General features: G+C 42.9%; 2 protein-coding genes across 5 annotated transcripts; one reads left to right on the top strand and one right to left on the bottom strand.

Moving 5' to 3' along the window:
- Window positions 1-66,619: 66,619 nt before the first annotated feature.
- NDUFA4 (NDUFA4 mitochondrial complex associated) lies at window positions 66,620-72,325 on the bottom strand. Its single transcript, XM_066628075.1, has 4 exons — window positions 72,187-72,325; window positions 70,188-70,276; window positions 69,243-69,303; window positions 66,620-66,859 (listed from the first exon to the last, which is right to left on the bottom strand). The coding sequence occupies exons 1-4, from the start codon at window positions 72,226-72,228 to the stop codon at window positions 66,803-66,805; spliced, it is 249 nt and encodes an 82-aa protein (XP_066484172.1). The 5' UTR covers window positions 72,229-72,325; the 3' UTR covers window positions 66,620-66,802.
- Window positions 72,326-86,136: 13,811 nt separating this feature from the next.
- PHF14 (PHD finger protein 14) lies at window positions 86,137-243,419 on the top strand. 4 transcript variants are annotated; one of them, XM_066627800.1, is made up of 20 exons: window positions 86,137-86,276; window positions 88,035-88,145; window positions 95,663-96,339; window positions 102,137-102,281; window positions 108,734-108,893; window positions 113,467-113,578; window positions 113,917-114,054; window positions 115,635-115,775; window positions 116,524-116,794; window positions 118,078-118,184; window positions 119,550-119,645; window positions 122,066-122,169; window positions 124,086-124,217; window positions 130,225-130,393; window positions 143,643-143,693; window positions 143,816-143,937; window positions 179,569-179,686; window positions 191,101-191,133; window positions 211,046-211,159; window positions 242,918-243,419. In XM_066627800.1, coding segments are annotated over exons 1-20 (2,841 nt in total). In that variant the 5' UTR covers window positions 86,137-86,275; the 3' UTR covers window positions 242,957-243,419. The 4 variants fall into 4 exon arrangements, with proteins under 4 accessions (XP_066483897.1, XP_066483900.1, XP_066483899.1 ...); XM_066627803.1 differs by lacking the exon at window positions 211,046-211,159; XM_066627802.1 differs by lacking the exon at window positions 191,101-191,133.
- Window positions 243,420-277,860: the final 34,441 nt, after the last annotated feature.

The raw sequence follows: 277,860 nt of genomic DNA on the forward strand, positions 1-277,860 counted from the left end.
GGTGCTGTTAGAACAATGATTGGATGCTCTCTGGTACTTTGATATATTGTTGCCTGTATAAAGCGATATGTATTTCTCCAAGAACCGTTTTGAATGCCTCCAGTGCACAAAGCAGGGGCGGGTGAATAGCAGGCAGAAAGGAATTTTCTCCAGGGGATGAGATGCATCGGAATTTGCAAGCACATATCAAATACGTGGGCAACCCTTATGACAAATCAGCCGCCAAAGAGCCATGTAATATGGAGGCATCCAAACAGTAATTACATCCTCCATTTTGACATGATAATGATGACAATAGTAATAATGATCTATGATCTGGAATTGTTCAGGTTTTTAACAAATATGAAGGGCCCACAAACATCTTTGTACAGTGCCCGTTTCTACATGCGCTTTTCCTTTTGATGCCCATAAGGGAGTTGATGTTGCGCAGCTGTTGGTACATTTTGGGGGGTTAATTGGAAATCAAACTGTCATCTTTTAGCAATGTTTACTGCAACAACCAACAGCTTGCTGAAATGGCATCCGGTAGAACGTCTGGGTAAAAATTTATCCCACTGTAATGTTTTCACCTGAGATTTCAGTTCACTGATATTCTAAGTAGATACATTAGTCATGATTTTGTTTTTAATTGCATCTGACATCTAGTGAACTCCCTTGAACACCCCGTTTAAAAAGTATTTAAAGGTCTTTTTGCTGTGTGAGCTGCCTCTTTCTTCTTCTTTCCCCTCTCTCTCCTGTTGATGTATGTAAGTCTGCACCTCTGTCTGTTTTTGAATAGTACCTAGAGAGAAAAGGATAGAGTAACCTTGTTTTTTAAAAGATTGTTTATTCTGTTTTTTTTAGAAATGCATGTCAACAATCTGGAGCTCACAAACCATCAGATTTTCACCAGGTTTTTAAAAGCAGGTGCCATTACACCCAATCACTTTCTCCGAGAATTGGTGCGATTCAGTGTCTTTGACCCACGCCATCCATCTCTGTGTGCATGCACTGGTTTCCCTCATGCACCTGCCAAACAGGTTGTCTCCATGGCTCTTAGCCAATGGGAATTGATGGGAGAGAACAGCAAGCAAAACTCCCCCAGTCTTCTCTCCCAGGTGTTCACATCTCTGCTTTGGTTCCTGGCCAATGGCTAGACCAATTATGCGGCAGTAAAAGCCCAGATGTACAGAAAGGATAGAGCCTAGAAAGGGGGAAGTACATTCATCTTGAGCTCAAGAGCTTAAAGTAGAAAGACAGTGTTTGCTTACGGTTGAAGAAGCTTGATGGATTTATGCTGTGGCACTGCACAATTAGTAGGCTCCTGTCTTTCAGCTGTGTGAAACTTTCCACCTCACCTTCTCATGGGCCACCAACGTCTTTCCTTTAAGGCAGGCCAAATCCAGCCAACCACCCAAAATCATCCGGCCCATAGTCCCAAAAAGCCATATCCACCCGGCCCGTGGATTCATGTTCTTCTCAAGAATTCATTCTCTGTAAGGCTTACAGTGTAATCAGACCAAGGGCAGAAGCTTCCTTTCAGCATAATTCTTTGTCTGGACTTGTGCTTCTCCGCACTGTGCCAATTTCTTTTTTCTTAGCTCAATGGGCTAAATGGGAGGATTGTGGATGCTTATCAAATGCATATGCATTTCTACTATTGACAGACCTGGTATTTGGCCCCTGAGCAGAAGAAGGATGTCTACCCCTGCTTTAAGGGGCCACTCGTGGGCCCACGTTGTGGCAGATGGGGATCTTTAGAACACCATTGCCAAAATAAGTGACTTCTTATTAGTGAATCAGTGAAGAGCAGTAATCTTGTGATGGACAACAGACCACTGAGAGTAGGGAGGGCATAAATCAGTGAGTCTTCACACCTGAGGCCCAGAACAATAAACTAGTTGTGTGTGGGGAGGTATGGCTGGCTGCACCTCCTGTCATGTGCTCACACTGAAAGAAATTCTCATGCCACACTTTGCACTTGATGGGTGTGTGCACTCGCATGTGTGTATGTGAGTGTGTTCCCTCTGGTTTCTCACCATAAATAGAAAAAAATGGACAGGCAAAGATCATGAAGCAGCTGGGTTTTGCTTTGGATTTCAAATGTATCATTAACTCATCTGTCTCATACACACACGCACGCGCACACACACACAGAGAACGTCTCAAACCATTCACATGCGCGCACATATTTTCTGTGTGTAAACAAATGACAAACAAAATATAACCCATCACAAATCATAGAAAATAACACACTGAACCACATTTGTGTGTCTAGGGTTCATGTAGAACAGTGATTTTCAACCTTTGTCAACTCACACTGACAAGGCGTTAAAATTTGTCAAGGCACACCATAAGTTTGTTCACAATCGGCAAGGCACACCATGCTGCTGGTGGGGTGCTCACATCCCCTAATGGCCCAACTTATAAACACTCCCCAAACTCCTGTGGCACACTTGCAGGCCGTTTGTGGCACAGTGGTTGAAAAAAGCTGTTACAGAATCTCAATAGCAGGGCTAAATTCAAGAATACTGTATGTGCACCAAAGTGCTTCTGAGCATGTGCAGAGTGCATTTCCCTCTCCATTAAACTCGAGATGATCTGTTCTCCCCTCATACACAGAATTAAAGATGCTGACAGATGACATGATTTCCACACAGGTCTGATTGCTAGCACCAACCTTTTACAGAATAAGGACGGACCCCTCCCCTTGGCCTGCATAAGCTGCCATCAGAGAACACTGTCTCCACCAGAATCTGCTCTTGGTTTCCCCCATCCCTTCTCTTGTCCTTTCAGTGTGTATCATTTCTTCACAGTTCTCTTTGCCTCTCAACCCAGGTTTCTTCTCATGCCATTGTTTAGTCTAGGACCCTGTTTCCAGTCCGAGGTCTCCTTTTGCTCTCCTTCTGCTCCACACAGAAAATAACCCACTTGCATTTTCCTCCATGCCTCCTTTCCACCTGCGAGTCAAACAGCAAACCCAACAAGCTGTTTTGTGGCTTTGTCTCCCTCCATTCCTCAGAAGCTTTGGGGTCTGTTGTTGTTTTCAGCCCTTCTGTGGCCTTCCAGATTCTTCACAGATCTGGATTTATTTCTTGCGCAAAGTTGGCTTCCTTGCTGGCTCTTCTTCGGAGTGCCTTTTCAGACGTCTGGCAGCCGCTCTTCCACACTGTGCTTGTTTTTGTCACTTTCTGGTTCTTCTGTCAGCGAAGGTTTGAAGGCACATTGCCTTGCATGACAGGAACAGCAAGCAACAAGGATTTCCTGAGGAGAAACTTCCCAGATGGAGGAGACAAGATTGCCTCCCCCCCCCCACTCCATTTCTCAACTACATTAATTACTTTATCATCCTGGAAAGAAAAAAAAAAACATTCAAAATGAAATTGCTCACTAAAATTTATCCTTGTTCCCTGGACTTTCAGCATAGTCTTTTTTGACATCTATAATAATCCACAGGGTAACTGGCGGTGGGGGGGGAGGTATACCAAGGGGGGGTTCAGTAACTTGAATACTTGCCAATCATTAATGTGGAAAGCTTCTTCTGCCTAGCAACCGTTGCTAGGGAAAGTGATGTTGAAACTAAGAAGCCAAGAGGGTCAGCAAAAGAGAACAGCATCTCTGCCACGCTCCTTCCTGAATTTCTTTTTTTTTTTTAATTATTATTATTATTATTTTATTCTATTAGAAACAAACAAAAATCCATATAAATAGTGCTATGTCTTGAACACAACAGAACCTGAGCTGGGCTGCATTTATTCTTCTGCCAAACTCACACTGTGAATGAATTCAGTTGTAGATAGTAATAGTCCTTAGCATCTATACAGCACTTTTGGACCACACTAAACACTTTGCATGTACTGTTTTGATGTCCTCACAACAACCCTGGATAATAAGATTGATTCCTCCCCTCCTGCAACTGGAGTGCTGGGGCTGAGAGAAAGTGGCTTGCCTCAGACCACCAAGCGAGATTGTGACAGGCTTGAGATTAAACCAGGGATGTCCTGATTTGCAACTTCTGTCCCCCACCAGTCCACAGCATGCAGCCACTCCAGTGAAGAGTGCACTGCATGCCGTGGTGGGAGAGAGAATCAGGCTGCAATCCTATCCACACTTTCCTGGGAGTAAGCTCCATTGACTACACTGGGACTTACTTCTGAATAGACATGCATAGGGTTGGGCTGTTGTCAGTAAAATACGTACCTTTAACTCATCTCCCAGTAGGCCACTGATCACCAATGGGTCTCCTTGGACCCACGCCAGGCATTTTGCTGGCATAATTCCAAGGAGAGAAAGGGGGCAGCTCAGCCTGGAAAAATGCTGAAAAGATCCTGCTGCACACTGTTGCTGCCAAGATCCACCCTCTCCAGCCCCCAAAACACTCCCTACCCTACCCTTTCCCCAAACTGAACCTTCCACAAGCTACCCATAACCTGTCCCTCCTGCCACCTTACCTACTCTGGCCAGGTCTACTAGCAGCTCTAGCTCACTTGGCAATGGTATGCCCATATGCAACACTGCGATGTTTAAAAAGGCAGAACATGAACTCCGACGTCATGAATAGCCTGTAGGATTGCACCATCAGTCTCTTAGGTGCACATCAAGGGGCATTTTGCACAAGACATTGCAAACATATCCAATCTTCACTTGTGCTATTTCTGCTCTCTTTGTTGCACAATGGAGCGTGGAAAAAAGTAGTCTTTTAAAACCTATCATACTGTTGCAAGTGCAGGCTGACTGTTCCTTTGTTAGGCTGGTTACTGTGGTCAGTTGATATTTAATCAATGGAAGCTAATGGTTAGGAAATGGTCTCCTGGTAGCTGGAGATCTCTCTGTGGTTTTTGAATAAGATACCTGTCAGAATGGAGGAAGTGGCATCCATCTAGCTAGGGGGCAGTTTTGTGTGTGTATGCAAGAGGCAGTGAGAGAGCAAGTTGATCCGTGAAGCCACTGTGAACCTGGCCCTGGTGCCACCCGGGACCAGGACTGCAAAATGCCACCTGAAAAACATTACTTCCTGTTTTTGTGGAAAACCAGCATTTTGAAGGCCTCTGAAGGCCTTCTGGAGTCTGGGGAGGCTGCAGGCAGCCTCCCTAGTCCTTGAAAGGTCTTCTAAGGCCTCAAAAATAGACCTGAAAATGGCCCCCCAAAAAGAAAAAAATGGCAGCAGGGGGAAGGGTTGCGGTGCCCCCCGCGAGGTGTCATCTGGGGTGTTTGTCCCCCTGATCCCCCCAGGTACTCCAGTGCTTTGAAGGCAGATCAGGTCTAGGAAGGGGATAAGGATTCAGCGTGTGTTGCTGCCACCAAACCCGGCCCCCTCCAGAGTCTGATTCCCTGCCCTAATCACTGCCCCATTCTGCCCACCCTCAACAACTGGTCCATTTAGCTCATTAGTGTCTGACAGGCACTAGATCTCTAGGGTTTCAGACAGGATTCTTTCCCAGCCATACTTGGAGGTACCAAAAACCAAACCTGGGCCTTCGATGTGCAAAGCATGTGCTCAAAGCATCAAATTATGGTCTTTCTCCTATTTTGTTTGATTCAAGTCATGTGGGTTCAGATTAATCCAACTGATCACTCCTGAATGTCTGTTTCATTGAAAACTCCACATAGCAGGTGGTGCCCATGTTTCCTTTAAGTGAAAAACAATAAACCATAATATGCCACCTAGTTATACAATGCAATTCATTAGCAAGTTCAGATTTAATTATGTGATCCTTATCCCCAAACGTCTGAAAACACCAATGTTTCCAGAATGAATGATCACATTTATAAAACTGCCACACATCATATCCATAGCATACAGTAGTGCACTGTAAAGTCAGTCTTGGGTTATGGGAGAAAATAGATTCATCCGCTCAAGCTGATAAATTAGTTGTAGATTTTTGTGCCATTGAAGATCAATTTCTGGCATTGTTCTTTCAGATGTTGAAGCTTATGGATGTGCACCGAGGATCCTTGTTTCATTTGAAATTGCCATGAAACAATCATTTACAGCGGTGTTTGTCGAATGAAAAAAAAAAAAGCAGCGACTTCAGATTCAGAGTGCATGAAACCAAGATAGATTTTCTTACAGGTAATTATTTTGTGTTTCAAAAGCCACCCAAATCCCATTAACCCACGAGAAGTTCACTTAAATGGAGCATTGAAGGAACAGGCTACTAGGGGCAGGATCAAGGAATATGGAGGCTAAAATGATCCTGAAGGTGACCTAGCCCAGCCCCTGCATTGAGGGACATCTTGGTATTCAATATCCTTAATACTGTGGTTCTCACACATTTAACACCGGGACTTTTTAGAATGAGAATATGCTGGGACCCACCAGAAGTGATGTCATGACCACAAGTGACTTCATCAAGCAGGAAAATTTTTAACAATCCTAGGCTGCAATCCTACCCACACTCACCCAGGTGTAAGTCCCATTTACTATCATTGTTAAAAGAATATACATAGTAGCTTATTAAAAGCACAGGTCTGTAACATTTTCCCCAATACAGTCACATACCATGGTAGCATCAAATCTAATAAATTAAAAATAAAATACTGAAATGAATGGGGGCTCTCCTGAAATTGGGTCATAACCCACCTAGTGGGTCCTGACCCACAGTTTGAGAAACACTGCCTTAATAGTTTTAGAATATAAGAACTGCTGGGTCAGACCAAATGTCCATCAGGTTAACCGCTGTGCCAACCAGATGCTGCCAGGACGCCCACAAGCATAGCATAAAGGCAATAGCCCCATGTCTGTCAGGCTCACTGCCACTCCAGTTCCATATAACCATCATGGTAAATAGATATTCTCTGTAAATTTGTCTAATTGCCTTTTAAAACTATTTACCTTGCTGTTTTCTTTAATATCTTTTAATCTGCTTCTGAATTGTTAGCTGCTTTATATAAATGTTTTTGTTGGTTGTATTTTTAATTCTTATGTTGTACACTGCTCTGAGCATAGGAAAAGTGGTATAAAACTCTTTTAAATACAATAAATTAAATGAATATGGTAGTGGCCCTCACCAGGTCCTATGCCAGTGAATTCCCAAAACTGGGCTGAAATCCTATACACACTTTCCTGGGAGTATTCCCAATTGAACATAATGGGACATACTTCTGAACAGACATGTATAGGATTGTGCTGTTACTTATCAGTTCTGTGAAGTCGTACTTTGGTCTCTTCTGAATCTACTGCCAATCAATTTCATTGGACAGCCGCAAGCTTTTATAATAGGAGAAAAAAATTACCTTTCTATACTTTCTCCATGCTTTTCTTCTTCTAAGAGTCCTCGTGAAAATGGCTTTAACCCAGAACTTATATATAAGCATAACTATTTTTTATTGTAGGAAGTTTCAGAACAGGGTTCTCAACATTTTTCTGTACAAACTCCTGTGCCGGGAACATAGATTATGAATGAAAAGATAACATTTTTCAAATGTTCAAAGTGTTTCATGTGAATTATCTTCCTGTTGCTCTTAGTCAAACCTATAAGGTAAGGCTGCAATTCTAAACACACTGGGAGTAAGTCCCATTGAACAAAATGACACTTTTGAACATGTATAGGATTAAGTGTAAGTAGTATTGTTCCTGTATGGTGGCTGAAGCTGAGCACATGGCTTGGCATCTAGTGAGTTCATAGCAGAGGTGAGATTTTAACCGAGGAATATGCTACTGTGTTCATTTATGGATAGATATCCCCAGTGGCATAGCTAGAGGGGGTGCAAAACACTATGTTTTGCATGGTGCCTCACTGCAAGCAGCCCCCCCTTCTCTTCAAAGATTTTGCTTTAGCTGCCTGGAATGGCTCTGAGGGGAGGGGAGGGGAGTGCAGGAGGAGGAGCAGCTTGCATGCAGCAATGAGCCATTGCGCACAGTGTACTGTTTTGCACCCGCTCTAGCTACCCTGCTGGATATCCCCACCTTTTGACTGCAGCCATGCAATGCTTTCAAAATTACTTTCTTTGATTGATTCCTATACCATCTTTCTTTTTCCAAGAACAATCTAAAGCGGTTCGCAACAAGAGACACAGTCAACAATTGCAATTCAAAGATCAATGTACGCGTAACATCTTCATTGGCTGATTATGTTTCCATAAAGTCCACGCTACACCTTAAAACACATCCTCTTGCATGGCAGCTATTCAACTCGCAAAGGATCTTGAAATATGAATCTGGTTCAAAGGGGCCATGGTAAGCTTCACCTGCTGAATTTTTGTTGTGGTTTCTTGAAAGATAGAACCTTCTTTCAAAATTGTAAAAATTCCTATGGGGATTTAATTAGCCTGCCTATGTAAACCGCCTTGAATAAAGTCCTGTATTATTATTATTATTATTATTATTATTATTATTATTATTATTATTATTATTATTATTATTATTAGTTGAAGTAGAGAAACCTGCCACAACTAGACAATGCCCTTTCAAACATGTGGCCTTTGTCACATTTGTGATTTCAGCTGTGTTGATCAGTGAGGCATGATCCTACAGTGTTCTGCATCAACTGCCCCCAAATCCATTCTTGACATCAGACCTTTTTTTTCATAGCCATATATGATTTTGTGAACAAATTTATGTCCACACCAACTGAACTGCAGCAGAATCAGCATGCTGGAAGCTGTTTTGTTGTGATCTTCTGACAGACTGGTCGATTTTCTTATTTTTAATTTCCTTTCTGGTTGCCAGTATTGAGCTACCTCCCTTCCCTTTGTTTCTGCCTTTTGATGCAATGACTGGTTTCCTTGATTTCCTTTACTGTTTCAAGACCATCTTTTTTACAGCAGCACCAAACAAAGGACAGCCAGGAAGACACAGAAAGTGTCAAGCAATGCCTTTTATTTCACTGTTCTTTTCATCCTCTCAACAAGAGAGTTGTTTGGATTAACCCCAGTTAATCACTGCATACTTCTGGCTCCCAAGGTGCTGATGAAGTTCTCCATATGGTCAAAATGGAAGATCTTACCACTAAGTGTTCTCAATAATGCTAAGAAATGTGATCAGGGCCTTTGTCTCTGTTGTTCTTATTTGTTATCTGGTTTTATAAGATGTTCTACAGAACAAAGACACGAATCACCATTCTCATTTTCTGTTTTAAATGGGAATTGGAGAGGAGCCCTGCTCAGTACAGTTCTGATGTGTTACTAAACATGCCCTACATATAGAATCGATATGATTTCCTCTGCAAAATGCCAGCACAGGAAACAGATTTTTTTTCTTTTTCACGTACGCAAAAATCAGACATGACTGATCGGTTGCACTGATTGCATAAAATGGCTTAAGAACTCAGGTTCCTTTTCATTCTTCTCTTTAGCCCTCTAGTTGCATGCTCATACCTATTGATTCAGACTCCTAGTAGTATTTTATGTAATTAAACCATGGCTGTGTATTGTTGCCAATGACCTCACCATTCAAAAAGGTGCACAGTCTCTTCTAACTCCATCTTCGTTCCATCTTGGTTCCTTAGCTGACATTACTGAGAGTTAGCCAGGAGCTTGCCATGAAGGTGGTGAGGCATGGCACCCTCTAGTCAAGATCATACTAATGAAGGGTTATTGATTGGAAGGGAAAGCTGAAGCACTGGGAGCATCTGGGCCACCTTCCTCTCAGGTCCTGCACATTTGAGCTCCCCACCTCCGCATAATCATGTTTGCAAGCACAGCCCTGAAAAATAAACTTAGCTCAACTGTCTAGTGGCCGGGCTACCTAGACAGTCTTTTCAAGCTCCTGGCATCTCATTCTCCAGGATGTCTCTCCCACCAATGACCTAAGGATGAGTGATACCCACACCCTGCATACCTTTTGTCTTTCAGAACCCAATTGGAGTGCAATTAAGGCTGCAATCCCAACCACACTTTCCTGAGAGTAAGCCCCATTGAACAAAATAGGATATCCTTCTGAGTAGATCTGTTTACGATTGTGCCCTAAGCATTTGCACCCTCCTGACCTAATCAGGCCTAGGAAACTCCTGGTTACACACCCAAGAAATGTTCCAAATGCCATTATTTACTCAGGAAGGTATGTGCATCCTTTGTCCAAAATCCTATAATTGTTCCTGCTTTGGGAGCAGAATTTTGGCATTTAAATGCTGTTCATTTTGGTAGTTGCTCCCTCAAATATTTATTTGTTTTTATTTTTCACATTTTTATACCGCCCTTCCCCCAAGGAGCTCAGAGTAGTGCACATAGCTGCTTCCCTCTTTCTGTCCTCACAGTAACTCTTTGAGGTAGGTGAGGCTGAGATGTTACTGCCCCAAAGTTACCCAGAAAGCTTCATGGTTGAGCGGGGATTTGAACCTGGATCTTCTGAGTCCAAGTTTGACACCAGAACAACTATGCCATCTGTAGAGACTTCGACTCTGTTTCTGTGTGGTCACTCCCGTTTGACAGAGCCTCTTGCCTCAGTAACCACCCTCACCTCCAGAGGAGCTACTTTAACTCCCCACTAAGCAGTATCTTTTCGGTTGCATCTTTCCTTTTCCTCCAGGACCTGAAGCCATGCAGTCTAGTATAGCTTGCCAAAAGACTGTACCCCAGGCTACACAGCAGACTAAGGGTAGACAACTTCTCTCTCCTTCTAACCCTCTCAACAACTTCTCCTTCCTTCTAAAATCCTCCATTCCCAGGTGCTGTTTTGATCTTTTCCCTCTCTCCTGTTGGGTCATCTCTGCCAAAGAAAACTAAGCTCAGATCTCACTCTCTCTTTTTCCTTCCTCCATTTTAACCCATGCCTGTCCAAACACAGGCAGCGTGCTCCCCCACAGACCACCAGAGGACGGAGAATGAACTGCGCAATGAACCAACAAAAGCAGCAACCCACAATTCTTCACTACAAAGCAGGGGTGCCCAAACCCCGGCCCGGGGGCCACTTGCGGCCCTCGAGGCCTCTCAATGTGGCCCTCAGGGAGCCCCCAGTCTTCAATGAGCCTCTGGCCCTCGGGAGATTTGTTGAAGCCCACACTGGCCCAATGCAACTGCTCTCAGCGTGAGGGCGACTGTTTGACCTCTCGTGTGAGCTGTGGGATGAGAGCTCCCTCCACTGCTTGCTCTTTCACATCTGTAATGCAGCAGCGGCAGCAAAGGAAAGGCCAGCCTTGCTTGGTGCAAGGCCTTTTATAGGTATTGAGCTATTGCAAGACCTTCATTCATTCATATAAGTTCATCTTTAATATATTCATTTATGTAAACTTATGTAAATTTATTCAAATTTTAAATGTAAATTAATTCTTCCCCCCCCCCCGGCCCCTGACACAGTGTCAGAGGGCTGATATGGCCCTCCAGCCAAAATCTTTGGACACCCCTGCTATAAAGAATACATCTAATAAATCTCAAATTATTCACAAATTTAATTGCATTGTTTTTTGTGAAGAGGTGGGGTTTGCATGCATACCCCGTGAGAGGGGGTACAGGGGGTAATTTGTAATTGGGCCCAGGGTTAAAAAGGGGGCCCAGGAACCAAAGAACAGTCTCCAGAAATTTCCTGGGATCTTATATTTTCCAAACTCCCCCGAACTTGTTGCCTGTGTGAGATGTGCACAGTGGTGGTGGCTGCCGCAAGCCATATGTGCTGGGCCAAGGAATGTATAAGTGACACTCCTGAATACTGTCAAATCTGGGAGGAAACTGGCCTGCTACAGTAGCTCTTTAGCTTGTGGATCTACTTACTATGAAGGAGTTCATCAAGGACACAGCTGTGGAACTACAGCTGCTACAGAAGTATGTTTTGGTACACACAGGACACTTTCTATTCTAAATGGAAAGAATCTCAATATGATGATCTAATTTTCTGCAATGGTTTTCTCTATTTAAAACATTTATGAGACCTGGGAGTGTGTTTGGTTTTCCGTATTACTGTATCCAGCTGCTGTCACTGTGTGGGTAGGTAGACCTGGGCTCCATATTGGGAAGCACAGTAGACCTGAGCTCCAAGACTCTTCCTGCTATTGCAACCCTGCCGTTTCGCCCCCTCCCCACCCCTGTTCTGAAACAGAGTGGAGGAGGGTGGTGACAGGGGTGACCCTGTCACCACCCTCCCCCACTCACCCTCTCCCCTCCCCCTTTGGGAAAGGGCCCAAAAGAAGCATTGTACCCTCTGATAAAATTCTGCTTGGTGGCCCTGGTTGCATGTGGTCCATACCAATTCCAATTTTTGTCTCAGGTGGTCCACGAGCTCCTGAAGGTTGGGAGCCAATGGTTTAAAGCAACACACACACACACACACAGAGAGAGAGAGAAGGAGCAAGGAGAGCTGCGAGTCATCTCAATTGCTATGGCGGCTTGCAAGAGATAAAATAGGCAGGGATGCCTGTGCAACCAGGGAGATCTGTTTGCCCAATTATAAAAAAGCACTTGTGTCATCAGTCTCTGGGGAGGCATCAGGAAGAGTTGCCTCCAGCAGGTTGGGGTGTATTCATAGTTGCTACCAAAAAAAATAATAAAGATGGCTGGCTAACCAATCAAAAAATAGCAGGACGTCTGCATCAGCAAGCTCTGGGGAGGCAGCTGGAAGAGCTGCTCCTCTTCTATTTACAAAAAAAAAAAAAAAAAAAAAACCATGAAGAAAGCAGGGAGGAACCTGCGCAATGAACTGGCTCTCTAAAGCACTAGGAGCAACCATTTTCTAGTTGCTTCAGGAGGCCTGTGCTGAACTCTTCCCAGCTCTGAGTGGGGGAAGTAGAGGTGAGTTTAAAAAAAAAATTATGGGGGGGGGGGAGACAGGAGAGACAGTGTGTTGCAGAAACTGAGCTTAAGGGGGGAGGGGGGAGTGAGTGTATGTTGCCTCTCCTGGCCTGGATCTCACTGCACGTCACTGGTAGACACACGTATGTATGTACGACAGCACTGTTGCCAAAAATACGGGTAGTGCCTTTTGAAAGAGTTTGAGCCAGTATTGCAGAGTTGCTGTTGTCTGAAATGCTCACATACATTTTTTTTTCTATCAAGCCATGCTGTTTGCATCAACTGGCTTTACAGATTTCTGTCACATGTCAAGCAGTTCCCATTGCTAGTTCCCATTAGCAAAACCAGCACAGTTACAACAGATATGAATACATTGAGCACTACCTGCCTCAGGCACCTATTGGACAGTGTCCATGATGAAAAACCTACTCGCCTATCTCCTATGCCCAGAATAGTTTTGGAACTGGTCCAGTGTTTTAAAATGTAATTTATTCAGGATGCAAGAAGATGAATAATATATCCACAAACTCAGACATGCAATTTCTGAAAAGGGGGGGGGGGGGAGGAATCAAAGCTCCTTCTTTTAAGCAATGCCTCATCATGGGGCATCAGGGAATGAGGCTCAAGGCAGAGCACATACTTTGTGTGCAGAAGGTTCTGGGTTCAGCTTCCAGCATCTCCAGGTAGACCTAGGAAAGATCACACCTGGAACCCTGGAGGGGAGCTATTGCCAATCAGTGCATGTAAAACTGAATTAGATGATCCACTAGTCTGATTCACTAGAAGCAGCATCATTTGCATCTCATTCATAAACACCTTTCTGCTTGCTCCCCTCATCTGCTCACTCAGGACAATATCAAGATAATACATATGAATTGTTTTGCACACTGTTAAAGCACATTAGAAACAACCCAATCCTAATGAGGCTACCCATGCAGCAGTACAATGGCGCCTCAATGAGCCCTGGCGGCCTCAGTGTGTTTACTTGGATCTGGACCAAATCAATGGCTGGCACAGAACTGAGTAGCCCTGTGTAGGGCTTTAAGGCACAGGAGGGAGGATAGGATGCAGCGGCAGCCACTGGTGCCATTCCCACCCTCTCCCCACCCTGCAGTGGGTCTCCTCAGACCTGCAACAGCGATTTAAGTGGCGCAGGTTCATGGAGAAAAAGGGGTCAGGTAGGCTGCTACGGGAGGGGATAAGACCCCCTCAGCCTCCCCACCCCTATTCCTTTTGCCTGCCGCCCAGTTTCTCCCCCCCCACCTCCCCTGCTGGCTTACCTGCATAGAGGATGGCCACAATCTGGTCACATGAATGGGAAGGCTCCAACCTTCCCCTGGCACTCTGGTAGCATGCAACTCAGAGCATGCTGGAGCACCCTTTACAGCTGCTTTGCAATAGTCAGTGCTGGTGGAACATGGATAAGAACATAAGAACAGCCCCACTGGATCAGGCCATAGGCCCATCTAGTCCAGCTTCCTGTATCTCACAGCGGCCCACCAAATGCCCCAGGGAGCACACCAGATAACAAGAGACCTCATCCTGGTGCCCTCCCTTGCATTGGCATTCTGACGTAGCCCATTTCTAAAATCAGGAGGTTGCGCATACACATCATGGCTTGTAACCCGTAATGCATTTTTCCTCCAGAAACTTGTCCAATCCCCTTTTAAAGGCGTCCAGGCCAGACACCATCACCACATCCTGTGGCAAGGAGTTCCACAGACCAGCCACACACTGAGTAAAGAAATATTTTCTTTTGTCTGTTCTAACTCTCCCAACACTCAATTTTAGTGGATGTCCCCTGGTTCTGGTGTTATTTGAGAGTGTAAAGAGCATCTCTCTATCCACTCTGTCCATCCCCTGCATAATTTTGTATGTCTCAATCATGTCCCCCCTCAGGTGCCTTCGGACATCAGGGCAGCCCAATCCTATGAATCTAAAACAGGCTGCTTGTGTACTGTTTTTTAAAATGCTCTATTACAATTGTACTGCAAGGGGGGAAATATGAGAATATGTTCGGAAACAGAGCAGCATCTCACTTAGAAATTTGACTTTTACCAAAGCTGGAGGATTTTCTCAGAGAGCAATAGTTAGTCTGTAAAACACTGTGCTTTCTCATAATGTCATGCATCTCACTCACAATAATTCTTTCTTATTAACTGCTTGGGTACAATTTATTTTCCTCTCAGGCTATGGAGGCAAGCGAAAGTGTGGCAGGCTCTGGCTGGAGCTGATAAGCCATCCTATAGAAGCGACACTGCTGGCACGATGAGATTTGTTAAGAAGACAATATCCCATTGGCTCCAACAAGCAATGCTGTACATCAAAGCTATCAACAATAATATCTACAAAACAATGCCTTTGTCTGTCTGCCAACATTCACAGAAAGCTCTCTGGCATTGGTCTAGAAATGCATTTTTTTTTTTTTTTTTGTCCTCTCACTCCTTTTTTGGCCACTGTTGCGGAGTTGACATAAACAGTTGAAAGCACACCTGGCCAAATTGAAATTAAATAACTAATAAAGCTAGTTCAGTGTTCTTGAAATCCTGCATTTGAATACACAGTTTAAAATGTTTAAAAAAGATAGAATTATCATAATAATCAAACAAGTGTTCAGACTATTCTGTCCTTTTCCTTGAAGACTAGTACCAAAACCCAGACATCCATGCACACTCCGGTGCGCAATGCTCTTTTTATGCACATGGGCTCTCCATAGACACGTAGAATTAAGAGCATAATGTGAAGCACTCTGATGCACTTTGGGGCATGGCTGGCTCAAATGGAATGCTATGTGCAGGGAGGAAAGGGCAGATCCAGATGTCTGCACATTTTGTGCATACACAAGTACGGGATGCCGATTTGCACGTATAGACGTACTAAGTAACCTGCAACAGATGGAGAAACAGATCCACTGAACTATATGCATGCCTGAGAGGCCAATGTAACTCATATCATGTGATCTGGCACCCATGATGAATGGGTGTACATCTTCCAAATAGGATTTATCTTTTTTCACCTTATGGTTCAACATGTGAGTTACCATGCCTTTCAAGAGTGGACAGAGGCACCTTGCAACTGGCATTTGCTAAAAAAAAACCATCCTCATATCTAGCTCCTCTTCCCCCACCAGTCTTTGCCCTGAGCACTTACTAAAGCCCAGCAAAGTCAGTGCATTATTATTATTATTATTATTATTATTATTATTATTATTATTAACAGCATTTATATAACGCTTTTCAACTAAAAGTTCACAAAGCGGTTTACAGAGAAAAATAAAATAACTAAATGGCTCCCTGTCCCAAAAGGGCTCACAATCTAAAAAGATGCAAATGAATATCAGCAGACAGCCACTAGAACAGACAGTGCTGGGGTGAGGTGGGCCAGTTACTCTCCCCCTGCTAAAAAAAGGAGCACCCACTTGAAAAAGTGCCTCTTACCCAATTAGCAGGGGTTAGTGCATGTAGGACAAATGGAGGGAAACTGGGTCTGGTGGCTTGTCAACAGAGCATTTTCCATAGGTTCTACATCCTGTCACCACTGGACTCAAACTGGGCTGGTATCACCATGTTTCCTGGGTCTTACAAATTCACCTTTACACCCCTCGTGCTAATTAAGGTTTAGGACAGAGATCTGCTTGTTCATAAACTCAGGTCCACTTCCCACAACAATCTGCGCAGAGCATTCAAAGCACAGGAAGGCTGGCCCTCAGCCATTTGTGATGGCCCTCTTAGCTACTTATTTTAAAGGCTATGGGGGAAAGGCTTGATTGAAGAGAGACAAGCCATGGGACCCAAGGATTTCATTGAAGATTTCTCCCATAGTTCCACCCTCCCCCTCCCATAGTTCAAGCACTATCTCAGCAAATGGAAGCCTCAGGAAACAATCTAGCTCTGTTCTGTGCTTTTCTCTGTTGATTCAACACATAACAAGGCAGACACTTCAATCTATGGCAGGGGTGGCTAAACCACAACTCAAGAGCCACATGCAACACTTTGTCATATAATGTGGAGCTCTCTGAAACATGTTAGCTGAGCTCCTTTTTTACGTCACAATTAATATAAAAGGTAAATGACAAATTTGCAAGATTTATATTTATATACCAGGTATAAACTGACAGTCCTCTGGTTTAAAACATAAGCTTAATGTTCACAGTAAGTAAATATAGTTAAGAATTTAATTGTTTCTTAAATATTGCGGTTCTCAAACATCTCTCTTGTGGCTCTCAAACATCTGAAGTTTATTGCATGTTGCTCTTATGTTAAGCAAGTTTGGCCACCCAAATCTATGGTAACATGCAACCCTCAGCCAGCTGTACAGCACATCACTGAAACAGCTTTTTTTAAAAAGCAAAATTTGCAGCAGAGCCTGTGTCAGAGCTTAGCAAGATTGGGCACTGGCCAAAGGCCCAGGTCTTCCTGAAGTCTCACAAGGCCAACGCCTGAAACCCCCACCAACCTGGGGCATTGGTGACTCTTCTCTATCTGGGCCACATATGGGAAGAAGTGCTACTCTGGGCCTCGACTATGCTCGACTGCAGTTCTTGCTTTCTCTCCTCTTATTACCCAATAACAGTCCTTATAGCTTTCCAGGCAATGTGAGAGGGTACCAGCAATCCTTTCGCCCTCAGCAGGTCTCGATGTTAAAATTGTGGATGCCCTATCCTGGATGCAACAGTGTAACATGAAGCCCCATTGAAAGAGAAAGGACCAATGTCTGCTAAACACATGGAGGTTACCGCCCTCCCGATCCCATTCCACCTCTTCCCTCACCCTTCCCCTACCCCTAACCCAGATGTACCTGCTCTGGTGGGTACCCCTGTATGTGCCAGCAGGCATGGGAAGGCTTTAAGAACATAAGAACATAACCTTCCCACTGGCATTCCAGCTAGAAGGACTGTTGCAAAGCATTTACAGTGCTTTTGTGACAGTGGACACCAGTGGAATACATGCTCCACTGGCAGGGTGGGGGGTAGGATTGAATCACTTATCAATTTAGCAGGATCTAAAACACAATTGGGATTGGCTGCAGGGAGAAGATGCTAATAGGAAAATGTTGAAAATAATTCTGCATGATGTTTTACAGTCTTTCTCAAGAGCAACCAAAATAACTTAACCCAGACAAATCTGGACTTAGCCGAAGAACAAAAAGTGGCCGATTGTTAAGCAACCCCCACTGAGTCAAAAGTGAAACAGACGTGTATTAGGTTCCATAGGCACTCTTACAAATTATTTCTTGTAGAGTTTTGCATAGAATGCCATGTAACACAACATGTAATTGTAATAGTGTGAAATGGGCTACTCGTTTAGCTACCACATTAAATAGATTTGTTTAAAAGATTCCATGTCCCAATCCCTCTTGTTGTGATTGTGTTCTTCTCTCAAAACAAAATCACTGAACATTGTGGTGTCCACCTTTGATGTTCCTATGATAGGACCTCTATTGTGAGGCTGGAAAACGGGATCAACATCAAATGATACCAGCAGTAAGCTTTCTTCTGCCAGATCAGACAACAGACCAATATTTGAAAAGAACAATGCCTCTTGGGAAGGAGCTGAGTGCGCGTTCAGAAATGTTTAAGTTGCTCTGGGTTGGAAGCAAAACAACATCAGAAGCAGCATGTAAGAAAAAGATACGCTAACAAGTATGTACCAGCTGAAAAATATTAACTCCAGATGAGCTTAAAAATGGTTTCTGCTGATTACAAGGAAGGCAAAAATCATATCTGATAGAACAAGGATGGAAAAAGATTGGGGTCTGAGGACCACACTGAAGTGTGAAAACAGCTTGGAGAGCAAAAATGCATACTTGCGGTCATAACTTTGATTCTGGCTTTGAAAGAAAAAGATTTTATATTCCATTGTTTTTTGAACATACAGCATTCTCTGTCCACACTTTTTCTTAAGCACCCATTTTAGAATTTTGGTGGTGTGTGTCTATTTTGGACCAATTATTCTTGGCCCCCAGCTTCAAGTAAGGCAATGGCGGGTGCCATGGATTTGGGGGCAGAGCACATTGGCTGTTCTGTGGGGGTTTTCTGGCTTAGCCCATCAGTTGAGTCAGGGTGGTCTCACCTATTATTTGGAGAAAAATATGGTCTTTACCATCTTCCTACATTTAGGGTACAATCCTAACCTGTGCTGGAACAGGCAAGCCAAGGGGCTTGCGCTGTACCCAGCGCGGGATAGGGGCCCAAAGTGATTCAGTCAGAGATAAGGGAAAACTTTTCCCCTTACCTCCAGATAAGGTGCCCTGGCCCCTATGGGCTTGTGCTCCTGAGGTGGCACAAGTCCAAGGATAGCGGAGTGGCTTGAAGCTGCTCTAAACTCCCTGGGAAGTTCCTGGGAACTCCCTGGGAATGGGGGTTGGGAGCCGGCATAACTGCCGGGTCCCAGCCCTGCCTTGCATTCCCCACCCACCCCCAGGGCCTCCCACCACCCACCCTCCCCCTGCCTTGGAACACCTCCCTCCCGCCTTCTCCCCACCTACCCCAGAGCCTAGCGTCAGCCCAGCTGGGCCGACACAAGGCTCGGTGCCTCTGTTGGCGTGGAGGACTGTGTCAGCCTCTGCAGGCCAGCGTGCCTCTGCGCACCGGCTTTGCCAACTCCCAAGGAGGTGCAACCGTGCCTTATGCCATGCTTGCGGTCCTCCTGGGCAGGCGCAAGGGACTTGCGCTGGCCAAAGGGCGCCTCTGGATTGCGCCCTCAGTTGCCTGCACTGGGGGGGAAGGTGAGCCTTTAGGGTTTTTTTCCCCCTGTTGCTGGTTCACTATTGTGTTATTTTAATAAAGTGGTCCAGTTTAACCCAAGGCTCTACTTTGCATGCTTATTGAGGGATGCATGGGTAATTGGAATTGCCACTTCCACTGCCTTCCCACTCACTCTGTACAAAATTTAGTTTGCTCCTCTGTAGTGTATCTTGCTTTAACAGGTTGTTGTCAGTTCCTGCTTAGTGTTAGAGCTGGTTTAATTAAGTATTCAGGCTGCCAGAGTGATTTCGTCACTCTGTAAGCTTAAATGCTGATAGGAACCTGTTAAAGCAAGATAGACTTCACCCCGGTAAGGTTTTTTTAACAATGTTATATGCGGGGGGGGGGGCAATCTACTGAAAACTTAATCCATGGATACAGGTTCAGCAGATACAAGGGCCTACCTGTACTGTAATTTTTCTGCTGAAAAAAGTGAATTTCTCTTTAAAAAGTAAGGATTTTCTTCTTCTTTTTTGTCTTTTCATCTCACTTTGTTGTATGACTCTAGTTTGGCATTTTTTTTAATTATTCCACAGTATGTAAGTAGGTAACATCACCAGATCCTGCCTCCTGAATCTCAGGTTGGGGATTCAGGTTGCTTGGACCAGGCAAACTATCTCCAAATGTAGCACAAACTGAGCCCATGATTTACTCTAGCTACATAGTGAGATTTATGGCACAGTGTTGATCTGAAGTAGACTCCCACATTCTGTCTGTTGTCCAGCCATGTCACAATATTCTAATAACATCATCCCGTGGCATTTTAAACTTTTGTTGTGCTACTTCAGCCATTGCCTCTGGTTAATGTCCCTGACATCTTTTGCTGATAAACTTCCAAAACAGAAAGAACTATCTTTTAGATTTGGGTTATTTCAATAACATTGGGTATGACCCCCTTCTATTTTCAAAGAGTATTCGAGAGCTCTGTGCGAGCCCCTTTTCCATTCACAGATGGATTAACCAAATTGCTCATAAATATCTGCAGTACGATCCTCCTGTTTAAAAGTGGAATATTACAACCCAGAATTATAGTGCTTATTTGGATAGTCTCTTGACAGTCTGAAAAGTTCCATTCTTCTGAGTAATTGTTTCCTTCGTCCATTTTTGTTCTCATTTATCTTCTTTCAGTGGACAAGGGGCAGAAGGCAGAATTCTTTTGAAGAGAAATGTAGCAAAATCTGTTGGAACAGGCATAGATTCCAGTAACCCTGTTCTATTCCCAGGCTTTTAACCCTGTATTTCTTTTTCCACTCTCTTTCTTCCTTTGAGATGAGATGAAAAGTATTAAATCATGCCAAGTTTCTGACCTTTGAAGTACTGAGAGCAAAAACTGTAAAATGATAGATATTGTTGAGAAAGGTCCTCCATTTTTCCCCCTTTCCTCTCCCATCTCCTTCTCAACTATCAGGCTCAGAAAAGTAAATTCACAAAGAGAAAAAGTGAGACTCTCTTTTTGTAAGTTTAACTGATTCATTCTGTACCATTAGAATAATATGTAGGTGGAGAAGCATTGTAAATTGTATTCCTGTAGTGCCTGAATTTGGGGAACAGATATGTGGGAGACTAAATTGTTCTTGCAATTTGTAAGAAGCATGCTGGAGAGGAAGATTTACTGCAGGCAACTGGACTCATTTTCATGTAATTCTGCTTAGACGTAAGGTGTATAATTTCTGCACAACCCATTAATTTGGATTTGTTTTATAGTTACAAGTCCAGTCCATTAGCAAGAACTAGGTAACCCAGAGTACACATTTGAACCAGACAAAATGCATGTATGTTGGTCATCTGTCAAACTTTAGACAACAAATATAAAATATAGTATAAGTGAAAATGAAGGGATCAGTAGAAAAAAAAAACATTATTAACATTAAGGTGTTAGGACATTTTTATTCTGCCTGGATTTTGATTGCTCATTGTTTATGGGATTCTAATGTCAGTTTTAACTTCTGGTTTTATGCTGATTAGCAGTGCAATCCTGAACATGGCTATTCCCAGGTAATCATGTTTGGGATTGCAGTCTTAAATCATTTTATCCTGTTGCTTATTATGTGTTTGTTGTACTGCTTTTATCTTTTAATGTTGTAGTCCTTGTTTTATGGGTTGTAATCTAAGGAGCACATGAAGAAATAAGGTGGCATTTTGGACTGTTCTGCATGCAATTTTGCAAACTCGTGTGTAAGAGGTTGCACAACAGTGAGACAATTTCACAGGTGACATTTTGTACAACATACAGCAATACCTTGCATTTCCGTCTGGTTAGGGACCAATGCGTGGATGAAAGCCATAAATGGATGAATGTCAAGGCATAGCCTTATTTAGCTTGCAAATCTATTTTGGCTGGCGAAAAACATAAATAACTACACATATGAATATATCAATTTTTATATATGCATCAATAACAGAAATACATTATTGACAGCATATTGAATTGATTGCTTTATTTGAGCGTAGGAAGTGATATTTCAACCTAGCTGTTCTTGGCAAGAAGAGGTTTTGGCCACAGGATGAATGGAAACACTTGAAAAACATGCCTTCTTATGGTATTTCATATGAAGAAAAGGGTCTATTTGAAATTAATTGTATATTAAATTTATTATTTAATGTTAGCTATGTTAGAGAGGATTCTGCTGCGCGCACACACGCACACATACACACACACAGGAGTGTGATGCTTCCATGATGTAGCTTTTAGCTTCAGAAACACTACCTCTTTCTCATTTATTAAATATTATTCTCAGGGAGTGGAGACACCCAATTATTATTTTTTAAGAAACACTGGAAAATAAGAGGCTTATTACCTTTGCATTTTACGAGCTGCTCGTTCTTTGGTGTCTGGCAAGAAAAATAGAATTTGATACTGTGAGTGACTCAGTACAGAACCTCTATATCAATCTTCCACATGGCCGTACATAAATTCTGTAGGGTATTCAGGACACTTTGCTGTCTATGAATATTTTAGACAAGAGGAATCCTTGAAAGCTTCCTGATGGATTGAAACTGGAAAGTAGGACTCAGTTCTTGTTTAATGGCTGCTTGCCAAAATATTACTGTGATTCTGGTTTTTTTAGAGAAATGTGCCCCTTGAAAGAGAAACAAACAAAAGCCTACTGCTCCAGCAGGTCTGGGTTGATCTGCTGACATCCTGAGAGTGCTGCCATCTCTTGCAGCAGCACTTCCAAAATGACTGCTGACTGAGCACTGCACACTCCCTTGGCAACCATTTGGAAGTCTCTTCCACTGTCATAAATGGCTGTGTGTAACAGGCCAAACCACAACAGATTAGAAACTCATTCAGCAATTTTGACCTCTCATCCTTCCACCAGCCAATGGGAGCATCCAGTAGAAGCCCCACATTTTTGAAGGATTTGAAGATGGGGTGGTAAGTGCAACCAGGTGGGCCTTCAGATGGGCAGGAACCCTTGGCCAGTGCTCAGCTTGGCCAACCCCTGACCCGCTTGTCCTCTCTAATTCAAAACGTTGCACTACGCCTTGTGAAAACAAGTTGATTCAATTATTTTCCCATTCCTGCACATTTTGTTCTAATGGACCAACATAGCTTGTTTAGAATCCAAAATTTGTATTTGATTTGAACTAATTTTTAAAACAGGGAATTATACAGAAGATCTTTCTCACCTGCATCATTTCCATCTTAGGCCACCGTCCTCAACCTGGTTACTTCACAGGACTCCAACAGGCTGGAAATAAATGGTCAGAGAGCTGTAGGTGTTTGTCCTCAAACATTGTCATTTGTCAAGTGACAAAATGTTTTGCTTTATTAGCAGATCTATTAAACAGGCCTTGGCTAGTATCAGTGCAGTACATCTGTTGGAGTAATGGATATGAATTTGCCATGCTATTCTCTCATTCTGTGAAGTACGAATAAAACAAGCCCAGACCATTAACAAGAACTAGGCAAATGATTCCACTCTATCATTTTCAAAGAAACTGATGGAATATGAAATGAGCTTCCTGGCTGTAAAACATCATGAAACTATAGACGCTATAAGACAAGAAGGGAAGAGAGAGAAAGAGAAATCAATATTAGGACAACTGCATTAAGTATTACCCTGCACCGCCACTAATCACACCATCAACAGGCTTGGAATTAAACTGGGCCACTTTATTAACTATTAATACATAAAAACAGCAGGGCACTGACTAACCAAAATGGCCATGCGGGGAGCTAGTTGGAAAAAATAGTCCTACCTCCCCCAAAATGTAATTGGCATATAATCTGACTCCTGGAATCACTCAATCCTTGACTAAGCGTGCCAATCCTCATCAACCTGTGAGGGTCATGGTAGCTGAATAGTGGTGTCACACTGTAGTGAAATTGTGTGTATCCCCCTTTGTTCCTTTTGAAGTAAGGTAGAAAAGGGAGGGGTTCACTTTAAATGAAGATGAGAGGAAGGAATTAGCACTATCCAATTGGAAGAGGAGTTGGTTTCAGCTGGAAGCTAAATACTAAGGATGTAGCACTCTTTTGTTGTTCTGGGTAGTGAGTGCAAAGGAGTTAGGAAAAGTGGTGAGCTAAGGTATGAAAGAGCTCACCAGGTAGAGCATAGGCTATTAGTGGTGGCCCAGCTTGCCTTTTTCAAATCTTTTTAGATACTATGTGGCTATGTTGGATGGTGAATTAAATGTGAGGGATTACATAATCAGTGAGTGTTTATTTGGAGAGGGGAGGTACTTAGGGTTTTTATTCTGTAATAGAAGTCTGTCCCGTTAATTTGGTTACAATAATGGGGGGGGGGGGGGTTTGAAGTTTTATTTTCTTTGCCTCCTGTTTATAATATTAAATTCTTAATTACCCTTCCCTTATCTGGATTACCAAGTGATAACCTTTTTAGTTGTATTAAAAGATTGAAGGGCTTTGTCCAGGGAGCCTTTCTGTGAGATTAGAGGAAGGCTGGGCTGGTGGCAGCAGAGAGAGAGTTATGCCCTATCACATTTGACCATCACACATACACACCCTTGTGCATCACCCAGTGCAGTTCACAGCCCCCTAGAAATGCCACTGGGTCTAGGGTACTGTTCTTCCCCTCTGCCACAATTACCTTACTCTTGCTATTTTAGCAAAGAGATACATTTTAAAGTGGCTCTTTCCTAGTGGCCATTGTTGGTGATGTCATCCATTTCTTGGATGGAGAGTCTCTTTGGGACAGGGAGCCATTGCCTTACTCCCTTTTGCTACACTGAGAATGTGTTTGTTGAGAAGCAGTACCTTTGCTTTTCAATGACCTCAATACCAAGAAAGGATGCAGTTGCTAAACATCTATCCCTGCTGATTTCTCCCACCAAGCCTTTCCTCCCACCATTCTACAATGGCACTGCCATGGTTTACAACAGGAGGTTCTGAAGTGCCCAAATACATTGTGTTAAAATCCTGTGCTATTCCATGGACTCAAGGCTCCCAACAGCAATTTTCAGAAACGAACAGTGTAAATGGACACTCTGCATCATGAAAGGAGGATCAGAAAAAGACAGTCTTAAAATATTGGATTGCATTGAAAGGGAACCTCACTAAGCACCATTGACATCGATGGGACTTAAGCTAGTCATGGCTAACTTGTCTCCATTGATTTTAATTATGCCTATTCAGGATTCCTAGTCCCAGTTTCAATACTACTCATTGATCTCTAGAAAAATGTATGTGCTTCAGTGTACAGGTCAATTCATTCCTCTAATATTTGCATTTATTTTATCCATCTCATCATCTTGAGGCTAGGAATGGTAGCACAATAGCAATTATTAAATAGCCTATTTTGCCCTTTACTAGCTGAGCTGCAACCTCCAAGACAGCCCAAAGTTGTTTATAGATGGATTTCGGATAATGGAAGGCAACAAACAAAATTTGACCATGAATATTGACCATATTGCTAATTAATTTCAGTGGCAAAGATGAGTTCAGTAAATTGAACAGGTTTTGTGTGTTTAGCAGCACAGAGATTTCTATGTATTACTTGGCTTTCTGCTACTACCCAATTGTGAATTCCTTCTATATCCAAGAATCTGTCGGAAGTCAAATTAATTTTGAAGGTGTAAGGAATGTATATTTGGAACAAATCAGCCAATGAGATGTGTGTGCAGTGGAGAACGATAATCAAAGCTTAACAGTAAATGGAAAAAAGAGACATTCCAGCACATATTAGCACACAGGACTTCTCAGTGATGGAAAAAAAAATACTATTATTGCAACACCACCACCAAGACTGAAGGCCCAAATATTATCTACCAGGTGTAAATATGAAATGATTCCATTTTCTGAAAGTCCCAGTTATTCACTGCCCCAAATGTTGAGCCACATAATGTATTTGGTAATGCTATGTAAAATAAATGTATAAAAAGCCCTTTCCAAGTTTTTATGTTGAAGGTGTGAAATTAGTTTTGTACTAGAGCATATTTTGGATTGTTGGGCATTTGGAATATCAAGCAGCTTAACCATTGACAGCATAATTGCTTCTATTCTATTGTGGTGTTGATAAAGAAATTATACAGTATAACACAAGGAAAAAAACAGATTTGTTATAGAATCTGCCATGTAAAATTAGACAGTGATTTTAATGGGTATTCAGAGCATTTGAAGGAAATCCTTGTTGAAAGCACTGAGTATGTTAGTCATCCTACTGGTTCCTACTAATTTTTCCTCGGAGGCCCTTTACATTGCAGTTATCACAAATTCCCTATAATAACAAGATCATTTTGTTTACAAAAGCATAATCTAGCTAAACATTTGCATCACTAATGTAATTAAGTACTTGTGAATATGATAATGAGCATCACCTAATCTCAGGTCTGTAAACTCTTCATTTCTGTGCAAGGGACAGAAATTATAATTCCCCTCCTTCCCCCCCTCCCCCGTTTTAAGCAAATGCTTCAGGGTATAATATAAAAAAATTACTTGGCTGATATTGCCACATTCAGAGTTGTTGAGAAATCTTGGCTGAAGGGTATTCCATTACAAGCAAATAAATAAATATTAGTCACTGTCATTTCCACTCCAAAAAGGGGGAAATGAGACAGAGCTCCAGTGAAGTGATTGGGCTGCCTTTACCTATTGTTTTGTGATCTGTATGAGAGAAAGAGTGGAATGGATTTTTGACCACAAGAAATGTGGCTACCTAATGGCTATCTTAGTAAATCAAACATAGGAAAGCCAGCAGAACTCTGTAATGCTCTTTTGGTCTATCAAAGGTCTTCAGAGTTGGTCCAATTTGCAAAGGGCTTTGGTCTCAAACATGGTGACCTAGAGTTTTCATTGTGAACCGTAGGATGCATCCAAATGTTTGCTTTCTCTGTCATAAGGAGACTCTCTAGAAAAAAGGTATTCATCCTTCAGAGGGTAACTTCTTCATCCTACTTTGGGTGCCTGCTCCCCACCAGCCAGCTGATTGGTAGTGATCAAAGTGCTGCAGGAAGTTTGGAGCCACTAGCCATAGCACGATCACCTAGCTGGGCCGGCACTTCCTGCCTTGTGCAGGTGATTGTGTTTACTTCCGGATCACCCAAGAGGTCTTGCAGTGCTATGCTGAAGCACCAGTAAAATAAGTCAATAAGACCTCACACACACACACACACACACACACACACACACACACACACACACAGAGAGAGAGAGAGAGAGAGATTCATATGCAAAAATGGCTTTGGGTCCCAAGTCACTGATTGACTGCACTTAAATCCAACTTGGGAACAAGTTGTGGGACTTGACTCTACATCACTGATCATTACAGTCATTCTAAAACTATCCACATGATTACCAAATTTTCAAGAACTGTTTACTTCCTTTGTTCCTGCCCTCATGTGTAATTTATTATTGTTGACATTATTTCTGTGCTCCACAGTCTTCTGCAGCAGTCCAAAATATTGGTAGTATTCTATTTCTTCCAAACACCTTTATATTTCCATGAATCTAGAAGTCACTGGAGAAGCGGTAGGTTTCCAATTTGAGATATAATGAATTCTATAGTAGATTCAAGGCACTAGGCAAGAGCTGTAACCCAGTGGTAAAACACATGCTGGTTCCTGGTTCAGAACCTGGCATCTCCAGTTTAGGGGAGCAGGGCTGGAAAAGACCTCTGCCTGCTGGAGAGCCCCGTAGCTCACTGGAGATAATACTTGGTGAACTGTCAATCAGGCTGAATTTAAGGCATCTTATTTTTTCTTGCCATGTTCTACACTTTAAGATGGATTACGATAAGATGAATCCTTATCCCATTTAATCATTAACAATTGTTTGAATAAAATAAGGATGAGAAAGAAGGCCAGGAACCCATTAGACCCAGTCAATGGAAGAACACATGCTTTTCATGCACAGGGTCCCAGCTTCAACCTCTGGCATATCTCTAGGGCTAGGTAAGACTCCCATCTGAAATCCTGAAGAGCTGCCAGCAATCAATGTTAACAATACTGAGCTAGACAGACCAATGATTTGACGCTGTATAAAGTGGCTTTCTATGATCCTAAGAAATATCACCAAAATGTTCTTGACCTGACTATTAGCAAGCAATCTGTTTAGAAAGGATGCTCAACTGAGTAATATTTTATTAAAAGCCTTTGACGTGCATACATTGATAACATTTCCAATTAAATTTTTTTAATCAAGCATAAACCTTTTCATAATCCCAAAAGAAGTCAAATATATTTGTTAGTCTTTAAGGTACTGCAAGACTCAGTGTTGTTTCATGCATGAAAAGGAACTGGGATTCACCCTGGCTATCCTGGATGAGGAACCCCACTCTATGTTCAGTGTAGGCTTCTGCACACCAGTGCCAAATGTGCAAATGTCCATGGGGCGTGATGTGCAAATGCATGAGGGTTATAAGTAGCTGACATGCTCCTGTTGCTGCTTCCACACATTCAGTGGATGTGGGAGGGGTAACTGTAGCAAACTCCTGGAACAGATAGTGTAGGATTTCTATCTCCCAGGAGGCCTGAACTTTGTATAAAGTGCTCCATTGCAGAAAAAGTCAAAGCAGATTTGGCTTGCCCTGCTCAGGTGCTGCAATAGAGTTGACTGCCCTACTTTTGCATCTGCTGCAGCAAGCAGACTAAAAAAAAAAAAAAAACCTTACTTAGCTGCATAATAGAAGCTTTCCGTTAAATGGTCCATAAGATGTTAAATTCATTTCTAAATATATTGGCCAGGATCCAAGGAGCTATGCATGATATTCTGCACATGTACCTATTTTGTACATATGCATGTGTACGTTTTCTGTACATATGTATATGTGCATAAGTACATTTTCAGCTCCCCACTTCCAGGGACAACTCCCTGAAAAATCTTGCTGTGAGTCAATAGCCCACCAAAGCAGCACAGGAATAGTACAAAGAAAAATCAGGCAATATCCTTCCTTCCCCCCCCCCCACCCCACATAAACACACACAAGCCTCCCTGGATCCTGGCCCAGCAATTTATAGAGGGTTCACATGAGTAAAGGATACAATCTCAGGGCCTTCTGTTGGTGTGTGGAGAAAGCAAAGCTACAAGATATCTTGATCAATTTAGAACTAGCTGTGTAAGCTGATTTATTTATTTTTAACAGAACTGCTGTATTGTGGGTTTAAATCACATTAATGTAAAAGCAGGCTTCCTAGCTCATTAAGGCTTAAATTGTGCAGATTAATATATTTTTCCTTCTACCAAGTGGTTTTAGAAAGCTATAACCAACTAAAAACAAAACAACAAACTGCGCTCTAAAACAAACTTTTAAAAATGGTTGTTAATATGGATGTGCTTTGTGTGGGTCCAGGCAAGGTTCTGATTCTGTGCAAGGGCAATTGCTCTAGGAAGCCTGCATGCAATGTAAGTGCCCAGTGCCAGCCTGGAGACACACCGACATACAAACACAAGCTTCAAAGGGGTTAAAATTTAGGAACATGATTGTGTCCCATATTTACTGCCTGGGGCAAGCAAGCTTCCTTATGATTGGATCAGACTTGCTGTTGTGGGATGCTACATGACATTTTTATACCACACTGATAAAGCTCATTCAGGGACACCATAGCTCCTGCCCCACCTAACAGGGAGCAGCAACCTGCCATTTATTGACTGATGGTCTAGAGCAGGGGTGCCCAAACCCCGGCCCGGGGGCCACTTGCGGCCCTTGGGGGCTCCCAATCAGGCCCTCAGGAAGCCCCCAGTCTCCAATGAACCTCTGGCCCTCAGAGACTTACTGGAGCCCCTGCTGGCCCGATGCAACTGCTCTCAGCGTGAGGACGACTGTTCGACCTCTCACCTGAGCTGTGGGATGAGGGCTTCCTCCACTACTTGCTGTTTCACGTCTGTGATACAGCAGTTGCAGTGAAGGAAAGGCTGGCCTTGCTTTATGCAAGGCCTTTTATAGGCCTTGAGCTACTGCAAGACCTTCATTTGTTCATATAAGTCCCATCTCTAATAAATTCATTTATGTAAATTTATTCAAATTTTAATGCAAATTAATTTTTTTCCCCCGGCCCCCAACGCAGTGTCAGAGAGAAGATGAGGCCCTCCTGCCCAAAAGTTTGGACACCCCTGGTCTAGAGGAAGCCTATAGGGCCTATGATCCTCAAATGCCTGTCCCTGCCTCATCCTATTGGAGTATCAGCAGAATGAGTGGTTGGCTTCACCCCAGGTTCTATAGCTGCCAAGGTCAGTAATCCTTGCAGGATTCATTTGTATATCAAGACGATACAACCAGACTCATGTATTGAGACCTCACCCTGACTCCTCTCTCCAGGGAGCACTTAGAGGCTCAGCAAGTGCAGCCCTGATGGGTCAGCAGGAGGTAGGCTGTTCTACTTCCAACCAAGCACTGAATCCATGTGGGCTTCCCTGGAAAGATGGTAATAGCTTCAGGGAAGGGGGAGACCATTGTCCTGACCATCTGGGACCTTAGGTAACCCCTGACTGGGATGTATGAGCCAGCAGAAACACAGGCAGCAGACGGACATGAGATACCCACCTCTGTCCTTCTCCTCCACTGGGAGGACCAGAAGCTGGCACATCACCTGGTAAGGGCGGGGACAGCATTTGGCACACTGATCTAGTGCCAGGAAGTCTTGGGCCAGTTCTGGGAACAGGGGAAGCAGGAAAGCATATGCAGTTGTTGTAGTTACATGCATCTAAACTGAGTTGTTAAAGAACAGGGCTGAATCCATGGTGCTCTCCACACCCGGACCAGACCCCCCTCCCCGATTTTCAAGAGCAGGCAGTCCTGAGACATCACCAAGTCCCACTGTGCCATCAGGATGCCTCTACTTCAGAAACTGCAGGATTTGGGATGCATCCAACCTGGCAACCCTAAAGAACCCACCATGGTCTGCAAACCAACACACAGCAGCTTTTTGAATTGCCTGATTTGCACCCCATTCTGCTATGGGCTTTTTTCTAAAATCACATATAGTCATTTTAATTTGGAATAATTTGGAACATAGGCACACAACTCCAGATAAAACAAAATACTAATTAGGGATCAGCAAATCCCTAATATGCCTGACATATTTGTATACATTGTGAAAAACAGACCTTTCTTTCTTTCTTTCTTTCTTTCTTTCTTTCTTTCTTTCTTTCTTTCTCCTCTCACTCTCCTCAGATCATTTCCAACTTGGAAAAAAAATTCCTTGATCTGTGCCAATTGATAACTGTACAATATTCTTAAAGAGTCTATCATTTATATAGGAAGACAAGGGTTGAAATGAGAAGGTGTAGAAGAGAACAGGGCTCATAAAGTGAAAAAAGTGCTAGATAGCAGCAAGATGACATAACATCTATCAGTAAAATGAAACAGCTGTCTCGGGCAACCAAGATAAAGAGCAAATGCCTTCAAAATAGCAGAAATTCAAAGCCCCCTTAATGCTTGAAACTTAAAGCATCCTCTTTGCAAGGAGAGCAGATTGAGCATTCAATATTGTAAAATTTACTGAGGGTGCATCCAGGTAGGCAGTTTTTTGTGCTGTGTAATATTGACTGGTGAACAAAGTAGGTGTCGGTCTGGTTGTCCTATTTTGAGCTCTGCATTTTTCATGCAGATTCTTTAACCACGTTAAAACAGGCTAACTGCAGCCTCTCTAACACCCAATTTGTCTTCAACTGACTTTCACAATGCAATCCTGTGCAAATGTACTCCACCTGGAAGTAAACCCCCATTAAGCAGTGGGGCTTACTTGTGAGTAAACCTGCGCAGGCTTGAACTGTCAGCCCAGCACAATGTCTCAAATTTATCTCCTACCTTGAGTTAACCTTGTTTCTTTTCTTTTTTTCCAATCCCTGCCTTGGAAAGAGCCTGTGCATTTCAACTAAGTGCTGGAGACTGAACTGAGTAAGCTTCTAGGATACATATTTCCAAAATAGGGGTATTGCTATTTAAGGGGGACTGTAAGGGAACTGCCTTGTGTGTGTATTGAAACCATCTGACACTCTTCATAATCTAAGCATAAAACTTCTTAAATTCCATTTCATGATGTAAATATTGGGTAACCTACAACATGCCTTCTCTTCCTCTTCTCCATTCTTTTGCATACCATCTACCTGCTGAAGAGTTCTGTAGGTTTTTAAAGCTTGCTGTTTGATATTTGTTTGTTTTTTGGTTGACCTAATAAAGGCTTTCCCTATATTGGATTGTGGAGTTTTCTTCCTAGACACCCTTCAGTATCATAGGTTTGCTTTCTTTTGTGTGTATGGGTGTTTACAGCATGGTTTTGCATTCATTAATTCTCTTGAGGACTTTTAATTCACCTTTCTGTCACTGAGAGGGGCACTGAAGGTGGCTTACAGTATATTCATAATGTAATTATCCATAAAAAAACACAACAGTAAAACACTAAATAATAAAATAAGAACTGTTCAAACAGTATATCAGAAACCAAACCCAGATGAGTAAACACTGAAAGTACAGAAAACATAAAGCAATATTGGGGGTGGACTTAATACATTAATCTTAATTCTATGTGTTAAAATTATGTTGGATGGAAGTCAACCTCGCTACATCACAATCCAAGAACTGACAATCCGGTGACTTAACTATTGATTCCTGATTGACTGATAATCTGGTAATTTAGCTATTGAAGCAATTTCCCATTTGGATATATGAAGAAAAGTGTAAAAAAGTGGGCAGGAGGTCTGGTCTAGAGGGTAGTGCCTCCATCTGCCTGAAGATAACATCCACAGGTCGCCAGTTAGAGGCCACCAGCACCGTGCGACCTTGAAGCAGCTGACAAGCTGAGCCAAGTTATTCCATCTGCTCTGAGCATGGGAGGATGGAGGCCAGAATGTGAGACCAGATCAGAAAGAAACATCTGAATGTTGTGGTTCTTGAAAGATAGAACCTTCTTTCAATTGTAAAAATCCCTACGGGGATTTAAATAGCCTGCCTATGTAAACCGCCTTGAATAAAGTCTTGAATAAAGACCAAGAAAGGCGGTATATAAATACCTGTATTATTATTTATTATTATTAAAAATCTTCCGGAGTTTACTGTTCTGGGAGGCAAAACTTCCCTAATACAGAAAACACTCTGGATCTTTTTTCATCTGGGACCATGAAAGATAACACCTTCAAATGAAATGAGTGTGAAAAGAGTGTTGGTCTGGATGAATCCTGAGATTAAAGGTAGCTTCTGGCTGATATTAAGAAACAGGGGTTGTTTTTTTCCCTTCTCCCAGAGTTTCCAGAAGTTCAAGTCTAACCCAGTGATGCTCTCCTGGCTTGAAGGCCTGAATAAAATAGGTTTGTGGCAGTGAGTTTCCTAAGGAGACAGTGTGCCACGCTAATTGGTACGCTTGCTGGAGCTCTCAAGAGAGATGTCAAGGTCTCAAGAGTCAGCCTGATAATATTACCCATCCAGTTGCCTCAGAATAGGGACGGAAGGGACTGTAAAGATAAAAGAAGCCTTGATGCTACTGTACTCCATCTAGTTGTCTTTCTCATCTGTCCTTACCAGTAGAACAGAAGGCCTCCATCACGAAGATATTCATTCCGATTCCTTTCATAAGTTTCCTCTTTGGCTTCCTCTTACTTAGCACAGGCTGGAGTTTTGGCACTTGCAGAAAGGTACAGCTTTGGTTGGGTGTCAATGTTCAATTTGTCTGGAGTGCAGCATTTTCAAATGAAATTGGCAATCATGGAACCGACTCCACCTTTGGCAGCATGGCTAAAATTCCTTCCAGGATTACCTAAAGAAAAATGTGTCATGGGCACAGAAGGCGGCATGAACAGGCTTTTAGTGGGCAAAGGAATGAAAGCTCAGATAAGAAGGTGAAGAATGTGTTGTCCCCACTCAGGCATATGTGGGAGTGCGAGAAAGCGGGGTATATATTCATTAACAGCCCAAATCTGACCTGCACTGGAACAGGCAATCCAGAGTGACCTGCACTGTATCCAGCGCAGGTTAGTGCAGGTTGGCACTCAGGGTAAGGGGATATTTTCCCCGTTACCCCATGTCCTTATGGGGATACTCGGATCTGCACCAACTATTTAGCTGATGCAAATCCAAGCAGGCCATAAATGGGTGCTCAGGCCAAAGATGGCGGTTAGGGTTCAGTTTACACCACCGTGGTCAATCCCACCACTCCCCTCCCAGGTCCGATCTCTGATCACCCATTCTAGACTGGGATATATATGAGTAGACATGTAAGCTTTTCAAACAGACATCCTGGCATTCAAATTAAGTTAAAAATTAGCATCTACTTCTTCAGAGGTTCCCTTTGAATTAAGTAAGCGAACAGGAATTAATGTATTGTAGCCAGGACAATAATATTATTTTAAATGCCCTACAGCAGATGAAGCAAAATAATCATATTTCAAGTATAATGTCATTAAAGTTGATCAGCGTGATTAGTTTTGATTGTGCAAGAAATGGCCAAATACTATAAAGTAAATTGTCTTTTCAAATGGAGGAACAAGAAAAGCTTTATATATTTTGCTTTGCTTTTTTCTGTTTAAACTGAGATCTTCTGGGAGCTGTGCTATCATGTCTCCAGAAGCCATACAATCACTGCTACAGGGCCGGTGCTATCATTAGGCAGCTTCCTAGGGTGCAGACCTCAGAGGGACACAGTTTAGGTCAGAGGTGCTCAAACTTTCAACTTTAGGGATCCTGGACCTTTAAAATTGTGTAGGAGAGATAATTGCAGCAGGTGCAGCTTGTCATCTGTGGGATGACAAGTTGCACCTGCTGAAATTCTCTCTTCTATACACTTGTTAAAGGTCCAGCATCCCTAAAGTTGAAAGATTGAGCACCCCTGGTTTAGGTCATTCCTTATCTGCTGATTTGGGACCCACAGATTTAACCCACCATGGATCCCAACCAAGAGGCTGTCCTGTACCTCACATACATGACTACGGCCTCCCCGAGCATCAGACCACCTCCTGGGCACAGATGCCGGCCCCACCTACAGATTTCATTACTTGTGGTTTCGGTATCCATGGAAGTTCCAGGAACAGAACCCCCTCAGATGCTGAGGTCAGACTGTACTTTGAGGGGCATGGTTTTATACAGATTAGGTTTTTTAACCCACAATGCAATGGGCAATTTATATTTTTTTTTATTTTAAGATAAACACCACAATAGTGCTATGGAATATAATTAATTATAAAGTCTTGTGAGAAAAAATGTATGTGGGGGTGCACAAATAATTAGCCTTGCCTAGGGCACAAAACAGTTCGGCACTGACCCTGTACTGTTGCTCCTTTCTGGCTAGGAATCTTTGTGACTTCATATGCTTTTTGTTCTCCCTTGACTAAACATCACTGATGTGTGAATGAATTTATTTTGAACTGTTAGTGCAACTCCCTTTCTGCCAAAGTCTAATACCAACTTCCTCAAGCCAAGCACAACATTCGAAGAAGCTTATTTTAGCTGACCCCTGTTTCTATAGTATTTCTGTTAAAGTAGACATTGCTAATTAAATTGAGCCACAGGACACACCCAGGATAATTACATTTTACAATGTGCAAATGTATGTTCATCCACAGAGAAATTACTTAAATCCGATGCTAAAGCAATTTCAGCCTCAATGCACCCTTCTCACCGGATTATTTTGACAGCTGAGTAGAAGTCTCTAACACTCTGATCCAGAATAAATCATGTAGATATAGTTCCAATGAACTCCAATGAACTTAGTAAGCCTTCCAGATTTTGTTTCTTTGTGAACTTTGATTCAGTATCTATGATCCCACAGGTCCTCACTCGTCTGGACACAGCAGAATAAGTATCCTGATTGGCCAAACCAAGGACCATCTACTCCAGCATTCAGTTTTGTGACAGAAATAGCTAAGTTGACTAAAAGTAAAGTACACCTCTGCCTGTAGCCATTTTACCTTTAACAGAGTGAAGCCTGAGTACAGTGAGAAAGGGCCTCATTAAGGTTACAATCCTATCCACACTTTCCTGGAAGTAAGCCCCATTCACTCTCATGGGACTTACTTCTAAGTAGACAAGCATAGGATTGGGCTCTAAGTGTGCTGAGAAAGACCTTGTTCTGGAGAAGTTGTAGCAGACTTCCTCTTTTTTATTATTATTATTATTATTATTATAAAACTTTATTTGTATCCCGCCCTTCTCCCTGAAGGGACCCAGGGTGGCTTACAACATATTAAAAACAGATTAAAAATATAATTTAACCACAAATAAAACATATTAAAAACACATTAACAAATACCCATAAAAACCATAGTCAGAAAAAAAGTCAGATAAAAAGAGCAAAATGCAGCAAATCATAGAGGAATCAGGCCTGTAAAAATACTAAAAGATATAGAAAAGATGTTTAAAAAGGCCATGAACTCAGAAGGCTTCTTTAAACAAAAAGGTCTTCAGGCCTCACCAAAAAGTCTCAAGAGAGGGAGTCATTCTCAAATCAAGGGGAAGGTAGTTCCATAATGTTGGTGCCACTACTGAGAAGGCCCTATTTCTTGCCGCCGCCCCACGTACCTCCTTAGGCGGCGGCACTTGTAAAAAGGCCTTCTCTGATGACCTAAGAGGACGAGCCAGATTGTACGGAAGTAGGCGACCTGAGATACCCTGGCCCAGAGCAGTATAGGGAAATAATTTCCATTGTATTTAGAATCTGAGTATTCAGTCATTGAATTTTCAGCCCATTCTTGGGCTACAGATCAAACCAAATCCTATAGCCAAAGGCCACTCTCATTACTAGGGTCACACATCCTGTGGTTTTTAGAACCCTCTCCCCAAGTCAAGGAGAATTCTGTTCAGATGGCACTGTTTTGCATGTCAATTCCTCTGTTGCTACTAAAGTATATCTATGGCAATCTCATTCTAAACATGCATCATTCTAATATACGTTAATGTATACCTATGGCATTCTCATCTCCTCATTCTAAACACCTCTTTTACTTTCTGAAGTAATTTATTATCAAAACCAACCCTGCAAAATATGTTCAGCTAAGAGTTCATGTCTTTCAGATTATTCTTTCAAGGGTAGACGATAGAGGCACTGTTGTCACTAACTTGTGACAGAAGTCTGTTCTCCTCTTCCATGATCACCCCAGCCTTGCCACTTGCACTCCACTGTGGTTGACTCTAATAAAGAGTAACCTTTCCCATGATCTTGGGTTTAGTAAGATGGTTCCCATAGTGCAGGAAGTAGTGATGAGGCCCATCTGACTCAGGGTCAGCTCCAGGGGGCCCTTGGTAAAGAGCCCCCTTCATTGGGACCCCTTCTACCTGGGTGTGCATTAAGAGAGTTGAACCATTTGATTTTTATGGCTACTGAAGAATCAGAAGGGGGCCCTTCTGCAGGTTGCCCAGCAATGCCAATCCCTGATGTCAACCCTGAGCCCACATCTTGTTGAAATTAAAACACTGCTGAGGCAGCGCCCAAGCCTATCTGGGGAATAGTCTAGAAACTTACTGAATTTCAAACTTTTCCCATTATATCAGACAAAAGTCTATTTGACATCATTCGGTTTGCTAAAGTCTTTCATATCCTGAAGGACAATCCATTGTATTAATGTGTGATGTAAGGCAATTCATCATGCTGCAAGAACAATACTAATCACCCCTCTTCCTTGCATCAGCCATCACTCTTCAGTTCTTAATGTATCCGAATCAATCTAAGCTCATTTATATTAATCACAACTTGTTTGTATAGAAAAACGTCAACCAAGAGTAATATGCATAGGTGCCATTCCACAAGGCACTGCATTCAAGGGAAAGCCAGATCTATAAAACTTTCAGAGAGGGGGATTTTTCAAAACTACTCTAGGGGGAAAAAATAACCTGGCAAGCTAAGCAGGATTAGTGTGCACTAAGTGAAATGCAACCCAGATATGTATTTCTTTACTTATAAACATGTTTATGAGCTGTTTCTCAATCAATTACACCCCTAAAGCAGCAAGCACTACAAAAGCAATGACAAAAGATATGGCTGAATCAGTGGCGTTGCTATGGGGGTGCGGGGGATGCGGGCCGCACTGGGTGGTGCACCCTGGGGGGTGACATGCCCTGGGGGGTGACGCACTAAAATATCACCTTTATGAGCTACCATGTCATGCCATACACCTTTGGATGCGGAATGATCAGCGGAACACAATGCAACAAACCGCGTTGAGATAGCTCCTTTCCTTCAAACGTTATGGCCAAAAAACCAGAAGGAAAAAATGCATGGAGCCCTATGGAAAGTGAAAGTGAGCCATAACACGCGTTTACTCATGAGTAGGCGTACATACCTTAGTCCGTGAGAAAGGACTCCAACAACGTCAGAATGGTCCTGATCCAATGAGTGCAGTCCAAAAAAAAACGCGAGAAGGAGGTTCCCCCTCCCAGCTGTGAGCATATGGAGCCCTATGGGAAGCGAAGCAGCCTCACATAGCGTTTACTCGTGAGTAGGCAGACATGCCTTGGCTGTGGTCAGGCCAGGCAAAGAATGTGAGGACACCAAAATGGTCCCAATCCAATGGGACTGGACTGCAACAAAAGCCCCAGAAGGCAGCCTCCCCCCCCCATCAGAAAGGAAAAACAAAGAGCCTTGAACTGGTAAGGGGAAAGTCTTCTATTTTGCACTTGCAAAGCTTCCCTCATAGCACAATCCTACCCACACTTTCCTGGGAGTACGCCCAACTGACTCTAATGGGACTTACTTCTGAGTAAACAGGCATAGGATTGGGCTCTCAGACTTGTAAAGCCAGGTGGGTCTTTGTATTGATGTGCTTGAAATAGAAGAACTTTCAACTGGGCACTGGGAGGGCTGAAGATCTCACTGATTCTTTTGGGGGAGGTTATTGCAGGTAGACTACAGAGAAAACTCACTTGGTGGAACAGGACTGGCTCCCCCTTATTTAATTATTTCTTTTCTTTTAATTTAATTATTTCTAATTATTTATTTTAATTTGCTTGATGATGTCACTTCCGGCCATGACATCACTTCCAATGGGTCCTGGACAGACTGTCATTCTAAAAAGTGGGTCCCAGTGCTAAAAGTATGAGAACTGCTGCAATAAGGTGTTAGTAAGTTGACACAGGTGTGTGTGTGTGTGTGTGTGTGTGTGTGTGACTCCACGAGTTTTCAAAATCACTAAAATCAGAGTTTGGAGGAATAATACCATCATGTTATATATCAATCAATGCGTAATTTCATGCAGAATGCAGAATGCATTGAAATATCTGTGTTCTATCAAAAGGTACTGCCAAAAAACCAGTGGGGGTGGGGCAATGGTATATCACCACGCCCACCACCTGGGGTGTTGCCCCGCCCACTGCATGGGGTGATGCGCAGGCCTCCCACACCAGGTGACACAAATCCTAGTGACACCACTGGGCTGAATCAAGCTAAAAGAACATATCAAAAATACAGTAACAGTTCAACAACATTATATAAAATTAGGCAGAATTAAGCCCAAGGGCTTGTTAGAAAAGCCAAGTCTTTGCTTCCCACATAAGGCTTAGCTGAGGATGCCAAACATACACAACAAACCCAAGACCTTCTAACACCTGAGACAGTACATCAAAGGCTGCTCTCCTTCACCCAGGGACAGTAACAGAATAGATGGCAAGAGTGATCAATTCTCTATGGCAGTGTTTCTCAAACTGTGGGTCAGGACCCACTAGGTCAGGGGTCTCCAAACCCCAGCCTGGGGGCCAGATGCGACCTGCAGCAAGCCTCTTCCTGACCCACGGTCAACCTCTTGTCCCCTGAAAGCCTCTGGCCCACTCAACTGATCATGACCAGAACTGTGCTCTGATTGTGCCTGGAGGGTGTTTGAAGTCCAGAAAGGTTGAATGAATAAACCAATTCATTCATTTATTCACTCATCTAAGTTCCATCTCTTATTTATTTATTTAAATTTTATATTTAATTTTTTTTCGGGCCCTCAACACTACGCCAGATATCTGATGCGGCCCTCTGGCCAAAAGGTTTGGAGACCCCTGCACTAGGCGATTGCAAGCCAATTTCAGGTGGGTCCCCATTCATTTCCATATTTTATTTTTAATATATTAGACTTGCTGCTATCATGGTATGTGACTGCATTTCAGGGAAATGTTACAGACCTGTATTTTTAACAAGCTATTATGTATATTCTTTTAACAATGATAGTAAACAGGACATACTTGTTTAGAAAGGGCCAATTTATTAGCATTTAATACAGACAAAGGAGGCTGAGACCTGCAGTTGCAGAGGCAGCAAAACCCCTGTGTGGTGCGGAGGTGGGACCACTGGGCGGCCCCAGAACCAACTCTGTCCCCCAGGCTGGATGTGCACCCGACTCCAAGCTGCGCCCCGTTCTTGGGCAATGCAACTCATCCAGGTCTGTCCCTTAAGGGGAAGGCAGCCGGACCACAGGCTGTGTCACTTCGAGCCACTGAGCCTCTGAGGATGACTATTGGGTTCTGCCCTGCCTATGCTGTCTGAAGGTGCATTCCAAAGTCCCAAGCACGCCTCTACCGCATCACCTGCCACAAGGAGGGGTCAGCCTAGCGATTGACCCCCCCCCCCGCACCCAAGCAGGGGGAGAAGCACCTTAAGGCCATCCTGCAGATCTCTCAGGAAGATGTCTGCCCCCTGCTCTGACAAGTGCACCCCATCTCCTCTGTAAAGAAAAGGCATTGAGAAGGCAATTGCTGGATGTAAAATGACCTGGCCACCTGTCCGTGCTACATATTTACTGATCTCGTTGGTCACTTTCTTCCTTGTCCTCTCCACCTTAGCACAGTGGCTGGCACCGCACCACACTCGCCGCTGCAGGAAGTCCAACCAGACCACCTTCATGCCAGGCAGCCAACCCTACAGGGTGGTGAAGTCCTTACATGCTCTGAACCTGAGCAACAGCCCGGACATCCCACACAGATTGTTTTCACCCAGGTGGATCACCAATACGTCAGGCGCAAGGTTCTTCTTCAAATACTCCGCCATTGCGGGTAGCAGCTGGCCCCAATGCATTCCCCACTTGGCCAGCCAGCCAACTTGCATGGTGGGGCCTAGCCCGAGCTGCGTTCCAAATCGACTCATGGTCGCCCTCTTGCGGGCCCGAAATACAATGGGATGGCCACAGATCAATACTCGAACCGGCTTCTTGCTGCCTCCTACAGGACAAGAAAAGAGAAGTTATTGCCATGACCCCTGCCCCTTGCCACGCCCCCTTGATGAGAGCCCCCAATGAGGGAGCCTGCCTCTATGAATACCGGACATAGCGTTTATAAGTTGAGGAACGCCAGCGTCCAATCCGCTGAATGTCACCCTCGGGCAGGCCCAGCGCAGCAGCTGCTGAAGCCGCTCCGATGCGCAGGGAATGAAGACTATACTCATTTGGTTGCAACCCCAGGGCTGCAAGGGCCCACAAAAAAAACCGCCCTAAACTGGAATAAAGTCAGCAGAGAGCTGTCCACATGTTAGAACAGGGCTCCAGTTTGCGCCCCGGAATTCGCTATGTAAACCTGCAGCGCCTTGACCGGGCATAGTGGCATCCCGGCTGCTGCCTTGAGAAACACCTGGCATCCCATACACCTCTGGTCCGTCTTAGACTGCCTGAGAGTAAAGGCCATTCCTCCTGTTTTGTTTTGGGGGGCGTGGTGCGGCAAGCAGGAGGTTCGCTGCCTGGATGTGGGCCCCCCATGGGGGGCTGTGTGAGGGAACGTAGCACGCGGCGTGGTGAGCAGGTGCTCGCTGTATAGGTTGGCGCTGGGGGTGCACCACCAGGGTGCGTGCGCTCCCCCCTCCCCCATCCTCTCCAGGGGTGGTGCTGTGGGCCAGTGGCCACAAGGCTTGCAGTATTGGGCGCCACCCTCAACATGGCACCCGGCCTGACACCGGCCAAGTGCCCTTCCCAACATGGCGCTAGCTGGCGCTAGCTGCTGCGCATGCGCCACAGCCGGGCCTGACGCCCCCCATGATGGCGACAGGCATGCACGCCATGAGGGGCTGGCAACCGCATGCCCCTCCAAAGATGGCACCCGGTCCCGGGCATGCACGCCAGGAGGGGCATGCAGGCCGGGCGCACCTCCCAGCATGGCCCCTGGCTCCCAGGCCAGTGCACCAGGGAAGGGGGGCCGCGCTGGCCGCGTGCCCCCTTGTACCTGGTGCCCGGCACCTGGTCAGACTGGCGGGGAGGGGGCTGCACCAGCCGATCGCCCTGCTCCCCGTGTTGCCCAGCACACAACCCAGGCCCAAGCCACCCCGCAGCCGATTATTGGGGGGGTCCCAGCCGGGAGAGGCTGCCGCCAATTGCCTCTGGGGGGGCCTTTGAGCCCCTAGGCCACCCTGCCGCTGATTAGGTCCTTTGTGAAAACCCTGCTCCTCACGACGGCCACCCAGCCCCCCTTTGCCCCTGCCAAGCCCGTCTCACCACAACGAGGAGGATCCCTTCCACCGTCGGCCTCAGGCTTGGCAGGGTGCTGTCCGCTCGGTGCCCACAAGCAAAGAAGGAAGAGGGGCTGTTGCTGTGTCCTTAAATTGCCCCTGTTCCCTCTGCCAAACCCCTCAGGGGAAGGGGCTCGTGTTCCGGCCAGGCCATACAAACTCTGATCTCCCTCCCTGATCTCTCCATTGGGGCAATGGGGAGACTCTGCTGCAGCAGTTGCTGAGAAATCTTTGTTGATTCATGCTTTGAGTAGCAATAGATTAATAAAATCTGTGTGCATTTGTATACAAGTAAAATACTAGTGCAGAAGAATAGGACATTCTTTGTTTTCAGATGATACACATTCCTGTCAGTCAGAGCAGACCCCATGAGAAAAGTCATTCCCTCCTGTATTTGGGAGAAAGAGGAATGCCTCTTTTTCAGATGGTGCCTTAACGAGACAAAAATTTGTGTGCATGGAAACAAGACCCTGGAGTGTTAAGCAGAAACAAGGGGTGAAAGACCACAGAATGTGTGGTTGTCTGAATCACCTCTTGATGCAATTTTCTCAAGTCAGAAAATGCCATATTTTGCCGACCTGCTTGATAGTGTCAGATTCCTGATTTGGAGTTTGTGATGAGAACAGGCTTCGCATCACAATAACATTAAATGAAAATGATTCCAGAAGTATTGCTGCACATGGACATCCGTCTTTGCCATTTGGATTCAGTGCCAAACCTATCTGCAAAGCCATAATACAGACATGTAAAGCTTTGAAGAAAGCAAGCACAGGGGTTAAGGAACCATGAACTAACCAGCCAGTACCAGACAGCTTGGAGTATTGTTCATTTCAGACAGAGTTAAGATGTCATCCATTTGATTCAGAAGTAAGAAATCTGTAATTTAAAGCAGCTTTAACTCATTCTTCATCTTAGCAAAAAGGAAAAAAAGGCAGATGGATCTTTTATCCATCTATTTTTTATCTATTCTATTTTATATCTATCTATTTATCTAAGTTTTATCTATTCATTTGAATACAGTACTCATACTGGACAGCTCTAGATGATATCCAAATGGCACCGAACCGAGCTGACAAGCTATTTTGCTGTAGTAGTTGTCATTGTTTTGTTTTATAAAAGGCACATTACATTGATTTCTTTGGCATTAAAAATGATAGTTTTGCCTACTGGAAGTACCTTTTCTGTCTGTGGATAATTTCTCCCAGAGTCAGTCCAAAGCATATTGACATCTAAGGCAGAAAATCCAAATGGTATCCCTTCTCCCTGCATGTCCTTCCCAAAAATATCCAGGAAAAAAATGATTAAAAATCTGCTCATTTGCTGTTCTTTAATGGTGTAAAACAAATCTGAGGTGCCATCCTTGCAATGGCTCATGCTAAGGCAAGCCCTGGTATCTCCCCTCCCTAACATACTCCTGTCCTATCCATTTGTTACTTTTTCTTTTCTAAAATGAGCAATGTCATGGCTCAATCCAGCCTAGAAGTTGCATACTCTCTGTGCTTCCTAATGGGAACTGACAATAGCACTAGGGTTGCTGATTGGAGTTATTCCTGGAGAGTTCTTTTTTTTTTTCCTTTCAACATTATGTAATATTGGAAATTCCTAGAGGTCCTGTTAAAATCTTCAGGATTGCTTTCAGTATTCAGTACTGATACTGATTGGTGGAGTCTCCAGGATAAACCTGGAAGAGGCTTTATAGCACTAGCATGACTATTTGCACTGTGGAGCATTTAGATGCTCCAGTCAACTAGAATTGATACTATGATTTGGCTTCCCTGCTCTAAAAGGGGCCACAAAGAGTGAAGCAAGAAGTCAGACCTCAATCAATAATGACTCCATGCTACTGATATTCATTATTGATATGGGCACCTGTAGACTCCAAATCATCCACCATGCCAGTAAATTGGCATGGGAGAGGATCAGGGCATTTTCAGGACTAGGCAAAAAGTGGGATGGGGAGGATCTCAGTGGTAGCAGCTGCTGCCAAGATCCTACATCCCTGGGCCAGGACCAACACACCCCACTGAACCTACTGGATTTATGCCAGTAAAAGAGCTGAGTAGGTCCACTGGGGACCAGGAAGCAGCAGAATAGGTAAGTAAACAGTCTGAATACTTACCTTTCTGCTGCTGCCTGGTCCCTACCTGGCCTGTGGGATGCAGCATAGTCTGTGTCAGCTGCATCATGAAAGCCAGCTGATTGGGTCCCAACTGCATGACTATAAATGCTGTTCTCCCAGCTCAAAATAAACACAAAGGATTGGATCAGGAGGACGGTTTGCATGAGCCGAATGGTAGTTTTGTCTGTGCGAGGAGGGATGCAAATTTCACTTCTCAGCATCGGCATTCCCTTATGCCATATCTCACAATATCCCTGAGGGTCTCCAAACTCTTTCGATCAACTTTTAGGGTAGTGTTGGGATTTATAGATAAAGCTGCTGTGGTCTGTGGTACTCATCCATGGCCTACTCCGTTTCAATAAATTGCACCAAATGATGTTTCTTTCCCCAAGAGGTTTCCAGGGTCTTGAAAGAGAGAGGAAACTTTTGAGCAGGACCAAAAGCCAAGAGTTAGAAGGAGAATGAAAGAAGTTCAAAATGCTTTAGTGTGCAAGACAGAAGACATCAATGGATAGAAATGCCTGTTTTTAAATATAGCACTGGAAAAAGAAAGGTTTATATATATAAAAAAGTGAACTAACCTTGTATCAATTCCTCTGTTTGGACTGATTGTGCAGTTTGAACTGCAGTATTCTGAAAGTTTCACATATTTAATCAAAACCAGTAAATGACTTCCCTTCCCCAAAAGAGATTTTTCAATATTCATGACACTAGCTCTGTTCTAACTTACATTTCCTCTGAGCTTACTCATTGAAGTACTCCAAATGTCACTACTTTGCTTCTGATTTAGCCCTAGGACCTCATGATTTGCTGCTTCTCCACTGAGCAACCATTTCATACCCATCTCCTTTGCAACATGAGATTTAGTGAAAAGGGGGGAATGTCATGGCTGGCCTGCCAATGGTAGACCAGCCATGACATCCCCCCTTCTTGACTAAATCTCACGTTGGAGATGAAAGAGCAAATCACAAGGACATGGTGGGTTCCAAAAGCCAGGCAGCATTTTCAGGGAGAGGAGCAGTCAGTCAATCCTTCAGACCAGAGGTTCCCAAAGTGGGCACCATGGCACCCCAGAGCACCTCAGTACCCTCACAGGGGCACCACACAGCCTCTTCTCCTTGACTCACCAGGCCAAGTTCATGCAAAATCATGCACAATCTTGGTCCAGCGAGCCAGGAAGAAGCGGTCATGCTGCGCCCCTGTGAGTGCAAAGGGCATCATGCCTGCAGCAAGTTTAGGAACCACCACTCCAGCCTTTTCCTTATCACCGTCACAGTTATTTGTGCATTGCCCTCTCCTCTGAGTCTTACCTAGCCAGCTTTGCCTTGAGATTCAGAAAGAGTGGCAGAAGAAGGACGGGTCCATTCTTTTTAAACTGCAGAAGTGGAAGTGGTTAGCCAGCCTATGCTAAGTAGGCAAGTAGTTGTGGTGGCAGGCACTGCAGCTGCACATGATAATGAACAGGGGTGAGTGGGCCATATTATTTCCACCGAAGCACTCCTGGCAGCAATGTCCACCTCCTCCACCATTCCTCCCTAGGACAATATCGTGGAGCACTACTGCCACTGGTAGGGGAGGAGGAAGTCAGAGGGGTCTGCCTTGGGGTGCACACTTTACACACTTAGGGCACAACGCCAAAGGCAATGTTTGTTCCCTTACTTTGGAGTTGCACTGCCTTTATGTCAGTGCTGCAAAGCTGGTTAGGACTGTGGCCTTAGGACACTGAAGAGGAGAGACACAGGGGCACTACCTCAGGATCTGGGTCCTGTCCCAGATGGTCAAAGGTCTGGGGGCAGGCCTGGGGGAGGGAAATTATATGACTAGTTGCCTAAGAAGACCCTATATCTCTTGTCAGGGCCCCTCCCGGATGCCCTGACCCCCAACTTACCCTGGAGCAGGCACCCCATGCCCAGGGTGGGGAGGCTTCCCTGCCCTTGAAGGGGGCAAAGCAGGTTGGCTCACCCCAACCAGCCAGAGGGGGCTGGCAGGGCAAACATGGAACACTGCAGGAAACAAGCCAGGAACAGGAAAGACCTTTTCTGCCCCACCTGGAGGAAGGTGAGGGGCCAAAGGGGGCAGGCTTGCTCCATAAAACAGGGAGGCCAGGGATGAGAGGCAGTCAGTGTGAAGCAGGGAGCTGTGAGGTAAACAGCTTCTAGGCCAAGTTTGGTAGCTCTGCTAGGGAGGACAAGGGTGCTGGAACCCCTCCCCCCTTTAGCCTATCTGAGGCCTCCCTGAGGGTGGAACGAGCCTGCTCCAGGCCCCTCCAGGGCAGGGACCCTACATCTCTCCAGAGCCATAGGATAAAGCAGCAGGAAAACATATAGGTAGTCACCTAGCATGGTCCTGCAACCATAATCTGTCTGGCTTGTCATCAAGGTTACAATCTGAGAAAGGACAGCTTAAATGCAATGCAGCCAGCTAGGAGAGGGCTGCAAGGCAGACAAGGCAGAGGACTGAAAGGCAGGAGATTGGACCATCCCCTGTTCAGCACAGTCCTGAATACCTGGAAATGTCACGGAAAAGAGCAAATCACGGACAGCAACTCATGCTAAAATGAAATATTGCAGCAATATACCATTTTATCCAATCTTTGCATTTGAAATTGCACAACTTGAAGTAGGCAAATGGCCTTGAATTTTTCCCACCCTCCAAAATCCCATTTTAAATATATATATGATGGTGCCTTACACTAAATTAGATGAATGACCTAGCTAGGCTCTTGTATACACTTTGCAGCCTGCCTGTTTTGCTTCAAAGCAGGTGTGATAAATCCTGACTGACTGTTCAAATAACTGCTCTTGCAAATGATCTAGACACATGAGCAGTTTCATGTCCAATAAGCATACTTGTGGCGGCGGCTTCTGTAAGTGGGATACTCTAGAGATGGGGGAGATACCCATTAAGAGGAAACTGCTGCTGGAACCTCCGTGCGCATGCTCAGAAGGCATAACACTTTTCACAAAAAATGGATCATTTGTGTGAACAGCTATTCACAGAAAGAAGGCCCAAACTACATGTTACTTTTAATATGCGTGTCTGATCAGTTTTTTCTTTAAAAAATGGGGGGGGGGGCTGTGAGATAATGTGAAAGCACAGTAGGAGAGATGAGAGAACTTTAGCAGTTTGCTCCAGCTGCAGTTCCAGTCCAGATCACACCACCATCACCACCCCCTCTCGCACGTTGTACAGTCGAACAGAAACCTGTATTGGTGTTCAGACTTTGCAGATTAGAAGTAGTGAAAACTCAAAATTCGCCAGAAGTCAAATTTTGCAGCAGACTCCTGTCGACACATGAGAAATGTGAAATGAGAGCAAACAGATCTCACCAGAACATATTATTTCAATAAACTAGCATTGGTTATGCAGGCAGAAAGCTTGCTTTTAGCAGGTAACCTCTCTTGTTGCCTTTATTTCAAACCTAACACGCTAAAATGGCTAAACACTTGCAGTGGTACTCTCTTTAATAAAAAATGTTATTATAAATAATTACTTGAACTGTGGGCATTCCGTCACATTTTGGGCTGAAGGAAGCACATTTAACTACCAACATTATTAACTCTTCCCAACAGAACTTGGAACAACAGTGCTGATATAGTGCTAAGCAAAGATATCTAAATATCATGTTGTAATTGACACAAAAGAGCTACAAAGATGTCATTTTTGGCTCTCTAGAAATCAGCGAAACCCAGAGATCTTTATATGCAAGTTATTTTATTTCTGCTAAAAAAACACAAATTTCTACAAGGCTGGCATTTCATTTTTGTTTGTGTCTTGCTGATTAAATAATTTCCAAAATCACCCTGATCCTTATTTACAGTTAGGCTTAACAACCAAATTTTTCTTGATCAATTTACATATTTAAAGCAAAATGCAATATCTTATTCAAAAGTGGGGAACAATTATTGTATTTTAATAAAAATGTCAGAATAGCTGTGTATCTGTGGAGTTCTTGGGCAAATTCAACTACGTAAATGTTTGCTTCAAGTCTTTTCAATTAATTGGGATCAATAAAAGATTATTGAACATAAGAAGAGCCCTGCCAAGGGCCCGTCTAATCCCTGTATTTCATAGTGACCCACCAGATGCCTCAGGAAGCACTCAAAACCAAAGGATACCTGTGTCTTGTTGCCACTCCCTTGCATCTGGCCTTCAGAGCTAGGCTACCTCTAAAACCCAGAGGTTACATACAGTAATCATGATTTGTAGTGAGTTTGATTATTGAATTCCAGTGCTGTGTGTGATTACCCCAACCAAAGCTTGTGCAGAACATATGCAGAAGCCCAAACAGAAGCCCATGCAGAGCTGACCCATCCACAAGGCTGGGGGCGGGGTGGAAAATGTTCCACTTTGTGAGCATGTTGTGCAGGGAAAGGAATTTAAAACTTTTCTTCTAGCACTGTGATCCAGAACACCCCCCTCTGAAACCTGGTTTTTGTCCTGTGAGGGAAACCTCCACTAGCATCATGAAGGGCTTCCTTCCTGAGGCTAACAGCAGTTTTTGAATGGCCATTCTGTTGAGGACACAGCACAAGAGGAAAGGGCTTAAACCCACCTCCCCATGCACCTGATATTTAAGGTTTTAAAACACACACAGGGCCAAACTACCCATTTAATGTAATGTGTGGATTGTCCCCAACAACCCAATCCTACACAGGTTTGGGCTGGCACGAGGAAGCATCTGCAACGACAGAACAGAGTTTCACTGTCACAAAAAAAGGAGAAAAGACATGGCTCAGAACGGCGCACAAATGTGCTGGAAGGAGCTGCAACTCCCGGCACAATGCCGCTCTCGGCTGCTTCTTTCCCCTCCTACTTTTTTTTAGAGAGGAAGGAGTGGGCGGCCCAGAGTGGTGGAATCATGCCCAGATTGGCTGCAACTCACAGTCACCCTTGGCTCCATTCTTGACCGCCTTCCCTTTCTTCAGGAGAAGATTTTTTTTTTAAGGGAAAGAAGCCGGGGGAGCTGCTGGCTTCTTCCTCTTAAAAAATTATGATAAAGAATGGGTGGCAGGGAGGTGAGGCTGGTGGAGCCACCCCTGCAAGCATGATGCCTGGGGCATTTGCCCCCTTTCCTCCACTGGTAGCTGGTGCCCACCAACAGACCTCACCGTGCCTGCCAGAGCAAGTAAGGCAGTGGTAGGGGTAGGCGGTTTTGGGGCAGGAAGGTGATGAAACCGGGTGGGGAGGGGGGAGGAATGGGGTGGAGAGGCTGTGGGAGGGGGTGGATCAGGTGACGATGGTACATGCCAGAGTCTATCCCCTCTTTCCTCTCCAAAACCTCCTAATCCCCCCCTATTGGATACAGCACAGTTGTTTTTGGTGTGGCTGCACTAGCAGGGGGAGGGAAGATAGGATTGGGCTTAGTGATTTAACTTCTAGAGACCTCTAAGCTGGTAGTGGGGAGCTGACACATGAAGATCCCTTAGGTAACCGTGGGCACATGAAGAAAACTGTATAAAAATATTCCCGCTACCTCTATACCTCAAAGAAAGAAAGAAAGAAAGAAAGAAAGAAAGAAAGAAAGAAAGAAAGAAAGAAAGAGGCACAAGTACTGGGAAACAGAGACTGTCCCTGGTAAAGAAGTTTAGCTGAACTGTATGTGCATACAGACTTACCCTCCCTTACCTTACCAGTGGCCATATAGACAGTGGCCTCACTAGGTGGTGCGGGGTGTGTGGACCGCACAGGGTGACGCGCACAGGGGGGTGACGTGCACGGGTGGGTGACACACTAAAATCGCGGTGGTTAGGAGTAACCCCATCATATTATATACCGTTGGATGTGGAATTTTGAGTGGAATGCAATGTAAAAAACCAGAGTGAAATATCTCCTTTCTATCAAAAGTTAAGGCCAAAAACACAGAGAACAAAAATGCATGGAGCCCTATGGAAAGTGAAATAGCTGTATCGCGCGTTTACTCGTGAGTAGGCAAACTTGCCTTAGTTTGTCAGAAAGGGCAGGCTGAGAGGAATCTAATGACACCAGAATGGTCCTGATCCAGTGAATGCAGCCCCCAAAAACACCTGAGAAGGAAGTCCCTCCCTCCAAGCAGATGAATGTATTGAGCCCTATGGAAAGCAAAACTAAGCCTCACGGTCAAGTTTACTCGAGAGTAAGCAAACGTGCCTTGCCTGGTGGTCAGGTCAGGCAAAGGGGAATGTGAAGCCACCAGAATGGTCCTGATCTGATGAAACTGGAGCTCAACAAATGCTCCAGAAGGCAGCCTCCGCCCCCAAAAGGATCAAAACAGAGGCTTCAGCTGATGTGAACTTTTTTGAGATCTGCAAAGCCAGGTGGATCCTGATAGTGATCTGGTTTAAACAGTTCTTAAATTGAACTGGGCACTGCGTGGGGCTGAAAACCTTAATGGTTGGGGGGGGGGGGTGTTATTGCAGGCAGGCTACAGAGGAAATTCACTTGGTGGACCAGGGCTGGCTTCAGCTGATTTAATTATTCGTTTTACTTTAATTATTTATCCTTTATTTTAGTTTGCCTGATGATGTCACTTCCACCATGACATTACTTCTGGTGGGTCCTGGACAGATTGTCATTCTCAAAAGTGGGTCCCAGTGCTAAAAGTTTGAGAACTGCTGCAATAAGGTGTTAGTAAGTTGACACCCTGGGGGAGGGGTGACACCACTAGTGACCAAAATCACTAAAATCACAGTTTGGAGAAATAATACCATCATGTTTTATATCAATCAATGCGTAATTTCATGCAGAATGTGTTCTATCTTTGTTCTATGAAAAGGTACAGCCAAAAAACCAGTGGGGGTGGGGTGTTGCCCTTCCCACAGCATGGGGGGGTGACACACTGGCATCCTGTACCGGGTGACGCGAACCCTAGTGACGCCACTGCGTATAGAGGTCTCCCAGCACTGGCTGGTGGGAGTTTTTCCCAACTCAGTCCTGTGCTTTACTCAGCTCTAAGTATGACGGGCTATCCTAAGGATTTGCAGGCAGGACATGACACTCCTTGCTGAACATGGAGGTCAATGTAATGAAAGAAAGGAGAGCAGATAACAAGGATGGAGGTTACAAGCAAAAGAATTTGAATTCTAAGAGTTCACAGTTCTTTCTATTATTATGCATTTGCCTTTTAAGCGATTCAGTTATCCAAACCAGATGCTCCTAAATGATATCAGAACTCTTAACCAATGCCACTCTGGTCTGTAGTGCTGCTCTTGGTCTGGAGATATGTCAAGACACAGAATCGCTATCACAAAATAAAACTAGGGCAACATTCTTGAATAAAGTCACAAAATATTACCCGAAGAGTATATTTCAGCAACATTATGAAGAAAGAGTATGTTTAACTGATAGCACGGCACCTCCATCCATGCTGAAAACAGTGTTTCTGCTCCCTTTAGAGCAGCTTCGAAATGAGATAAGACAAAGATTCTGGGACTTTCATTCTACCCTAGAGCAAAATGACTGCTGAGATGGGAAAACTATAAATTTATTGAAAGGCTGTAACTTTTTCTTTTTGCTGCAGCAGCAGTTCTTTGCCATGAAGAGCAGCTGGAACATTTTCCTTTTGCAGGAGATCTCGCGCATGTTTCAGAAACCAATTTCTCTCACATCTTGAAGAAAGACGTTCACTCACAATTTTAAAGGGCCGTGCAGCGCAATCCTAACCTGCCTTAGGGCAGGCTGGCAGGCCTGCACTGCATCCAAGGCAGGATTGGGGCTGAAAGCAGCTCAGCCCAGGGCAAGGGGAATCACTTCCCCTTACCCCGGTAAAGCGACAGCAGCCCCGTTGGGACTACTCAGATCTGTGCCACCTCAAGAGGTGGCAGAAATCTGAGCAGCCCAGGACTGCCCCGAGCTGCCCTGGAACAGGGTTAGGATCCAGAATAACTGCCAGAGCCTGGCCCCACCTGGCCCTCCCCACCCACCCCAGGAACATCTGCCACCCACCCTCCCCCCTACACTGAATGCCTCCCTTCCACCTCCTTCCCACCCTCCCCACACCCCTGTGTTGGTCGAGCTCATCCGACGCAACTCATCCTTTTGCTGGGGCCTGCGTTGGCACAGGGAGGCCTGTGCAAATCCATGCACCAGCCTAATCCCACTTATGTCAGCACAAAAGATGTAAGATATTTATATTGTAAGACAGGGGTGTCCAAAGTTTTTGGTAGGAGGGCCATATCATCTCTCTGACACTGCATCGGGGGCCGGGGAAAGAAAGAATTAATTTACATTTAAAATTTGAATAAATTTACATAAGTTTACATAAATGAACATATTAAAGATGAACTTATATGAATGGATGAAGGTCTTACAATAGCTCAAGGCCTTTAAAAAGGCTTTGTACAAAGTAAGGCTGGCCTTTCCTTTGCTGCCGCTACTGCATCAAAGACATGAAACAGCAAGCAGTGGAGGAAGCCCTCATCCCACAGCGCACGCAAAAAGGTCAAACAGTTGCCTTCACGCTGAGAGCAGTTTTGTCGGGCCAGTGCAGGCTGCAACAAATCTCTGGAGGGCCAGAGGCTCATTGGAGACTGGGGGCTCCCTGAGGGCCACATTGAGAGGCCTCGAGGGCCGCATGTGGCCCCAGGGCCAGGGTTTGGGCACCCCTGTTGTAAGATATACAACGCAATCCTAACTTGCGCTGGAACAGGGAGACCAGCAGGCCTGCCCTGTATCCAATACGGGTTTGGGCTGAAAGTGGCTCAGCTGGGCTAAGGGGAATCACTTCCCCTTACCCCGGGGAGAGCTGCTGCAGACCCAATTGGTCTACTTGGATCTGTGCCACCTAAAGAGGTGGTGAAGATCCAAGCAGCCTGGAGCTTCTTCAGGCTGTCCGGGAACAGGGTAAGGATCCTGTATAAGTGCTGGATCTAGGCCCTGCCCCCTGATAATCCGCCTGCCCATGTTACCGCCCACTGCCCTTTCTCCCCCCAAACACCTCCTCCCTGCCTTTCTCACACACACCCCAACCACCACGCCAGCCTAGCCTAGCTCAGCCTAGCCTAGCTACATTGGCTTCCGGAAGCCAGCACACATCCATGTGCCAGCCTCTCTCCTCCTATGTCAGTGCAAAAGTGCTTTACAGCACTTTCATGGCTGACTTGCATCGGACCAGGGCACTGTTGGGATTGTGCCCATAAACACATAAGATAACAAACAGCTGATTAAACCTGATGAATATTGTTAAATCTAGGCCGAGGTTTTCAATAGCCACAATTCTGAGAACACGTGAACCAGAAAAATAATGCCACTGAAGTTATAATTTTAAAAGTAAAGAAAATGTATGCAAATATATCAAATTGTTGTTGGGTATGTCAGGCTTCCCAGAGCTGATTATAGAACTATCTGGTGGAATTCTGTGACAAGAAATCCCATGTTGATTTTTATCTGATATAGGAAAAAATTATGCCACAGATGAGCAGGTGGAGGAGTTTGGCTCTCCACCAGTCTGCCACCTTAGGGCCCAATCCTATCCAACTTTCCAGGGCTGGTGCAGTGGTGCCAATGGGGCATGCGCTGCATTCTTTGGTGGGGTGGCAGTCACAGAGGCCTGCTCAAGGTCAGGGAACAAATGTTCCCTTACCCAGTGGCATCGCTAGGGGGTGCGGGAGGTGCAGGCTGCACCAGGTGACGTGCCGGGGGGGTGATGCGCCCAGGGGGGTGATGCGCTAAAACCGCAGCATTAGGAGCTACCACATCATGCCATACACTGTTGGATGCTGAATTCCCAGCAGAATGCAATGCAAAAAACAGAATTGAAATTGCTCCCTTCATTCAAAAGTTCAAAAAACCGGAAGGAAAAAATGCATGGATCCCTATGGAAAGTGAAAGTGAGCCATATTGCGCATTTACTCGTGAGTAGGCATACTTGCCATAGTCCATCAGAAAGGGCAGGTTGAGCGAAATCCAACACCAGAATGGTCCCGATCCAATGAATGCAACCCGCAAAAAACACCAGAGGAGGTTCCTCCCTCCCAGCTGCGAGTCTATGGAGCCCTATGGAAAGCAAACTCAGCCACATGGTTGCGTTTACTCATGAGTAGGCAGAAGTGGCTTGGCTGGTGTCAGGCCAGGCAAAGGGGAACGTGAGGACACCAGAAGGGTCCCGATCCGATGGAGCTCTTTTTTCTAATGTTTTCTATTTTGCACTTACAAAGCCAGGTGGGTCTTTGTATTGATACGCTTGAAAAAGGAGAACTTTAAACTGGGCACTGGGGAGGGCTGGAAATCTCACTGATTCTTTTTGGGGGGTTGTTATTGCAGGCAGACTACAGAGTAAGCTCCATTGACCACTATGGAACTTAGTTCAGAGTAGACATGCATAGGATTGGGCTCAAAGGCTGCAATCCTACTCACACTTTCCTCAGAGTAAGCCCCATTGACCACAATAGAACTTACTTCAGAGTAGATTCATGTGGTGGAACAGGACTGGCTCCCCCTTATTTAATTATTTCTTTTATTTTAATTTAATTATTTCTAATTATTTATTTTAATTTGCTTGATGATGTCACTTCTGGCCATGACATCACTTCCAATGGGTCTTGGACATATTGTCATTCTAAAAAGTGGGTCCCGGTGCTAAAAGTTTGAGAACTGCTGCAATAAGGTGTTAGTAAGTTGACACAGGGTGTGTGTGTGTGTGAGAGAGACTCTACAAGTTTTCAAAGTCACTAAAATCAGAATTTGGAGGAATAATACCATCATGTTATATATCAATCAATGCGTCATTTCATGCAGAATGCAATGAAACAAACCACATTGAAATATCTGTGTTCTAACAAAAGGTACAGCCCAAAAACCAGTGGGGGCGGGGCAATGATACATCACTACACCCACCTGGGGCGTTGCCCCTCCCACTGCATGGGGTGACGCGCAGGCCTCCCGCACCGGGTGACGTGAATCCTAGTGACACCACTGCTCTTACCTCCAGGCTGCATTGCAGCTGCAGCGGTGCTGGAAATTTGGATGGGATTGGGCCCACAGGCAACTACTTCAGAAATTCTCATGAAGAGGCTGACAATGCCTTGGGCCAGTCACAATCTCTGAACTGAACATGCCTCACAGATGAGGATACAATGGGGGAAGAGAACACTGGACACTGACCATCCAGAGCTTCTTGAAGAGAGTGTTGGAAAGACACGCAACTAATCAAGAATAACAAAATTAAGCCACTTGAATGAGAGAGGAGGGTTCTCACCCCCATTTTGCACCCCCTTAATCTTCACCCCCTTATTTATTTGAATTTGGATGCAACCCGACTCTGTCTGCCACTGAAACATGTACTTTGGTCCCATATTGCCCTTCAGATTGCACAAACTTCATTTCCCTTCCCCCCCCAAGTAATTTAAAACTGTTGGCAGATTCATTCTTCCTTTTTTCATGACCTAATTCACACTGTATCCTAATAGCACAAAAGTAAATGAATCCCATTTCTATCTAATTATTGTGCACGTACTGAGCCAGTATTTGCATTTTCCATCTACGAATGCACACGGATCCGCTTCAGAAAATTCTCCTCACCTTTTCCTCAGTATAGGCACATCTTTTTTGCTTTCTTTTCTGAAGCAAATGGAAGAAAATCAAAGCTGAGTTCTGATTTTGTTTTTGCTTTCTTTTTTTATTATTCATTTCTTACTTTTTTTTCTTTTTTTTACTATTCTCTTCCTTTCTTCATTCAGACAACTTTGGACATAATTCAATGTATGTTAGCTGTGACTTCAACCCACTGCAAGCAATGAGTCAAGTGGATTGCAATGGGACCAGCAGCCCAGGTTTCAAAATAATTTAGTTTATTTTGTATTTTTATCAGGGGCAATAAACCCAATCGCCCCTCCTGTTTTATCCTCACCACAACCTCGTGAGGTCAGTTCAGCTGAAACAGGGTAGCTGCACCCAAGGTCACTCAGGGTGCAATCCTAACCCTTTATGTCAGTGCTCTCCAGCACTGGCATAGCGGTGCCAATGGGACGTGTGCTGCATCCTGCAGTTGGGTGTCACTCACGGAGGCCTCCTCAAAGTAAGGGAATGCTTGTTCCCTTACTTCAGAGCTGCAATGCCCTTATGTCAATGCTGGAAAGCACTGACATAAGGGGTTAGGATTGCACCCTCAGTGAGATATATAGCTAAGTAAAGATTTAAACCCAGGTCTTTTTGGTTCTAGACCGGCGTTTTTTCAAATGATGGTATGTGATGTGTAGTACAGCAGTATGTGCAGTTCCCAGGGGTCACTCACTGCCCAGCAGTGTGACCATGACGCTATGCTACAAAAAGTGGTAGGGGGCTTGGCAGGCAGAACTCCAGTGTGTGGTTTTTGTGTGCTTGAAAAAGCCCACCCGCTCGCCCTGAGTCTCTTACTGTTGTTTGTAGAGTTGCACTTGGCCTCCCAAGTAGCTAGTTGTTACATTACTGTCAGTTAATTCCAGTGGTACTGTCAGTTACCCCCATAAGAACATAAGAACAGCCCCACTGGATCAGGCCATAGGCCCATCTAGTCCAGCTTCCTGTATCTCACAGCGGCCCACCAAATGCCCCAGGGAGCATACCAGATAACAAGAGACCTGCATCCTGGTGCCCTCCCTTGCATCTGACATAGCCCATTTCTAAAATCAGGAGGCTGCACATACACATCATGGCTTGTAACCCATAATGGATTTTTCCTCCAGAAACTTGTCCAATCCCCTTTTAAAGGCGTCCAGGCCAGACGCTATCACCACATCCTGTGGCAAGGAGTTCCATAGACCAACCACACGCTGAGTAAAGAAATATTTTCTTTTGTCTTTTCTAACTCTCCCAACACTCCATTTTAGTGGATGTCCCCTGGTTCTGGTGTTATGTGAGAGTGTAAAGAGCATCTCTATCCACTCTGTCCATCCCCTGCATAATTTTGTATGTCTCAATCATGTTCCCCCTCAGGCGTCTCTTTTCTAGGCTGAAGAGGCCCAAACCTCTAGGCTGTAGCCTTTCCTCATAAGGAAGGTGCCCCAGCCCCGTAATCATCTTAGTCGCTCTCTTTTGCACCTTTTCCATTTCCAAGTGAAACATGGGGGGAGAGGGGGAACAAAGTTTGAAAAACACTGTTCTAGACCAGGGTGCCCAAACCCCGGCCCTGGGGCCACTTGTGGCCCTTGAGGCCTCTCAATGCGGCCCTCGGGGAGCCCCCAGTCTCCAATGAGCCTCTGGCCCTCCAGAGATTTGTTGGAGCCCACACTGGCCCAGTGCAACTGCTGCCAGCGTGAGGTCGACTGTTTAACATCTCGCATGAGCTGTGGATGAGGGCTCCCTCCACTGCTTGTTGTTTCACATCTGTGATGCAGTAGTGGCAGAAAAGGAAAGGCCAGCCTTGCTTTGTGCAAGGCCTTTTATAGGCCTTGAGCTATTGAAAGACCTTCATTCATTCATATAAGTTCATCTTTAATATATTCATTTATGTAAACTTATGTAAATTTATTCAAATTTTAAATGTAAATTAATTCTTTTTTTCCCGGGCCCCAGACACAGTGTCAGAGAAATGATGTGGCCCTCCTGCCAAAAACTTTGGACACCCCTGTTCTAGACCAACACTATAACACACTAGCTTTCGGTGCCAGTAGATTGGGCTGGCCCCCCTCCTCCTTGTAAATAAAAAATTTTTTCTTTCTTTTATTAAGGCTGCAATCCTAACCACACTTTCCTGAGAGTAAGCCCCATTGAACAAAATAGGACTTACTTCTGAGTAGACCTGGTTAGGATTGTGCCCTAAGTCACCCACTATTTTGTGTTCCCCAATATCCTTTCAGGAAGTGTGAGAATGAAAGAACCATGCATCCATTTGGGTCCTGATATTATTTCTCCTTCATCCACAGCTTAATGAAAAAAATAAACAACAAACTCAGAACCTACAGTGTCATTCCACAACCAGTGGATGCTGGTAGCAAAAGTAGGATTACCCCACAATATTCCCCTAAAGGCTGATTTATATGCCTTATGCTTTAAAAAAAAATTTTTTTTAGTGCAATTGCCCCATGAATTCCTAGTCATGTTGAAGAAAATCTGTCTCATTCAACATCCTGTGCAATAGCAACTCTGGGCACTCATAAGTAGGCTTTGCAAGTGATGGCTTCCTCTTGTTATTTGCTTCTGTTATTAAAAGATACCTGTATGTACACTGCTACTTCTATTGACAGAGTTTCAGTTTAGCTGGCTCAGCTGGTACCAGCAGGAGTTTTCTTCATGTGGTAACTATCCAAGTGATGATCCTTCTAGCATGGCAAAGCAAACCCAGCGCACATATTTAAGAATGAGCTGAAATGTCTTATTCAATACCCTTTTAAATGGTTTATCCTGAATCACCCAAGGTTAAGCTGTTCAATTTGTATACTTTGCATGCTGTGTGAAAACCAAGCCCTTTTTGTCTCTGAATTGTAGTCCTTGTTCTAAGTTGACAGTGATTAACTGTAAACGGTAGTGCATTTATTTTACTGAGAAAATTCAAACTAATGAACCTAAAATATTGTGTAAGGTGGCAGGATTGTAAAAATTCCTGCCAGTACTTAGGAATTCTTCCCATAGAATTAAATTACTATTTAACTTTATAATATGTACTTTCTAAAGCCTTCTTCCCTAAAGAGGAAAAAGAGGCTAAGCTTCAGAACGTTACAGCCATTGATATTTCTTTCTACCTTTTGAGTGCATGATGGGTGCTCAATACCCAATTCTTTCCTATTTGGATATGAGGCTGATGCAGCCATCAAACTGTCAGGTTCCTTGTCAGGATTGTTTAGACACCATCTCTCAAAAATTCTTTAGTCCTCTCTCTGCCTTCAGCCAGGGCAATCGCAGCAGTTCATTCATGTTCCCTCTGGGGTGAAAGAATTAGCCAGTGAGTCAAAAAAAAAAAATCCAAAGAAAGGAATAAAAAGTCTGGAAATATGTGAATAGAGCCTACGGAAAGCTTATCGGAGTCTGGCCGTTCCCAATTCTCACATTTTTTCATAATATGTTAACATCTCTGTGTAGCGTTTATGGCTATCATTTCCACTGGATGAGTATTTCATCTGAATGTGTTCCCTATGGGGAGATCCAAAGGCTGATTCTCATTGTGAAAAATGTTGGCCCATATATAGTAAATTTTTGTTAGTGCAGAAGATTTTTTTTTCTTTAAATCAACATCTTCTTCACTGACTCTTCTTTTTTCCCATAATTGGAATGACCAAGTTTGACATAGATGAAGAGCACATTTTTGTATTTATGCTGATCACACTTCAAAGGGAATTTTGAAGTTATCCATCATGCAGCTCGTGTTCTCATTTAGGATTGAAGCAGCCCAAGAATTATACTATGGTTTGGAAAGCAAACTATCCAGTAGATTCTCCATGACTTTGAAGTAGTGAGGGGTAAAACCTGTTCAATTTGATTTGGCGTATAATGGGCTTTTTCCCCCCAAGAAATTCCCCGGGGGGGATCAGTCTTTTCTGAAAATTCCCTAGGGAAAGGTCTAGACTTGAGAAACTCCTTTACTGTCAACAACAGCACTTTACTCCTTTACTTAACAACAATTGAAAGTTGCAGCATTCAGGGGGCATGGCCAGGGTATGGGCTGGCATAGAGACATGGTTGATGAGCATGCTCCTTTTACTCCCTCCCAGCTTTTCAGCGAACATAGGGAGAGAACTTATCTGAAAATGATTTGCAAGTGCACCGCTTCCTCTCCATCCCTTATAACTGACTTTCCCAATCTCCAGTGTTGCTGGGTGAGTTGAAGCCATTCTAAAAGGAGACCCACCAGATTCATTGTGAAATCAGAAGTGCTACAAGAGTGTGACTCTATTTCCATCTGTCATATTTGGAAGGATGTGGAAGAACTAATTACTGATCAGAACTCCCAATACTGGTAAAAGAAAAAAAAATCAATTGATAATGTTTATAGAATCATAGAGTTGGGACTCACAAAGTCATCTAGTCGAAACCCTGCCAGCGGCAGGAAATCCTCCTAGAGCATTTCCAGCTGGTGCTTGTCAAGCCTCTGCTTGAAGATCTCCAGTGAGGGAGAGTCTACCATCTCCCCAGCAATCTGTTCAAATGCCCAACTGCCTTTACACTCAAGAATTTCTTCTTGATGTCCAACTAAATAGCTTCTCTTGCAGTTTGTACCCATCGGAACAAATAGTTCTAGCACAAAAGGTTTTCGTTCTTATGCAGAAGATAAAACCAGAACTTGCTTAGCTTGGAGAATATACACTGTGGGGGTGGGGAGGATACAGATAAAGAGCATTAAAAAATAAAAAAAAAGGAGAGGATGAACAGCCCATGGCCTACTGCACTGTGGAAACATTAATGGCTTTCCTTTTCCAAATTATCCTTCAAGTAATAGTCATTCGTTTTCATTGTCGCAGAGAAAGTGTCTCTGTCTCAATCACTTGAATTCAAAGTTATAGTTAGAATATTGAAGAGGATAAACTGCTTTGACTTCTCTGCCCATTTGAAATCATTCATAACTTGCTAAAGTATGTTGCCTGCCTTTGGAACCCCTCACCTTTGCCTTTTGAGAAATATGAGAGTTCAACCCAGCTTCAATAGGGCGATTAGTCAGTTTTATAGGTCATTATATAGCCATTCTTTCAAGTCACCTTTTAAAACCAGACAGAATTAGGAAACATCTCTGCTATATGACTTCTCCGATCATATTTGACAAAGAACCTATGCAAAATTAAAGCAATTTTCTTCAATACCAAGTGCAAATTAATTCTGACAATCATGATAGAATTTTATACCCATTTCTTTTGTGCGGTACTATAAATATACAGAATATTATAGCATGCAATGTGTTAATTGTTTCAGATGCGATCACTCAGGAAGGATATATTGGTCCAATCCTAAATCAACAGAATTAAGCTTACACTTTATCTCTTGCTTCTTTTAAGATCACTTGCTTCTCTGTTAAGTGAAAGAGAACATAAAGAATTGCCCTTCCAATTAACTTCCAATAGATGCTTTTTTGCTTGAAGAATAACAGATAGTTTCTGCTGCTTGTTAGCAAATCCTAAAGGCAAAATTTACAACCAAACTTTCTAAAAAATATGATTTCCTTTCAGCTTGTACATGCTTCTGTAGCAAAAGTTCTCTGAGCAGTTTGCAATTTTTTTCAAGGTCGATAAAAACAAATTCAGAGACAACAAAGTTCAAAAATAAATATGACAGCATTTAATAGCAATCCAATAGTTTAAAATCTCCTTGAAATAAGGGTAGCAAGGTTGGTTGGCAACCTTCAGTCTCGAAAGACTATGGTATAAGTGTACAGCACCCGGTATTCCCAAGCGGTCTCCCATCCAAGTACTAACCAGGCCTGACCCTGCTTAGCTTCCAAGATCAGACAAGTTCAGGAATGTGCAGGGTAACTTCCTAGGCAAAGAGCTCCATAAGTAGATGCCAGTACCCAGACGACTCTAGATCTTTAACAGCCCAATCCTATGCTTCCTGGCACCTGGAGGAACAGCAGCGCCAAAATGGCTACTGCTGTATCCCATCGGTGCTGGGAAGTTGTCAGAGATCTCCTCAGGAGAAGGGGACTTTCATCCCCTTCCCCCAAGGAAAGCCCCAGATGCAGTCTTGAAAACCTCCCTGTCAGACATTTCAACCCATCACAGAGGATAGGATCCAATGGAGGATGCCTCTGCCATTCCCACCCCCTCCCACTCCAGCCCCTTTTCCTGTTCCACCTCCCCCCACTCTGAAAGACTGCACTAGTGCCTGTCAGTCTTACCATTCTCTGGGGGCCACGCAGCACCCTCCTTCCGGCACTGGGCCCAGCACCAACTGTCACTGGCCCGGCGCCAGTGTTCCCTCTTCGTGTGGTGCCATAAACATGCTTAACGGCACATTTACAATGCCTAGTGCCAGTGCTGGAGCTCAGCACCGGCGCTGATGGCCCATAGGATTGGGCCCAAAGTCTGCTGCTGTCCTTCAGCAGCAGTAGAGGTTCTTGAGCATCCTGAGAACTGCATTTCACTACTGTGGTTGTTTCTGGCCTAAATGAACCAGAAGAAATGGAAAATTTCAATTCCCACACTTTTTAGTGGCAATTAAGTTTGCCTGATCTCTGGAGCCTCAGATCCCGAGAGTAGGGGAAGGAGCCTTGATGGATAAGGCGGGGCCATCCCATCCATGAGGCCAACTGAAGCAGTCAACTCAGACAGCAGATTGGCAGGGGATATCCCCCTCTGCCTCCCTCCCACTTGTCTGCCTTCACTGGAATACAGGCTGACAAGGATGGGGGCAGTATTTGACATGATGATGTGCCATGAGGACTTGGGCTGGCCCAGGGTAAGGGGAGGTACCAGATAGGTCAGAAGGTGGAGTTTGGCAGTTAAGGGGTATAGGATAAAGCAGGGGTGCTCAAACTTTCAACTTTAGGGATCCTGGACCTTTAAAATTGTGTAGGAGAAATAATTTCAGCAGGTGCAGCTTGTCATCTGTGGGATGACAAGTTGCACCTGCTAAAATTCTCTCTTCTATACACTTGTTAAAGGTCCAGCATCCCTAAAGTTGAAAGTTTGAGCACCCCTGGGATAAAGCCACCTTGTGAAGGCATGGGTGGCACCTGGCAAGTCAGAGGGCAGAGTTACCCCGCTGGATAACGGGGGCTAGAGCCTGATGGGCAAGACTAAAAGTAAAAACTCTAATCAAGCCAAGCAGAAAATAGTATGGCACTGCCACCATTTTTGTTATAGTCCCGGATACTAAAATATACTACTTCTCCTGGAGAACCCCCAGGTGGCAGCTAAAATCCTGAAATTTCAGCAGATCTTCACTCCTGGCAACCCTCAGGCAGCAGATTCCTTAATACTCAGAATATTAGTATTGGCATGCACATGGCCTCTCTGATGCTCACTGGAAGGTTAAAGTTGGGTGGTGGTAGATCATATTCAACTCAAGCCATACCTGAACATTGATAAGGGTTGGGCTTGGCTCCTAACAGACTCAGAGGCCCGAGTTTGCCATTCATTCCAAAGCTTCCAATTAAGAGATGTAGCACCATTGCTAGTTACAACAGCTGTCAAGATTGAATGAAAGGCAGTTTGACTTCCATTTGCCAAGGATTAGAATCATATGGCTCTTCAAAGTCCTTACTCTAGTCCCATTCCTTGGCTATAACAGAGAATCTGAATAAGTTACTTAAGCCATTTGAAAAGCAATGTGACTATAGCTGCTCTGGTCAAATAGGTTATTTTTCTGAGCATTTGTATGCAGTTCTCCCCTGGGGGATAAGAATAGGCCCTTGGTTTGGCTGTACTTGTCCTAAGAGGCACCTAAACAGCCACCGGGTAGATGGGACTCCTTAACCTGGGAAGGCAGCTCATCTGAGAGAAGGAAAACTCTAATCCCAAACCTCCACTGCCTTGTGGCTACATCCAGTTATGGAAAGGCTTCAGGAGTCAACCTCGAGGCAAAATCCGGAGCCGGAATCCCTGAGGCAGTTCATGGCTGAACACAGTCACGTTCTGGCAACTCGTGCAACGCCGCTGGAACCAACTGTATTGGCTTCTGCCTTTCCATTGGACCTTTTCAGCAACGTGGAGAGGGGGGATTTGCTGCATGGGTAGCAGCCTATCCTCCATACCTACTTTACCCAGGCTTCGTGCACTGGTGAGGACACTGTTCCAGAACCACCATTCAGAGCGCAATACCAGTCTTCCGAGACTGAAGGATGCCAACATGGTATGCCATTACTTACACCTCTCAAGTGGCCCTCAAGGAAGCTCACCTTTAAACAGTGGCATCACTAAGGCTTACATCACGTAGTGAGGGAGACTAGCACATCAGTCCCATGATGGACCTCCTCCCATGCAGTGGTGTGGCAACACTCCAGGCAGCATGCATAGTGATGTACCATTACCCTACCTCCACTAGTTTTTTTAGCTATAACTTTTAAGAGATATTTCACGTTTCCTTGCATTCTGCATGGAATTATGCATCAAATGGTATAACATGATGGTATTATTCAAAAAGATTTTAAAAATGTTGACCTGTAGTAGTGTCACCCATGTGCATCGCCTAATGCGGCCCACACACCCGTAACGATGCCACTGCCATTAAATTTCTTTCTCATCCTCAGTGGCAGTTTCACAAGGCATCAATTGTTTATTTCAAGGATAAGAAAGAGTTGCACGGATTCTAAACCTCCTATATACAGTACTATACTATATGTATAATTTGGTTCCAGAGGTCTCACAGAAGTTGGAACATATGCAGGTCAACATAGCAGCTCTTGTTGGCCAAGCACTATTGCACTACCAGAAAGCACCACAAAGGATGTACTGCATCTGTGTAAAAACACCGCCACAGCAGTCTATGTCAGGGAACTAGAATATTCCACGAAAACATGTGCTTGTGAAGTATCTGAGTATCAAAATAGATGTGTAGCACATGCACTTAGTGCATGTTATTTTTCCCCACTTTCATTCTCAAGTCACTAGCTGTTATTTAATTAGAAACAAGGGCTCCCATGGCTGCCATCTCAACAGCATCTTTCTTTCCAGGGAAGAGCCACTAGGGTGGAATGCTTTGAATAAGAGGATCCCAATGAGGACAATGGTGGAGGCAAAGAGTTAAAACCTCATTTCTCCATGCCATAGTTCCATTCTGGTTTGAGGGACTTCACAGCTGCTATTTAGAGGGAGGAAAAATAGATTTAAAAGTGCATTTTAGTCAAGGCATACTCTGAAGTGTGAGGTGGTACTCAGGGGTGCTATGGCTGGCCAAACCCCACTGAAAAGAAATGGTTATGAGGCTGTTTGACCCTTCAAGAGGCACAGTTTGAGAAAGGGTGCAGAAAAACATCCCAGCTGTAGTTCATTCTTGTACACAGCTGCTGTCTCTGGCAGCCATACCAGGAAAAGGTGCTACAGTACTTGGAGAAGTAGGAGTTGCTGCAAATGGTTAAAATGCATGTGATGAATTATCTGGGCTAGTTCACCCTGAGCTAAAGGGGACTGTAAAGAGACAGAGGTATTTACAGGCATAGGTTAATAACACTGTTAGATTATATAATCTTGAACTGGTCAATAGCTTTCCTTCTGTCCAAAGGAAGGATGTAAGCATTTAATGAATTTCATGCCCCCATTTTACAATACAGCTCTTCAGCCTCACCTAGCAAGACAACAGCTGTTGTACTTCCCTGAAAAGTCTTCTTCTGATCTCACTACAGTAACAATTCCTGGATCATAGCACAAAATATGTAAAGCTGTGTGTGTACAATGGAAAGGAACATATTCCATGCAATTTCCATAATTGCATAGCAGGCACGAAGTTAAAGGGTTAGGAATATTTTTGCTAGGTTTCATCTCCAACAGTTGTCTTTGAAATTCACAAAATGGTGCCACTGACACCATGTGAGGCGCTACTTCCATTTTGACAATGACACTGCTTCAATTTGTATGGAAATGTGTGTGTGTCTGAAAAGAGAAGGAAACAGCTGGTCTAAGTGTGGGAACAGTCCCAAACAGAAGGAAAAATCCAAGCCCGTATCACCTCTAGCCCATAACTCACATTTGTTTAAATTAAAATAAGTGTAGCATAATAAGAAATTGCTGATCGAGGCAGTGTGCTTGAATATTTTATCCTCTCCAAAGTGTTCACACTGCAACTGATAAATTGATTGAAGTTGTGCCTCAGGTCTTCATAGCAACCATCATGCAAATTCACACCAATTAAGCAGTTCATTCAGTATACAGTCTCTAGCAGTGGCATCCACTGAAGGACTTTATAGGAAGCCAAACCAGAGAGTTCTGCAACAGAACTAGATAAGTGCAGACAGAAGAAGATACACTGCCAACTTCTAAATGAGATAGGCCAAGCAGACTGCCTGGAGGAATGAATTTCCTAGGCCGAAAAGTCATAGGTATCCAAGACATATCATAGAGTAACATTATGGAGTTCTAACTATATATAACTTCCTTAAACTTAACTGAACCGCATTTGCGGTTTCTGCACCAAACCCTAGCCAATACTGCTGCTAAAGCCTGGGCAGATGGATAACACCACCTGAAACAAAGCCTGGGTGATCAGCAAAAATCTTGCTGTGTAAAATGCCTATACCAGCAGAGCTTTACCTTGCAGAAGGCAACACCTAAATTAAGTTATAACATAAGTGGTGCTTAAATGCAGATATGTTGCATAAGGCTTCTATAGGACGCATTTCAGAATAAGTTGTAAGTACAGAAATCAAAGCTAGAAGCACTTTCAATTTGGCGTGACCTTCTGAGAAAACTTTTAACCAACAGTTTATGTAATCAGTCACAGGTGCGTTGTATTTTGAGTGTGTCATTTAATGTATGCAGCTGCCCATGCAAAGAACAAGTTTCACAAAGAAGGCAGTATTAAGATTTCAAGCTTCAGATTTTTATTAAGCCCCACAAGCTCTTTTCCAAGACATGATTTAAGTGCGATGTGCAACAAAATTTAGTATTTCCTGGATGATTAAGCATGAGTTGTGCGGATGGCTTCTGGAAGACCTAAAGACCTTCATTTTGTGCAGCTTGCAAGGAGAGAAAATCAGTTCTTTAGTAGTCGGGACCTTCCTTTTTCAGCTTGCTGTAGTCCACATTAACCGCATAGAACTGAAAGAGGGAAAATGAGTTATTAGAATAATCGTTCAGCTTGTGCAAAGCTGGGAGAAAAATATTAATCATGTGCAGAGATAAGTGTGAGTACGCGCAGATGCATATGTGCAAGTAGGTACATATAAGGTGTGGCCCTGTTTTCTGGATTTCAGAACTTTTTAACCAAGCTAAGACAATTTTAGGTAGAGAAGCTATGACAAGCTGCAGTTGAAGCTGATTAGATCAGTCACCCAAGAAATCCTAATTTTAAAAAACTTACATCTCTCACCCAAATTTGCATATGAATAGGTGCATTTTTCCTTCAAAAGCATTGTGAATATGCATAGCAGTGTTATGTGTAAAACTTGGGCTCAGTCTGAGGAGGACCTGAGGGAAAACTGCTGCAGGAGAGGAGGCTGCAGTACCAGTGGAGGGAAGGTAGAGGCTGCTGTGTGCAGAGGCCTATAAAAGGGGCTGCACAAGCAGAGAGCAGATAGACCACCAGGGAAGAGCTGCTGTGAGGAGCCTTAGAGAATGGGCTCTACAGAGGGAGAGAGACCACCAGGGAAGAGGTGCTGTGAGGAGCCTTGGAGAGCAAGCTCTGCAGAGGAAGAAAGATCACCAGGCGAGCTGGGAGAGAAGGAGCTGCAGAGTAGAGCTGAGAGCTGAGGAGACCAAGCAAAGGAGGAACTGAGGAGAGAGAGCTGCAGCAAGGAGCCCCTGGGAGAGCCAGGGAGCAACCAGCCAGCCTTTTGCCCCAAGTCCTGCTGCCTCCTGCCTGCCTAGTGCCTGCCTCAGGTCCTCACTCAATTGGGGTATTTGGAACAAAGGTGTTGTCATTTTGGTTCAGGTTCCATTCCTCACAATAAAAGCGTTGAAATTACGTTGGTTTCAATGGTCTCTGTCAATCCCGCATAACAGCAGCAAGGATCAACCTTTGAGGAAGCATTCCTTTTCTCTTTTACTGAAGGAAATGGCTCCAAGTTGTGCTTGTCTTCTGCAGTTTAATAGGGGTACTGCAGGGGTAATAGGGGTACTGCAGCAGAATGCACAGTAACAGTTAACTTTAGCAGTTTGGAAAAATATTTGCCTTCTATGGACCTCTGAATATTAATACTGGGAGATTTTCTTACATTTGGTTGGAAACTATTACTAACCATCTGATGTTATTTAAGTCACCAGCTCTGCCTGTTTCTTGTTTTCACATGTGTGCATGGCCTTTTAATATCATAGCTGAACATCTTTTATACAAAACCAAATATGGGAGAAACAGACTTCCTTTGGCAGTCAAACTAGGAATGCCTCAAACGGTACGCTTGAGAAACCGGGATGTACTACTTGTAAGCCATATCAGCATATCTGGGAATTATTGTACAAAAAAAATAACATCTAAAAGAATAAGATTGCAAGAAACAAGTCCTAGAAGCTCTACAATTTTTAAAAAGGGTTTATTTTAGTTTTTACTAATGCTTGGAATGCTACAGCATAGTACTTTCTCTCCTACTGAATACATCTAATCTCTTAGGTAAGCCTAGAAAAACTGATCCAAGTCATTAACTGAAACAAAATTCCACTATAGCCATACATATTTTGAACCCAATATGTTATCCAAAATATCTTTACTAACTGACTTGTCTAACATGGCTATTAAATTTTGTTATTCAAGTACTCTACTTGCAATTGTATTAATGAGACCAGATGGAATAGAACTGGCAAATCATTTTCTAAGCACAGCTTTCTCCCAAGAATTTATTTTGGCAACCCAAAGCTCAGCAGTAACATTTACTATTCGTAACTTAGACAAACTTCTGGAAAATGGCCAAGAGAATGCAGTTAATAAGCGAAGCTTAATTTAGATGACAGAAGTAATGTTAGTGGGGAGCTTTAGTAGCGATGGACTGGCATTTATTCTGTTGAAGTAGGGACACGGCCTGGGAGAAGTCCCCCAGAGAAGCAGGTTAGTGATAGCTAGGGATGCCACTATTAATTACATGCAATATGCTATCAATGTGCTTATGCAGATTATCAGAATCTTGCTATCATCGCTGATGCCTTTGTTAAGCTCCTGGATAGATTACTGAAATGAACTCAGCTCATTGGTCTCATACAGTATACCACTGGTGTAAATGAAATGCCTGTTATTTGTAGACATGCATATTATGGGAACCACACAGCAGAAAAAGCAAGATACCACAATTTCTGTACTGTGGAGTTAAAGATGCAATAGCCCCAACATCTCAGCTCTGTTCCTCACACATGCTAGAGGACATGGGCAGCAAAAGACACATTGAAGTGGTCCCAAAGAGAGGGAGAGGTGCTAGAACAATCTTCTCCAATAATCATCCCACAGTTTGTCAGATGCTTATACAATAACCAATTTTATAAGCATTTTGGACTATACCTTGTACTGGTCATTGGGTCCCAGCTTGTTCCAAGGTTCTGGGTTATTCTTTTTGTCCCAGCTATGCAGAGAAGTGTTATAAAATAAGTATACAGTAAATCACTACATCTTCATTAAAAAATGAACATAAACCACAATAGTTAGGTGGCCCCTCAAGGATCTCATCAACAACACAATGCCCAATACCATTTCATAAGCTTACAATACAGAAGTCTTTTGAAACCTGTTTATAATAGTTTACCTTAATAGCCTATTTTGAAAAGCCTTTAAATGCATTATACCTTGCTAACTGGACAAAAAGGCATTCAACTTGTACTCATGTCTTTAATAAACAGGGAGAATTAACAGTCCCTCTTCACCCCAGCACCGTGTCTTTTTGCTGGTGTTCTTCTGCATTTTTTTTTAGATTGTGAGCTCTCTTGGGACAGGAAGCCATTCAATATTTGTTTGTCAACAGCCCAAGAACTTTTTTGTTAAAAGCAGTATATAAATACTCTTAATATTTCATAAGTGCTACTGTTTATTTTCACTGCCTTTTAGTAGCATGGTGCCAGTTGACTGGCTGAAAAGTTATGCTTGCAGCTCAACGCTATATAACTATATATATTTGACTCTATAACTAGCAAATCTGCTCCAAGTTTCTGTTTAAGCTCTGTGGTTTCTATGCTAAGATAATCAATGTTAAACAGTATACTCACTCACAAAACTGAAGATCTTCCTATCAGTATCTCCTAACCAGTATCATTCTTTACTTGGTCATGCCCTACGCATAGTTTTACAGTTCAGACATTGCCACTCTTGATTTCAAACTGAAACTGTAATCTCCCAAATACAAATAAAATCTGTATCATCTGTATAAAATGAATCTGTATCATCTGATATCATCACTGCTTCTTACTCAGGAGGTATTATTAAGTAACAATATGTTTAAATGTTGGTGCTTACCAGACATCAGGATTGCGAAGAGCAAGACGCATGATATACAGAGCTGCACCAGTTCCTCCAGCTCCAATAAAAATGAAGAGAGGAATCAACTATGGGAAACAAAATATTTTGACATAAAGAAACATCCCTAGAAACCCTGACTGCCACATCATATGTTTGAAAGCCAGATTAAAAACTTAGATATACAAATAAGGGTTTTACCCCCCTCAGAGTTGAGTAAATAAGGCTTGGAAAAATGCAAGAGGATAGGAGGAAGAGCATCCACATAGTCATCAAGAAGAAAGATGCAGCTTCCTGGTCACTCAAGAGTTAAATTCTAACCCTTGAACAGCATGAAACGTCAGAGGAACCTGGGAAACATAAAGCCAAGTATGTGTAAGGGAAGAGTGTACTGCATGGAGGAGTGAAGTTTTCACTCCTCAGATACAAGCACGTTCTACATCTCTGAATGGAAGCATAACCTAGCCCAGTCATTAACTGATGTGCCACAGCAAATTGTTGTGCCATGAATAGTCTACAGGTCTGCTGCAGGAGTTTGGGAGAGGTCATTTTTTAGTGTCACTGGGGGATGTGACCCTCCTATGGGCAGCATAGTGCATCTTGTCAATGGTACAAAAACTTACAGTGAGCCTTTACAAGTTTAGCACCTTGCCAGAGTGCAGCAAGATGAAAAAAGGTTGAAAAATAGCTGGCCTAACCAAAGGCTGGTGTGCACTCAAAAATCAATGGTATTCCTCCCCCCCCCTCCACTATATAGTATGTACTCACACCCCTACACCCTGACATGGGACTCCACTATAAGCTATTCCACTTGGTCCCATGCTAATCCCAAATGATTTCTGAACATCATCAGGTAACTGCATTAAACTGCCAAAAGAGAGTGCTGAGACGTTACCAAATTTTAAACCACAATTGCTCAGTTTCTTTGGAAACAAGAGCCAAATCATGATAATTAAACAAGCCTGAGTTCATAATAGTAGAACTGCCCAAGAGATAGTAATAGTACAGATAAATGTAGGACCAAGGGAAATGTAACAAAGAAAAAAAGAACTAAGAGTTCAACTCTTCCCTCCATGAGATCCAAGAGACCAATTAAAGGCAATGCAGAAGGGCCAAAGCATCAATCGATCCTCCTAGGACAGCATGTAGAAGAGGCCTACAAAAACTAAAATGGCCAAAATGAGTAAGATTCCAGACATAACTGCAGCTTTCCCAAGACAAGGGGGGGGGGAGGAATACTGTATGCTCAGCATGCTCTGCTGCTAAGGTCACTGAACCAAAGCTTTTTCTGCCCATGTCCAGATTTTATTTATTAGAACATTGGCTTGAATAGCAAAAGAAAGAAAAAAGGTATAAACATGTGTGTGGGCACACACACACACACACACACACAATGCCACTGTGGTTTTTATTTCATCTGCAGGAGCCAAGCCCCTTGCTGGCCAGCGGGCTGCTGCTTTGCAAACTGCAGGAGCCAAGCCCCTTGCACTGCCTTGCAAACCGCAGGAGCAGCTACAGTACCTGATTCTTGAATAGCTTCAGGCAATCCACTCTCTGATTGTCCCATCACTGCCCTTTGGCAACCCACCCAAAATCAGGTGGTGACCCACAGTTTGGGAACCACCAGACTCTAATCTAATTGCTCTGTCTAGTCCTAGTCTAAATACTAGTTTTGCAACCTGCAAAAAGTTGGATCAGAACCCACTGGTGGGCCCCAGGGACCCACAGTTTGGGAACCAATGGACTCCAATCTAATTGCCCAGTGCAGTCCTAGTCTAGACTAAGTGTCAGTTTCACAACCCACCAGAAATGGGTCAGGACCCAGTGGTGGGCCCCAGGGACCCACAGTTTGGGAGCCACTGTGCTAGAGGCTGCACAAGGAGGGCAGTGCAGGGAAGCAGGCTGTGCTGCTGCCAGAGCAGGAGGACACGCAGAGCGTCCCCTGAAGCCCAAACAGGCTGGGCTTCCACCCGTGGGGGCAGCCTCTGAAGGGACTCACGCTCGGGTGCTTCTTCGCCTGGTTCATCATGAGACGGAACATGGCGGCGGAGTAAGCGCGGGCAGGGGCGACACACTAACGATCCTTCTGCTGCTCTCGGGCGTCTTCACGGAAGCCCCAATGTCACCTGAGGACCCCGCTCGCAGGGACCCCTCGGGGCTGTGCAGCGAACGCCTGATTCTTTTCACCGCTCAGAAACCGCTCGCCTCCCCGTTCAGCGAAGGACAGAAAGAGAGACAGCGAACGCGCCCACGGAACATTTGGACACGGGCCTCCGAGGCGACATGACTGCACTTCTCTGAAGCAGGCACTGGGTTAGACAGCTACATAGGCGGGCAGCGCTTGAGGCGAAGCGCTCACTACGTTCTGCGCATGCGCCTGTTTGAAGAGCAAGGGGCCGTGGCGGTGTTATCGCCCCCCTTAGCTTGCTTGATGTTTGTTGCTATAGAGATGCTGGTGCATAGTTTGGTGGAGAGGTGGGGGAGTGTGCTGGGGTGCTGCACTTGCAGTTCTGCAAGGATCACAGTTACCTGGGAGTAAACCCCACTGACTACAATGGGGCTTACTTCCGAGTAGTCAGGCACAGGCTTGGGCTCTGAGGCTGCCATCCTACCCACACCTACTTGGGAGTAAACCCAATTGACTACAGTGGGGCTTACTTCTGAGTTGACAGGCATAGGATTGGGCTCTAAGGCTGAAATTCTGCCCACACCTACCTGGGAGCATGGGATTGAGCTCTTACAGCGTTTCAAGTGTCTTCTCAAGGCTGTATTCCTTGTCACTGCCAAGTCTGTTTCTAAAGCAGCTAGCTGTGTTAGGGCACATGCCTATGCTTGTCTACTCAGAAGTAAGTCCCATTATATTCAATGGAGTTTACTCCCAGGAAAGTGTGGATAGGATTGCAGCCTTAGTAAACTGCCCATAATTGCCTGTCAGCCACCTGTGCTTCTGTATGCCCTTATTTTGTTTTTGTCTTGTTGTTGTGTATATTGTGGTGTTTCTGTTTGTTTTTGTTAAAGTTTGAAACTGTAAGCTGCCTTGGGTATTTGCTGCAACAGAGGAAAGGTGCATGGAAGAGCCCAATCCTACTCAGAAGTAAGTTCCATTATAGTCAATGGAGCTTTCTCCCAGCAAAGTGAAGATAGGTTCACAGCCTCAATCTTTTAAATAAATAAATAATAGTTTCCTTTTGTAAAACTTTAGAATGTTTAACAGCGAGTAAGTTTCACCTCTCAATGGATCTGGATGCACTTATAAAAATACATAGGTGCAATTCAAACACATTCAGCAATATTTACTATCTGGATTCAAAATGGGATGGGGGAGCCAAACTAGTGCAATTGTGTTCTCACTTTTTTTTTTTAAAGGCAGCTCCCAGAAAGCAGAAACAGACTAAAGAGAGACAGTAATGGAGACAGTAATGTTCTAGGACTGTATCAAAAAACAGCAACTATCATTGAGAAAAGTTTAAATCAATATAAGGCACTATCTTTATAAGGTTTCACTAGCACAAAGCAGTCAGCCGGCTTTTGCATTCTCCAGAATTCTCCTTTCAAGCTGAATGTTAATTAAAACGTAAGGGGGCAAGGAAACACAAAGTTGAGCATGATGGAAAGCCCCAAGGGCTGCAGTTTGTTGTAACACTGTTATGATGGATTGGAGCCTCTGCCTAATGCCTGACAGAACTGCACTCCCATCTTGCAGGGTGACCATATACAGTGGAGGACAGAGTTCCTATACCTTCAACCAGGGGTGCCCAAACCCCGGCCCTGGGGCCACTTGCGGCCCTTGAGGCCTCTCAATGCAGCCCTCAGGGAGCCCCCAGTCTCCAATGAGCCATTGGCCCTCTGGAGATTTGTTGGAGCCCACACTGGCCCAACGCAACTGCTCTCAGCATGAGGGCGACTGTTTGACCTCTTGCGTGAACTGTGGGATGAGGGCTCCCTCCACTGCTTGCTGTTTCACATCTGTGATGCAGTAGCAGCAGCAAAGGAAAGGCCAGCCTTGTTTTGTGCAAGGCCTTTTATAGGCCTTGAGCTATTGCAAGACCTGCATTCATTCATATAAGTTCATCTTTAATGTATTCATTTAGGTAAACTTATGTAAATTTATTCAAATTTTAAATGTAAATTAATTCCCCCCCCCACAGTGTCAGAGAGATGATGTGGCCCTCCTGCCAAAAACTTTGGACACCCCTGAATTTGGGCAGATTCAACTTTTTAAACCCTTCCATGTTGAGCTGCACCTGCTAAAATTCCCTCTTCTATACAATGGTTAAAGGCATAGGCACTCTGTCCTCTATTGTATCTGGTCACTCTGCCACCTTGGAGCTTAATACAAACCTAAGAATGACAGCACAAGCCTATAATGTGTGTTTACTTGGGAATAAGTACCTCATTCAGTGGGGCTTACTCTGAGGTGAGTGTAGAGTCACAGCCAAGTTCCACTGAACACAGTAGTACTTACTTTTGAGTAAACGTATATAGACTTGTCCAGTAAAATTTTACAAATGTCTCCCCCTTTTGTTTTGCTTAACATTCAGCTTGAAGAAAGTTCTATAAAACCTGAAAGTTTGCTGACTATTTTGTGATATTTTAGTTGATGCTAATTAAGGGCCCAATCCTATCCAATTTTCCCAGGCCGGTGCAGTAGTGCCAATGCAGAGTGCACTGGTAGGAAGGCAGACACAGAGGCCTCCTCAATATAAGGGAACATTTGTTCCCCTACCTCAAGGCTGCATTGCGGCTGCACCGGTGCTGGAAAGTTGGATAGGATTGGGCCCTAAGTTATCATCCTTCTTTGGCATTTGTTTATATATATTTTTTCTACTAGGAAACTGAGCGCTTTCCACATGCGCTGCCTCCGACGCATCCTCGGCATCACCTGGCAGGACAAAGTTCCAAACAACACAGTCCTGGAACGTGCTGGAATCCCTAGCATGTATTCACTGCTGAAACAGAGACGCCTGCGTTGGCTTGGTCATGTCGTGAGAATGGATGATGGCCGGATCCCAAAGGATCTCCTCTATGGAGAACTCGTGCAAGGAAAGCGCCCTACAGGTAGACCACAGCTGCGATACAAGGACATCTGCAAGAGGGATCTGAAGGCCTTAGGGATGGACCTCAACAAGTGGGAAACCCTGGCCTCTGAGCGGCCCGCTTGGAGGCAGGCTGTGCAGCATGGCCTTTCCCAGTTTGAAGAGACACTTTGCCAACAGTCTGAGGCTAAGAGGCAAAGAAGGAAGGCCCATAGCCAGGGAGACAGACCAGGGACAGACTGCACTTGCTCCCGGTGTGGAAGGGATTGTCACTCCCGGATTGGCCTTTTCAGCCACACTAGACGCTGTGCCAGAACCACCTTTCAGAGCGCGATACCATAGTCTTTCGAGACTGAAGGTTGCCAATACCATCCATGCTTTCATTTTTTCTAATGGACTGGTGTGGCTATCTATGATTTTTGTGTGGTAAATTGTGGGATGTATATATAGAATAAGTACCCAATTGTTCTCAAGCACCCTTTTCACGTGTCAATTTTGCAAGTTCACATGTCTAAGGGACACATCCCAGTGCTGTCCCATAAAGTAGCCCTTGATTCAGAATATGGATATTCATGAAGTTTGTTTTCACTGCTGAAACAGTGCTTTTCTGTGATTAAAACAGTGGTTCCAAACCACACTTAATCTAGCACTATATTATCCAGCAATTCTCTCCATGGCCAAGGTCCTTCTATAGTGTTTGAGCACCATACCACAAAGCTGCCTTCCAATTAGTAAATAACTCCCTGTTTGCAGATTAAACACTGTTCAGCATTTGAATAGCCTCCTAATTGCCCCTTGACTAGTTCTTACAGTTCAATCTTAAACAACTTGCCAGCACCAATGTAATTACAGTGCGACCCCAAAGTAAGGGAACAAATATTCCCTTACCTTGAGGATGTCTCCATGGCTGCCCCCCACTGCAGGATGCAGCACACACCCTGTTAGTTAGGAAAGTTAGGTGCAACTGCAATGCAGCCCTGAGGTGAGGGAACAAATGTATCCATGCCTTGAGGAGGCCTCTGTGAATGTCTCCCCATCACAGGATGCAATGCATGCTCCATTGGCACATCTGCACCGGCACTGGAAAACTGGATAGGATTCGGCCCTTAGTTAGGACCTAGTTGTTGATTGCCCCATATTGTCTGTTTCTGTTTCCATAAGGGGCTTGGCTCCCTCTCCTCCAACCGAAAGATAGGCATTTGCACACTAACATGCACAAGGTTTTTGTTTTGTGGAATCAGGGCAACAATTTTGGTTTGCCCCAGGCAGTGATGAGCATCAGCTATCCTGGTCATCTCTCTCTTTCCTTCTGCATTCAGCTTCTTACAGCAGCCAGTCAGGTGCCTTGAAGAAGCTTATAAGTGTCCTCGTTCTTTGTTTTCAGCACCTGGTGTTCAGAAGTATAGTATCTCCATTTAGCTCTCATAGTTTATTGGAAGGACTGCCATGGATAGAGCAAAGCTTTGGGAGGATGCATGATGCAAAGGATGTGCACCAGCACTCTTTGTGGCATTTTAAGGAGTTTGGGCGAACACTTATTGAACTGTCTGCTGTTTTATTGGTACAGTACTTCTAAAACACTGATGGCCCTATACAACTGGTCCTGATATCTTCAGATTGGCATAAAATTTCCTTTCACACTGAATCAACTACATAACAAAGACTATTGTTGCTGTCACTTACTACTTGCTTATTGGTCATGTCATGAGCTGCAACCTTCCTGAGGACATTTTTCACTAAACACACAGTTTATTCAGAAATGACTGAGACCAATCCTATGCATGTCTATTCAGAAGGAAGTCCCATTAGAATCAATGCGGCTTACTCCCAGGAAAGTTTGGATAGGATTGGGCTGTCAGAAACTGGCCAGCTTAACCTGGCCATGGGCTCATATCCATCAGAGAGCCCATATGACCAGGCCAACCCTGGAACCCTCAGTATCAGTGATGGGGTCCAGTGCGATACCTGGGTGCAGGTAGAGATACCATGGAGAGCCAGTGGGTGCTTTCCATAGAACCCACAACAACCTGGCACCAGCACTGAGTCCACTGCATGTTTGTGGACGTAGTGACCCCTGTGAATATCCATGCCTTCAATGCTAAGCATATTGAGGGACCTCCACTAAAATTAAAGGAATTTGCATATGAATAACTGCGTGTTTCTGGATCACAGCTTCAGCATGCCAAAACTATTCATCGCTACAGCTAGATTTAATAATGTATACAAAAGCAGGTGGCAGGTTTGTACGATCTGATAGTTTTATGGTTTTGCTGATAAAGAACCTGTGGTGGGGGCTGGGACAAGGTGCGGGGGGGGGGGGAATCTGAACAGAATTGCCAGGGTTACAATCTTCATTTTGGATTGCAGCTTTTGGAACCTTCTCTGTTAGGTGTGCTCTGCCAATTACTGTGGGGAAATAATTCCTTTTTCTTAGCATAATATCTTTGTTCTTAAAGGCATTTCCATTTAAATATGGAAGGCTGCATTAGTACATTTCTGAAGGATGGATAATGAGATGTTTTGATGTGAGCACTGAGGCCTGTCTTCCTTCTTTGAAGCATATATACAATATGCCTGCAAAAATCACATTGTATGATTGTGTGTAATATATAGCTGTGATAAGACTTCAGAGATAGAAATTCTTATCTCCCTTTATTTGATCAGCAGAGCTTAGATTGAGGTGAAAATTATGTGATAAGGAAAATACAGCATATTTTCATTCTACATTTTCTTGCATGGAGCAAAGACATCAAAAAGTGCTTTTGAACATGGGTTCATCACACAAGCTAGCAAACTAAAAGAAGAAAAGGGGGAAACAATTGGGTTAATAAAGTACTTAGGTGTTACCGTGTGAAAAAATAGATTTATGTTTTTTGCAGCAAAAGCAAAAATGGGAGGAAAAGAGAAAACAGATTGTTTATTTGATTCAGAGTCTTTTCAGCCTTGAAGTTGATGGCAAGAGACCGCCTGTCCTTCACAAAACTTATTTGTCTGAACAACTCACCAGCCTGCATGTTGCTCTACTGATGCTGTCTCTGCCCATCTGTTTTGCCTCTCTGGGACTTGGCCCTTAAGAAACAACTCCTCCAGGCTGCCATTCTCTTTTCACTGAGACATGATCAAAACACCCTCCCTCCCACCCCTGAAAGAGTTCTTTGATCAACATCAGTGATATTTCTAAATGGCAGAGCACCCAAGGAGTACATGACACCCTCCTACATCTCAACAATTTAAACAAGTTTTCGTCTCACCAAAAATGTTGTTTATCTAAACTGCAGATCAAGTAGTTTGTCAAAGGCAAAACCTAGGCATATTTTCCAGGGATGTGCTGATCCACCATGGCAAGATTTGAGTTTAGCCTCACCCCCGCGATCAAGGGGACAGAAGCGACAGGCAGGCGGGCAGGCACACGGATTGCCCACAGCAGATGGAAGGCTTACCACCCACACCTTTGCAGCTCTACTCAAAGGTCTCAGTCTGAGTCTCATTGCAGTCAATGGGACTTCCTCCCAGGTGACTGTGGAAGAGAATATTAGGATTGCACATTCATTGTTCCTGAGAAAAACTTCCAAGTTCTGAGTCACTTCCTGTTTCAAAAAATGCTTAAGTCCACTCAAGTCAGAGAAAACGTGTTTGAAAATTGAGTCAGAGTCTTCCAGTTGCCCATCCCTGGTGTTTTCTCTTCCTTTTGTAACCATCAGAAGACAACAACAAAATCCAAACACATTGGAGAACATCCTACAACTCAATTTCACAGAAGGCACTTCTGAAGGCACTATGTTCGGGGACATAGCTTCCAGGTAGATCTCAAAAGACACAAATGCTCATACAGCAAGAGATAATCCCTCAGATATAGGATATCAAAGCTGTTTAAAGGTAAAAACCAACATCCTGTAATGGATGTAGAAGCTGGTTGGCAGCCAGTTCAGTTCATGTAAAACGGGGGTTACCTGTTGACCTGCACTCACAAGAAGAAGGACCAATGCAGTCTGTACCACCCAAAGCATCTGAAAACTCTTCATAGACAGCATATGACAAAGGGAACATAGGAAAGTAGCTCAGCATTTTTGTCACTGATTAGCAGCAGCACTCCAGTTTGTAGGCAGTAATTTGCCTTGGTTTACATAAGAACATAAGAACAGCCCCACTGGATCAGGCCATAGGCCCATCTAGTCCAGCTTCCTGTATCTCACAGCGGCCCACCAAATGCCCCAGGGAGCACACCAGATAACAAGAGACCTCATCCTGGTGCCCACCCTTGCATCTGGCATTCTGACATCAGTGATTGTCAACCTTTGCACCAAAGGTGGGACCACTGTAAGAATATGTGGGGGAGGGGAGTGTTGTCAAGGACAGCAGCTCTGGGATTGCACTGCCATCACAAAAAAGTTTGGTTTTTTTTTAACATTCCTGGGGGGTAGCACTGACCCTCTGGAGGGTTCAGGAGCTCTCTGCAAGCCTCCCTGTACCTCCAAATAGCTTCCTGAGGTGATTGCAACTCACTTCCAGTTTTGGGATAAAACTGGAAGTTGGTTGCAGTTGCATCAGGGCACTGTTTTAAGGCATGGGGAGGCCTGCAGAGGGACCGTGGCTTTACCCCCAGGTGCTTTACCCTCAGGTATTTTTACTTTTTTCATGGTGATGGCACAATCCTGGAGGTGCCGTTGCCACTGTTGCCACATCATCACACATCACCACCGCCCTTAAGGAGTAGCAACTGGTTCCTGCTACCTTGGGGGGGGGGGTTGTGACCCCCAGGTTGGGAACCATTGATCAACATGGAGATGCCACGGCTTGAAGTTGAGACCTTCTGTATTCAAAGCCTCTGATTTTATCACTAAACTACTGCTCCTTCCTGTCTAGGAATAGGAAGTCCTGGATTTTATTGTATATTTTATATTGGCTGTGTATTAGAATTACAAACTTGAGGAGCAGCCTAGACCAGGGCTCTCAAGCCATCAGCTCTGACAAGAGTACCAATGGTTGAACAAATTCAGTTAGGATGTCCCTTCCTTCATGTTCCCATGGGGGCTTCTTAAAGACCTGTAGGGCTTGAAGGAAGAGCTGAAATCCAGATCAGGGAGCTCATGTCATGAACCCCTAAAGAGACCAACAACAGCCCAAGATAATTTTACAGTTTGTTTTGTCTTTTCAACAAAGAATCTTGTAGCACTTTAAAGTCTCATAAATTTATTTCAACATAAGATTTTGTGGGCTCACAGTCAACTTCCTCAATCCGCTTCAAGCATCTGAGAACTGGACTGTAGTAAACAAAAGGTTTTGCTGCAATAAATTTATGAGTCATTAAGTAGCTGTTAGACTCTCTGTTGCTACTGCTGCAACAAATTAACATGGTTACAGTCCTGGATGTATTATGTCTTTGTATCTATTACTGTACTTGTTTCAGTAGTAATTGGAATTGTAAACAGTTTTGAGTGCCTCAGCAAAGAGGCCACTCACAAATTAAGTAATTCAGAGCCCAATCCTTTCCATATCTACTCAGCAGTAAATTCCATTGTAGTTGTAAGTCAGTGGTTCCCAAACTGGTGGGTTGCGACCCACCAGTCTGGGAAGCAATGATCAATGCCCCTTTAAGGGGTGGAGAGAGGGGAAAGGCAGCAACACATTTTGCTTAAAACAATGGTGTTTGCAAGCCTTCAGACTTGATAGGAGCTTTCAGAGTATTATGCAGCAGGGAGAGTGAAGGAGAAAGAGAAAATAGAAACCCAACCACTCAATTATAGGCATGATTCAGATTCTTCCCATATGGTCACTTGCTCCTATTTCAGTGGAGACCATGTGGAGGAACCAACTGTGTGACACACAGCTTCCACAGCCATTTTGGTGGTGGTGGTGGTGGGTGGTTCATAAGTTAAAAAGGTGGCAGAGCAGCTTTTAAACTGATCCCTGGGGGAAGGCCGACAGGAGCCGAGGGGCATCCAATTCAGGACTCCTCATCCCTATGGCACGAGGATGAGGAGGTTAGAGAACAACAAGGTAAAGGCAGAGTAGGAGAAGAAATTGGGAATGGTAGTGTGATGGGATGTGATGGACGGTTTGGCACAATGAGAGGATTCAGGGATAAAGGACTAATAAGCACCCCATTCTGGGGCATTCCATGTACAAATGCTTTTATGCAAATGCCCAAAGTCTCTGAGCAAGGATGGGAGAACTAAAATGTCTGGTGACAAGGGAAAACATTGACATAGTGGGCATAACGGAAACCTGGTGGAATGCGGAGAATCAGTGGGATACCACAATCCCAGGCTATAAACTCTACAGGAGGGACAGGGAGGGGCGGGTTGGAGGTGGGGTGGCCATTTATGTTAAGGAAGGGATAGAATCCAGCAAAGTAGAGATTGAAGGTGGGTTCAACTCCATAGAATCTCTTTGGGTTAAATTACCAGGCCTGAGGAGTGATGTAATACTGCGGGCGTACTATCGTCTTCCAGACCAGAAACCAGAAGGGGACCTTGAAATGAGGAAACAGATCAGAGAGGTGGCAAAGAGGGACAGGGTTGTAATCATGGGGAACTTCAATTATTCTCATATTGACTGGGTCAATTTGTGTTCTGGTCACGAAAAGGAGACCGGATTCCTTGACATGCTAAATGACTGTGCCTTAAAGCAGCTAGTCATGGAGCCCACCAGAGGACAGGTGACTCTGGATTTAATATTGTGTGGTACTCAGGACCTGGTTAGAGATGTCAATGTTACTGAGCCATTGAGGAACAGTGATCATGCTGCGATCCATTTTGACATGCACGTTGGGGGAAGAATACTGGGCAAATCTTTCACAAAAACCCTTGACTTCCGACGAGCGGACTTCCCTCAAATGAAGAGGCTGGTTAGAAGGAGGTTGAAAGGGAAGGTAAAAAGAGTCCAGTCTCCACAGAGAGCATGGAGGTTGCTCAAATCAACAGTAATAGAGGCCCAGCGGAAGCGTATACACAAAGGAAGAAGGGCTCGACTAAGTCCAGGAGGGTGCCCTCATGGATAACCAGCCAAGTTAGAGAGGCTGTAAAGGACAAGGAGGCTTCCTTCCGTAAATGGAAGTCTTGCCCTAATGAGGAGAATAAAAAGGAAATAAACTGTGGCAAAAGAAATGTAAGAAGGTGATACGGGAGGCCAAGAGAGACTATGAGGAACACATGGCCAGCAGCATTAAGGGGAATAATAAAAGCTTCTTCAAATATGTTAGAAGCAGGAAACCTGCCAGAGAAGCGGTTGGCCCTCTGGATGGTGAGGGAGGGAAAGGGGAGATAAAAGGAGATTTAGAGATGGCAGAGAAATTGAATGAGTTTTTTGCATCCGTCTTCACGGCAGAAGACCTCGGGCAGATACCGCTGCCCAAACGGCCCCTCCTGACCAAGGAATTATGTCAGTTAGAGGTTAAAAGAGATGTTTCAGACCTCATTGATAAATTAAAGATCAATAAGTCACCGGCCCCTGATGGCATCCACCCAAGAGTTATTAAGGAATTGAAGAAAGAAGTTGCTGATCTCTTGACTAAAATATGCAACTTGTCCCTCAAAATGGCCACAGTGCCAGAGGATTGGAGGACAGCAAATGTCATGCCGATCTTTAAAAAGGGAAAGAGGGGGGACCCGGGAAACTATAGGCCGGTCAGCCTAACATCTATACCAGGTAAGATGGTGGAATGCCTCATCAAAGATAGAATCTCAAAACACATAGACGAACAAGACTTGCTGAGAGAGAATCAGCATGGCTTCTGTAAGGGTAAGTCTTGCCTCACGAACCTTTTAGAATTCTCTGAAAAGGTCAACAGGCATGTGGATGCAGGAGAACCTGTGGTCATTATATAACTGGACTTTCAGAAGGCGTTTGACACGGTCCCTCACCAAAGGCTACTGAAAAAACTCAACAGTCAGGGAATTAGAGGGCAGGTCCTCTCCTGGATTGAGAACTGGTTGAAGAACAGGAAACAGAGAGTGGGTATCAATGGGCAATTTTCACAATGGAGAGAAGTGAAAAGCGGTAGGCCCCAAGGATCTGTCCCAGTACCGGTGCTCTTCAACCTCTTCATAAATGACCTGGAGACAGGGGTGAGCAGTGAGGTGGCTAAGTTTGCAGATGACACCAAACTTTTCCAAGTGGTGAAGACCAGAAGTGATTGTGAGGAGCTCCGGAAGGATCTCTCCAAACTGCCAGAATGGGCAGCAAAATGGCAGATGCGCTTCAATGTAAGTAAGTGTAAAGTCATGCACATTGGGGCAAAGAATCAAAACTTCACATATAGGCTAATGGGTTCTGAGCTGTTTGTGACAGATCAGGAGAGAGATCTTGAGGTGGTGGTGGACAAGTCGATGAAAGTGTCGACCCAATGTGCGGCAGCAGTAAAGAAGGCAAATTCTATGCTTGGGATCATTAGAAAAGGGATTGAGAACAAAACAGCTAATATTATAATGCCATTGTACAAATCTATGGTAAGGCCATACCTGGAATACTGTGTCCAGTTCTGGTTGCTGCATCTCAAAAAAGACATAGTGGAAATGGAAAAGGTGCAAAAGAAGGCAACTAAGATGACTGCTGGGCTGGGGCACCTTTCTTATGACGAAAGGCTATGGCGTTTGGGCCTCTTCAGCCTAGAAGAGACGCCTGAGGGGGAACATGATTGAGACATACAAAATTATGCATGGGAAAGATAAAGTGGATCGAGAGATGCTCTTTACACTCTCACATAACACCAGAACCTGGGGACATCCACTAAAATTGAGTGTTGGGAGAGTTAGGAAAGACAAAAGAAAATATTTTTTTACTTGGCGTGTGGTCAGTCTGTGGAACTCCTTGCCACAGGATGTGGTGACGGCATTTGGCCTGGATGCCTTTAAAAGGGGATTGGACAAGTTTCTGGAGGAAAAACCCATTATGGGTTACAAGCCATGATGTGTATGTGCCACCACCTGATTTTAGAAATGGGCTATGCCAGATGGAAGGGAGGGCACCAGGATGCAAGTCTCTTGTTATCAGGTGTGCTCCCTGGGGCATTTGGTGGGGCTGCTGTGAGATACAGGAAGCTGGACTAGATGGGCCTATGGCCTGATCCAGTGGGGCTGTTCTTATGTTCTTAAGTTCACCCACCATTGATTAAACTTGCATGGTGTCAGAGTGAATCCATGTGTCCCTCCATGACACATGCAAATATGTACTATTATACAAGCAAAAGTCAAATTCACAATACTTCCATCCACCAAGAGATGAAAGAAAATAATGCAACGTGAATTTGTGTGTAAATAATTTGTTGTACTCCTCAGGCCTGGATGTAGCAATTCACACAGAGCCCCCTTGCCCTTAACATGTCTTCTTCAGTGAATGTCCTCTCCACAAAACACTCACACCACCCTCTCACACCTCCTGTGCTGCCTGGCAGAAACTCACCTTCTGCAGCTGGCACAGCTGTGGAATTTGGCCCATGTGAGCATGCATGAGCCTCCATTCTAGCCCAATCAGTGCAAATGTGTCTTACAGCACAGTTGTGATATTCGGTATCTGGTGCAAGGGGCTCAGTGTGATTTCAGGATTGCACTCTAAGGGCCCAATCCTATCCAATTTTCCAGGGCCAGTGCAGCTGTGCCAATGGGACATGAACTGCCTTCTGCATTGGGCAGGCAGTCACGGAGGCCTCCTCAAGGTATGGGAATATTTGTTTTCTTACCTTGGGGCTGCATTGTGGCTGCACTGATTCTGGAAAGTTGGATAGGATTGGGCCCTCAATCTGGTTATGCAGCTAGGAAGTTTGCCCAGCTGGACGAACAAACAAGACATATTAAAAGAATCTTTTGTTTCTGTTTTTTAAAGTGACAGAACCCTTCATAAGCAAACTATTGTGTCTGTAACTGAAGATATAGTTACTTAGACCAGTGCTTCCAAAGGGAAGGGATTTGGGAGTTCCTACAAGGGAGTCGGGAGCACTGTAAGTTGTTGTGGGGGGGGGGGGGGAGGCAGCAGCCTGATCCTAGGATCACACTGCTGCCATGGGGGAGGGTTTACATTTACCTGCAGCCAGCATTGCAGTCCTGGGGGGGTGCAGGGAACCCTTCACAGGGCTTCCAGTGCCTGCAAAACTGTTTCATTGTGAAAACTGGAAGTGCCCTTTCTCCCTCCCCCTTTTAAAATAGTTTTTGCAGGCACTGGAAGCCCTGCAGAAGGCTCCATGCACCCCCCTGACCCCCCCCCAGGACTAGTACTAGCTGCAGGTAAGTGTATAAACCACCCTTACCCCAGACACCATTACCCAATCTAGTGCCTTTGTTGTGTAAACAGACACTCCCAGTCACTAGTTGGTTGCATAGGATTGTATTAAGAGCCTCTTCACTGTGAAAACAGACAGCAGACACTGTGCTGCAGGCTATGGGAGACCTGAGTGCCTCATTAAGAGCCTCTGTATTGTACTTTTACCACCATCTTATATGCAGTTTGTTGTTAAGGATAACGTCATTAAGTGATGCACAGCTATCTGTCTACCTACCTACCTTACGTAAGCCCCCCCCCAATATGTGGGCTCTCTTTATGTGACTTTGCAAACTGGGGGAGCTGAGCTCTTTGCAGGGCAGTTATCAGCTGCCTTGCAAACTGGGGGAGCTGAGCTCTTTCCAGGGTAGTTAGCAGGGCAGCCTCAGTGTCTGATTTCTGAAAGGCTGAGGCTTGAGGCAAGTAGTTCTCTGATGTTTCCACCGCCCCTTTGGCGACCCACCGGCGGGTCCCTCCCGACCCAGAGTTTGGGAAGCAGCGACCTGGAGGCGCCGCCACAGCCCCGGCGCGTAGGTGCTGAAGAGGAAAGCGCCTGTCCCTGCCAGTCCCGCGGCCGGGCAAAGCCTTCGCTTGGACTCCGGGCGCCTGCGCGGAGCCGCGGCGCAGGCGCGCGCGGGCGGCAGCGGCGGAAGCGGCTCGGGTCGGTTCCTGTGCAGCTCTTTGGGGGCGGAAGCGCATCCGGAGCGCGGCTTCGCCCATTGTCCGGGCAACGGCTCCGCGGCAGCCCTGCCTGGAGCGGCCCCTCCATGTGTCCGCGAGCGGCCGCGCGGAGCTCCCCTCAGTAAGTCCGCGAGGAGGGGGCGGGATGGAACCCCTCCCTCGTCCCCGGCGCGCTGCCCTCTCGGGCCGCTGACAGCTTCTCCGCAGCGCCCGCCCCGCCCGCAGCTGCCCTCCGCCAGCTGCGCGCTGCCTCCCCCCATCCTGGCGCGGGGGCGGGGCCGCAGGCGAGGCAAGCGCGCTGGGGGGCCTGGTGGGGCGATGGTGGTCGAGGGTGGTGGTCATGAGAGCAGCCTTCATCCTCCTTATGCTCCTCCTCCTCAATATTAATAGCGTTGATATTATTGGTGGTGGTAATGATGATAACCTTCATCCTCCTCTGCCTCTTCATCATCAATAATAATAGTACCCATTGACATAATCATCCTCATCATCAACAATAATAGCATTGATATTAGTGATGGTGATAATGATATTAACCTTAATCCTCATCAGCCTCGTCATCAATAATAATAGTACCATCCTCATCACCAATAATAATAGTATTGATATTATTGATGGTGGTAATGATAATAACCTTCATCATCAATAATAATATTGATGATAATAATAACAACTTTCATCCTCCTCCTCATCAGTAATAATAATATTGATGTTATTGATGGTGATAATATCATCACCATTATTGTCAGTAATGTCAATTATTGATATAAATGTTGATCAATTGTATCAATATGTCTGTTGTAATATTTTTATTGATAATATTGATGATGATGCTAATAACTCCTATCATCATCAATAATATCAGTTATTGATATAGTAATTTATCTATGGATCGATAACTTTTTATTGACTATGATAATAATATAACTCCTAATTATCTTTCTGCCTTTCCCCTGTCCCCAATCCACACAAGGTTTTCATTCGTTTTTGTGATGATTATTGATGATGATGATGAATAATAACACCATAAATAATATCAATAATAATATCAACAGTAATATTCATATTATTATTGTTGACAAATAATATTGCCATCCATATCAATAATATCAGCAATAATATTGGTATTGTTGATATTATTGCTGGTGTTATCATCATCATCATCATAATACATTATTATTATTATTATTATTATTATTATTATTATTTATTATTATTGACAACAACTCTTAGGGTGCAATCCTAACCAACTTTGTAGCACTGACATAGCTCTGCCAATGTGGCGTGCACTACATCCTGCAGTCAAGGGGAGGGCAGTCAAGGGGGCTTCCTCAGTGTAAGGGCATGTTTGGTCCCTTACCTTGGGACTGCATTGTGGGTAGGTCAGTGCTGGAAAGTTGGTTAGGCCCTTACGGTCCGATCCTATCCAACTTTCCAGCACTGGCGCAACCGCAATACAACCCTGGGGTAAGGGAACAAATGTTCCCAAACCTTAAGGAGGCCTCTGTGACTGCACCCCCAACACAGGTAGCAGTGCATACCCCACAGGCACAGCAGCACCTGCACTGGAAAATTGGCTAGGATTGGGCTGTTAATTATCTTTCTGCTTTCCCCCATCCCCAAGAGCTCAAACGATACAAGGGAATGCACCCTACCCTTTCCCACCTTTCCCCACTTCTACTTTCCTTGCCAGTGTCAAAATTAAACTGGGGTGGATGCCAATAAAGGTTCTGATTACCTAAAACTGGGGTGGTGTTTGTAAACTGGAGCTTCTTTTTTTACCCCATCCTGAATGTATTAATTTCTACTTTTCTCCCACCCCTCCTGCATCCCAACTGGTCACCAAGAAATGCATGTATCTCTCTCTTCTTTTCCACAGTGGATCGTAGTTCCAAGAGGAGGCAGGTGAAGCCCTTGGCAGCTTCCCTGCTGGAAGCTTTAGATTATGACAGTTCAGATGACAGTGACTTTAAGGTTGGAGATGCCTCAGGTAAATGCTTTCCCCCTTCTCCTCCTATTTTAAAAAACTATAGGGTTTTGTTATGATCACTTTTAAAAATTTTTTATTGTTTTTAAAAGGTATTATTCTTACTTCTTGATTTCCTGCCCATTGAATGGGCAAGAACCCAGGTGTATAGTTGTGACAAGCATTTTTCTTTCTTAGGAATTTAATTTCATCCATAATCAAGCCCTGCAATGTCTAACAGCCCAATCCTAACCAACTTTCCAGTGCTGTTGCAGCTGTGCCAGTGGGATGCATGCTACATTCTGTGGTGGAGGGGTAGTCACAGAGGCCTCCTCAAGGTCAGGGAATATTTGTTCCCTTACCCTAGAGCTGCATTGCAGTTGTATCAGTGCTGGAAAGTTGGTCAGGATTGGGCTGTGAGATATTAGGGGAGGATGGGTGGGGGCCCGGAATGACCAGTTTGATGGAGTTGGACAGCAAGATATTGAGAGTGGATGAATGCAGGTGGGGAGTTTTAGACAGAGCTGGTCAGCCAAAGAGCTCTCTTATTAACTCCATGATGCATTTCCCACATGTTTGACTGACTTCCCACCTCGTATCTCAAGATCTTACGTCTCATTTCCTTCAGCTAGGTACTCATGGCCATCCCTTTCACTACAGGCTTCCTCTGTCCCATTTTGCCCATTTAGCATTAGCTGTTCTCTTTGAGCTGCCAGTGGTCAAGATCTTATTGACCCATCTGTCAGCCCTTTTTCTCTCTCTCCTTTCTAAGCTTTGACATGTGCAGTTTTCATCATTTCCAATTTGTTTTCTTGTCCCAGGCCTTCAGTCGCAGCCCCACCTTCCTTTCTAGCTACTGATACTTGACTAAAGTTTCAGAGAGGTCCAGGCAACAACACAAAGAATGATGGCTAGAAGGGATGAGGTCATGAGGCAGTTTGTAATGGTTCAGCAGTGACTGAATGGAGCTAGAACTCTGTCTTGGGTCATTTGAACTCAGCTGCTTGCTAAATGGGACTCATGAGCAGAACCACCATAAAATCCTGCTAATTGTTCTGAACCTTACCTTTAAGGAGGACTTATATTTTGGGTTGTCTGGGTAAAGAGCCATCTGTTTTGCAGTATATTGAACTTGATACACTCTTGGCAGCACACCTTTCGTCTCTAAAGAAGAAGGATGGCTTTGGATGGCAATTTACTATGTCAGGATCTGTTTTTGGGAATGAGTTGTGTACTCCACTATACATATAAGCATATGTTTCCAGATTTCCAGTAGCAGGTTTGCCAATAATGTGCCACTGGAAAATAGCAGACATGGAAATGAGAGGAAATACTGATATGTGCATGCCTTTGTGTGTACGGTGGGGACCACTATTCATTCTTTTAAAAGGCAGACTCTTGACATGCCTGCGGCTGCAATCCTATCTACACTAACCTGGGAGTAAGCCCCATTGACTATAATGGGACTTACTTATGAGTAGACATGCGTAGGCTTGAGCTCTGAAGCTGAAGAGAGTTAAGCATCTCTACATTTTTAGTTTGAAGATAAAGGATGAGTTCAGGTGACCTAGCAACCATAGTTTGTTGGGTCATGAGGGAAACCCAGATTTGGCTGAGCATTCATGCGTCTCCTTATCTCCTCAACTCCTGCATGGCACATCATTGTCACATATAGAAGGGCAACTTTGCAGTGATATTTCAGTCTTGGTTTGTTTAAACCAGCAGTCTTCAAACTGCGGCATGTTGTGTTCGAGGACAAGCCAGTGCAGCACTTTCCATTCCGCAGCAGAGCCTCCTTTCTTCTCACCCAGTCTTCCCACAGCCAGGTGCCAAGCAGCTGCTTCTGCTGCTGGTTACCCCAGAAGGCTTTGTGCCCCAATTTTCTGGGAGGCAGCAGCTGTCCAGCACCAAGCTGTTGGAAGATCAGGTGAGAAGAATAGAAGTTGTGGTGCAGAATGGAATGCACGGCGCTTTGCCTGGATGTCTTTTCCTGCATGCCAGATCTGGCCCGTGGGCCAGGGTTTCAAGGCTCCTGGTTTAAACCACAGAACCTGAGTTGGATCTCAGTTTCAGATTCTGATTTGAAAACCATTTTTAAACCATAGCTCCCATCTTTGAATGAGCCACAGAGCTGTGGTTTAAATAAATGAAGGATTTCATGGGTGTGCGAGCTGAGAAGATTGGGAGGGGGAGGAGGAAGCCCATGGGCTGGGCAGGCTGTGGCTTGTGTTGGTTGTCCCAACTGGCTCACCGACTGACAATCAGCTATGTATATGCACTAGTGGTTATATACTCAGATTAGTTTTATTGAAAGGAACATTTTTATAGTGTTCAATGAATGCTGTGAGCATGAGCAGATCTGATATCTTACAGACTTGAGTGACAACATGTATCTGTTACCATGCTTGTGCCCAGTCAGTAGATTTATATTATTACAATCTTTTACAGTGAATCAGTTGCTTTGCTATAGAAGAAGTTTGCAATGTAAATAGAAATTTTTTTAACATTAAAAAAGGAGTTACATCTGAAGAAATGCTTTGTAAACTGTGCATATGAGACCTGATTAGCATAAAGAAATAGCCAAGCTAATTCATTGTTGTTGCTAGAAATAATTCAGTCAATGTGTTGAAATAACAATGCATCTTCAAAGAAAAAAGTGAACACATAGCAAATAAGATTCTAATTTATTATTTGAAATCAACAATCTGTAATTCTTACTCATGTTAAAACAAGCTTGTTTTACATGGGCCCGTTCTTTAAAAGACTGGAACTGACATGAAGCCGCCTTATACAGGCATTCGTCGCTTATTGACGGGGTTGCTTTACTTGAACCTTGTTGTTAAGCTACTTGGTCGCTGAATAAACATGACTTACCAGGTGTGGGATGCCTTGTGGAAGGCCTGGAGGTTCTCTCCTTGTCATGCAGGGCCTCAGCAGGCATCGGAATGGCTCTCAGAAGCTTACAGAAGGCCCCTTCGGTTTTTGGAAGCAAATATTCTTAAATTAATGTTGAATTATCACATTTGCTTGTGGATAGGATGTTGGGTTTCAATCTGCGAGACCCAATTCCTGTTCGTGTGAAGCTTGGTGAGTTAAATGAGTTGCTATCAATCCAATCTACTCTGCTGCATTTTTTGGTGAGGTAAATGACATAGCAGTAGAACATTTGTTGAAGTGATTCAAGTTTTTTTATGCCAGACCTTAAAACATCTCTCTTTTTGGCAAACAACTAGCCTCTCGTTCTGTGTTAGTTAAATGCTATTTATAGATCTCTATAATTGTTCGTAGTTGCAAATAATTTTTTTAAAAATAACTTGAATGTAGCATTGCCTCTTTTTCCAATGTAGTTTGAAAATAATGGGATTGTCATATTTTAATGTACAATGAAATAAAAGTGGACGTTTGCAAATTTTGTTTCAAAACACCTAAGTTTATTTAGCATTTTCATTCTTCTGTTCGAGTGAAAAATGCTGAAGCATGTAATTTTGTGATAAATGTGCTTGTAGTTTATGACATGAAGCCTTCATTGGTATTCTGCTGAAGTCTTGAAATGAGATTGACCACAAAAGGTATCAGTATTTAGAAGCTGTTTATGCAGTCGGATCTGAGATCATTTTAGAGATTGATCCTGAATTATGTTCCCAGGCTCTCTCAGCCTTGCCTTTACTTATTGGCTCCATCTTGTTTTATATGACTGTAGAAAACTGTAAATATCATTATCCCTTAAATATCAGAGAGAACAAGGTTGACTGGGCAGTTGAAGATGTCTCCTCAGGGTAAAGGAACTTTTGTTCTCTTGCCCTGGGAAAGCCTCTGCTTTCTCTATGGGTCTCCTTGGTCCTGCCTAAGCTATTTTGCTGGCAGAACCAAGGCGTGTAACTGTAGAATTGAGGAGTGCGATGGCAGCGGAGAAAGATGGGATCCGACTGTGTGCAAGTGCCACCAATCCCATCCCCACTGTCCCCCATTCCATCTCTCTCCGCACCTAGAAAACCAGTGTGTGCTATTTGTATTTGTACAAGGCTCTGTATTTGAGACAAAATGGAGGAGATATGGATGGCAACTGAATATTGTCCTATACGCATTGTATATGCATACCAATATGTTTTTGCTTTAAAATTAATTCTAACAAAGGCTGAAATTGTAGCATGTTTACTACAGAGTATTTATTTTTTTATTTATTTATTGGACTTGTAATCTGCCTTTTTCTCCCTGAAGGGCACCCAAGGCGGTGCATGTCCTAGTGTAGTGGTTCTGAAATGTTTTAGCACCCAGACTCAATTTTTAGAATGACAATCTGTCAGTACCCACCGGAACTGATGTCATCTGGAAGGGATATCATGACGGAAGTGACATCATTAGTTTAAGCTTCAAGCCTCAGTCAGGCAAAGGTTCCATTACACAGCACGCTCATGCTGTTATTTTGCATAACTCGGAATTCAAACATTCCAGCTCAGAAGTCAAAGCAGAACACAGATTTGGATCCTTTTCCATCCACACAGCCCTCCCCCCTTTCCAGCATCGCATCTATTCAGGGCAAAGCATCATGCCTCGAGCCCACCCTACCTTTTCAGCTCTGTATTTTCAGTTGCAGTTGAGCTAGGTGCTACCCAACCCACCTGAAATTGGCTAGTGACCCACTTAGTGGGTCCTAACTCGCATTTTGAGAAACACTGTCTTGTGAATTTGATGGAACACATTTTTGTGTAAACACACTTAAGACATGTGAATGCACATCCAAACTTCCATCCATAGATGACTCCTATCTGTATCAGTTGTGTCATGCCATCTAACAAGTTTAGACAGTATTTGCTAGGGTATCTGTGCCTTTGTTAATTGTCTGATAGCGTCACAGGTTGGAATCCTTTACATGCTGCGAGTAAGCCTCATTGATAACAGTTACACTTCTGAGTAGACATGCATTGGTTTGCATGTGGTTTGCATCTGGTTGTTGTGGTTTTGCTGACCTTGATAGACATTTAAGTACATCTAAATATATTGTACAAGTGAGAGGCAGCCCATATGGTTAGAGTTTTCTCCAGGCAATGAGCCTCAAAAGTCTCCAGGGATACATGCTTGTGGAAAATTTGATATGTGACCTGAGACCTGCATAGATGCACCCATAGCCTTGTGGAAGTGATATTTGTAATTGCAGCAACACACTTTTCAATTACTTCAGTACAGAGGTTGCTTCCAGGTAGATATTACTGCATCTGTGGAGCTGCTATGTCATACCTTAGGTCCTCTACATTACTTACTTAGGGTGCAATCCTTACCCCTTATGTCAGTGCTTTCCAGCACTGGCATAGCGGTGCTAATGGGACATGTGCATTATCCTGCAGTTGAGTGTCACTCATGGAGGCCTCCACAAAGTAAGGGAATGTTTGTTCCCCTACCTCTGAGCTGCATTCCCCTTATGTCAGTGCTGGAAAGCACTGGAAAGCACTGACATAAGGAGTTAGGATTTGCGCCCTTACTTACTTACTTACTTATATCCTGCTTTAGCCCCCAAGTGGGCATTCAAAACAGCTTATAAAAATTCAGTAAAAACATAAAAAATATAACTATTATCAGTTTTATAAACTTATATAAAAAGTATATAATCTAAATCAGGGTATCCAAAGTTTTTGGCAGGAGGGCCACATCATCTCTCTGACACTGTGTCAGGGACCGGGGGGGGGGGGAAGGAATTAATTTACATTTAAAATTTGAATAAATTTACATAAGTTTACATAAATGAATATATTAAAGATGAACTTATATGAATGAATGAAAGTCTTGCAATAGCTCAAGGCCTATAAAAGGCCTTGCACAAAGCAAGGCTGGCTTTCCTTTGCTGCTGCTACTGCATCACAGATGTGAAACAGCAAGCAGTGGAGGAAGCCCTCATTCCACAGCTCACGCGAGAGGTCAAACAGTCGCCCCTATACTGAGAATAGTTGCGTTGGGCCAGTGTGGGCTCCAACAAATAGCCAGAGAGCCAGAGGTTCATTGGAGTCTGGGAGCTCCCTGAGGGCTGCATTGAGAGGCCTCGAGGGCCGCATGTGGCCCCAGGGCTGGGGTTTGCGCACCCCTGATCTAAATGAAGCTTCAGGATGGTTAGGTTCATTGTTTGAAGGCTGTTGTGAAGTTTGAACTGGCCTACATTGTGAGGGCTGAAGTGGAATTTAAAACTAAACAAGTGCTTCTTATAATGAGTGCTGAAACCAAAAGGGTAGCCGTTCATACTGTGTGAAACTTGAAACATGAGTTGCATACACTACTAAACGTGATAGGGCAGCAAAGCATGCAGTAAGTGTATGGCAATGTTTATTTTATTCTATCTCATCTTTTGACCCAGAAGGATCCCCAACAGCTTATATAAGAGAATAAAGTGGAGTTGAATATATATCTTGAACGAAGTACAGGAATTTCAGTTAAACAATGTTATGCCACATTTCTGCTGCTGTTTAAAAGAAGGCAACATATAACACCTTGATTTAAAAAATGTTAATATTTCCAAAAGCTGTAATTGAATCTGGAAGGACCAATGCTATTTCAACCAATGTGTAACAACCTATGATTGTAGGGAATATCAGAGTGAAAATTCTTGGTAAATGTGTATTGGAATGTACTGTTAGATGTCTTCAAGAGAACATAGTAAACTCTTGTACTGATTTTTCAAGAAGGCTTAATATAGGCTCATGATAAGTTTACCAATTGCATCAAGTGCTCTAATGGTAGTATTAATGTTCCCTAAGAATAATAGTTTGCATTGGTGCTATTTCATATTCTTCATGCATATAAAAGTTCTGGTGCATTTTTTTAATCTTCAGAATTTATTTGGTGATTATATTTGTGTCAGGTATCAGTTTTATTATAACCAAAATGTATTGTAGAAATGACAACCCTGATTTAATATTGTACTTTAATATGATGCTTGACAAAAGTTTTTCATTACAGGTTTCCATAGGACGTATTCAGTACTTGCTTTGGGGAAAAAATGGCAAGGCCACGTGTGCAAACATTCACTTTTAATTGATAGATCCATGTAAAGCTGTAAAAATATTCATTTTTTAAAGCACCAGAATTCAATTGTTAGGCTCCTGGGTAACATTGCTGTCTCATATATTAAAACTCAGTTTTGTATAATTATGAAATACCTACTTTGTTGGGAAAACTCTGTATGTTTAATTATTCATGTCTTCAAATCAGGTCCCCAGTTTAGTTTTCTATTCTTCAATGAAGCATTTTGGGGACTGGGCTATGTATCTTAAATAATTCCCCCTTATTTATATTGTGAGGTGTGATAGAGATAGAGCTTCTCACTGTTCTACCAATTTTTATTTAAAACATTCTTCATCAGTAGGTTTACAAAACTTAAACAGCTAAGTTGAATGAAAAAAAAATGGGCTAAGTAAAAGCAGATTAAGTGGCCATTAAGGGAAGAATATTTATGTTGACTTAAGTTGGTTGCCTCAAGCCTTTTAAAATTCTTTTTTTTTTTCTTTTGGTTCAGTTTGTTTTGGAACACCTCTTTTAAATTTTCATATGCTCAACAGATTCTGAAGGCAGTGGACATGGCAGTGAAGACGGATCAAAGGATAGCGGAGAAGGATCCTGTAGTGAATCAGAGGAAAATATCTTGGAGGAAGAACTGGCAGATGAAGAAAAAACAGAGGAAGAACAACCTAAAAACTCAGGTGGAGAAGAGCTGCCAATAACAGAGAAAGATGCGATTAAAACTGAAAAACAGGATGATGATGAAGATGGAGAAGGAGAAGAGAAACCAAAAAAGAAAAAGGAGAAGGAAAAAGAAAGAGAGAAACCTTCTGAAGCAGATGTTGGCATTGATGAGCAAACAAATGAACCTAAAAAGTGGAACTTGCGGCGAAATCGCCCTCTGCTTGATTTTGTATCCATGGAAGAACTGAATGATATAGATGATTATGACAGTGAGGATGACAATGACTGGCGTCCAACTGCTGGGAAGAAAAAGGGAAAAAACACAATGCGGAGAGAGGGGAGTGATGGAGATAACGAGGATGATGAAGATGATGGGAGTGGAAGTGACGAGGATGACAATGAAGAGGAAGGCAATGATGACGATGATAACAGCAGCACTGCTAGTGATGGTGGAGCCAAGAAGAAAAAAGCAAAATCTCTTAGCAGGAATAGTGCTGATGACGAAGAGCTGACAAATGATAGCCTGGCCCTTTCACAAAGCAAGAGCAATGAGGTAGAACAGCCAACTTTCTATAATACCTCTGATGAAACATGAAAATGCTCTGCAGTGTGATTGTTTTTGAAAATTTTCCCTAAAGCTAGGCAGAGTTAGTGGACAATTATTGGATTAATGTGCTGCAGAGTTTGGCTGAGTGCTCACTAAGACCAATTTGCATCAGCCTTATGTCTGAATCCAACACCCATTGAAGACAAGTGGGAGTCTCCCATTATCTTCAGGGTATTTTGGATTAGCATGTTAGACCATATTGCAAACTCTTTCTTGAAATTAACGCTTGATAATAGCACACACCACATTAAGCACAAATCAGGATTATTTATTTATTTATAGATTTATACCCCACTTTATTTCCATCCCAGGCATTCAAAGTGGCTATAGTTAGGATGTAGTTAGTAGTTAGGATGTACTTAATTATAACTAGGATGTATTGCTGTAAGTACATGAAAGTGCTAAAGAAAGGTAAGGGTTTGTGACTTTGCAGTCTTTGTCTGCTGTGCTTTCTCATTGTTACAGAAGCTGCTAAAGGCAATCAGGGTCAATTAGGACATGTGGATTTCTTGTGTTTGCTACATACAGCATAATATATTCTTTTTAAACTTGTGAACTAAGACAAGTCAAATTAAAAAGAGACTTGACATTGAGTCTTAGTTACACAATCCTTGCATTGAGTTCTAATGGTTGTAAAGAGCAGAAACATATGTTATTTTGTGGTCAAATACAAGTATGTGTATAGGATGTCATTGTCATGGAAGTTCTGAGTGTACCATATTTCTGAACTTTTTTGCAGTAGTTTAGTGAGAAGTATTTAAAATGTAATTTTTTTGACTGATCTCTTTGATGCCTAATGTGACTTAAATTTAATGTGAATTATCATTCCCATAGTATTTATTTAGCCGTTTGTACTTAGAAAACTCCAGATTCTAATTTGGCATGTTTGGTTGTTGATCTTTCAATTAACACATATCTCTGTGCAGAATTTGAAATTTTAGCAGCGTTTACAGTGTTGCAGGGGCTTTAGTTGCTATGCTAGACGTATGATTTTAAAAGCTTTCTGTGCTAGTAAATAAGTTTGTCAAATTGAGCTTAATAAATGGTGCAGCAGCAGACTTTGAGTGCATGAAGATGATGTGTTGGCATTGCAAGGACAAGCAGTATTCCCTTTGGAGAAGCTCATGCAGACATTCAGGATCAAGCAACCAGTGGTCTGTGGAGATTTTGATGGTAGGCAGAGGCATGTTAAGTTATACAGAAAAGACTAAAGTGAACGGTGCTCTTACTCGTAATCAGTGGGACTTACTTTCACATAAATGAGTTCAGGTCTGCAGTGAGATCTGATTCAGTGCTGAATGTCCTGGCATGTGTAGTGCATTCCTAACATATTTTATAACCTGATCACTCATGAAGCAGAGAAGCTCATTCTCTTGCACTTGAATCCTTTGATCTTTCATCAGCACAATTTTTATAAAGCTCCTTTGCTTTTAGGCAAATCTCCTAGCTAAGTATCGCAGTACAGATATTAGGAGGCTGAACATTGGAAAGTTTGGTCCTAACTTGATGGTCAGGTATTCTGACCACAGTCCAATAAAGCTATATACGTGCATGCAGTTGAGAACTACACATCCAGCTGAAGTCGGCTTTGAAGTTTTCACTGCTGCTGTGTTCCTTGCTACTAAACTTGTGAGTTGGTTTTAAAATGGAACCTCAGCCTTCTTCTTCCTTTGTGGGCTGCTGCGATGAAACCTTCAAAGACTACTTTTCTAAGCATGAGGGTCATGTACACACAGATAGGTTCTTTGGATTGTAAACTACATCTCTTTTCTTTTTTAAGGAATGAGGAAAGCCAAGGCCAGAGAAATTAATTGCACTGAATTCATCACTGTGCTTTTCACTCTGCTAATTACAATCTTGAAAGTGGAAACCATGTGGGGTAGAGCCAACATGGCAATTTTGTTCTTCAGATTCTCAGTCTTGGTCATCTGTCACAGATCATCTTCCTTTCCTTCCACTATAGAGAGCTTCATCAGATCCACACTTCTCTGACATATTACTACTCTTCATATTTCTGAATGCCTAAACTATTAAAACTTGAAGGATGCTATAAACTACTTACTTGGCTGTAGATCTTGATGATTGCATCTTCTGATAGCTCTTTCCTTTAGCCGCAACTTTTCTGTCTGTGGCCCATTTGATTCTAGTCCCCTTCATAATTATAGAAGTCATCAAATACCTCAGTTTTAGTGTTTCTACAATGTCAAGCTTTCATTAATAACAAATCTTGGATGGATTTGCGTTTGATGCAACTTACTCTCAACTTACACAAGTTTTCTAGAAAACGACGAAATCTCCCCATCTTTAATAACTGCTAATCCTTTTGCTTCAGCAATTACAAGCAGCCCTTACCAAAGCTGTGTTTTTTTTCAACACCCCAAAGCAACAGATTGGCGAGTCAAAGAAAGCCGCTAGATCTCTGCCAACTCTATTGATTCTTTCAGTAGACTGTAGGATATTTTTATAATGTGTGGCATCAATTTAAGCATGTATTTAGATGACCCATTAACAATCTAGCCATTCACATGGTAATAAACCACCATATTCAAACGTGTATGTGATAAAATGGCCAACACATGGTGATATTGTCTGGTTATTATTTGATAATTGCAAACACAAATAGCACAGCTGTGTTGATCTACTTTTAAGAGGTCTATAAAGACTTTTCAAGTGTGTATAATTAGTATTAGTCTTTTCTTGGAGGGGGGAAGGAGGTGTTTAGATTGGTTCTTCCTTTTCCTCCTGTTTTCCAGACTAAGGGCCCAATCCTATCCAGCTTTCTAGTACCAATATTGCTGTAATGCAGCCCTGGGGTAAGGGAACAAACATTCCTCAATCTTGAGACGGCCTCCATGACCGACCCCCCTCCCCTCTGATGCAGTGCCACATTGGCACAGCTGCATCAGTGCTGGAAAGATGGATAGAATTGGCCCCTAAGATCTATTGGTGTACAATAGGATGGGTTATGACCACTGTTAATGAAATATCTTCTCAGAAACTGTCAAAGGGAAAAATCAGCTTAGTAAAAACATTCCCTCTCTGTATTTACTGAAATGCAAATATATATAATCTTATTCTTTGCTTAGAGGTTATATGGTGGATTAATGCTATAATGTGCAACAAGAGGTTACCTTAGTACGGCAAGTTACTATAAAAACATTGTTGTAGATGCTAGAGTTGGAATTATTATATGATCCTGCAACCAGAAAAAAAAATTTCCCCCCCAAAATGCAAACATGTCTCAATTTTTGTTCCAGTGTATCATGTCATTGTGTCTATATTGGTGACAGTGACATTCTGCTGATGTTTATGGGGAACCATCACAGACATACCTAGGATAATCCCTAGGGCAGGGGTGTCCAAAGTTTTTGGCAGGAGGGCCACATCGTCTCTCTGACACTGTGTCGGGGGCCAGTGGAAAAAAAGAATTAATTTACATTTAAAATTTGAATAAATTTACAGAAGTTTACATAAATGAATATATTAAAGATGAACTTTTATGAATGAATGAGGGTCTTGCAATAGCTCAAGGCCTGTAAAAGGCCTTGCACAAAGCAAGGCTGGCATTTCCTTTGCTGCTGCTACTGCATCACAAACGTGAAACAACAAGCAGTGGAGGGAGCCCTCATCCCACAGCTGATGCAAGAGGTCAAACATTCGCCCTCACACTGAGAGCAGTTGCGTCGGGCCAGTGTGGGCTCCAACAAATCTCCGGAGGGCCAGAGGCTCATTGGAGACAGTGGGCTCCCTGAGGGCTGCATTGAGAGTCCTCAAGGGCTGCAAGTGGCCCCAGGGCCGGGTTTTGGGCACCCCTGTCCTAGGGAAATAGAATGGAAAATTAGATTAGTGGTATTAATACTGTGCAGTGGCTGAAACATGGGGAACCAAACTTGGGAAGGTCAAGATACATGCAGCAGAAACCTGGAAACACTGAAGATGGTATTTGTAATAGAACTTCTAATTCCTGTATCAAATACCATAAGTTGGGATCCAAAGAGCGATTTTGAGGATTGCCCAAAACTTTGTGAATTCTCAGTGGAATTGTTGATTTATTTGAAACTGCATTTGACTTATTTCAAACTATATTTGAAATGTCCCTTACCATCAAAGTAACTTGCCATGCAGGTTAGGGATTGCATGGGGGTGTGGGGGAGTGAAGCAAGTTTAAAGTTCTAGTTGACTCAGCTATTTTCCTGCAGTTCTCTGAATCCTGGCCATAGTATTTGGAATCAGTGTATTGCTCAATATTCTGCTGGAACAAATATCCATGAGGATTGAACATTTAAATCTTCAGCAATGTGGTGTTGTAACTTTTGGGTGTTTTTTTTAATACTTTGCAAAATCATACGATGGAAATTGCAGTACAGCATTTATTACATGTGTATTCTGTCCCTCTGCCATGGAACTCATAGTGGTGTTTCCATTTCTCAGGATCCCTGTGAGGGAGGAAGAGAGGGAGGTTGAACTGAGATGTGTCATTGCTCCCCAGCAAATTATATGAACATTAGAAAAAATGACAAAACAAGTAGTATACAGTGATGACACCTGCGATGAGCATAACCGAGTTACTGCTGGTACAGAATCAGAGGTGTGATTAGAGGCAGTGTGTCCCTGAAAACCAGTTGAAGGGGAGCAGTGTGAGAGAGGGTTATGCCTTTATGTGCGGGGCTTTTGTGAAAATATGACGCTGCATTAGCTAGGTCTTTGGCCATTCCAGCAGGGTTCTTTTTATGTTCTTAAATCTGGTGCTGATAAAGATGGGGATTGGAAAGGGAACTTTGTTGCACATCAGCTTGGAAGTGTTGCAGAAGGTATTTGTTGCAGGAAGTGCATCAAGAAGGAGAAAGACAGTGTTAAGGATAAGGCGTTTGAGAGGAGTATGGGGGGACAACAAGTCTGGGGATGCCACATCCTTGTGAGATGCTAGGGCCAAATCAGATGTCATGGAGTCATTGTTATCATATTGGCTCTGTTCATATATAAACTGGGGGTTGGAGTATTTTTTTTAGACAATAAAAGGAATGTGGGAGAGAGTCACTGAATCCTCTTCCACCTACATCTTTTTTCATCTCAGTCAGTTGCTTCAGGCATGCTGAGCCAGGAATAGAGAAAATTTGCTAGAACAGTGAATTGAGAGAAGTTGTGGAAGGGTGGTGGAGGTCAGTGCTTGCCCTCCTCATTTTACTATTAATGAAAGAACTCCACTTCATTTCCCTCCCCTTATATGTGACTGGGGTGCACATTTTAGAAGAACCCCATCACATTCTGTTGTGTCTTGTTTTCTCCCAAGAAGTTTCTTTCTTGTTTGTCTTTGTTTGAAGGTGAACAAGGTGAATTCTTGAGTGGTTCACTAAAGTATAGGCACCAAACATTCAGGTAGAAGTGCTTTGAGGTCTTATGACCCTAAATGAAAGATAAATCAGGATATAGTTTTGGGGAGGGGGTATGCAGGGAAAGTGACCTAGAAGGAACTGGTGCAAAGAAAATCAATAAACTAGTGAAACAAATTAATGTGTAATAGCTATTGGCAGAATGAAATTTTGTTTTAAGCGAATTGACTTTTGTAAAAATACATTACTTTTATAATGCATACTGCTTTATAGAAAGGGCAACAATAGATAAGAAGAAACCTGAAGAACTAACCTTGTACATATATCTCAGTTTTTTAGTTTATTTTATTTGTATAAGTTCATTGTCATGTATCTTCCAGTGTAACTAGTGCATTTTCACTTTTCAATGATAGGACTCGCTGATTCTTGAGAAGTCTCAAAATTGGAGCTCCCAGAAAATGGACCATATTATGATTTGCTGTGTTTGTCTTGGGGATAATAGTGAAGATGCTGACGAAATAATTCAGTGTGACAATTGTGGAATAACAGTGCATGAAGGTAATCTTATTGTTTGTTGCACTTTAAAGATGTGATAAAGTTTTATTTTTCCCCTTAGCAAAATTGGGTTAATTTGTACTTAATTAAAATTGCTGCATTTTATAATAGTCAGCTAATATTGCACATTAGTGGTTTGTGCGTACAGTATATGTGTGTGTGGTGTTTTGGATAAAAAGAATATAGGTGAAAATACAAGGAGTTGTCATATCCTGATCCAATCCAGTGGCCGTTCCGTAGAGATGTTCTCAGCTTTAGTAGGCAATTGGTTTTTAACCTAAATGTCAGGCAGCCCAATCCTATCTGGCCTAGTGCCCAGAGGAACAGTAGCACCAAAATGGCCACTGCTGTATCTTTTGTGCGCCAAGGCAGGCCCTGGAATCTCCTCAGGGGAAAGGAGCTTTTGCTCTTAAAAAGTGTGTTTAGATGCATGTGTGGTTTGACATGCAGGCAAGACTGTCCCTGCAAATGGTTGCTATTTTTTAACTTGAAACTTAGAGATTAATGTCCCAATCCTGTAGTGCTGCCAGAATGGTACACATTTTACACTTCACACTTAAATCCAGAAGCTTGCGTTCCCATTTCTCCTGGAACTCTTGATGGTTTTAAATGCCATCTTTCTTGGGCCATTTTGTTAGATTTGGGAATTGGGGTTTATATTTTTGGTTTCTCTCCGACCTTTTGGGCAGGTTTCAGAAGGTGGAATCTGAACTCTACCTCATGGGCAAGGAGCCACAATTTTGGGCTGACATTGGTTGCCAAGCCTATTGTGGTTGTCTCTCCCTCTCTTTGTTGGTTTGTACAAGTCTCCAGGTGCCTTTGCCAAGTGGTGACAAGCAAATCCCGCTTGCACCCCTTTCCTACTCTAGGGCAGGAAAAGGTGATGTGGGTCTTGACCAATTGGCTGTCACTTAGTGTGTTCTAAGCCCCACACCCAAGGATGACCTCACTTTGCTCTCCTGTCTCAAAGCTTGCCTCCCTTTATGTTTCTGCCATCTGTCCTTTATACTGGATGGACCAACCTTCACAGAGTGTGCCGCTCTGTGTTCTGTGCTGTATTTGTACCCCCTTTTTGAACCCCCGTCTCCCAAATAATATCAGCAGTTTTGCTAGCTAGATATCTAAAATAATTTAATCTTCAGATTTGGCTGACAGTTGTTTTTAACAATGTTTGAGAAGGATATTATTCACCAAATTTGAAAAAAGAATAAGTAATTTAAAAAAATTCCCTGTGAAGAGACATGTCCTTTGGTAGATAGATCTCATTTTTAAAAAATAAAATCCTTTTGCATTGTCTTGTCCCTTTGGATAACACTTGTCACTGATTTGTGTTTTAAGATCTTCCAACTAACTGGTAATGGAAGAGCGCCCCCAACTGTGGTGTTAGTTCTCCTGACGTACTGATTGCAGTATGTCTGAAGAAAAATGTCTGGTACATATCATAGCACATGGCATAGATGTAATTCACTTGCCAGCACTTGCCCTTGGATTGTTTGTACAAATTAAAGACCTACTACCGTTTTCCTAAAATATTTTGATATTTCTTTGTTTACTCTGATATCCTCGTTGTGCACATTGGAGTATTCATACTCTTAGAAGTAACATCAGTTAGAACGTTCATAATGATGTAACCACACTCTGCAGTCTTTTGGGTCTCCATCTTTGCAAATTGCATCTTGCTCTTACTGCAGGAGTCTCTGTTTTCTGAAGTAGGCCTAATTGTTTTCAGTGTCATTCAATATGCTACATAGAAATCTTTCATATAATGGATACTTCAGTTAAGAAATATATCATTGCTTTAAAGCTTGCCACATTTTCGGCTGTCTTTTGAATCCATAGCCTTAAATTGTTCTTAAGTAAAGATCTGGCAAATCACGATGATTATGATGTTTATTGTTTGTAGAGTGATTTTTGCATGTGTAAAGCCCTCCCTACCTGCCCCCCCAACTTGCTGTGCTACTGAGTGAAAATATCTAGATACAGGACTACTTTTACTTGGATAGACAGGTGACGCTTTCCTATTCCAGATAGTGAAGAATTTATTCAAATGCACAAATGCATATGACTGACTGATAATGGCATTTCAAGAAAAACTGCTGTAGGAGGATGTCTCTACAACACGTTTTTAGATTGCTGAACATGCCTAAGAATATTGGGGGAATTAGAAGTGTCTAAAGATAAGGAAAAATTGGCAAAAAAAATTGGGGAAAGGGGGGTATTCATCACAACAATATTTTATGCATATTTATGTATTTAATTAAAAGAAATGCTTATTTTTTAAAATGCATGTTATCCCAAAGAATCTTTTTAGTCTTTGCTTGCTGCTGTTCCCCCAGAGTACAATAAAGACTTAATACTTTGTTCTCAGAAAAATGAACTTGATACACATTGGAATATCTTAATTCAATTTTAAAATGATCCAATAACACTTTATGAAAAGCAGTATAATACAGATAGGGACTCACTGGTGTTTCCTTACAGAGGCATTCAAAACACTGAAGCACGGAGGCAGCTGCTAGTGGTGGGTAAAGAAATTGGCTGCACTGGATAGACAGCACTGCTTTATTGCAAGGTGGGCAGCCCAATCCTAATTTGGGCAGGAACAGGCAGGCTGGTAGGCCTGCGCTGTATCTAGTGCAAGTTACGGTCTACTTGTGGGTCAGCCCAAGGCAATGGGAGGCTTTTCCCCTTATCCCAGGGAGAGCCACAGCAGCACCAATGGGGCTACTCGGATCTGCACCACCTACATTGGTGGTGTAAATCTGAGTAGCCTGGAACTGCTCTGGACCATCTGGGAATGGGGTTTGAATCCAATATAAGTGTTGGATCCTGGCCCCAACTCCTGCTCCTCACCTACCCCCTGGAACGCCTGCCGCCCACCCTCCTGTGCCCCGAAATGCCACCCTCCCACTTCCTCCCCGTCCTTCTCACGCCCCCACAGACCCTGCGTCAGCTGAGCTTGGCCAATGCAAACTCACTGTCCCTGGGGCCCATGTCAGCATGGGGAGGCCAGCGCACATCCGTGCACCAGCCTATCTCCCCTTACATCGGTGCAAAAGTGCTTTATGGCAGTTTCTCAACGGTGTTGGGCTGGCACAAGGAACTTGCGTCGGCCCAAGGGCGCCTCTGGATTGCACCCTATGTTACATATTGTTCAAGAAGCATTCAAAGAAAGTTTGTTCATAAGTGATATCATAGACTGGGCTGGCCTGTCCTTGGGGTAAGGTGAGTGGGCTGCCTCAAATGGCAGATGAGTGCAGGTGACCGCCACAGATACTTCACCTTGCCCCTCACCTCCTCTGAGTCTTCACCCTGCTGCATTGTTTTCAAACAGAGCAAAAGAGCTGACCAGAAGAAGGAAGTCTGGAAAAACACTGCTCTGTTTCCAGAATTAGAGGGAAAAAGTTCTTTTTTGGGAAGTAGGGTGATGCTTCTGACTTCCATCTTCTTGCCAACTTTGCTGATTAGTCTATTTGAAAATAGGTCAACAGAACGAACACTGAAATCATAATCTCAGCAAGCATCCCTGTTTATGCTTTACATTATGCTATGTCAGGGGTGTCAAACTCATTTTATACAGAGGGCTGAAGTTAGCATTCAGGGCACCTGCTGAGGGCCGGAAGTCATGTCATTAAGCAGAAAGTGACATCATTAAGCAACCGATGGCCAGAAATCAGCACTTTGTTCTCACAAAAAACTCATTAACTGCAAATGACAGAAGAGAAAATACCAAACCTTTATCATATTTCAAGATATGGGGGTGCCCAATTTTAATGTAAACTGCTTTTCAGCAGTAACACCTCAACACTATTCAGCAGCTGAGAGGCTAAGGGCCAGATAAAAAGTTTATGGGGGCTGCATCCGACCCCCGGGCCTTACCTTGGACACCCCTGTGCTATGTAATGCTTAGAAATTTATTAAAGACATTTTAAAAGAAATGGAACCAAGAAAACTGTCTTGAACCTGCTGTAAGCTTTAGAAAGCTCTGCAGTTTTTTTGTTTTTTTGTAAAGGAACTGTTTTATTTCAAAACAAACATTCCATGGCTTGGATTCAAAAAGCTGTTTCGGCATGCCCAATAGGATCTCTTGTCATCTTTTTGAGCAACAGATCACTCATGTCATATCGCAACTTGGTTTTCAGACTTTCCTCACTGTGTTTGAAAAGGAGTTTGCGTTACGGCACAGGAACCTGTCACTCAAAAGAAAACAGTCAAAGATTCCAAAGCAGCTGTTTGGAATCAAGCCATGAGCACTACGTAAAATCATAAATGAAGACTGTTCTGAAAGCTTGGAAATGAAGACAGCTGAAATCACTTGTTGGTTTTTTTTCCAAATATATTTGCATTTACAATTAATTTAAGGCTTCTGACATAGAAGACTTGCATGTTTGAAATAGAGACATTGGCAGTCCTTAGGTACCAGGAGTGAGAAAGTAAAATATACGTATATTATAATCAGACTATAGTGTGTGGTTTTTAGCCTGTTCATGTAGATGAGTTAGAACAATGAGATGAGTTTGCAAATATAAACTAGCAAACTGCTGTTGTATGATGGCACTGGAGAGAAGAATTTGTTATTTTGATTTATACTCACTTTTAAGCCAAGATTGGCTCCAAAATGGGTATAAGGATATTCGATTACTCCACCTAGGCCTGATTCTCTCAAAATTTCCAGGACACTCTGATAAATTCATTCTACAACATTTGCTGAATGGAGTTGATGAATCACATATTACCCAACTAGCAACTTTTATAAAACTGGTAATACAGCGCTACAGAACTCTCCCTCCATTTAATCAGTTGGTATAAACCAGGGGTCTCTAAACTTTCAGCCGAAGAGCCGCATCAAATATCTGGCATGGTGTCGAGGGCCAGGGAAAAAAAATAAATATAAAATTTAAATAAATACATTAGAGTTCAAACTTAGATGACTGACTGGAATGAATGAATGCATGAATGAATGAATGAATGAATGGGCTCAAATGTCCAGGATTTCTCCAAGCATCAACACACCCCAAGAAATAAAGCACACACTTCAATGGACCCCCATTCCCCCACCCCACAAGCACAACTCTGGTTGTGTTTGGTCAACTGGACCAGAGGCTCTCAGGGGATCAGAGGCTGGCTGCAGGCCGGATAGAGACACTCCGCGGGCCCCTGGTATAAACGATTAAGTTCAGTGTTGTAAGAGTTATTAATATAGATCATACTAATTCTTGATTATGTCTCTGTCAAACATAAAAATTCTATTTTTTGACCTTTTGACCCCAGTCAGTGTTAAAATGGGCATAATGCTTATGTAACCTTTTTGAACTATTTATTGCTACATTTTTTTTGTTCGTTTGTATGTCTCATATGCCAATAAAGGTGAATGAATGAATGAATAATAATAATAATAAAACTTTATTTTTATCCCGCCCTTCTCCCTAACGGGACCCAGGTTACAAATGAAATGGGTTACAATTAACATTCACATAGTAACATAAGTAGGTATATGTTGGTACATATGTGACAGTCTCTTCTGATCCCTGGCAGACAAAGATGCAGACCAGATTCTTCCCTCCAGTGGGAGAGGAAAGAAGGTGCTGCAGATGTACTGAGGGGTTAGCTAATTAGTAATGGGTTGAGAGTGTTCTTTGCTGTTGATGTACATCATGATGATGTACATCAGGGCAGGAGGTCTGGTCTAGAGGGTAGAGTCTCCATTTGCCTGAAGATTAACATCCACAAGGTTGCCAGTTCGAGGCCACCGGCACCGTGCGACCTTGAAGCAGCTGGCAAGCTGCAGCTGAGCTGTTCCATCTGCTCGGAGCGTGGGAGGATGGAGGCCAGAATGTTAAACCAGATCAGAGCGTAACACCTTGAATGTGGTGGTTCTTGAAAGAGAGAACCTTCTTTCAATTTGTAAAAATCCCTGCGTGGATTTAATAAGCCTGCCTATGTAAACCGCCTTGAATAAAGTCTTGAATAAAGACTAAGAAAGGCGGTATATAAATACTGTATATTATTATTATTATTATTATATACCCCATTTGCCCCATGCAGCTGATCCTCTTATAGGTGGTTGTTCAGCTTGCTGCTTGTCATAGCTGAGTTATATGTACTGAGAAAAGGAGGCAACCTCCTTTATTTTATTTGTTTATTTACTTTATACTCCGGCTTTCTCCCCAAAAGGCACCCTTTATTTGGTGTGCTCTGACCAGCAAGGAAATTAGAACTGGCCATAACGACAGCTCTTTCCATTTGACAAGGATGCATCTGTACACCTTTCTTTCCCTTCTGACATCTATGTTGGTGCCCCTTTTCCGGTATATACTGGGGGGGGGGCGCTCAGGAAGGAGTTCACTAGATAGCTTCCTGGTTCCTTGCTTTCTTTTTCCAGTATTGTTCTAACTATATCTCTTGATGTAACCTTTTTTCAGTTTAACTGGTTTGCATTTTCCATATCTACCTAGGTTGTTATGGTGTTGATGGCGAGAGTGATTCAATTATGAGTTCTGCTTCAGAAAACTCCACTGAACCGTGGTTCTGTGATGCCTGCAAATGTGGCGTTTCTCCAAGCTGTGAACTGTGCCCCAACCAAGATGGAATCTTCAAGGAGACAGATGCTGGCAGGTAAGTTATGGTGGCTGTCATCTATGGATTGCGTCTCAACAAGTCACCCATAATTTCAATTGTGTGTATTCTTCACCGTGCCCATCATTATTTGTGCAGACTGAACAAGCTCAGTGGCTTCCAGGAACCATGGAATGCTATGATTAAGGTGTGGCATTTGGAGAAAAATGAAGAGCAGAACGTGGGAAGGAAAGACAGTTGACCTGCTGGTGTTTTTAATAGCTGTGTATTTGGGCATGTGTAATAGCTGTGTATTTGGGCATGAAGAGCTTTCCGTCTGATCTGGTCCGGAGATAGATGCCTTCTGTTGCAGTTCCAAAGGCCTGCTTCAGCAGGACAGCGAAGAAAATCCCAAACAAGGTTGGTGCAAGAACACAGCCCTGCTTCACTCCGCTTCGGATGTCAAAAGGAGCAAAGTCCAAAGTCCAGCTGAAATGTCTGCGTGACTTCCTCTTTGCCGACGATGCAGCTGTCACTACCCACTCTGCCAAAGATCTCCAGCAGCTCATGGATCGTTTTAGCAAGGCCTGCCAAGATTTTGGACTGACAATCAGCCTGAAGAAAACACAGGTCATGGTTCAGGATGTGGACTCACCTCCCTGCATTACAATCTCTGAGCATGAACTGGAGGTTGTCCATGACTTTGTGTACCTTGGCTCAACGATCTCCGACACTCATTCTCTCGATACCGAGCTAAACAAGCGCATCGGTAAAGCAGCTACCACGTTTTCCAGACTCACAAAGAGAGTCTGGTCCAACAAGAAGCTGACGGAACATACCAAGATCCAGGTCTACAGAGCTTGCGTCCTGAGTACACTTCTGTACTGCAGCGAGTCATGGACTCTTCGCTCACAACAGGAGAGGAAACTGAGCGCTTTCCACATGCGCTGCCTCCGACGCATCCTCGGCATCACCTGGCAGGACAAAGTTCCAAACAACACAGTCCTGGAACGTGCTGGAATCCCTAGCATGTATTGACTGCTGAAACAGAGACGCCTGCGTTGGCTTGGTCATGTCGTGAGAATGGATGATGGCCGGATCCCAAAGGATCTCCTCTATGGAGAACTCGTGCAAGGAAAGCGCCCTACAGGTAGACCACAGCTGCGATACAAGGACATCTGCAAGAGGGATCTGAAGGCCTTAGGGATGGACCTCAACAAGTGGGAAACCCTGGCCTCTGAGCGGCCCGCTTGGAGGCAGGCTGTGCAGCATGGCCTTTCCCAGTTTGAAGAGACACTTTGCCAACAGTCTGAGGCTAAGAGGCAAAGAAGGAAGGCCCATAGCCAGGGAGACAGACCAGGGACAGACTGCACTTGCTCCCGGTGTGGAAGGGATTGTCACTCCCGGATTGGCCTTTTCAGCCACACTAGACGCTGTGCCAGAACCACCTTTCAGAGCGTGATACCATAGTCTTTCGAGACTGAAGGTTGCCAATACTATTTGGGCATGGGGTTGGGAGATGCAACGTTTTGTTGCAGGCCCACTTGTCCCTTATATTTCCAAATTTGGGTGTTCTGGTGCCTCAGGTTGGTAATGAAGGGGGCTACCCACAGATGATATAGTGATTTCTACATACCTGAGGGACCTCCCAGGTGTGCAATTCCTGGAGAAAATAACCTAAGAAAATGCTCTGTGAAGACTGAGCATGCTCAGTGGTTCCTAGGAATCATGGATTGTAGAGGCTGAGCTGAGCATCAGATGAAGAAAAGGAGGGGGGAGAGATGGAAAATGAGGTGGAAACCAGCATACTCAAGCCCTTAGCAGCTTATATAATGAGCTGCGCGATAAAAGAGTTCATGCAAGGGAAGAAGAAAAAAAAGAGCAATCTGTAGCGTATCTCATCACCCCCTACATAGCAGTAAAATGCTGGACCCAAGTCCCTTAGCTAGCAGGGTGTTCCTTCTTCCTCCACTACCCCAAAATATACCCTGTTCCTTCACCTCTATGCTACAAGGCTCTTGTTCTAGACTGGCAGGAATCCTGGACACTCCACTTGTTGTAGGTCCCCACTTGGATTTATATGATACCAGTGTGGAGTTCTGCAAACTGGTATTAAGCTGGGAACACTAAACTATGTCCTACAAACAAAATTACATATCTTTCTTGTCTGACTTAAATAGTCTAAATGTTACACAGGGGCTGAAATTTTATGCACACCTTGGGAATAAGCCCAGCTGAAAATAGCGGAACTTACTTTTGAGTAATCACATTTACATGGCACTGAAAGTCTGTTAAATTTCCCTCTGTAATGACATTCATCTTCCTACCTAAATAGACTGAATGGGTAACAAGATGATTAATCTGAATCAAACATACTTCTTGCATATATTTTTTAGTTTCATGAACACCAGTGTGGATATAATGAAATCTCCTGTTTTGCTAGATACTAGCATTCTACCCGGAATAAAGCTATGGTCTCTATTTTGGTTTGATTTTCCCCCCTTCCCACCACCACCATCTGTCATCTTTGCTCGAAGCAAAATGGATGGGAAAGTAACAAGAAAGATTATTCTTCTTTGATTACCCAATTTGTCTTAATTACAAGGTTCTCAAACATGTGCAGCTAAACAAATGAGCAGGAAAACATTTAGGAGCTGGTATTAAAAGCAGCTGAAGCTGCCTCAGCTGTGAACTTGACTGACTTCTGTGTATTTTAATAAAGATTCAGGATGGAGTTCGCACATAGGTGGTTAAGGAAATGAGACACTTGTGTGCCAATCATACTGAAATGGCAGTTTAAATGTGTAATACTACAGTACTTGTGTGACATGTACTAAAACATTTTGAGAAGGTCAGTATGAAGCAAGCAGCCAGCTGTTGGGTTTATCATAGATAAACTCCTACAGAGTGCAGCAGCATTTAATACACCAGTGGAGCATGAAAAAACTGTGCAAATTAAATTGAGGACCAGCTGCTTGTTGAAGATGTGTATCTTTATATTGAACTCTGCGGGGTGCAATGGGAAGGATGTATGAAGACTTATTATCAAAAATCTCCAGCCAAAACCTTGGCTTTTAAAAAGAAAATACAGAAGATAATGTGAAGATGGGCAACTCTTTTCCCCCCACTTCTCTGGTAAAATCATTCTCAGTGTGACACATTGGTGATATTTCTTGAAAATAGAAACTGCTCTAGAATTATAGAAACATGACTGGAGTGTGATTACGGATGTGATCTGTTGGTCTCATGTATGTATTCTGGATAGTCTGGTGAATTGCTTGATATTTTTTGAGTGATCTTAAACAAAAATGGAATGTTAATTGAACAACAAAGGAAAACCAAAGTCATAGAAAGTGTGACATTTTTCATTTCATTTTCAAATGAAAAATGTGTACGGTCTTTCTGTAGCTGGAAGTGCAAACTGTAGCTCATACTAGCACTTTTTCATGTTTTAAGAACAGTTAAACAGCATATAGATCTCAGGGCAAAGTCTGAAGGCTCTGCGTGCAGCAGCCATGGCCAAGATATTAGGTGTGGATAAGAGACTGCCTCCGAACCCCTGTGAATTCTGACAAAGCACCATTGCTTAGTGCCAATCACAATTGATAAGCACGATTGAAATCAATGGGATAAGTTCGTCAGGACTAACCTAAGTCCCATTAATTGCAATCAGACTTATTACCATCCTAGGATAACCATGGTATAATAACATGCATGCTGCCCTTAGTTCCATGAACAAATGAAGGAATGTAAATGTAATGAATGAATAACAAGAACATCTAAGAAGAAATGAAGAAGACATGCGTATGCAAGCTGTTCCTACAAGTTATACTCTTGCATTCAGAAACTTGATAAATGCTATAAATCGAAAATCATTTAAAATATATGCAGTTGGATTCCCCCCCCCCCCGTGAGGCATTATCCTGCTGATCCAAAGCACCATGCATGGAGCAATTTGCTCTCTCTGTGCAGGATCCTTTGGAAAAAGTTGAAATCTCACTGATTAGTTGTTTTGTAGTTAAGTGGGTGGGACTACTTGGTGTCTAGTTCTTCCTCTGAAACAGTTAAGCAATAGAACTTTAATTTTTTTGAAAGGCTGCACAAGTGCATTTCAGACACCGTCTCACATCCAGCTGGGGATACACATGTGGAACTCGGCTTCTTTGCATAAAGTGCTTCAGAAGGATCAAGGCCATCCTGTATAGGGTTTCTCAATTATATTCTAAATTGATTAAAATGTTGAGAATGTTTTTCTACCCTTTTTATATGGGTCTGGATAGTTTGGAGAGGATATGGGAAGCATAATACAATCTCATATTACTTGATTACAGTTAAAAATATTTGTACCACATTCCTATGGTTTATCTGAAGGCTCTTTCTAGGAGTTTCTTGTGATATCTTTTAGTTATTTTAAAGTTGCACCTTCTGAGCCTTTCTTAATTTTTTGTATTATTTATAGAACATGCCGTTAACTATTAGATGACCCTCTTGTTTCTTCTTAGAGTTCAAACATAAGCAAGATACTAGGATCTGATATGTCTGTGTCCTTTTTGTAAACAAGGCAAACATACTTTCCTTCTCTGAATTCGTAGTTTGCTGAAAATACAATAAACATTTTCCTCTTTTGTTACAGATGGGTCCACATTGTTTGTGCCCTCTATGTTCCAGGAGTAGCATTTGGAGATATTGACAAACTGCGACCAGTAACACTTACAGAGATGAACTATTCCAAGTATGGTGCTAAGGTAAGATTGAGAGAATGAACGTATATTTTGTGAGGGTTATTGACTGTTGTTTGGCTACCTTGGCTATTAAGTGTGTGCCTCGTTTTATACACTGACCTTCACTTTTTTAATTGAAAGGTAGGATTGAAATGTTCTAAATTAAATTAATAGCCAACACGAATCAGATTTTGTGGTGTTTCTCACTCGGTGCATGTGCTCTCCCACTGAGTTATGGCCCCATGCCTGTTTTGGTCTTCTAGATTTGAGCTGCTTTGGCAGGACCCAATGTTATTATGTGAATACTTGGAGTTGCTTCATAATTTTAATTTCTAGCTGTTTCTTTCATTCACCTGTTACAGGAATGCAGTTTCTGTGAAGATCCTCGTTTTGCCCGGACTGGTGTTTGCATTAGTTGTGATGCTGGAATGTGTCGAGCTTATTTCCATGTGACCTGTGCTCAGAAGGAAGGCCTGTTGTCAGAAGCGGCAGCAGAAGAGGTAAGTATCCAAGAGGCTTTTTTAATAACAAAATGACTAATAAAGCAGTGGTATCCAGAGCAGACTTTGATGACTATGGGCCCAATTCTGTCCAACTTTCCAGCACCAGCGTAGCCGCAATGTAGCCCCAAGGGAACAAACGTTACCTTGAGGAGGCCTCTGTGACTGCCTCCCCACCAAAGGATGCAGCACACACCTCATTGGCATGGCAGCACTAGCACTGGAAAATTGGATAGGATTGGGCCCTATATCTCAGGTGTTAATATGCTACCAATAAAAAGGTTTGCATTTTAAAATTTTGGAAGTTTGTTCATGTAATGCTTGCTGCAGTCACTTATATTTACAATGCAACTTCTATTTCTGTATTCATATGAACTGCTTGAAATTGGACACCAGGGTCACAGAGGAATGTCCTTTGGTGACCAAAGGATCTCAGCAGGTCAACTGTGCTTCATGAGGATCTATATGATTGCCATATTTAATGTTGATTGGGAAACTTTCCCATGCCAGAGTGGACAGGGGTTGTTTGTGTGCCTGCCTTGCTTTGCTTTTTTATTTAGATCCATGTGGGCATCTTTGCCAGAAAGTATCTTGTTTGCACCCACTTTGTACTAGAAAGACATGTGTACATGTGCTTATGATCTTCACTAGCCTTCACTAGCCTTCCTTCTCCATGATCTTCTGCTCAAGTATCCCATGTTCCACCACTTCTGTATCCCATGATCCACCGCTTCCGATCAACCAATGTTGTCCCATAGTTTTCTGAGGGTTTAATCTGTTAAGCATTGTCGTTGTACAACCTCTCGATTACAGTATGACAGTGGAAAACAAAAGGAAATTTTACAGCAGCACACCACTTGTTCAGCTGTGCTGTTTAGAAGCTGATGGAGGGATGCAATTATGCTTTTTGACATGTGCATAAAGTCAGTATTTTTATCTCCACTATATATTGTATTCATATATAATAGCATTTATTCGCTTGGAAAATGGTACACAGAAATAACTTCTTGATGTTCAGTTTAACAGCCCCTTTGGATATGAGATTAAATGTGAAAGTTTGATACTAGCACTTATGTTGATTGTAGCAATACTGTAGCTGGCTTTATGGGAAGCCAAGACAATAAAACCAGTGTGTGTCTTGTGTAAAACACTGTAAAATGTTTTGAATGTAACTTAGAATGATTTAAGGCCCAATCCTATCCAGCGCTGATGCAGCTGTGCCAATGGGGGCCTCCTCAAGGTACAGGAACATTTGTTCCCTTACCTCAGGGCTGCATTGCAATTGCATTGGTGCTGGAAAGTTGGATAGGATTGGGCCCTCAATTTGTTAACTCTTTATTGAATTAGAAAGGCTAGATCAAAACATAAAAGTTTCACATTTGGTGGTAATGGAATTTATGTTAATATAACTATTAAAATATTTTAATAGTTTTCAGCATTATCCTTTTCAGATTCTGTGTATATGAATTTGTGGAAATGGATTTCAAAATACATAGAAACAGTTTGCTTTTCCTTAATGGCTAGAATGATTTTCTTCTATGAGCTTTTGTATTCTTCATTTTTCTTTTTAATTGAAACAGGATATTGCCGATCCCTTTTTTGCTTACTGTAAGCAACATGCAGACAGGATGGATAGAAAATGGAAGCGGAAGAACTATTTGGCTTTGCAGTCTTATTGCAAAATGTCTTTGCAGGAGAAACAGCTCTCTCCCGAAGCTCAGGTGCTGTACTTGTGCCGTGTTTAATGCAGCATACTAAATGGAGATGGTTTGGGCAGAGGAGAAAGACTGGAATTGTGGTGGTTGCAAATGGAACCAGAATGCATTGGTTCTCAAACATTTTAGCCTATTTATCTACTTCCAAGCACTGTAACTTAACATGTACCCTCGATGGTTATGAGCATATGCACTGCTCCCTTCCAGCTCCATGATCTTTTTCACAACCGCACTCCTCTCCCATCTCAATAAATCCAAATTCTAAATCAAGATGGTACTTTCCTATCTTGAGTCTTCTTGCTTACCGCTGCCACAGTCCCTTACGTATTATAATTCATTGTCTTCCCCTGCTCTGTTGCCATCATCTCTCTTAACTATTTCTAGCCAAGCGTAGCCAGGCAGTTGGGAGAAACCACTTGATTGCATGGAAAAAGCAACTGATATATTTGTTTCCCATGAAAGTTGTAGATAGGAGATCAGATCCTGTTTCCAGGTTTTTCTTATCTTTGCCCAAATACAAGGTCTTTACCTGGAACATATCTAAGGATTGTTTTGCACTTAACATTTTCTAGTCATGGAAACTGTTGGTTGCTGTATCAGAATATTTTCAACTATTATTTTACACTATTAACAGCCATTTTTCCCCATGAAAACACTTGTGTGTGCAATATTAAAAATAGAAACCAAATTTATCAGCCAAAGTGTTTGGGTTTCCATGTGATTTTGATTCTTGTATGCTTTTTAACATTTATAGGCTCGAATTAGTGCCAGATTGCAACAATATCGTGCCAAAGCAGAACTAGCACGTACCACCAGGCCTCAGGCATGGGTACCCAGGGAGAAACTGCCACGACCACTCACTAGCAGTGCTTCAGCAATACGTAAGCTGATGCGTAAAGCTGAATTAATGGGAATTAGCACTGACATCTTTCCAGTGGATACTTCTGATACAAGTTCCAGTGTGGATGGAAGACGAAAACATAAGCAACCAGCCCTGACTGCTGATTTTGTGAATTATTATCTTGGTAAGAGGGGAAATATTATTAACAGTATTTATATACTACTTTTCAATGAAAAGTTCTCAAAGCATTTACAATCAAATATGTGGTTAACAAAATGTTTTAGGTAGTCACAATGGATATTACTCTAAGTCTTGAAGGAATTGTGTCAATTAGAGTATTGCTCTATTCATATGAACATGTGCGGTAATGGAATAATCCTCCTCTTTCTGTAGAGAGAGTGAAATTGCTTTAATGCCATTCATATATATATATATAAGAGCTGTGCCTAATGCCAGTTTTAAAGAAAAAGAGTGCAACAAATAGTCAAGTAAAAATTCTCACATGTAAACTAGAGTGAGATATTAAAAAAAGTTTCTGTTGAAATTTTTCTTGATTAGAGTTGGGAGTGTGCTCTTACTAAGAGCCCAATCCTAAAGTGGGCCAGTGCCGGTGCTGAGCCTCAGTGCCGGATGGATGCTGCTTGGAGCATGGTAAGAGCTCTGGGCGGTGGTGAAGGCCTTGGGGCTGGAGGGGGGGAGGCGTTCCAGGGTGGGGGAGGAATCGGGGAAGGGTCGCTGTATCCTATTCTCTGTGTCAGGTGGCAAAGCAGACACCGAGGATCTCAAATCTGCCCTGGCAAAATAGCCAGTGCAGACTTGAGAAGCCCCATTGTGGGGTCATTAGGTCATTACTATTACTAGGTCATTACTATTTTCCCCACCAAAACCTGAACCTGAGGTTAGGTAAAACAGTAGCATCTTAAAACTCTTTGTTATTTTACCAGGGACTGCTCCTCTTTGTCAGACATCCTTTTCTGCTCTACAAGGAGTGTTCTACTTGTTAGCCTGTGTCTGCACTTTTCATCTTAATCTGTTTGGTTAGGTCAGCAGTTCTCAAACATTTTACCACCACAGCCCGCTTTGTTGGCTGCAGTGGTTGCATTGCACCCCAGAATGCCTTGTGGTTTCTGGGTCGCACCCTAGAGTACAAGGCTGCGAGGGATTCTGAGGTGTGATGAGACCACTATTGCCAATGAAATTGGTCGTTCGCCAGTAGTACCCAGAAGCCGCAAGACTTTATGAGGCACAGCATGGCCCAGAATGCCTTGTGCCTTGTGATACATTTTCTTCAGCTCTTAGGTGACTGAAGCAAAGTCACTGAGAATTCTCAGTGTGTACAACTGAATACACAAAATGTTGTTTATATATAAACCTTTATTTTATACATGTTGCTAACCATCCTGACTTCAGGCTGTTACTTCACATACTCAAAAAATAAATATAGAAATGTACTGGTTTTTATTTCAGAGAGAAACATGCGCATGATCCAGATCCAAGAGAATATGGCAGAACAGAAGAAAATTAAGGATAAACTGGAGAATGAACAAGAAAAGCTTCATGTGGAATATAACAAGGTGAACCATGTAGAACTTTTTGCTGTGCAAAATTATTTAAAAAAATAAATGTAATGAAAGTATAATTACATATAAGATCACTGACCCTTCTCATCCTCCCAAATCTACCTTAGGTTAAATCTTAATATCAAATGTAGGCCTTGAACTTTCAAATGTAGGAAAAACAAATGTAGTCCTTGAACTATCTAATCCCAGTAGGGGGTTAACATGTTGCAGAAATGTCATCTTCACAGCCTCTCAATCTGGTATCAGAATTTGAGGCTTGCCTTCATTGTATTTGGGCTGCGTGTGTACACATGCATTGTTGGTCATTGATCAGTTTGGTAGGTGAAACCACCAATGGCTGCTGTGTGGCTCACGGAGTGGAAGAGTAGGTGCTGAGAGATGGGGGGGTTCTCACTCACTACTGTTCAATTGCATAATCGTTGATACACATGCCATCACATGGCTACTTTAGTCAGCATGTATGCACTTGTACAGTGTTTACTGAAGTGCCCCCTACCTCCACTCCCACACTTGATACTTAAAAGTTAACTCTAGAATTTCCTCCCCTCCACCCCCTGTTACCATGTAGCAGTTGCCAGCACTTGGTGAACAGCCTCACCAGCTGCCTTGGATTGAAAATATGCTCCTTGCACAACAGTCTTTCTTTTGGGGTAGCACTTTGGGGTATGTCTGCAGTGCTTGCTGCAGGTAAGTAAAAAAAAACCCTCCCATTACTGGCAACAGCACAATCCAGAGGATTGCGTTGCTGCTGTCCCCCCACCCCCCACCCCACAGGGACAAGTGCTTCCTGGCTGGTGGGTTGTGACCCACCAGTTTGGGAACCACTGCTATAGATTATACTCTCACTTTCTTAGAAGCAGACAGACACACAAAACCCAAAGGTGACGCTAGCTGTTGAAATTGTCAGAGAAGAAAGAGCAGCCAGAAGGAGACAGTGTCATTCCCAGTTAAACTTGCAAAATGTAACTTGCATTTATATTTTCTCATCTTATTTCAAATGTGCAGGTGGATAGCATTGAAATCTTGATTCCCTGTGTAGAAATATTTGGCACATCTTTACAGATGGAAATAACAGAGTGGAACTGTTGTGATGTTTCTTGACTGCCATCATAGCCTTATTGTCAGACAAAATTACTTTAGGTTCTCTCTTAGTAAGCAGATGGGTGCCCATGTTTTCTTTCTGGTGTTCTTGAATGGCTGATTAACTTTACTGATTTCAGTTGCACTGACATGAGTGAACAATTTTGTTATTTAATTACATATTTTATAAAAGGCATTGTAAGTAAAGAATGCCTCCTTCTGGATAAAAGGTGTTAAAGAACGTCAGTAATGCTTTCCACTTTTTTTTTCTTTTTCCAGTTGTGTGAATCTTTAGAAGAGCTTCAGAATATGAATGCAAAACTACGAAATGAAGGGCAAGGAATATGGGCTGTACTGGGTAGAATAATTGGACAGGTTGGTTTTTTTCCATTCATTTTCTCCCCCTTTTATGTCTTGCTGGCCATATGATTCTCAAGAATTGGCTTTTTCTGTTTGTTACTGTCACTTTTGTGACTGAAAAGATATATTTGATAAAATCCTGGTCTTACTCTGGGGATAATGATTTCTGATTGAAATATATCTAGGTCTCTGCAAGCTACCTACTGGGAACCTGTAGCTTAATTTTGTTTTTGTATTAGCTTTCTTGTTTGCAAAATTCTTTCATTTGCTGTAACTGATTGACCTGTCATTTGTGATGAAGCTAAACCTGAAGCATGAGTTAATCTAACAGCATTTCTTGCCATTTTTTTTCTCTAGTAATCGTAGCTTTCAAACAGCAAATTGTGTTGGGGGATGTAGTGCTTCCTTGAGCCCCCTTTCCTGAATTTGGTTGTGGCTGAAAGCATATGTCATTTGCTGTTATTTTAAATTAATGATGCCTGTGGAAAGGGCTCTCTTTGTTAGGAAACCAATAATACTTGGGTACAGTAATTTGGTTATTTTTTGATAGCAGTAATTAGTGTTTGCAGTTGTGATAGGTGAAGGTCATCCCAGTCCTGAGCTTCCCGGTGTCCACTGGAGCAGCGGCGCCAAAGCGGCTATTGCTGTATCCAGCGGGCATCATGAAGCAGGTGGAGGTCTCCTTGGAGGAAGGAGGTCTCCTTGGAGGACTTTCATCCCCTTCCCCCGAAGAAAGCCCTGGGCCCCGCAATGAGGCTTCTCAAGTCTGCATTGGCTATTTTGCCTATGCAGATTTGAGAGACTCCGTGTCAGGCCTTCTGCTGATCCTGCCCCTTCTCCCCCACCCTTGTTCCAGCCTCCTCTCACCCCCCAGAAGTCGCACTACTGCCCAGTGGCCACGCTTGCAGCACCTGACTGGCACAGGACCAACACCAGCGCTCCCTACTCTGAGGGTGCTGTAAATGTGCTTTATTGCGCATTTATGGCATCCAGCACCAGGTCACTTTAGGAATGAGCCCTTATGCAGCCTTCCAGTTATTAAATTCATTGAATTTTAGAGTTTTGCATTCATAAATTGGTGGATACTAATATTTCTATTTGTCTTTTTCACCTATATTTGATAAGGGCATTGAGCAATTTCCCCAATTTGATGGTGGCCCTTTTCCAATTATGCATGCCAGTATGTAGCTGGCTGTGGTCCAAATCCTAACCCACTTTCCAGCTCTGACATAGCTGTGCTAATAGGGCATGTACAACATCCTGCAATTGGGGGGCAGTCACAGAGGCCTCCTCATGATAAGGGATTGTTTGTTTCCTTACTTCAGAGCTGCATTGCCCTTAAGTCAGTGCTGGAAAGTTGGTTAGGATTGCTCCCTCTATCTGAAACATTGATAAATTTCACTGGCCGTTTTCTTGTAGCACTTTTCATCTCAATCTTCACAAAAATGGTTATATAACGTATTCTTTGTGACTAGCAGATTTCTCATAAACATGGCTGCACTTTACATGTTATTCTCAGTACGAAGCAATTCATAGCTTTTGTATACAAACAATGCCCTGTTAAAGAAATTGGACTGTAGGCCAGCTATGGTCTTGTAAATGTTGTTTGGGTATCTGTGAACAATTGGATTAAAAGTGTTTACAGTTGTGCTTGATAGTTCTGGTTAATCTGACTTGGATTGTAAACCTGTTGTATATATGAGAACCCATCTTTGTGAAATAGGAGCTTGTTAATTATTCTACCTTAAAAAAGATGATTTCAGAATTTACAAATGTGTGTTCTGGTGCAATCATTTAATAATAAATAATAATAAAAAAATAGTAGTTTCATTTGCACAGCTTGCTTGACACTTTTTTCCAGTTGGTTGAACAGATGCAGGTCCACAGGGCCACTGAGAAATGACTTTGATAGATGGTTGCTGTCTGTGAAGCTAGCATACTGCAGATTAGTAGAAACCCGAAGAGAATCTCTCCTGCTTTGTGGAGAGTTTGGTCCAATAAGATAATTTTTCTAATTAACCTATGGAGCACCACCGTAGAAGGGATGCTGAGGAAAATAAACTGCCTCAATATTTTCTTGTGAAGTATAGTGGATTTTTCTTTTTTCTTTTAACCTTCTAAACTGGCTTGTCCTTGTCTGTCTCTGTTAAAGCTTCTTCTGTTAAAGGGGGAAATAAGTTAAAAACCCAGGGCTTCAATGTCTTTGCCTTTTTTTTTCTTTTTTTTTGCACTGAAAAATATGTGAATGCAGGAGAAGGCTGAGGATAGAATATATGGCATAGTCATTTTTACAACCTGACTAAGCAGTTTTACTCTCATAATTTTTAGCATATTAGGCACAGCCAAATTTCATGACTATTGAGCGGTAAATGAAGGGGAATGTTGCATTACATGTGTCTCTTGCAAATTATACTGTATTTCTTCAAACCCAATAGAAATTGAATATACCAGCAATTTTGCGAGCACCCAAGGAGAGGAAGCCAAGTAAAAAAGAAGGTGGAACACAGAAGGCTACAACCCTTCCAGCAGTACTTTATAGGCAAGTAGCAGCAACATGCTGAAATAGACATTGATTGTGAATAAAATGTCTGTATAGTTTGAAATCTTAGTTCAACGAACTGAATAAAATTAGTTCCTCTTTGCTCCTAGATGCCACTGCAGTGTGCTGTATAACATTTTGTAATATAATTATCTGCGGTGAGGACACCAGTACTGGGGTTTTCTTCCATTCAGTAGCAGCCCTTCCAGAGGGAGTTCTTTTATCCTAAAACTTTTTTTTTTCTGATAAAATGCTGAAATCCTTTAACCATCAAAGAAAAGGCTAAACAAAATTACTATGAACTTGTATTTTGTATATTGGGGCCTAACATACAGAATATTTGAATCCTTAATCTTCCTTTTTTCAGAACTCAGACTAATCTCCTGTTAAGTGCTGGTTATGTATACTTACATGATTCTTTTACTGTTTGTCATTATGTTGCTATCAACCACAAACCATTTTTAAAAAAAAACATAATAATATCCTTGCTTGATTTAGACCAAAGGTCATCTTTCAGTATTCTGTCTCCAACATTGGCTTACCAGAAAACTCTTTAGTAGTGTATGGTAGTGATAACCATCTCTTGTTTGTTCCCCACATCTGGTTATGAAAATAGTGTAGTTTCTGGGCATGGAGATGCCACCTAGTTATTGTGGCTGATAAAAATCAATGTAACTATCCCCCATGGATCTTCTTATAAAGCTGTCTAGCTCAGTGGCCGTCACTCTGTCTTATGGTATGAATTCCACATGTCAATTATGCATGTGATGGAACACTTCTATTTATTCGTCCTAAATCTAGTACCATTAGTTTCAAAATATGACCCAAGTTTAACTGTTGCCATGCTCACAGTTTTATAAATTACCAGTAGTTCTGATGCAGAGTCTATAAAACAAGAGTTACATTATTTGATGACCTTTTGTCTATTCTTGCTATGTCACTGATCTAAAGTGCTGCTGTTGAATGTTTTATTTGATGGCTGTGTCTAAGAATGAGCATCTATTCCATCACCACTGTTTTGATTTTTGTTTTTTCACGTTTTGCTTAGTTACGGAAGTTTTTTGAATGCGACATGAATTTGTTATTTGTAGTCTCTCACCAACTGAAATTAGCAATAGGATTCATCATATTACATTCCTGCTAATAGGGAAAGATCTTTACAAATTAAATTGCATACGTCATTATAGCAACTAGTCAAAGTAAAGAAAGACTTAATAGTTTACAGATAAGATCCTGAGTTTGACAGATTTTGCCCACAGCCCCCTGTGTGTGCATTATGCCTGCTCAAGATATAAATCTGGGTCTCTCATGTCTCAAGTCAACTTTTTGTCTGCAGAACCAAACTAGTTTTAATGTGCATTTAAAGAAAACAATAGATGAAGATAATGAGTCCTAATGATAGATGAAGATAATCTGCAGATTATTTTAGGGTTAGATTAAACCTAACCCTAACCCTAACCCTAACCCTAACCTTTGTCTGCAGAACCAAACTAGTTTTAATATGCATTTAAAGAAAACAATAGATGAAGATAATGAGTTCTAATAATAGATGAAGATAATGATAATGATGAAGATAAGTGCTAGTGGCCATGTAGGGAAATGGCTTAATCATGTCTTGAATCCAGAGAAATGCAACAGAACTTTACCACTGCCCCCTCCCTGCTACAGTCTTCTGTGCCCAAATTCCTAGAACTGCTCTTGAGGATTGGGACCTTCCAGAAGAGTGTACTAAGCTATGTGGAGGACTGCAGCTGGAGGGGGAAATGTGGATCTTGGGGACCCCCTTTGCATGAGCAGAAGTGCCTTCTGCTCAGGCAAGAGGCTCTCGGTATGTATCCTGCCCCATGTAAACATTGAGATGATTCAGAAAAGTATTTGCATTATCTCAAATGAAACTTTTCTCCTGCATTTCCAAGTTGTGGGATTTGCAAGAAGAACCATGATCAACACCTCCTTTTGCTGTGTGATACTTGTAAACTTCATTATCATCTTGGATGTCTGGACCCTCCCCTTTCAAGGATGCCAAGGAAGACTAAAAACAGTTACTGGTAAGAATATTGTAAATGCATTGTACTACTTAACTAGTGCATTTTTTTTTAAATAAGAGAATAAGCCTGCAGTTAAGAGGACCTGAATCTCAGTGTTCTTCCATCCCAAGAGTTTTATTCTGTATGCCATATAAATTTGGGTTATGCAAGGAATTCTTTATGTGCCTTTGAGTTCCATATGAATATTATGATAATAAAGACTTCCTTCCAACTCTGACAGTGGGCAATTTGGTTTCTACTGATAGGATACTTGCAGGGGGGAGCAGTGTGCATCCATGAAGGATACACAGCTTCTCACTTAGCAGAGCCATGTATTCTATAGTCTGTTTTTTTGCCCAGACTATTTATCTTTGTCCTTTGTTTCAGCCAGCTAGTTTGATTGTTTTGCCAGTTCTCATCTTTTGACCTTCATTGTATGTTGAATTGTTTTTATTAGGCTGAAACTCAAAGGATTATTTAGGAAGTTGTTTCTGGAGAAAGGTCTCTTTCTTTCTGGAGGAAGGTCTCCTTCCACAGGAATAAGGCTCATTTTGTTGGAGGAAGGAAACCTTTATATACTGTCCATTGCTAGTTTAAATTATTATAATTTGCTTGGAGCACCTGAAACGCAGCTAACAAATTATTTTAACTGTTAACGTCTATGCTCACAGTGTTCCTTTCAATATTCCTTATAATAAACTTGTTACTCAAGATCATCGTTTGCTATGTAGCAATTTTGTAAATAGAAAACCATCAAGCAAAGTATCTGTAAACTTGCTATTAGCTCAGTAAGGTCCAAATCCTAACCCAGTTTCCAGCACTGGCATAGCTCTGCCAATGGGACCTGTGTTGCATCCTGCAGTTGGGGGGCACTCACGGAGGCCTCCTCAGAGTAAGGGAATGTTTGTTTCCTTACCTGGGAGCTGCATTGCCCTTATGTCGGTGCTGGAAAGTGTGTTAGGATTGTGCCCTAAATTGCATCTAGCTAATTTTCAGTGGCTGAAATTCATAGAATCTCATTCTTTTAAAGTCAGTGTTGGGCTTTATAGTTTCAGGAAAGGTCTTGGAAAAGATTATCTGCAGTATATTTGTCTGTCTTTTCTTTCTGTGGATGTTCCTCTGCTGTTTCTGCAGAGAGATTAGAAAAAACCAGTTTGCAAATTTTTCCTTCTCTGAAGTGGCTCATATGGTTACATATGTGTTTGCTCACATTCTGGCCCTCCTGTTTCTTCCCAGGTAGTTTCTGTAATCATGTAGCTGAGGGTTCAGTTCATCTGAGCTTCTGCATGCTCTGCTAAACTTAGTTTAAACTGTGCAGTTGCAAAAAGGAACCAGAAATAAGGGGAGGGACCAAGATGAGCGTTCTCTATGTGTTTGGTGCCCATTTGGCATGGAAAGTATCACCTAAACTGGCCTGGTAAGAGGAATTATTATTACAAGAAGATAGTTTAGTTGAGGATAGCATTCTTAACCACATAGCTTTCTAAAATCTTGGATTACGTTTCAAAATGTCTGGCAATTTTTTTTGAACTTCCCGGATAAATTTGTAGGTTGGATAGTACGATTGCATTAAGTGGCAGTGAAGCTGACTTTAACCCCCTGTTTAAACTGCAATAATTCACTGATTTGAATATGCTTCTGGATCATATTGCAACGGTTATCCGACAGCCCAATCATATCTAACATTGAGCTGCCTGGTGGAGCATGTTGCGATAGCAAAAGGCACTTCTGCTGTTGCAAAATGGTTACCAGCAACTCATGCAGCGCTCCATCGGCATCCATTTTGCACACACTACTGCAAACTGCTGCAATGCTGCCACCAGTTCGCAACACACTCACCAAACCAGGTAAGGCAGTGCTGGGGCCGAAACTGGGCAGAGGTGAAGAATGGGGGCAGGGAGGCAGTGAGAGTTGTTGGATCCGGTGGCAATGGTGTTCACCAGATCTTATCCCCTCTTTTAACAACTTCATCACCCCTTTCTTCTCCTTGGACTTGTCTAGCTAAAGAGCTGGCGCAGGTACAAGGCAGCCCATTGCAGAGCAGGAGGCTTATGTAGAAATAATTCCCCCTTCTCCTCCAAAATTACCTGATCCCTCCCCCCCCCCCGTAAAGTGTGCGCTTTTTGGCACTGCTATATTGCTGGAGGGGGAAGCATACGATTGGGCTCTTAAAAGTGTCAGATCAAAAAGATGCAAACTGAACATTGCAGTACTAGTAGGTCAGAGGGGTAGTAAGGCTTTTCCTTCAAAAAGCTGGCTGTCTTTGCTGTGAATTTCATGCTTCAGCTATGCTTCTGATCGCAACTTGGCTTTCACTTTTAATTTAGTTAGGGTATATTCAACGGAATAAGATTATAACAGAGACAAAGAACATTATTGATTGCACCCTTTTCATCCTTAGATGTGTCTTTGTATATTCTCTTCAAGATCAGTAGATAGAATAAGACCCTTATTATAAATTTGAAGTTCAAGAGAATGTTTCCCCCACTGTTTGTAGTACTCTTGCCTTTTCAGATGTTTCTTCAGTTACTCCTTGGAACAAATCTGCACTGTTGGCTATAACTATTGTGTGCATAGGATCAGATCGTGATAAAAAATTTTTTTTAAATATTATTGTTAAAATTTGGTTTGAAGTTGACAGTACTGATGGAGGTAGTTGATCATACTGAACATGTGGAGTTCATTGCCTAATTGGCTTTCTGGAATGGAGGACCCATTAGAAGCTGTGTAACAGCAGTATAACTGCCCTAGTATGGCACACTTGTGCTTAAAGTTGGTTGCAGGGCATAGTCCAATTGTACACAACTCAGCCTGAAGCTAGGCAAGTATAGGTTTGGAGGGGAGTGCCTGAGAACTCCATGGGAACACCACCCTATTAAAATGCAGTGATCTTGTATGAACAAAAATGTCTTGAATTTACCACAGAATAAAATGTGCACAGGCAGAAGGCTTGTGCTAACTCAAGAGTTTGGTCATTGTTGTTGCAGGTGAAACGAATACATTATTCATTTGTGTTCTCCCCATCCCATATTCATAACTTTTTTTGGAATGTTTTGATCTCATGCTTTCATTTTGTAAGTATTATCCAAATAGTCAGTAACGCTCTTGAAATACGTAGCATTTGGGTTTTTCTTGGGGTGGAAGGTCAAATTGAGGAGGGTTACTGTCAACTAAATCCTGCTCATGCACCCTAATCAACAGCGGACTTTCCCAGACTCAGTGAATTAAAGGTATAGATAAGAAAGAAGATGCATGTTAGATATGTGTGTATGGGAATGCAGCAGCTGTACAGTGCAAATGCTCGTTAAGTAATGGAAACAATGTTTGTGCAAAACATGACTGGCGTATTTTGCAATGCAGACACAGCCTAACTTCAACCATTTTCACTGTACAGGTGTGCGATGCTTAACAACCTTCCACAATGATGGGCCACATGTGACATCCAACACGACCCTTCCCTTGAGGGCCGTGTAATCCATTTATTGCCCTTAGGAGTAATCAAGTGGCCATAACCCCATCCACTTCTCAGGCCTCTCCAGTTTCAGTTACCAATTGCTCTTTAACCATAAGAGCCTTCAGTCCTGGTAGCCAGGCCAATCTGGGGAATCCTCCCCTGAACCGTGCTCCAGCCTGAGCCCCACTGACTTGGCTTAAATTCAGGAGCAGGTTCCTGTTACTGGGGTCTCCAGGTTCCAACTCAGTCACACTGGAGTAGCTCCCACAACCAATTCCCCTTGGTCCATCAGTCCCAATAATCCAGTCAGTTGTAATAGATAGGATTTATTGAATATATATTTAAAGAATAGTTATACAGACAGCACTGTATCTGTCAAAGGTTTCAGAATTTAGGATAGGGCATATCAGTACAATACAATACTCAGCATTAATAAGACAATAAAGAGCTAACTCCTAACTCTAACTATCACTCACCAAAGTCTTATATTTCCAAAGTCCAGTCTGACCCATCGCTGCTGCAGTCAAGGTGGGTCCATCTTGTCAGAATGGGCAAAGCTCAGGCCCCCTTAGCCAGAGACAAAGCTAGAACAAAGGAAAGCTCTTTTCTTTCACCTTTATAGGTCTCCTGACCCATCCACCAATCAGAACTCAGTTCCAGTCAGATGTTCTGGGGTGAACGTGCCACAAGCCTCCTTACTCATGGTGGAATCCCCCCTCCCAACCTGAGAAGTTCACAGCTGTACCTTGTTGTTAATCAAGTTGACCTTGGAGCCCACTTAGTAGCTTGGTACAGTATCTGAGGGCCTTGTGAAGTGGCCTCCTCCACAGTTTTCTCAGACCTGGTATGCACTAATTAGAAGTTAGTTACAGCTGGCGCCTTGTACTCGGGCCTAGCAACATGGCTACAAGCAGAAACGTTCCTTGTTCAGATGTTACCTGGTCACCAATATTCACTTTTCTGTCACACCGCATATACGGCAGTGGTCAAAGCACAACAAAGAGGCTCTTAATAAGGCAGTCAGTTCTCCCATGGCCTGTAGCAGACTGTCTCTTTGCATTAAGAGCCTCTTTGTTGTGTAAAGAAGAGGCAATCTATCTCCAGTAGCCTGTACAGCCATCTAGTGCCTGGCAGAGAAAGTCTGTGTACGCAGCAAAGGCACTGGATTAGACTGAATGTTCATTTAATGACCTGATTGCATAATGGGATATGTTCCTCAATCCCCATTGTTAAGTGAAGCTCAACCAGTATTCCGTTTTGCCATTTTAAAAAGGGCATTTAAAATTATTGTAGTTAATATTAGAGAATAGATGCTTAGGGCCAAAAGTTAATGTACAGTGTAGACCTTAATTGCCTTTGTGTCTGGGATGGGCTCTGGCTTAGAAATCCAAGAAATCTGGGTTACTAAGCTCTGCTCTAGGGATTTTTGTCATTTTATTTAGCATGGCAATGTGCAATAATTAAACCCTACAGGTTACCTAGCAGTTATTTGTAGAGCTTAACACCCATTTGGAGGTGTTTCACTGAGGAAGGTCGTCCATAATTGAGAAGGGTGAACATTAGTTCCATGTGTGACTGCAAAGTGTTTCTATTACAGCGTTTAAAACTCTAGAAACTGCATTTGTGGTTTCATATTCTGAGAGCTATAGCTGGGGCAATAGCTCATTAAATATCGCAGAATGACTACTTTTATTTAACAGATACAGTCATCCTCTATGACATTTCACTCTAAGGGTTGACTCCTGTAGGCAGAAACTTCAATGTCTGCTGTGGATGTTCTTATTAAGAAACTTTTAATTTGATTAACCTTCATAAACTAGCATGGTAATTCTTACAAAGTTCTAAATGTGCCTCAGCATGAATTATTTTTTCTCAAATATCCTAGGATACCTTTATGTCTGACTGAAGTGTTTCTGATAACCACTGTCTCCCAGCTTACTTTCAGCAGTCTCTGGATTTATGTTAAATGGCATCTTATATGTTTTGTTTTTTTTCCCTTTAAAACACTTTCTTTTGATTTTGGCCACCTACCATCTTTGAAATGATAAGCTGATTTCTTTTTTCCTCAAAGGTGATTCTTTCCTTGTCAGTTAAGAACTTTCTCCCAAAGAACAAATTTGGCATGGGGTGTCCATGACAAAGATGAGAAGACAGGCGACTAATAAAATGCTGAAGCACATATCCGAAAGACAGAACAGTATTTTTAGCAAATCTTGGATTCTGAATTACTCGAATGACGAAAAAAGGAAAAAAAAAATAGTAATGGTTGAGTTACCAGTGTTGGCCCTGATCAATTTATAGTCATATACAAGGGCTTGTAACCTCCTAGCACAGGGTTAACCCAAACAGCTCTCCCTTTTCTGCTACTTTGCAAGCTGCTTTTGAAACTCAGGACATGGGTGTACAGCTCTGAAATGAAAGCAAAAAGCTTTGCTGCACACATCTCTGTTTTGATGCCATTTTACATTGTAGAAATTGCCTTCCTCGGTCTTTGGCTTTTGTTTTCCAGCTAGCATGCTCTCCTTTTTGCTTTGGTAGCTGCTGTCTTCAGTTTGAAATTTTTTGTCCTCCCAGGCAGTGTTCAGAGTGCGACCAAGCAGGTAGCAGTGACATGGAAACAGACATTGCCATGGAAACTTTACCAGATGGAACTAAGCGATCAAGGAGACAGATTAAGGAGCCGGTGAAATTTGTTCCACAGGATGTACCACCAGAACCAAAGAAGATTCCTGTCAGAAACACGGTAAATGACAGCTCAGTCAAAGCTACACATATCAGTCTTCTCCTTAATCCAACATTTTAGAAGCACCAAGAATCTCAGTGGGAAACATTTTCATTATATAAACAACTGATATAATTGAATGCATTATACTATAATGCAGTGTTTCTTAAACTGTGGGTTGGGACCCACTAGGTGGGTCATGAAACAATTTCTGCTGGGTCCCCATTCATTTCCATATTTTATTTTTATTATATTGATGCTTCCATGGCATGTGACTGCATGTGGGGAAATGTTACAGATATGTACTTTTAACAAGCTACTATGTATATGCTTTTAACAATGATAGTAAACAAGACTTACTCCTGGGTAAGTGTGCAGCCTAGGATTGTTAAAAATTTTCCTGCTTGATGATGTCACTTCTAGTCATGACATCAGTTCTGGTGGGTTCTGACAGTTTCCCATTTTAAAAAGTGGGTCCCAGGGCTAAAAGTTTGAGAACTACTGCATAATAGTTTTTTGTTAAGAAATGTGATGTATTTTAAACATCAGAGAAAATACTTAGCAGATCACAAGAGTGAAAACCACTTCAGATTTTCTTGGCTTTATTTCATATATCCTTGCATCTATAGTCAGTCAGTCAGTCAGTCAGTCAGTCTCTCTCTCTCTCTCTCTCTCTCTCTCTCTCTCTCTCTCATATAAACACAAATGAGCACCTAAATAATCATTTTAGGTATTGAAACTTGCAAGTAATTTACAAGTTACTAATGACTGACTGTACATATGGAGATAAATGTTGAAATGAGAGCAGTTTCGAAGATGGTCATTCTGAAATGATCATGTTAGAACTATGCCATGGGAACATCATCTGCATATATTTATTTATTTGTTTATTTAAAAGATTTTTTATCCTGTCTTTCCTCTGCTGGAGCAGATGCCCAAGGTAGATTACAATTTATAGGAAAGAAAATTAAATAATTTATAAAAACAATGAATAAACTCAAAAATATACGTATACCTATATGGAAAAGCAACACTACACTTCCTTCTTTGATGGCCAGATGTTTTTGGTGTTTAAAAAAGGCACTTGATCAAGGCCATGTGGCCATGCTGCTTTCCTGAAGTAGGTTATCATCTTGGTTGAGAGAGATGAAAATAGACTAAGAAGAATCTATTTCTAGGAAGCTGCCCCCACCTAAGAAGCTATTTCTAGGAAGCTGTTCCTATTTCTAGGAAGCTGCTAACAGCTGACATATTTGATTGAACCATTTAATAGTGGGAGAAAGTATTTGCCTATCTCCATTAAGGTGATGCTAAACTACTTGACACTTCTAAAATTTGTTCTGATCGTCAGAGGCGAGGTGTGAGACAATTTTTTTGTTATTATTTATCCAGTAATTTTGTCTTGTGGCAAAACATTATGTATCCTGCTACTAATCTATTTTTAATGAGGTCTTGCTGCAGTTGCTTGTCAAAGTTAGACAATAAACTCAAGTCACTGAAATCCCTTGTTCTGGGATATGTGTATGTGGTTTACTTCTTGACAAGATTAACCTTCGCTGTGTAGACTGGCCTGCTGTGCATGATTAAGTGCTATTCTATATAAAATTTTCTTCTGTGTAGTACTGTCTTATATTGCCTTTATTAATGCATGACGGCATTCTGTGTTACAGTCTAAGAAGTAAGAGGGACTACTATGCTGAATAACATTATACTATTCTGTGTTCTAGTTTGTATGCGTCTTAAATGGTACAGGTTGAGCCTCATTATTTGCGCGGGTTCCGTTCCAAGCACTCACATGGATGGCAAAAAACGCACTATAGCAAATCAATTTAAAAAACAAAGTTTCTTTGCCCTGGTGATTTAAAAACAGCCTTGCTGACCTTTATAATGTAAGATAAGAGTCCTTAAGAAGACAATCCATCAATCAGTCCTCCTCCAAGTGCTTACAAAGGCGCTTCACTCAGCCCCTCCCTTCACCAATGCAAAGCGATCACCTTTCTTTCAAGTGCTCAGGGGGGAGGGAGGGGTCGCCTGGTGAGAGAAGGATTGATGGATTGTCAGCCAGCTGCCCTCTCTCTCTCTCTCTCTCTCATTAAGGAGGCTATAGTTAAAGGACTGTTCAGTTTTTTAAACTGATTTTAAAGGGATGCATTTTTCCCTTTCTCCAGGGATCAGCGCATTCTTCTCATTTGCAGTGGCCATTCATGTTGAGTGAAACCCGTGTATAAAAAATCCGTATATAACAAGGCTGGACCTGTATATAGAATTCAATGATGCTTTATTTCTTGATGGACTGCCCAATCCTATTGCAGATTGGGCTGTCATGCACCCAGAGTTCCATTGTCATAAAATGACTACCATCTGAGTGTTCAGTGCTCTGACAGTAGTCATTTTGGGAGCACTGCTGCAAGGGATGGCAGTGCTCCCAGAACATTGCCAGGTCTGCCTGGACCTGCTGGAGTGGGTAAGGCAGCAGCTGGGGCAGTGTGGAGTGGAACAGTTACGGATGGGAAAAGTAATTTAAATCCCTTTTCCCCTCCACTACCTCTCGCTAGGTACGGTGCATGCCTTTTCAGTGTGGCTGCAGCACCGGGGTGGTGGTGGAAGGATAGAATGGGATGGTTAGCCAGATATGGATTAATCTAAGTTGCCAGGATTTACCCCAAAAATAGTTCTTATTGAAATCTGAGGATTTGAAACTTACATGTTATGACAGCTATCAGTCTTCTTTTACGCTCTCCTGCCCCTAATGCCAGAAGGAAGGGTGTAGACAAAATTGTAGCTGGGTTCTGCCACCATAGCAGTGAATGACCAGTTCTCTTGGGATACTTTTTGTCTTCAGGGATTAAAGACCACAGACACCAGAGTCAATGTATAAAGATTCAGATAACTGATTATGTAGAACAGTGACAGCATGTTCCAGCTTAATTGGCAAACTGCATGGTAGATTTAATGGCCATCTTCAGGTTTTGGCAATCCAGTGGGATAGAACTGGGTTCTATATTGCTACTGCTTATCCTTTTTCATTTCTGTTCCATTTATTCAATTATACCATTTATTCATTACACACATTTCATTGCAATCATTTATGTGCTACAATTTTGCTTGGTTTAATTTGTACCGTTTCTTTCAGTTTCCTTATAATACATGATCAGCTTTGTCATGCAACTTTAAAAATGTAGTTTGAAGTAGAAATCATTGAAAACTTGCCAACAGTGACTGTTCCTTGTTAGACCAGTAAGGGCTGGGTAAAGGAACAAACACTTTCATCAAACTGTTTCTTCCCAAAAACAGATATAAAGTTCTAGAGCTTGTATTTGTCCTGATCTGTTAAGTTGTTCAGGAAAAAAATTGTTCTGCTCTTTAATAGAGCTGATTGGATATTCAAACCCTGCCCATCTTTCTGGTGCTGTTTCCCAACATATTTTTGCTCTTTAGTGAAATCATTGGATATCCCTAGTTTCATTTATGTAGAAATGTTGGTCTAGCTTTTCTTGTTGTTCACTTTTGTGTTTACAGAAATGTTACAGGCATTGAACAGATCTAGAGAAATTGCATTTGGTATAGTATAAATTGTAAGTATAAGAGGAGAATGTAGGCAACTTGCATTTGTTGCAGTAACTTACAATGGTCAGGTATATGTCGAAGGTTCTGAATTTAATGTTTTCTTATTCAGCATTGTATGAAAAAACATATAGATGTTTAGAGTATAGCTAACTCTGGGTGCAGTCCTATCCAACTTTCCAGCGCTGATGCATCTGTGCCATCAGGGCATGTGCTGCATTCTTCTGGGAGGGGGCAGTCACAGAGGACTCCTCAAGGTAAAGGAACGTTTGTTCCTTTATCTTGAGGCTGCATTGTGGCTGTGTCAGTGCTGGATGGTTGGATAGGTTTGGGCCCTCACATAGATTTGTTTTTAGCGGACATATTCCTTAAGTAGATTGATCTGCTTAGTTAAGCAATTACAGGTCCAGCTTATTTATAGACGGATTTTTTACACATGGATTTGAGTCAACACGAATAGCCGCTGCAGATGAGAAGAGATGTACTGATCCCTGGAGAAGGGGAAAAATGCATCCCTTTAAAATCAGTTTAAAAAACTGAACAGTCCTTTAACTATAGCCTCCTTAATGAGAGAGAGAGGGGACAGCTGGCTGACAATCCATCAATCCTTCTCTTACCGGGCGACCCCTCCCTTCCCCCTGAGCTCTTGAAAGAAAGGTGATCACCTTGCTTTGGTGATGGGAGGGGCTGAGTGAAGCCCCTTTCGAAGGCTTTCTAAGTTAGAGGACAACTGATTGATGGATTGTCTCCTTTCTTATTCTTATTCTTATTCTTATTATTATTATTATTATTATTATTATTATTATTATTATTATTATTATTATTATTAATAACAGTATTTATATACTGCTTTAATGACTCTTATGTTACATCACAAATGTCAGCGAGGCAGTTTTTAAATCACCAGAGCAAAGAAACTTGGTTTTTTAAATTGATTTGCTATAGTGCTTTTTTTGCCATCCACGTGAGTGCTTGGAACGGAACCCATGCGAATAATGAGGCTCAACCTGTACATCAATTATACCGTATGTCCTGCTAACTGGGCAAAGTGGCACATTTTAAAGTGGTGATCCTCTTATTTTAGCAGGGGAACTGTCCCTATTCTTTCCAGTGTCACATCATTTCTAGTGTCTGTTTGCTAGTGTTTCTTTTGTTGAAAATACAGTGCTTGTATGGAAAATCTGGCTTCTCTATAATGGTTTGGGGGAGGTACCATTTATTGTGTCCATTGGTGAAAATATGGATGCTTTCCTTTGTAGAATTTTTAAAAATAGGGTTGAAAAGCTTAGAGCTGAACCTAGTCAAAACAGCAAAAGACCATGTTAATTCTGTTCTAGAATTCCCTGTAAATCAGCGCTTCCACTACATGACTTGGCACGCAGTTATATAGATGAATTTCGAGTCTCAGAGTGTTTCCTGAAAAGATTCCAGTGCCTGGATTCAAATGCTAACATTTTGTGAGGTTTGTTTGCCAGATGATTCTGAGAATGGCAGCTCCCTGAAAGCAGTGTTTCCATTCCCAGCATGTCAGGCAGCGTTCCCTTGGCTCTTTTGTTTGCATGTATTTGTGTGGGAATCTCTCAGATTAGTCATTTTACTGGAGGCACACTGTGTGAATTGATCCTGCCAGAGAATAGCTACTGAGATCTGTTATTAGTTATGTGGATTTATTGCTTTGGTGTTTCACCACATCACTTCTGTCCATACAATGCTTTTGCATATGTTGGAAAGAATCCCACTTATAATATGACAGTGGCAGGTGTCAGTGGATACATAGGCTGAAACCCATAACTGATTAGCTTTCACGTTGACAGGAAATCTCTGATGTTGTGTAAACACAGAACTAATTTGTTTGTATCCTATATTCGTTAAGCCCACTTAATAACATTAATTGCATTGATACTTTTAAAATCCAGGTATTATGTTATCCACTCAAAGTAACTTCAGGAGTAAACTAGGGTTTTTGGCAAGGCAGTCAATCAGATCAACTAAATACATCTCCCTATATCTATTCTATGTACTTGATCATATTAAGTATACTTGTCAGGATTGTTTGTAGCACATTTATAGCTCCAGCTATTTTGCTTCTAATTTGCATTACTGGCAATATTCAAACTGAAGTAGTTTTTCTGCTAAAGCTCATCAACCTGATTTCCCACCCTCACTATTTTATCTCTAGGCCATAGTTCAGCACCTGGTGCTTTATATTTCTTTTTAATTAACATCAGATATAATTAATGCAGACTTGCATCATGAAAAGTTAGACCATCTGTAGAGAGGTTTTCATCTCCCATTGTCCTTGAGATAACATCCTAAAGATGTCCGTGGGACTAAGTTCTGTGACATTTCTGTGAAAGTTGATGATGATTTCCTGTTACAACTAAGATTGATTACACTGAAAGGGTGATTTTGAGGGAGAAACTGAGGTGAATGTAAACCCCCCAAAACCTCCGATGTACGTTGGCTGCATGGGCTGCGGTCCAGGGCTCCAGTTGACATACGGGTCTCAAAATGCTGACATTTTCTTTCAAGACAGAAAAATGCTGTGTTATAATAGCAGTTCATGTCTGTACACATTCTTATGAAGTGTCCTTAGCAAAGAATTGACAGCTTATAAAAGGGACCTGAAGGATCGGTTTGAGTAAGAAACATATCATGAGGCCTAAGGAGAGGAGAAACTCTAAGCAGGCAGAGACAAAGAAAGGTGGATGGAATTCCTTCCAAGGAAACCTTCCAAGGAAATCTGCCAGTTGTCAAACCTAGAGTCATTAGGATATAGAAAAAACTGTACATATTTACATTTAGCAACTGGTATTGAGGGATTGACAGCTAAACTTTAATCTGATTTTAATTAAGCTGTTTTAAATTTGATGGTGAAATTTAAAATGTTTAGTATTCTATTTTAATTATTTCTTGCCAGCACCTGTAAAACAGAAATGCAGTAAGTATCCTTTTTGTAGACATATTTCCTGAGCTGCTACATGACTTATTTTTATTTCCTTCTAAGTTTAGCTGACAATCCCTAAATACCAATTGCTAAATGCTTAACATGTTCTTTTTTTTCTGTATGCCAATGGCTCCATGCTTGACAACTGACAGGTTTCCTTGGAAGGAATGCCATAGCTCCAGGATAACAACAGACAGAGCCCTGCTTATCCTCCTAGGTTCAGAGAATCCTTTGCAGAGTCTTGGTAACTGATAGGCACGAGAGCTTCCCAATGCCAATAATCTAGCTCTCTATTTGGTATTACATATATTAGGGTTAACAGCTGGCCTTTGACTGATTTTAGCTTCACCAACCCTCACATCCCCCTCCCCCCGGCAGCATACTAGCAGTAATTAGTTATTATTTTGGAGTTTATGTTTGAAGGTTGAAAGTATGACTGCCCAGTTTTTGGTTGTCTGTAACTAATGACTTCCAGAAAGAACATACCACAGATGGCTCCTGGGGGTCCAAAAACTGGCAAGGAGGCCCAATGCCTGCCCGCACTAGCCTCCCTGCTAATGCCTCTGCAGTGTGGCTCATGGCACATTTGTGACATCAATCTCCTGGGCGGTGCACAGGAGACAGGTGCTGGCCCAGGATATGTTGGCATCCTTCAGTCTCGGAAGACTATGGTGTCACGCTCTGAATGGTGGTTCTGGAACAGAGTGTCCTCTCCAGTGCACGAAGCCTGGGTAAAGTAGGTATGGAGGATAGGCTGTTACCCATGCAGCAAATCCCCCCTCTCCACGTCGCTGAAATGTTCCAATGGAAAGGCAGAGGCCAATACAGTTGGTTCCAGTGGCATCGCAGGAGTTGCCAGAACGTGACTGTGTTCAGCCATGAACTGCCTCAGGGACTCCGGCTCCGGATTTTGCCTCGAGGTTGACTCCTGAAGCCTTTTCCATAACTGGATGTAGCCACAAGGCAGTGGAGGTTTGGGATCAGAGTTTTCCTTCTCTCAGATGAGCTGCCTTCCCAGGCTGACGAGTCCCATCTACCCGGTGACGAGTCCCATCTACCCAGGATATGAATGGGCCATAAATGTGCTATGCAGTTCTCATAGGAAATTTAACACCTCAAACTGCCGCACCTCAAATATGCATATTTGAATGTTCTTCATTTTAAGAAATCTCCCAGCACATACAAAGTTGCAGTAACGAAGAAACCTGCTTAAACTTCAGAAGAGATTTTTAGCATGAGAGAGCACATTTGCAAGGGAACATGAACAATGTGAAGTAAATAATGGTCATTGCTTATTATTTTGTGTAATACTTAGGGGTAACCTTTTAAAACCCTATGACTTCATTTATGGCTTTGGAATGCTCTGTTTTGGGATGTTATGATGACTTCACAAATTGGTGACTAGCCAATGTTATGATGACTAGGTCCAAAAAGTACTAACCACTAGTGGACTAGGTCCACTAAGTACTAACTTAGTGGAAAGGAATGATCAGGATATACAATTTCGAGTGAAAGATATTTCTAAGCAATATACTGCTAGATTTGGGGAGTGATTGACGAGGGTATCAGAAGAGCGCCTCCATATTGTTGTTTTGTGTTTTTGTTAGCATCCCCAAACGACCACAGTAGATGGACTGCTGACCAAATTTAATTAGGTTTTTTTTATTATGTTCTTGAGAGAGTTCATTGTTACCTTAATGTTGCAATTAATATTGCCATGTAAAAAGATTGCTCATTTATTTCAATCTGGATTTTGGAATGTGACTTGCTTGCTTGATCTGAAAACTTAAAGGATGTTATTGTGGTTCACCGAGCCCTTTCATGCTTTTTAGTTGGTTTCCTTTCCTTGACATTGTGAGTATAAAACTAAATTAAATTATGTTGTACCACCAATTGGCAGTGCTGAAATAGTTGCCACTTCTGGTGTGATAACCATTCCATCTGCTATGCGCTAGTGGCCAATGAAAACAGATGGTGTTGCTCTTTGTTGAAATATGTTGCAGATTTCCTTTTTTAATAAACGGAGTGCTTGAGTCTACAATTTGTTTTCCATGCTTGCTCGTTTCATAGTTTAAAAAAAAAAGTTTTGGTATTTCCATATGTCTGTGAATGCTGATGTATCATTAGTATTGTAGCCTTAGGACTGCCTGCCAATAGCTGTTGGCATCAGGCTTTTCATGCATTTCAGCCCACATTAATCTAAAGCTGTATAATTTGACAAAAGGGTTTGACTTAATTGCCCTTGTTAACATTGAGCACTTTGAATTTCCCAAGTTCAGAAACATTTCTTGCACTTCAACAAGATTGAATTTTGGAAGGCTGCTACCAGCAGTATAGATGTGTCGTTTATTTATGCCAGCATCAATTTTTGTTGTGCTCATGGTATATGTTTAACCAACTTATAGTAATTAATACTGCAATTACAAAAATAATTACAAAATATTACTGTGAATGTGAAATCCATGTGAACAGGATTCAGCCTTTTTAGGCAAGGTATCATTTGCCATTGGTAAACAATTTAGATTAAATACTATACTTTAAAAAGTTATACTATTGTATTTCTGTAGTACTGCCAGTGTACATGGTACTTAAGGGGATGGGGCTCACAGAATCAAACTTAAGGTTGATGACGGGGGGGGGGAAGCATCCTGTTTCCGACAGTGGCCAACTGGGATGCCTTTCAGAGAGCCACAAGTAGGAGATGAAGGTAGTACATCTCTTCCACTGTCAATTCCTGGCAACAGGAATTCAGAGGTGTACTGCCTTGGATCTTCTGAGCTCCGTATAGCCATCACGACTAGTTGCCATCAATAAACTTACCCTCAGAACTTTTTTAATCCCCTTTTAAAGCTAACTATGGCCACCACTACATTTTGTAGCAGCAAATTCCCTAAATTACTTACGTGCTGTGTGAAGTATGAACCTTTGTCTGTCCTGAATTTCCTGCTGATCCATTTAATGGTTTTAGGTTCTAGTGTTGTAAGGAAGGGAGAAAAACTTCTCTTTATATTCTTTCTACACACTGTGCATAATTATGCACCTGAATCATGATTTCTACTTGGGAAAGAGCTGTAGCTCAGTGATCAAGCACATGCTTTGCATGCATAAGGACCCAAGTTCAATCCCTGGCATCTCCAGACAGGGCTGGAAATACACCCCTGAAACCTTGGGGAACCACTACCAGTCACTGTCAACAGTACTAAGCTGGATGGACCTAGATAGCCTGACTCCGTATAAGGCAGCTCATTATGTTTCTGTGCTTTTCCCCCTAAACTAAAAAAGCCCTTATCAGAGCCAGAGAGCTTTCTAAACTGATAATTCACCCATATTTTATTAATGTTTAAATAGGATGAGAGGACGGTAGTTCATGATTTCTTTTCTAACTTGTAGTATAAGCGTCTTTAAACTGAAAAGATGCTTAAGTGTTGATTTAGAAAACTAAGCTTATTTATTTCTGAATTGTCATAAGTTTTTTACAATTCAGAGGTGATTCAGTTTGCATGTTGCTTTTCTGTTCCTGACAAATTTCATTTGTTGCAACTTGGTTTTCTTGATGGAATTTAGTGTATGTATATTGCCATCAACTGGCCTTATTAGGTTGTTGCACATTTTTTTCTGCAAGCATCCCCAAGCTAGAATGGTGTACTTATGCTTAGTTCATGTTTGTTATACCTCGATATCTGCTACTTCTCCATTTTTGTATGTCAGCGGCTTTTCCCAATACCTTTAGCATTCAGTCTTTGAGCATATATTAAGATATAGATTGTTTTAGGCTGTGGTTTTCAAACTCTCCGGGAGTTTGAAACCCGCAGTAAGTCTTTGTGGGGGCAGGGGGGAGGCAGCAGGGGCAGGGGGAAGGCAGCGACGTGATACCCAGGATCGCGTCGCTTAGGGGGCTGCAGGGACTGGGATGCACTCACCAATCCCTGCAGCAGCTGTCCCTGTGTGCGGGGAGCCCTGCGCGAGCACTTGCAGGGCACCCCAGGTCAGGGAAAGGCAGAGTGGAGCGATCTGCTCTGCCTCTGCAAAAACGGAAGCAGAGCGCGATCACCCCACTCTCCCTTCCGGTTTTGCGGAGCGGGGCGCGATCGCTCCGCTTTCACTTTTCCTGACCTGGGGAGCCCTGCCGAAGGTTGCACAGGGCCTCCGCACCCCCGGGAGGCTGCAGGAGGCTTCAGCAAGTGCACCCAAGCCCCTGCAGCCCCCCTGAGCGGTGCGATCCTGCGGATCCCACCGCTGCCTTCCCCCTGCCTCCTGGCTGCCCCCGCCCCTTAAGGGTGCAGAGGCCAGGACCCACAGGCTGGGGCGTCACGATGCCCCAGTTTGAATACCTCTGCTCAACTGGATCCTGCGTGTTCATGTGGGGCTCAGTGCCCTACACAGATGCATTTACCCTATTGCTGACCTTTTGGTCGCAAGTAACTTGAGTAGTCCCATTGCAGGGCTACTTCCCTTACCCAGGAGAAGGGGATGAATGTCCCCTTTTCCCCAGATGCCGCCGTTTTCGGTACTACTGAAGCTTTGTGCCATGGGAGCCCAAGATTGGGCCGTGAGTGCTATAAGCACTTAGAGTGTGCCATATGTCTAGAGAGCACCTTTAGTTCTCTGTATGGTACACTCATTAATAGTCTTTTTAAAAATTAAATTTGCTAAAGTCCTGCCAATTCCCTCCCTCCTCAAATTAATATGTTTCATTGCAGGCAACAGATCTTTTGTTTAGAACAGGGAGGTCCAAACATTTTGACAGGAGGGCCTCATCATCTCTCTGACACTGTGTCAGAGGCCAGGAAAGAAAGAATTAATTTACAATTTAAAATTTGAATAAATTTACATAAATGAATATATTAGAGATGGAACTTATATGAATGAATGAAGGTCTTGAAATAGCTCAAGGCCTATAAAAGACCTTGCACAAAGCAAGGCCAGCATTTCCTTCGCTATCACTACTGCATCACAGACATGAAACTGCATGTAGTGGAGGAAGCCCTCATCCCACAGCTCAGATGAGAGGTTGAACAGTTGTCCTCATGCTGAGAGCAGTTGCATTGGGCCAGCATGGGCTCCAGCAAGTCTCTGGAGGGCCAGAGGCTCATTGGAGACTGGGGGCTCCCCGCAGGCTGGATTGGGAGCCTCTGAGGGTCGCAAGTGGTCCCCAGGCCAGGGTTTGGGCACCCCTGGTTTAGAATACAGATCTGTCTTAAAATTCAGTTCACTTTGATTTCCCTTGTTTTGTGTAAGGTGCAGCAGGTGCACACAGCATAGAGGGTCTTCTTGGTTGTGACATCCAGATTACAGAACAAGCCTTGTAGGGATTATGCAACACAGAGAAGTTCTTCAATGGCACAAGACTTTGCACACATTCTTTTCAAGATCATCTTATGGCCCACTAGAGCTCATATGATATAGCATGTATCTTCCTTATTCACCAAGCTTCTTTTGTTGTACCATAACTTCCAATACCTAGTGGAATTGCAGTGCAGGAAGTTCTCCCCTTGCACAGAACAACACTACTAAATTCCCCCCTTCCATTCATGATTGTTGAGTTTCAAGCCTCTACAAGCACCTTTCCTCAAATGATGTTGGTGATGACTGTGTCAGACACAGCCTTGCCCAAAGTTACCTGGACTGAGGAGGGGACTTATACAGAATCCATAACTAATTTGAGTGGAAGAGCTTCCATGAGTAGAGGAGGTCTGGTCTAGGGGGCAGAGCCTCTGTTAGCCCGAAGATAACATCAGAAGGTCGCCAGTTCGAGGACACTGGCAGCTCCCTGAACGGCTGAGAATGGCGAGACCTTGAAGCAGCTGACAAGCCCAGCTGAGTGATTCCACCTGCTCTTGGTGTGAGCAAGAAGCGTCTTGGCTGCCCTCCATGTGAGAGATAGAGCTGCTTGTCAGCCTGTGTGGGAGAACTGGAAGCCAGAAGTGAGACCAAACCAGGAAGATCCATTCTGAAATGTTGTTGGTTCTTGAAACAGAGAACCTTTATGATTGTAAAAATCCTCTTGAGGAATTTAGAAACGCATGCCTATGTAAACCACCTTGAATAAAGTCAGAGGAGTAATCCGATGACCAGAAAGGCGGTATATAAATACCTTGTTGTTGTTATTATTATGAGTATCACATGAATTCAGACATTGCATAGCTTCCTTCGGCTTAATGCTCAAAAACGCCCTTGAACAATGTAGACTGTTCATCTGAGTCTCAAAAAAACCAGACTAAGGGATTTCTGCATAGCTCTTTGTGAGCTTTACCTGGTACTGCTAGTTTTAATATTGTGTTATTCTGGCATGTTTTTGTTTCTGTATGGATTTCCTGTTTTAATTTTTTAAATTGAAATGGTAAATAGCTTTTTGTGAAAAATTCATTTTTAAAAAGCAGCATATAAATATATTAAATAAAAATATTTTTAATCAGCATGCAGAATGAAAAATAGAAACATGATTTGCTTAGCTGCCTAAAGAAGAGTTCTCCCTAATCACACACATTTTGACGCAAAAAATGAAACTCACAAATATTGTATTCAGCTCAGCTGCATCATTCAAAATAATAAGGAATAATATGTCCTTAATTTTCTGTGAATAGCTTCTTTTTTAAAAAATAAGATGTTTGAGTCTCTGTGGCCCTTCAGATCTGACCCTTGTGGCAGTGCAGTATAGAATCCATAGTACATACTGTAGAATTAGGAACTCCCTCCATGCATGGAGCTTTGTGTTGTTCAGTTTGAATAGTGTTAATTTTAAGTTTTATTTACTTTTAGAGAACTAGAGGACGAAAACGAAGCTATATTCCTGAAGAAGAAAAACCTGAGGTTTGAATGTTAAATTAATAACAAAATATTCCGTTGATGAACATGTTAAAGTGAAAAAAATGTTGCTACAACTAAAGCATTGCCTTCTCTCTCCTGCCTTCCCTGTTTTACCACATTAATAGGAACGTATTCCTAGAGAAAGGAGACAAAGGCAGTCTGTAGTACAAAAGAAGCCCAAGTCTGAAGATTTAAGAACTGAATGTGCCACGTGTAAGGGGACCGGAGACAATGAAAATCTAGTCAGGTAGGTTTGATGGTCTGACCTTTTCCTGAGAGGATTAAAGTTCCATCTTCATCACTTACTCATCATGGCTATAATGAATGAACTCCAAATACAGAATGCTTTTTAAAAAAACCTTATTTAGGGGGAAACTTTTCTTCGGAAACATTGATTTGATCCACTTATTGACTTGCCACATACATTTTCCCCTCTGAATTTAGATGTACCTTATTTTCTAGTTACGATTGAGTTGCCCATGTTATATAACAACTCATTAACAAGGCAACCACTGACAACATTTACAGTATCCGCTACTGATATGCTCAGGAAAGCCATGTGTGAAGTTAGCTTTAACTCTCTTATGAGGTGCATTGTAAACTTTTTGTAAAAAATGTCCAAATGTCTTATTGCAATCTAAAAAAAAGTTTCAGGATTGTGTGTTTTCTCCTCTAATGAACAGCAACAGTCCTGATAATGATGTAATTCTGTGATTTAAAGTTCAAACCACAATGATGGACTTGTTAACTGCTTCAATCCAGTGAAGTGGTTTGTCTTTGGTTTTACAACCAATCCTTTTCCTTCTGTAAATGGAATGACTTCAGTAAGTCTGGCTTGCTGTGGAATGAAATTAAAAAGCAGCAGATATCAGTTGCTATTTCTGTTAAGAATACTTGTGTTAAATTATCTTCTGGTAAAATAAAAATTGGAAAGGGAATTAGTTTTGGTCGTCTCTATAAAGAAATGTGGAAAAACTCCTTAATTTTTCTTAGGAAATTATTATCTTTTTATTAAACTGTATGATTTGTAAGAGGTATAGCTGGAATGGGGACTTCTGGATGAATGAGTGAAGGAAAACAGGAAGAGAAAAAGTTGAATAGACAAATTATTCTCAAACAAGTTTAACTGGAAGCCAACAAGAGAGAACTGAGGAATGATTTCCAACAATGATAGTGTGCACCATTTTTCTAGGGATAACTCGTGAGAATTCAACATTGGAAACAATGGTAGCCAACAGTTTCATTGTGAGATTCTTCTTTCCTGATATATTTCACGTGTTTTTTAAATTTGAAATCTTACAGTTCATACCTACACATGTCTTAGAAGTAAGTCCACTGAGTTCAATGGCAATTGCTCCCAGATCTTGGGTTGTAGCATTACCTGCCTACAGTGCACCAATTGGGATTTTATTGGACGGCAGTGGGAAAGAAATGGAGAGTTGCATTTGGAAAGGAAAGTTCATAGATTTTCTCTTAAATGGTGTGGTGCTTTTTGTTGAATATGAAAACAAGACTCTTCTGAATCCTGCTGTAGTTTCCTTCTCCCAGGAATCTATTCGTTTTCAAAAATTAAAAATACCTTTTCATTTCTTTTCTGAGACCTCACTCAGGTTCATAGCTTGAACTGCCAGTCAGCACCTTCCTCGTGAACCAAACTCTTTCTTTGAAAATACCACTTCTTGTATAGGCTGTAGCATTGTAGCTGCGCTCCGGTCCCCTCCAGAACATTTTCTGAAGCCTGCAGAGGCAGCGCACATTCACCCGCTGCCTGTATGGGTTTCAGAATGGCCGAGAGATGTGGAAAAAATGCCACTTCCAGTTTCCTGAGCCTGGTGTCCCCGGGCCTCAGAATGCCTTACATCAGTGTTTCTCAAACTGTGGGTTGGGTTGCGAGGCAATTTCAGGTGGGTCCCCATGCATTTCAAAATGTTATTTTTAATATATTAAACTTGATGCTACCATGGTATGTGACTGCATTTGGAGAAATGTTACAGACCTATACTTTTAACAAGCTACTTTGTACATTCTTTTTACAATGATAGTAAATGGGACTTACTCCTGGTTAAATGTGGATAGGATTGCAGCCTATGATTGTTAAAAATGTTCCTGCTTGATGATGTCACTTCTGGTCATGACATCATTTCCAGTGGGTCCTGACAGATTCTCATTCTAAAAAGTGGGTCCAGGTGCTAAATGTGTGAGAACCACTGCCTTATATGGTAAAAAAAAAAAAAAAGTCACTTCCAGTTTCCCTTGGGAAACCGAAAGTGGCGTTTTTCCTTCTCTCTGGGCCATTCTGAAGCCTGCAGAGGCAGCGGGCGGATGCATGCTGCCTCTGTAGGCTTCAGAAAGCTCTCTGGAGGAGACCGGAGCACAGCTCCGATCCTCTTCAGTAGGAGAAAGGGGTGGAGAATTGCAGATTTGATTACCTGCAATTTTTGGTATCAGCGAGGGGTCCAAGAATGGATCTCTCACGGATACCAAGGTCCCACCTGTAATATTATTTAGTGTAAAAACTTGATTTGTAAAAACTCTTCTCTGAAGCTCTTTGAATCTCTTCCACATGGCTTTTACTTTTAGAAGCCTTTCCTGTAGCATTTACGGTATTTAAGGGATAGAGTTTGGTGGTTTTGCAGGAATACCTGTTAAGAAGTCTGAGAAGCTTCATCATTCTAATGAGATGTTTTATTAAATCCATCTCTTTGTCTAGCAGCCAGAATTGTTCCTAAGGCTGTCATCTATCAGTAGTGTGCCTTTGTTTTAAGAGTACACTGTGGATTTTTTTTTTCCTTTTCCAAAAAAAAAAAAAAACCAACAAAAAAAACAACAGGTCACAGGAACAGCTTGTGTTCTACTTCTCAACAGTGGCTTAGAAGTATTATTGATTGAATTGATCTTGCTTCTCAGACAAAGACTGTATTTAAGAGGATGTATATGATCAATTGAAGTTCTTTGCCCTGGCAGACCTCTCCAGCTTATGGGAAAACTTTACAACATTATTGAAGCTCACCTCCTATTTTTCTTCCTAAGAATCTGGAGATGGCCTACATAAACTTGAATGTTAGTGGTGGTTGCTGTTTCTTCTTTTGTAAAACCAAGTTTAGCAGTGCTTGCCTAAAATGAGATTTGTGAACCTTTTGGATGAGAAGGTGACTGGATATTGGTGTAAAATATCACATTGTGCTTCTATGTACTGTGTAATGTAGTAATATTTTCATTTGTGATTTTTTTCCCATAAAGTTATTGGAAATGTTTCTTCAGGATTTTACCTGTGTTGTGTTTAAGTATACTTAGCATCTTGGTATGGATGAGATGACTGAAGCCAGCTGGTTGAAATAACTGTGATTGGCAGTTCCTGGGGCCTAGACGAAAAGGGATCATCCACAATTACATTCTGCCAAACCTGGTCATTCATGTACAGACTCATTGCTTGATGACTGTTTAGAAGCTGCAGCTTGAGTTATGTACCAAGTCTACAATAGGTCCCTAAAACTCTTTGGGTGCAAATTAAGGTGGCTGTTATGACACTCAGTTTTTAATACTGGCAAGGCTGCTCTTCTCTCCAGTACTTTATTCCAATCTCTGTGTGACTTCCCCACATTTTTGGCTTTTTCTTCTATACAAGATTTATTAAACTCTGATGTTTTTCCATAAATCTGTAAGATTTTTCTTGCTTGGGGAAACATTATTAAGTTTAGATTGGTTCAGAATTTGTGTGCATGCTGAGATTCTAATTTTCTAGAGGTATTATTTTTAACCTATTGTTTTCATAGGTATCAATTTTTGGCTTTGTTATGCAATCATTTTTTAAAATGTGCTATATTTTCTCTGTATATATAAGACATCTGTCTGACATGGCATATATAGGGTACATTTTTATTTCATTCAATACTGATTAAGACTGTACATTTAGCTTATCTGATTATAAAAAGCAGTAATGTGGGAGCTGCTACTGCAGGCTTCTGGTATTCACTGGTATGAATCCAGTGAATTGTACATGTATTTTTTTTTTTTTTGCTCTCTCCTCAATAAAGAGCTGATGATATTCCATTTCAGCCATCACAAACTGCTTTTGCAAGTTTCCTTAGTTCCAAAAGTGGTTTGCAATCTGATATATAGTGATGGTGTTAGGAAGGCTCATTTAAAGAACTTAAAGACCAGTCCTGAGCTCTCTAGCACCAGTAGTACAAGTGTACCGCCGGCACTGGGTGTCGCAAACATGCTGTAAAGCATGTTTATAGCACCCAGAGAACAGGGAGCGATGGTGGTGGGCCTCAGCACCAAAAGAAGGATGATGTGTGGCCACTAATGGTAAGTAATACTACCAGGCTGTGGTGTGGCTTTTTAGGGTGGGGGAGGCATTATGGGACAGAGGGAGGGACCAGGATGGGGATGGGACCAGTGGAAGCCTCCTCTGCTGGATTCTATCCCCCACTTTGGGCTGCAAAGCCTGACATGGGGCTTCTCTCATCTCTGCCAATGAAATAGCTGGCACAGACATGAGTAACCCCATTGTGGGGCCTGGGGCTTTCCTCTGGGGAAGGGGACAAAAGTCCCCTTCCCCTGAGGAGACCTCCAGCAGCCTCCCTGGTCCCACTGGATGCAGTGGTAGCCATTTTGACAATACTGCACCCTGCTGCACTGGGGAGCTTAGAACTGGGCTGTTTGATTCAGAGGCCCATAGGGGCCCATAACTAGTTGACTTATATTTTGGATCCTGGATATCAGTTGTCAAATCTAACTTTTTCTTTTGAATTTTTAAAATATACACAATATTATTTAATGATTGATATCATAGTAGTGAATATTGGCTTTGGAGATTATTTTTCCACCTCTCAAACAATACAGCTTTGTGCAGTGGTCTCACAGCCCAATCCTAACGGGCAGCCCAATCCTGAGCTGCCCAGAGTGCCCCCGCTCAGCGGCACCACAAGGGCTGCCGCCAAATCCAGCGCCTCCCGCACTACCGCAGGAGGCACCTCAGGAGTAGGGGACGTTTGTCCCCTTCCCCTGGGTAAGGGAGGCAGCCCCACAATGGGGCTACTCTCTTTAGTGCCGCCCAAAGCGTGCTGCTAAAGTAAAGGCTCTCGTGTAAGACATGCAGCCTCCACGAGCGCCTAGGATCCTGCAGAACGGAGTTCCACGGATCCTGCTCCCACCCACTCCCAGGCATGCCTCGGCCTCTCCGCCCCTTCCCTGCATCACGCTGGCTTCCCTCTCCCGGAACTCCCCCGCCCTACTTGCTGTTCCACATCCCGGCGGTCGCAGGCACCGCCAAGCTGTAGAAGGCAGGCACCCGCTGGGCGGTGGCTCAGTGCCAGCCGGAGCTGAGCCACCTCCAGCGGGAGCCTGGTGGTAAGCCCTGCAAACGCGCCTTATGGCACGTTTGCGACTGTGGTCCGCACCGCAGAAGCGCGGTGTGGACCACAGGATTTGGCCCTCAGCTATCTGTTATATGTCTGATTTCCCCACTTATCTTGAAAGTGGGGAAATCAGTGTGAGTCTTGAAAATAAGTGTTAAATGTTCTTATGCCCTTTGATCTGAGAAAGCCATAGAATTGCAAAGGATTTCACTTTACGATCTTATAGAAGTTATATTGGATACCTTTTAAAGGCAAATACACTGGTTCCTTGAATTACAGACAACTGTGAGCCCAATGCTGAGCTCTTACCACTGGTTCTCCACCGTCTCTGAGTGTCATAAACGTACCTTAAGGTATGTCTGCAGCCCTCAGCACCAGCCCAGTGCTGGAGCTAACCCAATGCCAGCCGGCGCTGGGCTAGCGCTGGTGGACTGCAGCTGCTCTGCCGCTCTGTGATTGCCTGTAACTCTGGGCGATGGAGAGGTATGTGGGGCATGGGGGAAAGCGGGGATAAGGTGTTCCGTGGTGGGGTAGGTGGGGAGAGGGCAGGGAGGAGGCATGCCGGGGGAGGGAGGGGGCTGGAGGGAGGCAGGACTGGAGGAGTTCCACTTTACCGCATCCAGAGCCTCCGTGTCAGGCTGCAGGCCCAACATGGAGGCTCTTGATTCTATGGCAGCCCAAGGGTTGCCGCTGAATCAAGTAGTCCCATTACAGAGCTACTTGCCTTATCCAGGGGAAGGGGACAAATGTCCCCTTCCTCCGAGGAGCCGGCGGCGGCTGCCCTGTTGTGCACAGAATGTCATGGCAGCCAGTTCAGCGCCATGGCAGTCGCAGTGCAATAGGCTGCTCAGAATTGGGCTGCCCATCAGCATGTGCCCTTTGGTGGTGCTTTTACTCAGGCCAGCAAGAACCAGATGTTTCAACCTGCATGCATTTCAACTTACGTACAGAATCCTGAAACCTGACCTATATGTTCTTAGGGGACTTGGTGTACTGATGTAGCAGATTATGGTGTATCTGGATTAATATTACTATTGTTGACAGTCTCTTAACTTATGAGCATCCCATACTTTTTCTCTTGAGCTTGCAACAGCAAGAGAAAGTCGTTTCTCTAATTCCAGCTGACTTCCGTATCTGCAATGAAGCTATGCTAAGGGAATGCATAATGGAAGCAATGAGTTGACATTGCAAGATTGTGTAGTAAGTGACTTTTACCACTGCACATAAACAGAGCAGTTATTCTAAATCATAGCATTGGTTTCAGTCAGATAGCTACTAAAATCACTGCACTGTGGTCTGCTGAAAATGCCATCATCCTTCATCTGCCACATTAAGTCCAGGGAGAGCAGGCAGCAGTAGTGCCTGCACTGCTGTGGAGAGGGATGAGCCCTGAACCAAGTGAAAAGATGTTCTGAAAGCAGAGTAACCTTTCCTATGATGTGTGCCTTTTCCATTACATTTTTGACACAAAATGCAGCCAAATGATTTAATGGTGACATTTTGTTTTGCTGACTTTCCTTTTTTTTCTCATTAAAAAGAAACAAAAGTTGGGCTAAGGAAGGAATGAGTGGCCAGCCATTTTGAAATCTGCTACAGAAAATCCTGATTTATAAAATTATTACATGGAAGATTTCCTCTTCTCTCCTCCCATATTTCTACTAGTTATTAATTTGATTTGCTTCGTTTTACTCAGTTTTTATGCTGGTACCGATCTCCTGTGATCATATCAAGCCCATCAGTTCTTTAAGGTTAATTTATATTGTCTTTATTTTTTTCTTGGCAGAAATTGCACACATAGTAACTTAATAAACAAGGAGTGAACACTTTCCAATTAGCAGCTGCAGAGAACTCAAGCATCAGATGTGTGGCACTGAGCTCGCATAGTACCCCATGTCTCCTTTTCATCTCTTGATGTATATTATTAGAAACTATTGTGGAAGGCTATAATGCAGCAGCAGACATAGTAGCCTGAAGGGTCACTGCCTGCCACAAGGAAAAGAGTAATTTTTTTTATGGAGACCATAAATCCACCATTTAATAAAGCACTGAAGGTTATCTGTATGTAAAAAACATATCCTCTAAAGTGGGCAGATAGGAAAAGGATTTTACCTACAGTGCCATGCATATGTCTTTTGGCAGCACTGAGTTTTCTTCTCTTAGAGCTGATGGTACCTTCTCTAGTTTTTTTTTTTTTTTTGCAGTCTTTGTAACTAACAGCCCAATCCTATGCATGTCTACTCAGAAGTAAATCCCATTAGAGTCAATGGGGCTTACTCCCAGGAAAGTGTGGATAGGATTGGGCTGCTTGTTAAGATAAAAAAGCATCATTCTTTTAGAAACTATATTTTAGCTTGGAGAACTTAATCCCTATCCTGAATGGTTTGGCTCACACAATGTTATCCAATATATGGAACACATCATGGAATAAATTCTGGCCAAACATGGGCCTTTGTAGTAAGATAATTATTCCATAGTAATGAAATTGCTTATTTTCCTCTTTCTCCCTTTTGTGTTGTTGGCACAATACTATCCTGCAGGTATGACAGTGGAACTTGCGTTCCACTGTTGTAAACGGTGTGGTGCTTCCATATGACACTCCACCTCAGCCACATTTGAGCAGGTAAGGCAGCAGAGGTGGTGGATTGTGGGAAAATAGCAGAAGGTTCGGGACAGAGGGGAGGAAGGTCAGTAGACAGGGGGCAGCCTGGAGGGGGTAGATCTCAGCAGCAAAAGTGCTTGCCAGATCCTATCCTTTATTTTCCAACTTACTCTGCCCCCTTACCCCTCCTCAGACTTATGCCAACAAAATAACTGGGGTGGGTCTGAAGAGACCCACAGGCAACTAGTTACCCTACTGGAGGGTAAGTAAAAACATTTTTTACTTATCTTTCTTTGGCCATCTGATTGTCCTTCCATAGCGTGCAGAGTGTAACCTCCATTGCTACAACTGCATACTAAGGAGTGGCGGGAGATAGGACTTGGCTGTGTGTCTATTAAATTGTAAGCCATTATTTTAAACTGGGACTGCCTTGAATTCATTGGCAGAAAGTGGACATTGAAATAGAAAGCTTGTAAATGTGATCTTAACCTGTTATGTACAAACCAGTTTTCCATATTCAGACAAAATGAGAAATTGCAGTTTGTGAAAAACCACAGTTGGAAGCTTTACGTATCCTTCCATTATGTGTGCAAGAGGAGAGAGGAAAGCCCTGAATAACCAAGACTCTCATGGGCATGAAGAACATGGGTATGACCCTTTATTTTGAAAACAGTGTGTGTGAGAACAAAACTCTGTTTCCACGCTCAGTTCCAAGAACATCAGGCTTAAAATACGAACAGATTTCAAACTGAAATGCCCATTTACACCAACTTAAAGTTTTACTTCATGGGTGAATGCTTTTCAATAACAATAGGAGGTACCTCTTGGGATAGTACCCAGTTCGGTAGATTGTAAGGTAAGGTAGAAATCAGTTGACAGTATGGCACATTTAGGTATTTTGTTGAATGGCTCATGATCCGGGTTGGATTGAAAGATAGTTAACTTTACTCAAGATCCACTCTGTGCTACTTTGTCATTTCAAGAAATGAATTTGCTAGGAAAAGTTCAGGAAGAGACAATTGGAACAGATTGAATGTTTTAGACGAAGATGCAAGTAGAAATAACGAATGGGCCATGTGAAAAAAGGAGGAGGGGACAGTAAAGCAGAGGATGCAGAGGATGCAGATCGTCTGCAGAGGATGGGGAGGTTAGAGAACAACAAGACAAAGGCAGGGTAGGAGAAGAAATTGGGAAAGGTAGGGAGATGGGATGTGATAGACAGTTTGGCACAATGAGAGGATGCGGGGACAAAGGAGCGAATAAGCAGCCCATCCTGGGGCATTCCGTGTATAAATGCTTTTATGCGAATGTCCGAAGTCTACGAGCAAAGGTGGGAGAACTGGAATGTCTGGTGACAAGGGAAAATATTGACATAGTGGGCATAACGGAAACCTGGTGGAATGCGGAGAATCAGTGGGATACCGCAATCCCGGGCTATAAACTCTACAGGAGGGACAGGCAGGGGCGTGTTGGAGGTGGGGTGGCCCTTTATGTTAAGGAAGGGATAGAATCCAGCAAAGTAGAGATTGAAGGTGGGTCCGACTCCACCATAGAATCTCTGTGGGTTAAATTACCAGGCTTGAGCAGCGATGTAATACTGGGGGTGTGCTATTGTCCTCCAGACCAGAAATCTGATGGGGACCTTGAAATGAGGAAACAGATCAGGGAGATGACAAGGAAGGACAGGGGGGACTTCAATTATCCTCATATTGACTGGGTCAATTTGTGTTCTGGTCACGATAAGGAAACCGGATTTCTTGACGTGCTAAATGACTGTGGCTTAGATCAGCTAGTCACGGAGCCCACCAGAGGACAGGTGACTCTGGATTTAATTTTGTGCGGTACACAGGACCTGGTTAGAGATGTAAACGTTACTGAGCCATTGGGGAACAGTGATCATGCTGCGATCCGTTTTGACGTGCACGTTGGGGGAAGAATACCAGGCAAATCTCTAACAAAAACCCTTGACTTCCGACGGGCGGACTTCCCTCAAATGAGGAGGCTGGTTAGAAGGAGGTTGAAAGGGAGGGTAAAAAGAGTCCAGTCTCTCCAGAGTGCATGGAGGCTGCTTAAAACAACAGTAATAGAGGCCCAGCAGAGGTGTATACCGCAAAGAAAGAAGGGTTCCACTAAATCCAGGAGAGTGCCCGCATGGCTAACCAGCCAAGTTAGAGAGGCTGTGAAGGGCAAGGAAGCTTCCTTCCGTAAATGGAAGTCTTGCCCTAATGAAGAGAATAAAAAGGAACATAAACTGTGGCAAAAGAAATGTAAGAAGGTGATAGGGGAGGCCAAGCGAGACTATGAGGAACGCATGGCCAGCAACATTAAGGGGAATAATAAAAGCTTCTTCAAATATGTTAGAAGCAGGAAACCCGCCAGAGAAGCGGTTGGCCCTCTGGATGGTGAGGGAGGGAAAGGGGAGATAAAAGGAGACTTAGAGATGGCAGAGAAATTAAATGAGTTCTTTGCATCTGTCTTCACGGCAGAAGACCTCGGGTAGATACCACTGCCCGAACGGCCCCTCCTAACCGAGGAGTTAAGTCAGATAGAGGTTAAAAGAGAAGATGTTTCAGACCTCATTGATAAATTAAAGATCAATAAGTCACCGGGCCCTGATGGCATACACCCAAGGGTTATTAAGGAATTGAAGAATGAAGTTGCAGATCTCTTGACTAAGGTATGCAACTTGTCCCTCAAAACGGCCACGGTACCAGAAGATTGGAGGATAGCAAATGTCACGGCTATTTTTAAAAAGGGAAAGAGGGGGGACCCGGGAAACTATAGGCCGGTCAGCCTAACATCTATACCGGGTAAGATCGTGGAATGCCTCATCAAAGATAGGATCTCAAAACACATAGACGAACAGGCCTTGCTGAGGGAGAGTCAGCATGGCTTCTGTAAGGGTAAGTCTTGCCTCACAAACCTTATAGAATTCTTTGAAAAGGTCAACAGGCATGTGGATGCGGGAGAACCCGTGGACATTATATATCTGGACTTTCAGAAGGCGTTTGACACGGTCCCTCACCAAAGGCTACTGAAAAAACTCCACAGTCATGGAATTAGAGGACAGGTCCTCTCCTGGATTGAGAACTGGTTGGAGGCCAGGAAGCAGAGAGTGGGTGTCAATGGGCAATTTTCACCATGGAGAGAGGTGAAAAGCGGTGTGCCCCAAGGATCTGTCCTGGGACCGGTGCTTTTCAACCTCTTCATAAATGACCTGGAGACAGGGTTGAGCAGTGAAGTGGCTAAGTTTGCAGATGACACCAAACTTTTCCGAGTGGTAAAGACCAGAAGTGATTGTGAGGAGCTCCAGAAGGATCTCTCCAGACTGGCAGAATGGGCAGCAAAATGGCAGATGCGCTTCAATGTCAGTAAGTGTAAAGTCATGCACATTGCGGCAAAAAATCAAAACTTTAGATATAGGCTGATGGGTTCTGAGCTGTCTGTGACAGATCAGGAGAGAGATCTTGGGGTGGTGGTGGACAGGTCGATGAAAGTGTCGACCCAATGTGCGGCAGCAGTGAAGAAGGCCAATTCTATGCTTGGGATCATTAGGAAGGGTATTGAGAACAAAACGGTTAGTATTATAATGCCGTTGTACAAATCTATGGTAAGGCCACACCTGGAGTATTGTGTCCAGTTCTGGTCGCCGCATCTCAAAAAAGACATAGTGGAAATGGAAAAGGTGCAAAAGAGAGCAACTAAGATGATTACGGGGCTGGGGCACCTTTCTTATGAGGAAAGGCTACGGCGTTTGGGCCTCTTCAGCCTAGAAAAGAGACGCTTGAGGGGGGACATGATTGAGACATACAAAATTATGCAGGGGATGGACAGAGTGGATAGGGAGATGCTCTTTAAACTCTCACATAATACCAGAACCAGGGGACATCCACTAAAATTGAGTGTTGGGCGGGTTAGGACAGACAAAAGAAAATATTTCTTTACTCAGCGCGTGGTCGGTCTGTGGAACTCCTTGCCACAGGATGTGGTGCTGGCGTCTAGCCTAGACGCCTTTATAAGGGGATTGGACGAGTTTCTGGAGGAAAAATCCATTATGGGGTACAAGCCATGATGTGTATGCGCAACCTCCTGATTTTAGGAATGGGTTAAGTCAGAATGCCAGATGTAGGGGAGAGCACCAGGATGAGGTCTCTTGTTATCTGGTGTGCTCCCTGGGGCATTTGGTGGGCCGCTGTGAGATACAGGAAGCTGGACTAGATGGGCCTATGGCCTGATCCAGTGGGGCTGTTCTTATGTTCTTATGTTCTTATGTAAAGGGGTTAGTAGAAATATTGATGCTGACTCACTCATTTATAAATGTAGGGTAAGAACAATTTGGCTTAAAAACAGAAGATAAATTTATATTAAGGGCACAACTTGCAGTGAAAAAGAAATCAGAAGGTGTGCTATGTCTGAAAAAGTAAGAGCATGAACAGTGCAACCTATGCATGTCTACTCAGAAGTAAGTGGGGCTTACTCCCAGGAAAGTGCACATAGGATTGCAGCCGATTTCCCAGGATTGTGTTGCTAAGGGGGCTGCAGGGACTGGCATTTACTTACCAGTTCCTGCAGCAGCCTCTTTGGGGGTGTGGGAACCCAGTGTGACCATCTGCAGGGTTCCCCAGCCTCCAGAAAGTGAAAGTGGAGCAATCGCACTCCATCTTCACACGTTTTCTAACTGAGGTTGGTTGGGGAGTAGGCAACAAAGACACATGAGCTCCAACATTCTCCCCGGGTCTGTTATTGTACCTAAATAAGGTTCAGGCCATAGGTCTCTTAGCAGATCTGCTAGGAACCCACTCACCAGAGTTGGCATTTAAAACTTTGAAAACCTGGTTTGAAGATATAGAGTGTCAAGAGCTGTTTGCAGCCGCAACCACAACCTGTTCTCCCCATATATTTTCGCTTTCCCAATCCCGGATAAATGGCCTGCCTACTTACCTTTCCTATTTAATTCACAGGAACTGAGAGCCTTTTCCCTGGCGCGTTGCAATTTTATGCCATCTAATTTTACATCGGGGAGATACAATTGCCTGACTGTGCAAGCAAGGGTGTGTAGCTGCAACTCCCTGGACATTGACTCTCTTTCACATATGGTTTTAACTTGCAAATGGTTTGACAATCTGTGTTTGCAGTTGCTCAGGCCAATTTTGTCGTCCATACGTGGGTCGGGGGACCTTGTGCTTCATCAGTTGCTATCGGGAAAGCATGAGGCATGTACACGCTAGGTTGCAAATTTCTTTACACAATGTTGAGGAGGTGTGGTATAAGTAAGTAAGGGCGGAGTATTGGTCGGGTTTACAGGATGTTTTAGGTATGGTTTAAATGTATTGTCCTAAGTTGTGTTTTATTTTATGCCAATAGAGGTTCCTGAATCTGAATCTGGCACATGAGCATACTATCTAGTACAGTGGTTCCTAAACTCTCTGGGAGTCTTTGGGTTGCTGTAAGTCCTTGTGGGGGAGAGACAGGGGTGGTCCCAGTATTCCTGCAGTCTGGGTGCTGGGGACACAGGCTGGGGACACAGGTGCTGGGGACACAGGCTAATTTTAGACTTACCTGCAGATGCCCTCCAGAGGATGGAGGATGCCTTCAGGGCCCTTGGCAAGCCTCCTGGCACCTTAGAATTGTTGAAAAATATGACTCACTTCCTGTTTTTGTTGCAAAACTGGAAGTGGGTCACGCAAGCATTTTTCAACAATTCTAAGGTGCAGGGAGGCTTGCCAGAGGCACCACAGGTTTCCCCCCACCCTTTGGAGGGCATCTGTAGGCCTTGGTAAGTCTAAAATTAGCCCCAGTGTTCTTACACTGTGTTCTGCAATTAGCACCAGTGCAATTGCAGGAATACTGGTGCTGCTGTCAAGGTCGCCCACCCCTTAAGGGTGTAGGATCAGAGCTTCTCAGACTGGGGCATCGTGACGCCCCAGTTTGAGAAACTCTGATTTAGGGTAATAAAGAAATGGTGGAAGCCAAGAGAAAAGAGGAGGATGTTAAAATAAAGTGTGGGATCTACTGCTGTGTGAGCAGCAAACCAGTCAAACAAATGTGAAAAGATCCCTTCTAATAAAGATGCTGCAGGGAAGATAGTTACATGTCTAATAGCCCCATATGTGACAGATGACAGTTCAGGAAAAAAAACCACAGACCACCAAAAGTCACAGAGTCCATGTGGGAGCTGTCAGAAATTGATCTGAACAGTTCTAGGAAATGAGAAAAAGACATTTTCATGACAAAGCTATAGAGCGAAAGAAAGCAAGTCTGACACTTGTCAAGATACATTTCCACCTTCCCTGCCACAACATTTTATTGATGAGGTTGTCAAAGAAAGCGCCCCCCCCCCCGGCAGGAGACCAGCACTGGTTTAACCATTGATCCTAAAATATTAGAACCTAAATATACAAACGTTGACGCCAGTCACAGAAGATAGATTACATTTAGAATGTATCTGAAATGAAGGGAAGAGTCAACTCCCATTCCCCAGCCTTCCAGCAGCCAAAGTAGCTGTCAGTGTTGCTGAAAGAGTCAACTGTAAAGCACTCTAGTGAAGAAAAAACAACTTGTTCATAAAGGTTGGAACATTCCTATACATAGACTTACCTGAACAAGACTGTTCAAAAAGGGCAACAAAATGCATTCAGGGGCAAGACAAGGCCCAAACATCCTTTTCTGTGAAGGATGGTTAACAAACTAAATACACACAGAGGTTACATTTTGAGTTTAAATATATTTGCAGTTAGAAGATATTTGGAGTTAACATGAAGTTTTCAGTACTCTACAAATGCTAAAGAAAGCACCAGGAGTGATGTGGAGGGACTTGTGCATTCTAAGCAGTGGCCAGGTTTTTATCTTTAAAAAGACTTTTTTGTGTTGACACACACACAAACACATATATTCTCTCTCTCTCTCTCTCTCTCTCTCTCTCTCTCTCTCTCTCTCTCTCTCTGTTCCATCCTGAAAGCTTTTTCAGGATAGAAGTATATTTAAAAGTTCATCCCCTGCTCACTGGACAAGAGACACTTTTTCAAGTGGTGTTCCTCTTATATTTAGCTATCCCTCTTCACCCCACCACAGTGTCTTTTCTAGTGGCTGTTTGCTGGTGTTCTGCATCTTTTCTGCCCCTTTCAGCTCAGTCGTTGTTAAATGCTTTTGTCCATTTAAATCAGGGGTGTCCAAAGTTTTTGGCAGGAGGGCCACATCATCTCTCTGACACTGCGTTGGGGGCCGGGGGGGGGAAGAATCAATTTACATTTAAAATTTGAATAAATTTACATAAGTTTACATAAATGAATATATTAAAGATGAACTTATATGAATAAATGAAGGTCTTGCACTTGCTCAAGACCTATAAAAGACCTGGCACAAAGCAAGGCCAGCATTTCCTTCGCTGCCTCTGCTGCATCACAGATGTGAAACAGAGAGCAGTGGAGGGAGCCCTCATCCCACAGCTCCCATGAGAGGTCAAACAGTCGCCCTCACGCTGAAAGCAGTTGCATCAGGCCAGTGCGGGCTCCAACAAATCTCCAGAAGGCCAGAGGCTCATTGGAGACTGGGTGCTCCCTGAGGGCCGCATTGGGAGTCCTCGAGGGTCGCAAGTGGCCCCAGGGCCAGGTTTTGGGCACCCCTGATTTAAATGATCTATCTGCCATAATAGCACACATACTCAACCTGTATACTTGATAGCGCAAGTATTGTTTAAAACGAAAAAAGGTTTCAGACCATTTTTTTGCTGGCAGATAGGTGGACTTGACAATAAAGTGTGCTTTATATTTCTTCTAGTGACGTGGTGACAGAACTATAAAGGGATTGTAATTAGTACTTTTGAACAGCCATGAATGCTTTCTGGTGGACACTTTAAATGGAACATTTCTGAAATGCTCCTTGTGAACATGGGAATCACAAGTATGAATATTATTTTGAGAAAGATGAAGATACTTCCTTATATCTGTCGTAATGGATTCATTTTATGAGCACAGAAAACCTAACAGCAGATATGAATTTATGGTGGAGAGATGTTTTTATATGAACGAAATACTGCACCCAAACTTCACTTACTGTCTAATAGTACTACTACAGTCTGCAAACAGCAAATCCATACAATTGTGTTTTGGGGCATTTCAAACTGGTAATGAAACCTACCAATATCATTTGGCATTAAACACAGTGGTATCCTTATGCAAGTGAACAGCACAACTAAGGGGGCATACGGAAATGTGTTTTCCTAGGGATTTTTTTAAAAGTACTATTTGTGTACTTCAGAACTGGATGAGGTCGAGAAAGATCTTAGGAAAAATTACATATATTTAAAATGAAAGAGCAAGGCGAATGGTACATAAGTTTGCCTGCAATCCTAACTGGACTTACCTGAGAGTAAGCCCCATTGAACAAAATAGGACTTACTTCTGAGTAGACCTGGTTAGGATTGTGCCCTTTGTCCTTAGCCACTGCTATAAGACAAAGCTGTGTAACATTCTCCTTGCTTTTTCATTTTAAATACAGTGGTGCCTTGCAAAACGAAATTAATTCGTTCCGCAAGTCCTTTCGTTATGCGAGTTTTTCGTTTTACGAAGCGCGTTTTCCCATAGGAATGCATTGAAATTTAATTAATGCATTCCTATGGGCAAGAAAAGTCAGAACAAAGTCAAATTTGGTTTACAAAGTGTTTAGTAAGTGCTCTTTAAAGGCATGCATACTGTACTGAGGATTTCAAAAACGGGGGGGGGATGCTGAGTGGGGAGCTTGAAGGCTGTAATCCTGTGCACACTTTCCTGGGAGCAAGCACAATGGGACTTACTTACATAAACTGACATGAAGATCCTCCCCTTACTAGGGTGGACTGGATCATAAACTGACATGAAGATCCTCCCCTTACTAGGGTGGACGGGATCATGAACTGACATGAAGATCCTCCCCTTACTAGGGTGGACGGGATCATGAACTGACATGAAGATCCTCCCCTTACTAGGGTGAACGGGGTCATAAACTGACATGAAGATCCTCCCCTTACTAGGGTGGACAGGATCATGAACGGACATGAAGATCCTCCCCTTACTAGGGTGAACGGGGTCATAAACTGACATGAAGATCCTCCCCTTACTAGGGTGAACGGGATCATAAACTTACATGAAGATCCTCCCCTTACTAGGGTGGACAGGATCATGAACGGACATGAAGATCCTCCCCTTACTAGGGTGGACTGGATCATGAACTGACATGAAGATCCTCCCCTTACTAGGGTGAATGGGGTCATAAACTGACATGAAGATCCTCCCCTTACTAGGGTGGACAGGATCATGAACGGACATGAAGATCCTCCCCTTACTAGGGTGAACGGAGTCATAAACTGACATGAAGATCCTCCCCTTACTAGGGTGAACGGGGTCATAAACTTACATGAAGATCCTCCCCTTACTAGGGTGAACGGGATCATGAACTGACATGAAGATCCTCCCCTTACTAGGGTGAACGGGGTCATGAACGGACATGAAGATCCTCCCCTTACTAGGGTGGACGGGATCATAAACTGACATGAAGATCTTCCCCTTAAAACAAATTAAGACGCGTGCAGACGCGTGTGGCCTCTGGGAACCAAGTGCCTCGGGAATTAAGTGCCAGGTAAGGCACAAGAGTTTAGCATCTGGGCGAGGAGAAGGCAAGGAGACCTCTGAGTTTTGGAGAAGGAGAGGAGGAGGAGGAGCAGGAAGAGGAGGTAAGTGTACTCATTCTAACGCTTTGTCTTTCTAACTCCCTGTCTTCTAACTTTAACCTTACCTTTAAAGCAACCTTAAATCAAAATTGAAAGTTAGCACCTAAGGGAGGTACATAGGGCTACTCTGAGCAGGAGCAGAGTCCTACTCGTGAGTAAGAGCAGGGTCCTACTCGTGAGTAAGAGCCCAAGGGTCAGGCATTTAAATCAAAGTTGAAAGTTAGCTGCACCTAAGGTAGCACTTAATCGAAGGAAGGGAGGAGGATAAAGTGGAAAGCAGGTTTTCTACTTGTTTAAATTAAACCTATACTTAACCCAGGTTAAACCTAATCTAAGTTAGAACATAACCTAAACAGGTCAGTAAATTGGGACACAGGATCTAGAGAGCAATAAATAATTAAACAAACCCAAATAAAAACTAGCTTGAGGTTACAAAAACAGTCCAGCCTAAGAGAACAGAACTAGGAGGGAAAGGACCTAGGAAGGGCCAGTTCCCAACCCATTAAGAGCCCCACTAGGCTAATCCAAGCAGTCCATTCAGGAGCCTGCAGAGTAGGTCACGCCCATCAGCAGCCATTTGCCTTCCTGAGCTTTTGTAAACTCACCTGGGAAGGCCAGCCCCCTTTCAATCAGGAAGGAAGGAGGGGGGAGGAGCCAGCCAGGAGTATAAAGCTAGGCGGGCCATCGCGTGAGGCTCTCTGCAGACGCGTGTGGCCTCTGGGAACCAAGTGCCTCGGGAATTAAGTGCCAGGTAAGGCACAAGAGTTTAGCATCTGGGCGAGTTCAGCAGCAGGGCGAGGAGGCCAGGGCCCCATACACTGCCCTTCCTCTTCCCTAGAGAAAAGGGCTGCTATCCAGTGTACGGTGTTTAAAAGGACCCCTAAATAAAACAACAACAACAACAAAAAGCTATGCAGTCAGACAGCCAGCAGCAGGGTGGGGGCTATCCAGTGTTCTGCATCGAGTGCCACATGTATGATTATATGCCTCTGGGGCATAAGTCATGGGTGTGTCCTCGATGCAAGGAGCTCCAGGCTCTCAGGGAACGCGTCCGCTCCCTTGAAGCCTTGGTGGCCGACCTGGAGAAGCGCAGGCAGCCAGAGGAGGACCGTGGGGAGACTTCCGGGGATGATCAGGCTTCGTCCCAACCTCAGGCGTGCAGCTCCTCGGCTGCCCGGGTGGGAAGTCTCGGGACTGGAGGACGTCATCCTGGAGAGGAGGGAAACAATCCCCTAGGGGGGACCCTTTCTCCAGGGGATGGGCCGGTATCCGAGCGCACTCGGGATACTCCTCGGCGGGAGGGGGGTCGGGGGCTTCTTGTAGTGGGGGATTCGATTATTAGAAACATAGAGAGGGGGGTTTGCGACGGATGTGAGGACCGCATGGTGACTTGCCTGCCTGGTGCGAAGGTTGCGGACATCACTTCTCGTCTAGACAGGCTGGTAGACAGTGCTGGGGGAGAGGTAGCGGCTGTGGTGCATGTCGGCACCAACGATGTGGGCAAGTGTAGCTGGGAGGTCCTGGAGGCCAAATTTAGGCTTTTAGGCAGGAAGCTGAAAGCCAGGACCTCAAAGGTAGCGTTCTCTGAAGTGCTACCTGTTCCACGCGCAGGGCCAGCTAGGCAGGCGGAGATCAGGGGTCTCAATGCGTGGATGAGACGGTGGTGTAGGGAGGAGGGGTTTAGATTTGTTAGGCACTGGGGAACGTTTTGGGACAAGCGGGGCCTGTACAAGAGGGACGGGCTCCATTTGAACCAGAATGGAACCAGACTGCTGGCGCATAACATTAAAAAGGTGGCAGAGCAGCTTTTAAACTGATCCCTGGGGGAAGGCCGACAGGAGCCGAGGGGCATCCGGTTCGGGACTCCTCATCCCTATGGGATGAGGATGGGGAGGTTAGAGAACAACAAGACAAAGGCAGGGTAGGAGAAGAAATTGGGAAAGGTAGGGTGATGGGATGTGATAGACGGTTTGGCACAATGAGAGGATGCGGCGACAAAGGAGCGAATAAGCAGCCCATCCTGGGGCATTCCGTGTATAAATGCTTTTATGCGAATGCCCGAAGTCTACGAGCAAAGGTGGGAGAACTGGAATGTCTGGTGACAAGGGAAAATATTGACATAGTGGGCGTAACGGAAACCTGGTGGAATGCGGAGAATCAGTGGGATACCGCAATCCCGGGCTATAAACTCTACAGGAGGGACAGGCAGGGGCGTGTTGGAGGTGGGGTGGCCCTCTATGTTAAGGAAGGGATAGAATCCAGCAAAGTAGAGATTGAAGGTGGGTCCGACTCCACCGTAGAATCTCTGTGGGTTAAATTACCAAGCTTGTGCAGCGATGTAATACTGGGGGCGTGCTATCGTCCTCCAGACCAGAAATCTGATGGGGACCTTGAAATGAGGAAACAGATCAGGGAGGTGACAAGGAAGGATAGGGTTGTAATCATGGGGGACTTCAATTATCCTCATATTGACTGGGTCAATTTGTGTTCTGGTCACGATAAGGAAACCGGATTTCTTGACGTGCTAAATGACTGTGGCTTAGATCAGCTAGTCACGGAGCCCACCAGAGGACAGGTGACTCTGGATTTAATTTTGTGCGGTACGCAGGACCTGGTTAGAGATGTAAACGTTACTGAGCCATTGGGGAACAGTGATCATGCTGCGATCCGTTTTGACGTGCACGTTGGGGGAAAAATACCAGGCAAATCTCTAACAAAAACCCTTGACTTCCGACGGGCGGACTTCCCTCAAATGAGGAGGCTGGTTAGAAGGAGGTTGAAAGGGAGGGTAAAAAGAGTCCAGTCTCTCCAGAGTGCATGGAGGCTGCTTAAAACAACAGTAATAGAGGCCCAGCAGAGGTGTATACCGCAAAGAAAGAAGGGTTCCACTAAATCCAGGAGAGTGCCCGCATGGCTAACCAGCCAAGTTAGAGAGGCTGTGAAGGGCAAGGAAGCTTCCTTCCGTAAATGGAAGTCTTGCCCTAATGAAGAGAATAAAAAGGAACATAAACTGTGGCAAAAGAAATGTAAGAAGGTGATAGGGGAGGCCAAGCGAGACTATGAGGAACGCATGGCCAGCAACATTAAGGGGAATAATAAAAGCTTCTTCAAATATGTTAGAAGCAGGAAACCCGCCAGAGAAGCGGTTGGCCCTCTGGATGGTGAGGGAGGGAAAGGGGAGATAAAAGGAGACTTAGAGATGGCAGAGAAATTAAATGAGTTCTTTGCATCTGTCTTCACGGCAGAAGACCTCGGGCAGATACCGCTGCCTGAACGGCCCCTCCTGACCGAGGAGTTAAGTCAGATAGAGGTTAAAAGAGAAGATGTTTCAGACCTCATTGATAAATTAAAGATCAATAAGTCACCGGGCCCTGATGGCATACACCCAAGGGTTATTAAGGAATTGAAGAATGAAGTTGCAGATCTCTTGACTAAGGTATGCAACTTGTCCCTCAAAACGGCCACGGTGCCAGAAGATTGGAGGATAGCAAATGTCACGCCTATTTTTAAAAAGGGAAAGAGGGGGGACCCGGGAAACTATAGGCCGGTCAGCCTAACATCCATACCGGGTAAGATGGTGGAATGCTTCATCAAAGATAGGATCTCAAAACACATAGACGAACAGGCCTTGCTGAGGGAGAGTCAGCATGGCTTCTGTAAGGGTAAGTCTTGCCTCACGAACCTTATAGAATTCTTTGAAAAGGTCAACAGGCATGTGGATGCGGGAGAACCCGTGGACATTATATATCTGGACTTTCAGAAGGCGTTTGACACGGTCCCTCACCAAAGGCTACTGAAAAAACTCCACAGTCAGGGAATTAGAGGACAGGTCCTCTCGTGGATTGAGAACTGGTTGGAGGCCAGGAAGCAGAGAGTGGGTGTCAATGGGCAATTTTCACAATGGAGAGAGGTGAAAAGCGGTGTGCCCCAAGGATCTGTCCTGGGACCGGTGCTTTTCAACCTCTTCATAAATGACCTGGAGACAGGGTTGAGCAGTGAAGTGGCTAAGTTTGCAGACGACACCAAACTTTTCCGAGTGGTAAAGACCAGAAGTGATTGTGAGGAGCTCCAGAAGGATCTCACCAGACTGGCAGAATGGGCAGCAAAATGGCAGATGCGCTTCAATGTCAGTAAGTGTAAAGTCATGCACATTGGGGCAAAAAATCAAAACTTTAGATATAGGCTGATGGGTTCTGAGCTGTCTGTGACAGATCAGGAGAGAGATCTTGGGGTGGTGGTGGACAGGTCGATGAAAGTGTCGACCCAATGTGCGGCGGCAGTGAAGAAGGCCAATTCTATGCTTGGGATCATTAGGAAGGGTATTGAGAACAAAACGGTTAGTATTATAATGCCGTTGTACAAATCTATGGTAAGGCCACACCTGGAGTATTGTGTCCAGTTCTGGTCGCCGCATCTCAAGAAAGACATAGTGGAAATGGAAAAGGTGCAAAAGAGAGCGACTAAGATGATTACGGGGCTGGGGCACCTTCCTTATGAGGAAAGGCTACGGCATTTGGGCCTCTTCAGCCTAGAAAAGAGACGCTTGAGGGGGGACATGATTGAGACATACAAAATTATGCAGGGGATGGACAGAGTGGATAGGGAGATGCTCTTTACACTCTCACATAATACCAGAACCAGGGGACATCCACTAAAATTGAGTGTTGGGCGGGTTAGGACAGACAAAAGAAAATATTTCTTTACTCAGCGCGTGGTCGGTCTGTGGAACTCCTTGCCACAGGATGTGGTGCTGGCGTCTAGCCTAGATGCCTTTAAAAGGGGATTGGACGAGTTTCTGGAGGAAAAATCCATTATGGGGTACAAGCCATGATGTGTATGCGCAACCTCCTGATTTTAGAAATGGGTTAAGTCAGAATGCCAGATGTAGGGGAGGGCACCAGGATGAGGTCTCTTGTTATCTGGTGTGCTCCCTGGGGCATTTGGTGGGCCGCTGTGAGATACAGGAAGCTGGACTAGATGGGCCTATGGCCTGATCCAGTGGGGCTGTTCTTATGTTCTTATGTTATGTTCAAATCAAAGCAAAACAAAAAAAAAATTCATCTTGCAAAGCACAGGTCATAAAAATTTGTTGTGCGAGTTACCAAACTTCGCAAAACGCTTTCGTTCTACAAGTTTTTCGGTGCGCGAGGCATTCGTTATGCGAGGTACCACTGTATATGTAATTTTTTCCTAGGTTTTTTCTTGACCTAATCCAGTTCTGAAGTGCACATGTAGTATGCTGATTAGGATTGTGCCCTTAATCAACTGCAGATTGTAAATGCATTTTTTTAAAAATTCACATACCCTGCTATAGCTTCATTCACCTCACACCATACCATTTTACAGCCCATTTATGCAAGTTTAGGCAGTTGACACGTTTTATGCAATTTGTGCAAATTTACTCCGTTTTGTCAATGCGACATCTGCAGAATTGGAGATTGGTATCAGCTTGGGGTTTCGCAGTCAAACCCCCACAGATACGAAGGGCCCACTGTATAGAAAATGGTAATATAACCTCATTTCTTCTAAGTGAAAGGAGGTGCAGGAGATTGTTACATTCATTGGCAATGCTCTCCATTATAGTTCCTTGACTCTGTCCCATAACTGAGGAATGAAGATATGCACAGTAATAAATACATTGAGGTAATTTAAAGAGAAATTATAGCAGTAGCTTTTCTTTCAAGCGTTTGGTAGTTTATTGGCATATTTTTGAGTTGTTAATGTCACAGGTTGTGTAAAAAACAGCTTCTTAAAAATAAATCTTAATTTCTTGTACAGAATAGAAAGTGCTGCCAGAAATATTTTTTATTGGTCTCCAAAAGCTGCTTTTTGAAAAGCAGAAAAGAACCAACTTTATGTTTAAAATATTAGAATTATGGAATAAGCTCTATAGATTTGAGGACTGACTGTAAACATGGACACACATGCAGTTATACACATGTTTTAGATATGAAGAAGTACTTTTCATGATTTTCCACATATTCTTCGCTTAGATTCTGACATGCATGAACAGAAGGAGGCTTATACAAAAATGGTATCCTACCTCCTTTTCTCCACTGTATTCCCCTGCATTCCCTGAAAAGCAACTTCTGAAGAAGACCCTCCAGAATGGTGTGGGAGTTAGCTTAGGGAGTTGTGTGGAATGGGGGAATTGGTGCAAAAAAAGGGGGGGTTCAGTAGGCTGGTGAAAAAGGGAGGAGAAGATGAGAAGCCCATTTGCATGAGTCTTGTTCCACTCACAGAAGTCAGGATTCAAGGCATAATTAATGTGTGGTCTGGATGTAATAATGAGATAGTCACATACCTGCTGTTCACCATTTTGTGTGCTTAGGTTGGCTCTTTCCTTTTCCCCAAAAAGTGCATATGACGGTTCTTTTTGGTCTTGGTTTCTTTTAACAATCCTATTGCATGCTTCCTGGTTTTGGCATTCCAGCCTGCAATCATTCTTTACCAACTTTTCCGTTTCTTTTGTAACATTTCTTGTTTACCTTCTTATTTCTGAACTTTCTGAACTTATTTCTGAGCCATTAGTTATTTGATTTTTCTCTGTAAACCGCTTTGTGAACTTTTGTTGAAAAGCGGTATATAAATACTGTTAATAATAATTAAATACCTTCTTATTTCTGAACTTTAAGAGCCATCTCATTTTGCCATGCATGTGATTTAGGAGTCAGTTCACACCAGCTTTCCAAAGTTGAGAAAGGATAAGAAGAGTTCAACTGATTTGCCTATACAAATTGTTTCATGCTGTCATTCATTGAATCCTATGGCAATATCTTTCATGTTTTCTTTTCCTCTGAAGTACGAAACCTGCTGTCAGACTCTGCTTACATTCCTGTCTGAGGATTGCTAGATCCAAAGTAAAATTTGCAAGTGCCTTTTATTTTCTCTTCGTTCAAAATGTATGCATTAAAGCACCAGATGCAACTACCAGCATGAAGGCACAGTTCAAGGCCATGTTGGTTGCTCTCAAAATCTAATCAGAACTCTTGCAGTTTTCCAGAAGTTTTCTTGCAGTGATTGAGTTGAAGAGTTAACTAAGAAACACTGGAATCATAGTGGAGTTATTGGCATTTGCCGCTTTGCCATATACAAATGGAGAGCCATCATATAAATGGCAATGTGCCATTATCTCACCAGATTTTTCAATGATGCCATCCTAATGAATACAGAAGAACAAGTAAATAAAAGAAGCTAGTTGGCCTGTTTTAAAAGACTGCTTCACAAAAAGGTGATACTTTTTAGTTGCTAGTCAGCGTCTCCCCTTCCTGACAGGTCACAAGAAGTATCATCAGCATGGTTCTCAAACTTTTCCGGCTCGCGCCTCCCCTGATCCTTGTGGCCATTGGCCACGGCTCCCCATTACAACACCTCACCTCAGTTACCCCCAAAATGGGAATGAAGGTGTTATAATTATACACTAGAAACAAAAAAAACTGCCAGCACTCTGAGGCTGCAATCCTAACCACACTTACCTGAGAGTAAGCCCCATTGAGCCCCAAAATAGGACTTACTTCTGAGTAGACCTGGTTAGGGTTGTGCCCTGAGTTTGTTAGCAGCATACCTAGAGGGTTTGGGAAAGGGAGGGGGGAAGTGATGAATTTGCTGGGGGAGGGGAAGACTTTGTTTTGTGTGTATCTGCTAATTGCAAACTGATGCAAACTGAGACCTAGAGACTGTTTGGCTGCAATCCTCTGCTCACTTTCCTGGGAGTAAGTCCCATTGAACACAATAGGACTTACTTCTGAGTAGACCTAGCTAAGATTGTGCCTTTTGTCTTACAACAGCAGCCAATAGAGTACCCCTCCCCCCAAAAGGAGGCAGGAGGAAAAAGGGGAATGGCTAAAAAGGAATGGGGATTTTTATTTTTAGTCAACTTTTGGAGACAAAGCCATCAAGAGTGGCTTTTTTCTTTTTTGAAGGGAGAGGAAAAAGAGAAAGGTGAGGATCCTTGGTTAAGCTGACACAGACCCCAAGCCTATGTAGGTCTACTCAGAAGTAAGTCCCATTTGAGTCAATAGGGCTTATTCCCAGGAAAGTGTGGAAAGGATTGCAGCCACACAGAGCAAGATTACAACTCACCCACTCACAGTAGATGGGGGCTGCTCACACACATACACCCAACTTGCAGATGCCACCCCCTTCCCCCCAGGCAAGACAGAGGAATGCAGGCTGGGGCATTTGGACACCCCCCACTAAGAGCAGGCTGGCTCCCTCCTTCGCTGAGCTTACTCTTCCCTCCCAGTTTGAAGCCTGTCAGGAGCGCACCCTGTGCTGATGAGATGCAGCTCCTCCGCACTCTTCTCCTCCCCTCCAACCTTGACCAATCCCAGGACACCGAGGGTGAGGGGCACACTGGGAAATGTAGTCCCTGGGGCAAGGTTGCACATGGAGAGAGCTCCATGATGAGATGCGGCACCTCTGCCGTTGCCCAGCCAGCCTTCTTTCCCACCTCCCCCACCATGTTTCACATGCCCTCCCAGCCTCAAGCTGCCCCACCCACCTCTTTCACAGCTGCAGAAAAGCAGCAAGTCAGCAGGCAGCAGGTGCAGCACAGCAGAGCTCTGCAGAATCAGCTGCAGCCACCTCTCTCTCCAGATGCCTCACGACGCCCCTATCAGCTAGCCACACCTCCCTCGGGAGGCGGGACGCACAGATTGAATACCTCAGCCATAGGGTAAAGAGTTCTGCATACGGCAAGCTTGCTCTTTTTGTATAATCATGTCAGTTTCCATTGAAATCTTTTATATAGATCCCTGTTCCACACTTAAATGGCAGTTTCTATTTGAAGCACAGAGAATGAAGAAAAATGGACATTGTGTAACTGCTAACTCACTTCCAGATATACTTAGAAGTGAAACAGTAATCCAAAATGGTCTCTCTTCATTCAGAATCTACTATAATGTTGAAATGTTTCGTAAGAGAGTGGAGCTGTTAAGACTGGTAAATGTTAATCCTTTTTTTTCTTATCACTTTACTGTGTAGATACTCTTCATGAGACACTACTCTGCCACAAGTCATCCTCGGATGCAGTCCTGGAAACTTCTTTTATTAATATGCTTTTAAGCTGTGGATAAGACATTCAATAGAATACAAACTAAAGGAAAGCAGTCTGTTGTCCCCACCATACTCGTAGCCAAGACAAAAAGTTGAGTTTGCTTGCCAGGTTTTGTAGAACGTACCCAATTGGTATATTATTTGGACTGACAAGGCAGTTAATATACTTGATATTTTTTCTTTGCACTAATCAGGCACGTTTGATATATGCGTTGCTGGAAAATACTGGATAAATGTCTTGTCAGAATTGTTCTATTAAGTAATTTTGTCTCCTGTTGTGATTCCTTGGCAAATGATGATGTACACTACTTGGACTCACTGAAGAGTGACAGAGCCTATGGGACTTAAATACTTTATGTGATGTTATTGAATGGAAAAAAGCAGTGCTTTGTCATTTGTTGGCTGCTCTACTTTTTGTGCCTCCTAATGAGAATTTTCTTATATAAAATAATGTGTTGCGGAATGGAATGTAAACAGCTTGTTTCTCTGTAAAAATGTTCAGTGCGGTGGCAATGAGATATATGTAAAACATTTGACACACTCCCATTCTGAAATAACAGTTTTGCTGTAGAAAAATTGGTGATGTACTTATTAGTGTGAACTAATTGATTTTATTTCAAACATTCAGTGGACAAACAAAAACGTATCCTCGCTTTGCCTGTGTATCATTTTTGAAAACCCAAAGCATGGTGAGGTTGTCTCATTGAGTTTGTGTATTATTGGTGGTGAAGATGGTTCCTCCCAAGCCAAGAATTGTATGGGTGAAAATCCAGCATTGCTAGACGTGCTGAGTAACTTGTGTGCTTCAGCATAAGATTTGTATTTTTTTTTTCAAACAGTTCACTTGATAGTGGAAAAATATTTTCTTATTAATTTTGCCCTTGTTTGAAAAGAAACTGAATAAAATGCATTTGTACCCATAATGTTGCAGTATATAGTCTGTGATCCAACAAAGATATATATATATCTTATATGTATATATTCTTGGGAGAACTGTAAGGTTCCTTGGAAGTTTTCATTGTGTGTCTTCTAATCTCTGAAGAGGCAAGCAACATTTTAAACTGAAAAGTAGTTTGGCTCGTCATTATTGCAAAAAAAGAAAAAGAAAAGTCAGTGATACCTCGCTGTGTGGTGATCGCCTTATTTGAACTTATTGCTTATTGTATGAGAACCACAGTATTAGACACTCTTAATGTATGATACTAAGATGGTCTCTTGGAGCATATTATAAGGAATATATTTCCTTTTAAAATATGTTTTATAATAGTTAATAAGAAATGGAAATAAGAATAAGAGCTGTATACATTTTTTTTAAAATGATCTGCTAGCATCATTGTGCTTGTGGTTGTGGTTACAGGCTGTGGTTACAGGCTGTACGATATTTGGATATGTTCAATAAAATAACTTTATATAATCATACTGTTTGAAATAAACATTTTTTTCAATTAATTAATCATCTGTTAAGATGAATAGAATCATCTATAGGTGATGCCTTGGTATCTGCAGATTTGGTATTCACTGATTTGACTCACCACTGATACTGGGATCCTTGTAACAAGAAAAAAAGGCACCAAAATCCAATTTTTTACTTTGTGCTGTTAGATTGCACCAGTTGAAAGCTTCTTGGGGTTAAAGTGAGCTTTGAAGACCCACTTCTGGATTCCTTGCTTCTCCATTGTCCTCCCAAATGCATCGGTATTGGCGCTATACCACATTCAGCCACTGGGATGGGGTGAATAATGGGATCTAATGGAATGAAATTATTCTGTTAGGAGCAATGCAGGAGCAAGAAACCTGGAAGTGGATCTTTAAAGCTACTATTCCACTGATCTGGTATCCACTGACTTTTTTTTATCCACTGGGAGTTCCGGAACGGCACCCCAGTGGATAATGAGGCATAACCTGTATTAAGATCACCTATTAATTACTTTGTCATCTATTAAGATGAGTTTGGGATTTAAATATGCCCATGAGGATCAGCTGAAAAGAGACTACATATATCAGTGGTTTGGCTGTGACTTGGTATAAATATGGGCATACATTACACCAGATATAAAGCTCGTCTTTCTTCAAGAAATGTGTATTGTGTTACTTTTTTTTCAATCCAACATAAAACGCAAAATTCATGCATAGCTTCTAATAGTACCGGCTTCTCCTGAGTACAGTTTATGTAGCATGTATTTTTTTAAAAATAAATATCTGGTTGGTGATCCCTAAGTACTTTCTTGACGTTTAAAGTTAAGTAATCACTAGAAAACTTATTTTGACTTTCCATGCATCAATCAGTCTTGTGCTAATAGAGACGCTTTCAGTGTAATTGTGAAGTTTCTATTCTTGTGTTGATTTTTATTTTATTTTATTGCACATTGCCTTGGGCAGTTTCGTAGAAAGCCAGCTGATAAACTTTTAATTTCTTTTTTTCTATATTATATACCTTATTTAATTTAGGGCACAATCCTAACCTATTTTCTAGCACCGAGGAAAGGGCAATGCAACTCCAAGGTAAGGGAACAAATATGGCCTTATCTTGAAGACGCTTCCATGACTGCCCCCCAGCTGCATGATGCAGCACATGCCCCACTGGCACAGCTATGCCAGCTCTGGAAAATTGTTTAGGATTGCGCCCTTATTTACATATATACATTTACTTTGGAGTAGGAAGCCCCTGTATGCCTGAAAAGGGATGGAATAAATGGGGAAACCCTTTGCATACAAGTTCCTAATATGCATTGCAGTTCATGTAGAATTCTGAGTTTTGGAGGGCTCTTGGAAGAAGCCGTAAATAGGCTGGTGTGCAGATTAGTGTTTTGTTTGTAGTTGGTAATGCTGTACTTTAATGCTTGTGTGAATGCTTATTTTTTCTCATTCATACATAATTTCATTTATGTAAGTGAATTGCTTGCACTATGTCATAAATCATTTCTTATTTTCTGTGTGAAAACAATTCTTTATGCATCTCTGTAGGGTAAATATCCTCTTCATATTACTTTTATGCTTATTATAATATTACTTTAAATAGGTAACTGGTATAGCACTTTTGAAGTACAGCGCAATCCTAACCTACCCTGGAGTAGGCAGGCTGGCAGGCTTGTGCTGCATCCAAGGCAGGATTGGGGCTGAAAGTGGCTCAACCCAGGCAAGGGGAAATTGCTTCCCCTTACCCCAGGTAAAGTGGCAGCAGCCCCAGTGGGGCCACTCAGATCTCAAGAGGCTACTCGGCTACCTCAAAAGGTAGTGCAAATCTGAGCAGCCCGGAACTGCCCCAGGCCGCCTGGGAACAGTGTTAGGATTCGGCATAACTGCCGGATCCTGACCCCGCCTACCACTCCCTGCCTGCCCCCAGCTCTCCCTGTGCTGCGAAACGCCTCCCTCCCGCCTCCTCCACCCATGGACCCCAGACCCCTGCGTTAATTGAGCTCAGCCAACACAACCCACCATGTCCCCACGGTCATGTTAGGATTGTGCCTGAATGTATGAAATAACAAAAACAGTATAGGGAAGTTTTTTTACTACTACTTTAACCATGTTGTGGTCTAACACCTATGATCCAATCCTATCTGAAATGCACACTGGTGGAATGCATGTTCCACCAGAGTGGGCTGCCAAAAAACAACCATAAAGTGCTTTGCAGCAGTACAAAGCAGGAAGCATGCTGGCAGGAAAGCCAGAGCTATCCCCCGGGCACTGGCAGCCATCAGGAGGTTTACCAGAGCAAGTAAGCCTGGCACAGGGGTTGGAACAGAATGGGGAAGGGATGGGGCAGAATGGGGTGTGAGGTGGGTGGATCAGGCCCAGGAGAGGGGTTGGATCAACGATGGCAACACATGCCAAATCCTGAATGTCTTCCTGTGCCTGATCCACTGCAATATTGCTGGTACAAGTCTGAGTTGCCCCATAGCGGCTGCTGGTGCTTATGTGGGGCAAAGAGACCAATGGTCCTTTACCCTAAGGAGACCTCCAGCAGCCAACCCCCCCCCCCCCCGGAAGCAGCAGAGCCTGCACCAGTGCCATTGCATCACTGTGTGGAAAGGTGGGATTTGGCTGCCCAAGCAACCGTACTTAAGGCTAGCTCAGCCATGAAGCAGAATAGAAGTGGTAGTGCTACAAGGCAAATTTGTGAAGATTGCCTGGCTCAGTTGCTTCTCCTCCTTGTTTTGCTCTCTAGATTTGAAAGGAAAAAGATGTGGACATGAACAGGTCAGTTGACTAGACTGCAGTAAAATAAGAATGAGGATAGATATCTCATGAAGCCCCAGAGCTTTAGTTGTGTTGTAGTTGAGCGACTGTACTGCAAGAGGCACTGGTTCTAACTTCGTAGGATGTATGTGAATAAATTACCACCCTCCAAACGAACACCAGCAAGAGTACAAGCTATTACTTGACAGGGGCGTATTGAATGTAACAGTACTTGTCTTCCACATTCAGAAGCATTCTATGTTTCTTTTTCTTGCTTCCAGTCTTATTTCAAAGCAAAGTGGGATACAGCCTATTCAAATAAAATATAATCTGTAGACTTCAGTTAGGCCATGGAAGATCAGCTTTGAAGCAGTACAGTGCAAAATTCTTGTGAATGGTAGCTGGACTTAAAATAAGCCCTCATTTTGTGTATAGCAAAAATCAGAAGTTCTCAAGAATTGGGCTGGTGTTCAGAAACAACAACAGATACTGTACGTTTGTTTTAGTTTTTTTTTTTTTTTAATTCAGTTCAAAGTTAAAATGCCATTTTTCAAAGTTTATTTTGTCATCTGCTACTTTTGTTTTCAGTCTTGTTACTGTGCCAGCATATGCAATTATACTGCTTTTTTTTGTTGACTTCAGATGGAAAGAAAATGTAATCAAGTCAGCGTCAAATTAAAACTGCTACTGAACTTCCATCCCAATCCTATCCTTGCAGCTATGCCAAAAAGGGAATGTGGGAGGGTGGGCAGAATGGAAGTCTTCAGCAGGAAAAAGGATTTAAATCCCCTTACCCTGTGTATGCCTCCTACCCTGCAATGAGTCGCTCAGACCTACACTAGTGATTTCATTAGTTCAAGTCTGAGAAGGGAAAGGGAAGGGGAGGCTCCTGCTGGAAGGGATAGGATCTGGCTGTATCCACCCCTCCCCCAGCCACCCTGTCTTAATTTATCCCACCTCCCTACCTAGTTTAGCCCCTTCCCCCTTTCCCACTGGCTTAACTGCTTCTGTGCTGCTGGATCACTTTTTACAGCTGGTGCTGCCCAGCCCCAATAGGATTGAGCCATCAGTGTAATAGGGCATCTAAGCATTTTGTGCAATGATTAAAATATATACTGTAGTTACCTTTTTAGTGTGTCTCAAATCTCAAACGTTAAAATAAAAACACATGGGGAAAAAATTAAACCAACACTGAACCATTGAGGCGTAGCAGTGTCTGTATGGTGTAGCACCAGATCTTTGTATGCTGTTATGGTAGCAGTCTGAACAGTACCTGTATTAGTGCAACAAATATTGTATTCCGTTCTGTGGTCTTCTCAGGATAAGTTACTGTTGAAGAATTTGGTCTAGAAATGATCAATACAGGACCCTTGTGGGCCTATTTATAAGGGCTGAATTCCTCTCTTGTATCAGAGTAACAGGGGTGATATAATTCTAATAAAGAGATCCCTGGCATACATCTAGTATTATATTCAGCTTATCTCAGTGGGAGCTTGAGACCTGAAACAGAAAGTAAAAGGGTCATGCATGTATCCTGCCATCATCATTGGACTAGAGCTCATTATTAAAGAAACAAGAAAGAAAAATAAAATGGCAATGCCCCAAAACGGTGTCATTGTGAAGTGGCTCCCCTACTGACACCTACTCCCAAAGCATCTGCTTCTTGATGTGCTTCGTTTTAAGGCTAGCCTTCTCAGTAACCCCTACAGTGGTGTAAAATTCTAAATTGGAATTTAAAAAGCGTTCCCAGTTATGCATTCTCATGCCAACAGCGGCAATCGTTTGATTGGAGCTAGCAGTTTGGCTTATCTTATTATGCATTCATTTTTGTAGTGCTTCAACATGTATTCAGAACTTGTAAGATTTTTTTTTTTAACCATACCTTTTGTGAATAACATTGTGGGTAGTGTTCAGTGGTACATAAGCAAGACAGGGTTTCTGGCCTGCCCCAAGTAAATTTGTGAAACTGTCTTTAAATATTGATTTATTAGTAAACTGTTTTAGGTAATTATTTCTTCTGTCGCCAAAGATGGCTGAGGCTGTCTTGTTAATGCAAAATACATTTTTAATTCTTTGGAGCTTTGATTTTTATAAATAACTGCAGTGACTTACAAACTGTAAGGCACATTTTTTCTTCAGCTCTTTATTTAGACAAGCCTAGGTTCCTCCCCGCGGCCCCCCTTTCATTCTAAGTCTTCTGCAGGCCAGCTGATAAGACTCCCTCCTGCGCAGGTAGGCGCGATGTAATGAAATTGGACGTGCGTGGTAGGCTTTGTAAATAGAATGAGATTGACCCCCCCAGCCATTATCTCATTTATCTGATTTACATTGTAAAATCAGGATCTACAGTATTGATTAGAGTATAATTAGCTAATTATGTACAGGAAAATACAGAGTTATGTGAGGTTTGAACACAGCAGGCAGAACTGTTGAAAGATTTCCAAGGGCATGAGCAGATGGAGATCACTTTATTAAAGAACAAAGCAGACGTGTTTCAGGTATGGAAGTGTCTAATCAACTTCCCTTGCTGTGCAGAAATATTTGACCTCAATTCTATTCTTTTTATTTGTGTAAAGTATTTTATATCAGCTGCTAATTTTTTTAAATTGTTATTTAACCTCTTGATCTGTGACAAATAGTGGAGGGTTTTCCATTGTTCTCCTTCCATTTACCTAGGCTATTTACAGACTTACAAACTGGAATTTAACAACTCAGGGCCCAATCCTATCCAATCTTCTAGTGCTACTGTGCCAATGGGTGTGCACTGCTTCCTGTGTTGGGGAAGCAGTCACAGAGGCCATCTCAAGCTATGGAAACATTTGTTCCCTTACCTTGGGCTGCATTGCAGCTGCACTGGTGCTGGAAAGGTGGATAGGATTGTGCAGTCAGTTGGCTTTCTGTTCAGAGGAACAAGTCTGAATTACAGAGTCATGGTCTGTTCAGGTTTCATGTGTACATACCAATGGATGGACACGCACATGAACTTACATTTTAGAAATGAGTGAATTTATTTGCTGTTTTTATGTCACAGAAGACTTAAATCTTGCAGCCTAATCCTACTAATTGCTATAGCAGCTTAAATGTGTTTATTATTGTTGTTATTAAATCACTTGTATAATGCTTTTCAACACAGTCACAACTTCATTTACATAGCAAAATATTAATTCTTGTCTTTACAAGCTTAAAAAAAGAAAATGACACAAGAGAGCAATTTAACATGGGAAAAGATGCTTTCCTGTAGTGAATAGGGACAGCTACTCTCCACTTGCTAAATATAAGTGAATTGCCACTGAAAAGCTGCCTCTTAGCCCAATTATTACCTCTAGTGCAGCACTTCTCAAACGTTTCTGTTTCCAGAGCCTTTTATACTCTTAAAAGGACCCTCAGGCAACCCCACCAGTGCATGCACGGAGTTCCAATGAGTCTCAGAGTGCCAGGTCATGCATGGAGTAGCATAGAGCCAAATCCAATGCCAAATATCAGAGAAGAGCTGGATCAAGAGGAGAATGAAGAAAGAGAACTATGAACAGGGGAAATGGGATGGATAAGCAAATGGGGCAGGGAGCAGATGGTGGCCACTTATGGTGTGCTCGTGGAGCCCCTGAAAGGGGCTGAAGGGGTCTTGGGGAGCCCTAGGATTTATAGGCACCCACTTTGAGAAACACTGGTCTGGGGTTTAAGATTGGGCATGTCAGTTACTACACCAATTCAGTGTTGTGACCTCTTTTTTCCAAGAAAGTGCCCAGCTTTCATATAGTCTATTAAAATTTATGGTTTGTCTTTTTCCCGCTTCTTCTATACAAAGTCATGTTGTATTCTCCTGGTGTAGCAGTCAAATATAATCACAGAAGTATTTGAAAGTGAGCTAATGGGGACACAGTAGCCACTGGGGACACTGATGAGGCTGGAACAGTTGTGTCCCACTTTTGAACATTACAGTCAATGTTGGATCTGGTTGAGTTATTTATTTGTTCAGTTTTTACCCAGATGGGCACACAGAGCAGCACAATTAGCACAATCCTCCCTATCTTGCGCCTAGTATTATGCACTCTAAATCTAGTCAACATTTGGAAATATGAATCTGGAAACAGACTAATATGTGACAAACTTGAGAAGCTTGTCTAAACATGTGAAAATCTTCAGCATTCTGAACTCATAATGCATGACCAGTCCATTCAAAATTCTGATTCACATTTTGACAATCTGAATTTATTTTTGAATGTTTGATTTAACCAAAACATACCACTGGTAATATTAGCTTTGTAGATAAGAAATTGCAGTTTATAAGTAGAGGTGTTTGAAAATGGTGCTATTTACTTTACTCAGAAGTAAGCCCATTGTGTTCAGTAAGCTTTAGGCTGTAAACTATCTTACTCACAGGAAACAAACTAATAAGCCAGAACAATTTTCTGCTTTCTTTAATAAAACAGAAGTTTTTTTGTAACTTAACTGTAAAGAAATGTATTGTTAATGTTGTGTTGTCCTTGATTTGAATGATCTTTATGTATTGGTAACTTACTTTAGTGTGTGCGTGGTCGGTCTGTGGAACTCCTTGCCACAGGATGTGGTGCTGGCGTCTAGCCTAGATGCCTTTAAAAGGGGATTGGACGAGTTTCTGGAGGAAAAATCCATTATGGGGTACAAGCCATGATGTGTATGCACAACCTCCTGATTTTAGGAATGGGTTAAGTCAGAATGCCAGATGTAGGGGAGAGCACCAGGATGAGGTCTCTTGTTATCTGGTGTGCTCCCTGGGGCATTTGGTGGGCCGCTGTGAGATACAGGAAGCTGGACTAGATGGGCCTATGGCCTGATCCAGTGGGGCTGTTCTTATGTTCTTATGTGTGTGTGTGTGTGTGTGTGTGTGTGTGCGTGCGCGCGTGCGCACACGTGCATTATGTGCACATTGTGATGAAATGCTGTATATCAGCTTGAAGTGGCATATTTAAAAAATGAATTTGTTTTTTGTTTCTAATGCAGGTGTGATGAATGCAGGCTCTGCTATCATTTTGGTTGTTTGGACCCTCCCTTGAAAAAGTCTCCCAAACAAACAGGCTATGGATGGATTTGTCAAGAGTGTGATTCTACATCTTCCAAAGTAAGTTAATATGAGACTTGTGAAATGCAGGGGGAAGTGAATGTTTTGAAAATATTCAATGATGAGTCGTCTTGAGTTTGTATGTGAATGCAGTGTGTGTATGTGTGTGTTGGAGTTAATTTTGTTGCTCCTAAAAGTTACGCCAAAATCATTTGTCTACCTTTGGATTTTTTTTTGTTTGCGCTTCTTAACATTTTATGATGAGGGTTTGTGGTGTATACTTTGAATAATATATTATTAAGTCATTTTACTAGAAAGAACCCAGCTTACATATAGTCTAGTTTATGGTTAATCTGTTTTCTACTACTCTGTAAAGCCATTTAAACACACACTGGGAATTTAACTGGAAAAAATGATGAATATAATTGTTGCTGAACATACCTGAGATCTCTTAATGCATGTATTTAATTTTTTTGTTACTGTTTTATATACTCGGTGATGTTGAGTGCTAAAGAACAGGCTGTTCATATGCTACTTATGTTATTATTTATTTCTAAACTTCAGATCAGTACCTATAGCAAACTGAAAAAGCAAAGGGTAAAATACAATTTTACGAAAATGAGAGGTGTATTCTAACTTAATGTATTATCTTAATTGTCATACTAATGTCCACTTACAAATGTATCAAGTCAATCTTTCTTAAGATACAAAGGATTGGCAAAGAATAATTAATTGTCCATTATGTCCTGGACATCTGACTTTTTAAAGTATCACTTCAATTAAATTGAATGTAATTAAAACTGATCTCAAATTCTGGGCTGCCCTTCAAATGAAATAGATGAACTGTAACATGATTTAAAATGATCTAGATTTAAAATGATCTAGCACAATCCTATACTGTTTACTTGGAAGTAAGTCCCAGTTTTCCATTTGAGCTTACTCCTAGGTAAATGTATTCAGGATTGCAACCCTGGTTTTTGAGTCTCACCAACAGCATTACTTCTGGAAGGCTAAATATCTTTGAGATGACTAAACCTTGGATTGTGTGCATTGTTTTTAGCATAGACTAACTTAATGGTATTTGAATGAGCAAATAATGGAAAAATTGTGACTCTGTTTAGTTACATCTCATTTGTCATTTTAAGGTAATGTTTCTTGGAAACTTTAAAAACATTTTGAAAACCACCTGTGCTATGTTGAATGTAGGGTCATCTTGGTTTTAAAATCCGGCCTTTTGAACATTTAGACATAGTGTCCCTTCTGTGTGTTTGCAAGTTTTGCAAAGACTTTGTGCTCAGTCCAGAGAATACTGGTTCCACAGGCACACAAATCTTCTTGGGTGGCTTATAGTCAGTTGTGCGTGCAGGACTCTGTAGCAATAGAATTTGGCTTTCAGTGAATGGGGAACAGCACTTACACATCTAATGACCAATTGTGCAAGACTCCTGCTTTCCAGCCCCAAGTGACAGGTGAGAAACTGAACATCTTATCAATCAGGTAGCTTTCTGTTGCTTTTTGCATGTCCATGGATCATGGCCTTGACTTGAAACTTACACAAAAAAATGTTTTGCATATAAGTTTTTTTCCCCATTTTCAGCATGGCACAGCAATTTTGTTTTCATGTTCAAGCACTGAAATAGCATTACGTTTTTGGTTCTTGCCAAAATGACATTTTCCTTTTCGTTGCAGAAATTGGATTTGAAAAGTACAATTTCCTAAAGTAAATTAATAAGGAAAAAGTTATTGTGCGGTGTAAAGTTGTCAAACATCAGCCTAGTGTAAATTCTACTCTAAATGAATGAACTCTAGCAATTATGATAGTGATTATTGTTGTGCCCAATTGCTTATTGACTAAATTTACATTGCGCTTGCTCAGTCAAGAGAAAGTAAGTTGTGCTAGGACTAGGTTCCTAGAAAGCTACCATTTGCAAGCATATAATCAAAAAAGGGTAATTGTATTTCTCTAGTTCTAATAGCTATCCTTGTTATAATCTGCCTTCATTATGCAAACATTCAGTATTGGCAGTTTATTGATTGTCCCTTGTTTCTTGATAAAATGCTGTAATTTGATTGTTTCAGATGAGGGCAAATGCTTTTATTTAGATGCAGTAAACATGATTAAAATATTGTGTCTCTCATTGATACAGCCTTCTTACCTTTTATTCATAATTTTCCATCCATGTCTCCTGCAATCTTGTCAGTTCATTTCCCCAAAGTGTAACATATTCCCATATTACCCCCAGCTGTCAAAAAATGACAGTGACTTTGCTTCAGGGCACAAGGGCAGCAGCTTTTCTGCTAGTAATAGTGTCACTTTTAAGGAATGGGTGATACTTACCACAGAGGTCTGACAAGCTTTCTCATCACAACAACACTGAAAAAAAAAATGTTTTTTTTAATACTGCATGAAACAGAATATAGCTATTTCTATAACCTTGCCTCCTTTTTTTAGAGAAGGAAAAAAAGATGACTTTGTTTTTACAGTTGGTAACTTAAAGTGGAAAAGTATAGCAAATTTTAGATCATGCTACTATCACAAGCAGCAGTTGTCAGGTGTGTATGAATCACAGCATAGTCCTGTGCATGTTTACTCTGAAGTAAGTCTCACTGTGTTTGAGAGCTGACATTTCCAAATAAGTGTGCATAAGATTGCAACTAAAATGTTCACTTCTGTACATGCTTACTCAGAGGCAAATCCTACTTGCTTCAATGGCACTTACTTCCAAGTATGTATGCATAGGATTGCAGCCAAAATTTATGAAAGTATAGCAAAGATTTCTTTAAGTGAGGTCATGTAGGCAGGCCATTTTGCTGAAAATCTTTTTAAATCAGTGTCAACAACTGAAGAGGTCCTCACCTACATGCAGTCCTGTCAGCAGTCCAGGTACACCTATATATAGAGGGAGTCTCTTTTTCTCAAGTGTTTGGCTGTGCTTTAAAAACCTTTCCCACTAATTAGCCAGTGCTTTAACCATCTAATATACAGTATGTAGCTCTGGGTAAACAACTGTTAACAATCAGCTGTTACAGGTCAGCAACTAAGAGCCCAATCCTGTGCTCAGCGGCACAACTCCAGTGCTGGGCTAGTGCAGGGTAGTCACCCAGCTTCCACGGCTCGACAGTCTCTGGATTGCTGAGCCACAGCACAGTAAGTGGGGCCAGGGGAGGCTGGCAGGGGCAGAATGAGGGCGGGGAGGAGGCGTGACACGGGGAGGGGGCGGGCTGGAGGCCTGCCGGGGGGAGGGAGGGAGGCAAGTTCACGGAGCTCTTCTCCACAGGATCCAAGGTGCTCAGGGAGGGCTCCACACCCTACACGAGTGCCTTTACATTACCACCATCCAAAGGTCGGTGGTAAAGTGAGTAGCCCCATTGTGGGGCTGCTTACCTTACCCGGGAGAAGGGGACTTTCTCTAGGCACCTCCCCGCGGTAGCCCGGGGCGCGCAGGATCCAGCAGCAGCCGTTCTCTGTGCCACCAAGGCTGGGCATCCTGGGCAGCTCAGGATTGGGCTCTTAGTTTCTCTCATAATTATTACCTGAAAGCATGGGGGGCGGGGATTTAACATATGATTTGAAGAACCTTTTCTAATCAAATTTTGATATCTAGGTTCATTGTAATAAAAAGACTTGAAATACATTTGCCCTGTAAATATATTTGCCCTATAAATACAATTCTTTCTGAATTTATTAAATTGTGAATATATATACAATTAACTACTAAGGGTCCAATCCTAAAGAGTGTGCGCCAGCTCACCGCCTGTGTGCACTGTTGCAGAGGTGCTTCAAGGCATGTTTGTGGGCCCTAGCACCAGTGGAGCTCCAGTGCTAACCCAGCGCTGGCTGGCGCTGGACTAGCGCCGATGGAGCACTGGTCACGCAGACCACCAGGCAGCAGAGAGGCAGGTGGGGGCGTGGGGGGAATTGGGGAGTTCCAGGGCGGGGGGAGGTGGAGGGAGGAGGCATGCTGGGGGGAGGGAGCAGGGCAGGAGGAAGGCAGGACCAGTGCAGCTTTACTCCACCAGATCCTGAGGGCTGGCCACCCAACATGGAGGCTCTTCATTCTTCATCGACCTTCAGGTCTTCAAAGAATCAAGAAACCCCATTGCAGGGCTACTCACCTTACCCAGGAGAAAAGGATAAAAGTCCACTTCTCCAGAGGAGGAGGTGGCGGCTGCCTGGGGCATGTTGGATGCAGCGGCAGCCATTTTCAGTGCCACTGCAGCTCTGTGCACTGAGCAGCTCAGGATTGGGCTGTCAATCTGTTATGGAATAGTTTGTGCCCACAGTGGGGAGCGCACTGGAGAGAAAGAACAGAAATTGTGCACCATGTCTTCTGGGTTGCAAAACGGACCCTCAAATCTTGTTGCTTACATCTTGTCTCATTTGGTGTAAACTGAGTGGAGACCTTATGATATCACTGGCAGCCCAAGCTACAGACCAAAGAAAACTAATCCAGCCATCCTGCTTGATAAGAGTAGCATAAGGCACTAGATGGTTTGAGATGCTTGTGGTAATTGCAGTCACAATTCTGGGGTTGTGGCTGCTGTGCTCAAACTCTTAAGACCCCTTAAGTGTGTTTACAAAGGAGTCCATCCCCTCTTAGGCCCCCTTACAGTATAGTCATTTTCCAGTTTCCAAGTGCCAGTTGTGAAATATACTCAACGTGAAACAAATTAGTTTCACCCATCATTATGATATGAAAAAGGAGAAATCTTAGGCGTCCTATTTTGCCAGTCCAGAGGACTAGGCCTTCCCAGGCCTCCCAGCTAACAGCAAAGAGTTGCAGCTACACTAGCTCAAATTGAAAGTAACAGGTATGGGGAAGGGAAGGGAAAATGTACCCTATGCCTTTACCTGGATCGTGTTTCTTGATATACCTAAGAACATAAGAACAGCCCCACTGGATTAGGCCATAGGCCCATCTAGTCCAGCTTCCTGTATCTCACAGCGGCCCACCAAATGCCCCAGGGAGCACACCAGATAACAAGAGACCTCATCCTGGTGCCCTCCCTTGCATCTGGCATTCTGACATAGCCCATTTCTAAAATCAGGAGGTTGCACATACACATCATGGCTTGTAACCCGTAATGGATTTTTTCTCCAGAAACTTGTCCAATCCCCTTTTAAAGGCATCCAGGCCAGATGCCGTCCCAACATCTTGTGGCAAGGAGTTCCACAGACCGACCACATGCTGAGTAAAGAAATATTTTCTTTTGTCTGTCCTAACTCTCCCAACACTCAATTTTAGTGGATATCCCCTGGTTCTGGTGTTATGTGAGAGTGTAAAGAGCATCTCTCTATCCACTATATCCTTCCCATGCATAATTTTGTATGTCTCAATCATGTCCCCCCTCAGCCGTCTCCTTTCTAGACTGAAGAGGCCCAAATGCCATAACCTTTCCTCATAAGGAAGGTGCCCCAGCCCAGTAATCATCTTAGTCGCTCTCTTTTGCACCTTTTCCATTTCCACAATATCCTTTTTGAGATGTGGCGACCAGAACTGGATGCAATACTCCAGGTGTGACCTTACCATAGATTTGTACAACGGCATTGTAATACTAGCCGTTTTGTTCTCAATACCCTTCCTAATAATCCCAAGCATAGAATTGGCCTTCTTCACTGCCGTCGCACACTTTGTCGACACTTTCATCGACCTGTCCTCCACCACCCCAAGATCTCTCTCCCGATCTGTCACAGACAGCTCAGAACCCATCAGCCTATATCTAAAGTTTTGATTTTTTGCCGCAATGTGCATGACTTTACACTTACTGACATTGAAGCGTATCTGCCATTTTGCTGCCCATTCTGCCAGTCTGGAGAGATCCTTCTGGAGCTCCTCACAATCACTTCTGGTCTTCACCACTCGGAAAAGTTTGGTGTCGTCTGCAAACTTAGCCACTTCACTGCTCAACCCTGTCTCCAGGTCATTTATGAAGAGGTTGAAAAGCACCGGTCCCAGGACAGATCCTTGGGGCACACCGCTTTTCACCTCTCTCCATTGTGAAAATTGCCCATTGACACCCACTCTCTGCTTCCTGGCCTCCAACCAGTTCTCAATCCATGAGAGGACCTGTCCTCTAATTCCCTGACTGTGTAGTTTTTTCAGTAGCCTTTGGTGAGGGACCGTGTCAAACGCCTTCTGAAAGTCCAGATATATAATGTCCACGGGTTCTCCCACATCCACATGCCTGTTGACCTTTTCAAAGAATTCTATAAGGTTCATGTGGCAAGACTTACCCTTACAGAAGCCATGCTGACTCTCCCTCAGCAAGGCCTGTTCGTCTATGTGTTTTGAGATCCTATCTTTGATGAAGCATTCCACCATCTTACCCGGTATAGATGTTAGGCTGACCGGCCTATAGTTTCCCGGGTCCCCCCTCTTTCCCTTTTTAAAAATAGGCGTGACATTTGCTATCCTCCAATCTTCTGGCACCATGGCCGTTTTGAGGGACAAGTTGCATACCTTAGTCAAGAGATCTGCAAGAGATCTGCAAGATCCCAAGCATAGAATTAGCCTTCTTCACTGCTGCCACACATTGGGTTTGCACTTTCATTGAGCTGTCCACCACCACCCCAAGATCTCCCTCCTGAACTGTCACAGACAGCTCAGAACCCATCAGCCTATATGTGAAGTTTTAATTTTTTTGCCCCATTGTGCATGACTTTACACTTGCTTACATTGAAACGCACCTGCCATTTTGCTGCCTATTCTGCCAGTTTGGAGAGATCCTTCTGGAGCTCCTCACAATCACTTCTGGTCTTCACCACTCAGAAAAGTTTGGTGTCGTCTGCAAACTTGGCCACCTCACTGCTCAACCCTGTCTCCAGGTCATTTATGAAGAGGTTGAAAAGCACCAGTCCGAGGACAGATCCTTGGGGCACACCACTTTTCAACTCTCTCCATTGTGAAAATTACCCATTGACACTCACTCTCTGTTTCCTGGTCTTCAACCAGTTCTCAATCCAGGAGAGGACCTACCTTCTAATTCTCTGACTGTGGAGTTTTTTCAGTAGCCTTTTGTGAGGGACCATGTTGAACGCCTTCTGAAAGTCCAGATATATAATGTCCACAGGTTCTCCCGCATCCACATGCCTGTTGACCTTTTCAAAGAATTCTAAAAGGTTCGTGAGGCAAGACTTACCCTTACAGAAGCCATACTGATTATCTCTCAGCAAGGCTTGTTCGTCTATGTGTTTTGAGATTCTATCTTTGATGAGGCATTCCACCATCTTACCCGGTATAGATGTTAGGCTGATGGCCTATAGTTTCCCAGGTCCCCCCTCTTTCCCTTTTTAAAAATCGGTGTGACATTTGCTATCCTCCAATCTTCTGGCACCATGGCTGTTTTGAGGGATAAGCTGCATAATACATAGATTTCATTTAATTTTTTTTCTCATTTGTTTTCATTCACATGTTTTGACTTAGAATAATTTAGGCATTGTTGGTTTATTATTTTATTCCATTGCCTTTTTAAAAACTTTTTAAGGGAATGGAAATTGTTGTGAAGTGTTCCACCAATTCTGCATCTAGTCAAAATACATACAGCACACATTTTCAAAATAGTTTAAAAGTCAAAAGATAGTGATCTTGCAAATCAATACAATCAAGCCAATGTTTTGATGTATGTAGTATTTATCATATACATATTTATCATATTTAAAAGATAGTAACCATGGGGGGAAAATGATTTCTGAGTCAGTTTGCTTTTTTTGATTTTTCATTAAAAAGTAACTTCCTATATCCCAGTATGTATTTCGATAAAGTGGAAATCATGTTGTTCTTATACTCACAGACAGAGTAAAGGAGCAGCTGAGGAATGAAACAGAGATCCATGCATCAATTTCTACACCACCTAGTCCCATATCACTGTTGCCATGTTACTTGAAAGCATCCATTCAAATTCATTTCATGTGTGCTGCCCATATATTTTAATTTTTTTAAGAAAGATGATGTCTAACTTGCAAAGTGTTGAATAGTAAGTCATTCTGCTACCGCAGATATAGCCTCCCCATTGTTGCCAATGTAACCCTAGTACAATTGTCTTTTCAAATCCAGTTGAATAAGAAGACTACTATAGATCATCTCATAAGTCTGAATCTTTCCTGGACAGAAACAGTTGGGGTGTTTCAAAGGAGTAAAACATGCAATTTGGAACAGAGTAACACTCATGGATTCTATTTTTTGACTAAGAAAGACAATTTTACAGAGTGACTTGTCATTTTCTGATTCAATCCCGATTTGGTTGGCAGCCTTCAGTCTGGTAAGACTATGGTATAAGCCTACAGTACCCGGTATTCCCAGGCAGTCTTCCATCCAAGTAGTAACCAGGCCTGACCCTGCTTAGCTTCCAAGATCAGGCATCTGCAGGGTAACAGTTGCTGCTCTAAGGTAATCTCTAATCACAATTATCAGTGAAGCCTAAACAGGCTTGGTTTCAAAGATGAAACAAGTTGAGGCTCCTTCAGACCATTATCTGAGAATATAGGATGCTTGTTAAAACAAGGAATAGCTGGTGGTCCATGGGGAAGATTACTTAGCTTAGGATAGGTATTGTGCGCAATCAGGATCATGGGACATTTCTTGAGGAAATAGTGTAATTCATCCTTTTTTTCTTTTCTTTTTTTCTCAACACCTCATATTAAAAGTAAAAAGCACCTGCCAGCCATGTGCACAGTTGAAAACCAGCCAGGGATGAAATATCCTGTATACCTAGGTTTGCCACTGGATCCACCTCTCCCCACCCCCTTTCCGTCCCTCCCCACTCAGTTTCACCATCTCCCTGCCCGCCTCCTTTACTGGCACAGTGGGAACCACATTGCAGCACTTCTGTAGCTTGCAGCATGTGCCAAATGGCCACCAGAAGAGCACTGCGTGCACCATCAACAACCATTTTGCAACACTGAAAATACCTTCTACTGTTGCAACATACTCCACCTGGCAGCCCAATCCTCAGTAGGACTGGGTTGTAGGAGTTGTCTAAACAAATAGTACTAACTTTTATACATTCTTTTCCATAGGCCAATGGACATTTTTTCATAAGTTCTGTGAATGGGAAAATTTGTCCTAGTTATTCATCTGACATCTCAGGGTGTACAACACTCACTGCATATGTTTCCCATAAAGTGGTCATGTATTAGTGCTGGTTGGTGACAAAAAACTACCTTGGAATTGGCGTATGGTCAATTTCCAAAATCCTGACCACAGCTAAGTTGGACAGAGTACCTTACCTGGTGTAGCCTATACTAGGTAGTAATTTGTACTGACAAGCCCATCTCTGGTTTAACCAAGTGTTATCCAATGTGGGTGCCTACATTTGTACTTCCTTATCCTGACCTAGAACATTATCTGAGGCATGGAATATGTAGCATGAGAGAGTTAATTTAGGGAACTTGAACCCTACATTGGTGTGGAAAGCTGGCAATAAGCCTAGTACAGCTCCACAAAGCAATTAAAAATGTCATTCCAGTGTTTGAAAATATGTCAGGGAAACACTAATGTGGCCAAATTACAAGTTTCAATATTGCAATGTGTCCAAATCCTGCAATATTCATGGTATACAATTGTCAAAAGTACTCTCTAATTGTTTTGAAGAGTCCTGTGGACCTAGGTATCGGCATACTTGCACATTTTTCTGCTGCCATCAGAATGGCCACTTTTTGAAAATATGCTTCGTAGACATAGTGGTTCTGTTTTTTTTCAAAGTGGGGTACCCAGAAAAGAAATGAAAGTTATCAGTAAATACAGTCGACCCTCAGCATCCACGGGGTTTACTGGATGTGACCAGAAGGTGCTTCTAGTCACATCTAGGCGGTCAGGCAGTGCCCTCCAGCGCAAGTTCAGAGCCCACGCCGAGTCAAATCCATGGTTCCGAACCTTTTGAACTTACAGCAGAACCAACACACTGTTTGCACAAAGAAAAATTTCAAATTCTTTCTCGGTGGCCTAAATGCCACATGATGTCTAAGAACCCAGTCTTGAGCTCAGCGCTTCGGCTTTCTGCTGGAGCGCACTTTTGCAAATTTTCCATAAGGCACGTCTGCGAGGCTTACTGCTGGCACTTGGCTGGCGCTGGGCTAGCGCTGGACAGGTGCCCGTCCTCCACTGCTTGGCGGTCTCACAGTAATAAAGAACCCCTTTCTCTCCTTCTTTGGGATCAGCTGGAATACATTTTGCCTCACCAGTGAGGATGTGTAATGTAAGAGTTCTGTAAATTACTGTAAGAGTTATTTGAGAGGAATCTTTCTAGTTATGGCCAGCCTGATCATGTGATTTTCAGTGAGGTCAGCACAGAGGCAGGACTGATGTAAACCTGCTCTCCTATATTCCACAGCCAGGTTGAATGCCAATTCATATGTTTGTTTTTAAAATTGACCTCCCCTTCCTATTAAAAAACAGGTACAAGGCTGCTTGCAATGAGAAATAAGAATAAAAACAGACAAAAATTACACAAAACTACATAACTTATCTTCATGGGGGATAATGTGTATTATAGTCCTTGAATTGTATTGGCCTCTAGGACAGAGGTTCTCAAACTCTGAGGGAGCTTTACTCCCTCAGTAAGTTCTTGCAGGGGAGGGGCTAAGGCAGCGAAGTGATCCCCAGGATCACGTCGCTAAGGGGGGCGAGGGGGGTGCTTTGCACTCACATTATGTAGGCAGGGCTGCAGCAGGTTGCAAGAGGTGCAGGGAGCCCTACACAGCACTCCCCGAGGCTTGGAATGTTCACTAAAAGCAGGCTCAAAGCACCTCCTGCAAAATGGAAGTGCTTTGCACCCGCTTTTAGCAAATGTTCCAAGCCTCCGGGAGCACTGTGCAGGGCTGCGCAGGGCTCCCTGCACCTCCTGCAGCCTGCTGCAGCCCTGGCTTCTTGAAGTAAGCGCAAAGCACCCCTCCCCCCGCCCCCCTTAATGACGAGATCCTGGAGATCGCATCGCTGCCTCCCTCTCCTTCCCCCGCCCCTTAAAGGGACGGGGGAAGCGTTATATGAACTGGTGGGTCATGACCCACCAGTTTGAGAACCACTGCTCTAGGATATGGGAACCAGCTCCCCTTCTTCAACAATCATAAGACACCCTTGGTGGGAGAACTTTGACTTATTTCTGGCCAACAGAGAACTATTTTCACTTCTAGATGCACACTCAGCAGACACATTTAATGTCTTTTTGGGAGGTTTGTTTTTGGTAGGGGAAAAAAATCTCTATGGCAATGGCTGCTTTCTTGTCATTTTATCTGACAATTGATATGATCGTTCTTTCATGCTATGATATATTGGGATGGAACATTTATTTTCTTCCTATTATTCTGTCTAATAGTGCTTCACTACTTTAGGATCTTGATGTTTTGCTCGGAGCTGATGAAGTATGTGCTTTACTCTCTCTCCTATTGAAATCAATGCAGCTTTATAAGTGCTTAACTGGATCTTGCCCTGTGCTTTTCACTTCTACTAACTGCAAAATACCTTATGTGTTAAATATAGGGTGAAGTGGATGGAATGAAAAACAAGTATCAGGTAACTGTTAAAACATGTAACATTAGATATCTATTATGCGATGTAAAAGAGAGCAATTGTTGGCAAAGTTATATACATTGACTTCAGCGTGAATGCCTAAGTAGTTCTAAAAAATAATGCTAATGAGCATTAATCGAATTGTAATTTTGCATTATGGTAGTATAAATGTGCTATGTAAGAGCACAGATCCTTGAGATAATCAATCAATCAATCAATCAATCAATCAACAGTATTTATATACCGCTTTTCAACTAAAAGTTCACAAAGCGGTTTACAGAGAAAAATCAAATAACTAAATGGCGTATGTAGGGCAGTTTGGTGCCAAGAAGCAATTGGATTGAGCTAAGTGAGAACACGTTGCACCTTTTTAGTACCAGCACAGAAGTTACATTTCACAACAGGGTGGCATGGGCCAAGTCAGAATGAAAGCACTTCTTACCTATATCAGGTAAAATAAGAAGAATGAACACCAGGCAGTGGTGAGGACAGGCCCATGTTTCCTATTCTTTGGCAGGTCCTTGGATTTGTGTTTTAAATGTATCATAAGACTTTTAGGAAGCCCCTCCCTCCAAAGGTTCATAGATCATTTATCTAACACATACCAACTAAGGATTTGATAGGTCATTAGCTGGTCATGTCCCACACCAAATTGAACTGAAGACTTGACAACCCAATAGTTGCTAGTAGAGTGGCAGTTCAGAGTGCTCTGATCTGTCAAAGAAAGCTGACAGTTTTCAAACCTGCCACGTAGCAGTGCCTAGTAAATTATTTCAGGGATGTCATAAATGGATCTTTTGTTGGAGAACTCATTTGACCAAAATGAAATCACTGCTAGAATGTAGAAGAATTTCAGTAGTTAATTCCTGTTGTATATCCAGCTCATGGCAATCTTCAGCACACCAGTGTTTCCTATGTATATGTTTAAGACAAACCTGTCACTTCTCCTTTCTCTTAGTGATATGCTACCTAAATACACATGCGCAGATTCCTTTGAGAAGTGGACACTCCTTTACAGTTGTCTCAGTGACTATATGCTTATCTGTCACTGAGAGAACTGTAAAGGAATGTTCAGGTCATCTGTAATTCTATCTGGTGGTGTGATGTGAATTCCTGATGACAAATTCAGAAGTAGACCTAGTAGGTGTGCTAGCCATGGAGCAGTGCTTCCAATCAGGGAGCAAGGTGTGCTTGAGCAGCTGCCTGATCCTTAAAAGAGGCATGGTTTGGGTAAGGAGAGTGCAGAGTGAAACTCCAACTGTGGCCTAAGCTGCCCACTGCTGCTAATTCTGGTGGCATTGGTAGTACAAGATGTGGTGCCTGTAAAAGATGGTGCTTGGGATTAATAGTACTTGAAAAAAACAAAAAACCAAGCATGAGAGGTCCTGTCATGGAAGCCCATTCCATCTACAGAAAATAGGTTTAATAGACCTATTCATTTATTTTACTAAGTTGAATTTCCAGTGTATTCAAAAATTCTCCAAATGCATTAAGGGAAGCACTGCAGTTTAGTTTGTTAGCTGTGCCCATAAAGGAAAAACATCAATGGTGGGCATGAGGGAGGCCCATCATGGCTCTGACAGTCTATTCCAGAAAGATTCTTTTCCTTCAAAACAGCTTAGGATATAGATCACAAATTACGTCACTTGAAATTTTTTTTTAAATTGTGCTGACCTTGAAATTTGACTCCTTGTAATTCTCTAGAGCAGTGTTTCTCAAACTGTGGGTTGGGACCCACTAGGTGGGTTGCAAGCCAATTTCAGTTGGGTCCCCATTCATTTCAATATTTTATTTTTAATATATTATACTTGATGCTTCCATGGTATGTGACTGCATTTGGGGAAATGTTACAGACCTGTACTTTTAAAAGGCTACTATGTATATTCTTTTAACAATGATAGTAAATGGGACTTACTTCTGGGTAAGTGTGGGTAGGATTGGAGCCTAGGATTGTTAAAAATTTTCCTGCTTGTTGATGTCACTTCTGGTCATGATATCACTTCCAGTGGGTCCTGACAGATTCTCATTCTAAAAAGTGGGTCCCGGTGCTAAATGTGTGAGAACCACTGCACTAGAGTAAGAGTATAAATGTGGACTGGATTGACACTTTGCTAATTGAGACTCTAGATCAGAGATGTCAAACTCATTTCATACAGCAGGTCAAATAGCATTCATGGCAGCTTTTGAGGGCCACAAGTGATGTGTTCAGCAGATGATGGCCAGAAATAAGCCCCTTGTTGTCAAGTCAAGTAGAAACTCATTAGCTGCAAATGGCAGAAGAGAAAATATGCAAATCTTGATCATATTTTCAAAGTATGGGAGATCCCAGTTATCAAGTGGGCCGTCCTTTCAGTAGTGCTGGCAAGGTGTCACTTTGCAGCTCAGCAACTGAGAGCTGGTCTGAAAAGTGTCCCCTCGGGGTGGTTCTGGGAGAACCCAATTATTTAGTATTATTAAGCAAGTGTATTTGATTTATTTGAATATTATCAAATGATAAATGTAATTGTCAGCTAACAGTATTTGTATTTTAGACAGTACTTGGTTTTCCAAGAATAAACACTTCTTTGGTGTTGGTTTCTCCCAATGAGAAATGATCAAAGAATTTATTATTACATTGGTGAAAAATGGAGAGGGGACTGAATGAAATTCATAATTAAAGGTTTATACATCAAATAACACGTGAGTGTGGGGTCTGTGTGTATATTTCTTTATCTATCTATTTAAACATTAAAACAATATAGAGAGAGATTAAATGCCATTTTGCTGCAAAGGAATATATTTCCCTAACTATACGTTTCAGAAAGACCTATTGCCTATTAAGATATTGGCTGAACAGTTGGCAATATATATAGCAGTGGACTTTAAGAATTTTTTCCCCACATTTTTTTAATACCCTTCTTCCAAAAGCTTAGGGTAGTGTAGTATACACGGTTCTTTACCTACTTATAATTCGTTTATAAGTTCACTTATAAGTATTCACTTATAATTCGCTTATAAGTATAATTTGCCAATCAAGTTGAGTAGAACAAACAGCACGACCGAAAAGCACAGAGACCAAAAGCGCAACTTTTCGTCCTGGGCCTTAAGTTGTTGATCCAATCTATTCATTGTTCCCAATTTCCTGATACAAATCTTCACCCTTGTTACTTACCATGGAGCCTGTAAGTTACTTTAATTTACATCTTTTTGCCTTGGGTTGTTGCCTTAGATGTATGCCATCTGTGGCCAGCTGCTCTTCCTCATCCTATTTGTATAGAATTATATCTAAAGTTTTCAAAGGAAAGACATTTATTTTGAAGGGAGGGAACCATTGGATGTAATCCACTATTAAGGAAAATGACTTCCTCAAGAGGGCATCACGTGCATAGCTGTTCATTCATCAAGTTTAATAGATAAACTAGAAAAGGCATTCAAATCCTCTCCTTTAATTGACTTGCTTGGAAGATGCTTTAGTTTACATGCTTTTAAATTAGTGTACTCATAATTAAGGTCTCATGCTGATAATAGAATGATAAAGAAATTTGCCAACCAATTGTAGTTCACCATTACCACTTTCTATTAACAGCCTGTGATTGCAAAGTTTGGTTATTATTTACTTAATTACTAGAGTACATATTGACTTTTAATAGAATAAGATTTTGGAAAAAATAGATTTGACTCTATTGCTCCTCAAAAACTGTTAATTGCTACAAAACTTTTTCTAAAATATACACAACATTAATAGTCTTTCCAAGTGTTAGGCTTTCAAAGGTGCATGTTTGGGAAAGCATAGGAAGAGGCAAATGTGCATTCAAGGGAATTCCAGAATGTTAGATCTCACAAAGCATCCCAGGAAAGAGTCCTAAAACATGTCATTATAGCCATTTTTTAAAACTGTCATCTCTGTTTGTAAGTGTAGTGCATAGTGCCTAACTTCTGGTTCTTAAGACTAGACCAACATTGCTCCTTGGCATCCAAACTACAGTCTAGTTTGTGTTCAAAACTATGCAGTTGAGATCCCTTTGCTCTCAGATTGATCTGATCTGAGTGCCATAGTTTCACTATCAGTTGTTACTCTGGATTATCTAGGGCAGTGGTTCTCAAACTTTTTTGTCTGGTGGCTCCCTTGACTTACTAGGCTATTGGCCATGGCTTCCCATTAGGGCTACAATCCTATACATTGCAAGGATGTATTTTTTTGCAAGAATTCCGCAGCTTCCCAGGCTGGTTTCCGCAGATCTCCGGGGAACCACAGCTCACAGTTAGGGAACTATTGATCCTAGGAGATGGATGCAAGAAGGATCAAGACACTGCAATATGGATAACACAAGTAGTGACTAGCCAAATAGACTGACTTGGTTTCATCTGTATGGATGTAAACATGTCGAGTTTGTATCCAAATAAAAGGTGTGAATCTAAATCCAAAACTGATTCCCCACCCCCAGCTGTTTGTAAAAGCTTGGTGATATAGCAGATTTTGTGCTATCAGCTGCCTAATGTAGTAGGAAGGTAGGTCTAGTAGAAGGGAAAAGAGCCTCATGTACTTGAATTCCTTCATTTTTACTCCTCTTGACAGCTTCTTGCTTTTGAAAAGTTGGTTCCACAAATAGTTAACATGAGAATATAATTTTAAGTGTATTTAATTTTAACTCTCCCATGAGATTGCACAAATATTTTGTGACTTTTTTGTAGCTGGCTTTAAAAATATCTTCTCTAAATCCTGAAAACGTATGCTGCATTGTTAAATTCTGGCAGCAATTAAGTTTATCTCTGGCTTTTTACTAAACATATCTTTGGTAAAGGATGAAAGTGATTATGTGGTTCAGTGGTTTGAAAACTCCTTTGGGTATGTTTGGAGTGTATTGCATATTTTGCATCTCCTGCTTTGAAAAGTTTATATGCACCAAATAGCATCAAAAATGGCATCAGGTGGGGAACCCTTGTAGTACTTACAGTCCAACTCTAACCAACTTTCCAGCTCTGATGCAGCCGCAATGCAACTCCAAAGTGAGGAAACAAGCGTTCCCTTTCTTTGAGGAGGCTTCTGTGATTGTCTCCCACCCACAGGATGCAACACACGCCATATTGACACAGCTATATCAGCGCTGGAAAGTTGGCTATGATTGGGCTGTTTGTGGTCACAAGTTACTGCCTTAGCAGTTTCTTACTTAAAATGTAACTTGAGTAGCAGACTGAAGGCCAAATCCTAACCAATTTTCCAGTGCAGGTGCAGCTGTGCCATGGGGAGCAACCTGTGGTGGGGAGGAAATCACAGAGCCTTCCTCAAGGTATGGGAACATTTGTTCTCTTACCTTTAGGCTGCATTGCGGCCGCACCAGTGTTGGAAATTTGGATAGGATTGGGCCCTGAAGCATCAAGTGCTTCAATAATAAGATATTTACAAATTGCTTACATTAAAAGTTCACATGAGTAATGTTGCCTCAAGGTACGTTAATTACTTTAGCATAAAAGGAGCTAAACTTTTGCTTTTGGTTTTTGCTTTTGACCAATTTGGACTGGTATCTCCACTTTCAAGAACTTCAGGCTTTAGTTCAAGAACTAAACAGGCTTCAAGCTGTAAATATTAGAATGCTTTCTGACTGTGGGCTGCCCAGCAGAATCAATAATGTGTCATCATTTTGTGTATTGTAGCCACTGCAAATGCTCAGTAACACTTGGAAAGGACTTAAAAATAATGTCTGAAGTGCAGCAGAAAATAATTTAGGTAATGCAGTTGGTCAGCATCTAAAGATACCGTAATTCAGCATTACTGTTGTGAGCTGAGTGATTGGCAGTAAAAGCAGGAGAGGAGAACAAAGGAAGGTAATATTTACAACAGATGGAAAAAGTAGTGATAGAGGCTTCAAAGTACAGGAAAGCAATAGTCCCATTAAAAGTGTCCGGGCTTGAAGTTTATGGTCCAATAAAATGTATTTCACCTGACATTTTACCCCCATCTGTGGAGGGCATTTTCAAAGGTTCCATGATCCAGAGATCACCACCATTTCATTCCCCCTCCCTGGAAGAAATCAGAGTTTTTAGTCCTACTGATTGCTAGGCATGTGTTTTCAATCAGTGCCTAAGCATTAGGTTGTCCATTAGCCAAAGGACCAGCCATCTGCTATCCTAGATCAGGGGTGTCCAAACTTTTTGGCAGGAGGGCCACATCATCTCTCTGACACTGTGTCAGGGACCAGGAAAAAGAGTTAATTTACATTTCAAATTTGAATAAATTTACATAAATGAATACATTAGAGATGGAACTTATGTGAATGAATGAAGGTCTTGCAATAGCTCATGGCCTATAAAAGGCCTTGCACAAAGCAAAGCCAGCTTTTTCTTGGCTGCTGCTACTGTATCACTGGCGTGAAACAACAAGCAGTGGAGGGAGCCCTCATCCCACAGCTCACATGAGAGGTCGAACAGTTGGCCGTCATGCTGAAAGCAGTTGTGTCGGGCCAGCACAGGCTCCAGCAAGTCTCCGGAGGGCCAAAGCTCATTGGAGACTGGGGGCTCCCAGCGGGCCAGATTGGGAGTCCTCAAGAGCCGCAAGTGGTCCCAGGGCCAGGGTTTGGGCACCCCTGTCCTAGATTGTTAAGGTACTAGTGCTGCTTTCTTTTCTTTATTTCTCTGTTAAAGTGACAGCACTGTTTTTCTCTCATATTGGCTCTTTACTATCTGACCCCTGATCTTTGTGTTCTTAAGGGCTGGGAGCCAGGCATTACTGATACTTAGTATTTCCTCCTTCCTATTTATATTGTGTCTATGCTTTTCTGTTGCTTCGCTATAGGTGCGAGTTTGGTAATGGTTTTCTGTAGATAGCACCTGAGTCTGGTCGAACCTTATCTCATGTCCCATTTTCAGAAAATGTTCCACTACACTTCTCTGCCTGCTGAGGTGGGGATGAAACATCAGGTGAAAGACATTTTATTGGACCATGGCCTTCAAGCCTGGACACTTTTAATTGGACAATTGGACATTCCGGCCATGAAAGCCTGAGGCTTGTATATATGTACAGGAAAGCAGTTTGTATTCAAAATAAATGCTAACAGACAGTAGGCACAAATACCATAGAAGTGCTCTATTAGAAAGGATTGCAAAGTTACTGTAGGTAAGACCCAAGACCTTGCATATGGGAAGGTACTGAGTCCGAAATTGTAGAGGTTGGTGATGCTTTTCTTCAGTGATGAGGAAAAAAAAATGAGGGCTATAGCAGAGTTATGTTGTAACAAGTTCTTAGTCTCTAAATATATTGTCACTTCTTCTTTGTGACCTCTACGTGCTATCACATCTTGCTTGTGACCACTATGCAATCCTGCAAGCATAGGCTGCAGTACGGAACCTTCTAGAGCAGGGGTGCCAAAACCCTGGCCCGGGGGCCACTTGTGGCCCTCAGGGACTCACAATCCGGCCTGCAGGGAGCCCCCGTCTCCAATGAGCATCTGGCCCTCCACTTGCTGGAGCCCATGCTGGCCTGATGCAACTGCGCTCAGTGTGAAGATGACTGTTTGACCTCTCGCATGAGCTGTGGGACAAGGGTTCCCTCCACTGCTTGCTGTTTCACATCTGTGATGCAGTAGTGGCAGTGAAGGAAAGGCTAGCCTTGCCTTGTGCAAGGACTTTTATAGGCCTTGAGCTATTGCAAGACCTTCATTCATTCATACAAGTTCCATCTCTAATATATTCATTTATGTAAATTTATTCAAATTTGAAATGTAAATTAATTCAGCCCCCACAGTGTCAGAGAAATGATGTGACCCTCCTGCCAAAAAGTTTGGACACCCCTATTATAGAGCTCTAGCTGAAGCAGGAGGTTTTCGAGTTTCTGTTTTGTGTGCAGCTTGGGGGCAGGGCAACCTGATGCTGCCCACCCCAACCAAGGCAAAAAAAGCAACTGTTTACCTCAACTCCTTCCCACACTATCCTCCTCATAAAACAGGAAGTGAGGGTCATGCTGCGAACTCCCAGCATGGACTGCACTTTCTGTTTTACTTGAAAGAATGGCAAGGAAGGAACCAGGTATGTGGCTGCTTCCCTGCACTTCTTCCTCATGTTGTCCGACCTTGCAAGCTGGAACAAGGGGAGCGGGTTGACAAAGCAGATGACCCATTTCTTATTTGCTTTTAGCAAGCAAGATGCAGATCAATGCAACTCACATCTGCAGTGGGTTGGACGGAGGCAGCAGCTGACTTGTAGTGAGGGGAACCCCAAAACTGCCACTCCTCCCAGCACCAGCCCTGATATAAGCCACATCAGGTCACCTCATGGTGTAGCCTGCCCTGGTCCAAAAGGCCCATAGTGTGCTGCTGTCCAGCGAGACAAATTACTCTGCTCTGGAAGCCCTGTTATTGGGAATGCAGGGGTCATGTGTTCCATTATACTGCTGGGTTTTAGGACAAGCCTCACACAGGAGCTCATAGGATTTGATTATTATAGTGGCATAGCTGGAGGGAGGCGGAGCACTCAGCCTGGCAGGGAGGTGGGCAAGCGGCCCCTCCCTTCGGAGCCATTCCCAGCGGGAAAGGGGCCGATCACCCACCTCCCTGCCAAGTTGAGTGCTCTGCCCTCCCTCCAGCTACACCACCGAATTATTACAGTGCTGTTAGTGGAACTGTTTTATCATTTTTGACTGGAATACAAAACTGTGCTTGAACAGTGGAGTGCAGCAAAAAAATGTATTTAATATGGTAATGAATATTGGGGAGTAGTAAAAAAGAGAGAATTGAATACACAGTTTAATTTGATAAATATATCCCTGTGTTGGATTGGTGCAGCGATGGGCAGAGCCCATTTTAAAGCTTTTCCAGTCGCTCTGGCCGAATAACACTATTCATAATTTCCAATACCTTTAATTTACAAAGACTTGAAGAATTTCCCAGCTTTTGAAGCAGTACTGTTTTTGACCTTTCAGTTACTGTGAGCTCAGCAAAAGGTTGCTGATTAATTTTGCCCCTTAAACTGTGGTAGCGGGGCTGTTCATTCCTTTTTAATAAACAGGCCCAATTTTAATGCTGCTGACTTAGATGTAATAAAATATTCTTTGTGTTAGGCTTCCACTGTATTAATAATGGGATCTATATTAGCAGTTTACAACTAAATGGCATTGGAACAGTCAGCGAGCTTGCATTAAATCAGTTTTATAGCAGGACTGCTTTGTCTGTCGGATACCTGATACGTTTCAACCTTATAGGGCAAGTCTGTTTCTAAATAAGTCTAGAATGAAGGGTACAAATAACATGTGTTGCAGGATGTTTATGCAAAAAGAGGATTGACTTCAAATAACTGTATTGTTTTTAGTATCAAATATAATATAAACCAAAGTAGTTATAAAACCAAAGTTTATAACCAAAGTAGTTATAAAAATTGGATGTGGATAGACATTGAAGCCTTTAAAAAAAACAGTCAAAATATTCTAAGATCCAATCCTATCCAACTTTCCAGCGCTGCTGCAGTCCCAATGCAATCAAGAGGAAAATGAACAAATGTCCCCTTATCTTGAGGAGGCTTCCACGACTGCCTCCCCACTGCAGGATGCAGCGCACATCCCATTGGCAAGGCTGCATCAGGACTGGAATGTTGGATAGGATTGGCCCTTAAGTTAAGAGACAAGTTTCAGATATATGAGCACCAGCTGAAAGGTATATATTGAAGTCCTGCTCCTGTTTATATAAGGTTTGGAATGTGTACAAAGGACTGTCTCTCTGAGTCATAGCCCATTATTCTCCCCTCACTCCTGTTGACGCAGCAGCACAAAAAAGACTTGCACTGCTTGCTGCAGGGGTGAGATTAGGATGCTTGGGAGAGGTAAGGGAAATTATTTTCCCTTAACTTCCCATAAATCTCCCACTCACAAATGGGTCTCCCAGGCCTGCACCAGCTCTTTAGTCTGGGGAGAGGTGGAGCATGTTGGAAACAGCATCCAGCATAAGTAGCCCATGCTGGATATCACCTCCCACCTTTCATCACACTTCCTGCCCTCTCCTATTCTGCCCTTCCCAGATCATTGTCATCAGAGGGCACTCCTCCAGCAAACAATGGGCCTCTGTGGCCTCTCTGCCGGCAGGCACTCTGCCTGCATGGTAGCATGCAGCTTCATGTGTTGCTGGAATGGTTTTTGCAGTTGCTATAAGGTAAGCTCCATTGCTGGAACACTAGTTCCAGCAGTGGAAAAGCCTAATCAGGCTTCTCAATTACTCTCAAGTAGGTATACTTCGGTTTGCAGCTTTACAGCACAATCCTGTACATGCTTAGAAGCAGGTCAACCGATCAGCTTACCATGTTGTTGCAATATGCATAGAACCCATGTAACTGTACCAGTGTGTAAGAATTATCAGTATCGATCCCAAGTCCCATTTGTAATTGTGTAGATTTTAGCCAGTGGTTCCCAACCTTTGGTTGGGCGCTACCCCCTTAAGGAGGTTAGCAACCCGACTGGGGACCTGTAGGTGCCATAGTACGGCATTACCAAGTTCTCGCCACCACGGAACACAGGTAAGTAAAAAGCCCTTTTTTACTTACATGCATTTGACTGCAGCAGCGGTGCAAACCCAGAATTGCCATACTAATGCACCTACAAGTCTCCGGTTGGGTCACTACCCTCCTTATGGGGGTAGTGTCCCAAATGAAACTACGTATGCCTGGGGGTTGTGACCCCCTGGTTGGGAAACCCTGGTATAAGGGAATCAAAACAGAGCAACACTTCCTTACTTTGATCCAGACAATTTTGTAACAGTGTACGGTAGAACAAGATTTTCACTCATGTCCTTCAGAAATCAATACTGTTAGAATAGAATGCAAAATGGAATTTTATAATGTTTTAAATGGAGATAACTAGTAATCCCCCCCAAGTTGCCATTACACTTCTGCATAATCAATGGTTTCATGATATTTCTTTCAAGAAAGGACTTTTTCCATTATACAACTTTAAAAAGGAACTACTGTTCTGCTTTTCTCTTTCTAAAAAGTCTTTGTTAGTAACTGGTTCCCAATTCATTACTGCAGTCAAGTAGTTCAGAGCCTGGTGCAGGAGATAAACCCTTTGCAAATGAAGACAGCATCCTCATACCTCAGGCCACACAGAATTGATTGGGGTAATAAAATGACAGCACCTTGTAATATACTGACGGCTCTTTAATTTGAAAACTAGCTCGAGCCTGATTCAAAGCTTGTTTAAAGCTAATTTATGGCTTGCGTAATTTTCAACTGAATCCAGGGTAAAGGATGATGTATGAAAACTGATAGAGTTAATGTAATATATTCAAATGCGCCATGCTGGAGAGAGTTTTCTTTTTCTTTTTATGAGTCGCAGTGATTAAAGAAAGAAGTGTACATGTTTGGTGTGATGTTAAATATGGATGTAAACAGCTGTTGAAATTTCCTAGCACTTTATTTCAGATGTTTTGCTCATATAGTGTTTGTATGATTACGGTGTGCATGTATGTCATCATGTTCTGAAAAATCCATCAACATGATTATTCTGTCATCATCAAAATTTAAGAAGTGCTTGGTGCTTTCTTATGTATAAGAAAAAATGTGTGTGTGTGAGAGAAAAAGTGATTAGCTATTCCAGTGTTTCTCAAACTGTGGTTCGGGACCCACTAGGTGGGTCATGAGCCACTTTCAGATCCACATTCATTTCAGTATTTTATTTTTAATATATTCGACTTGATGGTCTAATATATACCATGGTATATGACTGCATGTGGGGGAAATGTTATAGTTCTGTACTTTTAACAGGCTACTATGTATATGCTTTTAACAATGATAGTCAATGGAACTTACTCCTGGGTAAGTGTGGGTAGGATTGCAGCCTAGGATTGTTAAAAAATATTCCTGCTTCACGATGTCACTTCGGATCATAACATCACTTCTGGTGGGTCCTGACAGATTCTCATTCTAAAAAGTTGGTCCTGATGCTAAAAGTTTGAGAACCACTGAGCTAATCTAAAGTGAATAAAGGAGATGGGGCTATTCTGTTATAGTGGTACTAGAATTCTCTTGCAAAACAGCGTCTGTGTATTGTGATGTCAGCCATTAACAAAATATCTATCTTCACTTCACATATAGGCTGACGGGTTCTGAGCTGTCTGTGACAGATCAGGAGAGAGATCTTGGGGTGGTGGTGGCAAGGTCGATGAAAGTGTCGACCCAATGTGCAGCGGCAGTGAAGAACGCCAATTCTATGCTTGGAATCATTAGAAAAGGTATTGAGAACAAAACGGCTAATATTATAGTGCTGTTGTACAAATCAATAGTAAGGCCACACCTGGAGTATTGCGTCCAGTTCTGGTCGCCGCATCTCAAAAAGGACATAGTGGAAATTGAAAAGGTGCAAAAGAGACTGACTAAGATGATTACTGGGCTGGGGCACCTTCCTTATAAGGAAAGGCTACAGCGTTTGGGCCTCTTCAGTCTAGAAAGGAGACGGCTGAGGAGGGAGATGATTGAGACATACAAAATTATGCACAGGAAGGGCAGAGTGGATAGAGAGATGCTCTTTACACTCTCACATAACACCAGAAACAGGAGATATCCACTAAAATTGAGTGTTGGGAGGGTTAGGACAGACAAAAGAAAATATTTCTTTACTCAGCGTGTGGTTGTTCTGTGGAACTCCTTGCCACAGGATGTGGTGATGGCATCTGGCCTGGATGCCTTTAAAAGGGGATTGGACAAGTTTCTGGAGGAAAAATCCATTACGGGTTACAAGCCATGATGTGTATGTGCAACCTCCTGATTTTAGAAATGGGTATGTCAGAATGCCAGATGCAAGAGAGGGCACCAGGATGCAGGTCTCTTGTTATGTGGTGTGCTCCCTGGGGCATTTGGTGGGCCGCTGTGAGATACAGGAAGCTGGACTAGATGGGCCTATGGCCTGATCCAGTGGGGCTGTTCTTATGTGGTTTAACATTGGTCATCAATTCATATTTAGCATTTGCATTTTATTTTCCGTACGTATGTCATTCAAGATGATTTTGATATTTCACATTTGTTATTGACAGTATCAATACTTTTCTATCCATTGTATTTTTCATTTATTTTGTTCAACCGTTTTGTGTTCTGCATCAAATGTAAGTCTCATATTGCCCATCTTCACGCCTACTGATCTTCTTGAGTGTCTCTTTCCTGTTGTCTTCTTGCATCTGGCTATCGTATTTGAGCACTGTGGTCCTGTGCCTGTGGCCAATTGCTTGGGTCTTTCCCACCCAATGTTTGCAATGTTGGCATTTTGGTGGCAAACACTACAGAGATTTACCTTATCTAGATGGTTGTGGTATTCACTAAGACACACGCACTGCAGCCAAACGGGAGTACACGGTGACAAACAGTTCCCATGTGATAATTGTATATATGGACTTTCAGTTGGTCAATGTTACTTCAAAATGTGTTGAAATAAATTACAGTAAGAATGATAAAAGTCTGAACAGAAACGGTAGTGATTTTATTCTAGTGCTGCACTGAATTTTCACATGTGAAATGTTGGTGTAAAAAGAGGGCTTTTAAGAGAAACCTTCCCTCAACTTTGTCACTGTGTTTTAACCTCATTTTTGCACCTATTTGCAACCCATATCTGCTCTTGCTTTAATGCCATTTTTTGTTTTTTAGCTTCCTGTTTTTCCAAGAGTGATCCTTGCCAACCAGGGAGCACATAATCATCATGCTACTGCATAGTCAGTCAGATTTGGTTGGCTATTTGATGCCACTGAGTGCAGTGAAGCCAGAGCATGGCCTTGTATTGCATTGTGAATAGGTGGGAGGAGGGAATGTCCATTGCCAAGGCAGCCAGTTCACACTTCCTGTTGTGTTTTGCTGCCTGGGATAATTTATACTCCTCACCCACTCTGTCACCAGTATGGTGACCTGGTTACCTTGACAAAGTGTGAGTAATTTCTATCCATAAGCTGTATCCTTTGTAGTATCCCAGTAAAAAAAAAAAAATTGCTGAAAAGGGAGATGCTTTGTTAGTGGATGAGGATTTGCAGAATGTATCCCACCACAATATCAACTCAAGAATAATTGGTTTTTAACTACTGGCTAGATTGGTTTGATCAGAGTTACGTTTCCATCTGTGTTCATAGGACTGCTTTAATCTCTTTTAACCTATAGTATTGAAGTTATCACCTAGAAATAAACACAGATGTTACTACAAGCGGGGCATTGTGATGATAATCATCTGCTGTTGTTAGTCCCCAACCACTGACAGTTGGAACATTCTGGCCAGAATCCAGAAGGTCATGAAATATAACTCTATTTTGTTTGGATTTAGTAACCAAAGGGTGTATCAAATAATTCAGATAATTATTTCAGGATTATTACTATTTGCCAGGGCTTCTCAAACCAGGGTGTCATGATGCCCCAGCCTGAGGGCCCTGGCCTCTGCCCCTTAAGGGGCAGGAGCAGGGGGGAGGCAGCAATGCAATCCCCAGGATTGCATCACTAAGGGGGGTAGAGGGTTACCAGTCCCTGCAGCAGCCTCCCGGGGGTGCGGAGAGCCCTGCGCAACCCTCTTCAGGACTCCCCAGCCTTCAGAAAGTGAAAGCGGCGATCGCGCTCCACTTCCAGTTTTGCGGAGGTGGGGTGCAGTCACTCCATTTTCACTTTCTAAGCTTTGGGGAGCGCTGCGGACAGTCACATAGGGCTCCCCACACTCTCAGGAGACTGCTTCAGGGACTGGTAAATGCATGCCAGTCCCTTCAGCCCCCTTAGCGATGTGATCCTAGGGATCACGTCACTGCCTCCCCCCACCCCCGTAAAGACTTACTGTAGGTCAGACTCTCCCAGAGAGTTTGTGAACCACTGCTATATGCAGATAAGACTTTTGTGAGAATGTAGCCAATGAAATTATTTGTACAGTTTAAGAACAACTTCACTAACTTTATGTTGTGAGTGCATTGGATCAGGGCATCTGTCTTATTACTTGTAAAACACCATGTGCACAGTGGTGGTGCTACAATAATATCTGTAACTTTTTTCTTACCTTATTCCACAGAAGTAGTTTGCTAGTAGATTAAAGTAACAATCCCTGCTCTTTTTATCAATTCTCTAGTTCTATTATTAATTCTCTAATTCTCATGTTAAGAGGTCACATGGAACCATGGCTTGTGTTAACTACAGTTTGTTAAGAACTAGGGTTGGATCCTCAGGCTATAATCCAATTCTTTGCAATGAATTGGCTGACTTATTTGCAATACAATCACTCCTTCCATGAAATAGCCCATGCAACCAGTGGTGTCCCTAGGATTTGCGTCACCCGGTGCCGGAGGCCTGTGCATCACCCCATGCAGTGGGCGGGGCAGCGCCCAGGTGGTGGGCGTGCTGATGTACCATTACCCCACCCCCACTGATGTTTTGGCTGTACCTTTTGATAGAACACAGATATTTCAATGTGGTTTGTTTCATTGCATTCTGCATGAAATTACGCATTGATTGATATACAACATGATGGGATTATTCCTCCAAACTCTGATTTTGGTGATTTTGAAAACTTGTAGAGTCTCACACACAAACTTGTAGAGTTGACACACGTGTCAACTTACTAAAAACTTATTGCAGCAGTTCTCAAACTTTTAGCACTGCGACCCACTTTTAAGAATGACAATCTGTCCAAGATCCATTGGAAGTGATATCATGGCTAGAAGTGACATCATCAAGCAAATTAAAATAAATAATTATAAATAATTAAATTAAAATAAAAGAAATAATTAAATGAGGAGCCAGTCCTGTTCCACCAAATGAATCTACTCTGAAGTAAGTCCCATAGTGGTCAATAGGGCTTACTCTCAGGAAAGCGTGGGTAGGACTGAAGCCTGGGACTGCAATCCTATGCATGTCTACTCTGAAGTAAGTCCCATAGTGATCAATGGAGTTTACTCTGTAGTCTGCCTGCAATAAGCCTCCCAAAAAAAGAATCAGTGAGATTTCGAGCCCTCCCAGTGCCCAGTTTAAAGTTCTTCTATTTCAGGCATATCAAGATAAAGACCCTCCTGGCTTTGCAAGTGCAAAATAGAAAACTTTTCCCTTACCAGCTCAAGCCTCCTTTTTGTCCTTTTTAGTTGCGGGGGGGGGGGGCTGCCTTCTGGAGCATCTCCAGCTCCATCGGATCGGGATCCTTCTGGTGTCCTCACATTCCCCTTTGCCTGGCTGCCTACTCGCAAGGAAACATGGTGTGAGGCTGCTTGGCTTTCCATGGGGCTCAATAGACTGCAACTGAGATGGAGGGATGGACCTCCTTTTCCCTTTTGTGTTTTTGGGGGCTGCACTCATTGGATCAGGACCATTCTGACCTCCTTGGAGTCCTCTCAGCTGCCCTTTCCTATGGACTACTTGCTAGTAAACGCGGCCACATGGCTTCATTTGGGCTCAGACTCAGACTCGCAGCTGGGAGGGATGGGACCTTGGCTGTTTTTTGGAGGCTGCATTCATTGGATCGGGACCATTCTGGTGTCGTTGGATTCCTCTTAGCCTGCCCTTTCCAACGGACTATGGCAAGTACACCTACCTACGAGTAAATACGAAATACGGCTCACTTTCACTTTCCATAGGGCTCCATGCATTTTTTCCTTCCGGTTTTTTGGCCATAACTTTTGAACGAAAGGAACTATTTCGATTCTGTTTTTTGCCTTGCACTCCACTGGCATTATGCATCCAACGGTGTATGGCATGACGCGGTAGCTCCTAAAGCCGCAAAGTTAGCGTGTCACCCCCCGGGTGTGTTGCCTGGTGCGGCCCGCACCCCCCTAGTGACGCCAGTGCATGCAACCCAAATATCTTAGCTGTCCCCAACTGCTGTGTCATCAGCTATGCTGTTATTATTGATCAAGAGATAAAATGAAGAGTATGAGCTGACTTTCACCAACACAAGTTAAGTGCTGGTTACCCATTGTCCATCTCCATTATCACATCATAAAGGGATTAAAAGATCTTTATTCAACACCTGTGACTTGAAGATGAGATTTATTTGGTGTTTCCATTTGTTTTGTTTTGAAGGGGTGGCTGATTGGAGAGCTTGCTATGCATTTTCAAGTGAGGGGGAAGTACGTGAGTAAGTGTTGATAGGCAGAATATAGGAATGGATCTGATTGGAGAAGCTTCCACAGAGGGAAGCTAACAGCCCTAGAATGTCTCTGTGTTGCTACTGATCTAGGCTGATATCTCTGTTCATCAGAACTGCAAGGCTGGAACACACCAGGAAACTTGCTTCAGGCATAATGCAAAGCTCTTATGAATATAACTGTGATTAACAAGTCAACTTCAAATAGTGGATTCAGAAAGTGACTTACAGCCCAATCCTATCCACACTTTCCTGGCAGTAAGCCCCATTGACTTTAATGAGACTTACTTCTGAGTAGACATGCATAGGATTGGGCTGTTAATCGTGGTCTGTTAACCAAGAATAAACTACGATTAGTCTGAGGTCCTGGTTTGAACAATTAAACAAACCACTCTTACAAACAAAAAATGTCTCTGTTATTTGTGGACCCTGACTCTTTCAGCTACTGGAGATTAACAGTCATTATTGAAAGGAAAATATTAAAGCTGCAAAGATTGTTGCAATAATTCTCTTTGACTCCCAAGTGTGGATGAAACATACACGCATTAAAAAACACTTTGTTTAAGCCTGTGAACAAATAGTACAACAGAGGCTAAAATCCTATCCAAACTTTCCTGGGAGTAAGCCCTATTGACTATAATGGGACTTACTCCTGAGTGCACATGCATAGGATTGTACTCAGAATTGCTTATACATATGAATGTTGTGTGAATGAGATTTTCTGTCATAGCTCAGAACAAAGTTAGCATCCAGGGATTATGATGGAGGCTTAAGGTCACATAGGGTAGGAAAATCCTATAATTGTAATAGTTGTCATGTTTAAAAAACATGGCATAGATTTAAAATCTGCTCATTCAGGCGCTGCACCTGGTAGAATTGCTAGGAGGAAATATCTCAGCAGAAAAGAGATCCACTCCTGGAAACCAATGAGAAGTTCTTGTAGAAATGTAGGTGGACACTATGTAGGTAGATCAAGTACTTCACTTTTGAATTTAAATTTGTATTATAATTGACTGCACAATTGTTGATTGAAGCAAAAACTTTCTGTAATGTAAAGCTTGACTTTTTCAACAACAAAACAGCAATGCATAGCTTGATTTCTTTGCAATTAACAATGCTTCGTAGAAGTAACATACTACAGCAATACTAATTATAGCATAGGGGACATGTTCCAACAGTGCAAAGCAGGATGAACATTAATCTGATAACCAGGAAATTGGCGCTATTTGGCCATAATGCACTGCTCCCCTTGGATGAAATGACTGACAAAGAGCACTCACAAAGAGCATCGCTAAGGGAAACAGCATTATCAGAGGCATGATTGTTCATTGAAAGTACATAGTTTGTATTCCATATAATGGAATTAAAATAATTTTGCAAATATCACTGGAGCAAGCACAATGATCTCATTGCCGATTTATAGCTTTTGCCTAAAATGTTTAGGCTGCTGAAAAAATTCGGTTGTGAAATCCATAAATGAAGCAGAGATGTTTAGTCTCATATAATTTATATTTCCTCAAATGGTGGAGGGGGGAGAGGGAGATTAATTAGTTAGATGTGTCTGCCCAATCAGTGTTTTAGTTTGGATTGTTTCAGCATGCTACCATACTAATGGGGAAAAACTCCCCAAAAAATGAGTAAAAAACTCCCTCCAGTTCCTTCTTTCATCATCCTGTATTGAAACACAAGCTGAATCTGAATGGCTCAGTATGCAACTTGCATCGATATATGCACTAAATCAGGAGCTGGATGTTCACAGCTGCTAGTAGCCTCTGGTAGCATCATATCAGTCCCTGTGTACATATGTGCATACTTGGAACCTTTGTATTTTACTTTCCACTGGCCCCTCCTTGCCCCATGGTGCTAGCATGGCCTGACCTTCTGTGTACTGAGCTATTGCCCTTCAAGTACTAGAAAGAAACAGTGTTAATCTCTCTGGGGAAAAGGCCTTTCAGTTCTGCTTGGATTTTAAAAAAAGTGTTCTGTGTATATATGCATAGCTAAAAATATAAAACCTTAAGTTGTTAAGACTTGCACGTTTCTTCCAAGTCATTTCTTTCCAAAGGTACCACCACTAGTCAAGTATACAGGTGTTGCGGTCCATGCATAAGGTAATTCAGGTCAGTTAATAAATGCAGAAAGTATCAGGAGGATATTCAAAGTCTGTTATAATGGCAACTAGAAGTTATATTAGACTTTTGAGTCGTAAATCTCTGAAGTTTTCACCTTCTCTTTCCAGACCTGAATCCAATAGTGAAGTCAAAGTCAAATAAATTTGCAGAGTCGTGATTCCACTGCCTCCCCATACCCCACACAGGTTCTTGCTGTGCCTTTCTCCTTCATAGCAACCTGAAAGTGGAATGTTAGCAACTTAAAACTTGCTTTTTTGACTATCAGCTTTAATTTCTATGGCTTTTGTGACCCATCATGCACCCAGAAAACAACAGTGCAATAATAGTGGTGGGATTTTTTTTTTTTCTCAATAAAGTAACATGTAACATTTGAATCTTGTAATTTTCAGTTCCGGCTCAGAGTTGAAGGTTAAATAATGTCTTCCCTTGATTCAAGTGGAGAGAAAAGAGTGTTTTTTCTGCCCTTCCCAATGAGTCAGGGTGTAGAGAAAAAAATATACATTTTTATTTATATTGTAAAACAGTGTTATTAATAATCACAATACATTTGTGTGGAATGTGGAATTTCTGTGCTTTTACATGTACAAAAAGAAATGCAGAGGCAAAATGGATTCAGTTAAGCCACAGAAGAAAATGAAAATATATAGGCTAGATTCATTGCCTTGGAGCAGACCACATTGTCTTGCTAAAACTCTCTTGTGAAATACCACTTCAGCATACGACTGAGGGGTCTATTTGTCTCTGTTGCCTTCAGGACTCCGAACCGTCAGTTGAGGTGGTCTCAGAGGCCCCAACTAATGTTGTATCTTCTATCTCAAGAAGCAGCTCTGAGCAGCTGGTATCGGTGGCACAGAATCATCCAGAAGAGGTAGGACATTCTGTGTCTATTATATTACTAAACTGATTGTTGGGAATTTAGGGATTATTTTTTTCTCTGTGAAATTTTCATGCCTGGTATTGGGTCTTTCCCTTTAATTCAGGCATACTACAAAATTCCTTTTCACAGAAGACAAGTTCATATGCTGCTGTTTAGGCTCTGCCCTTTATACAAGGCTATTTTTACTTCTCAGATATAAAATTTCCAACATTTGACAGCATTTAAAATCCATTTCTAGTGTCTTATTTGGCCACAATGATAGCATATATTCATTCATATAGTATTTGTTAGGGGTATTCCAGTTCTGTGGAGGCAAAATTCTGCACAAGAGAAATTCTGGTTATTAGAGGATTTTACATTTCTTAATAAATCTATCTGCACCGTTCTGAGAGTTCTGAAGAAGGGTAAGCCTGGCAATGAATTTTGGCTGGCAATATCTATTCACATCACCAAACTCTCATCTTCTCAGATACAATAAAAGGAAAATGTGAAATAATGAAACTTCATTACAGATTTTGGAGACATTGTGTGCAAGGAATATGAAAGCAAACTGTTGAGGCAGGAGAATGGTAAAGCGCAGAAGTATTGAACAGGCAAGGATAAGGAACACAGTTAACAGTGCTTGTTGGCCAAATGAGTGAATTATCAAAGGTGGTAGGTGGAAGGTATAGGAAAATGCAGTGGAAGAAATTGCAGTGCTGATTAATTTCAGATCATTGCAAGAGTTTCCTGTTAATATCTGCATTTGATTGCTAATAAAAATTGACTGTATTTTGTTACCAAAGGACAAAGACAGTCATAGTTCATATTTTAATTTTACTTGGTGGTACAAGTTTAGATGCATGAATTGTCTGTGTCTGCAACCCTATACATACTCACCTGGGAGTAAGCCCCATTTCATACAATGAGAATTACTTCTGAGTAGACATGCATAGGATTTGTTGGGATCAGGATCTGAGTTATCAAATAGAGTAGGCCGTCAGTATCTGCTGGGGATTGGTTCCACAGACCCTTGCAGATACAAAAATCTGTGCATAATTAACTTCTCAAGGGGCTGGGGGAACATTTCCAGTTCACATCCTAAACTTCTGGTCGCTTCTGGGAGGTATTCTGGGACTATGGAAGGCCCATGGAGTAGTCTTCAGGCATTTTTACTTGAATAGAAAGAGAAACCTTTCAGGTTAACAGAACTGAGTTAATAAGCTACTACAGTCTCATTGGGGGGGGGGGAGTCACATCAACCTTTCAGATTCTAAGCAAGGGAAGGCTTGGATTCAATCCAAAAATGGCACTGCCTTATCAAAACTGGGTGACTTGTGTCCTGGAAGGGGGTCAGGATCAGTAGTGGGTCCCCAGTCTTATACTTTATTTATTTATTGGGGTTGTGGCATGAAAACATTTGAAGATAACGGAGCTACTTCATGCCAGAACGCTCTAATCTCAGGGTTAATGAAAAAGAAATGTACCACATAGGCTTGTGATATATGACATCTCCAGTACCAGTAGCTGTCAGAAATTTCACATTTGAAGAATTCAGTCAGACACCAGTGCAATGAAAATACCCAGAAAGCTTCCTCCAGTGCATTAACTCTTGCACACGTTCCTTTCAAAATGGGTTTATGGCCAGTAAAGTTTATATACTACAGATTGTGTCTTCCTTGTATGTCTCTTGTACTGGCTTGAAGCCCCAGATACATTGTGGCTCTGCATTGTGAAAAGTCTTTCACTAGCTCAAGAGTTCACAAAATTGTGCCAAGACTTTTTCCTTCTACTCACTATTCTTTGGATCCAAGCTGTTGTTCTTCAGTACCATTTCAATAACCATAAACAGAAGTTTGCTTTGTGGACAGCCCACAGCAATAAAAGGGACAGATTCTTGAAGCAATAGAGATCCATTAGCAAACAGAAATGACAGTCTTTTTTGCCTTCCCTTTAATAGTGGATATTGCCTCATAATCTTTAACAGGCATGCAAAAACTGTTTTTCCTTAGCTGTTGTGTGAAAATAGAAAATCGCTCTATTGTAGAATATTAGTGCTATATGATAACTTTCTACTGGCAGCTTTCCAATACTAGATGTTAGTTAGGAGTCTAACAGGTATTGCCCATTTGTAGCAGTGCAAGCTCTTCCCATCAGTAATTCACAGCTGTTGTGCATTGCTCCAGTTGATGGGGAATGATGTATAGGTTGAGCCTCATTATTCACGTGGGTACCGTTCCAAGCACTCACGTGGATGGCAAAAAACGCACTGTAGCAAATCAATTTAAAAAACAAAGTTTCTTTGCTCCAGTGATTTAAAAACAGCCTTGATGACCTTTGTGATATAAGGTGAGAGTCATTAAGAAGACAACCCATCAACCAGTCCTCCTCCAAGCCCTTACAAAGGCGCTTCACTCAGTCCCTCCCTTCACCAATACAAAGTTATCACCTTTCTTTCACTGCTCAGGGGGAAGGGAGGGGTTGCCTGGAGAGAGAAGAATTGATGAATTGTCAGCCAGCTGCCCTCTCTCTCTCTCTCTCTCTCTCTCTCTCTCTCTCTCATTAAGGAGGCTATAGTTAAAGGACTGTTCAGTTTTTTAAACTGATTTTAAAAGGGTGCATTTTTCCCCTTCTCCAGGGATTAGCACATTCCTTCTCATTTGCAGTGGCCATTCGTGTTGAGTCAAATCCGTGTATAAAAAATCCATGTATAACAAGGCTGGACCTGTATCATGTTTTTAATTTAACTACTAGTAGCTCTTTACTAGTACTTGGCAAGTAGCTTAATGCACAGTTAGTTGCAACTCAACCAGTCAGAAATCAGTGGGCTTTAGGCTCACTTCACTCTGCACAGGATTGGAGCTATAGAAGAATTTTCCGGCACCAGCCAATTTTTGGGGGGTGTTAAAATTTATTATATTAACCATTGAAAGAAGAAGGCAGACTAGAAGACTCTCTTATGCTACTGCAGAAGCAAATAGCAGCTAATGTTTACATTTTGTTTTTTTGCCAATTGCCACATTGTTCCTTAACTGAATCAGAGTTTGTCAAGTCTCATTTACCTTCTGGTACTTCAGTAGAATTTAGAACTGGCTTTTTGAAACTCAAGATGCCAAACTGCTTTATTTTCCTTTGCTTTTTTTTTTTATCTCTTCAATATTGCAAAGCCATGAAAATAACCCAACTTTCTCCAAAGTTCTTCCTGTACTTTCTTCTTCTGCTTGCACAGAATTGTGAGAGGTTGACTGAAATGACTCTAGTAGATTCTGAACTGAATAAAGATGCTGGAAATATTAGGATGAGAGAAATGTGTGCATAATTTGAATAATGTAAATCAGCAAGGCCCGCTCTTACACAGGCTTTCAGAATAATGCAGTGTATTCTGCATAATTCCTTCCTACATAATAATCTCTAGTAAAATAAAGATTACTTTGGAGTAGTAGAACTATTGACTCAGAGGTTGGTATTGGATTCCTTTATTTGGCTTCATCACTAGTCGTCATGAGTGTAGTGTATGGATGGTGAATTCCTTATTTTGAGCTTTTTCCTCCTCAAGTGTCTGTATTCTTGGCAATTCTCATATCTAGATTGCATAATTAAGCTTTATAACTGATGGCTCTGTAGTTAAAATCAGTGGTGCTGACGTATAAGGGGTTCATAGATATAGTGATCATGCACGGCATTGCCAAGGCATCATGTATCAAACCCAAAGAGGTATGCCACGTTCAAGTGTTGAGCCAAAGCTTTTGAAAACCCATTGTCTCTTTCTTAGAAGTGCAATGATCAACAATATATTTATTTACTGTACATTAATTAAAATCTTAGGCCTTCTAGGGGCCAGTTAAGATTGTTTTGTGGACCACCTGTGGTTGACAGGCTACCAGTTGGCCATTCAGATTTAGAGTAATCCTCCTTTACTCTTCATCTACTTGTATCTCCTGATATTTCTTGTATCTCCTGATATTGCTTGCCATTTTGATAGTGTCAGATCATCGCATGTTGTTAGACTCCCAACCACAAGATTTCAATATGTTTTTTTTAAAGCTTCAGTAGCTAATTCATAACTCAACAGGATATCGCTTCATACTTCCCTACATTGAATTGTATATCCCATTTTGTTGCTTAGTCTCTTAAGTTTTATGATATCATTCTATAACCACTTACAGTCTGCTGTAGAAATGATCTTAATTAATTTTTTTATTTTACTTTCTGACGATTTTTCTGCAGTTCTCTTCCTTTTCGGGTCATTAATGGAAGAATGAACACACATACCCCGGATATAGAGACTTGCACCCTGCTGTTTACTCCCCCTCTAAGATTCGTAAAGGCAATTGCAGAAATTTGATATAAAGATCAATGATGATGAGGTTCGCCAAATGACATTTTGTACATAGCTACACTGCTAGAATTTCTTCTGAAAGCAGTAACTGTAATGCTCCTATAAAGTCTGCATGCAATTATATATATTCTTGAAGAATATGTGCTGTTTGCGTAAACTACTTCATGACTTTGACTAGCTCTACGTTCCGTTGGCTAAATAGTGAATATTGGTGTACTATACTTCAGCTACCAGTACTAGCACTGGAACTATATTTCTTTCCAGTCTTCACTGATGGTTCTAAACCTGGTAGAACTGTGAAGCTTTGAATGTAAATTCTGTAAAATCCTAATGATAACATTAGAGCATGTTATGACATTCAAGACAATTCTGTAGTCACAAGTGGAAAATTGTACATGTTGCAGATATATTTTGGGAGGATACGATATATTTTTGAGCCCCATCCTACATCACCCTCTCACACAGTTTCCCCATTCCCTTACTCATCTCATCCACTCAAACACAAAAAGCCTAAGCGTAGTGCCTGTTAATATCATTCACGTTCCACTCTTATACATACAGCAGTCACATAAGTCTTAACAATTGGTTGATGCTTTGCTAGCATCGCCTCCTCTCTTCTCTCCTCAATCCCTTCCTACAGACAGCACGTAGTCTTGTCTGTCCATGGCTTACCTTGATGACGCTACATGAATAACTAGGAGCCTAAATTAATAACTAAGGAAAAGCCTTTTGTAGTACATTTAACTTTTGTCCTATGAATAAATGAGAATCAAGGTATTTTTGTTTCCTATATTCAGGACCCAATTCTGTCCAACATTCCAGTGCCGATGCAGCCACAATGTAGCTTCGAGGCAAGGAAAAAAATATTCCATTAGGGCTCAGTCCTAACCCACTTTCCAGCACCGACATAAGGGCAGTGCAGCTCCTCGGTAAGGAAACAAACATTCCCTTACTTTGAGGAGGCCTCCATGAGTGCCCCCCAACTGCAGGATGCAACACACATCCCATTGGCACAGCTATGCCAGTGCTGGAAAGTGGGTTAGGATTTGGGCCTAGGATTTGAGAAGGTCTCTGTGACAGTCCCCCTCCACTGCAGGGTGCAGCACACACCCTTTTGGCATGACTGTATCAGTGTTGGAAAGGTTTGGGCCCTCAGAGCCCAAACCTATCCAATTTTCCAGCGCTGGTGCAATTGAACCAATGGGACATGTGCTGCATCCTGTGGTGGAGGGGCAGTCACTGAGGCCTCCTCAAGATGTAGGAACATGTGTTCTTTCACCTTGGGGCTGCATTGCAGCTGCACTAGTGTTGGAAAGTTGGATAGGATTGGGCCCTCAGTCATTTAAAGGTGATTTTCTCTTACCTGTCAGCACATTTATTGCCAAATGTGCGGTGTGAGCATGGCACTTCAGAAGAATCACAATGGAGCAATCTCAGTGGAAGGAGTTTCTTACTTTCCGATCTGCAGGTGTTACCTCACCTGTTTGCTTGCAAACAACAGGGTGTCTTTTGGAGTTCTTTGGAAGGCTATTCATTTATTTCTGCTTTAAAATTCATTTTCACTCTTTCCTCATTTAAAATGCTGTTGTGCAATTCTTTTTAATATGATTTTTTTTTAAAAGAACTCCACAAGGCTTTATGGCAATCTTCTTAATGACAAAATTTATGAGGAAACAAGAAAAATATTGTCTTGCAGGGGAATTTATTATGTATGTTTTAGCTGAATTAGAAGGCTGCTAGTTTAAATATGAATTAGTTCAGTTAAAATATTTTCACAAATCCAAGGCATTTGTCTTTATTTAACCTTTTCACAATCTGTTCCTTTCTTTAAAGTACACTTAGTTCCATTTCTTACTCAGGAAGGTATTTAATACATGACTTAGTGTCATTTGCATTATACAAGAAGATTAGCTTTCTAAACTGGGCTATTAATCTGAGTAGCTCTACATATTGACCTATGAGAGCTTAATTAAGTTAATTAATTGTCACACACTGATGAACTTAGTATCAAGAGGAAATTAAAGACAAATAGAAATTCATTGGTTAAAATCATATTTTAGAGACTTCTATAATGCATTCTGGTTAGGTGACGCCCACATTTGTTGTATAACAGGCAATTAGGAATGTGAAAAGCTTAGAATTTTTGGAGTGTTCACTCTGGCTAATTGTATGTGAAGCTCTCCAAGATTAGACAAAGATGTATCTTAAATGTTGTCTTTGACCTGCAACTTATAGCTTGTAACAATGTCTTATAATGAGTAAACGTGAAATAATGGCACAGCCTGTGAATGCGGGTGACACATGTAGGGTTGCACCATAAGTGATCCAAGCCACACTCAGCAGAGGCATGCCAACAAAAGTGTCACTAGTCAATCTAGGCCAGGAGAATACCTCTGATATTTGTAGTTACAGACGTGAGTTGCTTAACAATCTTCTGCTTAATGACAGGCCACATGTGGTTAAAGCACAACAAAGAGGTTCTTAATGAGGCAGTCAGGACTCCCATAGCCTGCAGCAGAGTGTCTGTTTACCCAACAAAGAGTCTCTTAATGCAAAGAAGAGGCAATCTGTCTCCAGTAGCCTGTGTAGCCAGCTAGTTTCTGGCAGGGAGTGTCTGTTTGCACAATAAAGGCACTAGATTGGACTGAATGTTTGCTTAACCTAATAGCAGGAGAATTGGAGAGCATATCCCCATTGTTAAGTGATGTACACCTGTATTTTGTTGCTAATAAAATTTACCCTACCTGATGATCAGTTGGAGCCTAACCATGAGCAGACAACATCTTTTGAAGTTTCTAAAGGAAAAGTGTAAGGAGCAAGGTGAGAAGATGTGCCCCTCTATTTGTATCTTTAATTTAGCAATCATCAGTGACATTCCCAGAGGGGAGCAAAATGCTAAGTTTTTCAGGCACCTGAACATCTGTGTAAAGCTGCCTGTCCCCTTTGCCTTCAGAGACATTTGCGGCTGTGAAAGCAAAACAGAGGAGATGCCACTGCTTTGGTTTTGCAGCCGCAAAGGGCTCTGAAGGTGAGGGGCTGCTTTACTTGGGCATTCGAAAAACTTTGCGTGCCCCCCCCCATCGTTGGGTCTCAAAGAAATGTAGGAATCCCCAAACCAAACGTGGGAGTAGAAAACCCCTTCCATAGGTCTACACTGAGAAATACAAGGAAATCATTCCAGGACATTTTTCATAAGTTTGCTGCCATGAACTTTTGACACGATAACCATTTCAAGAGGACTATTCCAGAACTTTTTCACCCTTAATAGATTAAATTAATGTTTTAATAGCAAGTGTCTAGTACACTTGCTGGTTCTTGTACATGCAATCTTGCTCTAGCCTAAATATCTTTCCCCTTTGTAATGTGTTGCCTTCTATGTTTCTTACTCAAAATATGCATGACATTCTTTCCTGTTTTTTTCTGAAATGAGTTTCACTCTGGTAAAACATGACAGCGATAAAATTAGTGCCATTTTCCTGCTCTTTGATACCCTCTAATTAAAAATTGGCAAATGTTACTTGCCCTTTGCTGTTCCAGCAATGGCATGGGTAGCAATTATTCATCATCCTGTAATGAATCATTTTTTATCAGAGTCTTATGTCTCTTCTGTATATATAGAATATATATTTATGTTTTCTCATTTTTCTGAAGTAGAAGATACAGACAAAATAGGTTTGAAGTGTCAGCTATAATTCATTGCTTGCAAAGAACAGTCTTATTCTGATACTACGTGGAAAGAAAAAAAACCTATCTAAATCATTTCAGTGGCAAGCTTATAACCAAGATACCATCAGCATTTTCCTCCTTGAAAATATATCTGCCATAAATTAAAGGAAATCTTCTGTATTAAAATGTCTGTGACAAGTTTAACCCCACTGCTGCCATGTGTGTGTGCAATAGCAAGGAATTTGGGTATCGCTTTAAAAGGAAGGACAAATGAAAGTTAAAATGGATTTGTAGTGGATTTCTAGTCACTCTGTTAAAACAATGCAACAAATCCAGCTAAAATTTGAATTTGCTGAATAAAACGAAATATGTGTAGTATGTATTTCTTTTCTTTTTTAATCATGTGTTCTAAGTGTAATGTCCATCTTATTGCAGCTATCTAGGGCAGTGGAGCTTTGGATGTGGGAGCTTTACTTCTATGTTTTATACTGCTGAGCACAAGATACGGCAGTTGTTAAGCTTATCAGGAAGTTGTGACATTGGACCTGAGAGCCCTCCTCATAATCTTGGCTATCTAAAGGCTGATTGGTTTTTCATTGGTTATAGAGTGGAAACTCTTCTGCTCAGGCTCACACACATTTCCCTCTTATCTCGCAATTCCAGCTAACATATCATATGGAAGATTCTGTTTCCACACCAAATTGGTGGGCCCTGGTTTCAATGAAGCACCAAAAGCTCAAGAGGTCCTTATCAACCTCCCTCCTCCCAAGAGCAACCTCCTACTTGAATGGTCACTGAAACAGACACTGTACCCCATCACATTGTGCTGAGGGCACAGTGTTGGAGATCAGCAGGGGGCCCCTCTAAATGGCCTCAGTAGCTAACCCCTGTTGAAAGCAGATTAAGAATGTCAGAAAGTCCGCTGCATCAAACACAAGCTTCACCTAGTCCAGAAGTTTTCAAACTACAGACCGTTTAAGCACGGCATTTTTTCTTGTAATTGTCATATTTCTTTTTTGTTCTGAATTGCATCATACTGATTATAAAAAAGATCCAAGTAAAGCTTATTCATTCATTTAAATTTCATTCATTTATTTATAAAACTGATTTTTGGGGGGGTTGGGTCCACCAAAATGTGTAAAATACATGATATGGCCCTTGTACTGAAAAGTTTGGAGACCCCTGACCTAGTCCAAAGTTCTGCTTCCCAGAGTGGCCAAGCAGAGTGCACAAGCAAGAGTTAAGGTAGTAGACCTCTCTGCCATTCAGCTGGTATATAGTGGCATACTGGTGTTCTCTTACTATTTTACATGGACTCATAGGTTACCATACTATTTTATTTAACTGGAGATTTTGTTCTTAGTGGCTAGGAGGTGGTTGTTTGCTACTTACATTCTATTCTGTGTTACTTACATTTCACAAGTTGAAGCTTCATTAGGCATATCCAAGATCTAGATGGTACCCAACAAGTCTGTGGCATTCATGGCATGAATTAATCCATAGTCACTGCGGGCCATGCTCATAACTGGGTATGAAAAGATTGCAGCATTTTTTTTGCAATAACCGGAATGACCTTTTAAGATTCATGATTTTTCACCTTTCTTACCCCCTGTATTCACAGAGACTTTGATGGTTGGTTTAATCAATCTATACTGCTCTGTCTGAGCACCCATTCCGCCTCCGTTTGTTATCAAAAGCATCACTCCTTAATGAAATTTGCCAATGTAAATACCATTCTTGGGCTAGTGTGTGCTTTGCGGTTGCCTAAGAAAGTAGTAATATGTTCATTAGTTTCTAGAATATTTTGGTATATAATGGTATTTAGGGAGGGAGGGTAGATGGGCAGATGGACAAATTTGTATTAAGAATAGCAAGAAATGCCATGTGTTTTCCATAGGTCCAGTTAACATAATGTAGCTGTAAAAAAAAAAATTGTGGTTTGCAGCTTTATGTACCTAGAAGTATGCATGATATGCTACATGAGTACCCACAAGCAATCCAAGCACAATGACACCAGTCCTTAGAAAATGGAGTTCTGTGGCTCTGATGACAAGAATGACTGATCATGTGGTTGTTACTGTTCTTCAAATTACATTAGCATTTCACTAATGATAAGAATACAATTAATGTGATGCAGAAAAATTAATTGCTATGATAAGGCAATGAAACTTGTTTAATAGAGCATAATCAGTAGCTTAACTTTTCAGCGCACATTTTTATTCCTCAGGATAAAAAAGGGTTGTGTCAGTTACTGCTTAACTGTGAATAAATACAATTTGAAGCAACATATGAGTGAGGAAGTAGTCAGATGCCCTTCCTTCCTGCGCAAAAATTGAACTTCCAGTAATGCAACATTAACTATTTGTTGAGGTTTTAAATAGGTATGGAACTTTTTTTCTTTTTCAATACTTACAGTTGCATGTACACAAATATATGGAAATATAGAAGTATGGAAAAACAATTGATAGACACATTCTGTTTGAATGTATCTAACACCTCAATCCTGTTGAAGATTGGGTATCAAGAGGAGGCATTACAGCAGTCGAAGTGACTTCCGCTGTTGTAAAATGGCCACTGATGGAGCAGTCCATTGGTGGCCATTTTGTGTGCCCTGCAGCAAGCGCAGAAACTCTGCTGCCAGACTGCACTGTGCCCGCCAGACCAGGTAAAGAAGCGGTAAGGGCAGGGAGTGAGAGTGGAGGGGCGGACAGGGAATAAAACAGAAAGGAGTGAGGAGGGAAAGAGGCAGGGAGGCAGCCAGAGGCGATGGGTCTGGCATCAACAATGCATGCCAGATTCTACTATCTCCATTTGGAGATTCTCCACCCCTGTCCTCTCCTTGGAAGTATGCCAGTTATAAAGCTGGCACACACCCGAGGAGACTCATTGGTGAGCAGGAGGCTTACAGAGGGGTAAGGGGAAATAATTTCCCTTTCGCCTCCTAAGCTTCCAAATCTAACTCCTCACTGGTTACTGTGCATACCTTTTTGGCATGGCTGCATTGTCGGGGGAAGGAGAAGTATAGGATGGGAGACGAACATCAAGCCTTTGCATGTCTCCTGTGCATGTCAAATCTATCAAGTAAGTTCACAATGTTCAATGGAGCTTACTCTAAGGAAAGTGTGTATGGGATTGCAACCTAATTTTTTTCTTTTAGAACTCAAATACACTCCAGTCTGTAAGCGGTAGCGAATTAAGTAGGATGGTTTTTCATTTATGAGGAGCACAGAATATTCTTGAGCGAATCACTTGAGAAGTAGAATTGAAAATCAAATTACAGCCCTCTCATTCTACTGTATCACCTGATATTCTAAGTATGCAGTTGCTTATTTGAATGCACCCCATATAAATATAGCACCCCACATATAAAGCTTATACTCTAGTGCAGGGGTGCTCACACTTTTTTGGCTCGAGAGCTACTTTGAAACCCAGCAAGGCCTGGAAATCTACCAGAGTTTTTTTACAATGTTCGCGCCCTCATAACATATAACATTTATGTGTACAATGTATGTTGGTGTACCTTGCATAACCGCATGAGCCAATATTGCACAATACAACATAATTAACTATAAACATTTTTTGTAATTACTTGCGTTTACTTTGATGACTTGCACTGAAGTGAATCAGCCAAGGATGCATAGTCCGGACAGTAGCTGCTGACAGCCAGCCTCAAGCACACTTCCAAATGTTCATCAGTCATGGTGGAACTGATGAACTTGGACTTAAAGGTCTTCATGTAGGAAAAGGCTGACTCACATAAATAAGTGGAGCCCTTCCTGCCTCAGGTGCTCTTATATCCCTGAGGGCCCTATTGCCTTCAAGTGGCTGCAGCTGTGCAGCACACTCTGCTGGATGCCCAGGCCTTACCCTTAAAGGGGCCACTGCTGACACCATATCTACCTCCTCACCAGATCTTCCTCGATTCCAATACAAGTGGGGGGGGGGAGCAGATCTCTGTATAGACCAGTGCAAAAACAGGGGAAAGGTGTGGGGGAGGGAAGATCTCTATATAGACATCACAGCAAGACCAGTGCAAAACCCCTTGCACACAGAACCAACAGATGGAAGTTGGGGGGAGGGGCAGATCTCTATACATACCAGTGCAAAAACAGGGGAAAGGTAAGTCAGCCCCAGTAGAGTCAACGGGGCTCTCTCCCAGGGATGCGTGGACAGGAGCTCACTCCCAGAGATGCGTGGACAGGAGCTCACTCCCAGGGATGCATCACTCCCAGGGAGCTCACTCCCAGGGCGGGGCTCACTCCCAGGGATGCGTGGACAGGAGCTCACTCCCAGGGATGCGTCACTCCCAGGGAGCTCACTCCCAGGACGGGGCTCACTCCCAGGGATGTGTAGACGGGAGAGAAGCCTGCGATCGACTCATTTTGCCTCGCGATCAACTGGTAGATCGCGATCGACGTATTGAGCACCCCTGCTCTAGTGGTTCTCACACATTTAGCATCAGGACCCACTTTTTAGAATTAGAATCTTTCAAGACCCACCAGAAGTGACATCATGACCAGAAGTGACATTATCAAGCAGGAAAATTTTTCACAATCCTACGCTCCAATCCTACCCACACTTACCCAGGAGTGAGTCCCATTGTCTATCATTGTTAAAAGAATATACATAATAGCTTGATAAAAGTACAGGTCTGTAACATTTCCCCAAATGCAGTCACATACCATGGTAGCATCAAGTCTAATATATTAAAAATAAAATATTGAAATGAATGTGGACCCATCTGAAATTGGCTCACGACCCACCTAGTGGGTCGCAACCCACAGTTTGAGAAACACTGCTCTAGAGAAATTACAACCACTTTCACACATGTAAAATTTACAAAAGGAGAGCATTTCTGGAATGGAGCCTCTCAAACTACCAAACCTTTCATCTGATTCTTCATTAGTCAAAGACTGTTAGAGGGCTGTATCATATCACAGCCATTATTATTTAATTGACCCTGAGATTCCTTTAGCAGCTTTGTTTCATAAAGTGCAGTTCAGTAGAGCAGCAGTGCTACTATCTAACAATTAAAACTTATACCATGCACTTCTATACAAAGCACCCTTTAAACTGTGCCTTTTGTACAAAATAGTTGAGACTCTGGAAATTAAGTAAACCCCAAACCTTTCATTACAAGCAATTACTGTCTCTTTCATGGTAGCACCACCTCCATTTATATAAAGTAGCAAAATCTATCAAGATTTATGACAGGGAGGGGGATTATTAATTTGAAAGCTTGATATCGTGTGATCCAAGACAAGTTGCTGTTACTCTTTCTGGGAATGTTTTTGTATTGTCTATATTTGCTCAGCAGAAACCTGGGGTGGTTTATTTGCAAACTATGGTTAGAATAAGCAGTGGCGTCACTAGGGTTCCTGTCACCAGGTGCAGGATGCCAGCGCGTCACCCCCCCATGCAGTGGGTGAGGCAACACTGCAGGTGGTGGGCGTGGTGATGTACCATCACTCCGCCCCCACTGGTTTTTTGGCTGTATCTTTTGATAGAACTCATTCTGCATGAAATTAAGCATTGATTGATATTTAACATGATGGTATTATTCCTCCAAACTGTGATTTTAATGATTTTGGTCACTAGTGGTGTCTCACACACACACACACACCCCCTAGGTGTCAGCTTACTAATACCTTATTGCAGCGGTTCTCCAACTTTTAGCACTGGGACCCACTTTTTAGAATGACAATCTGTCCAAGACCCACCAGAAGTGATGTCATGGTGGAAGTCACATCATCAGACAAACTAAAATAAATAAGTATAAATAATTAAAGTAAAACAAATAATTAAATCAGCTGAAACCAGCCCTATTCCAAGTGAATTTCCTGTGTAGCCTGTCTGCAGTAACACCCCCCCCCCAAATCAATAAGGTTTTCAGCCCTACCCAGTGTCCAGTTCAATTTAAGAACTTCTGTTTAAACCAGACCACTGTCAGGATCCACCTGCCTTTGCAAGTCTCAGGAAGTTCACCTTATCAACTGAAGCCTCTGTTTTGATCCTTTTTAGTGGGGGTGGGGGGAGGCTGCATTCTGGAGCATTTGTTGAGCTCCATTTCTATCAGATCAGGACCATTCTGGTGGCTTCACATTCCCCTTTGCCTGGCCTGACCACCAGCTAAGGCACGTTTGCTTACTCATGAGTAAACGCGACCATGAGGCTTAGTTTTGCTTTCCATAGGGCTCAATACATTCGTCTGCTTGTAGGGAGGGACTTCCTTCTCAGGTGTTTTGGGGGACTGCATTCATTGGATCAGGACCATTCTGGTGTCTTTGGATTCCTCTCAACCTTCCCTTTCTGGCGGACTAAGGCAAGTTCGCCTACTCACGAGTAAACACACGATACGGCTCAGTTTCACTTTTCATAGGGCTCCATGCATTTTTTGTTCTCCGTGTTTTTGGCCATAACTTTTGATAGAAAGGAGTTATTTCACTTTGGTTTTCTGCATTGCATTCTGCTGGAAATTCCACATCCAACAGTATATAACATGATGGTATTACTCCTAACCACCGTGATTTTAGCATGTCACCCTCCCCAGTGCGCGTCACCTGGTACGGCCCGCACCCCCCTAGTGACGCCACTGGAATAAGGCAGGTTTGCCAAGCTTGAACATATTGTCACATCCTGGCTTATTTGGGCCTTTAAAGCCCTTGGAGGTTTAGGACCAGAATAACCTAAGGCCTGGTGTTTCCCTTATTAACCCACTTGCACCCTGATATCCCTTGCTCCGTATCCCCCCATCGTTGTCTGATGTTCACTGGAGTTGCTGTAGGAGACAGAACTGTTTAGTGGTGGAACACTCTTCCAAGAAAGGCATATATGACTTCATCATTGCTGGAGCTAAAATGGCAGATTTACCCTGTTGTTTCAGAGGGCAACTGGGCCAGTAGTTAATTAGTGGACTCTGTGTCCTATGGTTTCTTATTGGTTCTTATTGCTGGTTTATTGTGTTTTATATTATTGTTGTAAGCCACCTTGTGGATAATATTGATGGAAAAGTGGGATAACAATTTTACATGTCCTACTGTATCAAAATAACTGTAAGTCGCAGTCTTAAAATCATTTAAAAATTCCAGTGAAACCTGAAAAATGAGCAAGTCGATACTAGTTTATATTGAGACTATGTACTTGGGAAGCACTTTCAAAACTGAAATACTACTGATTTCTACATTGTTCTACAAAACTGATACTACATTGTTATAGCTATCATGAAAAGTGCAGTTATTCCCTCTTTGTACTAATGCATTCCAAAGGCTTTTCTGATTCTCCCAGAGGCAGTGCATGTCTGCACGCTGCCTCCGCAAGGCTCAGGGTGCCCCAATTGCGCAAGAGACAAGATTTCTGGTTTCCCAGACGAAACCGAAATTTGCACCTCTCATGATTCCAGAATTCTGAGCCTCACAGAGGCAGTGTGTGGACACCTCAAAAAAGCCTTCGGAGCTTCCCCTCACCTTTGGAGGCTTTGCATAGTGCCTGCATCCCTTCAGTGCACAACTGTAGAAACTTAAATGTAAAAGTTGTAATGTACTCTCGCAGTCATGAAAATATATCACTCGTGTGTCACAGGGCAAGCTGTACTTTGTTCTGAATCCTTATTTTATTAAATCACATCAGACTGCATATACAACCACCACATTATTTAATTCAGGTGAGTATTTTGCATGTGCACATGTTGACTCAAAGCTATACAAAACCACCCACAAGTCACTGTGTTCATTTTATCGACTGCAAGCTAGAGAACGTTATGTGTAGCCAGGTCTCGCTGGTTATCATGGAAAGCCAAGAACTGCTTGCGCAAGCTGTTGAAGAACAGCGGGGAACTGGGAAGCAGTGGGAAAGCACTGGCTGCACTTGGCAGTGCTCACTTGTTGAATCACAGCCAATGTCTCGGCTAGACCAGTGTCTGCTCTTTGGCTTTGAGGTTGACACTTCAGCGGGAGTCTTGTTTTCCAGGCTAAATCAAAGATAATGATTTGGTGCATTCTGCTGAAAGTTAACAGAAAATATTTAGCAGTATATACTCGTAGCATTTATCATTTTCTGATGGTAGATATTATATTCTGCCAACCTCTGTAGTGAGAGGTTTACTAGAAAGCCTAGATGATGTTGGATGGGGACATGAGAGAGAACGTGTAATACATTGATGATACCTAAATATGTTATTACCATAAGGTTATTATGTAAAACAGAAATCAATAAACTGATTGTTTATCACACAGTTGGATAGGGTTGTTGTTTTTTAAAACCTCACCTATTGAAACTAGCAGTGGTAAATTTTGAAATGCAGTGTCATGACACTCCCTCTCAGCCACTCCCCTATCACCATGTAGACCAGGGGTCTCCAAACTACGGCCCCTGGTGCGCCTGCAGAACCATCTTGGGCACAGCAGTGGCAAAGCCTTACCATTCTGCACCTCTGCCTCCTTTCTTCATGTTCCAGTCTTTGCAGAAACTCATGCCGGGCAGCCGCTTCCATTGCCTGCTGCCCCAGAAGTCTCTGGGCCCTGATTTCCTGGGGAAGTGGCTGCCCAGTGCAAGTTTCTGCAAAGATCGGGCACAAAGGCAGGAGGCTGCAGTGCAGAAAGGTAAGTCCATTGCAAGGTAAGTCCATTGTGGTCCATTGCTGCACCTCATCCAAGATTGTTATGCAGGTGCATCAGATCCAGCCCATGAGCCAGAGTTTGGAGGCCCCTGGTGTAGACCCTACTAAATTAGATGGACCAATGGTCTTACTCAGTACTTTCATACAGAATGTCTGTGTTCATTTCTGAAGTGTTTAAGACATCTATATGGGCACACTTTTTGAAATCAAGGCTAATCTCACAGAGGGTTGAGACTATTATTGTTTTGATTCTCTTTTTCATCTACCAGCCTTTTTAAATGGCAGCAGTTAATACTTTTAAATGAAATGATGCCATTAATACTTTTTTTACTAGAAGGACGTATTTAAGTCCCTGTATGTACTGCAGTCTGAGCCTTGCTATAGTACTGCGTTTCTTATGATTAGTTCATATGCTTTGGCATGCATGAATTTGTTAAGAATCTCTTAGTTGCTTTAAATTTATTGTACAGCTTTCACCTTTATCTCATTAAAAAAATTTCGTGGTGCAGGGAGGGAAAAAAAAACTTCAGTTCCTTTTACAGTAAATTTAATGAAGCATTTTCTGTTAAGTTCATTTCAATATCTATCATTGCCCACCAAAGTGGGAATTCAATGTAGAATTGTAAATTAATTGCCCTTTATACTAAATGAAATAAGAATTCCAAATATGCAGCATCAGGAAATTTAATTGTGTTCCTCAATTGCTTATCCAATGCATTGGAAAACTGAATCAAAGAAGACAGAGGAAAATGACCAAAGGTTGCTAAATGTAGCGCATAACACAGATTTTGAACTTTACTTAATGATCTGAGTGTTTATTACTATGAAACAAATGCACCATTTCAAGAATTATGATGGAATTGTAAAACATTAAAATTCTAATTAATTTTGGTCAGAACCATGCATTGTGCAAATTTTACCTAAAATGTGTGGTCATCATTCCCTCTTCAGTATGGCTAGTGTTTTCAGTAATTGAGATAAATGTATCCCTGTCCTGCAATGCTGGCATCTTTTATAACTTACAGTGAAAGTTTCAGTGTGGTGTTGAGTGTACTGTCAGTGAGTTCTTTTTGTGTGTTGAAGGTATATGACATCATAGATGGCTTCAAAGGAAATATAGCATCATACATGTAATGTTGGCTGAAAAGAAGCAGAGTGACAATGGCTGAAATCTAACATTCCAAGGCAGTTTCGGAAAGGACATTTTTAAACTCTAGGATTCCTTGAGTCTCAACGACTGGGGCATAGTCTGAAAGAAGTCTGTTGAGGTTTCTTAGATCTACTCCTGACTCCTCAGGTGATTTGCAGCATCAGTCTTAAGCTCATAACCTCCAATGGGGACTGTTCTCTTTTCTCTTTAGAAAGTAGCGCACTCTTTCTGTCACTCCTCCTTTATCCCTCATTCCCCTACTCAGAGGAGGTTCTTCTGTGCCCCTTTCAACAGCAAAGGAGAATAATCAGGTAACAAATACCATGTGCTCTTTACATGGCAGTGGACTAACCAGTCATTTTGCTTCTCCTGTGGCTGCCCCTCCAACTCTAGCAGGGTCAGAGGAGTTTGCAAAGACAGTTATGCAAAGACACCTATTCAGGTGTTCCTTCTGGGCCCCAGATTACTAGAAATTTGACCACATTGCCTTTGACCTCACAGTTATTCCCATTCCTTCACTTTGCCACCATCAGTGAGCTGGGTATAGACTGTCCTGACCAATCATCTGTACAGTTGAGCTTCTAGACCTGGGGTCGGCAACCTGCCATTCTGGAGCCGCAAGCGGCTCTTTCAGCCTTTTGCTGCGGCTCTGTGCCAACCCGTCTGGGGGGAGGGCCACGACGCAGCCGCTGCTCACCAGCCCGAGCACACGAGCGCAGCTCCCACACGTTCTGTGGCTGTGCCCCATAGGAGAGGGCGTGAACGGGCTGGCGGAGCAGCTCCTGCCCAAAGAGCCTGCACCACCGCTGAGGGCGAGCCCCCACCGTCGCACGTTCCCTCCTGCCCGAGCAAAAGCAAGCAATTGAGTGCAGCTGCTCTGTCCTCCTCCCAAGCTCTGAGCACAGTCCTGTGTGTGTCTCCTCAGAAGTAAGTCCCATTGTGCTTGCTCCCAGGAAAGTGTGCACAGGATTACAGCCTTCAAGCCCCCCTCTCAGCATTCCCCCATGGCTTACTCGCCCTCTCTGCCCCATTTCCTGAGTGCAGCTGCTCCTCCCAAGCTCTGAGCACAATCCTGTGCGTTTCTCCTCAGAAGTAAGTCCCATTGTGCTTGCTCCCAGGAAAGTGTGCACAGGATTACAGCCTTCAAGCCCCCCACTCAGCATTCCCCCATGGCTTACTCACCCTCTCTGCCCCATTTCCTGAGTGCAGCTGCTCTGTCCTCCTCCCAAGCTCTGAGCACAATCCTGTGCGTTTCTCCTCAGAAGTAAGTCCCATTGTGCTTGCTCCCAGGAAAGTGTGCACAGGATTACAGCCTTCAAGCCCCCCACTCAGCATTCCCCCATGGCTTACTCACCCTCTCTGCCCCATTTCCTGAGTGCAGCTGCTCTGTCCTCCTCCCAAGCTCTGAGCACAATCCTGTGCGTTTCTCCTCAGAAGTAAGTCCCATTGTGCTTGCTCCCAGGAAAGTGTGCACAGGATTACAGCCTTCAAGCCCCCCACTCAGCATTCCCCCGTCGCTCACTCACACTCTCACTGCTTCACTTGGAAACTTGAAAGGGGTTTGGAGACTCCTGCACCAGATGGTATTCTGTATATGTTTGTATACTGTATGTGTAACATATTGTATATGTAGCACCAAAGCATATTTCATTGTTGTGAAGTAATCACTGTTAGTATGCCTTTTATTTTATGCAGTTTTGAACTCTTAGCTTGTTTGTTCAGGAGCACTTTTGTGAACAGTGTTAAGTAGTACTAAGTGGTCTTGTTCAGAGGTAGTATTGTGTGTAAAGGCATTTACAAAAGTACAGAAGTAAATGACTGTAAAGAATGACAGTATCCTTCACAAGCAGTTCACCTGTGCACAATCTAAAACAGTTGTTCTCCAACTGTGGGTCTGGACCTGATTTTTAGTGGGACCTATAAGAGGGGAGTGTATTATATAACTGTGACCTACAAGAGGGGAGTGTATTATATAACTGGGACCTATAAGAGGGAAGCGCAAACTATATATGCAGTGTTATCTTCATTTTAGATGTCAAAAGGGTTTTGTGGCTCCCAAGGTTTTCTTTTTTCCGGAAAATGGGTCCAAATGGCTCTTTGAGTGTTTAAGGTTGCCAACCCCTGTTCTAGACCCATCTCCCAGTGTGTCCCTTATATCTCACAGAGCAAAAACATAGATGTGGTGATGCTCAGTTATGGAAGAGGGAGCTGGCCGAACCTCCTAGATCAGTGGTTGTCACACATTTAGCACTGGGACCCACTTTTTAGAATTAGTATCTGTCAGGACCCACCAGAAGTGATGTCATGACTGGAAGTGACATCACCAAGCAGGAAAAATTTTAACAATCCTAGGCTACAATTCTACGCACACTTACCCAGGAGTAATTCCCATTTACTATCATTGTTTAAAGCAAATACATAGTAATCTGTTAAAAGTACAGATTTGTAACATTTCCCCACATGCAGTCACGTACCATAGGAGCATCAAGTAATATATTAAAAATAAAATATTAAACTGAATGGGGACCCACCTGAAATTGGCTCATGACCCACCTAATGAGTCTCAACCCACAGTTTGAGAAACATTGCCTAAATAATGGCTTCAACAGCATTCTTACTGACCTGCAGAGACTGTTGTCTTGGTTTTTTTAATGCTTGCCTGCCTGCCTCTGTTTTTTTCTGTCCTCATTCTGGACTTAATGTCTCCTGTACTGGAGGTAACCTGTCTTTGTTGGCAGTGATGCCCAACTAGACCTGCATGGAATAGTGAATGAGGGGGGGGCGGCGTATTTGTGAATCCCGTATCTGCTGATTCACTTATCCGCAGATCAGGTCTACCCGCCTGTGCCCTGCCCCAAGCATCCCCTCCAGAGGGTCCTCTGAGCCCAGCAGAAGTTGCGGATGTCAAGGTAAAAGCCTGAAGATAAAAAACACAAATACTAGTTTTTCTGTGAAACTGGAAGTGACGTTTTTAATGCTAAGCTCTGAGAGTGACAGGGAGGCTTTTGCTCGTATCCATGGTTTCACTTAACTGTGGGGGGGTTCGAGAACGGAACATCCACTGATACAGGGGCATGCCTGTATTCCTTGTTTCTTAGATCATTAATATATGATTTTCGGAATTATGTGGTGGAGGGAAATTGCATTTTTAGTATGCTGGGTTTTTTGCAGGCATAAGTATTGTGTTTTCCTTTCAACTCCCCCCTCCCACCAAAAAATTATTGTCCCTGAACCCCTAATATGGACATTTTTTTCTTTGCACCGTGTTCATGCTCAGAGCTCTTACTTCTGTTCATAGCTCTGCTCATGTTCAAAGCTCTTCTGTGAGTAAGCATTCAAAACAGATCCTGATGGTTACTAACATTAAACCCTTTTCTTGCATTAGCTAAAGCAGTTGGTTAAGCCATGGAGTGAGTTTTATGCATATGATAAGATGCACAGCCTGATTCTAACTGAACTGTTGTGATTCCCATGCTGTGATACAGCAGCCTGAAATGCCACTGCTATATCCAACATGGGCAGCAAGGCTGCTGGAGGTCTCCCCAAGGTAAGGAGCTTTTGTCCCCTTGCCCCAGGGCAAGCCCCGGCAGCCACTGTGGGGCTATTCGGGCCTGCACCAGCAAAATTGCCTGCTCAGCAAGTGCAGTCCCATGTTGGTGAATCATGTCGAGGAGGGAGGATAGGATGTGGCGGGAGCCTCTGCCATCCTCCCCATCCCAGAATGCCTCCATGTTGCTCGGCAGTGAATTTACTGCCATCAGAGCCCGATGCCTCTCCAACCGGTAAGAAAGAACATTGCCTTCTACTTGGCCGCCACAAATGGCACTTTCACCTTTGCCAGGGCAGCACGCTGGAGACCAGCATTGCGGTCCTGGCAGATTGGGCCATTAGTCTGGGAACATCATGGTGCACAATCAGATTCACCAAGAGAGAGTGCCTCCTCACCTTTCCTGGTGTGCCGTAATCTTTCCTCCTGCCTAACATGAGAGAAGAATAACCTGGATGGGACTCATAGGAACCTTCCAGCCCTATAGTGATTGTTCTCCCCAAATATGCCTGACTAATGCCTTCAGAAGCAAGTAAACAAAATTTTCCAAATTCCTTTTGCAAACAAAAGCACCTCATTTCTTTCTGTGGAGCAGAATTTGGCTGTACTCATAAGACATTGCTTGTGCTTGGTTCCAAGTACCACCTGCCCAGCTGAAAAATCACAACTGCCATGGCAGCCAGCCAAAAGGGCCACTCTATGGAGAGGCTTCCTCCTAAGCGCAGGAGGAGGAGAAACAGATGGAGACTTCAAGAGCTGGCATAAAATCTTAGTACTGTAGTGAGCAGCAGTAAAATGAATTTTGGCTTTGAGGAGCCTGCAGTGGTACATAACATCCCTTTTATCAGAATTAGAAACTAGGAAATGGAAAGCACAGAATCTGGCAGGCCTGTTTTTTAATCCTTGGAGATTTCATATCAGTACAAATTAAAGAAGTTTGTTTTGAGATAAACATGCAGGTGTTTATAGACCCCTCAGAAAGGTTCTTTTGTTGGTTTTAAAATAGTTAGAACAAATAGTAATACACAACTGTGGGCTTGCATTGCCATCTAGAGTATTGTGTCTGTACTACATTGTGTTAATCCTCATTTTGGTGACTCTCAGTTTCAACTAGCTAGCTCTTTGTGCTGAGCAAATGAGGGTGTGTGGCTGCAATGCGTTAATTGAGGTCAGTTCCTCCTTGCATTAAAAGGTTATTTTGCTCATAGTCTCAGTTTTGAAACCGGGTCTGGAAAGTGTCGTTAGGAAATTGGTTGGGTTTTGACAGTGAGAATTAATGGAGATGCACGTTGAAAGCTAAAATTGTCAGCTTCCCAGTGGCCCCAGAGGGTGCATTTTCTTGATGCCTGGTTCAGAATATTTCATGAAGTAAATGTCAAACTTGTCAAGTTTGTCACTATGAAAATGATCCATGTAGCGAGGGTCTCTTTTCCCTGGGAAACAAACAGCTGCCTTATCACTAAATAGATGCATTGACAGGAACCTGCTGTATATCATAAGAAATTTATATTTGCTTGTAAAATCCAATGCTGAGAATGTTCCAGTCATACTCCATATTCTTCTCCCGTGCTTCATTAGGAGGTTTGTCAATGGCACATTTTGATGGAGAGAAAATGAAATGGGAAAAGACCATTGCGCACTTGAGAGTTCAGTGTGCTCTCTCGGCTGATCTGGCTGTTAGATTGTTAGATTGATCTGTCTGAGTCTGTTGCCCCTTGAGCATATTTTCCTTCAAACTTGGCATGTTAACATTAAACAGGTAAGAAATCAGCAGATGCAAAAGAGAAAGCAGAATGCAATGTCCTAGCCCTCAGTGGAAACCCCTTAGAAATTTTAATCAGAGGTGACCATGGGGCTACTATTAAAATGCATGCAAAGGTGCCAGTGTGATGTATCGCTCAAATAACGGTGCGCCTGTTTCTTGGGAATGCCCATTCAGTTACCCACACATTTCTCTTTGGAATGAAACTTCAGAAGGGAAGGAAAACTGCTCTTTTCTTAGTTCATACATTTGCATTTTTAAGGAAGTTTTATCACTGATGAATCTCTCTTCAGACTGGGGCCTTGACAGCAGTATACATACATTTTAAAAATGATCCGATAAATACAGTGTAATTTTCTACATTTTGTACTATCCACAAAAAATGTAAATATTACAGTTGTTCACCATTTGTCACTCCTCCGCAAACTAAGAACCTTTTGATAGCCACTTGGGGTTGTTTTACAATTTGTTTCTTATTTGTACATAGACCACATGCCGTTCTCCAAGTGGAGTTGCTCTTGCTGCCAGGAGATTACTTTTTCCAAAGATTCAAAGTGGATTTTTTTTCAATCTTAGAGACTGGCATACTTCTAAAAGGTGCATTTTTGTGTGTTGCAGTTCTTTTGTATGATGTCATTACACAGACAACTGTCACAGGCCCCAATTATTTGTGACATGATTATTGTCAGGGGACACCAATCTCCACCCCGACGTTTCCAACCATGCTGTGAATCTTTTAGTTTCTGTTGAGGACTTCTTTTTAAAATGATTCACTGAAGGCTAAACCTTCCTTGTGGTATGATTTCTGAATGGAAACAATTGTCTTAACCATATATAATTTTAATGCAACTATCAGCAAGAATACTTTCCCACAGAGTAATGCTTGCCCTGTTTCATGAGGCTTGTTGCTTGTTTTAAATCTTATTCTACATGTCTGTAGTCTGAGTTTTTTAAATTGAAAGTGTCAAACAGTAGCACATCAGTCCTATGCAGCAAGGCTGTACTCCTAACTGTCTTTCTGCTCTGAAACATACCCACGTATCATCTCCCTCAATTTAGGTCCCAATCCTAAGGGGCCTTAGTGCTGATGCTGGGTGTCACAAACGTGCCATAAGGCGCTGGGCCTCAGCGGCAAGTGGAGACACTGCAGGAGCACCCAGGGGTAAATCGCACTGCTGGGCAGCAGTGCCGGTTTTTGGGGTAGGGGCATTCTAAAGTGGAGGAGGGCAGGGTGGAGAGTGACCGATTTGGGGGGGGCAGGACCAGCGGAGGCCGCCAGATCCTATCCTCTGTGTCGGGCTGTAAAGCCCATGCAGACTCAAGCAGCCCCACTGCAGGTCCTGCATCCTTAATTGGGGGAAGGGGACAAACCGAGCTGCAGGATACAGCGGTCACCGGTGGCTCCGCCAGGGATAGGATTGGGCTGTCTGCTGATGTGATATTGTGCTCAAATCCCAAAAATAATTTGAGGGAGTATCTCACACACATTTAAACATGCTTGTTTTCTCTTCTTCTGATTAGTGCAGGAAGTCCTTTAAACACCCAGGTATCATTTGTTTCTGTTTGCAATTTTGAGACGAGTCATAGATTGCCTGGTGCATATTAGTTTCTAAATTAGTTGTCCTAAGATATGGTCGCTTATGATAGATGATAGGTTTATCTCTTGGGTTAACTCACTAAGTATCAGAATGAGGTGCAAACAGGGTTCTATCTTCTATATAGCTATAAAGCACTATGGACCCAATCCTATCCAACTTTCCAGCACTGATGCAGCTGCAGTGCAGCCCTGAGGAAAGGGAACAAATGTTCCCTTACCTTGAGGAGGCCTCCAGGACCGCTCCCCCACCCCAGGATGCAGCATATGCTCCCTTCGCATGGTTGCATTTGCACTGGAAAGTTAGATAGGATTGGGCCCTATGACTGTCGTTTGATTAAGAAAGACAGAAAAAATAGACTAGACAATTGGTGATTGGTGCTTCCCCTGTTCTCGGAGAGCCATAAAACAGGTATTGAACCTGACGCATTTGGCTGAGAATGTAGAAGTTTAGATCTTGTAATATGATTGACATATCCTGTTGTTGGTTATGGATTCACTCAGCAACAATTGAAATTGCTTCGTTACTTTTTTATAACTCTGCCTCTTTCACTGGCATTTTGCCTTTTCACTTTAAGTTTTGTATATTTATGATTCCGCGTCAACTTTTATCATTGTATTATCTCCTCAATGAACAGATTACGAATGACATCTGCATTGGTATCTAATCACATAGGTCAGTGAATAGGTAAGGGTAATATCTTGGACCATTTAGGCCCTGCCTCTGCGCCCTATTACTCCACTGTATTGTGTGATGCATTTTACCCAGTTTCATGTAAAGTTTGGTTACTTAAAACATTTGGCTTTTGCTAACTCAGCACCCAATCCTGTGCAGTGCAGTGTGGAGAAGTAGATGGGGGCATGGAAGGAGGTGGGCAGGAGGCGTTTTGGTGCGGGTGGATGCAGAGGGAGGGTGGGGAGGAGGCGTGCCAGGGGAAGGAACAGGAAGGGAGGAAGGCAAGATCGGCAGAGCTTCGCTGCATCGGATCCTGAGTCTGTGTCGCGCCGCCCGCCCAACACAGAGGCTCTTAATTCTACGCCAACTCTTAGGTCGCCATAGAATTGAGCAGCCCCATTCTGGGGCTACTCGCCTTACCTGGGCGAAGGGGACAAAAGTCCCTTTCTCTCAAGGAGCCTCCGGCACTGCCCACTGAGCACACAGGATGCAGCAGCAGCCATTTTCAGCACTGCTGCAGCCCTGGGCACCGGTCAGCTCAGGATTGGATTGTCATTTGCCTAACCCCATATTTTTGACCTCTTAAGCCCTGACATGGTTGTTCTCTGCCCTTTGCTATATGGATGCACTTGATGTAGAATTCCATCTTTTCTTCTACTGTATATCTAGCCAAGATACTTTGCCTATTATTCTTGGTCCTGCAAAATCTGTGATATGTCTCTTATACTTGACTTACACAGAAGGGGAAATTATAGGTATGGTTTATTGCACATATCTCTTCAGTTGGGTTCTTACTAGCATTATGAATTGATTGATGATGTATGATCTATGTATAGAATTCTCTCTTAGTTCCTGTAGAGATAATAATTGTCTGACACTTCTTTCTTCAAGACTTCATGTAGTCATCCAGTATAAAGGGAGAAATTTGTCTTCTGCTTTACAATGGGAAGTTGAAAGTGAACATTCACTGTCTTCAGCTCAGGTCAATCATTCTTATCTTTCTCCTCCCCTCCCTCTGAGTTTTCTCAGCATGGGGACAGAGAATAATCTTATTTTTTTAAAATATTCCTTTTAATTTCCAAATATTATATAACTTAAGCTTTCTTTAAGGTGTTTGGGGGAAAGAAGTCCTCCTTTAGCAGAAACAGCATCACTCAGCTAACCTGCCTGCTCAGATTCCTGCATTTTGTTGTTGAAAAGGGCATATATCCCCATCCGGACTGTTGTGGATACTAATTTTTTAGCTTTTTTAAGTGAGCAGAAATGCAGCAGTAAAATTGACAGGGTTTTCTGTCATTGTGTTAGTTTCATAAGAGAAGCAGTGACTTCAAGTGACCCTCCCAGCAGAGCTGCTCATCTCCTTTCCCCAGTCAGCCAAAGCAAAAGGGTACCTTTTGGGAGCAGAAGGGCATAAATGTGCACTAGTGCAGTTGTAATACTTTAATCAAATAGCAATACTTTAAAACAAAACAAAAATACTTGCAGTGAGATTGTAGGAAAAGTGTTTCTCACAAGTTGATACGTTTTAAAAAAAATAAATAAATAGGGTCACTCTTGTGTGCCACCGTTATAACTGTCTTTACAAATTCTACAAATGCAAACTAGAAGGTCAGGGTGTGGAGCAGGCTGGAGGGGTGGATCTCAGTGGCAAAAGCACACACTGGATCCTGTCCCCCATTTTCCAGTCAACCCACCCCCTTCCTCTCCTACATAGTTGGTATCGGTCTGTGGCGAGGAGTAAGTTTAGAAAGTGTACAAAAGTGCACTTTTTAAAAAAGTGTTTTACTTATTTCCCATTCACCTTCTGGTGTGTGACACCCTCCCCCCCCCCCAACCTTAGCATGCACCACATGGCAAGGGATAAGATTTAACTTTTAAATTCAAGGGAAATTAAAAAAAAAAAATCTTCATTAGTATGTTTTCTCCTAAAAACGTGGAGACCAGAAGACAAGGCAGTACAGGAGCATGTCCATTCCATCATGTTTGTGGACTTGTTTCTTTCTGGTATCATAGCTGTGCTATTGTATGACTTGATCATAGAAACTGCTTTCAGCAGACATACATGTTGCAGTAAACAGAACCATGTTTGTTGAGTAGAGCAAAGCTATCCGGCTATGGCTTCCTTGCCAAATAATTCTGCACTACAAAAAAAAAAAAAAAAAGATGCATAGCTGACACAGCTCTGAGCCTTCTAAACAGCCCTTAGGATCCATGTACTGGGTTGTCCGTAGCTTCAATCTGTTCCTGCCAGAGTCTGCATTAGTAAGGGTAAGGAGAAGCATACAATCAGGGCTGGCTGACACACACATTTTTCATCCTAGAAAGCACTGTTGACCTTCTTCAGCTCTGCAGTTGCTTGGCAAAAAAAGAATGTGTGAACCAGCAGATCAAATACAACAATTGTCATTATTACAATCGTCAATGACAATGGCAATTGTCATTATTACAAGCACTTTCTTTTGAAGGGTGGGATATTTTTTAAAAAATATAGACATAACTTAGTAATCACATTTGCAGAAATTACTGCTGAAAACAGCAGTGACCTCCTGGTTCATATACATCTGTTTTGGTGGTGTTCGTGTGTATATCTGTATACTTTCTATTTGCATGGACTTTTCCAGTAAAGGGTTGTATGGCTGTTGGGGCATCTGCAAGCCAAGCTGTGATCAAAAAGTCAGCCTAGGGTCAACCTCATCTGAATTTGATTATAATTCAAATAGACTACAATGAATAAGTTGTTTTCTCCTATTAATGCTTTCTCTTGCAAGATTTCCTGTTTCAGATCTTTAAGTGTAAACAGTAGCGTTCCTATCTTGGGGAAAATCTGGTCTGGCATCAAGCACAAGTATGTAAGAGAATAAGTCCTACATGTTAACTTCTGATCATGTGAGTTCCTTTAGGATGCAAGGCTATATTGAATGTAGATGGTAATTAGTAAAGCAAATACATTAAACATGTTTAATCTTCAGTCTGTTCAGCATCATTCCTTGATAATTAGCCTAAATAGTCCATTTAGCTGAAAGTTCAAACATTGCTAATGACTTTAGAAGCAGCCCCAGTTAAATATTCTGTTTATAAAGAATCAATGCTTGCTAAACTACAATGAAAAATGTTAACCAAAACTTGACTGAGACGGTTGTGATTGCAATCCTGTACAGCCAATTGCAGATATGTTTCAGTGAGATATACATTCGGGAAAGTGTGCGTTGGATTGTAGGGTAAGGAATAAATTACAAGTGGATGGTATACAAATTTAACTAGCTTCTGGAATTCTCAGGAGAAAATAATTGATTTTTAGACTTTTGATTACCGCTGTTTTTGAGTAGATGGGTACTGATTTGCAATGGTTTTGCAAATATGTTAATGGAGTGATATGCTAACATGCGGGTACAGTGCGGTGACATATTACAACAGCTTGATTTACTGTGTAATGCGTCTTCGTCATAACCAGTCTGCGTCTAGATCTGACTGTAGCAATGAAATCTGTAGTTTAAATAGCCTGCAATGATGTTAAAAATTAAACTAGGGCCATGTGCACAATTAATGCAGTTAACGGCTCTTCGTGATAAAAATGGTTTATGAGAAGCAGCCTGGATGCTGTATTCCCGTTTCCATAATTAATTCTTTGGAGGTCACCACTGAGCATTGGACACATTTATTCCTCTGGATGCTGGCATTGTGATGTCACTTCATCTATTCAGGGTGCTCCAGAGAAGCCTGCCATGAATTATGAGCCCAACTCCTAGAGCTGAAGCTGTAGAATATTGTAAGCATGCTGTTGCCTGACATGCTCATGTTTCCTATTTTAGACCTGACTGATCTTCAGATAACATATGGCAGTACAAGTAATTGGAAAATTGGCAGACCTGTCAAGAACCCTTGCTAGATGGGACAAAAATACGATGCTGCAGCACATAAAGTGTCTGTGAAGTTAAATTTATTGTCTTTTATCAAATGGTGAAGAAAACATATCTGGTCTCCAAAAAATGAAACACTTCTTTCCCAGTGGCAGATGCTGTTCAAAAGTAATTTTTTAAGTACAGGAGTAGTCCTTGCATTTTAAAACTATTCACTGTAAACCTCAGGCAAAGATCTAGAGAGAGATGCCAAACCTTGCCTTTTTCATTAAATGTTTTAACCAGTTTCTCTCCGCATGGAACTTTCCGAATGCAAGCAGCAAATGAATCTATCATAAGCATACATTGATTTCTTTTTAAATGCAGCCACTGGATTATATAAGAAAGTGGCACGCCCATCTGAAATGTTGGCATTTACATTTTCTTCCGAGAAAGAGAGTTATAAAGATACTGTACATTTGCTGTTGGCGTTCATGCCTGCTCAACGTCCTTTGCATCCTAGCTAGTAATACCTTGCCATCTTACAGCAAGCCATGATGTGGCTTGGGTACAAGAGTGATTTACAGCCTCCTGCTGTATTGGGGGGGGGGGGAGGGATTTGTAACAGTGGAAAAGGCTTCCACTGCCATAAAATGGATACTGATGGAGTGTGGTGACCATTTTGGGAGCAGTGCCGCTAAAGGCACAGCACTCTGTGTCCATCACCAGTTCCCGCTTCACCCACCGAACCAGCTAAGGAATGGGGTGGGAAGGCTGCGGGATGGGTGGATCTTGCGGCAGTGGCAAGCACCAGGTCCCATTCCCTCTTTTAGCAGCCTCCTTAGCCCTTTCTTTGCCTCAGTTACAGCACTGGTGCAGGTCTGAGGAGACCCATTGCAGAGGGGGAGGCTTATGGAGGAGTAAGGAGAAATAATTCCCCTTTCCCTTCCAAACCTTCCCAATCCACACACCACCACCACCACCACCACCACCACCACCCCCCGGATACAGCATGCTTGTTTTTGGCACTGCTTCTTTGGTGGCGGGAAGGATAGGCTAGGGCTCTTAATGTCTCATTGATTGAGGGATAGTGCCCTTCTATTCTGTGATTTTGTAAGATAATGTTGTTTGGTGCATCTGTGTTGTCTGGACACTGGATTTAAGTAGTCATACTCTAGCTTTGAATAATCCTTTTCAGACCAGTGTGATGGAACAGATAGTTGTGTGGCAGCTTTAGGATCTTTAGGATGATATAGATTTTCTGGATCCAATTCCATCCTAACTTTCAACCAGGTTACATCGGAGTGCTTTTATCACCCTAATTGATAATTTCAGTAGGGAAACCCTTGAAGGAATTAAGAGTGTGAGTTCCTTGCCTCTTCTGGACCTCTCAGCAGCTTCCAATACCATTCATCCTGATATTCTTCTGGAGTTGAAAGACCTGCATGGTGGTAGTTCCACTCTTACATCACATATAGTTCTCAGCAGTAGGTTCTGGGGAATGATTGTTTGATATACTGACACAGTTCTTGCAGAGTCCTTCAGGAAGTGGCAAACCTACCTTACCTGGGTCACATTCCCCCTGAAAGACAAAGTTCCAGGTTGTCAGTGGTCCTGGGTGCCCATGCAGTGGCCATAGTCAGGAGCATGTTTCACTAGTATTGGCCAGCTGTGTCTTTTTACAAGCCCTAGTAACTTTTTTCATTTGATTACTGGAATGCGCTCTACATGGGGCTTCGTTGCAGACTACTTAGAAATTTCAAGTGGCCGAAGCATGCCATCAGAGTGTTGATTCTAACTTTTAAAGCCCTAAATGACCTCGGTCCAGGATGGTTAAAGGATTTTCTTTCTTATATGAACCTTTACCAGAAAATTTAAGACGTAGTGAAGGGGTCCTATTATTTATATGAAGTGGTAAAATTGTCATTAGGAATTATGCATTCTTGATTGTGGACTCTTTTCTATGGCGCTTCTTCCCAAGGCCAACCCAACAAATCTATGTTTTTCTAAAGAGCACTTTCAAAAATCAAATTGTCCTGGACCCTTAATGCTCATGATTTAATGGCCATACTGTATCTCATTCAGTTTTATTGTGCTTCATTTATTGTTGTATTCATTTTATTCTTTTTCTTGTATACTGCTTTGGGAAATGTAAAGTTGGAAAGTGGTCTATAAATAGAAATAACAAATCCTGTACTGTGAGAAAGTTTAAATATGTGTAACAGAGAGCCCAATCCTATGCATGTCTACTCAGAAGTAAGTTCAAGTATAGTCAATAGAATTTATGCCCAGGTAAGTATGGATAGGATTGCAGCCTGACTCAGTTATAATGCCTTCGCTGTCAATACTGTATCCATCCCCCCCACACACACACACACATCATCTCCTTTATGTCAGTATCTATTGTAAGCCCCTAAGGGCAAGAACCTGTCTTTTCATTCCCTGTAAAATGCCTTGTTCATTTATGGTGCTGTTTAAATAAATAGATCATACAAAACAGCAGCTCAGAACTGCACACAGTTGGACAAGGTGAAATGCATATTTCTTCTCAAGAGCCCTTAAACATTTCACATCTTTGTTTTACAGGAGGATGAAAATGAAGAGGAAGGAAAGAATCCACCTTAAGAGCAAAGAATGGAACAGAAAAATCAAAAATTTAAAAAAAATTACTGTCCTCTTGGAAATATTTTCAAGTACTGCCACAGTGATTAATGTGTCTCATTGTAAAAATTACAGAACATTGTCAATAAAAGACATTAGAAATTAAAATGTATGTTGCATTGGGGAATTGTTTAATTGGCTCTCGGTGACATTGATGATGATATGAAAACATGAATTTTCAGCACTCAAGAGAAAAATTATCCATTGTATAAAAGCTTTAGAAGTATGGGCAGAAGGGCAATGTGGTCCTCATTACTGCTAATTTTTGCTATGCAAAGTTGTTGAAATTCTTCATTGCATCATTTTAATATGAATCCTAAAAGGCTAAACACCACTCAGAACCTCCTCCATATCCTCAGCATTCATGCATGGCTGATTGTCTTTGCTACTTATGAATTTCAATAAATATGTAACTATTCAATATAAATAGTTGTCTGAAGTAAAAGTAATTATTAGGGAAGGCAACCAGGCTCTCTTGCTTATGCACAAAATCTTTTACTGCAAAATATCCCTGACTCTTGAGAAAGGAAAAGTTATTTTTGTTCCATAGAAGTTTATATGCAGAACACATTGCTCCCCCATCTCTTGGTCACAAGTGTAGAAGGAGAGGTGCTGAAAGAAGGAAAGGTTCTGAATGTCACTACAGAACATATAAAGCTGCTGCATACAGAGTGAGACAAGTAGATCACCTAGCCCAGTACTGTCTACTCCAGTGGTTTCCAGACTAATGGGGTACAGCCCACAAGGGGAACCAGAAGAAGGCCATTCCCCCTTAAGGAGAGTGGAAATGAGAAATGAGTGCCCTGACGGCACTGCAGTAATCACAGAAGTGCTGGGAGCAATGGGGTTTTAAATTTACCTGGGGGGTTTTGCTGGCCTCTGGCAGGGTACGGAGGGGGGAGGCTTGCAGTGATTGGTGATTGGAGCTATTTGCAGCAGCAGGGAGGCCCGCAGAGGAAGCTGTGAGCCTCCTGCACCCTGCTGGAGGCCAGCACGACCCCCCAGGTAAGTTTAAAAGCACCTTGCTTCCAGCACCGCTGTGCTCACTGCACTAGCCCTCTGCCTTGCCCCGCCCTGCCCCGCTCCACCCCTGAAAGCACTAACCAGGTTCCCAGCTCTCCTCTGTAGGAGTTTGGGAACCACTGGTCTGCTCCATATGGCAACTCTCCAGGTTGCCTCAGGTACAGGTTATGTCCTTCAATTGGAGAAGCAGATACTGAACTTGAGACTTTCCTCCTGTGACACGTGTGGACTTCCATGGAGGTATGGCCCCTTCTTCATTCTCTGAAGAGCGCAGCTGTAGCAACTCTGAATAGCTGCACATAGTTCCTGTACTACTAGTCTCTTAAAATTAACCTCCTAACGATGAATTAGTAAATATGATGCAAGTGACATGAAAATACTTCTCAAGAGCATTACGTCTACAGCATAGACCCACGAAAGGCCTATATTGGTGAATAACAATATTGTGCAGAGCTCATTCCATAGCACTTTAGTTTATTCAAAAATTGAGTCACTCTTTCCACTAAAAGTCTCCATGGTGTTATGTGTGAAAACATAAAATGATAAAATGAAACAAAAATAATACCAACTTCAACAGAATCAGTTAAAGGTGCAATAGGGATTCTAGAAACCAGGAACAAATTAGTTGAAATGCATTGATGCATAAAACGAGAATTGACTTTGCCCCTAAAAAACAATAGTGCAGGCGCCTCATTGATCTGTTGAGAGGGCATTTCATAAATAGGTGCTACTGCTGAAGGTGCCTTTTTCCTGTTTGCTGCATGCCTCACCTCTGAAGGCAGGTGCTGTAGAAAAGGGCCTTTGAGGTGGATCTTAATAATCAGGCCGGCTTATAGGGAAGTGGTCCTTTAGCTGCTGGATCCCAGGCCATTTAGAAATACAAAGGTCCAAAATGGCTTTATGAATTTTTCCCATGAGAAAAAAGAAAAGGTAATTTTTCACACTGATGAGACAAGTTCCAACCACTATGTTCCAATGAACAATCTAGCTGCTGTGTATTCAGTTAACGTACATTTCCAAACATTCTTCAAAGAGAGCTCTATGTAAAGTACATTACAATAATCTGGATGTTGCCTAAGCATGATCAAGTGATCTCTGTCTTGGAAAGCCTGAAGCTGATGCACCAGCCTAAGGTAGCTGGAATGTCCTTCATGCCACAGATGCTGCATGGGCATTCAAATCAGGTGGCCTAACAGCAGCTCCAACCTTATTGACATACACACTAGTATATACGGTATGTTATAATATGGTATAGTATAGTATAGTGTGTTCTCCATATATGTAGTCCTGTGTCTGCCACCAGACCAACATGGAGGCTCAGTATCTGGTGGAACAAAGCTCCACCAATTCCACCTCCCTCCCCCAGCACGCCCCCTCCCCGCCCTCCACCCTCCTCCCTCTGCCCCAGGACACCTCCTCCCTGCCTTCCCCCACTCCCCCACCTACTTTTCCACCACCCTTCGGTCCACGTGACTGTGAAGTGATGGAGCAGCGGCGGTCCACCGGCGCTAGCCTAGCACCAGCCAGTGCTGAGCTAGCATCAGTGCTGAACTGGGGCTGAGAGCCACAGACATGCCTTACAGTACGTTTGCAACAGTGCGTGCCGGCAGTAAGCACGCACTGCATAGGATTGGGTCCTAATGCCCTTACTGTAGTTTTTAGAACATCAGTGAAACAAAGCATTTGCCCCAATATCTTTCACAGGCAACTTGGAGTTCACTCACAAATTGCTTTGGAATAGCAATCACCCAAGAAAGAAAGATCTGAGTTGTTTATTGTGATTTTCATCTTTATTCTGAGCCCCTGACAAAATAGATACTGTACTATTCCTACTGCTGTAGTTTACTTTGGCATCAGGCTGAAGGAGAGTAACTCTCTTTGACACTAGCTTGAATAGGTTTCACACTATGAAAAGTGAAGGTTGATTAGAAACCGACTCCATTTCACATGACCTAAAGAAAACCATTTTTACATAGCAATGAGTGAGCAAGTTCTGTTACCTGCCCAAATAACTCTGGTGTGCCATCATAGCAGGTAATAAATATAGCCAGTATAAATATTTCCCCATGGTGAATTCAGTGTGGGATCTACAGAGATGTTCTCTGGGAAAGAAGGCAAACTGCTCAAGGCATCAGCATGAGACTGCGTGCAACTATGGTATAATTCTGATTTGTTTTAGAACGATTAATTTCCTTGTTACAAAGCCAAGTATGAACAACCCTTTAAAACCATTGAACCATAAAAGCCATTTCCTTAAGGGTTTTAAATTTGGGAACAGACTCATGAAATTTATAGCTTTGATGAGATATTCTTTGCCTGCAGTCAAAATGAGAGCCAGATCATTGGTTTCTCAGCATGATACCCTATGTATTCTTGTGTGCAGTAGATATCATTAGGCTCATAATAACACAGCTATCACCACATAATGTCTGGAAAGGTTCATGTTTGATACGTAGTTTAAAACTCCTATTTACACTTCCAGAATACTAAACAGTTGGATTTTCTTGTAAAGATGCCCTATGCGTATCATATATAAAAGGTTATACAATTCAGTAAGGAGTTCAATAGGTTTAATGCCTAATCTAGTTCTGCCCTGTTTTTGTCTCATCGCAGTCTGTTCACGTCATCATAGAAAATATGCAATTAATCGATGAATACATCGGTTTATTGCAACACAATGACAGCATTTCTTTTGGTATGCTGTACGACTGCAGTGGTCTACGTCAGGGGTCTCCAAACATTTTAGGGCCACATTGTATATTTTACATATTTTCAGGGGCTGAAAAAAATCAGTTTTATAATTGAATGAAATGTGAATGAATGAATAAGTTTACTGGGATTTTTTTTGTAATCGGCATATGTTTCAGAACAAAAGAGAAATGTAACAATTACAAAGAATGCCATGCTTAAACTAAAAAAAAGATTTATAATAAGTAAAAAGGTCAAACATTAGCAAATGCCCTGACAAAAAAAAGTTGTTGCGGGACGGATAAAATCTTGAGGTGGGCTAGATGTGACCCCCAGGCCATAGTTTGGAGCCCCCTGGTCTACGTCATTCATACATTCTAATTAATCATTGTGCCCTTCATGATATTCTAAGTATCTGTGATCCAAGTCTACAGAGCTTGCGTCTTGAGTACACTTCTGTACTGCAGCTAGTCATGGACTCTTCGCTCACAACAGGAGAGGAAACTGAACGCTTTCCACAAGCTCTGCCTCCGATGCAGCCTCGGCATCACCTGGCAGGACAAAGTTCCAAACAACACAGACCTGGAACGAGCTGGAATCCCTAGCATTTATGCACTGCTGAAACAGAGACGCCTGCGTTGGCTCGGTTATGTTGTGAGAATGGATGACGGCTGGATCCCAAAGGATATGGAGAACTCGTGCAAGGAAAGCGCCCTACAGGTAGACCACAGCTGCGATACAAGGACATCTGCAAGAGGGATCTGAAGGCCTTAGGAGTGGACCTCAACAGGTGGGAAACCCTGGTCTCTGAGCGGCCTGCTTGGAGGCAGGCTGTGCAGCATGGCCTTTCCCAGTTTGAAGAGACACTTGGCCAACAGTCTGAGGCTAAGAGGCAAAGAAGGAAGGCCCATAGCCAGGGAGACAGACCAGGGACAGACTGCATTTGCTCCCAGTGTGGAAGGGATTGTCACTCCCAAATTGGCCTTTTCAGCCACACTAGACACTGTTCCAGAACCACCATTCAGAGCGCAATACCATAGTCTTTCGAGACTGAAGGTTGCCAACAACAAGTATCTGTGTAGCGTTCAATAGCCCAGGGGTGTCAAACATACGGCCCATGGGCTGGATACAGCCCGAGGAAACTCCTTGGACAGCCTGCATGGTCAGGAGGAGCTCTGGGACTGCCCCACCCCTAACCCCTCTGACTGCAATCAGTGCAGCATGCCGGTCATGTCCAAAGACTGTTCCGAGGGCCGGGGAGGCGCCCTGGAAAAACTGGAGTTTTGGAAAAACCAGAAGTGACGTTTTAAGGCCTTACGGGGCCTCAGAACATCAATCTGAGGGTGATCTTCCTGGCCCTCAGAACATTCTCCGGACATGACTGGAGCACAGCTCCAGTTATGTTCAGAGGGAGCAGGGGGCAGCCTGGGATCAGCCCTTGTACCACCGGCCCTCAGTCAGGTGCCACAAATAGAATACGGCCCCTGGGCTGAAGGGAGTGTGACACCCCTGCAATAACCACTACAGTGGCTGATTGAAGATGAACATAGAGAGACAAAAGGTATCTCTTTTTCATTCACGTACATTTATATAGTCTTTTTCAGCTTCTTTTTTTCACACGGGAAAGCACCAGTCCGACATTTTGGACATGGTCAAATCAAGCACAATTCTCACATGTTTGCTGATGGACTTGGAAAGAGCAATCAAATCCACTGCCCAACAAACTGTTGGAAGTTGGACTTGGAAGCAATACTAAATTGCTTCCACAGCCATGTTCCTTGCTTGTTAAAGAATCCAAGGGTCTGTGTCTCCATCTGAATGTGTGCCTTCTGGATGCAAACGAGGACTGGGATTTCAAGATTCTGACACTGAGCCTAACCAGAAGGCACAGGTCATTGGGAACAATAGCATTCATGCAGTGTGCTGTCGCTTGTCATTGCTACTCTTGGAGCCAGTGGTCAAATAAGTAACACTCAAGTATTGGAATGGCATATTCTCCAATTTAAGTAACTGCCTTAAGTAACTTTCCATCCCTGTTTGCTTTTAATTATCTCTTTCTCCTATGAGCTGGGCAAAAAAACATCGAATTGCCCTCCCACCGATGACTGTTCTTTCTCCTATTGTTAGCTTAATGGAGCAGTGCAAATATTCTAACTTCCCAGTTAGGAAACATGCCCTCTGTATTTCTCTTCACGTGGTTAATTTATGTGGGCACTGCTTTTACTGCTAGCCAGTATTATCTAAAGCTGTTGATCATAATGTGCTGGGCTATTTGTTGTTGCCATGTTTAAAAATAATTCTGAATGAATAAGTTCCCAATCATGGATTTTTTGTTGTTGTTGTTCATTGAAACATGCATTCTGATGTTTAATGACAGTCCCAGGGATTATCCTGGAGTTGGTCACACCACAGAGTGGAACTGAATAGCGTATCCCCCAACCCATCTCAGCAGAAAAAAGATGCTTATTCGTTTGACTATAAGGAAATAAAATGGGGTAAGCTACTTTCATGAGATTGACGATACCCCTCCAAAATCTTTTTCAGCTATCCCCTCTTGACCACATGGAAGGTACAACTTAACATTCAGTTACTCTACGTTTGTCTATTTCAATGCAACAGACACAGAAAGTTCTAGAATTTCAGGTGGCTCAAAATTCACTGTTACTAGCAACATGAAAGATACATTACTGAACCATGACCAGCCAGTTAGCATAACATGGTGATGAGTAAAACTGGGTAAAAATGACCAAAGGATCCTGCTGCAATTTAAAAGACTCACATTTTACATTCACGTCTTCAGTCTACCAATGAATGACAGCCCAGTCCTATCCTTGGTAGGGCTGCTGGGTATGGTAGCCGCTGTATTCATTGGCTCCATGGAGGCTGCTGGAGGTCTCTTCAGAGGAAGAGAAATTTTGTCCCCTTCCCCTGAGTAAAGGCAAAGGCTTTACAATGGGGCTACTCGAGTCTGTACCAGCTATTTTTGCCAGTGCAAACTGGAGAATCTCTGTGTCTGGCTTTGCAGCTCGACATAGAGGATAGGATCCAATGGAGTAGGGCTCCATCGGTCCCACTTCCCTCCCTGGCTGGTTCCTCCCCCCCAGAAAACCTGCACTTCTACCCGGTGGTGCGACTTACCACTGGGTATTTCCACAGCATCCTCCATCTGGCCCTGGGCCTGCACCACCTGGTGCTGACCTGGCGCCAGCACTTCCTACTCAGACGGTGCCATAAATGTGCTTTACGGCATGTTTACAACACCAAGCGCCAGCACTGAAGTTCTGAGCTGGCACTAGGCCCAGATAGGATTGGGCCCTGAGTCTTTTTAAGTTCCAAAGAACTTTTGGAATTAAGTACAGATGTAACATTTTTATGGATTTATTGGAAAGATGTATAACCCCCTTTTCAATACAATCATTCGCAATGTGGAGATCCACAATTAAAGCCACAAAAGTACAATTCACAATGTTAATAAAATCATAAGAGAACATGGTATTCAGAAAACTATGCAGTAGACAGGAAAGCCCAATAAAATCACGGAAGGATGCATTTACTATAAAAGAGGTGATTGCAAAGCCAAATCTTTACAGATCATTTGAAAGCACCAAGCTACTGAATCTGGGCATGTCGGCAGTCAGCCAATTTAATAATTTAAGGGCCACTACAGAGCGTGTTTTCTCTGCCATCACTACCAAACTGATGGATGATGGAACCATCAAAATGGGATTTTTGAGCTTGATCTCAACCAGCAGGGAGATGTGTGCTTGTCAGTCTCTTCTCACAGATAATAAGCCTTGTACTATACTTGTTATAGGAAGATACTTTTATGTTATGTTATGTTATGTTATGTGAATATTGATACTTTCAACAGGGAGAGTTGAAAGTTGTGGACAGCTGCTTTTAAATAGGCCACAAATCATCTTTCCAATCTGGGATTTTTGCCCATAAGCAAGCTGCCATGAGCATTCAGTTCTAATCTTCTCCAGGTGGCACAGTGATCAGGGCCTGTGTTTTACCTGGTCATGAGCTAGACTAGCACTATATGCATACCCACTGAGTTCTATCTCTTCCTCCTTGCTCAGTCTTGTCTTGATTTATGAGATGATGCCATTTGAGCCCTTGGGAGATGTGTTCTCCCATGCTATCCCTTCTGCCCCATTGGCCACATACCCATGTTGACCACTTTTTAGTGAGCATGTCTCGTGAAGCACCATCAGTGCTTAATCTTAGAAACAAATGTGCCCAAGCCAAAGACTTCATCAAAGCCACTCTTATCCCTGACCCTAAATATGTGGAGGACGGTTGTGTTTACTCAGTGGTGAGCAAAAGATACTGGGCATGCTCCAAGAGTAGACACTTTTCTGTATTTTCATAGGTTGTGGGGGCTACAAGAAGCAGATTCTGAAGCTGCACTCTGACCCGTAATTATACAGGGCAAATAGAGGCCTTTATGCATTCTGCCAACTATACTTTATTATTTGAATTCATCCTTATCTTATTAAGCATGAAATACTGTTTAGGCTTTGGTGTGTTCCAGATTTTACAGTTCTATAAAGGCATTTGGAGCTTATGAAAATAGTTAATTTGTGTGTATCCTATGAAGAAATGAATCATATTTGAGGTTGAGCTTTGGTTTTCTTTAAAAAAAAATTAAATAACTTGCCTTTGTCAGTCTCTGCCTCCATACTTGCTCCCTCCCATGGAGGGTGTAGGCTAAACATAGATTCACTGTGACTCTGTTTTAAGAACATGAACTAAACGTGATAAAATGCCCAGTCCTGCCAGTTAAATGCACAGAAATACAAATGTAGTTTTCGAGTCTCCAAGGACTGCTTCTAGTAATTGCTCCCTCTTTTATTTTATTTTTTTATAATGCCATGTCTGCATTTAACATTAATCATAAGCAGTTGTAAGCAGGATTCACTGCACAAATTGCTGACAGAGAAATTCTGCCTTGAGAATAATTTGTCTTTCCACTTTCATCTGCAGAACAGCCATTTAGGGGGGAAAAATGAAGAAGAAAAAAGTATGCTGAAAACAAATGGAGGAAGGGACCATTTTTAAGAAAATAAAATAAATTAAAAATGGCAAGCAGAAAAGAAAGAATATAAGAGAATAAATTTGTATTAGGGGAATTTAAATAAAAACATGAATGGAGCAGGGCAAAAGTAGCAATGGAAAACAAAGCGTGATTGATTTGCTAAGTTGTATAGTGCTACTTTTATTATTATTATTAATTATTATTATTATTATTATTATTAACAGTATTTATATACCGCTTTTCAACAAAAAGTTCACAAAGTGGTTTACAGAGAAAATCAAATAACTAATGGCTTCCTGTCCCAAAAGAACACTAGCAGACAGCCACTAGAAAAGACACTGCTGGGTTAAGAAGAACCAGTTACTCTCCCCCCTGCTAAATAAAAGGAGTACCCACTTGAAAAAGTGCCTCTTACCCAGTTAGCAAGGGCTAACTAATATTAAAACAATATATCAATATATTAAAATTGGAATATCATATTTAATTTCTGACGCTTTTTACTTTTAAAATCATTTATTATGCCTTAAGTGATATCTGTGGTTTCATATTTAACATGTGGGAGCTGGTTAAATCATAGTGGTTGGATATCACAACTCACTGACTCAAATGTAGTCCAATTAAAGCCCAGAACACTAATCAGAGGAAAATGGCTATGGATTGAAATAAGGCCAAAGCCCCACCTATGGCCCTATCTGATCTATTCGTGGCACCAGAACTTGTGTTCCTCTTTCACAAATGCAGCAGCACTGTGAGAAATGGCATGTCGCTGCCAGGAGCTTTGGAGCTACAGACACTCCGCCTCCATGTGTGCAACACTGCAGACAAACAAGGACTATACATTGGGATGGGGCTATGCAGGTGCAGGGGCAGAGCTTGCCAGTACACTTTCACTGCCCTCGACTATATGTTCCTCACCTCAGGGAGAAGAATGTCTGAACAGGGTTTGACGGGCACTGAGGGCACAATCCTAACCAGGTCTACTCAGAAGTAAGTCCTATTTTGTTCAATGGGGCTTACTCTCAGGAAAGTGTGGTTAGGATTGCAGCCTGAAATGATTCACAAAGTATGTGACAGAGTATAAGTCAATGGTTCCCAAACTGTGAGCTGTGGCTCCCCAGCCAGGAGATCTGCAGAATCTTCGCAAAAAACCTGCCATGTCTAGGATTCTAGTCCTAATGGGGAGCCGCAGACAATGGACCAGTAGGTCAAGGGAATTGCCAGTCAAAAAAAGTTTGGGATCCAAGTAATGGAGGAAAGAAAGTTAACCGGGCCTGAATGAATATTTATTGAAGCCCTAATTGATTTAATAACAGAGGCCTTCACTCTGATCTCAAAATCATACTGTATCTATTCAGTTTAATTAAAGATATAAGGCCAGAGTTTCCAAACTTATCAGAGTCACAGTGCCCTTCTTTCATGGCTGCCTCTTCCCAGATCTCCGGAGTACTACCATCTTCGATTGCATGAGATATTGCATGATCCAAGATGGCGAAGCCCAGGAGAACCTGGAGGAAGGGTCTCACAGCATGGTGTGTGTTCACTACAGTGCCCTCGGGTACCGCAGCACGCAGTTTAGCAAAGAACCAATGATATAAAAACTTGACAGGCAGTATCCCCACATTCAGTCTGAACACAGACAGAGGGGGAATGGCAGCTCCGTGTCTTCCAGCTAAACATCACAGGGTTCTAGACTTGTATCCAAAGACCCGCAAGTGGAATTCTGCCGAGTTGCACAACTGGGCTTTCTTCTCCTCACTGTAGCCCATTGTGCCCACTTAACAGCCATTCCTGAGAGTTGGGGAGTAGGGTCTAGAGCAGCACACTGTTGTAGAGAAAGGGTGCAAGAAATTGGGAAAATCGGAGGGTCTCCCATATGTATTTCCCAGTTTTGCTTGCAATATTCTGATGCTCTTCAAACAGCAGGGGTGGAAAAGTTTATCTACCTGCAAGGGCTTCTCTTGATTTATTTTAAGCATTGGATTTATTACAGTGGGTTTACTTCAGAGTTTTTGGCCTGGGTGGGTTTTTTTTTCTTTTTCTCCAGAGACTTTGAACCCCTACAACTTCAAGTTCCTAGGCATGTGTCAGTTTGCCCATGGATAAGCCAGACCCTGAAGAGAACGCTGGCCTTGTAAGACTTATTTGCCACAATTTCTGTAACTTTTGCATTAGGTTGGACTGTGAGTGATGGAGTTGTCAGGTTACGCAGCCAGAGGTGGATTCCTAGACTCCTGTTCTGAGCTGTTCTGAGCTTCTCTTTTGGGAATAATCCTAACAGATGCACAATCCCCTCCTGCTGCTGCTGGGAGTTTTTCCAATAGATCAGGGAAATCTACAGGACAGAGAAAGGTGGTACTGGGACAGGATAATCACTACTGCCCTTTCTCTCAATCCCATTTGAAAGGGGTTGTTAAAGGTGACCTCTGGCAGCCTAACCTGGCAAACTTACTTGTCAGTCACTAACTTCTGTAACCCAGGGTGAGCTGTACATCAAAGTGTATTAATAATATTAAGTATATTATTGTACAGTAACAAAAATAATAGGATCTTGTTCTTTCCTATGATTTCCATTTCTCATGCAGCTATATATCTTTCCAGAGCTTTCTCTGCTCACTCACAAAATGGCCAAGTTCTTAAAAAAATAACACACATTATGAAACATGACATTAGCGCAGAGCATACTCTGTGTTTATAAGAAGGCAATCAGAGAGGAGATTCAAAAATTGCCTTAGGCTGTAATCCTATACATGCTTACCTGGGAGTTAAGTGCATTTGAACTTAATAGGACTTACTTCTGAGTAGACATGCCAAAGATTGCACCGTTAGACTGATATAAAGTGTAACCAGGCAAAACTACATGCTTTTTCTCCACTTTTGGTATTTCAGTTTATTTATGAATAATTACGATAGATATGTATTATGGTTCAGTATGCCACCCTCATGAATTTTAGGCTCAGAACATCATGTCCACAAATTATGTGACATTTTGGTTTAGTGTTGTCCCATTGGTACGCATTTGATGGGGTGGGGACATTCCAATTTCAGAAATGCAGTTTGGTTGGCTTTAAGCATTTCTGCAAATTGCATCTGTAATGGAACAGATCAGCGAGTCACCATTAGAAATGTCACTGCACTTCATGCTTATTAGTCCTAGAAATTAAATGGTTAACTCCGTGTGTTTAAAAGGACTGACAATGAAGAGTTGCCTGGATACCTTAATTAGCACTTTGGGTTGCCATGCATTGCTACCCATCTCAACGGCCTTGCAGGAGAGGCATGATAGACTGTTGCTTTCAGAAAATCTGAATTTTGAAATTTATTTTCCCATCATGAACGCAAAGCCATCAGAAAGGCAAATTAATTTAACTGCTGTGACTTATGGGTTCCCTTATGAGCTGCATCCCAGTTGCTTTTTAAGCAACATCGCCTTATCTACAATACAAAAAGATTCAAACACACACACACACACACACACACACAGAGAGAGAGAGAGAGAGAGAGAGAGAGAGAGCTGACCTTTATCTGAGACTGGTACAACCACTTCTAATTTTAGCAAAGCTTCTCATTTGAGAGCCTTATCTCCTGACACTTTAAATCCAAGCTCATCAAGGGGCATGTCCAGCCAGTTCCCTAATGGTATTTATCAATTAATTAACACTATAGATTTAATGACTTGTGTAGTAAACTGCTAAAGGGTGAGAGTGCTATGAATTCCCATACACCCCTCTGTAGTGTGAACACAAATATATTCAGAGCAAGGAAGGGGTGGATTAAATGGAGTTACCAGGCAGTTGAGGTGTGCTGTCTTTGCATATAAAGAGGGCACTGTAATTGTCCCCGATGGACCTATCAGTCTAGGGTGGCAGATTAGGGGCAACAGCCAGGTCCTCCCCCAATGGGCTTACTGTGGGCCACAGCCACCACTGAAGCTCTTGCCTCCTTCCTTGTCCTGCCACTCCCTGCTGGAAAAGGGAAGAGGAAGGAAGGAGAAGAGTAAGAGGAGAGAGTATCCACTTCCTTTTTCTGGTCCCCAGCCTGTGCACTGGGGCAGACCAATGAAGAGTAAAAGCATGGTACTCCTCAGATCTGCTGCTAGAATGGGAAGGTACCCACAGCTGCCAGGAGTCTCTGTAGCGGGCAGGATGCTGTTGGACTGTATCCATGAAGCTTAATACAGGCACTTCCCTCAGTAGAAGGGTGGGCAGAGCCCATGTATTTTCAATAGCATGAGGCTTAACCTTTCCCATCAGGTTCCAGTGCTGGAGGCAGCCAGAGCTCATAGTTTCCTTGTTAAAGGAGGCAGTAATTCATCAGCAGAAGGGTTTCTTTAGCAACCTTCACTTGTAACCTCTTGAACCCTTGTTCAGCAGGGCCTTCATGATTTCTTTCTCCTGGGCCGGGCAAATTGGAATGAAGTGTGTAGCAGCAGAAACATATGTGGAGTTCATCGGCGAGGGAGGGAGGGGGGGAGAGCTGACATTTTCCTACCACCATTGGATAGCTAGCTTATCTTTAGAGTGGTATCGATTACCTTATGAGGAGTAGACTGTACATCCTTACCCGTGTCCAGAGCCAGGTGATTTATGTCCAGACAGGTAATAGAAGTGATTGTGGGGGGTGGGGGAAGAGTGGAGGCCACAAATGAGATAACGTACAACAGGAGATGACTGGAGAACTGCTGTGATAAAAACAGGGAGGGAATGAGGCCGCAAGATCCTTAAGGAAGCACTCATCCAGGAATGATCTACTCTGGCGCAGCCAGCATCAGGTCCATTCCAATGACAGATTATTGTACAAGGGTCTAGTTTTGCCTTTCTAAATTATTCTGCATCTGTGGCTTGTGAGCCAGCAGATTTAGTGTGACACTGCCACTGTGTGTCACTGAGGCAGGGCAGTTCTAATGAATGGTGGGGTCATATGTCTTTTGGCTGGCTGCAGCTCACAGAGCTCCTGAAGGAGAGTACTTGCATCCTCGGCTTTCTTTTCACTATTTAAATTAAATTGTAACATCAGAGTCCTCCTTTCTAGATGTTAATCGGAGGCAGCATGCCAGGAAATGTACTACTGCATCCCTGAAAATGGGAGCTGAGCCAACAGGAGGGAGGCCCCGTGGCATAGCTACAGGAGGGGCAGCACGTTAAGTAATGCAGGTGCCACAATATGCCGTGTAAGCGGCCCCTCCAACTTGCTCTCAGAGCCATTCCTGCCTGCACCTTTGCCAATCTTTGTGCAAAACTTTCTGGGTGATAGCAAAGCTATGGGGGGGGGGGAACAGCTCATTCACAGCAGAGCTGAGTGACCCAAAATAAATCACATACACACAATTTGCTTTATTTACATACAGCAAAGTAAGAAAAGAGAAACAACTAGTCATGGCTACTCAGACATAAGAAAACAGTAAGACAGGAGACAAAACTGATGAGGACTAGCAGGAGGCTCTCTCCTACTTCGCTCACAAACCTTTGTTGTGTTGTGTTGTGTTGTGTTGTGTTGTGTTGAGACCATTGTCCGTTCCATTCTTTATTGTCCCTTCTACACCGAGATCTGTCAAAGATATTTGGATCCTATACTGAGAACAAGAGGAGAACTTACAGATGTGGCAAGAATACACTACCTCCTAACTGATTCTTCTGTGGAAATAATAGACTCTGTGGCAACTTTCCTATATCACCTCATTGAGTTGCACAATCAAGAAGTTGATTTGTTATCTGGCTGACCAAAGGTATATAGTGTAGATTTGTTTGTTTTATATGCCAGTAAGGGATTCTATATCTGTCTATATCACAAACATTAAACTAGGAATGGAAGAGGTAAGAGCTCCCCCTGTGGTGGGGATGAACTCATATACCCACACCCATGGTTACTGCACCACTCTAGCTTGGAAAGGGCCGCTCTTCCAACATTGGGTAAAAACTGGTGCAAAACCAACTGCAAAAGTAGGAACTCCTGTGGGTCTGGACTTACAGGATGGTATTTATGAAAGACAACATGTGTTACAATCTGTGGTTAACTCACCACCAGCAAAATTTGTCAAGCCGTCACACGGACACAATTTCAAAACAGAAGGAGAACAGACCACCTGCAAATTCGACATAGTGGCAAACCCCATCAGGTGTGTGCAGTTATTAATGTCTGCTAACTACAAACATGCAGGAGAAGAACAACAAACTCCTGTATATTTGGCAGAACTGAAAAGAACATTACCACATTGTCAGCTAATTTATAAAGAAATATTTACAAAGTGAAATTTTAACAGCCATCAAAGGACAAACAAGAGAGTGATTCTGTTGTACAAAAGGCCACCAGTTTCAATTTTCTCTCTGCAGAAACTGATTTATTCTGTATTCGTTGATTCAATTTATTTATAATTACACCACACTGAATAAATCAAACATAACCGAAAAGCAGTTTATCTCAGTATACTAATTACTCGTACGGAGGCAAAGAGATGCCAGAAGATTAAAGGCAGAAGTTATTGGCATGCATTAATGATGGTGGGTGTCTCTTTTATTACCCCATACCACATCCATATAATAGAATAATAGGGTCACAGCCATGAGAGAGGAGGGCAAGCTGTACTTAAACTGTTCCCAAAATGATTGAGAGAGAAATAGAAACCTCATAATAGTTAAAAGGCAAAGAATTGCAACACAATAAATACTGGGAGTGTTATCTGACATTCCTTGTTTTCCACTGTTGTTCCAGAGCACACATTTAAGGCTCCATTTAAGAAATTAACTTATCAGAGAGAAAGGGCAAGATTATATTTTTAAAACTTGCCTGTTTCAATTTGCTGAGGCAGTTGGAGAAACAGCAGGTCTTTCTTTTGTGGTAGGATTTTACACTTTTTCAAAAGGACTTATCTGGGTAAGGTTTCTGCGCAGTTTTGTTTTGACATTAGACATTGCTTGATTATGCAGAGCCCCAAACAAGAGTTCCTGGCCATGTGATAAAAATGCACTGGAGAGTCTTTTGTGGTTCTATCAAGTGCTACCAAAACATTTTGATTTCCACATTGCCACTATTTATCTCAGCAGGAAAGTTCTTATTTCAGAATCCCCCAGGGAACTTGCTCTTGTTCATGCTAATTACTGTTACAGTTTCCCGGAAACTTATCTTAACTGAAAGTCTAAAGTTTCTGCAAGAAAATTAGTATATAAGGAAAAGCACAAAAGGAAGTAAATGGGAGGGGAAAGGAGGGGGAAATAGTTATGGACAGAGAATTTGAAAATTATGGTGTCATTTGCATTCACATTTGCAAAATTATGTACACAAACATACAGTTCGGTTAAAAACAGGATGATGAGCTATTAAAATTTCTGTGTTCATTTCCAGCTCATGTTCATCATAATTTTTTAATTCTTCAGTTCAGACTTGGACAGTGTGATCCTGAGCTGGCCTGGCCCAGCCAGACCGCATGGCCTGTGCTGCATCCAGTGCACTCAGGAAGCATCTGAAGGTCTCCTGGGGGTAAGGGGATATATTTCCCCTTATCCTGGGTAAAGCCCCAGCCATTCCTATGGGGCTTCTCAGATCTGTGCCAACTATATTACTAGCATAAATCCAGGAAGCCCTGTGTAGGGCTGCCCAGCTCCGAATGGGGGTTTGGATGTGGTGTGCACTGCTGCTGCTGATCCTGCTTCCCCCCCAGTGGTGGGCCTGGAGGGAGGGTGGGGGGGGACGACAAAAGCCCAGGAACTGCATCTGAGGGCTCTCTGGCAGCAGTACCCCCATACCCGCTGTGGCAGCACTGCTGTACCTCCGCCTGCCCTCCAGAGCTGTTCCAGGGGCAGGTAAAGCTCAGCATGACTTCTCCCTGGTGCTCCAAAAGCCATCTGAGACTCCTGGAGTGCCCTTAATAGTACTTCTGGTTTTCCATTGGAAAAAGCAGAGGTACTTTTAATGGTGCTCCAGAAGCCTCAGGCAACTTTTGGAGCACTAGGGGGACTGTCGTGCAAGGCTCCATGCTACCAGGTAAGTATGCAAGCCCGACCCCAGGCGCTACAGTGCCCAGGCCCGTAACTGCCCCCTCCTGGGCCTGATCCATCCTATTACACCCTCCCCCACCCAGAAACACCCCTAACTGTCTCCAAAATGCCTTCCTGCCATGCTCTCCCTGCCCCTGTGCTGCCCGCACAGTCTTACCTGTGCCAGCTGTTACCGGGATAGCATGTGGCACTGCTGAGCTTGCGTGGGGACCCCTTCAAGGACAATTTAGGATTGTGCTGTTAGAAGCATTTAAAAAACTGTCAGCCTCTTTTGCTTGCGGTGTAACTCTACAAAAAGGATACCACGATAACTGTTTAAACTGAGGAAACAAATATTCTTTTTAAAGGCACTTGTGCAATTTCTTAAAAAAAAAATCACACACAAACACGTGGGGAAAAAACAAGGAAATGAAAACATTAGTTATAAAATTGCAAACAGATTTCCTGATGCTTTAACCACTGCTTTTGTACCTGTTTCCACTTTTTGTGTTAAGAAATTTGGTTCCTATTTAAGGCAACCAAGACATTTTACATTAGAATTCGGTTACGGTGAATATAATCTCCTCTTTCATAATCACAATGATGTGAAAATGGAATCCAATATCCCAGGTATGGAGTGGTCTTCCCATAGTCCCACTGATGGTTGGAATTTGGATGCAATGCAACCTGCTTTCAAATTAGAGGACACTAGCAGGCAGTGTAATGTCCAATCACCTGAGACCTCTTCACCTGTCCCCTCTATAGGTCTTGCAGGAGGAGTGGTCCTTAACATATCCTTCCTCCCCTCCTCCTGAAATTTTCTCTTCTCTTCAAACTGTCTCAGGAGAAGGATGTGCTCTGTCAGGGCTCCATGCCCATCCTCATCAGACTTCCACACTTGCTCTAGGGTTCTTGTTCCAAAGTACAAGGTCTCTGATCATAATCAGAAGATGCACAAATACAACTATGTATGTTGGCAACCTTCAGTCTCGAAAGACTATGGTATCGCGCTCTGAAAGGTGGTTCTGGAACAGCGTCTAGTGTGGCTGAAAAGGCCAATTCGGGAGTGACAATCCCTTCCACACCGGGAGCAAGTGCAGTCTGTCCCTGGTCTGTCTCCCTGGCTATGGGCCTTCCTTCTTTGCCTCTTTGCCTCAGACTGTTGGCCAAGTGTCTCTTCAAACTGGGAAAGGCCATGCTGCACAGCCTGCCTCCAAGCGGGCCGCTCAGAGGCCAGGGTTTCCCACCTGTTGAGGTCCACTCCTAAGGCCTTCAGATCCCTCTTGCAGATGTCCTTGTATCGCAGCTGTGGTCTACCTGTAGGGTGCTTTCCTTGCACGAGTTCTCCATAGAGGAGATCCTTTGGGATCCGGCCATCATCCATTCTCACGACATGACCGAGCCAATGCAGGCGTCTCTGTTTCAGCAGTGCATACATGAGTAAAGTATTCTTTCTGAAACCTTATCCAAGCCTCTGCTCCTGCATATGTTTTATTGATAGCAACTAGTTGGGTAGTGGGATAGCTTACCATAGTAAGGAAGTGCTTTCTCCAATTACTCTGCTCTCCCCCCCCCTTCCAAATGAGCTTGGTTTGTGTTGTCAATTCCGTCACCCATTTGTGAGGAGGGAGGGCCTGGAATCCGTTGTCCCACTCAACAAACAGATAACAAGTGACATGAGAGTTGCCACTGTGGTTCACAATTTGCCCATGTGGGACTGCGCTGAAAATCACAGCATGGCAAATAGATCATGCACAGAAGCTTATTTCTGTGCACAGTCCAATTATTTTGAATATGATTAACATTTCCACTGTGTCGGAACTGAAAAAAAATTGTTTTATGAAATGACTGGAAACAGCAAGCAATCAATATTGGAAATAGCGAGCCCCAAAGATTTATAATGCCGCTCATTATGCACCTGAAGAGGTGCATAGGTCAATATGTTCTGCCATATGAAAGCTGTTTCCACAATTTCAATTCCTTATCATGAAAAAAGCCATACCTGGTGATGTTCACTCTGCTATGCAACTCTTAAAAACACAGGATTCCTGTCAATTTCAGGGCTTGGAAACCTTTAGGGAGGTCATGAGGTACAACAAGCAGTAATTTCACAGACTGATTTGAACTAATTAGTAAAATTCACTATGGAGAGGAAAAGGCATGAAAAAATCTGGACCAGGTTTGAGCAGCATCAGTGAAGCTTCCTCTGTAGGCAAAAGGGACTGTTGTGGTAGACACGAGCAATGGGCTTGGAAGTCCTCTGCTGTCCATTTCCTACTAGGTTTCTCACAATCACCTCCTGTAGCATCCTCTAGCATCCTCAAACCAAATGGGGCTTGGTTCTTGCTGTTTGCTTCCTGCTTCCTGTTTCAAAGCAAAATGAAGAAAAAGCTGTGTTTTGTAAAAGTGTTTGCAAACCGAGAGAGGTGAGTCATAATCATGATGGACTACCACCTAGAAAACTCTCTCCTGAGTTGCTACCAATTGAAACTCAGTAGGCAGTGGAACTTGCTAAAGAGCCTCTCCATCCTGCGGAGGGTGGGCAGATCCATGTGCTGGAAGGTGGAAAGAGAGCGACTAAGATGATTACGGGGCTGGGGCACCTTCCTTATGAGGAAAGGCTACGGCGTTTGGGCCTCTTCAGCCTAGAAAAGAGACGCTTGAGGGGGGACATGATTGAGACATACATAATTATGCAGGGGATGGACAGAGTGGATAGGGAGATGCTCTTCACACTCTCACATAATACCAGAACCAGGGGACATCCACTAAAATTGAGTGTTGGGCGGGTTAGGACAGACAGAAGAAAATATTTCTTTACTCAGCGTGTGGTCGGTCTGTGGAACTCCTTGCCACAGGATGTGGTGCTGGCGTCTAGCCTAGACGCCTTTAAAAAGGGATTGGACAAGTTTCTGGAGGAAAAATTCATTATGGGGTACAAGCCATGATGTGTATGCGCAACGTCCTGATTTTAGAAATGGGTTATGTCAGAATGCCAGATGCAGGGGAGGGCACCAGGATGAGGTCTCTTGTTATCTGGTGTGCTCCCTGGGGCATTTGGTGGGCCGCTGTGAGATACAGGAAGCTGGACTAGATGGGCCTGTGGCCTGATCCAGTGGGGCTGTTCTTATGTTCTTATGTTCTTATGTCCTTATGAAACTTTGGTTCTAAACCAGTGGTTCTCAAACTTTTGGCATGGGGACCCACTTTTTAGAACGAGACTCTGTCAGGACCCACCGGAAGTGATATCATGAGCGAAAGTGATATCGTCAAGCAGGAAAATTTTTCATACTCCTAGGCTGCAATCCTACCCACACTTACCTAAGAATAAGTTCCATTTACTATCATTGTTAAAAGTATATACAGAGTAGCCTGTTAAAAGTACAGAGCTGTAATATTTTCCCAGATGCAGTCACATACAATGGTAGCATTATATATTAAAAATAAAATATTGAAATGGAGACTGAACAGAAATTGGTTTGCAACCTACCTAGTGGTCCCGGCCCACAGTTTGAGAAACACTGTCCTAAACTTAGAGCTTGAGAGGTAAGAACCAGCTCCATGAATTTCATCCAGGAACAAACTGTCAACTAATGTAACTGATACAGTGAGCATGATACCATCGTATAGTGAGATCCTGTCCTGTCTCCATTTGTGTATATATGCGAATGCATGTGGTATATCCAAACCCAGTCAAATGTCACCTAGTGAGCTTAAGAGTTTTAGGCTGCAATCCTAACCATGCTTTCCTGAGAGTAAGCCCCATTGAACAAAAGAGGACTTAGTTCTGAATAGACCTGGTTAGGATTGTGCCCTTAAAGATGTAAAGTCATGCTATGATTCCAATTAGTTTTCAGTCTCTTATTTTTGTCGTCCTTAAGATGCTCATATCCACTTGTGTCACCTCCAAATGTAATGAATGCAGTGGTCTTCTCTTCTACATTCATTTGTTTTTGTGAGCTGTATCTTTAAATTGTCCCAGTGAAACATGATCAAAGTAATTGTTTTTTATGTTGTATATAATATGACCCAAATATTGTATTTTTGTCAGCATGTCTAATAGGCTGCTCAATAACCTTGTCCTCTACAGGTCATTGGATCCATTCATGTTCAACGATATATAGTATGAGTGTTCATGGGTAGTTTGATACATCTTCTAATATATAAGGTGAATAGAAATAGCACAAGTTTATTTTTTGACCTTCTAAAAGTATATCCCCAGCAGAAATGAATTGCACTTTTTAAGTCTGTCAAAAAGTAGTCCTGGGAACGGAAACATAGGATTGTTCCGGATTAAGCAACTAAAAGTTGGCTTCTGTGATTAGCATTAAAGAGCTGATTAAACAAAAAAAAAAAAAAGGATTGTAGATTAAATCATTTCAGATTGTGAAAAGTAATGGGCTTCCTTTGTTTTTTTGAGGGGAAAAAAGCAAAGGCTTTATGAGGGTTGCATTAGGCCATGCATCTTGTAATAACCTCTTCCCTCCACATGAATCTCTTTAACTAAATTGGTCTGCCCAGGACCTTTAGCCAAGGATAGCCTTTGCAGAAAAAAATTAAAATTAAAATATTTGATCTCTCTAGCAAGCAAAGCTTGAGACACAGTGACTTTTAAAAGCTTGAGAGTGGATAACGTTGGTGAAGGCACAAGTAGTCTCAGTTTTGGTTGAAAATTTAAATAATCTTAATTTTGAACATTAAAGAACTTTTATACATAAAGCATATGAAAAGTTCACTCTTCTATTTTGACTGCACACCTCTCTCCTGCCCCCCCCCCCCCAACACAGGATGTATATTAGAAGGCTGGGGAGTAGAGATGAAGACAATATGCAAGAGTTTGTTTTTACTTATTTATCTCCTGCCTCTAAGGCGTAAGAGGTTGATGCTCCAATCCTATTCCTGGGAGTAAGCCCCATTGACTATAACGGGATTTATTTCTGAGTAATGCATAGGATTGGGCTGTGAGAGTGGCTGCCTAGTTTGAAGTCACCCAGTTGCATTGTGGTCTATTGTGGATTCATATCTGGTACATATCTTTCATATCTTGAATCTAGGATATCTGAATCCATCTGAACCTCCCCACTCATTGAAGTATTTTGGGGAGGTTCTGCTCTGAGTTCCGTACTGGCTGAAGAGAGGTTTGCAGGGACTTCAGATGAAATTCCTTGCCATAGCTCAGTGTTTCCCAATCTGTGAGTCAGGACTCACCAGTGGGTTGCGACCTGATTATTGGTGGGTCCTGAAACTGACAAGCTGATACCTGAGAAGGAAAATGTATTGAGCCCTATGGAAAGCGAAACTAAGCTGCATGTGCACATTTACTAGCAAGCAGGCGACCATGCCTCAGTCCACTTAGAAGGGCAGGCCAAGAGGAATGCAATGCCATCAGAATGGCCTTGATTTGATGAACACAGGCTCCAAAAATCACTGGAAGAAGAAGCCCTGCCCCTCCAAGCTGACAAGAAAATGTATTGAGCCCTATGGAAAGCAAAACTGAGCCACACACGTGCATTTACTCATGAGTAGGCAAATGTGCCTCGGCTCCTATCAAAGGGGACCACAAGGCCACCAGGATGGTCCTGATCCAATGAACATGGAGCAAAACGCGTATTCTAGAAGGCAGCCCCCCCCCCCCATTGTAGAAAGGATATAAACAGAGGCTTGAGCAGTTAGTAAAGTAAAACTTCGGGGTTTTTTAGAGCGCAATCCTAACTTGTGCTGGAGCAGGCAGGCAGGCAGGCCTGCGCTGCATCCAGCACAGGTTTGGAGCCAGAATCAGTGCAACCCAAGGTAAGGGAAACACTCTCCCCTTACCTTGTGTCTCTGGCCCCAATGGGTCTACTCGGATCTGAGCCACCTCAGGAGGTGGCACAAATCTGAGTAGACTGGAGCAGCCAGAGAGGTCAGGATCTAGCATAACCACCAGATCCTGGCCCCACCTCCCACTCCGCCCGCCCACCCCCAGGAACACCTGCCGCGTGCGGTCCCCACCCTCCCTACGTCCCCCCAGACCCCTGCGTCGGCCAAACTCAGTCTATGCAAACTTACCCCACCAGGCCTGGATCCAGCACAGGGAGGCCAGGGCAACAGCTTGCGTTGGCCTCCCCAGCTCGTGAAATGACACAACACCCCTGAGTCAGCACAAGTGACTTGTGCTCGACTAACCAGGGGGTTAGAATTGCGCTGTTAGTCTCATAATGCTAGGTGGATCCCGATAGAGTGGGTCCCGATGCTAAAACATTTGGGAACCACTGCCATAACTACAGCTAGGCAAAAGAGTTCACTTTGCCATGAGACCCACCTGGCCCCCTCCATCACAATTTTCCAGAAGGAGGTAAAGCCTGCCCTCTTCCACCAAGTCTATGTTTGGCATTGGGACTCCTGTGTCATTTCTGTTGTATATGAATTGCTGATTGCATTCATTCTCTGGTTCTTAATTTTTATGTTCCTTATATTATTGTCCATATTATGATTTTATGTTGTTCACCACTTTGGTGACCTTTTGGAAGGAAGGAAGGAAGGTGCTACAGTATACAATACTTTTAGTAAATTAATTAAGTAAATAAAATAAAACAACTCGGTAGATCTTTGTGGGTTTTAAAGTCTAATTTGGGTATAAGGCAGCTTTCTGCATTCCTAGGTACACTGTCATGTCTAAAGTGGAACACAAGAGGCCCTTTTATTACATACATACACAGATCCTCTTTTATTTTAATATTGCAAAAGTCTCTGCTTTACAAAACTGCATGTTCAAATGTGTTTTTTTTGACCGGAGGCTTTAACACAGAGATCACCACATGATCATTAAGTAGATGTCAGAATTCTCTCCTTTACTCCTTGATTATTTTTCCTTAATTCAAAAGGCAATTTTGGCTGCCCACCCACTGAGTCTCATCACCCATTGCAGTGTTTCGCTCAAACACGGTGGTAGGCAGACTTAGCTTATGGATTCATTTTCATAACGTGCAGATTTCTCCATCAGGGCTTTGTGCCCAATAACAGGATTTTTAAAAAGCTAAAATAAAATAGATACATTCATTAAGACCCAGCAGGACTGATCTTGCAAAATTACATTTTTATGCAAGAATTAAGATTTGGGGAATAGTTAGGTCACTGTAATCAAGCTACAGGGTTTCTTTTTTCCCTGAAAGATCTATCATCTGTTGATAAGCATTCAAATGATGCCATTTCTCAGCTATTGTGATTTGCTAGCAAGTATGCAAATACACCAAGTTATCAAACATAAACCACAGGAAAGGTGATTCCTCTGAAATTCAGTGCAGCAGAAGAAAATACAGGATATGGAGAGGGTCATAAGAACATAAGAAGAGCCCTGCTGGTTCAGGCCCAGTGCCCATCTAGTCCAGCTTCCTGTATCTCACAGGAAGTGCACTCTGGGAGTGCACAAGGCAACAAGATACCTGCATCCTGTTGACACTCCCTTGTACCTGGCCTTCCGAGGTAGGCTTTTTCTAAAACCAGGAACTTGCACATACTCATCATTGCTTGTAACCTGTGATGGACTTTTCTTCTAGAAATCTCTCCGATCCCCTTTTAAAGTCATCTAGGCCAGATGCCATCATCACATCCTGCGGCAAGGAGTTCCACAGATGTAATTACATGCTGGGTAAAGAAATATTTTTTTCATTTCCCATTTCATCTCTTTTCTAATTTCTGCAGCTATTGGTCAATAGGTGAATTGCTTCCGCAGAGTCATGTGTAGAATGAATGGGATTCATGAAATAAAGGAAAACCAGAAATGTCATGATAAAGGCTAGGCAGGTGTGTGGGTGTGTTGCTATTGTCTCTATTTTGAAATAATGATGAGCCTTTTTGGTTAATTAATAAAAATTAAGATACTGTGATTAGTATACAGTATACATTATACAGTGCGATACAAGGACATCTGCAAGAGGGATCTGAAGGCCTTAGGAGTGGACCTCAACAAGTGGGAAACCCTGGCCTCTGAGCGGCCCGCTTGGAGGCAGGCTGTGCAGCGTGGCCTTTCCCAGTTTGAAGAGACACTTGGCCAACAGTCTGAGGCTAAGAGGCAAAGAAGGAAGGCCCATAGCCAGGGAGACAGACCAGGGACAGACTTCACTTGCTCCCAGTGTAGGGATTGTCCCAGGAAGGGATTGTCCCAGGAAGGGATTGTCACTCCCGAATTGGCCTTTTCAGCCACACTAGACGCTGTTCCAGAACCACCTTTCAGAGCGCGATACCATAGTCTTTCGAGACTGAAGGTTGCGAACAACAACTATATATATATATATATATATATATATATATATATATGAAGGTTTCCAACAACTATAATATACGCACACACTGTATGTGCTCTCTCTCTCTCTCTCTCTCTCTCTCTCTCTCTCTCTCTCTCTCTCTCTCTCTCTCTCTCTCTCTCAAATGCTTTCATAATTAAAAGTTGTGTCATTGGTCAACCTTGTTAGTCACTGGCACTAGCCAATAATTTTATCCCAAGCAATTCAGCCTAACAGTTTGAGTGCTAGGAAATATTGTCTCCTTCACGTGAGTATTCGAGGGAACAGGTTCTGGATCCTTCACCGTAACCTGACGACTGCAATGTGGTCCTAGTATGATGAAAAGAAAAATGTCTCGGAAAGCCCTCTTTCATTCCTTGACCACACTTGGGGCGTGGCTTGCAAATATGCCCATTTCATAGCTGAAGGACACGTTGGGCAGATCGCTACCAGCATTGGTTGTAGTGCTAAAACCAAAAATTGTGGGGGGGGGGGGGAGAAACTAACTAGTGAGACAGTGAAGTGTAAGATCTGTTATGACTGAGAAAGAAGACAGGGCTAAGTGTCACAGGCTAGATGGGTACAGGAGAAATGGAGATACAGAGTATCCCACAAAGGCTGAGAAAATTATGCCAGGTAAAGGTGCCCTATCCCTCCTGTCTGAAATGCTGATTGAGAATTTCCAATTAAATAAGAAATATATGCCACTTTCAGATGGTTTCTGCAAACAAGCCTGTGAAATACTTAAGGCTCCGCCGTGCCTGGGATCTCAGCGGAACCATAATTTGCAATCCAGGCTGAACAGTTGGCACATTGGAAAGAGTTGTGTGAAACTGTAGAGCAGCAGAGCATCTGCGGGCAATCTGAGCATTCCCCCCCCCCTGAAAATATGCTGCAATTAATCTACAGAATAGTTTTCCCTGGTTTTCAGTTTGAAGAGCATGTAACAGTTAGTTATACTGATGACAATAATTCAGAAGAAAAGCCCTATTTTTTTTTTTTTACAAGTAAGTACAGGATAGAGCAAAAACAACACTTTTGCGGACAGAAACCTCTTTATCAGATCTGTGTGTATATATGTACTTTATACATGTGATGAAGTGGACTGTAGTCTATGTAAGCTTGTGTTTCAGTAAATTGATTATAAGCTTTAAGTGTCATGCAGTGCAATTCTCTGGAACAGGCCCCCAGGAGGCCTGTGCTGTATTCAGTGCAAGATAGAGACCCAAAGTGGCTCAGTCAGAGGTAAGGGGAAACTTTTCCCCTTACCCCCAGGTAAGCCACCACAGGCCTAATGGGTCTCCCTGGAATTGTGACACCTCAGGAGGTAGCATAAGTTTGAGAAGAGTGGAGCAGCTTGCAGCTGCTCAGGGACTATGATCAATCAGGGGGCTTTGATCTGGCATATCTGCTGGGTCTCAACCCCACCTCCTGTTCCCCGCCCGCACCCAGACCGTCCTCTGCCTGCCCTTCCCCCACCCTGGAATGCCTCCCCCCACCTCCTCCCCACCCTCCCCAGACCCTTGCATTGGCCGAACTCAGCCAACACAAGCCTTCTCTTTCAAGTCAGCTGCCTTGCGCCAGCCCAGCCAACTCCTGAGGAGCTGCCTCAGCATGCCTCACTGTGCAGTTTGGATTATGCTCTTAAAAGTCTTTGTTGTGTTTCTTGCAACACAACTAACACAGCTACCCCTACAGTTCTAGCTGTATAGAGGGGGCTGTTACACAACTACTTATACTGCTGACCGTTCATTTGCATTTGGAACCACTGTTCACTGCTGGAAGTGATGTGCCGCAGTAGCCTTCAGCTATGAGATGGGCATATTTGCCACTCTAGAAGTTTGGTCAAAGAATGACAGAGGGCCCTTTTAGATATTTCCAGGTTACTGTAAAGCAGCTCCAGATGAAGATTATCCATCAGTCGAGTGCAGGAATTGCAGGTTCCCAGCATTTACAATTGCTAGTTTGAATTGCTAGGGAATCACTATTTTCCCAACAAATGCACTAGTGTGTGTGTGTGTGTGTGTGTGTGTGTGAGAGAGAGAGAGAGAGAGAGAGAGAGAGAGAGAGAGAGAGTTCTGTGGTTGCTCAACTGTCAACTGGCTAGTGCCAATTGATTAGATAATAGAGTTGAACCCTTCTTAAAAGCAAAGAGAAAGTACTGCTATCATCAAGTGTTCCTATGATGGTAACAAACCATGAGACCATGAGTAGGTATTGTGTCTCCCTGGTAAAAATGGAGATTGGAAAGGGTCAGTGCTTGGCAAATTACTTTGGAGTTCGAATCAATTGGTCTGGTCAACAAGCTTTAAAGATAATTGGTGATAACTACCTAGGTATGCTAGTACATGAAGAGCCCAATCCTGAACAGTGCGCACTGGTTTACTGCTGGCACACACTGTTGCAAACGTGCCGTAAGGCGCATTTGCGAGCCTTACTGACGGACCAGTGCCCGTGCTAGCCCAGCACTGGCCGGTGCTGTGCTAGCGCCAGGCAAGTGCCTGGCGTCCGCCGCTTGGCGGTTGTACAGACCACCAAGCCGCGGCACAGTAAGCGGGGGCAGGGAGGAGGTGTTCCAGGGAGGGGGGAGGCAGGCAGAGGGTGGAGAGAGGGTGGGGAAGAGGTGTGGGAGGCGGGGAGAGGGTGGGCGGGAGACGTGCTGGGGGAGGGAGCTGGGAGGGAGGCAGGAGGGTCCGATTGAGCTCCACTCCACTGGATCCTGTCCATTCGTGTGGGGCTCGTTGCCCTACACGAACACCTTTACCTTGAGTAACTTGAGTAGCCCCATTGCAGGGCTACTTCCCTTACCCAGGAGAAGGGGACTTTCATGCCGCCCATGATAGCCTGTGGCGCGCAGTATCCGGCGGCAGCTGTTTTCAGTGCCGCCAAAGCTGCATGCCATGGGAGCTCAGGATTGGGCAGTCCCTCTTTAATGTGATTAAAAAAATTGCCTCCATTGAGACCTGTAGAGATGGTGCTGAATCTTGTTGTAAACTCCAGTTCAGCTGCATCTATGTCTTGTCTCCCTTTGAACATTTTCTATTGAACAGAAAATGTTGAACACTTTGTTTCTTCTCTGACAAATCCCTGGAAGCCTTTCAGCCGCTGTCGATTCAATCTAGAGTCTTATGTGGACACAGAACTCCAGGGCAGCCGCGTGCCCCACTCCCTTCATTGCAGGGGACAGATCCTTGTGCGCATGATCCTCTGCATGAACCAGCAATTCACTAAAGAATGGGACGCTTTGAGCAGCCCTTTCACTGGGTGTGGTTTTACAGGCTTTTGGAACAAGTTATATTTATGTATGAATTTATTTAAAAGGTTGGTATACTACCTGTCGGTTCAGACTCTCAGAGCTGCATACATAATAAAAGCAAAGTGCGCCAAAAACAAAACACTAACATTAAGAGAGCACAATAACATAATTAAGTTGCAAAGCAAACAGAGCAAAATATTAAGATCCAGCAGAAGCAACATCTGGTAAAAACCAGATTTACCACAGGCTGGAATGCCTGGGCAAATAGAAAAGGTTTTGCCTACCACTAAGAAGATAACAGAGCTGGCTTTAGGTCAGCTTCTTTCAGGAGAGCATCCCACAAAAAAAGGGTGCCACCACTTAGAAGGCCATCTGTCGAGATGAGGGAATTTTTTTAGGGAGGGGCTGTAGGTCAGTGGAATGAGCATCTTCTCTGTATGTAGAGGGTCCCAGGTTCAATCCCCTGCACCTCCAGGTAGGAATGACAAAAAAACATTCTTAGCTGAAATGTTAAAGAATTTCTTCCAGTCTGCATGTACAAAACTGAGGCCCAAATCCTAACCCACTTTCCAGCACTGACATAGCTGTGCCAATGGGACGTATGCTGCATCCTGCAGTTGGGGGGCACTCACGGGGGCCTCCTCAAAGCAAGGGAATGTTTGTTTCCTTATCCAGGAGCTGCATTGCCCTTATGTCAGTGCTGGAAAGTGGGTTAGGAAAGTGGGATAGGATTGTGCCCTGAGTTAGATAAAATCATTGGTCTAATTCAGCTTAAGGCGCTATCTCTACCCACCCAGTGTTAGAAAGCCTTACTTTTTTTTTCTAACCCTCTTCAAACTTGAATGTCACATTCATGACTTTAAAAAATGAAAAGGAATGCTGAAAAGGAATACATTTATTTCAATTATACAAACCAATTGCAAAATCTTGCAATCTTACTCTTTACTGCTTTGAGAGGACCGTGACATAGTACGTCTCACTCAAAATACTAGCAAACCTCATGAAACCAGAAAGATATGGGGGGGGGGGGAAATGCACTTTTGTGTGCAAGTAATGAAATGGGGGAGAAGATTGTGGTTTTGAAATTAGGAGAAATATTATTCACAGCATTCAGGACGCTCCAGAAGCTTCCTTAAAGATTGATTAAGAGCATGAAACTCTGCAGCAAAACTGCACTCTCCAACTGGGAAACATCTGGCTGTCGAGATCATAGTTGTGCTGTTTGAAAGGATGATTCCAAGAACGGCTAAGAGTATTTAACATTTGTCTTATGAAGGACAGACGATGTCTCTCTTTAATGGCATTTTGGCTTTGATGAGTTAATAAAGGGGGAGAGAGTTTAAACAGATATTAGAGGCACAGAAGTTTGCATTGCAAAGAGGGATTTCTTTTAAGTTCTTCAGTCGCAAGGGACAAATTTATGTTATCAAATCATTTGAAGAAGGGTGAGAAGCTCCTTTACATCTAAATATTGATTTCTGAAGGCTTGAAAAGCATCTCGATATCTCACACTGAAGCAATTTGGCAGCTCAGATACAACCATACTGTAGAATCGAGAATTCAGCAGTATTTGTGACCAGAATTTAGATCGAAGTAAAATGTAAATCCAGGCTTCCTTCCAGGGTATATTATTATTCAGTCCAAGGAACCATTGTTCCTAATTTGAATTTCTTCTCTTCATTTGGATACCTTGATTATATTATATTATATTATGGGCAGGTTCAGTAAGACTCCTAGTGGACTCTGATGATTTAGCGGCCACAACATCCTCAGGTTAACAAGCCAGGACAGTTCATCTAGTTATGTTTCTGGTTAGTTTATTAGTTCCATTTTTAAAGGTTACTGTTGCCTGACAATCTTTTTATTTCTTTTATTTAGAATCATGATGCGAGACACATTTGAATACACATATACGCGGTGCTGGGTGCTTTCCAGGAGAACACAGTCCAAGCCAGTAGACTTTAGAATTGGCCTGACGGTAAGAGGCCTCAGATTCCGTAGGCTGCAAAGAAAGCCACATTCTTAATTTGTTAGATCAACCAAACACACACACACACACACACACACACACACACACACACACACACACACCCCTACTTTAGCAGGCTGGTTAGGAGAAACTTCGCCTGGTTTTTACTTCTGGGAAAATTCCATGCATCTTGTTTCCACCGCACACTTGAAGCTGTGAACAAAAGCCACATCTGGGAGCTTCCTGGCTTGAACAATGTTGCCAGTGATTCAAAAGAAGGGTCCCCAACCTGCAAAAACTCCATAGTCAAATTGAATCAAGAAGTCCACACTAATGAAGAGACTGGCCTCCAGAGTGAGCTACCACACCCTTGACAGGGTGCAAAACAAGAGTGGCACCCATTTAGGGCCAAGGATGAGCAATGAAGGGCTATCAAGCCACAAAGGTTCCTTGATCAGCTCTCCCCACAAAAGATTCCTTTATGTTTCTGTGGGAAGAAAAAAGTGTAAAAGGTTGGATCACAGGACCCCATGTGTCTTTGATTCTCACTCTTCACAGCCTTGATGTTGGTTGTGTTGCTTCTTGACCCACTTGTGCTGCCCAGTTTCTGTTAGCATGGTTTTGCAAACAAAGCGTTGGCAGAGAGGTGAGTCATAAAAATGATGGGGGGGGGAATGTGAGAACTGTAGATTACTGAAACTGCAGAAATCAAGTCTGCTGATACTGAGGGCTCTCTCTCTCTCTCTCTCTCTCTCTCTCTCTCTCTCTCTCTGTGTGTGTGTGTGTGTGTGTGTGTGTGTGTTTGAATAATTAATAATGGAAACTAGAATAATGGAAACTGGAAAAACTACCAGGAAAAAAATTATCAAGAAATGTCAAAATCCTACGCAGACATCTCCACCTGAGTTAAGAGTTTCTGCCACCTACAGGTTTATTTATGCAGGCTTCCTTTTGTTGATTTTTTAAATCTGATTTCTTACCTCTTTATACTGCCCTTCCTCCAAGGGTAGTGTGCCTAGTTCCTTCACTCCTTTTGTCCTCACAACTACCAAGTGAGGCAGGTGAGCTGAGAGATAGTAAATGGTCCAAGGGTGCCCAGGAAGCTTCATAGCTGAGCAGGGATTTGAACCTGGAATTTCCTGATCTAAGTCAATTCCTGGAGCACTACACCATCCAGGCTCTCTTAATTGCTACGTTCTGGGCAAAGCTTATCCCACCCTTCATGACCCCATTCCCTCCCCCTTGTGTTGCTTTTATTGACATGTGATTATGTGATAAACAGAAGAATCCATCATTTTTCCCATTGTCCTTAGGGGGCAACCGAGAGAGCTGTCCTTGGTCCTGCTTCAGGAGATGGGATTTTTATGGGCTACTGTTCTCTGCACAGGTGAGTCAAGTCCCGAGTATGGGGGCAGAATATGCTCAGAGACCTAATTTCCTTCCAAGGCCTCTGCACCTTGGTAGCCTAACTGAAAGTTAGAGCAACTTGAAACTTTCACCAGGGAGCATTTTTGCCAGGCACATCACAGAAGCTATGTTTATTCTGCCGCATTCAGCTTTTTGCTTTCCTTATGTGGATTAAATGAAAAGACTTTAAGCTTGCTTGTTTTTCCTCCAAAAAAAGAGTAATTTTGACAAAGCTTCTACTACAAAAGTAAAAAATAAGTGACTGTAGTAGTTCTCTTGGTGGCCTGTGCCTTGGGGAATGGCGCAGCAATTATGAAGAAGAATACCATTGTTCTGATAACTTTAGATAAGAGACTTTTCAGAAATGTGTTTTTCTTCTTCTTTCTCATGCAATGATGTTAAGTGTGGCAAAGAGGGAACAGAGCTCACAGCATCCTCGTCTTGAATCACAGTCTTTCAGTCCATATAAATACAGTTGCCTGGACCTAAGGAGATAAATGCAGGTGTCCAGTTTAGCTCCCATTGGGTCTGGTTCAATGTACGCAAAGGAGAACGGTTAAGAGAACCACATCCAGACCAACAGCATCCAGAGCCCTGTCCAAAATTCCATCCAGCTACAAATCATCGTCATCAACATTGTCGAGCTGGGGGGAGGGCAAGGACGACTCTCGCCTAACTACTTAAGAACATAAGAACAGCCCCGCTGGATCAGGCCATAGGCCCATCTAGTCCAGCTTCCTGTATCTCACAGCGGCCCACCAAATGCCCCAGGGAGCACACCAGATAACAAGAGACCTCATCCTGGTGCCCTCCCTTGCATCTGGCCTTCTGACATAGCCCATTTCTAAAATCAGGAGGTTGCATATAACCCGTGATGGATTTTTCCTCCAGAAACTTGTCCAATCCCCTTTTAAAGGCATCCAGGCCAGACGCCATCACCACATCCTGTGGCAAGGAGTTCCACAGACCGACCACACGCTGAGTAAAGAAATGTTTTCTCTTGTCTGTTCTAACTCTCCCAACACTCAATTTGAGTGGATGTCCCCTGGTTCTGGTGTTATGTGAGAGTGTAAAGAGCATCTCTCTATCCACTCTGTCCATCCCCTGCATAATTTTGTATGTCTCAATCATGTCCCCCCTCAGGCGCCTCTTTTCTAGGCTGAAGAGGCCCAAACACCGTAGCCTTTCCTTGTAAGGAAGGTGCCCCAGCCCCATAATCATCTTAGTCAAGAAGTGTTCTCAGTTGTCGGACACAATTCATACATTATGCTGAGAGTGTGGACTCAGATCTCATGGGTTGTGATGCTCATGGTGTTACTATAACTGTAATAAACAAGAACAATATGGGCAAGATCCTCCCTGGGATCAGCAAAGAAGTGTCCACATTGCCTACTCCCTCCATGTGGCTTCCATTTTTATGAGCACCAAGGGCATCACAGTGTACTCACAGGGATGCTGCAGTTGTCGCTGGTGGCCTCCTCCTCTAGCTCTCCTGGGCACAGCCATCTTGGATCAAGTGAGATCTTGCGTGATTTTCATGAAATCTCATAAGAATCACTTGAAATCTCACACAAGCCAAGGTGGTGGTGACTGGGAGAACTGGAAAGATGGGCACCACCGTCTTGGATTGTGCGAGATCTCACAAGAGTTTGCAAAAATCACAATCTAACGTGGCAGTGGCCAGGAAAGCCAGGAAGAAGAGACCACCATTAAAGAAGGGCACCATGACCCTGGTAAGTTTGGGGACCGCTGAGCTACTGCTATGGACCACATAAAACAATTTTATAGGTGACAAATGTAAATGTTTTCTTCCTATTCCACAGTAGGAAGCTACTTGTCTGATTAATGGGAAAAGGGTATATATGTGTGGTGTTTTTCACCTGGGAAGTCATAAGTCCATGTGGTCTATGCATCATGTCATGTTGGCATCCTTCAGTCTTGGAAGACTATGGTATTGCGCTCTGAATGGTGGTTCTGGAACAGAGTGTCCTCTCCAGTGCGCGAAGCCTGGGTCAAGTAGATATGGAGGATAGACTGTTATCCACGCAGCAAATCCCCCCTCTCCACGTCGCTGAAATGGTCCAATGGAAAGGCAGAAGCCAATACGGTTGGTTCCAGCGACGTCGCAGGAGTTGCCAGAACATGACTGTGTTCAGCAATGAACCGCCTCAGGGACTCCAGCTCCGGATTTTGCCTCAAGGTTGACTCCTGAAGCCTTTTCCATAACTGGATGTAGCCACAAGGCAGTGGAAGTTTGGGATCAGAGTTTTCCTTCTCTCAGATGAGCTGCCTTCCCAGGCTAACGAGTCCCATCTACCCGATGGCTGTTTAGTTGCCTCTTACGACAAGTACAGCCAAACTGAGGGCCTATTCTCATGCCCCAGCCCCCAGGGTCTATGCATAATGTGCCACAAAACAGCCAGCTTATTCAGGCAAATTCTAGAGCACTATTCTCCTACTCACAAAATCAATCTTTGTATCACTTTTGATTTGCTTGTTCGTGTGTTTCAGGTGCAAAACATCTCTTGGCAATGGGTGACTGTCCACTTTGGTAGCTCTTAAGTCTCGAAGACATTTCATTAGGCTGGTCTGTCGAACCACCAGTTGTGCGCACTAACAGGTTGCTTGTGCTTACAAGTCACATCAGTCGCTCAGCTCTTTCAAATCACATTTTTCAACATCATCGACAGAGAAGATTCTACCACCTTTACATTTTTTTTTGCTTTTTGACATTTGCCAGAGCACTCCCTGATTGAATCAGAGTCCATTTTTGCTCTCCCCATGACCCATCAAAGATAACGAATTTGTTTACTGTAAACTGCACACCACTCGCCTCTTCATGCCATCTGCCACACTGAACCTCTGCCTGCTTCAGTTTTCTAATAAGAACTCTTCCAACTTACCCAAAAGAATTCAAGGGGCACTTTGTATGCACTGGGGAGGTCTAATATTTACAATCACTTTTTTAAAAACCTTTTTGCCTCTTTCTTTTAGTACTGGCTATGTATATCTTACTGTCAAATTAGCATTAAAAATCAGAGGATTGTTTTTAATGTACACTTGAACATTGGAAGCAGCCGTATATGGAGTCACACTTCTGGCCCGGGTAGTTTAGTATTGACAGACTATGGCTGTCCAGGATTTCACGTAGGAAACTTTCCCAGCCCCATCCGGAGATGTCACAGATTGGACCTGATTTTATATGTGGCCACTGAACACTTGATCCTTTTTTTTCCTTAAAGAGTCCCCACTTGCA

Source organism: Tiliqua scincoides, chromosome 5 (genome assembly GCF_035046505.1).
Source record: "Tiliqua scincoides isolate rTilSci1 chromosome 5, rTilSci1.hap2, whole genome shotgun sequence".
In the NCBI taxonomy this organism is placed as follows: Eukaryota; Metazoa; Chordata; class Lepidosauria; order Squamata; family Scincidae; genus Tiliqua; species Tiliqua scincoides.

Bases quoted from the DNA above. Each gene is read 5' to 3' on its own strand.
- NDUFA4 (XM_066628075.1), bottom strand. From the start codon at position 72,228: ATGTTCCGTCTCATGATGAACCAGGCGAAGAAGCACCCGAGC. The intron at 70,277-72,186 runs GTGAGTCCCTTC...TGTTTCCCATAG, and splicing joins AGGCGAAGAAGCACCCGAGC to TTGATTCCTCTCTTCATTTT. The intron at 66,860-69,242 runs GTATAGTCCAAA...TCCCTCTTTCAG, and splicing joins GACCCAATGACCAGTACAAG to TTCTATGCGGTTAATGTGGA.
- PHF14 (XM_066627800.1), top strand. The intron at 96,340-102,136 runs GTAGAACAGCCA...TTTCAATGATAG, and splicing joins CACAAAGCAAGAGCAATGAG to GACTCGCTGATTCTTGAGAA. The intron at 191,134-211,045 runs GTAACTGTTAAA...TGTTGCCTTCAG, and splicing joins GAATGAAAAACAAGTATCAG to GACTCCGAACCGTCAGTTGA.